Source organism: Carassius gibelio, chromosome A3 (assembly GCF_023724105.1).
Source record: "Carassius gibelio isolate Cgi1373 ecotype wild population from Czech Republic chromosome A3, carGib1.2-hapl.c, whole genome shotgun sequence".
Classification (NCBI taxonomy): Eukaryota; Metazoa; Chordata; class Actinopteri; order Cypriniformes; family Cyprinidae; genus Carassius; species Carassius gibelio.
Window position 1 is genome coordinate 19,118,352 of NC_068373.1, and position 288,358 is coordinate 19,406,709.

Genomic DNA, 288,358 nt, shown 5'->3' on the forward strand with positions numbered 1-288,358 from the left:
CCAGGCAACCAGCATTCATTGCCTCCAGGAGGGGTATCTGCTCATATGGCCGGTGATCATACACCTTCCACCTCCAAGCAGAGAATGTCAAAATTGACATTACTGTATGACAGTCACATAAATGGGATTGATAAAACATCTGCATTACTGTAGACACAGTTTGTTCTGCTAACAGGGCAATACAGTAAAGCTGAAATACACAGTGGTATACATTACAGTAACACTGTGAATTACCGGTTCTCATTCCGAAAAAGCCTGACAGTTGATGCCACAGTGCTCCGACTCAGAATGGGCTGAACCCTTTGTCCAGTCTTTCTAAAGGACAAGCCATGATTGATGACATGGTCAATAACTGTTGCCCGAATTTCATTTGAAACTTGAGCTGGATTTTGTCCTCTTGCTGCTGCAGCTCCTCCACCACGCATACAAACTCCTCTGCCATGGCCTCTTACTCTCCTTCCGTGCCTATGGCCCCTTTGATCCATGCTTGCAAATAGCAACACAGAGGTGGCATCTTTTATAGATGGATGAGGACTGATTGCTGATTGAAGAGTTGTGCAAATGAGTTTCACACAGGTGCATAGACATTTATAATTATGCAAGTAGTTTCTATCAGCTGTGAATAGATTTTTTTTCTTTTGTTCAACACAGTGAATCCAATAGAGTTTGGGGCCTTTCAATGAGATCTGTGGTAACTGTTTTGAAAAAGGGTGTGAAAAATGTGTGAAACAAATGAAAAAGTGTTAAAACATTTGCAAGAGAAGATTTCTGCTGTGCTAATGATGTGATGATGAAGATCAAGCGGATCCCAGTTTCATTTAGTGTGTCTTAGCAAATGAGAAAAACTGTAAAAGGAGGACTTTGAAGAGAGATATTTTTGGAAACAGAAAAAGACAAACACTGTAATGTATGGACGAGGAAGAGTAAGAGAAAGGGGCCCAGTGAGAGGAGCAGGAGCAGTGAGAGATGGATATTTTGTTCACTGTAAGCAATACTGTCAAACCTTTTCTGTTTTCTTTTCTGTTTTCTGTTCTATCATGCCGTGTTTCTACTGTACCTCCTGCAGTAAACAGTAAAGGAAAAAAATAGCTTTTTACTGGAATGCTTTTGAATGTGAACATTACTTTACATTTGGACATACAGTTCCTAACCAAGAAATTTAGTGTAAAACAGTGAATTGCATGTTTTGCATGCAAATACCTGTAAAACTGAGACTGAAAAGTCTATGCAGTTTTTGTAATGTCAACAATAGCCAGTATTTTGAAACCTGGTGTACTTTGATTGACTGCATGTACCTTGTGAGGTGAAAACAAGTGTTATTCTTTGACAGAATAATTTAATTTTGAGTCAGATTTCCAGTGTTTTGGTCAAGTTGGTGTGTGCAGAGAAAGATGTGTTCTATTTTGAAATGAAGATTTAGTATATATTTAACAAAATGTGTTTTTGAGAAGAAAATTATCCATTTGGCCAATTGTGTTTTGTAGGTGATAGTCTGTGTTAAGAGTTTAGAAAAAGTATCTGAAGTATGGTTAAGTGCTTGTTAGCGATTGAAAAAAACTGTAATATTTGGATGACTCCCATAAAACATACAGTATTTGCAATCATTTGAGACACTGTGGTCCCTGTGAGCATTTTACTAAGCCCAAGATGCTATCTGCCAAAGAAATGTCCCATCTTATCAGCAGCCAAAATTCATGCTTGGGAAATGAGACGATGCGACCAGAGTCATGGGCAATCTGTAGACGCAAATTATTCCCCTGGCCTGCCGTCACTCAGAGCTGCCTCCCACATGACTGGATCATTCAAGAAGATCTCCTTCCCCTGCGTCCTGCACTCTAGACTTGGACAAAACAAATCCGTATAAAGAAGAATGAGAGCAATTACTCCAATTCTCTTCTTACTGTCAAAATCTTTATGATGCTATAGTGTGTGTGTGAATGAGAATATGAAGGTTTCATTCTCAAAATGTCATCTTGGTGCTTTCTCTGAGGCTCTGTGCTGAGTGAGCATTTTTGGTGTCGCTTTTATTGTGACAGCTAATGAAATTATTTGCGTTTGACAACAGCTCATTATGTGCCTCAAAGGCATCGTCTGGGATTGCTGTGTTCTATTTTTTTATTCTTTTCCTGTTTTGTTTTATTTTCACCCCCTTTAGAGTTATATATTAAAATCATCCTCTGTGACAAAGAATCTGCCATCTGAAGTTGGCCTTAAAAAAAAAAGAGAACATATGGATGAAGACAAATAGCAAAGTAAAGCTTGCTATGGAATAATAAGATTAATAATGACTACATCCCATAAGTCATTTATCAGCATACAGTTTGAGAGAGATTCCCATACATCCTCCCCACTTACTTGTGCAATCAGCTCGGCGCATCCTCAACAGATACTAACTGTGCATTCAAGTCCTCGTGGAAAGTTTGTATTTACAGGTTGGGAAGTTGTAATTACATTCAAGTCACTTGGGTTGGAGCAAGATGGCATACCTTTTCTACAAAAAAAAAAAAAAAAAAAAAAATATTGAAGCACAATTTTTTCTTTTACTCTGCTTAAAAATAAGAATACTCTGCCTAAATTATGAATAAAGAATGTGCAACGGGTGTGTTTCTGCTTTTTTAATATTCTAAATCAGTTTAAGAAGGTGTTGTAAATTTAATTGTTAGATATGTTATGATGTTATGAACTGTACAATATTATTGTAAAATGTATATGCAACAAGGTAGTTTCATTGTAAATGAAAAATATATATAATTCAATTTAACACATTTACTATCAATATAGATGCTGCATCTGTTTAACTTGTATGTGCAAGGTTTCCAGCGGCATCCCATTCCAGTTATTTTTAGCTGTACAAAACAGCTCATTATGGTTCTTGATATTGGAAACCAGTATTTCTAATGTTATTATTTCAGTGTATTGTAATTACAAACACAGTGGTGTGTAGCAAAATAGTTTTACCATTTACCACACTTTGCATCTTCTATATTTTAACCTTTAGAGGCTAAAGTATCAGAAGCAGAGCCGCAAGGTTAGTAAGGCATAAAGTTACATACACATGGTTACTATTTATTTACTGTAGTGGTAACCATGAAAATCTACAAATACTATTGTTGAACTACAGGTAAACCATGGTTCATTTTCATTAAGGGACTGCCAGTTAAAGGCTATAGCACACATAAAATGCAGCCTTTTTATTCTGGCAGTGTATGATTTATTAACATTACAGAATAAAACATGAGCATTGTGAACTATGTACATTCAATTTTTAATAAAGGTAATTGCACACACTATGTAGAATACACTTTCAATTGGTTTATTCTGAAATAACATTTTTTGTATGTTTTTTCAAAAAAAAAAAAAAAAAAATTCTGTTCTCATTATTCTGGGCTGTCGTTCCCAAAAGCATTAGTGATTTCTTATGATACTTTTGGGAAATGCAGCCCTGTTAGAAATGAGTGAACGTGTGATTGATTGATTCTGTCTTGCATCATTTGCGTGTGTTCAGATAAGCCGGAAAATAGTTCTATCTTGTACATTATAACACAGATAATTATTTTGTTAAATAAACAAAATCAATGGTAAATAAAACATCTTATCTATACTTTTTATTTGAGGATGGATACTTTAAATAGTTATCAATTAGTATTGATATATCGATACTTCAGGATCGAAACGCCCATCCCTAATAAGACCATCTCTGTCAGAAGTCTAAAACATTCACAGAAAAAAAACTTACTTCCACAATGCAAAAAAGGGGGATTGTTTCTGTCATATTTTCTCACTGACAAACCCCAAACTCTGAAGCTCTGGGCTTAAAGTCAACTATACTACTAGTGTCGCCTGTAGCGGGTTTATAAAAATTTTACAAACAACCCTTGCAAACGCCCCTTACACTCATCACACCCATACAATTATTATTATTCTTACAAAATCTTACAAAAGGTTTTCTGATGTTTGACAGTACAGAGCTAAAGAGGCTAACAAGTGTGGCAAAAACTAATGTTTTGTTAACTTCTCATGAACAAACTCCACAAGTTCAGCGTCTCAAATGATAAACAAATATTCCATCAAATTCCACCATATTGTTTGACCCTGTTAACAATAAACAAATAAGAGATTATATTTTGACATAAACGTTAAAGAAAGATCTGAGTTTCCCATTTGTATCTATGACTTTGCTCAAGTTCATGTGTGTTCAGTTCTTAAAGGGGTCAAATGATGCAATTTCAAGATGTCCTTTCTCTTTGGAGTGTTACAAGCTGTTTGTGAACAAAGTTCTAAAGTTGCAAAGACTAAAGTCTCAAACCCAAAGAGATATTCTTTATAAAGGTTAAGACTCATCCACGCCCCCCTAAAACGCCTCGTTTAAACACACCCCCACGTCTACATAACTGTGTGGGAAGATTTGCATAACGCTGCCCAAATATTCACGCAAAGAAAGAAAGCCGTATCTTTGATTCTCGCTATAGTATTATTGCTGCCACCGCCATGTTGTGAAGACGCTGTGTTTTTGTTTCATTGTGAAAACCAAATTTTTTTGGTCTTCCAAAAGAGGACACAGCTAGAAATCAGTGGTTAAGTTGCGTTACAAAACTGTTCCAGAAAAGTTCAGCCCAAATATTCAGATGAGTGCAGTGCATTTTATGGTGGACTGTTTCCTGATTTTGGGAGAGAAGACTGCAATCTGGCACTTCTGACTCACAGTCTGTAAGTATATTTACATATCTAAAGGATTTGCCACTGACGATTCAAACATGAGTTTTGAGCAGTGTAGAGTAACGCTTGTTGTTTGTCATTTCTCCAATCGCAAATGCAGACATGGTTTTATGTTTATGCAGCGCGATGCAATGCAATGTGTACAAAGACAGTATTAGTCATTATAATCAGTAATTATTTCCTCACTGGATGCGACAAATGGCTCGTTTGTAATGGATTTTATTGGTTTCTGACTGGGACACGCATCACAGTATGTTAAGGGGCGTAACATTTCCGTCATACACTTGAGGTATTTGGCCAATCACAACGCACTGATCAGAGCCAATCAGAGCACACCTCGCTTTACAGACTGATGAGCTTTATATAAAATTACACGTTTCAGAAAGGAGGTGCATAGAGGAGAAACAATAATGTAAAGTACATGGACAATAAATAAACACATTTCATTACACCAAATACACAACATAATGTTCTTTTTAACAACATCATATGACCCCTTTAAATGCAATATAATACCAATCTATCTTTTTGTACATAAAGTAATTGCAAAACCACTATAGTATCCAGGCGATGTTTCTTTTTAGCATCACAGTGCAAGGTGTGTGTGCCTTGTGCAACGGCCCCCTATCCATCCTCTAATGACACCCTAGCAGGCCCCTGCAGCGAGATTTACAGACCAACAGACGCACCCCTTCTCCCACTTTTTGTATGGGATGTAATTAAAGCGGTGTTGGGTGCATGGTGTGTGTTTTAGCATGCATTATATCCCAGCGGTGGCTTCCCTCCCGCTTTCCCCACCCCCTAAATGCCCCTCAATTCTCCCAGGAACTCCCCGTGCAGCTAGCAAACAAATAGTTGTTGAGCCACTATTGATTTGAATTCATTTTGTTCTTCCTCAATTAGTGTTCTCTCCTTGTGCTGTTTGTTCTCGCTTTTAAAGAAGATCCCTAATTAACTGCAAAACAATTTGCTCTCTCGCACATGGCACACATCAAAGCGCAGATTTATTCTCCTCCACAGAGAACACTCTCGTTCTGAAGAAGAGAAGAAAAAAAGACAAAGGCCCAGTGTCTGATATTTATTTTATTCATTGGATCTTATAGAACGTTTAGGAGAAATGCATGACGGAAGGATTTATTGGATTTGGTAGCACTTGCTTAAAGAGACGCGGAGAGAGAGAGGGAGAGTCATGCATTTTTTTCCTTTTCTTTAATTGTGATAAGTGGTCTGGCTGTCCTGTCTTATAGAGGTAAAACAATTTAAAAAGCAATCTCCCATTTTAATGAAAACAAGCATGTGGACCCGCTTGGAGCTAATGAAGCTGGAAGAGTTATTATAGAGGTTTCAGGGATCTTCCACGTCTATGTACAGTCATAAACGTGGGGTGGAAGGGCAGGGCTTCACTCACTGTGAGCACATGAGGGTGTAGCATGCATAGAGAAAAATGTGTTCATTTAGCTTTTCATATTTGCAACGCTGCATAGGAGACAGTTAAAAGTCAGCAGCACTGCTAAAAGTAGCAATGCTATAAGCAATGCTGTTTTTCTCAATAGTGAGGTGGTAGCATGTATTGGGGCTTCTTAGTGATACTATATTGATTAAGTAGTGGGTAGTGCTAAACCTAACATTTTTTAAAATTACAGAAGTAAAGATGGGTGGGTGCAGTATTCTCGAAATGAGATTTTTCTTAATTTTTACATTACATTATATTATATTTCAGTTTTTTTCTGTGTTCCAAAAATAGATCAATAATGTTGAGGAATGTTGTTAATATAATTAGCTGATTAGCTGACAGTGATTAAAGGTGCATTAGGTAATTGTCTTCAGAAACATTTTTCATTATGTAGGTTGATAGCAATCACATCTCGATAGCAATTATTGAGTTAAGTGGTCTAAATGTTTTTATACGTATTTATATATTCTGTGGAATAAAAAAAAAATTCAAAAATTCGTTTTTTTCACTTTCACTTGGAACGTCCAAACAAACGGCTTCTTCCTCTTGCAGTGTCGTTCTGTCTGCTGTTTAGAATCAAAACAAGCAATGTCTGATGCCTCAAAGACTTGATTCATTCTTTTCAGATATTTGTTTAACTCAGGGGTGTCGAACTCAATTGTAGGGCCAACCAATCAAGTCATTCAGGCTTATTTGAAAACTATATGGTATGTGTGTTGGAGCAGGGTTGGCTCCGGCCCAGGAATTGAGTTTGACACCCCTGGTCTAATTTATCTTAATCAAAGTCACAAGCTTTTGTATACAGTACTCTCTCAAATACTCCTATAAAAGTGCTTGGTATGTATGAGGTAATATCGCATATTCTCAACAGTCAGACAATGCTTTTATTCTTATTTAAAGTTTGGCATGAACACATGTTACTAGGCCTATTTAATATATATCACACATTAATATTATTAATTACAGTTATAACAGTAAGTGCAAGCTAATTGTCCATGTAGCTTGTATGTAACTAGCTGGGTAACTGTTATATCTAGTATTATTGTAGCTAATTGTTTTCAGTATAGTAGTTTATAGCTTAGCTATAGCAACATTCTTTTGAGTTTGAATGGAGGTTTTATCTCTATGCTTCTCTGAGCATCATTATAGGTGCAGATGGATGAAAGTGTTCTCCTCTCCTGCTGATGTGCTCTTATATTAGAGGTATTTTGTGGAGAGATGCTGTTCGTGGACGTTCTGTTCCGTTTTCAGTGACTCTTGCCCCTCCGCTACCCTCTCCTCCAGAAAACTCAATAATATGGCATCATCACAGACCCACTGAGAAGATTTAACCCAGAGTGACTTCAACTGCTTCGACAGTCTGAATCAAGCACGCTGTGCTGCGGCTCCCTTTAAACCACAAGGGAATTGTGCAAGGTATAGAAGAAGAGAAATGATCCTTTCCGCTATTGTGATCAGTAATGAAACATCTGGGATGCTAATTATGGGGAGCCCTGGAACTGATAATTACTGCTGTTTTTATAAGGGTCTAGTTCATAACTCCCGAAATGATACGGCGAGAGAATAGTAATTACTTGCCTTTGCACGCCCATGTTTGTCGATCAGTGGTAGTCTTCAGAGAGCGTGGTATAGCTCTGAGCTTTTGAATTATAAAAACACTCATCAAATATAGAAAACTTCATAGGAAACTTTTTATTCTATAAATATTTCCCAGAGTACAGAATGAATAGATAAGTTATTCAGAAGGAATGCATCAGCAGAAGCCCCCTCTGAGGAGTCCTAAACTTTCCGGCACATTTAATTGGTGTTCTTCATGTTTATGTAGTTGTTCTCTGACAGCAGCTCGTGCTGAAGAGGCAGTGAGGTAGAGTGAACGCTGCCTGATCATGATCCAGCCTCTCATTATGTAAGTGTCCTTCCATCCCTGTGTGAACTCTCCTCCCTCTGTCTGAGCCCGTCACTCACCATCACTGTTCCTTGTTCTTTTCAGAATACTGCAACAATGGAACAGTGGACCTTAGTGAGTCAACAATGTTAAAGACTCTATGAAAAACAACTTGAGATGAAAAATTGGACTTGTGTCTTTTAGTCCATGTACAGCGTTGATGTCATCTTTATGCTATTGTACTTATAAAAGTTACTTAAAGGGGGGGGTGAAATGCTCGTTTTCCCTCAATATCCTGTTAATCTTGAGTACCTATAGAGTAGTACTGCATCCTTCATAACTCCAAAAAGTCTTTAGTTTTATTATATTCATAAGAGAAAGATAGTCAGTACCGATTTATCCCGGAAAAACACGAGCCGCTGGAGGCGTGATGTGTGGGCGGAGCTAAAGAATCACAAGCGATAGTAGGCTTGAAAGCGTTTGGAAGCTGTGACATTACCTTGAGGAACAAAAACCATCATCCAAAACAAACCATGGCTTACAGTCAGATTCAGCCGTTTATTTATGATCCAGAATCAGATCCAGAGGCTGAAACTGAACGAGAGCAGCAGCAGCAACGACTCGCTCCGAGCGGGGTTCGAACCCGGGTCTCGGCATGGGAGGGGACGCACTAACAAGGAGGCAGAGATATTTTAAGCAGTTTTACTCACCGCCTGTGGTTCCAACACACGATTGTGACCCTTTTTCGTTGGGATTGCATCTTCCTTAAGAAATAAACTATACGCAAATCCGTCGTCAAACTGGGCCTTGTTTGTAAAACAAGCATCTTTGAAATGCAGGGAAGGAACAAACAAAAACACTTGCACAACTCCGTTGATGCTCTGTAAAAATAAACTCCATCCACTGGTCCCTTAATGCTGTTTTTTTGTTGGTAATCTGTGCAGGGTTGTCTTGCCCTGGCAACCAAAAACACACTCCTTTTGTGATTTTTCGCGACGCTCTCGCTCTGATCAGTGAATGCCTGTTGTGCTCTGAGTGCTCTGCTATACGGGAGCGCGCGCTCTTCCGGCAGAAGTGCCTTAGGACCCATATAAGGAAATTCCGCTCCATCTAACGTCACACAGAGCCATACTCGAAAAAAACTTTCCGAAACTTATGACAAACCGGAATGAGTATTTAAACATTACAGACTGACCTCTTGGCTGAAAGCTGTAGGCTTGTAATGTTGTGGGATAGCGGAGTAGATGGTGTTTCCAATTTTTAAATATATAAAAATATATGCCACTGGGCATTTATATTGCTTTATATCACTTGCAGCTCAATAGCAAGTAGCAAACATTCTTTCTTTCTTTCTTTCTTTCTTTCTTTGATTAAAGTTATTTGTTCAATACGAATACAATAATGAATAAAAGACAGAAAATTGTGATTTCATAGGCCCTGGATGTTTTTCACACAACAAATGCCATTTAGTAAATAATAGATGAACAATTGCAAATGATCTCCAATGTCCAGTGGAAAGATTTGAACATACTGAACTCTCATCTTGCTAGCACACTTTTTCAAAGCCAAAATAAAAAATATATACGTTTTTATTGGCAGTGACTTCCTAATATATATATATATATATATATATATATATATATATATACCCTCCACACACACACACTTTTCCCGTTATAATGAACAGTAGTGCAGTCCTCCGGTGGCTTGGCCTGTGATGCTCCACTGCACCAGAGGCTGTTCAGAAACATCATCCATTGCAGTTGACAAGGATGAATTTGAGCAATACTGGTTCATGTGTGTTAAAGTCCAGGGTCAAAAAGAAGGTCTACGGTGGCGTGAGAAGAGCTGGATGGTGAAGTCGATGGTGAAGGTGAAGACGGTTAATGGATGAAACCAGGAACAGACCGGAACACTGACACGAAGACGACAACACGAACACGGGAGACGGTAATCCAACTAGGAAGCGGAGACATGAATGAGGATCTGACAACAGACAGAGAGATGAGTGAGTATATGTAGCTGAGTGGAGATGAGGATCAGCTGGAGCGAGACAATCAACGCACAGGTGACAACAATAACCCAAACGAGCACATGGAGACTACGGGAGTACAAATACAAACACAAAACATGACACGGAGGAAACAATGGATTTCCTACCGTGACAAGAGGTGGACAGTAACAGAGTTATTTGCTACTTTAACCTTATTACATTTGGAAGACAGTTATCGTACTTTTTACTCCACTTTTTCTGTGTAGCTTTAAATGTATGTTTGGCTAATTTTTTCTTATGCAAATCCGACAGCCTTGGGATCTTCCCCACTAAACTAAACGTTTGCACTACTGCACGGTGTACTCTAAAAAGGCAAATAAGATTATAAAAGACAAAAAAGGCACATATTTATAGTGTGGTGTGTGATCATCTCTGTGTTCAGCACATTGAATTTAAAGAGACAACTGTATGTGATGCCTTACGTAGGCCAAGCACTATGATCAACCATTACCATAATTATGCTATTTGTAGTAAAACTATATACACAAATTTAACATAGTTTCATTTATTAACTATGGTAGGCTAAAATATCCATCAAAAATGGCTGCTGTTGCCATATATATATATATATATATATATATTAGTGCTGTCAAAATTAGCGCGTTAACGCATTCGATTAATTTGAAATATTTAACGCGTTAAAAAAAAATAACGCAATTAACGCGGTTGCAGTTTTTTTTATTTCCAGTTGTGGCCTATGTGTGTTCAACGTGCAAAGAAATATGGTTAAGACCAAGGAAGGACTTTTAGACGGAAAGTTTCAGTATAAAACTCTGCCGGATTACTCTTCAGTATGTCACAAGAAACATTACTCTTCATTCAGTCTGCCACAAGAAACAGCAACATTAAAATCATGAACTCAAATGTCATTGTTTAAAAAAAAAAAAAAAAAAACAATGACTGTAACAGTGCGTAAATCAGACCTTTCTGTAACGCTAACGTTAATAAGCTTAAATGAAAATAACGAAATAATTGTGTAGCGGAGTATTTTTTGTACACAGTGCCGCGAACTGTCAATCACTCCTGTACGCGTGCATCACTGTCCTCCTCAGCTGCAGCAACTTGCGCTCTCTCTCTTCATCAAGCTTTAAAACAAAAAGGGGACAAAAAGATCGAATTGTCTTTGTGCATAGGCTATAGATTAATTAGATAAATGAATATCTAAATTTGTGCCTTGCCGTCTACGGTATTTTTTTAGAACTTAGAAAAAAGATGCTGCAGCCAATGAGCAGCCAGCGGGGGCTGCAGGACGACTCAACCTCCGCAGACAGTTTTTAATGTTTATCAGACAATAAATACTCAAGATTTTGCTTTAGTATAACTCACAACGAGTTTCACACACCTTCTCCGGCCACGTTGAGTTGTTGACACTTAACAGTGGGAAAAGCGACACATGCGCTATTCACTTGTATAACTTAAGGGTGAATGGGTAATGTAGTTTCTGCTCTGGGTGGGATGAATTAGGAAGCTTGCATTGTGAAGGGTGCTCTGAAAATCGGCAGTGCAGGTAAAAGATTAAAACCTCTATTAAAACAGATGTCCAAATGAGCGTACCGGTACGCTACAAGCACGTTCTGGGCGCACGGAGAGGTGGCGGTATGCTCAAGAGCTATATTTGGAAGTGGCGGTACTGAGTACTGGTGCGTACCGGCCCACTTAAAGCACTGGCAATGACTATACTTTGGAATTTTTTTGCAGTCCACTTAGAATTCAACATGGAAATCATTTTTGTTTTTTATTGGCATTGATTGTTTTGAAATTCACATGGTACTTACATGCCTGTGTTTTTATTTCTGTAATAAATATGGCTTTCAAGCCAACAGTTAATTTGGAGGATATTGATGGTTTATTGCAGGTATGTTGTTTACATGAGAAAATCTGTGTTACAAGTTAAAAAAATTCCAATAAACAATCATATTTTGAATTTAAATAGTTTCTTTGTCTTGAGTTTACATTAATTATTTACATTTTACATTTACATATCCAAAAAGTTTCAGTCTTTTAATTGCGATTAATCGCGATTAATCGCGATTAATTTTAAAAAATTGTGCGATTAATTAGTTAATTTTTTTTAATCGATTGACAGCACTAATATATATATATATATATATATATATATATATATGTATGTACGTACGTACGTACGTACATATATATATATATATATATATATATATATATATATATATATATATATATATATATATATATATATATATATATATATATATATAAAACCCTTACTACTCAGGAAGGAAGTATATATATAACTGAACATTATTTTATTGTCAAAACACTGCACATAAGTACATAAGTTTTTTTGGCAAACAAATTATCAATAATTAGGTTAAATGATCACACAGGTCAAAAATTTTTACTTCACTTTTTTACAACTTTGGAATCTAAACTCGGAAACGAATTGAAATCAATAAGCAGAATCATAATCTGAATGGATAAAATTCAAACAATACCCAACAGCCCAACTTATGAAGTTCACTGATTTATAAACATTTTATGAACACTGATCAGTTGATGGCAAAATTTGGCGCAAAGTGCATACCCATGGGCATACTGAGAGACTGTGTTCCAGTTTTCTGAAAAGACTAAAGATTTGTTTTCTTTTCCATGTTCGCTTTGTTTGCCTAAAATGAACCATATCATATCCTTCAAAGAACTTTGTAACTTTTAAACAAGGATTAAAATGAGTTCAATGTAGCTGTAGGAGTTTTGAATAAAAAATAAAGATGATTAGCTTCATTCAGTAGTTTCATTTCTATAGGTTTGGTAACATAACAGCTCTTAATTCCAAAGATAATACAAGCCAATCAGTGTATTCAGTAGGTTGCATTAGTGGCGTAAGGTATTGTAAGTATACAACAATGTGACAATAAAACAATGGATTTACTTTTGATACTTAAAGGTTTGGTTCACCCAAAAATGAAAATTATGGCATTAATAACTTATCCTCATATCGTTCCAAACTAGTAAGACCTCTGTTTATCTTCGGAACAGAGTTTAAGATATTTTAGATTTAGTCCGAGAGCTCTCAGTCCCTCCATTGAAACTGTGTGAACGGTCTACTGTCCATGTCGTGAATGAGTCATTATCTGTTCATCATCAGTTCTCTCATCACAGCAGTTCAGTCAGTGTACTGTTTGAGTAAATTAATTACTCCGGGATATTGGTTTGTTTGAGCTCAAAGGGATTGTCAGCCACATTAAAAAAGTTAACAGCTTAAGTAATTTGTGGATTAATGCGTATAAGAGACGCGAACCGTTTAAAACTATTCAGTTCGATTTGGTGAACTGGTTCAAAAAGATCCAGTTACATCGAGTGATTCGTTCGCGAACCGGATATCACGAACTGCTTTGTTTTGAACAAGCTCACAACAGACACGGAAGAGAAGCAATGCTGAATAAAGTTGTAGTTTTTGCTATTTTTGGACCAAAATGTATTTTCGATGCTTCAAAAAATTCTAACTGACCCTCTGATGTCACATGGACTACTTTGATGATGTTTTTCTTACCTTTCTGGACATGGACAGTAGACCCTACACACAGCTTCAATGGAGGGACTGAGAGCTCTCGGACTAAATCTGAAATATCTTAAACTCTGTGCCGAAGATAAATGGAGGTCTTAGGGGTTTGGAACGACATGAGGGTGAGTTATTAATGATATAATTTTCATTTTTGGGTGAACTAACGCTTTAAGTACTTTTAAAAGCATGTACTTTCATACTTTTGCTTAAGTAAGTTGTGTTTACAACTTTCACTTGTAGTGGAGTAATATTTGACCAGTAGTATCTGTACTTTCACTCAAGTAATGAAGTCGTGTACTTTGTCCACCTCTGGGAAATGCTGCATTTCTCGAAGTAAATGCAAATTTAGCTCTTTTTTGTGGATTTTGACCTTAATGAAGGTTATGGTCTTTCTTAACCGAAGCTTTTTTTAACATCTTACATAAAATGTTTTCACAAAGTGCTGTGCGACAAAATTAGTCTCTGGTCCCCTTTGTTTTTGCTGTTCTACATGTTGGCACGCAGCCTGAAGCGGTTCTGAAGGTCTTTGATTGTGTGGGTGAGCAGAGGCTGCATTCGGGAGCTTTCAGCAAGCACAGACTCATCCACAGGGCTTTACCTCACTGCTACCTGTGGCTTTATTTGTCATGTTCACTCTGCAGTGACTAAAACTATACTTTACAAGCCACAGCTCCGAATTAATGAAGGATTCTGACACAGGCACCTTCCCCCAGGGTTCTAAAAATAATTACCAAGATAAATACAGAGCAGTTTTTTGTCTTACCTTATTAATTATCATGTTACAGCAAATATACAGCACTTTTTAAAATGGTTTGTTTATGTTCATTACAGAGTCCATTTTGGGGCTCTAATTTGAATGGGCACTGCTGTTCTTGGTGGAGATCTTCAAAGTGCCTCTGCAGAGCGTTTGCTTTAAACCAATCTTGACTCTACCCATTCCTCTGTCAACCCCGATATGGACTGGTCTGCCTGGTAATGGCTTGGAGTCTTCATAAACACGAGGTTAAAAAAGGTCCTGATCACTAAAATCAGCCTCAGGTGCATGGGGCGCCAAGTGTTATATGAATACTTTTACTGGCTGAATGAATTACGTGACAAGAAAATAAGTATTTCATGGAAATACTTATAATAAGTATTTTCAAGTAATTCATGGCTAGTTGCATTCCATCAATTGAAAAATCAGCATTCCAAAAACTTTTTATTTCATTCTGTAGATCATGGTGCTAGAATCATGATAATGTAGGAAACTTATAGAAATTAAATGCCAATTATAAATCTTTTTATGTGAATAAAAGTGTCTGCAAAATGTGAACTTGAGTTCACTTTCAGGAAACACCTTTCATGGGCAAAATGCAGCACCATGTCACAAAATGCATTTGGTGAGAAGACATATTTTCATCTTTGAAACAAGCTGTTCCAGATCTCACTCACAGAATGGGCAAATTTATTGATGAAATGTTGTGACATGCAAAATCACTAAATTGATGTATTATTATTATTATTATTATTATTATTATTATTATTATGTGAACAAAATTGTGTGATCTGATTCTAGAAAATCTGTTTCATGAACAAAATGACAAAAATAAATAAAGAAATACATTAAAATAATAAATAAAAATCTGTGAAATTTATGATTTAAAAAACGGCAGCTATGGTTGCCAGAACTTTACCATAAAAAATATAATAGGACTTATATTTATAGTAAAATCTGTATAGTTTGAAGTACTAAGATGTTTTTGAACATTTATAATACACGGACAACCACCAAAAACATCATGAATCAAAGCTAGATACAAGTTTATCACAAGTAATAATGTAGGTGCGCACAGTGTCATGCACACAAATGCAAAACACCATCCTGGTAAATCACTTGAAATGAAAATAATGCAACAATCATTCACTTACAACATAAGATGTAACATGAATGTAACATTTCAATGAACAACCATCAGATGTGAAGTATTTCACTTCCAAAAAATAAATAAATAAAAAACGTACGAAATGTAGTATTTTTTACAGTATGTTACTGAAACATTGCATGAAATATTATATTTAACGTATTGAGCTTTCTCACTGAATATAGTAAGGGTAAGTATTGTTAACCAATTAACAGGTTTTTACTATAGAATTTTTTTGTCTTTCACCATTAAAGATATTATATATATTTTTTTTTTTTACAGTGGATGTCATTGAAAGTTTGAGCATGTCCCGGACAAAATGCATTTAATGACATTTGTAGTCCATTTTGTCCACAAAAGGTGTTTTCTGTTATTTATTAAAAAAAAAAATACCAAAGTTAGGTGCACAACAAGGATATAATTTTTTATTCATTTATTTTTTTTTTTTTTTTTGGGTCTAAAATTTTGTGCTGACTTGACTGTCACTGGCAGTCTTTATGTAGCCCCGAAAAAAAACATCAAAAGAGAGTAGGAATCACTTGGTTATCCAAATGACATTCTATTGCATTTTTCTGTTCCTTTTCCCCTTCCCTCCGCTCCCTCTCATTGCCCTCAGCCAGTCTTCATCGTTGTCTTTTTACTCAACTTTTCCTCTCCTCACATCTTCTGTTTTAGCCATACTAATGGAAAGAGAGTTGAGAGTTACCTGTGCTGGGTCCCGCTTCTTTGCCTCTGCCTGAAGTAATTTCTATGCTAATGAGACTCTCAATAAGATAAGACAGTCAGCAAGGGCTGCCTCTCCAACACAGACTTTATGATGAGAGGAGCTGCCGGCTTTGCCCTCTGTGTCTATCCGTGCATGTGGATATTTATCTTTTATTCATTCACTTTCATTCAGATTCTTTCAGCTTAATGTTTGTAAGGTTTTCTTTTCTTGTCTAACGGCATTAGATGCTGTGGAACAATGCCCAAGATCATAGGCAAGGTCTAATGGAGAAGTAGTCATACTCTACTCATTCTACATACTGTACACCTTAGACAACACAGGCTGCTGCATGGGCTTGTCTCCTGTTCATGCTTTATTATTTCCTCCTCATAGTACAACCTTTGCATGCATCAGAAGTTATTTCTACGCAGCTGCTAAATGTGACAAATTACTAAAAAGTTTGGAAGCAGGTGCTGTTGCCACCTGTTCTGACAGCATGGAAATTCTTGCTGTCCTTGCCGTCCAGATTGCATGTTTTTGTCCACTGTAACTGTCTTGCAGTAGGACTCGCCGTTGTGTTAGCCGACTGTGATTACTGTTAGACACAACTTAGTATGCATGCTGAAGCCGAAGTCTTTGACATTCAAAAGCATTTGGGTCTGCCATAGCAAATTAAAAAGAATTTCGTTTGCAATCCCATAAGAAAGGGTTGAAAGGAGAATTTTAATGAACGGTAATGACATGCTGATATAATGGGAAATGTGACAAATATCTGCAAAGAGAAATGCTATTCATCAAATGAAGAGCAGAACTTTGATTGTATTCTCAATAACAAGGGAGAAAGGAGTAATACGAGAGTGTCAATACTGTCGGAAACACAGTCACACTTGGATATTCATTTTTAGAGGAGGCATTTTACATATCGTGCTGCGAGTGACACAATAACTTCTACTGTTTGGCTTAGATATACAATAGGGAAAAAAGCTAAATAATTCAGAAACCACATAGCAACATTTATATACATGTGTATTTGTGTTTATGTTGATAAATTAATTAATTATTAAAAAGATTAAACAGTATTTTATTACTATTATTATTATTACTATTACTACTACTATACTACTATCTCCTTCAATAAAATTTGAAGGAGAAAGACTTAAATAGTTTTCGTGTAAAACATACTCCGAAAATGTTTGTTTTATTTACAGCTTTTTATCTAGTCAAGGCAAAAAATAAGGAAATCTGCCAAAAGTCAGTCTGCATGTAGGGAAAATCGATGTTTATCCATAATACACTGAATTTCTCCGCTGTCTGTTTCTTCTAAAATTCTTTATTTCGGCCATTAGCTTTATTGCTAAAGGAACAGAATCCTTGTGGTTCTCTGTCACCCTTAAAGCTGAGCGATCTCACTGCATTCCAGCTCAATCAGCAAACGACACACAGCTATGTGAACTGACCTTCATGGCACTGGTCCCTCTAACATAAAACCCCACATCCCCATTTAAAGACAATCTGGAGCTCATTCACAGGCATTCATACAGTGCCAGATCAATCAAGCCCAGCGCCTCTGTGGGGAACAACTGTGAATGAGGGGTTAAAGAGGGATGTGAACAGAGGGGCTACCGAATCACTTCACAGGAAATGGCACATGGTGAATAAATGGATTCATCTCATAAGGTTGATGTCTTGTTATTGCAGTGTTCTTCATGTAGACTTCACACTCTCGGTTGTGAATTGGATAGTTTTAAAGGGATCATGAACTGAGAAATCAAAATTCCCTTAATCTTCTGAAATATAAGAGATCATTGTACTGTAAAAAAATAAATAAAAAAATCTTTCTCGTTAGTCTAAAACACCTCATATTGAAATCAGTCTGCCAAAACGACAGGTTGTCAAATGTGCCACTTCATGACATAATAGTGTTGGTTAACCCTGCTCCCGCAGAAGATAAACGCCTGCTTCTACAGCACTGCCTTATTAGCCCCGCCCACCGATTCAAGCATGTAATGTAATAACGAGAGAGAAAAAAACTGGTCTACAGTAATATCACACCACACAAGTGTGATTAACTGTTGTTATTAAGTGATCTCTATTGCCTTGTCTCTTATTACAGATCATTCGATATGTACTGAGTGTTTATTTGTTTTTAACCTAAATGACAGCAGCATCCATCTGTGAAGGCTATAGGCTGTCAAACATACACCATACGTATTCAAACAGAGCATTCTTATGAGGGGGGTCAAAACAGGACAGAAAATAGCCTATTACTTAGAAATCATGTTTTCATTTTCAATCATGTTGTCATTTTTATGTAAAAAATTCTTAATAACATTATAAGTGGACTCAGAGAATAGTACAAAATAATAATTTTAAAAAAATGCTTTAAAAATAATTACTTTTTTTTACTAGATTATTCACATTGATTTTAGAATTGTATTATAGATTTGAATGTAATATCAACAACACAAAGCTATTTCAGTGGGGGGGGGGGACAAGTCTTGCATCACGGCAACGATTTAGACGACACTTTTGATTTGTACCATCTGCCAATATCCTTCTAGAGATCTGAGGCTGAGCATTTGAATTATAAAGCATTATTCATAAGATAACTTATGCTGGCTTTGTCGGAAGAAAGAAGAAAAAGCAGGCTTGGGGATAAAGGTGCTTCCCGCTTGGTGAAAACAGCGGGAATCACACTAGCATGTCTCTATGCTATGCATGCATTGTAAGGACCGAGTGAACAATAAAAAAATTGTAAAACAGAAATGTAATTTCCAGACTTTATTTAGTGGTAGCGAAGATGGATATGTCATGTTAAATGAAGGGAGTTTCTGTGAGAAAACATATAACACTGTGAGCTGTGGTGGGAGGCCGACTTTGATCTGATCATCACACAGTGCAGGAGATGATGTGTCGCATTAAGTGACAAGCGTTTCTCATCTACTCATTTATTTCATAACTTGAAATGTGCAATGAATGTGCAAAAAATGCACCCTGACCTACTGCACTTAAGCATGGCCTTGCTTATTTTTGCCAAGTATAAAAATAAAATAAATTAAAAATGGTATTAAATTTGCTTAAAATTTTACATTTGCAAGTATTAAAGTTGTCTAGTCATAACATCAATTTGTAGTATTAGGCCAACTTTTAAAGATTAACTATTATGCCCATTTCTACAAGAAGGGAAATAAGTCTATGATCTCCCCAGAGAGTGTATGTGAAGTTTTAGCTCAAAATACCCAAAATATTATTTTTTAGCTTGTTGAAATTGCGACTTTTAGGTTATGAGCAAAAACTTGTCGTGTAGAAAGAGGACCAGAGAGAGCAATTCGCGGAGCAAATATTGTCTTTAATGATCAAACACAGGAGCTTCAGAATATAAGGGAATGCAAACAGAAAAAAGCCCAAAGGGCAAAACTGGAACCAAAACTCGTCCTTGTTCAAAAGGAGAAAGCAAAAGCCACCGGCCGCCCCGGCGGATTGAGTACGGTGGACAGCTCCGCAACCTCACAGTAGAGAGGGAGAGATCAGCAGGTCAGGAAACGAGCAGCGGCTAAACTTCCAGGCTCACCCTCACAGCACCCCGAACAAACAGGACTAAGACTGGGACAAAACGACAGGGAATAAGACATACCAGTGAAGCGTATTTAGGGGAATAATCTGGCAAGGCAGGTAGGGAGGAAAGGGAAAGAAGTAGGAGTGTTAATCAGAGGAGAAGAGGAAACAGGTGCGGGAAGCCAAGCGCAAAGAGTAGCGCAATGAGGAGCAGCTGAAGGAGATTAACGAGAGAAGAAAGATTAGTGCAAAGAGAAGAGAAGAAAAAGCATCAGAGAGGGGAGGGGAAAAGGGGAAAGGGAACCAGGATCATGACAAAACTTGCCATTTTTGTTTCTGTCTCTTTAAAAGCAAATGAGCTAGTGTTCCCGGTCTCCCTTTTCAGAAGAGGGCGGAGCTTCAAGAGCTCATGCTCCTGCATACCGGTGTTATGCACAATTCTTACTCCCTGACAGTTTATTACCTTATAGTTCTGGTAGGTTAAGGATTAGGTGTGGGGTTAGGATTAGGCAATCATAGTGGCTCTATGATTCAAGGGGGTAATAATTAGGCAGGGGGTTGAATTTGGGCACAACACTGGCAACCATAAAACAGGACGATCTGATTATAAATGTTCATTTATGAATTACACAGACAGGGAGCATGGCATGAAAAAAATAACTACATACCGCAGTTGATCTCATGGTGTCTTCACGTGCTTTCATATTATGAGCTCAACTAATTCAAGCGGTTGACATCACATTGCTTCCAAATGCATTTTCTAACTACCACATTCCTATTTACAATCATTATGGTAGCACATGAAGGCAAATGTATTTATATATTTTTAAAGTACCTCACTGACCAATAATAAATGGATTCCAATAATTCCAAAACACAAAATATTGATTCAGAGAAAAATTTTTATGAGAGTTTTGAGAGCCTGAAAATACATTTTTTGAAAATCATTTTGAAATCTTAAAATTTTTTTCATTCATCCCTGTGAAAAAATATTTTTTTTAAATGGTGACATCATGCCTATATGTATTACATGTTCAGTCCTGTATGTATGGTGGCTGAGAGAGCTCAACAGCTGCAAATGAAAAAACAGAAAAAAAAAAAAAAAAACCTGCAAATTGTCTTCATCAATTTGACAACAGAGGCGCTGCAAATTCTCAGAACACAACCAAATACAAAAACGCGCTGCAAATTCTCACAACACAAATAGAGAAACAGTGCTGCAAATAAATAAACACACTGCAAATTTTCATAACACTTACAAAGAAACGCACTTCCCTTTAATATATCCAATGTGGTCTGTGCATATTTGCTTTCTGATTTTGTTTGTTTTGTTTTGTTTTGTTTGTTTGTTAATTTGATTGTGTTGTGTTCTCAAATGTTCTCAAAACTCAGGCAATTTGATAATACCTAGAATATCAAAATCTGTGGGCGGCAGATCCGTTTCCTATTTGGCGCCTAAACTCTGGAATAACCTACCTAACATTGTTCGGGAGGTAGACACACTCTTGCAGTTTAAATCTAGATTAAAGACCCATCTCTTTAACCTGGCATACACATAACATACTAATATACTTTTAATATCCAAATCCGTTAAAGGATTTTTAGGCTGCATTAATTAGGTAAACCGGAACCGGAAACACTTCCCATAACACCCTATGTACTTGCTACATCATTAGAAGAATGGCATCTACGCTAATATTGGTCTGTTTCTCTCTTGTTCCGAGGTCACCGTGGCCACCAGATTCAGTCTGTATCCAGATCAGAGGGTCACTGCAGTCACCCGGATCCAGTACGTATCCAGACCAGATGGTGGATCAGCACCTAGAAAGGACCTCTACTGCCCAGAAAGACAGCGGAGACCAGGACAACTAGAGCCCCAGATACAGATCTCCTGTAAAGACCTTGTCTCAGATGACCACCAGGACAAGACCACAGGAAACGGATGATTCTTCTGCACAATCTGACTTTGCTGCAGCCTGGAATTGAACTACTGGTTTCGTCTGGTCAGAGGAGAACTGGCCCCCCAACTGAGCCTGGTTTCTCCAAAGGTTTTTTTTCTCCAATCTGTCACCGATGGAGTTTTGGTTCCTTGTCGCTGTTGCCTCTGGCTTGCTTTGGGGTCACTTCATCTACAGCGATTTCGTTGACTTGATTGCAAATAAATGCACAGACACTATTTAAACTGAACAGAGATGACATCACTGAATGCAATGAACTGCCTTTAACTGTCATTTTTTATTATTGACACACTGTTTTCCTAATGAATGTTGTTCAGTTGCTTTGACGCAATGTATTTTGTTTAAAGCGCTATATAAATAAAGGTGACTTGACTTGAGAATATATATATATATATATATATATATATAAATATAAATATATATATAATTTGTGTGTGTGTGTGGTTCCAGAACCAATTAAAAACCCAGATCAATGCAAACCTTGCAACTTTTGATATATTGTGACCAAAATATCCCTATGAATTTTGTGATCTATAAAACTCTCCTAAATTGTCCATGTGAAGGTCTCCATGGAGGAAATCTTCGAAAATGTCTGTGGACTTTTAAGGACGTTCCTTTTCTCCAGGGTCCGATTTTTCATGCATCACTTCTTGCCCATATCTTTGCATATGAAGGCCTTAAGTAGCACATTGGTTGAGCCAGGGGCGCTGTGCGGGGAGAAACTCCGAGATTAGACGAGAGGTGCTTCGTCCCTCCATTCAGCACCGCGGACAGCAGCCAGCGCGCTCCCTCTGTGGGCGGTGTTTCAAACGAGCGGATTCGCTAGGAACGTGGGAGCTGTCATTGCTGTAAGACACATTCGTGGGGACCAGCATCACGTTGACAGCAATTACAAGCGCTGGGATTATGTTCATTTAATCGATCACTTTTTGATTGGTGCCTTCATGCTGCTCCTTATAATCAAATGAAAATTTCTTAAGATTTGCCAGATCTGAAGGGGAATTTTGGACAGACAAGCTGATCATGAAGTGGGATATTTTACTCTTCTCTTGTGTTTTAGAGAAAAATACCGGATGCATCCATTGAACGGAGGTATTTTCCGCTGGATTAACAAAGGACATTGTTTTTGATACTTACTCTCCGTGCATAAACACTGATTTATTGCCGTTTTCAGGAAACAAAGATGTTCTATTGAAGTCACAGGCGAAACATCGAGTCATTCGTTTAACCCAGTGCCTCAATTGCAAAATGCTGTGGTGCTGATGAGAGACTGTTACTCGATAACAGTTTTTTTCACAACCCAGAATGAGAAACAAATAGCCTAGCTCTCCGTTTAAGCGATGGAAACACTGTGAGGTTTCTTACTGAACTTGAGAAGCATCAAAAGCGACTGCAGCAGTCTCGAGACCCCAGAAATTGTCACATAATAATGGCATGGGCTTCTGAAGTCGATTGGAGCATGGAGTTCGCATTCCAGGCATGCTAGAAGGTTTTACGAGACACACTAAGAACCCTGTTTTGGACCCCATCCTGGAATGAGGTAAAATGTTGATGTGTGAAAGAGGAGTCCAAATGCTCATCACCACAATAGGCGCGTTCGCCGCGTTCAGCCTGATGACGATCGCTGTGGGAACGGACTACTGGCTGTACTCACGAGGAGTGTGCCGGGCTAAAAGTAATAACGAGAACGAGACGAGCAGGAAGAATGAGGAAGTCATGACCCACTCCGGACTGTGGAGAACCTGCTGTCTAGAAGGTAAGCAAAAGATTTCGTGTGCTTCTGAAAGTCCAAGGGGTCCAATTTATGTGTTTTTCTTTTCTTTATATCTATCTATATATCTGTCTGTCTATCTGTCTGTCTTATCTATTTATCTAGATTCCAGTAGACTTGGTTTTCTGGAATACACTGTGTTCACTCTATCCTATCTAACTGATGATTAAACTGAGGATTATTTAATGTGACTCATTGGAAGCACTACTGACCTCAGTGTGTCACCATCATTTGTTCTGTATTTAGTTCAGTCCTAATTGTTTAAATTAAATTACGTTTTTTAAAGTTATTTTTTCAGTATTTTTTTTTTATTTATTTTTTTTTTTTTTACAAATGGAGGCTTTTAAATAGGCAGGCAGCATGATGATTGCAGCTGTCATGTCCAATATATCAGGGCTAAATTGTCTAATTACTCACTTGTCAATTCAAAATAAGATGGGCAATCATATTGATTACCTTATATTGCAGTTCAATGAAAGCACTCTATTCTACAAAGTATAAATGTCTCGGTATTGCGAGGTGTTGACACAGAACAGAATAATTGGCTAGTGCTGTTAGTGTCATTGCATTCATGTTACCACGTAAGATAACATCCCTTACATAAAGGGAAGGGTTACATTTATGAAAATATATCATTTTGAAATGCATTGTATTCACTCATAAAACTGTAATCAGCACGTCCGTTATGTCAGTCAGGGTGCTCTGAACAGACTGTTGTCTCACCTCACACAAAAAGCAGATTTAAAAGGCTTTTCGAGGGGAAATCAAAGTCAATTCAAATTAGAAGCCTACAGCCTTACATAAGTACAGTGAGCTCAACAAAACACACTATGGAGTTTAAAACATACCCTGTTATTCAAATGTACATCGTATAGCCTACCCCCAAAACATGATGATGGGTTGTTCCTTTGGCTTATCCTCTTCCTCTGTTTTCCTCGTTTACCTCCTTATCTTCCCTCTCTTTCCACTGGATGGATTCATTCTAATTCCATGCAGTTCAGGTTATGGCAGCCCTGACACTGCTTGACTGGGAGCGAAATAATGTACTTCATAATGTCTTTTCAAACTTTGATTAATCTCCTGCCCCAGGGAACACAGTGTGGTGACATGACTGCAGTGTGATGGGAAGATCCTCATCTTTAATTGAAAGGGATGGGTGCAATCCAATAGATGTGGCCATGGCAGATGACATAAATCCAGTGATTGACATTTCAGTATTCATTTAATTGAAGTGGATGTCACCGTCACCCAGTGCACAGATACCCACAGCCATATTTGATCCACTTTAAATCTCAGAAAGATTTTCATGATTTATTTGCTTAATAATATCAATAAGGGATTGATCGATCTAAGTCGAAACCTATCTCTCTGAGTCATGGACAAAGCTTTTCCATACATGCATCTTTGAGAAGGATATGTGCCTCTCTATGTGTTGAATTATGTAGAAAAAAGGATTACAAAAAAACAATTCTGACTGACTTTAAAAATATTTTCATTCATACACATTGATCTATTTTTCTTGAGAGATTTGACCTGTTTGTGATTATTGGTCTTGGTTTGAAGTAATAGCTCAGCAAAAAATGAAAATTATTTCATAATTTACTCACTCTCATGTCATTCTTCAGCTAAACAAACAAAAATATATTTTGAAGCACAATTTTGTTTTTGTCCATATAATGAGAGTTTGTATGCAGTCTATTTGGACCCCAATGACTTTCATTGACTGGGAAACAAATACAGAAATGTATTTTATGTTCCACAAAGAAATGCATACAGGTTTGGGATGAAATGCATTTGAGTAAATTATGACAAAACTTTAACTTTTTATAGTTTAGATCATTTTAGGGTTACCCATCAGAAGAGAGATGTTTACACTGAGAAAAAAGACTGTACAGTTGTAAAGGTGCATATTGTTGAATAGCCATGAATACCACATTAGTGTTAGGGAGGAAATGTAAGTGTGTGTTTTCAGTAGTCTATCCAGGTCACACTACCTTTATCTTTACCGGGAGTATAACACGCTCTCGGGGGAGTTCATCAAGTGTGGCTCTGTGTGCCAATATGTAAATGCCTGTGTGTTTGCAATCTGGATTTGACCGGCCACAAGAATCATTTAAGATCATGACTCTTACCGCATAATTAGAGTTTAAATCCTAAAGGCTGATGGTACAGTCATATGTTTAAAGCAAACATCATATCAGACCATTAGGAGTCATATAAGTGATATGAATCAGCATGAGAATGGGATTCCATTTTTTTTTTCATTGAAACAGTTACCAAAAGGCATGACTTTATTAGCCATGTTCTTTTAGAGCTTATTCTATCATGCAGTATTGTTTTTTATGGGGTTACAAGGACCCTATGATACACTATCAATAGTCTAAAATTAATAATAGTAATTTCAAAATAAACCTTTCAGAATTATTTTAATAAGCTCCTCAAATCTAAACAAAAAACAGAGTCAGCAGATCATTTTAAAGCTTTAACCATTTGTTTTATCACGAAGTAGACATGCACTTTTGATTTGTGACTATTATTAATTCCAGTAATTCTAATAAAGTAATATATATAAAATCAAATAAACAAGTGGCAGGAGTTTATTTGAACAATTTAAGAGAACTGAGCATGCGAAAATACATTGCATTTAGTCTTGTTTTATATCTTGGGTCTTTGAGACCCAAACAGAAATGATGTAACATTTTTCAGAGGAGAATTCTTATTTATTTATTTGTTTAAAATAAATTCTCAGAAGATTAGGAAAAGTCAAGAAGTATCAGCCTGATGCTTTAATATTAAGTATAATTTTCAAGCAATTAAATGATGGGCTTATGGCTTCTAAAACAGAACATGAGGGTCAAATATATAGCGTGTTGCATTGCATGTCATCATTGGGAGAGACATTAGCAGTTATGTACGTAATAATAAGGGAACGCTCCGGTGGAATTTAGCATGGGTTCATATGCTGAATGGAGGTGAAAGATTAATGTAGTGCGGGTGGATCTCAGGGGATCTCAGGATAAATGATGACCTGGGAACTGAGGTAAGAAGGGGGAGAGAGAGGCAAAGCAGGGAGTGATGAAGAGGGACTTTTCCTTCTAAGTGTGCACCCAAGCAAAGCCTGTCTCATACTCTCTCATCACGCACACACATCTCCTTGGAAACCAGCCTCTCCCGCCTGCGAGATAGGTCCACTGCTCTAGCTCCATACCTTCCCCCATCCTCAACCCTGATTCCGTCCTCCTCCTCCCCTTGTTCATGAAAGCTTTGGAGAAACAGAAACATGAAATGCTGCCCAGCCATCACACGGCTACTCAAACAGGTTTCAAACATGAATAGAGAGATGCACACGCGTGAATGCACATATTCTGAAACGGACAATGAGATTGGTTCACTGGGATGTGAACATACTACTTCATAACCACTTACACTGCCACTCGGGACACTTTGCAGGCATGCGGCCTTGTGTTTTTGCCTTTTTAATGTGCACTAAAGGTGCAAGTGAGGACTGTTAGACTGGGAACAAAAGGTTGGGCTAATACACGGCGATAGTGGATTTAATTCATTATGGCAGTGGTAATGGAAGAAACTTGTCATCATTTTGCAGTACATAGTTGAAATACACTTTATCTACTGTATATGCTGGCAGAATTTGTGTTTATTTGTATTTTTATGGTGGAAATTTGAATGAACAGAAGAAATTAATAATGAATGTTTCTTTGTGTTAAAGCCCAGTCAGATATGCTTTCAACATTTTCATTTAGCGCGAGCTCCTACACTTCTTTGTGTAAAGACTTGTGAAGAGACTTCCTGATTTTAAATAACGACAAGTAAGCAGCCTGTTATTTCTGGTGAAGTGTATAAAAGTGATAATGTACTCGGCCCTGAGCAGGGGTTTATTTTTTGTGAGAATGACCAACTGACTGTATGCATTAGACTGATAAAAGTGACAGTTACATTTGAAAAAAAAAATGTTTTCAAAAGATTTCTATTTCAAATAAATGCTTTTCTTTTGAAATGTTTATTCATCAAAGAAACTAAAGAAGTGTCATGGCTTCCTCAAAAATATGAAACGGCAAAATCTTTTCAATATTAAGAACCTTTCAAAGTTTTCAACATCAATAATAAGAACCTTTATTAAATAGTTATGTAGCAAAACATATTAGAATAATTTCTGAAGGATCTTGTGACTGTAACACGTGTGTGCCAAGTAAACCGTTTGAAGAAGGAAATAACATATAAGGCTTTTAATGATCACGGGAGAAAAAGGGGCACATCCAAACACAATTCCAAATCTACAAACATTAATAGCAGACAGACTGGAACTAAACAGACAGGGTATTTAAACACAGTCATAGTAATGAGAAGAACGGGAACAGGTGGGAAGTAATCATTTAACTAAACTAGGAATGGAACATAATCAAATAGGGATAACACAAAGGAACAGAAGTCCATGACTGTGACAGTGAGACTGAAGACTTGAAATAAACAGAAATAAAACACATTTCACAAAATATCAAAATATAAAAACAGTTCTTTTAAATTGGAATAATATTTCACAATATCATGGTTTTTACTATATTTTTGATCAAACAAAATCAGTATTTGTGAGCATTATAGACTTCTTTCCAAAAATTATTCCAAACTTTTACCGATAGAGCATGTGATTCTGGCATGCACTGGGTGCATTACGGGACGGAAGTTATTGATTATTGACCCATTGTCTTATCCAGAGTATTGTGTGTATACGATGGGAAACTCAGGGACCTTTTTAGTCCTACATTCTATTTTGAAGTGTAAGGCATTGCTAAAAGTACAGCATACCCGCCATACACTTTGACAAACTGCAAAAGGGCACAATTTTTGCATTTTGTATAGACTGGGCTTCTGAAACCATACAACATTTAGCAAACTGATGTATTAATATCTAATGCAATGCAAAATCAATACAATATTGATGGTAGTTTATCCCTCCGTGACAGTGTGTTGATTTGATGTGGTGGGTACATGGCGTCCTGTGAAGCCGGCAGGAGAATGCGGACCATAGTGAGTCACTGCTGTTCCAGGCTCCTGTCTGTGATGCTGCCTCTGCCCCTGGCTGCGATGACCTTTGTGAGGCAAATTACTCTTGATAGATCCTCTAACAGCATTGGTTAAGCTTACAAAAATAGCTCCCCATGTCTCCTCCTCATCTCAGAGGTTCAGCGACCAGAGAGAACACAGCCGGCTGATACTCCTGTAGGCCGCGCTGGAGGAAGTAAGGTTGCGTCAGATTTTATGAGAAAGTGTTTTGGGTTAACTTTAATAACTTGTTTATATGACTCTTTCAAAGCTGCCTTCCGCAAGCAATCACACATTAGTCTCAAAGGTAACACATCACTGATCAAAGACTGGTGACCCACAACTGGGTTTTCAACAAGGGGGAGGGATTCAATATTTTATATGCTGTTATTTAAAAGACATTCACTAAGTAACGCAATATAGTTTTATGAATGTTATTGGGCCCTCTGCTGACCCGAAACTCTCTCTTTTGGACATGTGCCTGCTCTATTAGTACATAAACGCACACATATTCACACAGACCTGCCAGAGATACTAAGTGGCTCACATTAGCTTGAGATGGAAGTGCAGGGCTAGGATGGATTTCGTATTGGTGCTATGAAAAGAGTGTGGAATAAAGTAAGAGACTATGTTATATTGATGAGAGGGACAGCGTGTAAAGAGAAAGCAGGCCTGAAAAATCTGTTTTTGCAAACACTTTTCAATGAATGTTGATTTAGGTGATAACGGCTTCTGAGAATGTGTTGCTGGCAATCCGTCTTTTGCTCTGCCACTAGTTTTGTCACTTTGTTGTCACTCAACAAGGAGACTGTCATAGAGGCAAAGTGTTTGAATGCACTGATCAATATATGTCACACTTTTTGCACTGTTTGATAGACATTAATAAAGGCTGTTCATAGGATATTGTTAGTATTAGACTTCACAAATCACATCTCATTATTGCAGGTATGCTTGTTAACTGTGCTCTAAGTATATAAAAACTTTTGGAAAGTAGAGAGATGCATGATATATGGGTTACATATAAATGATCAGCTGATATTAGAGCTTTTTAGGGTATTACCATCAGACAATTTTTGATATTTATTATTGTATTATTTTACATTGCTGGCCTATTTTGCCAATTTTTACATTTTTTTGATTACCTTTGCCATCATCAAACGCTCACTTAAAGTTTTAAATCTTTAAAAACGCTAATAATTTAAAACTGCAAAATGTAATCTTTAGCAAAAATGTATGAATATTCATTTTGATACTATACATTGTTGTGATGTTTAAATTCACTCAGTTTTAGAGCTTTGTTTTTTATTTATTTAGGCATAGTAACTTTATCATGTTAATGTTGACCATTTATTCATAATAATTATTGGCTTATCGCATTATTATTGCTGAGAAATTTAATATCAGTTACTTCCTATTTTTCACACTCGGAAAAATGTTTGTAAATATGTTTATTTCATTCTCATAGTTGTAAATATGTAAAAAAAAAAAAAAAAAAAAAACATTGATGGATTTCACATTTTAAAGTCAGCATGAAAAATTTCTAAATGTATGTAATGGATGATCTTATTGTGCAAGATTCATCCGTGAATGTTTAAGTTCACTCATTAATTTCTTGGGGAAGTTCATGCAAGCCAAATCTGTGCAGGTTAAGTGCAAATACTGAACTCGTGAGACATCATTACATTACCGATTTGGCCTATATTGCAAAAACCAAACCAAACACACCTAGATAGTGCATGTGAGTGCATGCATAAGCGACTACACATTTAGATTGCGGTCTTACGTTTTAAACACCATTTTGGCTGTTTTTGCTCTATTTTGCCATCAAAAATCAAACACAGCCACAGCGCTATTTTGCGTCTCTGAGCAACATGACGGTGTTTCATTTCTGAATATATCAACCATTTAACTGATTCAGTTTAATTGCAATGACTGGCTTATTAACAGTTGACTTGCTGCCACCTGACGCTTTAAATTGTTTTAATTTTACGTATATTATATTGAAATATTGTGTGATTATCTTTATCAATGAAATTCCAGAAAATAAGATATTATTTTTAGTCAATATCACACACCCTTAGTACTGACACAAAATTATTTGCAATGGTCACTTTGTCACAGCCTCAAGCTGTTGGTTTATTGGTTTTATTTATTTATTTTTCGGCTAGCCTAGTAGACCTTATGAATGGCTGGAACCTTAAAAATGTATTAGCCTAGCTAGATTGGCCGGTGAGTGAAAAAGTTAATTTATATATATATATATATATATATATATATATATATATATATATATATATATATATATATATATACACACACACACACACACACACACACACACACACACACACACGCACACACACACACACACACACACACACACACACACACACTCACACACACACACACACAGGGCCTAAAACTAACATTTTGCCACACCTGACAAAAGTTACAAAGCTACAAAAGTTAACAGTGACAAGAACAGTCCAAGTATTTCTCTTTTTCTTTTGTTCTTTGATTTCAATCAGCACTGCCTCTTTAAAACCTGATGCATATGACATGGCTCTTTCTCTCTCTCTCTCTCTCTCTCTCTCTCTCTCTCTCTCTCTCTCTCTCTCTCTCTCTCTCTCTCTCTATATATATATATATGTTTTATTTTTTTTAGTGTGTTATAAATTGATCTTCCAGACTTCTCTCTAATGACATTTTTTACATTCAGTTCTGCCTCCATCCAATCAACAGCCAAAGGATAGAACCAAATACATTTCCTTATTTATTTTATTTATTATTTTTTTGGTCATTTTTTTCATTTGGTTGTATGATAGAATAACTAAGAAAAATGTTTAACTAGCTTCTGTTTCATCAAAACTTTACAACTGGGTCTGGGACAAGAGTTGAACAATAAAATCTACATTAAAGGCACTTGTAAAAAGTTTCCATGCTAGTCTTTATGTGACCTTCATATAAAAGAAAAAGAGAGTTAAAGTTATGTTTCTACTTTCAACCCCTGGGATGTATTGAGTGTTAAAGAAATTCTTGTATGCAAGTCCATGCATATGCTTATATGCATGCCCACACAACCGTTACATTACTGAGCTTTATCTGACACTAACAAGAATAAAGTCCAGCAATCCCAAGGTCCTTTGCGGTGTCAAACGCAGACTTTCACACTCCTTGGGCAAACATTGATTGTGTTGGCCTCTAGGGGATTCCTCTTAATGTACTTAGAGCTCAATAGTATCGCTATAGCTCTTCAAAGCAGCACCCACGCCGTCCACACAAGTCACCACAAGAATTATTGTGGCTTTGGCAATGAGAAAGTGTCTTCAATATCTGCAGCATGTTCACCTGTGGGGTTTCATAAGTTCACTGCCGAACAGTTATGGCTGTGTCTCTGTTTTTATGAGCTATCCGTCTTGCGTTTCTCCGATCTCCTGGCGTATTGTGATTAGGAAGCCTGCTGAAAAAAGCTGTGTTTCTCCGCTGTGTTATTAAGTGCCGTTATCTCCCTTAAGCCACAGCTGTTTACTCACTTGCATCCACTCATGTGGAAATCTTTTTAGCACATTTCATGTAGATGTCCAGCACTATTCCAGATCTGTTGTATGATACATATTTTATTAGGGATAGTGGTAAAGCAAAGGGATCAGGGAGGGATAGAACTGAATATTGATGTGTATGTGTCGACTTCACCTCTGTGTGAGCTGCTAGAGTGTTAACAAGCCAAATAAGTCAATTAAACTCTATGTTGGCCCGCGCCTGAGGAGACCTCTCTGTGGAGAATGGGCTGGCAGGAACCTTTGGCTGGCTGGCTTGCGCAGGCAGCTTCCTCCTTTTCATGGAAAGCTAAATCAAGCACGTTGGCTCTGAAGTATAGCCATGACATGAATGCCATTCGATGTGTGTCAGAAAAAAAGTGCTTTCACAGCAATCACAGCATCAGCACTGGCTGCTGTTGGACTCACATGTATGTAGCATAACATTTCTCATCCTTTCAAACCAGGCTCCGATGGTGTCAGGCAAATGTTTATTAGCCAAACATATGGCCTTTTAGGATTAGCCTCCACACAAAACATGTGCACTTTCATGGTTCTGCTGTCATGTGTAGTGCAGTTAGCCCAAATTTCATGAGCTTTGCCTTTTGGCAACCAAAAGACAAGATGGTCTCATTGAATTACAAATAGGGAGTGCAGCCCACTTTAGATGAATACTGTCATTCCTCTGTCGAAGCACTGTGACCTTGCTTGGGTGAGTTAGCAGTTTGCATTCCAACAATTTAGTTAATTTCAGGCCAGGTTTGGGTCAGTTTTTCATGTATAACTTTTTTTTATATAATTGTTTAAGGAATATTTAGTGTCACAGTTATGCACTTCTTTTATGTGTTTTAATTTAGTTTTTGTCTTCATGCCCATTTTGACTTCTGTCCCTCTTTTGATAAGTTCATTCAGTTCACCTGTGTTTGTTAGTCATCTCATTAGTTCCCTCATTTAGTATCTGTATAAGTTTCCCTGTTCTGTTCAGTCCTTGGCTGGTTATTAGCAGAGGTGGGTAGTAACGAGTTACATTTACTTCGTTACATTTACTTGAGTAATTTTTCGGGGTAACTAATACTTTTCGGAGTATATTTAAAGATGGGTACTTTATACTCTTACTTGAGTAAATTTTTTGGGAAAAATCTGTACTTTTACTTCGTTACTGTCGCCGACGCCCCTCTCGTTACTTTATCTTAAAGCAATAAATGTTATAAATGCTTCAGTTTATTCCAAACACGCCGTCTACTTTTCTCTTGGCAATGAGCGATGCCCATTCGCGAATGATTCATTCTTTTGAGTCAATTCTGTTCAAAGGCTTGATCAAACCAATTGGCAAACGAGTGAATTGGTTCATGAATCAGTTTGAATGAGTCGTTCAGTTCCCTGCTTCACGAGCTGAGCGTCTGAAGCAGTTCACTCAGAGTTGTAACTCAGAGTTGAATATCAGCAGCGCTGAAAACGGGGCTATGGAACTGCACTGAATTGAAAGCAAATCTACGAAGGCTATTATTTGCTTGCGATGGAGATCCTTATTAGATGAACACCACGTGTGCTGTCTACTGTTTAACAGGTAATAACTTGGGCTACATTCGATTACAGCAGTGGTTCCCAAAGTAGGGGTCGCGACCCCCCGGCGCAGGGGTCGCGAGATGATTTCGATATAGGCTTTATATATTTTTGTTTCAATTAATTTAACTCTTTCGCATCGCACGTACGATCACACCGGTGTGATCAGTCTAGGCTAGTCCCTGGAGTGTACGACCACACCGGTCAGTGCATGACGTGAAATTCAAATGTGAAATTCAAATGTGCTCTTGCGAGTTGGCTGGCGCTGAGCCAGAGACAAGTGCGCTCAGAGCTGTCATCACAACTTTTCAGTGTTTTCAACCACATACTAATGTTTATTTTAGGTTTCAGATATATAAGTACTAGAAAAAACAATACATTTAGAGTTTGTAAAATACACACTGATGTCAAAGGAAGAGGCAATAATATCTTTTTCATTATAATTAGACACATTTTATTCATATCAGATACACATTGTGTAAGTAACTTTAAAGTTTACTCCATTATTCTCCCAGTTCACCAGCCACTTACTTTTATGTATTTCGGGAGAAGTGGATGAATTCAGTCAGGTGTTGTAAATCCAACAGATCTGATTCTCTGAACTGCGTCTGCGGCACAAACTAAGATGGCGGCGCCCATCGCGCATACAGCTCAACTAACGCGATCGTTATAAAGGTGTTTAAACAACAAAACACTTCCACATATTTGACAATCGGAATATCAGCTATTTCATGCAATATCTAACATTTTAATTTGTTAATATTTTGAAAAAAAAAGGAAAAATGACAAAAGCAGATCATTCATTCAGCTCTGTTGTTGCTGTCACGTGACAAGCAATGACGCGTCACCATGGAAAGCATAAAGACACATCTAGCGGATTAGCATGAGTGTGTGTGTGTGTGTGTGTGCGCGTGCGCGCGCGTGCGCGTGTGTGCGTGTGTGTGTGCGCGTGCGCACGGGTGTGAGCACGCCTGTGAGCACGCCTGTGAGCAACTCGACTGGTTCCTGATGGCAGAATAATGAACGAGTTCAACCCAACATAGCTGCACAGTTACTTTCCGAGAGAGAACAGGTGGATATCGAGCAGCTCATGCAGAATTGTAACACTGATTTTGCACGCAGAACAATAAAATATAACTTCGTGTGCTTTGAGACTGGGCATAAAATCGATTTGCTGTACATTTCACGCGACGAGAGGTGTTTTTTTTTTGGGGGGGGGGGGGGGGGGGGGGGTCGCGGGGCAGCAGCGCATTTATCATGGGGTCGCGGGCTAAAAAGTTTGGGAACCCCTGGATTACAGTACACGATACCACTGTGACATTAGTTTGTTGTACGTGTGTGGCTTATAACAGAGGGGAGTCAAGTTGAATGCAGCTTCCAAAAGACAAAAAAATAGCCGATTAAGATTTTATTAATTTTAATACAATCACACCGGTGCGAGTACGTTCAACAAGTCATATCAGCTGCTAAATTCAGATCTGTGATAGCTTGCTGGCGCTGAGCCAGAGACAGACGCGTTTTTACAGCGCTGCGCATTATAACCAATCACACAAGATTCTGTTGAGCTTTTGAATACAATGGCCAATCAGAGGTGTTCAGATGAGTCATCGCTAAAATGCCGGTGCTTCCTTCACTCGCTCACTGAATGGAGACCTCTTTCTGGCGAATTCTCTCGTCAGAAACAACAAAGTGCAGATGTGTGTACGAATCTATAATTAAGATATTGATTTCATAGTGTTAACAGTTTCAGTGATTCTAATGGGAGTTTCTGAGAGTGATTGAAATCTAGACATTCAGTGAAAATGATCTTTGATCATGTAGATGTTATTTGCTCTCTTTCTGAACAATGAAAGATTAGTAGCAATATTTATATCACATTAACTTTCAATGTTAAATTCACATTAAATATAAAGTCAGTCGTATTAAAAATATGTTATGGCATGACACCTATATTTGTTACTTAAGTAAACAGACAGGGTTTTATAATAAATTACATAAATTGGAGTAAAGGCTGATGAAATATATACATTTATACACACACACATACATTACATACATTTTATCTATTTATCTAAATAAAAATAGGCTCCGTATATATGACCCAAAGTAACTAGTAACTAACTACTTGAGTAGATTTTTTATCCGATACTCTTTTACTCTTACTCAAGTAACTATTCAAGACTAGCACTTTTACTTGAGTAAATATTTCTAGAATTACTTTTACTTTTACTTGAGTAAAGTTTTTGGGTACTCTACCCACCTCTGGTTATTAGTTATGAACACTGAACCAAATTATAATAAACTTTTGTTTTGCCCCCATTTTTGATGAGCTTTTAAAGGTCTAAGACATTTTTTCATGTACACAAAAGGCCTATTTCTCTCAAATATTGTTCGTAAAACTGTCTAAATCTGTGTAAGTGTGCACTTCTCCCTTGTCTACATAATTTATCCACCTCACAGGTGTGGCATATCAAGATGCTGATTAGACAGCATGATTATTGCACAGGTGTGCCTTAGGTTGGCCACAATAAAAGGCCACTCTAAAATCTTTATCACACAGCAAAATGCCACAGACGTCACAAGGTTTAAGGAAGCATACAATTGGCATGCTGACTGCAGTAATATCCACAAGAGCTGTTGCCCATGAAATGAATGTTCCATGGAAGTCATCCCCCTATCTCTGGCGCTCCCAGATTCTGGCATCCCTGAATCCCCGGACTGCTTAAAACTCCCACCCAGTCTCCCTCTCCCACTAGCTCTTCATCAGTCCTCACCCCCTCATCCGTTGTCCCTGTCAGTCCCTCAGCTCACCCTCAGCCCACGATCCATGATTTGGGTTCACCGCGGGTCTGCCATTCTCCATCCATCCCTTATTTCCACCTCCTGCCTCTGAGTCCCAGACTCTGCCTCTGCCTGTCGACCCAACAAACCATCTACTCCACCATGGCTCCTATCTCCCTCCAGCTCTACCTTGGTCCTCTGTTGCTCTGGCTCCATCATAGCCTTACGGATCCCCGCCTACACCTAGGTCGCCTGAACTATCTGCTCCGCCTTGGCCCTCTGGATCCTCCCCGTCTCCCTGGCTCGTTGACTCTTTGTCTCCGCCCCAGGCTTCTCTCCCACCTGCTCTGCCACTGTTGGTCAGCACCCTGGTTTCCTCCACCATGGCTCTTCCCTCCATCGGCTCCACCATGGGCCGTCATGTTGGCTGCGGTCTGGGTCCCACCTGGCTCCTCCTGCTCCAAGTCCCTCGTGTCTCCATCCTGGCTCCTCCCTTCATTTGATCTGCACTAGTTCCTCCTATCTCCATCCTGGCTCCACCCTCCATCTGCTCCTCCCTCGCTCCTTATGCTTCCTCCCTGGCTCCTCCCATCATCATCGTCTAGGATATCTGCCTGCATATCTTCCTGACCTTCGCCACTGCCGAGTCTCCTCCCAGACGGTGCGAGGTCACACCTTCTGGGCGGGGGGAGTACTGTCACAGTTATGGACTTCTTTTGTTGTGTTTTCATTTCATTTTTGTCTTCATGCCCATTTTGACTTTGAACTAGTTTCTGTCTCTGTTTTGATTAGTCAATTTAGTTCACCTGTGTTCGGTAGAGGGTCATATGATTTTGCTAAAAATAACATTATTTTGTGTATTTGGTTTAATGCAATGTGTTTATGTGGTTTAAGGTAAAAAAAAAAAAAAAACATGTTTTTTCCCACATACTGTACATTATTGTTGCTCCTCTATGCCCTGCCTTTCTGAAGCATGTGTTACATTCCTTACCATACTGTGATGACGAGTCCTGGCACGATGAGACAAAATCAATAAAACCCATTACAAATTAGGAATTTGTTGCATCCAGTGGGGACATAATTACTGATTATAATGACTTATACTGTCTTTTTATGAGTTGCATTGTGTATCGTGCCACATAAACATAAAACCATGTCTGAATTTGTGATTGGAGAAACAACAAACAATAATTGCTACTCTACACTGCTCAAAACTCGCATTTGAATAGTCAGTGGAAAATTCTTAAAATATGAAAACGTACTTACAGTCTGTAAGTCAGAAGCACCAGACTGTCCTGGCAAAGTTGGAATTTCCCCACTTTATAGAAACAGCCTTTGTTTCCAGATGGCATTGTAGGCTACTCTCCCAAGTTCAGGAAACAGTCCTCCTTAAAATGCGCCGCACACATCTGAATATTTGAGTTGAACTGTTCTGGAACAGTGTTGTAAATACAACTTAACCACTGATTTATAGTTGTGTCCCCTTTTTGACCAAGATGTATAGTAACGAAGTAGAACTACTTCACTACTGTACTTAAGTACTAAAAGGCGGTATCTGTAGTTTACTAGACTATTATTTTTTTCTCCTACTTATTACTTAGTACATATTTTTGATGAGTTTAATACTTTTACTCCGATATTTTTTTTATGTGCTGCATCGTTACTCGTTACAATTATAAAAATGTTACGAATCATTCCATTACAAACCATTGCCAGGACTGTAGATGGCAGGTTTGATGAAGCTGGCACATCATTGAGCGAATCAAGCGATTAAGAAGACTGCGCGTGCTGACTGAACTGCTGTGAAGAGCGAGATGAACACCGAGCCGAGCCAGATAATGACTCGTTCACGAGTAAGGAACCGGTTGCATCGGTTCTCGGATGACCAGTAACGTTAGTTCTTTCTGACAGTTCGATTCAATAAACCAGTTGAAGAAAACAGTTCACCGATTCTTTTGCGTTCGACATTGGCGTTGACTGCTCCTGGGCTCATAACATTAACACAGAATCAGTTCAGAATCAATCACCAAAAGAATCAGTTCGGTTCAGACGCTCTGTGTGTCGATTTGCTTCGCGCTAAATCACACATGCACAGTATCATCAGCTCCTCGGTTCACGAATCGGCGCGTCTGACAGAAACGGTTCTTGACTCGTGAACGAGTCATTATCTGGCTCGGCTCGGTGTTCATCTTCAGTTCTCTCTTCACAGCAGTTCAGTCAGTGTACTGTTTGAGTAAATGAATTACTCCGGGATATTGGTTTGTTTTAACTCAGAGGGAGTGTCAGACACATTAAACAAGTTAACAGCTTATGTCATCTGTGGATTAATGCGTATTGGAGACGCGAACTGTTTAAAACGATTCAGTTCGATTTGGTGAACTGTTTCAAAAAGATCCGGTTATCGAATGATTCATTCGTGAACCGGATATCACAAACTGCTTTGTTTTTAACTGTCTTACAACAGACACAGAGGAGAAGACAATGCTGAATAAAGTGGTAGTTTTTGCTATTTTTGGACCATGCTTCAAAAAATTCTAAATGACCCTCTGATGTCTTACGGGTTTAAAACAAGATGAGGGTAAGTTATTAATGACATAATTTTGCAAATTGGGCTAACTAACCCTAGTAACTGTTTTTTGTTTACAAGAAGTTACAGTCAAAGGAATTGTGATTGTCCTTTAGGTTAATCATTAGAAATAGTAAAAACAATATGTTCAAACTTTTGACTACTTTCTTTAATAGCTAAATAACACAATACTTCTACTTTTACTTTCAGTACTTGAGTAGTAAATTTTAAAATAGACTACTTGCAATACTTAAGTACAAAAAATGTTGAATACTTTAGTACTTCTACTTAAGTGTGGTGCTTAAAGAGCACTTAAACTTCTACTCAAGTCACTTTTTTGATAGAGCACTTGTACTTTTACTCAAGTATGGGTCTCTAGTACTTTATACATCTCTGCTTTTGGAAGACCAAACAAAGTAGTTTCGCTTTCACAATGGCACAAACAACATCTCCAGGATAAGGGGGTGGCGGCAACAATACTACAGCGAGAATCAAAGTTATGCCTTCCTTCTTTGAGTAAACATGTGGGTTATGTTATCCAAATCTTCCCACACAGTGACGTAGACATGTGGGAGCATATATAACAAGGCATTTTTGGAGTGCGTGGACGAGTCTTTGCAACTTTAGGGAGTTTATGTATGCACGAATAGCTTGTAACACTCCAGTAAGAAATGAAAGCTTGAAATTGCATCATATTTATTCATCTCATTAGTTCCCCCGTTTAGTTTCTGTATACGTTTTCACTGTTCTGTTCAGTCCTTGGCCAGTTATTAGTTGTGTATGTTGTTTGTGTTACCCTGTGTTTTATATGAATCTTCATCATTTTGGATTACTTTAAATGTTATTTGGATTACCTTTGTCTTCCTGCGCATCGCTTCACAAGAGCGTGACAATAAGTGAAACAAAAATATGATCTCCTTTACTCACCCTCATGTCCTTAAAAAAATACAAAATGTTCTACTATTTCAAATACAGTTGAAACATCAAAATGAAACTTCAAAATGTCATTTTTGTGTACTGAATAGAAAAGAAAGTTACATAGGTTTGGAAAAACATGAAGGTGAGTAAATGATGATAATAGTAATAATAATAATAATAATAATACATTTAGCAAAAAAAAGCCCTAGCTCCCATAGTCACCAGACGAAACTCAGGGGAGACTAACAATCCCTCACTAAAAGATTGTAAGGAGCGATCAGGAACATAAGGCAGAAGTAAATCAGATAAATATGTAGGACCTAGGTTATGGAGAGCTTTATAAGTGAGAATTAGTATCTTGTAGTTGATGTGCAAGGAAATCGGAAGCCAATGACGTTGATAGAGGATTGGGGTAATGTGATCACTCTTTCTTGTGTGGGTAATCAAGTGAGCTGCAGAGTTTTGAACATATTGTAGTCATTTGATATTATTAGCTGATAGGCCATAAAGAAGTGAATTACAGTAATCCAGTTGAGATGTGACACAGGCATGTGTTACAGTTTCAGCAGCCTGTTGACTGAGAGAGGACTGAATACGAGAGATATTACGTAGGTGGAAAAAAGCTGTCTTTACTACTTTACCAATGTGATCATTGAATGAAAGAGTGGAATCAATGAGAACACCAAGATTGCAAACTTTAGTGGAGGGCATAATCAGATCACCATCCAGGTCCATCAGTTGACCAAAGAGCTTAGATACAACAGCTTTAGAGCCAATCAGAATTACCTCAGTTTTATCAGAGTTCAGTTTAAGGTAATTTGCCTCCAGCCAAAGCTTTACAGTACAAGCTGATGACTTTCTTATCTAAACAACTTTATATTTTTTGGGAAGCACTATCACTTAAAATTTATAATTCTGGCATGTAAATGACAGTGTCTTGACAATTGAATAAAACATTTTTCCTGATGCATGAAAATAAATATATTGAAATCACTGTTCAAAAGTCTGGGGTCACAATTTTAATAATTATGTTATAATTATAATAACATAATTTGAAGACACTGAATACTGGAGTAATGTCTGCTGAAAATTGAGTTTTGGCATCACAAGAATAAATTACATTTGAAATATATATTTAAAATGTAAAGAGGGATTTATATATTACCATAATACTGTTTTTACTGCATTTTCGATCAAATAAATGCACCCTTGATGAGCCTCAGAGACTTTTATATATATTATATATAAATTATATATAAACGTAAATTTCAATAAATTCGAATGTCATGGAAAGTTCATTTATTTCAGTAATTCAACTCAAATTGTGAAACTTGTGTATTAAATAAATCCAATGCACACCGACTGAAGTAGTTTCTGAAGTCTTTGGTTATTTTAATTGATGATTTTAACTCACATTTAACAAAAACTCACCAATTCACTATCTCAACAAATTAAAATATGGTGACATGCCAATCAGCTAATCAACTCAAAACACCAGCACTGGTTTCCTGAGACTTCAAAATGGTCTCTCAGTTTGGTTCACTAGGCTACACAACCATGGGGAAGACTGCGGATCTGACAGTTGTCCAGAAGACAATCTTTGACACCCTTCACAAGGAGGGTAAGCCACAGACATAAATTGCCAAAGAAGTTGGCTGTTCACAGAGGGCTGTATCCAAGCATGTTAACAGAAGGTTGAGTGGAAGGAAAAAGTGTGTAAGAACAAGATACACTACCAACTGAGAGAACCTCAGCCTTATGAGGATTGTCAAACAAAATCGATTCAAGAATTTGAGGGAACTTCAAAGGAATGGACTGAGGCTGGGGTCAAGGCATCAAGAGCCACCACACACAGACGTGTCAAGGAATTTCCTGAACCACAGACAATGTCAGAGGCGTCTTACTTGGGCTAAGAAGAAGAAGAACTGGACTGTTACCCAGTGGTCCAAAGTCCTCTTTTCTGATGAGAACAAGTTTTGTATTTCATTTGGAAACTAAGGTGGAGAATTAGCCCAAGTTGCTTGAAGTCCAGTGTTAAGTTTACACAGTCTGTGATGATTTTGGCTGCAGTGTCATCTGCTGGTGCTGGTCCATTGTGTTTTCTGAAAACCAAAGTCGCTGCACCTGTTTACCAAAAAATTTTGGAGCACTTCATGCTTCCTTCTGCTGACCAGCTTTCTGAAGATGCTGATTTCATTTTCCAGCAGGATTTGGCACCTGCACACACTGCCAAAAGCACCAAAAGTTGGTTAAATGACCATGGTATTGGTGTGCTTGACTGGCCAGCAAACTCACCAGATCTGAACCCCAGAGAGAATCTATGGGGTATTGTCAAGAAGAAAATGAGAAACAAGAGACAATGAAAAAAAAAAAAAATGCAGATGAGCTGAAGGTCACTGTCAAAGAAACCTGGGCTTCCAGACCACCTCAGCAGTGCCACAAACTGATCACCCCCATGCCACGCCAAATTGAGGCAGTCATTAAAGCAAAAGGAGCCCCTACCAAGTATTGAGTTCATGTACAGTAAATTAACATACTTTCCAGGAGAACAATTCACAAAAAATATTATTCGTTTTATGAAGTATTCTAATTTGTTGAGATAGTGAATTGGTGGGTTTTTGTTAAATGTGAGCCAAAATCATCACAAAACTTAAACTACTTCAGTCTGTGTGCATTGAATTTATTTAATACAAGAGTTTTACAATTTGAGTTGAATCACTGAAATTATTTTTTTTCATGACATTCTAATTTATTAAGGATGAAACTGTATATATTGTATCAAAGATACAAACAATATGATACAATATTATATTTTCTTTCTTGGAAATTGCATTGCTAATCCACTTCCGAGGGGGCACTCAGTTTGAATGGGCATGAAACTTCTGGATGAAAAAGAGTGATGTAAACCTGAACCCCTCAGGATTGCTTACACTATTCAACCCCTGCGGTTCTTGTAGAAGTGGCTGCCTGTATCAGCTGCTGCACTACCCCTCTGCCCATCTTCTGAAGTGTGCTGTCATTTAAAAAAGACCCCATTGAATGTAAAAGACCAAAGCAGAAGTAGCGGACTTAACCAAAAAAGAATAGTTATTGGGCCCTGCTGATGCAGCTAATGGGTTCCGAGAGTGCAGGCGAGCAGGAGGGGGCATGTGACGCCACAAGTGGAAAAAGATTGCCTCTTGTACAATTTGAAGTCTTTCAGGCCACATTGCACATTTATAAACCCATCCTCCATAAACATGATTTAACATGGATGCCCCATGTCTCCGCTTATCGCAGAGCTCAAATAAAGAGTTCCTTGTCTTGTTGTTTAGTTGAATTAGTGGGCTGGTAAGTGAGCTGCTCGTGTTGGTAAGAATATTATTGTGCAAAGATACTTTGCCCTGTGGAGGATCATTAAAACCATGCCTAATAAATGTGGATGACTCACCGTGTAAAAACCATTAATCCAGTCAGTCTCTCTGAAAGCTTGGCCTTAATTTTCAGACTCTACCTGCAAAATTAAACACACACAGGTCATTAAAAGCAGCAGAAAGGTGCAGTGTTGTCCCTGGAGCAGTGATTACTGTCACACACTGACTGGCACAAGCCATTGGTTCCTCAATTTCATTGTGGCTACGGAAATGTACTTTAAGCTCCTTTCCAAAATCTGGTGAGCTGTCTTGCTTTTTACAGCCTACAAAGATAGCTGCCTTTGAAGATAGCATCCTAAACAAAATATGAAGCGACTTATTTGAAACACTCTTAGGAATCAACTCCGCATGATGCAAAAATAGAACTATTCATAGGGCTTGGTAAAAAAAATTATCAGGATCTTTATTAAAATGATCTCCAGTTGAAATACCGAGGTTGAACCTATTTTCATTGGTCGTGTGAAAAATACATTTCACTCCTGAATCAATGCCACTGATGAATCTTCAGCACCACAGCAAATTAATCTGATGAATTTGTGAATTCAATTTTGGTAGTGTGTATTTAAAGGGATGCAGTAAAAAAGAAAGGAGCTGTGTCCAACAGGTCTGGTACATATGATATGTTTTGAAACTTAATTTGTGACTGTTAAAAAGATTCCATATGGAATGAATATGGGGAGTGTGAATGAAATTCTGACACACTACAGCCACCATGTTGTTATGGTCACTTGACCTCGCTTTTCACATGTTGTTTTTCCAATACTATGAATATGCTTTTCACATGCTGTTTCATATGCTGTGTTTTACTTTCTATATAGTAGGGATTAGGCAGACACAGCGAGTGCACCAAAAAAAACTGATATGGATTTTATTTTTTTCTTCTTTTTATTTATTATTTTTATGGCTGATGATGCTATATTAGATAGCAGGATGGCCAATCACCAATATAGTGAAGTGACATTCAGCCAAGTATGGTGACCCATACTCAGAATTTGTGCTCTGCATTTAACCCATCCGAAGTGCACACACACACAGAGCAGTGAACACACACACACACACACACTGTGAACACACACCCGGAGCAGTGGGCAGCCATTTATGCTGCGGCGCCCGGGGAGCAGTTGGGGGTTCGATGCCTTGCTCAAGGGCACCTAAGTCGTGGTATTGACGGTGGAGAGAGAACTGTTCATGCACTACCCCCACCCACAATTCCTGCCGGCCCGGGACTCGAACTCACAACCTTTCGATTTGGAGTCCAACTCTCTAACCATTAATGTCTGATTTAAAAGGTGCCATAGTATGCATTAATACAATATGTCTCCAGAGAGTATATGCAAAGTTTTATCTCAAAATACTGCACAAACTGCGCACAAAACGTTGGTATCCAACTCTCTTTCAGAAGCAATCTTTGCACAACTCCAGCACTGAACTGACCCTCATTTGTTTGTCGTCCGAGGTAGTCGAGTCTGGTGTAAAATGTTAAAACAAGTACAGTACTTTTCAGTTTTTTTTCCGGGACATTTCCTTCGAAAATGAAATTTAACCGTGTCCTCAGTGGTCTATGGAGACTCCTATGTTTGTTGGTGCATCCCAACACATGATACTTTTAATGGCTCTTTGGTGCTGACATTGTATCTCCAGCAGCTAAAGCAAGAGAACAGTAATGGCGGACCACAGCTTCTCACTCAGAGCTGTGTATATGCTAATAGAGACTTTCACCAACTATGTAGTCATAGTCTGGAACTGCTCGTGTGGAGAGACTGTTTATAATTTTTTTTAGAATAATAAAATAATGAGTGAGTGGATTTTTACAATTATAGGCTGGTTGTTTTCACACACTGAGGCAAAACAACTGTGAAACACCTTATTAAATTGATTTATAAAATGGGTTTCAAAGGATGAATTTTGACATTTTCAATTTTCAATTGATATATAATCTTTTATGATTTCCAAAGTGTGATAGGGACAAAGGCAACTATGCAGAATAAGGTCAGAACTTCTGTTATGGTATACTGTAGATTTTTTTTAGGTGCACTCTTGTCATAAATTAATATTACTTAAAATTACTTTTCCTGCATAGTTTTTTAACAACAAAATTATTGTTTAAAAATTTTTTTAGGTGTCTTAGACCTTTCCAACTATATATAGTTTGCCATGATAATATTAGGATTTAATTGTAAAATAGTGAAGTAAGTTTAGGCGTCGCACAGAGTCCCGGATGACAGTAAGGGATTAAAAAAAAATAGTAACACAAACATAACAATTTCTGCTTTTACATTTTGTTTATTTTACATAATAGGCCTAATTTACAAAATTTGAGATGAATAATTTGACAATGAATCAGAATGAAAAATATTTTGTGCAGACTTCCAGTGCACACTTAAAAGATCCAACAGCTGGAATTACCAAGATTTGCGAAGTTTGTAGAATTAAAAGTTTATTAGATATTCAAAGACTTGTTCAAATGATATAAATGCTTATTTGCTGAATGCAGATGGTATAAAAGAGAGTATTATAGTGTTTCTAAATGCCTTTCTGCCAGGGCTGTAATGATATGCGATATGAAATCGAAATCGCCATACGGAGGTCCACGAACCTGTATCGCGATGTGAGAAGGCAGAATCGCGACACACCCCTCCTATATAGAGTTATCCTTCCTGTCCAGATCCAATGCTACCACATTTTTAAATTAGGCTACTATAAGTATTATTTGAAGTTAACATTATAAAATACGTTTGAAGGAGTCTATTAACGCGGATACGCGTTATGAGTCATTTTCTCCTGATAACCCCGAAAAGAACTTAAATTACACTTTCAGTTTTAATCGTACACATAAGAGCAATACATCAATCGAATCTGTAAAGGGTCTACTTTTTTTGGATACAGACATAATAACAATGAAACTTTGTGCACTAATAAAATAAAGATAACAAACAAGGTGTGCTGTCTGCAGCCTTTGTCTGCACTGATTTTATTTTACAAACACGTCATTAAAATGAACTGTAACTCCGTGAATACTCAACGAAGAGACATGAGAGAGATATCTATAGAAAGCCTGAAATGTCTACTTTTAAACTAAACAAGTGCTGCCGAAAATATTCTGTGATAAAGTAATCCATATGAAAACAACGCGATGTCTGTTTTTCATGTCTCCCTTCATTATATCTAATGTGACCACGCCCCCGCGCTGAACGCGCTATTCAGATTCAAACTGAAGCGCGCGGCTTGAATACACCCACACATAGCGAGACTGTTCTTCAAGTTTTTATTTTATTTTACTGTTTGCTTCGCGATGAGAGGAATAAGACATAATTCACCCCAAAAAGATGTGATGTGGCTGAGGATTTGAGAAACGGATTTCCTCAGAAAAAAAGAATGAAGCACTTTATTCAGCAGAGATCATAAACATGAGTAAGTCTCTTTTTATTTATTTAAATACTTGTACTAGTTTTCACATAACGTGTAAACATTTTACTAGTTAGACTTTCCAAACTATGCTTCCTGACTAAATCTATAATTAAGTGAAATATTATGAAGTTATAATTACAATATGCAATACTATACCATTCAAAAGCTTGATGTAAATAATATAAATGTAACAAATAAATGTAACTGTAACAAATGTAACAAAAAATGGTTTTCTTTTAATTCATCCCCCCTAAAAAAACAGAAAAATATTCTCAGCTCTTTTCAACATTAATAATAATGATAATTATGATAATAATAAGAATGTAAGGGTTACATTCTTTCTTGTAACCCTTTCCTCTCAGTGACAGGTGACTGAATGGCTCATTATGCAGCTCATTATGCAGGCCTTTGTCTTCTCTGGTGTAAATCACAATGATATTCATGGTAGTTGACGCCTACTCACATATGACTTTTACCAATAAAAAGTGTCTTAGAAAATTTAAATCAATATATTGTTTTCTGTGAGTGAGTAAACACGATGATTTTCACATAATTTAGAAAGAAAAATTCTAGGCTACAAGCTCCTGCTCTCAAAAATCGCATTGTTCTTTATGTGTGTTTTTTTTTTTTTTTTTTTTTTTTTGCCTTATTCAAGTGTTTTAACATTTTTAGTTTTTCACTAACCACGCATAACATGTTTTTTCTCAAAAACACAATCATGTACATACATGCATTTCACATATTATTATAGCCCAGTTTGTGCTGACTACAGTAAAATTACACTTTACCCATTTAGATATTTATAAGAAACTGAAAAAAGCACAAATGTCAGGGCATGACAAAACTTCTTCAGGCTCCAAAAATACCCCTTAGACTCCAGAGGGTTAATAAAAAAACAAAAATATTTATTTAGTTATTTTTCCTCAAAATATCTTTTGAATTGTTTTGCTCATATCAAGGTTTGTATCGTACTGTCGGTCAAAAATCATGATACGAATCGAATCGTGGGTTTGGTGTATATTTACAGCCCTACTTTCTGCTATTAATAGATTCTTTCTATCCCACTTACTTTCATTGTTTAAGTTATACCATTGGCAGAATTGTTAAACAAAACTCTAAACTAATAAATATGGTGAGTGGGCACTCCTGTGTGTCTATGCTCAGGCACTGGCATTCTCTGCAAGTCAAAATGAAAGTCTTCCATTTCCGACACCTATTGGACAAACAGAAAAATGTATCTGTAATAATCATGTTCATAGTCATTACCATCACTAGTTAGTACATCTCTCTACCACTTTTACATTGAAAAACAATGGAAAAACAGCTCAGTGGAATACAAAACCATGTTCTGTGTGAACGACCCCTATATTGCCCTATGGTGATGTCTAGATTCAGTGTGTAGCTCACTACATTTTGGAACACAGCTATAATGTTGTATAATAGTCAAGTCAAGTCACCTTTATTTATATCGCGCTTTAAACAAAAAAGATTGTGTCAAAGCAACTGAACAACACTATAATCAAATATTCTTCAAATGTACAACATGCTAAAAAGAAAGGCTCTGAGATTGCCTCCTACAACTTCAATGGATTTGGCCTTCATATTCAAGAAACGGTGAAATCTTGCTTGACAGGAAATTTTATGGAAATGCTGACTTCTGCTCCGTCGTTCCATTCAGCACAAATGAAGTCTTTACACTTTGACTCTAAGTTCCCTTTAAGCTGAGGGAGAATGCATAGGCAAATTAAGCTGAGCATGTATTTCTCTGAAGTGTGACTAACCATGTGTCAATCAGAGTGAGGCAGACAGCCTGTGTGCTATCAGAGGAGCTCCAGTGGCAGAGCCACAGCCACCCACTGCCGGCCACACGGGACCAAGAGAGGAGAGCAGCGATGCTGACGCTCAGAGCAACACAAAAGCCCCTTTTCATCCCCCTTTCTCCTTTTTCTTTTATAAAAGTGTTGCTTTATCTGTTAGCAATGCGCTGAATAGGCAAGAGAGCTGCACTGGCTACACAATCCAAGAGGAGGAGGGGATGAAGGGAGGGCAGAGTGGAAATGTCTCCATCAGTTCTTAATCTTTCTGGTCTCCTCCAACAAAGCGGTCACCTTTGAGGAGATCTCTGTTGAATTATTCAAACCGGAGGTGTCGGTGTGGCGACAGCCCCCAGCCCATGGGACTCGCCGCTCACCACTCACTTTCTCTCCAATGTGGAGACCCAGAGACTCGAATCAACACAACAGGATGAGTTGTTTTCTAATCCACACAAAGGTAGCCTTTAATTGAAAACATGTCTCTGGTGATTTTACCTCAATATTGACTGTAAACTACTTGTTTTGCAACTCCTCTCTCTCTCAAAGTCTCTATTGATATCCGAGGACGAGCACTCCATTAGCTTAAAGTGTGAAACACAGACTCAAATGTGACTAATTGTTTTAAGAGGTCCTGAGACAAAAGGGTCAATTAGACCTCAAAGTGTGATGAAGACAAATCTTTCCACCTGCAGACAGCAACACTGAAAAAAAAAAGGTTTAACCTTTTTTTGTTTGTGAATTTACGGAAATGGCATTTGAGTTTTCTTATCAGATTATTCTGAATCATTGTATTGTCAGCATAGAAACCAAATTGAGACTTTTAATTGCAATGCAAAGTATTCCTTGCAGGCGTCTTTCCAGGGGACCCTTTCAGCTAATAGCATCAGTGTTCTTTTTATTTATTCACAGGCTGTTTGTAATGATAGTAAACACAGAGATAAAAGCTAATGAAATACTTCCTCACTAATGCATTCAGCCGTCCCCTGGTAAAGCTCTCTGACAGGTCGGCGACTGAAGTTGTGACAAACACACAGTCATTCTGCAGGTTTGTGTTATGTAAATGGAGACAAAGAGCTTGGCTCTAAATCTGAGTGATTGTCGGTAAAAGCAGCTTCTGGGTCTTATGATGCTTTTAGCGCCGCTGTAATCCATCGCAGCTCATTGGAGGATGGAGAGGCCGGGGTGTACTACACACTGCGCTAGACAGATAAGTGTGGACACGGACAGTGGACAGTTGAATTACTGAAATATGAGATGAGATGACTGTCTTTCATTTGACACTCCACTAGGCAAGAGTGCTAGAAACTACCATTTATGTGTGTGTGTGTGTGTGTGTGTGCGTGCATACGTACCTTAATCATATTCTGTGGACACATTTTTACCCAGATGTGAACTAAATCTAACAAAATCTCATTTTGAACATGCATTTATTTGTAAATAAAGGTTTATTTTATTTTATTTTATTTATTTTAAATTCAGACAACTATCTTTTCTGTTTAGGGTTATGGTATGGGTTACAATTATAGTATTTATAGGTCATGTGTTTGTGTGTGTTGTGTGTATATATATATAGGGTTGGTGTTGGCGCAGTGGATAAGTCACATGCCTTTGGTGTGACTTATATACTTTTATATTGCAATACTTTTACATTCAATCTTCAAATTAATGTAAAAACAACATAAAGAACAGTAGATTTTTAATGCCATATTTTTTTTATGACTGAAGGGAAGTATAACAGATATCAATAATACTGATGTCCCCCCCCCCCCCCCCCCAATATTCAACATTAACTATAGCTATTCAGCTCTCAGTTCAGGGCTATCAGTTTAAACATGTATCAGGCTTTAAAAATATCAACTAATTTAAGTGAACTTAAAACAATCTTCACATAAACCCATTATAATAAATGTCACATTTAGCCACCTGTGCCTTTCAGCAAGTAGCAAATATACAGAAATTGAATAATGTTATCAAACACTAAATTTAAATAAGGATCAATCCTTAAAGCTACAAAAGTTATTGATTTCTTCTTTGATGAACAGACATCACAGCAGCTGGTTATTAGGTTATTTTGGCTGCTTCAAGAGCTGCCACTTCTGAACATTAAGCGGATCTGACCCATATTTTCTCACAACTCACAATTTCGAGCACAGATTCGATTCAATTTTCGATTTGATCAAAATTCTGATTATTTGAAATCTGAGGACTCACTTCGCATTAAAGCCCTTCCCACTCAAAACATAAATACATCACAGCAGTCACAGTCACCATGACAATAACAGTCCCTCTCTCTGAGCCCACATCGCCTACTCATTTTCTGATCTCCCTCCATCTCTGTGTTATGAGCTGGCAGTGTTTGTGTGCCTGTCTATGTGTGTGTTTGAGGGAGTGAACAGAGCTGAATGGCTTTGAGTGGCCAGTCTGTCAAGTCACCTGTAGACAGTGATGGTGGGACAGGGCTGGAGGCTGAGCCAAAGGGGATTTCTGAAGGAGCCTGAGTGCCCTGATTCACTCTGAATCATTGAAAGCCCTCACCATCCACCACAGAGACCTGTTCTGTGTCTTTTAAACAAAATGGTTAAAAGCATTTCACAGAAACAAACACGCACGCAGACCCATGAAAACTATGAAGTTGGCCTATCTGGCCTCATTAGGTGCTGTTTGTTCAGTATTCATTTATAGCCATAAACACGTTTTGATGTTTTTGTGTGTTGTAATGATTTATTTAATTTAAATATATTTAAATGCAAAACTTACATTTTAAGTATATTTTTCCACAGTCTGTTTTTGCTATGATCAAACATATTTTGAGAATAGAATTGATTATTATATGATAAAACAGAAGTTTCATGTTTAAATTAATATCTGTCAGATGGGTTTTGATTTGGTCCAAGGAGCATATCAAAAGAATCTGGAGGGAAAATAGGAGGTTGATTTCATTTTAAATTATGTAAATCACAGGGATCTCTGGAAGCACAAAAATATGATACGATAAACCTCTTCATTAGCCAGTCACATGTTACACCCAAGGGCAGAAGCGTTATTTTTGTTTATTTGTCATCTTGAGCGCACAGCCGAGTGAACAGGGGTTGTCAGTGAATGCACAAGATGGCATGCATACGTGCACATACGCACACACATATACACATTGCATAGAACATAGCAGCTTACTATGACTTTGCTCATTCACCTAAGCGTAAGAAAATGCTGTAAAATAAACATCAGGGCATGTTTACTAAAATAGACTCCTGTGTGTGTATGTATTTGTATGCGCTCCAACACATGCACACAAAAAACAGTCTAACGGTATCTGACTCTCTCTCTCTTTCCTCCACTCTCTGTTCTTCATGGCTGCAGGAACGTTTCGAGGTGTCTGTAAGAAGATTGACCACTTTCCAGAGGATGCAGATTATGAGCAGGATGCAGCAGAGTATTTACTACGTAAGTCTGTCGAAACAACACACATCAGAGGCCTTTCCTCAGAGGAGGCACCTCTTTGAAATAAATTGAATGAGAAAATAATCGAATATAACAAAAGCAAAACAAATATTTCAAATGATGTGCTGAAATATTGTGTAAATCACTCATTTTTGTGAAATAACACTATCCAACAGTGATACCAGCAGATAAAGAGGGAGGCGGTGTCTCTTTTAGCTCCCTTTGGTTCTCGTTGAGATTAAAATTGCCTCTACGTCACTATGATTGGCTGATGTCGCTGTCAGTGCAAAAATACCCACCTAGTGTGACCCACAAATTGCCTTAATGGGTGCAAATTGTGGAAACTGTCTAATTACAAACAATTCGCTCAAACAACAACCACTCAGACATCGTCACTGTCAGTTTTGTCTAAATCAAAACAAACTTAAAAGGACTTTAAACACTAAATTACCTGTGAGTTTTTTTTTTTTTTAGCCTGCACTCTGAAATTAATACTTTTATTCCGCAGGGGCAAAATAAACTTGACATATATATATATATATATATATATATATATATATATATATATATATATATATATATATATATATATATATATATATATATATATATATATATATATATATATATATATATATATTAGAGCCGGGACTTTAACGCGTTAATTGAGATTAATTAATTACACAAAAAATAACGCGTTAACTAAGATTAATTAATTACAGAAAAAAAATTCCCGCATTTTTAATAACGTATTTTTGCACCGCGGAACGTTTCTCACTGGATGAGTTTCGGCAGACCGATTATACTGAAGCACCAACTAGCGTTCGCATATCACCGCAGCAGCACATTGAGCCTCAAGTATCACCTAAACGCAAAACATATAGCAGCTAGCGTGGACTTTACACTTTATGTTGAACTATGTATTATTTTGTTAGTGCAACAGTTTATGTTGAACTCTTTATTGTTTTGGCCAAGGTTATTGAGAGTTGGACTTGGTATGTTATGGCCTCTGAAGCAACAGAGAGATGTTTTCTAATAGTCAGTGTTTCCAATGTTCTGAATGTAATTGACAGTATTGTGTTTTACTTAAAAAACACTTTACAGAAGGTTCCAGCACCTATAAGCTTCCTGAATTTCTGAAATGTACTATTTCTAAATTGTTTCTAAATATGCTATTGCTACACTTAATGGCAAAAATTGCACTGGTCTGCTAGACTTGGTTGAACAAAAATAAACAATATTTTGTTGCTTAAGCTTATGTATTCAGTCATTATTCAATGGTATACTATAAATCCATGTAAAAAAAAAAAAAACTTCTCACTGTTCTCAGGTCAAATATTTATATGCGATTAAAATACGATTCATTTCGATTAATTAATTACAAAGCCTCTAATTAATTCGATTAATTTTTTTAATCGAGTCCCAGCCCTAATATATATATATATATATATATATATATATATATATATATATATATATATATATATACACATTTTTTTATTCTTTTATTTATTTGCTACAGTCTTCTATGGTCTCCCCCACACATCTCAACCGTCTCACAATCACCCAAACTGATGATATGCATAGAGAAGGGTCGTATTGGTCAGATGGATTTTTCTTGTTTAGCCCTGCTGGGTTTCTTCAGTTTTTGCAATGACCTCCACACTTTTTACCATCTTATAGATTAAGTGCAGCGGCTTTTTGAAATTGCTTGGTGACTGAAGCCGAACAAAGTAAATGCACGCACTCAAGCATGTCATGGTTTATGCTTAGTGATAAATCATGCTTACCCACGAGCCTTTACACTGTGATAGCCATTTGGTTGTCCTGTTTAAGTGACATCTTCTTTAACTGGCTCCCCTGTGTAAATTTGTTCATATTCTTGGCATTAGTTTGTTTTCATTTGTGTCAATTACATCGTTTGTGATTAGGCGCCCAGCTGATTCCTGTATTTATGAACCTTAACTTCAGCGCATACAGTCACATTACGCATCCCCACGTTGTTCCCGGCCTGTACACTGTTATTTGTCCTGTGGAACACAGAAGTAGACATTTTTTAGAAATCGTTATGCATGAATAATCATCACTGGGAAAACTACTTCAAGTTCATAATTTTCATTCATCACCCACCACCCATCCACATGTATTTATTTGATTGTCCCTCTGTTCAGTTACAAATATGAGGGGAAAAAAGACAAAAACCAAGTAAGTAGCAGTGGTTTCTTCAGTGATGTCCATTCATCAAAAGCAGACAAATCAATCAGGTGTAATTTAAATATATGTGAAGAGGAAATGCTCACAGTACTGCTAATGAGCCATGAATACACCCTGGACATCAGTTATTAGACAGTTTACATTAACAGACATTAAGAGGTACAGTTATAAATTATAATGTAATTTGCATAATAATGATTTAAATTATCATGTTTTTTTTTTATTATATACAATTTTGGCCAATTCCAGTCAAGTGTGTGTGAATGATACTAGGAGTTATGCATTCAACAGGGTTGGAAACGTTATTTGCTTATATGTAAAATGATTAATGGGCTAATCCCCAATGTTAGTGTAGAATGTAGTCTTGTGTAGATTATTTTTCAACATTTCCTTCATATAACGATAAACATATGAGTGTAATGGATTATCAAAAAAGAAGAAATATTGGCCAGTGACATGATTTCTATTCTTCAATTGTTAATGGGATATTGGAGATATGTGCTTTGCACTCTAAAATGAATGTACGCTTGCAGGCAATGGTGGATGAATGTGGTTTTATGCTTATTAACGGTGTTTTCACATATACAGGTATTACATTTTAAATGAACTAAACCCAGTTCAGTTAAAGTGAACCAGAAAGGGAACAAGTTGCAAGTGACCTCAGTGCTTTTGATGTTCAAGATGGATGCATTGGAACCACAAAAGTACCTAAAATGAACCATTCTCAGTTCATTTTGGGTCTGTTCAGGGGGATCTAAGATCATTTGGTTGTTTGAGTTAAGTGATTTTATCTTCTTAACTGCCACCCCGGTGTGCCCCCTTACGTTTACTTCACTATTTTACAATTAAATCCTAATCTAATCATGACAAACTATATATCGTTGGAAAGGTCCAATCTTTTTTGTTAAAAATTATGTAGGAAAAGTAATAGATTAATTTATGGCAAGAGTGCACCTCAAAAACCTACATCACAACACGAGTTCTGACCTTTTCCCCAAAAAAAAGTCTTCTTTTGTTGTCTTTTTCTCCATCAAACTTAAGAAATCATCAGAAATCATATATCACTTGAAAACTTAAAATCTAAAAAATTCATCTTTTGAAACTCAAACATTGCATTACCATGAAAATGGTACATCAAAATCATGTCACAATATGTTTTCAATCATGAATTATAAAAATATAGGTTTGGATCATCGACTTTCAAGTCTGTTCAGAAATGTGAGTGACAGTTAACAGGTCAATTAAAGATTACAAGGTCAAAAAGAAAAATATACACAGACTAATCTTGCATTTAGAAAAAAGATAAGAATTTTTTCTTTGTTTTTTCAATGTTTTTGTGTTTATCAGTTGGTGGCTATGCGCTGTTGCTTTATGGAACATGTAGAGATTGAAATTTTTTAAAAATGGAATGAGTCCAAGAGCAGCCTTCCTCACTGGAGCTTTATGGAGAGACTGATGTGAAGTAAGATCTTACTGCATGTAAACAACAAAACAAAGCAGGCCGGGATTTTGGTATGTCATTCAGAATAAACAATGCATTGAAATACATTCATGAGCACTACAAATATACATTTCTGAACAAAAAAAAAAAAGCTGAATTTGAAAAGAAATGCTGTCGAAATGCATTTCCCTTCTCTGTTTTTCTCTGCCTCTGATTCTTTATCTTTATCTGTCTCTCTGTACTTTAGTTACCCTTGAGATAGCTGTCTCTCCCTATGAGCATTGTTCTAATTTCTCTGTTATTCATTTGAAGCAGAGGGCCATGTCCCCTGGCCTAACATGCTCTGCATGCAAGTTCAGGCAGGCATTTCACATTCTGCCCTGCACATCTTTGTGTACAAAATGCCCACTGCACAGACTTCAGGGGATTCATGGGGCTGATAACCTCGACTTGTTAACCAGAGATGCCCGTCTGTCCAGTTTTCAAATTGAAAAGTCTCAGCCAAGCCTGAATAAACGTTTCAGTCGTCCCACAAAGGTCTTACCCTACGTAGATCTTGCCTGTCAGCGAGACGATGGACCCATCAAGGACGCAGATGTTATTCTTTTTGCTGCATGCTAATGCTCTGTACAATCCTCCTCAGTAAATATCTCCCGTTTCCAGCTGTAATTAAGCGCGGCTTGGCCACTGATCCATTTTTCAAGGATGGCAGGAAAATTGGATGATGGAGGAGTATTTTGTCTTCCCCTGGGCATGAATATATTAATGAAGTGTGCCATGGGAGACTGCTGATCCACTGAGGAGAGAGAGAAATGAAGGGAAGGAGAGGCATTTGTTATAGAAAGACAATGAAGCCATAGTGCAATTTTCTTCACAAATTTACCAATTGATCCTCAACGAATGTGTTGACCTGCACATGTACTTAATGATCAAACAACATTTAAAGTCATTTATTCTTCTATCAGAGATGGCTCATAAATGTTTAAAGCAAAGGTTTTTTGCTCGTTACTTTTCAGAATTCAGAATTTGAGAATCGGCTGCCTTTAATAAATATGAAATGAGCAGGCCATTTAATTGAAGTTTCAATTGGAATGACAGAAATGGGAATTAATGAATTGCAATTCAAAGCTATTCAACACAGACACAAAGAGAGAATTTAGTAGTTTTGATAGAAAACATAAATCATTTTGTCATTCATTTTGACTTATTTAGATTTTTTATCAGCAATTCATAATGCAAAATCTAACATATTTTAAAGGTTTTCATTGAATGTTATTTTGTTTCTATTTTGTTTGTAACCTTACTGTTTGCATTGAATGTAAAGGTATCAGGTATTTACTCGGGTATCAGGTTTTTGTTGTATATAATGTCACTGTCAGTTTTTACATGAATGGGGTGAAGCACAATGTAAAGAACATTTCATTTACATTTCAGAAAAAGCTGAACTTACAGATTTTACTATTACATGTACTTGTTATTTCATCTTTAGACACGTTGCCCTTCTTTTCCCAAAATATTTATTTCTTGGAGGAGAAGAGAGGGCAAATGCTGTGGTGTTGCGATATGCATAGCAACAGCATTCTGATAAGGGCAGTCAACTAGGCTACTGACAATGATCCTGACACTCTCAGACGCCCCTCTTTTTACTTTTATCCTATTTCTGAAGAGGCTGATCAAACTTGATCTGAGCCAGAATGAAAGAGTGAGGAGTTCAGTCAGTCTGAGAAGCCCCATGTGTGGTGCATTTTCTGATCCAGAACTGTCCGCAAATAATTGGAAGGAAGCACAGGGCATTTTGGACAGATGCTATCTGTTGCATTGCTCAAATCTGAGAAGACACAACACTTCAAAGAGATATTCAGCCTTGCTCATAAAAGAGTGTACAAATGTGATTTATTAGATTTAAAACCATACTGATTTACACCATAAATCCAAAAAATGCTAACACTTATATGTACCATAAAGTCATTGTATCAGTAAATTTTAAAGGGTTCATATGATGCTATTTTAAAGATCTTTTTTTCTTTTACTTTTCAAATACTGCACATACACTCGCCACAGTGTATATTCAAGAAATAAGTATGATAGGTCATCATATATTACCAATACTTCCAAATACCAATCAGAAATTCGGGGTCATTAAGGTTTTTTTTTTTTTTTTTTTTTTTTTTTTTTTTTTTTAATGAATACTAAAATTAACTATTAATAATAACATTTAAATTAATTTAAATCATAAATCATGTGACTCTGAAGACTGGAGTAATGACTGCTGAAATGACTTCTGGCTTCTGTTAGATATAAAATATATTTACTGACGTGAACTATACTGTAAAATTTTACTGCATATAAATACCTAATTTGCTTAAGGAGGTATTTCCACCCAATATAACCCTTACATTTATTTTGGTTAGTCTCTAGGTTCATTCAGTAACACTTAAAGATTCCCCTGCATAAAGTATTTTTTAAGGATAATATTTGACCTGTGTGCTGTGCAGTGATGAACAGTAGTGGACAGGTGTTTGTACCATAGATGCAGTATATTGTTTATTTTAGTACATTTTGTATCCAATCAGCATCCAGAACCAGAATGCTCTGTTTTCTAAATAATCAATTTAAGCAAAATGGACCTTTGAATATGATCTGTCATTCCCATAAAAATACTTTCTGACTCTGTATATGGTGAGTTTCCCTCTGTACTGTTTACAATGACACTAATGTGGTTAACCAATCGTTAATCACTTATCTCCCTCAGGAGCAGTGAGAGCGTCCAGCATCTTCCCCATCATGAGCGTTGGACTTCTGTTCATGGGAGGTTTGTGTGTGGCTGCCAGTGAGTTTTACAGGAGCAGACACAATGTCATCCTCAGTGCTGGAATCTTCTTTGTCTCTGCTGGTAAGATATTAAACCCACTGCATCCGTGCTAGCACACTCAGTCTGTTTATATTTTTAGCTTTAGCATATTGCAATCTTTCCAAACAACAGTCAATTGTCCGTTGGGTTCAGAATATAGCATGTCGAGAATGTTTTATTTCACAGACAGGTTAGGATGTGGTCCTCCCCAGACTCTGCAGATCTGTGTTGACTTTCCAGATTAACTCTGATTATTGACAAAGGAAATGCATGGGCCGGCTCGGGCCATGTAAACAAATAGCAGGCCAGCATATTGACCTACTGCTGTAGTTCTGGCCTGGAAAAGGGTGACAGACGGGGGATCCTCAAACAGAACTGCATGTTGGTCAAATATTTAGAGAAAACCCCATTAGGACCTCATGAGCACACAAATGAGCCTAACTCACTCCATAACAATTGAATTATGATGAATCAATCCTCATGATTGCAGCAAATGCACTGCCGATGACAGAGCGTTGCTTTGTACCCAACAATGTGCTTCGAATCGCCTCATCCTATTGGTTATGATCTAAATATTTGGCGGCAAACTGCTAATTATTTACCCTTCAATATGATGGCGATGATAAAAAGCTAATTAAACTGTTTCAATTGTTCTTTTTTTTCTGTTCCGCATGGCTGATAAGTGATGCATTCTTGTGTAATGATATGGAATGATGAGCCACAGCTGCGTACTGAGCCATAACATTCTCTCTCTCTTTTATTTCTTGCCCTCTCCCCTGCTTTTACTCTTCACGCAGGCCTAAGTAACATCATCGGCATTATTGTCTACATATCTGCCAATTCGGGCGACCCCGGCCAGAGCGACTCGAAGAAGAGCTACTCGTACGGCTGGTCTTTCTACTTCGGCGCACTGTCCTTCATAATGGCCGAGATGGTGGGCGTGCTTGCCGTGCACATGTTCATCGAGAAACACCGGAAGCTGCGTGCAAAGTCCCGCACCGAGCTGATCAAGAAGTCAGCCTTCAGCCGCATCCCCAGCTACAGATACCGATTCCGCCGACGCTCCAGCTGCCGCTCCAGCGAGCCTGCCTCCCGTGACGCTTCGCCCATGGGCAAGAGCGGGTACACGGGCCCCGCTGCGGCAGACATCTCCATGTACACCCTGTCCAGGGATCCCTCCAAGGCGGCAATGGGTGCCTTGCTCAACTCCGAGAGGGAGTTTTTGCAGGCTCACAACTCCAACGCTAAGGACTTCAAAGATGCGGCCAACAGGAGGACCACTCCAGTCTGAGAGAGGATAAGCACAGAGAAAAGCTACAACCACAGACTTGAGCTGGACCCCAGCAGGAAGAAGAATTCACCTGAGGCCTGCAGGGCTATAACCCTCTTTCTATAACATTATATATAAATATAGATGGTAATTGTTAGATCATTGGTGCTTCCTTTAAATCCTCATTTTTCAGTCACTGTTTCTGTCGTTTCACCTGACTCGCACAACCCTACCCCTAAGGGCTACTCGAGTAGATTGCTAGTCCTCTCCTCAATGTCATTTGTTCTGCGATTGGAGTTCCTGAAGTGCGCAAAGGTAGCCCAGCGAAACTGTGACGCCCTCTGAGGGGAAGAATTGTAATGCTTCTGACAGACGAACTGAAAGGCTGTCCCGATACTCGCCTTATGCACAACTCAGTAGCCCATAGCTGGTGAGTGCTGCCTCACACTCACAAGATTGTATACACTGTTGGTTTCTCTCCTGGGTCAGAAACTGAGCCCACAACTAGTGCCACTGTCTCATGCTGATCACCCCCACTCATCCCACCTACACACCGCCCACAAGCTACTTGGCCGGGCTCTGCATGCCATCCACAGAGTTGTTTTTTTTTTACGTTTACTCCCATTATTTTTACATTGCAAAACCCCCAGATTCCCCTGCATAATCTTTTATAACAGGGTTGAAATACTTGTTATTAAATATGATTTTTTTTTTAGCCCACCAAAGTTTTTTTGGCATTACATTGTTTTCATTGAGATTTTCAAAAATATGTATGGAGAAAGGTTTACTGTGATTTACAATGAGATATCATTGATAAGAGGTTTACTGCAGGCCCCTGTGCTTATTAATATAGATATTGTGGTCATTACTATACCGTAGAGGTTTTTTTTTTTTCATCTGTTAGCAAAAGAAAAGCAGTTGGCTGCCAAATATAGATTTCTTAATCGTCTGTTGTTAAAATATTTTTGAAGAAAATATAGTTCATACATTTAACCAAAAGCTGGGCATCAAGATTTTATAAAAACCAGAACATTATGAAAACAGAAGGAACTGCCCTGTGTACTTGAACCATTTACATATCATGAATAGACAAGCCTCTAAATGGGCTGAAGGGATTTTCAGGTTCAAGTCTACACACAATAACAATACACTGTGCTTATGAACATCCATACAATACTTCTTTGAAAATATATACTGCTCATTCAATCTACATTAATGCTACATCAATGCTATACTGAAGTTAACTACAAAATATAAATGTATACTGTAATTTAGCTGCTTAGTTAATGTTATAAATATCATACTGATGAATATAGACTCCAAGGGCTTTTGGTTTTCAAATAACAAGCATACAAGGGCTTTGAAGAAGTTCAGCCAACAGAGAAACAGCAGATCTGCCCTTAAAATAGTTAAACAAAAAAATTTAAAAACTGTTACCTGACAATATTCATGTATTCAAAACACATCCAGATTTAATGATGTAATGTATACAGTAAGTTTTCCTTCGCATCTTTCTCTATTAATCCCCATGTCAGTTAAGTAGACATGGGAGTAGATCTTGAAACATCTATAATAATGTAGTTTTTTCAGAAATTCATTCCTCATTTCAGAACCCCCGAGAGCTGACGTGCATGTACTTTAGCCTCCAGATTCATGCAAGCCAGTCGCTCATCTCCAGTTTTATTTCATGCAGCTTACCGAAGTCATGCTAGCGATCTGCCGCCTCACTCGGAATATAACTGTAAATGTTGCCTTTGTTTGGATCCACTTTATGTTGTGAAATTGTGCTGTTCTGGGTCCAAAACTAAGTGTTTCATATTTGAAGGAGTCCACCGGTGTGCATTCGGCACAGTCGAACAGTTCAACCCTTCAAGTCTCTATCAGAGCACCTAGTAGTGCCTGTCTCTTCTGCCTACTCTGAGCACCCGTCGCCGGGTCTCTCACTTTCACTCGCTTGCTCCTTCATCTCCATCACAGCCTCGCATCAGCTCCTCTTACCAGGACTGTTATTGCTCAGCCAATCACATCCATAGAGTCTTAGGCCCTGTTACTCACCACTTAGGCCTGCAACATTGTGTATGTGACCTCTCAATGAAAACAGCAGTCTCAGCTTGAAACATGCTGTAGAAAAAAAGCACACCTTTTAAATACAGTAGTTTACATCAATAAAGAAAATAGTCGGAGAGATATTTAAAGATTTAGAAAATAAAGTCAGTTTTAAGAATGCCAACAATGCACTCTTTGTCTTCTTCACAAAATGTGTGTGAACTAACCTTCAAATCTGAAATAATGCAGGAACTAAGGCAATGATGTCTCACAGCTACAGTGTTTCGGCTCAGAATCAGGGATGGAGGAAGTCAACATGACATCAAAATGGACCCAATTTACTTTCTTAATCTACATTTCAGGTCTTATAAGTGCACATTATTTTTACTTAAAAAATATATATATATTACTATGACATTACAACTTTAACTATGCTAAACAATATTTTGTGAAATATTTACATTTTTACAATATCTTATGTTGCATAAAAATTCAGTTCTGTTTTGTTCTGAATGTGTATTTTAATTAGAGGTGATGTTCCTAGTTCACTTTCAACCGGACAATTGCTCGTGGTTCAATGAGGCAGTGAGTTAAAGGCTGTTTCGTGGATTTTTTTGATTGATTCGTTTGCTTTAAAGAGTCATTTGCTCATGAATCAAACATCACGGCTCATGCTGTGAATTAAACTCTGATGTAGTCTCTAAAGTCACCTTTTCACTATTTCAAACTACAGACTTAAATCACATGCGTATGCAAAAATGTTCGAAAATATTTGGATTTCCTTTGAGCTTCTAGTGTACTGAAATATTTGAACTTTCGCGGCTGCCCAACAGATGTGATATATTCTAATCAAAACTATGAATGTGAGGTGAGAATTGCCAGTAGTTTTTTTTATAGTTACAATTATGTCAGAAATAATCATTACATTTTGAAAGTTCTGTGCCGACTGCCTTTTTGAAAACTGTCCTGTGCAAACATATGCTAGTGTGATTATTGCTAATGTAAGTTTTTAGTTGCATTTGAAACTATTTTAGTCACAGTTTGCAGGCTTAAGAAATCTTATAGATCATGTCATACAGAGAACACTTTTCATGGTCTTCTTTTTTTCAATTCAGATCATAAATATGTCACATTGTGTAAAATGAACGGGTTTTGAATGCCATTTCAGGTTGATTTTAACAACAAAGGTACACCTATGTAGTGGGTTTTCAAAACAATGACATCCTACGTCATAATGTTTAACTATTGTCTTTCTAGTCAGTTAAAGCTTTGTGTGCCAGCTAAAAATGCTCTGTCTGTCTTCATATATTAGAAGATAAATCCTCCAAAATGAAACCTGGAAAAGCATTTAAAACACTTTCTAACAAAAAAACAAAAAAAAGTAATTCATCATCAGAGACTGCGGTAAAAACAAAAAGCTTCAAGAGTCGCCGGGAAACATTTAAGTCAGTCACATACACAGGTAAGACATTCATCTAGCTCAAGTGCTTCTGACAAGAGGAATGAGTGAGAGCTATCTGGGCAGTTCATCAAGCCCCCCTAGAAGGACAGGGAATTTAGTATGCCAGAGAGAGCACAGCTTACCAGCAGCTTGTGCTATAAAATCAATAGGAGCTCTGTCTGTGGCGTATGAGCTCCAGGCTGCACCTCTTCATCTTCAATAGGGCAGTGCCACTTGATTTAGGCTATGCGTGAGTGAGAGCTGAGCCGTCAGACTGAAGGTTTAGATTTATTGGAGCACATTGGACCTCCAGACAGGTGGATAGATGCACATCTACGGAGAAAATCATCCCGCAGCACCGAATCTCAGGTGTGCGACTGGCTGAATACGAATATGCAGGTGGGCTTTTCTGTCACTGACATTACCTGAGGCGAGTCTATCAAGAGGCTGTTTTGGTGGACTGGGAGGAATGAGGGTCCTTTGCAGGGGTGAACAAGGACATCCATGCAGGCGGTATTGAGTGAGTGTCTTTCGGAGATCAGGGAGATCTGAGTCAGACACAAAACAGGACAGGTTGGTCGTGCAGAGATTACCAACAAAAGCATTGCTATTCCTCATGGTTGCCCCCCAGCTTACTCCTACCTAGCATTAGCCAGATAACAAATCACACAAAGGTCATGTTTTTCCAGGCAGTGCTTCGCTTTTTCCTCCCTCTTCACCTGTTTGCCCCTTTTGAGCCCTTTAACCTGACACCATCTAAATTCTCATGCAACCCTCAACAACAATGGAAAAATGTGCCTGTGGTGACATTTCTGCAAAATTATATTACAGTACATTCCCTTAGGTAGCCTAACCACTTTTAATGTTTAACCATGGTTTTAAAACAAGTGTATGTTTTTCTGGCCGATTGATTACCAAGTTGAAAGTGAGTTTCCGTCATTTTTCGCGCAAAATGGTTCAAGCGCGAACTTATTAAGTTATTTAAAAAGAATTGACCACACCATCCCTCCTGATTTTTTTTTTTTTTTTAGAATTCAATCACTGTTCGTACTTGTGCCACGCCACATCTGAGTGAAACGTTAGCCTACAGGTGAGCTACCGAACCGGTTTTATACATTAGAAAAGCCATACACGAAGAGCAAAGACACAATGTATCAATTTTGAGGTCATAATATACTATTACAAGGAGCCAGAACAGGAGCAGACACAGAAATGCTTGCTGCTGTATGAATCATCATTTTATAATTATTAGTTGGCCAAGTAGGCTATGATTTATACATTAATTAAGAGGCCTATAATAGCTAATACTTTAGTAAGTGGATATAAGTGAAGTGTAATCGTGGGTCGCGCTGATGGAAAACCTTCTGTGTGCATGCGTGCGTGCGTGCGATTGTCATGTCAGTCATGTGTCAGTGTAATTATCAGATTATGAAAGTTATGAGGTTATGAAATGTCTTTCTATCTTTGTTTTTCTATCATCGATCTCAACTTCTCATTTTTGTTTTTTAGTAATGTCTAAAAATATAAAAAGAAGGATAACCCAAAAAAAGACCTGAGACCCGGCCCGCATGTGAACTATGATGTGAAAATTGTCCCGAAGCCTGGCCCTAGGGGCGTAAATAAGTCGGGGCCCGTCAGGCTCAGGCTGAAATGCAATGCTTTAGTATTTATGTTATATTTTAGTAAGTGGGGGGCGGGGGGTCTAAATTCTTGCCTAGGGCACCAACAGAGCCTTGCCCGGACCTGCAAGGAGCCTCGTAAAAGCAGCTGCCATGTGTTCATTTCAGTTGGTAACTGCAGGGAATTTGATGGGTTTTGGGGGTTTTCTAAACTGTAGGTAGAGTCACGTTTTTTCCAGAGAGCCTATGTTGATTAAAGAAAAGAAAAGGCTTGGAAACTTTGAGAAACACCATCATTTTGTGTCCCAGAGCATGTCTGTTAAGCAGCGGCAAGACTGATGGATGAAAATTAAAACAAGAGGATTTATGAAAACCTCATTTCTGCGCTTAAAAGGATGAAGGGAATTTTGGATGTGTGCTTTCTAAACAGGCTTTGATGATTCACTGGCTGAGTTATCTACAGGAGCAAGTGCAGGCTGCAGATTGGCTCCTCTCTGCCTGAGTCTGGAGATAGTCGGCCATCCTCACCATAACAATGTTTTAATCTCTGCCTGTCAATTCCACTTCCTCCATCTTAACTCTCACTACTCTAGAGGCGAGGTTTCTGCTCAAGTCTGAAGTTGTCTGTAAGTGAACCATTAAAGGTAGTCTACAGATAACAGTACATTACAATAGCTTCTGTAGAGTAATGAAGTTACAAATCATAAAAATGTATTGATAATCTCATCTAGGAACTATCTACATAATCTATATCAATTAGGGCCGGGACTCGATTAAAAAAATTAATCTAATTAATTAGAGGCTTTGTAATTAATTAATCGAAATTAATCGCATTTTAATCGCATATAAATATTTGACCTGAGAACAGTGAGAAGTAATTTTTTTTCACATGGATTTATAGTATACCATTGAATAATGACTGAATACATAAGCTTAAGCAACAAAATATTGTTTATTTTTGTTCAACCAAGTCTAGCAGACCAGTGCAATTTTTGCCATGAAGTGTAGCAATAGCATATTTAGAAACAATTTAGAAATAGTACATTTCAGAAATTCAGGAAGCTTATAGGTGCTGGAACCTTCTGTAAAGTGTTTTTTTTTTATAAGTAAAACACAATACTGTCAGTTACATTCAGAACATTGGAAACACTGACTATTAGAAAACATCTCTCTGTAGCTTCAGAGGCCATAACATACTAAGTATACAAACCTTGGCCAAAACAATAAAGAGTTCAACATAAACTGTTGCACTAACAAAATAATACATAGTTCAACACAAAATGTAAAGTCCACGCTAGCTGCTATATGTTTTGCGTTTAGGTGATACTTGAGGTTCGATGTGCTGTGGTGATATCATAGACAGTAAAAGAAATGGAAACAGCGACCCCATTGGAACTCAATTGAGACAAATGAAGCCCAGTTTTAGCGTTTTTTAGCACTTCCGTTTCTGACGCGCAGACTCAAACGAAGCTTGACGACGTCAGGAACCTCTCTGACAGATGTAAATCTTCTAGTAGCTGTGTGTGCAAACTGCCATCGTTAATCTTGCAGAGACGGCGAGCTTGAGCGGGGAGTTCTTTGTCGTGAGTGAGCAGGAGTAAGTATTCTGATTAATTATTTTGTATAGTATTTTAAAATGTAACGCCAGTACGCCATATTAAGTTAATTGCCTGCGAGCTTCTCCTCCTGTCTGTACGGTAATGCGACAGAGAGTCGAGTGGTTATGACGCAATCGTTAGCCTATTTTTTACAAAAACTGTTTATACGGGGCCATAATGTAACATAGAAGGTAATGGAGCCCTTTATACATTGTCGTGTATCTTTAGAAATAAATAATGGACAAACTGAGTCTTTAAACGCCTCAGATGTAAAGTTATTCGCTGTCAAAGTGACGCCAAAATGAATGGGAGTCAATGGGAATGCTAACGCAAGTGAAGTTCTGCTAAAAGATGGCAGCCCCCACCCGACTTCAACTTCCGGTCGAGTTCCTTGCCCCTTGGGTGATATGCGAACGCTAGTTGGTGCTCCAGTATAATCGGTCCCGCCGAAACTCATCCAGTGAGAAACGTTCCGCGGTGCAAAAATAAGTTATTAAAAATGCGGGAATTTTTTTTTCTGTAATTAATTAATCTTAGTTAACGCGTTATTTTTTTGTGTAATTAATTAATCTCAATTAACGCGTTAAAGTCCCGGCCCTAATATCAATATAATTTTTTTAAAACCTGAGTAGCCACCCAAGCATATGGCTATATTTTGTTTCTATACATAAATGTATAGTTATATATATACAGTATTTACATAATTAATGTTCTATAGTATAAATGAAATTATAATTCTGTTTAATTATATCTTAGGAAAGTGTCCTTGTCAAACTCTAAATAAAACTAACTAACTAACATATGTGTAAGTGTCTTAAAATTAGGTTAAAGCAAGCAATGTCAGCACAGACCTGGCCCACATCTGGATTTCACACAGCACTATTTTGCTGTCTGGGATTAGTTCTGAGTGTTTCATTGCTATGTTTGACATGTTCAATCTAATGCAATGAAACAGGTGTGACAAGTAGCCTACTTTTTGGGTCTACTATGCTTATACCACTGGGTTTTTTTTTCACAATATCCATATTTAATACTTTATAAACAGTAATCTCTAGTTTCTGCTAACAGCGTTCACAAGAGAGTGGCATTCCAGCGGATGACGTAGGCATAGCGAAAGCTCCAGTGGGAATATACTAGTCTCGTGAGAACCAAGTTTTGTTTACAGGCCGTTTCCTTTGTTTAGCAAAGGAAAACCAATCTCATACTTTGCTTATATTAAAATCCTCTGACTTTTCTTTACAAATTCTCTTTTTGTACTAATTTGTGACTGGTGTTTTGTTTTGCTCTCTCCTCTGCGCTTCTGTGTATGTCATTCACTGGAACACCCTCTCTAATGCACAAGACAGTTAGCCAAAGCTAGAGATTATGGTTTATACGGTTTTATATATGGAGATTTTTCTCACAAAACATTCAGTTGACCTTTATTCACCCCCTGGAGCCGTGTGGAATACTTTTTTATGATGTATGGACACACTTTATTGGACTTCTATTGGACTATTGAATAGTAACATCCATTAACTGCGATATTACAGCTTGGAAGAGCCAGGACATTTTTTTATATAACTCTGACTGGATTTGACTGAAAGAAGAAAATCATGTACACCTGTACACTTTAAGGATGAGTAAGTCATGGGGTAATTTTCATTTTTGGGTGAACTATCCCTTTAAGCATTCATAACATTTAGGTGTCTGCCCATAATTCAGCTATTTTCAAAGTCTTTATTATACAACAAATTAGAGCACCTTTTATCACAGACCAGAGACAATGCAAGCCTCATCCAGCAAGATTCGAATCTGAGCTGCTGTGTCAACATTTTTAAAATAACCTCTTCCAGCGATAAAACATGCCTTATCTCTCCACCCTGCCCAAATATATTAACGTCCAGGGATTGAGCCCTGCTACAAATCCTCCCAGACTATTTCACAAAGGCCCAGACAGGAGCGGCAGGATCAGATTTAGCTTGACCTTCTCAATCACATCTTCAGATTCCTCCTGTAAGACAGCCCAGTGCACAGCGATGGAGGCCAGTGAACTCCCTCATTGTGACAGCAGTCAATCTATGAATAAAAGCCACCCTCTGTGATGCTGTCTTAACAGGAAATGGGGAAACGGCTTAGAAATGATTTTTTTTTTTTTTTGTGATGGAAACCCATTATTTTAGATAGATCTCATCGTGTCCGTTGGCTGAAGCTTTGACTCTTTGTTGACTTTACCGTTAAAGGGGGGGTGAAATGTTATTTCATGCATACTGAGTTTTTTACACTGTTAAAGAGTTGGATTCCCGTGCTAAACATGGACAAAGTTTCAAAAATTAAGTTGTACGTTTGAAGGAGTATTTTTGTTCCAAAAAAACCTCTTCCAGTTTGTCACAAGTTTCGGAAAGTTTTTTTTCGAGTATGGCTCTGTGTGACGTTAGATGGAGCGGAATTTCCTTATATGGGTCCTAAGGCACTTCTGCCGGAAGAGCGCGCGCTCCCGTATAGCAGAGCAGAGGAGGAGAGACATTCACTGATCAGAGCGAGAGACTGAATTGTCACAAAAGAAGTGTTTTTTTTTGGTTGCCAGGGCAAGACAACCCTGCACAGATTACCAAAAAAAAAAAAAAAAACAGCATTAAGGGACCAGTGGATGGAGTTTATTTTTACAGAGCATTAACGGAGTTGTGAAAGTGTTTTTGTTTGTTCCCTGCATTTCGAAGATGCTTGTTTTACAAACAAGGCCCAGTTTGACGACGGATTTGCACATCGTTTATTTCTTAAGGATAATGCAGTCGCATTGAAAAAGGGTCACGATCGTGTGTTGGAACCGCATGCGGTGAGTAAAACTGCTTCAAATATCTCTGTGTTGTTAACTTCGCTATCAGCGTGTAAGCACATCAAGTAAACAACATGCGATGTTGTCATCAAAATGCACTTTCCACATGTACAGCTTAAAAAAAAAAAAAAAAAAAAAAAAAGACGACATAAAGTGGAACTTTTCCAAAAACCGCTAAGCAAATATATACAGTTTCAATACATACCACATAGAGAAGTTGTTGCTGATGCTGCTCTTGTTAAATTTCAGCCTCTGGATCTGTCACAGCTTCCAAACGCTCTCAACACAAAAGGCTACTCGCGCTCGTGATTCTTAAGCTCCGCCCACACGTCACGCCTCCAAGTGCTCGTGTTTTTCCGGGAAAAATCGGTACAGACTATCTTTTTCTTATAAATATAATAAAACTAAAGACTTTTTGGAGCTATGAAGGATGCAGTACTACTCTATAGGTACTCAAGATTAACAGGATATTGAGTGAAAACGAGCATTTCACCCCCCCTTTAACTCTTCATTTCGCCCAATTTTCGCTTTCGGTGGGTGTGCTGAACATCCTTCTCTCTCTTCTCCTTTTTTGTTGTGTAACACTGCAGTTCCACATGTTTTATTTTCTCATTTCTAGACTTTTATTAATTCATTTTCTTGAGCGACAGGAATGCGGGAAACAGCTGAACACGACCTCATTTAAATAAGCTTCCTCTTGTACGAAGGCAACATTCAGAGCAGCTATTCATAACTACCAGAATAATTTTATTCACACTCGGCTTGAATTGCTACGGAGAGAGATAAGGAGCTGAGGAAATAGCAGAGTCAATTGGTGTAAACAGATAATGACTGAGCCACTGGCTCGAGAGCCGCTTACCGTATAGACGTAGGAGCGATGTAGAGCGCACACTGACAGCACACTTACAGGGATAATAAAAATAAATAAAAAACAGACGAGATGCAGCATTCAGATTAATCAGCCACATGTTGCCAACAATTGCGTTATCAAATTTATGGGACAAGAATTTAAGAGACAAGAACTCACTCGTGTTTGAAGCCTAATGGTGAAGTGTGTGCTTTCGCAAACACTCAGCAAAGAACAAAGACACACATGTAGAACACACAATCACACGGCATTTAATGAAAACAAAGCTAATTGCTGAGAGCTTGGTGAAGCATTGAGAAAAGTGTATACATATTTATAAATGGTGACGTAGGAACAAAACACCAAATTACAGAGCCTCTCGCTGGGTGGTCAATTTGAAATGCATGATTCTCTTTGTGAATGACTAATTTGCCCAATTAGTTTAGGGCTGATTCCATTCTTATTCACTAGTGCACACTATAATGTTTAGACCCAATTATTTACACTGTTTTGTGGGCGTGCTAATTGTACAATCAGATCTCAATTTCTTAATTATCTTATTAGAAATGTAAAACTTTTTAAAGTGACAGCAGTCTTTTTGGTTCCAATTTTGGAGCCCCCTTACTGTATTTAGAAACATGTAGATAGATGTTTCACTGAGTACAGTTTTCTATGAAAACGTTCACTCTCTATGGTTCCTAGCACAAGTGCTCGATGGTTAGCAGCAGTTAATTTAGAGTGTAAGTGTTTAATCAGGGTGAAATTGTTCTTCCTCGTAATGGTCCCTGCTAGAGATAAAAGTGATTGAGCGTAAAGACCTCCTTAAGCATGTGTTCATGGTTAAAGGCAGAATAAAAAAGATGGGAGTTACTTTCCAGTAGGGACAAACTGAACTAATTTTGTTAGTGCAGTACATCTGCTGTAAACAGAAAGCACTAAAAGCAGTTCGATGTGAAAGGGCAAAGACCCAAGCTTTATTTTACTTTCTTCCTTTTTACTTTCCTTTTTGAAACTACTTCTCTTTCACCAAAGTCCATCAGTGTACATCAGGGGTCTTCAACCTTTTTCAGACCAAAGATACCTCTGTTAATACTGTGTAAAATTAGATATTTTATAAAACTGTATTTTAATCGGGTGACTGTACATTCTCCTTTTCCATGACAAGTCATAGCTGGAATTTACAAATTGTTAAAAATGTCTGGGTTTTGGCCTTTTTTTCCAACTGACGTGCTCTCTACAGTTCTCACACATTAAATATATATTTGTATCTGCATTGCTTTGACCATTCTCTGTCGATCCCACTATCTCGAGTGCCACGACTGCAGAACCTGATTTTACCAAGTGAGACGTGTTCCTGGGACAACATCTTTGTTGACCCTGGAACAACATTGTGATTAACCAATCAGATTTGAAGAACAACGTTAGATTTTGTGAAGTTTACGCTTACAATCACTGTTAGGTGCTTGTACTTCAGTGTCATTCATCTATCATTTCCTCTGATTTTAAGGATCACTCATGGTTAAGGTTAAGTTTAGGTGTAAGGATATGGCCAAGACTACATTTTTTGAGTAAAATGTTGTTCCAGGGTCAACAAAATATGTTGACCTAGGAACACATCTAATTCGGCAATATCAGGACGTACGCCATGATTGGTTGATTATGCAGATTGCATGCAATGCTACTGGGTAAACTACTTTTTAGTCATTACCTTCGGCATTCATGAACAATAGCTAATCAAAGACAAAACCCAGACATTTAAGGCAATTTAGAAATAAAAAGAGGAAGCGTAGTCCTCCTATTTTTAAGCCCGACCTGTGTGTATATAGATAGATTTTCATTTTTTTTTTTTTTTTTATATTTAGTGCTCACTTATTGCCTTTAAATGTTACTCCTATCATGTAGGTGTGAGTTGATTGAAAACTTTGAAACTGGTACACCAAATAATTAATTCTACAGATGTCATCTAAAATTCTAATAAGATGAGCAGATCACACAGATAAACTGCATGACCCCAAAACTCCATAGTATTTCCAAGTCAATGAGAATGAGAGAGATTGACAGAGCATCTGGATGAGGGAAAACAAGGTGGGGTTCACATCTGTCTCCACCCAGTAGTCTCAAGCAAGCTGTCTCCATATAACATGACAGATGACAGAGACACCTGGGCCTGTTACCCCAGTGCATGCACAAGGCTTATATACCTCTGAGCTTAAACAGAGTGTGTGAATTGATTGCTAAGTTTTGAACAACTGCATATATGTGTGAGGACATGGATGCATTGTGGGTGTCTGATTCTTCCATCCTAAAACACACACACACATCCCACTCCCCACTGCAATCAGTGATCCCATTTAACAAGGTTTATTGGGCTGCATAAACAAGTGAAGGTCTCTCTCACTGAAAAAAAAAGACTAGCCTAACATCTGGCTGCCTCTTTCTCAAATGCCAGGGGACAACCCTCTCACTTTGATATACCAATTAGCATATTTTCAAGCCCTTTTTAAGTTCCTTGAACCGAGTGAAATGCTGTCAAACTGCTCACTTCCAAACTGAATATTCAACTAGCGTCGGAGAAAATCAGAGCCATAGCAAACAACTAATACGTTTCAATACAAAAATCCCCAAAACCACAGGGAGGTTACCCAAAAGACCTGGATCCCTAAAGACTAAATACAAACTGAGAAAACAATTTGATGGCAATTATTTCACACATAACATGTGAATAAAAATGAGAGATGCCGTGCAGTGGGATGGAAAGAACACAGGGTCTCAAAACATTTAAACAGACATGGCATCTTCAAAATTATGTCACTCTTAAGCAAGAAGCCGAGGGCATGTGCCAGTACCCACACTTGTCTTGGCCACTTGAGACCTTTTTAACACTTATTTAGAAGCATCACAATGTCACAAGCATCACAATGCCCCCACATGTCTACGTCACAATGTGGGAAGATTTCCATAACACCGCCCAAATGTTCATGTGAAAAAAGGAGGCGTAACTTTTATTCTAACTACTTTGTTTGTCCGTCCAAAAGAGGACACAACTAGAAATCAGTGGTTAAGTTGTGTCACAACACTGTTCCAGAACAGTTCAACCCAAATATTCAGCTGTGTGCAGTGAATTTTGTGGAAGGTGAGGACTGTTTCTTGTGAGAGTAGTCTACAATGCCTGTGTCTGTTTCTTTAAAGTGGGGCAATTTCAACTTTGCAAAGACAGTCTGGTGCTTCTGACTCACAGTCTGTAAGAACGTTTTTTATATTGAAAGAATTTGCCAGTGTTGATTCAAACACAAGTTTTGAGCAATGTAGAGTAGCTCTTGTTGTTTGTTGTTTCTCTTATCACAAATGCAGACATGGTTTTATGTTTACGCAGCGCGATATGCAACACATAAAAAGACCGTATATAATCAGTAATGACATCCCCACTGGATGCAACACATGCCTCATTTATAATGGGTTTTATTGTTTTTGTCTCGTCGCGCCAGAACACATAGCATCACAGTATGCTAAGGGGCATAACATTTCCGTCACACGCTTGAGGTATTCAGCCAATCACAACACACTGGAAAGTTGGACATTCAGAGCACACCTCACTCATCTGAACAATGAGCTTTGTAAAAATCAACACGTTTCAGAAGGCAGGGCATAGAGGAAAAACAATAATGTACAGTATGTGGAAAATAATGTTTTTTTTTTTTTTTTTTTACCTAAAATGCATAAACACATTGCATTACACCAAATACACAAATAATGTTCTTTTTAGCAACATAATGTGAAAAAACTTTAACATGCATTTAAAATCTATACAAAACTTAAAACTGTAAATAAACTCATTTTTATATAAAATAAAGTACAACAAATGTTTGTTAAAAAAAACTATTCAAGATATAAAACAAGATATGTTAAAAACTTCAAAACAACACAGCTTTTATGATGTGTATTTTGTGAACTTACAAAATATACATTTTAAAAGCTGCTGTGTGGTTTTTACCAGTTTATAACTCACAAAGTGCTTATAAAATGTGTAAAGGAGTCAAAGCTATGCCAGGAATTCCTCTGTTGATCACACAGAGATCTGCTGAAGGTATAAAGGCAGTACTAATGCCTGTACAGAACTGTGATGGGCAAAATTGGTCTTATGATGATAAGAACCAGGTATGCAGGTAATAATTTTTTTAGGGTAACATTTTGTGTTGTGTTCATATATCAGTCGAACCGACCGACAGACAGAAACCCCCTGAAAAGATTCAAATGGCAGCATTCATACTTATTCAAATAAAACAATAGTGCAATCCCACCAGAGTTCATTTTTATACCAACCTAACCTACCAAGTGTAAACTTGTAAAGTGTGTCCAATGAAGCAATCAAAGTTCAACAAATTTCTACAAAGCAAGATGCAGCACAGAACAGAACAGAAAATAAAGTAGGGTCTCAAGACTCATTTTTAAAATTGAGCTTTTTAAAGGCCATATCACACAGAACACATTTTTATAATTTAAAAATATGAGCCTTAGGGCAAATGGATGAGAAACACATCCCAGTTTTAAACTTTTAACTTTAAACATTTTACTAAGCAACCACTGAATGGAAAAACACAAATATCAATTATTTGCTGATAAATTGAAGAAAAAAACAGTCAGCATTTATGAAATATGTTTTTGCCATGTACTCTAACATGTCAAAAACATCATACAGCTCAGATTTGTCAAATGTCTTTTGAAAGGTCTCTCAGAGATAAAACAAGCATAATTGTTTGGGGCTTTGACTAAACTTCAGCAAAGTATTACTTCAATTTCAAAACAACAATTTCAAAACCATCAAGGGCTAAGAAAAAGCTACCTTGGTTTCAAAAGCTGTTACTTTTGATTACTTCATGGTATAACCACACAATTTTAATTAACATACATTTCACACAAATGTTTCTTACATTTCATCTCCTATTTCTCAGCATGATAATGTCCGAATGTAAATAATTGTATTCCCTTAAAAATATAGAAAGTTTTCAATCAAATGATACCTACATTTAGACTCTTCTTGCTACGGATTTGGAGTAATGACTTGAGTCATTACTTTTGTGTATGTCACTCAGAAAACAGATTTTAAAATTCCTTTAAGGGCTAAACAAAAAGGCTTCCTTTGATTTGAAATGCTGTAACATTTAATCACTTCATGATATCACCACAACATTTAATTCACTCACAGGTAACATGTTGAGGAACAACAACAAAAAATTATTTCTCCCCTACCTTATTTCTTTCCTGAGATATTTAAGAATTTTTATTTTATCTAAATATTTCCCTTGAGCACACAAATTTAGCTTATACTTTTATCAGCGAAAACTCAGAAGGAGATTGTCCAAATGCAAAGATTTTTTTTTTCCCTAAAACTACGGAAAGTTAATGATACCTCTCCTTACTAAAGTTATGAGTCATTACTTTTGTGTATGTCACTCAGAAAAAAACAACACCCTCAAGGAGTCAAAAATGCCTTCAGGGCTTATTTTTTGTAAGTTGAACTTATTTTACCTTGAGTGCTGAAATGCTTCAAAAGATGCAATAAGTGAGCATGACATATGTCTAGTGTGTGTTTACATAGAAAACAACAAAAAATTCTCTGGGATGCACTCTGTGGGAACTGTTGTTAATTTACTATTCTTTTTCAGTCTAAACTGCCACATAGGTTTTAGGACTTAAGTGTTAGTGAAGATAAACAGACCAAGAGTAAGGCATCATATGTTTGCCACACAAACTAAATCAAGTATTTAACAGCTTTTGTAATGGTGAATTAGATACAGTCATTTGTTATCTTATGAGACGGCCGTCTTATCCAAGGCTGTTAGCAAAATCTCATGAGCAAGATGACAAGATCTGGGCTCCAAATATTCCAGTGACCATGGGCCAAAAATTTGTATTAACTTTCACAACACCAAGAACAGATATTCTCTTATAAGCACTGGGTTACCATTACTCATAGTGTTTACCGTGGACTAGCTTAGAAAGGTTGTGTATGTAGACAAATGATCACAGTGAATCAGGTCATGGCAAAGTATTACCCCATCACTTCTGATGTCTGAAAATGCTGTCGCTTTCTGTTTTCTCTGCGCATATTCTGACCCTGAGCAGTGCGGAGTGGGCCAGATCCCTCCATCACTCCCATCCACACAGTCCTGCTCCTCTCTCACGGGCCTCTGAAGCCCCCAAGGAATGTGACACTGACACACATGATTCACCGTATGGTTTAATGTCAGCTGCCAACACACATAGCACACTGCAATGAATCAGAGCTATATTTCAGCACTCAGCGATGAAGAGCTTGAAGGCATCTCCACTCTCACTGGGCTGTGTATGAATATATATGAGACCCCTCATAGCTCCTCTTGTCAAGTTTGTCATAGATATATTTATCAAGGTGTGATAAAGTGGAGAAATGCACATCATGTCTGGGAGTTATCCTGCTGCCCCAGTCGGCGTGATAAATGCTCAAGTTTTCAGGAATCAGCTATTGATTCAGTTATTTATTTCTGCCTGTCTGATTAAATGATCGCAGTGTCTGTGTTTCTATTATATATATAAAATGCATCTTTTCAGTAGAAGAGAGAACGATACAAATAATATATTTTTATATACTAATGTGTTATGTAACAAGCAGTAAACCAACATAAGAATGAAGAAGCAAAATAATTAATTGTATTCAATTATTGTGTTTTATGTACACTATAATTCAAAAGTATGGCTTTTTTAAAAAGGTTTTTGAAAGAATGTTTTTCAAGGTTGCATCTATTTGATAAAAGTAAATACAGTCCTACTGTGAGATATTATTACAGTTTAAAGTTCCTGTTTTCTATTTTAATATTTAAAATATAATTTATTCCTTTGATGGCAAAGATGTATTTAACAAATCTAAACATGAATATCCATTTTAACGAATGAACATTGTAATGTTGTGATGCCTAAATTCACTTGTAGAATTAAAAAAAAAAAAGTTGTATTTTTTATTTATTTGAAAATAATTTAAAATAATAATATAATTAAAATAATTATATAGGCTTATTTGTATAAGCAGGAATTTTAATATGCCTATCCTTGCATCTCAATAGACCTTATTATTCTTTACTTTTTGTATAATCCTAAGCTTTGCTTCTACTCCCAAATTTTCATGTTGGGAATACATTTTTTGGCTGTTGAAATTGTTGAAATCTCCACTTGAGATAAAAATTTAAAAAAAAAAAAACACAGGCAAAAAAAGAGGAGAGAAAATTGTCTTCCCTCAGGAAGTGAGAAGGAGCTTCTGGGATTCTATGACAGGCCGAGGGGGATTTTACCCAGGTGTTCACCAAGGGGCAAAGCTGGCTCCCAGCTGCCAGCTGTCACTACTAAGTGGGGAACCAAGAGAGAGCCAGTGACCCAAAAACTCCCTCCTTGAGCACAACCTCTCCTCATCTCTCCTTTCCCTTTTTGTGTGTCCGGATCTGACCATGTAAATTATACTGCAAGATGTGCAACAGGGATGTCCATATCATATACAATAATTTCCATGCATTTGAGTTTGCATTTGTATTGCTACTCTCATTGACATGGGAGTAAATCAGAGCTTTGTGAGGCAGTTGAGTGGGATGCAGCCTCTGTACACAATGGCTGATGATTTTGCTCTGTTCCCTCCTCCGCTGAAGTGCCAGAGCATCCTTCCTCCCCAAAGTGCACCTCTCCAAACATGCAATGATAGCGCTGATTTTAATTACCTCTCACGACTGCCGAGGTTGTGGCTGCCTGACGCGCAGCGGGGAGGATCTTCTGGATTTATCTCTGGAAACACCTGCACTGCTTTTGCTCTCTCTCTCTCTCTCTCTCTCTCTCTCCTAGACAGATGTGTTCGGTCATCTCCTCTAAGCAATACTTAATGACTCTGAAGACAAAAAGGGTTCTGCTAAGACGAACACTGCAAAGGTATTTATATACATATAACGATAATTACAGTAATCTGCGAGTGTGTTATATAAGACATAACAAGTCTCTCCCTTTTTGTCTTCCCTTTTTGTATAAACACCTGCTCAAACAAATTAGCTGGCATGATGAGGTCCTTCTTGAACGTTATGCCACATGGATGCCCTTCACAAGAGCCCCTGGGGGATGTGTTCGGAGCCCTTCATCTCATCAAACCCTGCTGCTGTCTTCAAAACAAGAGACGCACAAATGAAAACACTCAACTTTAAGGAAACATTGCTAATGTTTGATGGCGTTGATTAGCTGAAGTGTTACATAAGAAGCAATAAACCAATGACAAATATATTTATTTAATTTTATTAAATTACCATGGTGTCTGTAAGGATTGTTGATGTTTTTTAAATGTCTCATCACGACGGATGCCCATTTGTTTGATCAAAAATACAGAGAAAATATAGTCAAATATATATTATATATTCTAAAATGTAATTTGTAATGTCAAAGTTGAATTTTCAGCATCATTACTCCAGCCTTCAGTGTCACATGATCCTTCAGAAACCATTCTAATGTGCTGATTTGCTGCTCAAGAAATATTTCTTATCATTATCAGTGCTGAAAATAATTGTGCTGCGTAATATTTTTTGGAAATTGTAAGGCATTTGTTTTTCATGATTCTTTGATGAACTGAAAGTACAAAAAACAGCGTTTATTTGAAATAAATATTTTTTACATATTATAAATCCCATTATTCAAGAAATAAATGTCTTTGATGTCACTTTTGATAACTTTAATGCATCCTTCCTAAATAGAAATATAGATATAATTTTTTTTTTTTTTTAAATCTTACTACCCCAAACTTTTGAAGGGTAGTGTATCAACCTTGTTTGTCATTTATCCAAAAATTACTGTAAATAAAGTTAAAAACGAATAACAATTGTTGGAATTGTTAACAAAGTGTGAGCAAACACATGTAATTGTGGATACAGCTCAGATAATTAGATTTTGAAGATGAATTTGGTGAGAATTGTTACTTTTGATTTAAAACTTTAGTTTTATTGAAGTCTTTTTCTCAGGAGAAGTGAAATATGACTAATCTCATTAAATCTCATGCTGCCCAGGAGAAATAATTATTGATGTACAATAAGATATTTGTATGATAATGAGTACAGTAAAACAAATATATATATATATATATATATATATATATATATATATATATATATATATATATATATATATATATATATATATATATATATATATATTATTTTCTACAGGGAACTCCGTATGTGTTAAAGTTCGCAACACTGTGTCTCCTAAAGGCAAGTGTTTGAGCAAAATGTACAAGATTTATAGTGATTGCCAAGGCAAAGCAGTCTGAGGTGAAACCAGGGGATGGAGAGATTGCTACAGGCTGCTGGGGAGCAGATAATAAATGGCAGACAAGTAGGTGACCATCAGTCTCTCCTTCCTAGTTAGAAAATGAGAGTTTGATGTGATAGCAGAGAGCCAAATGTTCCTATATGCTCAGGGGTAACAGAAGAGGGTGCATCACCGCAGACATCTTATAAGTTCGTATGGAGTGTAAGTATGAGTGAGCAGCCTGACTGAACCCAGAGTGTGTGTGTGTGTGTGTGTGTGTGTGTGTGTGTGTGTGTGTGTGTGTGTGTGTGTGTGTGTGTGTGTGTGTGTGTGTGTGTGTGTGTGTGTGTGTGTGTGTGTGTGCATGCTATTATGCATTTTTCTCAGGTAGATTATATATTCATGAGTTTTACCATAGGTCAAGACTGCACCAAGCAGATAATATCAACCTTTGGAGAAAGAGGGAGGTAGAGAGAAAATATGACTGGCTATATTCAGTCTTTAAAGAAATGAATGACACCTGGGTGAAGTGCAAATGAAAGTAGTGGGATAAATGTTGATGACATCCATATGTGGCCATAGCTGTTTGGCTGCAATTGTTTAGCAAAATATTGTCCTCATGCTTGTAGCCAGTAATGGCTGCATTAGGACACTTAACTCGTCAGTAATGGTACTGCACCTTTAAATGTGTTCTCCAAATGCCTAAATGGATTTGCACACACACACAAAAACATAGCTGTATAAGTAGCTCTAATGTGGACTGATTTACCCAAGTGTTCTTTGGTGTGACAGTCAAACACATTTGTAATTTATCAGATCACAGCACACAAAAGCGAATAAAACTATTCTAATTTACATTCTATATTTGACTTATGCCTCAAGAACACAATAAGCCTAAGCCTGAGTAAATCTCCAAACCGCAGAGCCATGCAGAAGAATAAATAGTGCACAGATGCTTTCTGAAAATAAACATTTGCTGGCATTGGTTGACTTAGCTTTCTTATCACGACAGTGATTCAGTCTCACATATGAACAGGGATTGTTGAGCTAAAATAACTGTAATGTTCTCTAAACAATCTAAGAGTTAGGGACTCATTGTTTCTCGAAGTACAACAGTTTTGCAACAGATTAACAATTTGATAAAGTAAAAAATGAATATGAATTCTCTGTAACTGCAGAATTATGAAGCATATTCCAATTATTTTGTTAAGTGTTGTCTATGATTGACAAAGAGCCACTGTAAAACCATAAGTGTAATAATAGAAACAGTTTTCATTTATTGGTTTCAGATTGAGCATATTATGATGACACACACCAGCAGTACAGGTGCTTCTCAATAAATTAGAATGTCGTGGAAAAGTTCATTTAATTTAGTAATTCAACTCAAATTGTGAAACTCGCGTATTAAATAAATTCAGTGCACACAGACTGAAGTAGTTTAAGTTTTTTTTCTTTTTAATTGTGATGATTTTAGCTCACATTTAACAAAAACCTCAATCTCAACAAATTAGAATATGGTGACATGCCAATCAGCTAATCAACTCAAAACACCTGCACTGGTTTCCTAAGACTTCAAAATGGTCTCTCAGTTTGGTTCACTATAGGCTACACAACCATGGGGAAGACTGCGGATCTGACAGTTGTCCAGAAGACAATCATTGACACCCTTCACTAGGAGGGTAAGCCACAAACATTCATTGCCAAAGAAGTTGGCTGTTCACAGAGTGCTGTATCCAAGCATGTTAACAGAAAGTTGAGTGAAAGGAAAAAGTGTGGGGAAAAAAGAAGCACAACCAACCAAGAGAACTGCAGCCTTTAGAGGACTGTCAAACAAAATCGATTCAAGAATTTGAGGGAACTTCACAAGGAATGGACTGAGGCTGGGGTCAAGGCAGATGTGTAATGGAATTTGGCTACAGTTGTCGTATTTCTCTTGTTAAGCCACTCCTGAACCACAGACAACGTCAGAGGCACCTTGGCTAAGGAGAAGATGAACTGGACTGTTGCCCAGTGGCCCAAAGTCCTTTTTTGTATTTCATTTGGAAACCAAGGTCTTAGAGTCTGGATGAAGGGTGGAGAAGCTCATAGCATAACTGCACATGTTTACCAAGAACTTTTGCTTCTTCTGCTGACCAGCTTTTTGAAGATGCTGATTTCATTTTCCAGCAGGATTTGGCACCTGCACACACTGCAAAAAGCACCAAAAGTTGGATAAATGACCATGGTGTTTGTGTCCTTGACTGGCCAGCAATCTCACCAGACCTGAACCCCAGAGAGAATCTATGAGCTATTGTTAAGAAGAAAATGAGAAACAAGAGATCAAACAATGCAGATGAGCTGAAGGCCACTGTCAAAGAAACCTGGGCTTCCAGACCACCTCAGCAGTGCCACAAACTGATCACCCCCATGCCACACCGAATTGAGTCATTAAAGCAAAAGGAGCCCCTACCAAGTATTGAGTACATGTACAGTAAATTAACATACTTTTACAGAAAGCCAACAATTCACTATTTTTTTTTATTATTATTATTTATTGGTATTATGAAGTATTCTAATCCGTGAATCTGTTGTAATCTGTGAATTGGTGGGTTTTTGTTAAATGTGAGCCAAAATTATCACAATTAAAAGACCATAGACTAAACTACTTCAGTCTGTGTGCATTTTATTTAATACACAAGTTTCACAATTTGAGTTGAATTACTGTAATAAATTAACTTTTCCACGAAATTCTAATTTATTGAGATACACCTGTATATCTGCCTCTGCTAGTTTAATGCTACAAAGCAGCACAACATCTCTAGCGCAAGTGGTAATAAGAGAATTTGTAAATATAGACAGCCATCTGGTGGCCATAAATTATAAGTCCTCAAAAACAAAATATAGGCCTCTGAAATAATGTAAATTGGAGAAGGTTTGGTTATTATCATACAAATATTTTATAGTAAATAGGCTATAATTACAGGATTTTTTAGCAAATTAATTCACTAAATAATTACAAATTAAACTTAAATGTAATTATTAAATTCCAAGCAAATAATCACTCAAAGAAAGTGTGACCTTTGTAAGATTTTGTAAGACAGCAGTACATTTAGTATGACACTGTCATTTTATCAAAAAATGTGAACTCATCAATTTTTTATTTTTTTTGGCTTTGATGACCGATGCAAGGAAAAACAATATTATCATATTTATTTTTTTATTATTATTAAATACTTTATTAATCCTTCACAGGAAATTATATTGTCACAGCAGAAGCCACAATTCACTCCTTGCACACAGACTACCTAACTAAACACTTAAAAGTGAATCTTACACTAAAAAGAAAACATAAAAACATTCAATACATTCCAAAACATAATACAAAAATAAATTAATAAATTAATAAATTAAAAAATATCATACAGCTATTGCACATTACCCGATAAAATACATCACAATTATTGCACACTAAAAAGGAACACTCACAAAAAAAGGGTACAAAAGCGGTCACTGGGGCATTATCTTTTCAAAAGGAACATGTTTGCACCTTTTAGGTACTAATATGTACACTTTAGGTACTAAAGTTCCTTTAAGTTACCAATATGGGCTGTTTAGGTACAAAGGTGTGCCTTTTGAAAAGGTACTGCCCCAGTGACAGCTTTTGTAAAAAAAATTCTGAGAGTCCAGGAATGATTTACGATACCGTTCAGTCTTACAGTCTTTAATGTAAAAAAAAAAAAATTCTCAACAAAAATGTATATATAATATCCATGTTGACCTCCCGCAATCGGTAACATCTGCGCATGCGTACTCGTGGCTCCTCCTTCTCTGCCCCTGCGCTTCCAGCGGAAACCCCTTGAGTGCGTCGTGGGGTGGTTGGGCTGTTTTCGCAACCGAATGTACGTTAGTCAGTACGTTGAAAGTGTTATTTAAATATCTACGCGGTCGTCAGCGTTGAGGACGGAGCGACTGGATTACCGCGGCAGTATTTTGATAAAAGAAGAATCATTTTGCTTGCTGATTTTGAATTAGCGTTTTGTTATGGGTTTGCTTTAGTCTTTTGTTTTTGTCTGTGATGGACGCCATTTTAGGTGGATCACACTAGCTGCTAGCCACATTGTGTTTCAGGCCTTGCTTCAGACGACGTCGGTTGTGTTTTGTTGAATTTTGGACTGCACCGAACAAACATTCCGGAGGGACTTTGACGCGGACGCTGGGGCGACGTATCTGACAGGACTCTACACGTTCACCCGTACGGACACTGTTTGAACTGTATTTCTTAATCGGAGTTACGGACAGCTCACGGCTAACCGCCATACGGTCCTGGGACATTGAGAAACAGCAGGGGCTTTTCTGGCTTCTGCCGGGAAATTTCCGTGGACTGAAAGTCATTTGCGTCATTAAAATTGCGTGTTACACTTGATCACAGTCTCTTTGAACACTTGATATTTTCAATTCGCAGTTATTCACGTGAGGCAAACTCCAAACGACCTCCTTAGTGGTGGTGACTCTTGAATTAAAACGAGTGTTGAGATGAACAAACATGGCTATTATTCTTAAACTGTTAAGCTGTTAAACTGACACTGAGTAAGGTTGATCGCTGGGAGAAGAGCCCACGCGGTCGCGCGCATTGTAGTTGAGTTTGGTTGTGTGTGGTGGTGTCTGACCACAACGATTGTTTAAACATGTCTTGTGTCCATTACAAGTTTTCTTCTAAACTCAACTACGACACGGTCACCTTCGATGGCCTTCACATCACGCTCAGTGATTTGAAACGCCAGATCATGGGGCGAGAAAAGCTGAAGGCCGCCGATTGCGACCTGCAGATCACCAACGCGCAGACTAAAGAAGGTAAGCTGGACATTGAGGTGGTTTATACAACATTTTAAAGGTGCTTTGAGTAAACTGAATCTAAAGAGTTTACGTGGCCTCAAATAGTATTTATATCGGTTTTGGGGAAAGGTGTTTATCGAGATCGAAGCTGATGTTTGCTAACTAATGCGAAGGCTAAATCCCGACATCCTCCGTTGTTGTCATTGTACTAACGCTACTCAGACGTCGATTTTGTCGGTTATATTATGACTGTTATTACATTTGAGAATGTTACTTAAATTTACAATTTTACGTACTTGTTTACTACGTGTGGTAGCGTTTCCTGTCCTTGCATATCGAGGACATGAACGGAAAATGTGTCACGTTGATTTATGTTCTTGTCATTCTTGCCTGTGTTTGCAGAATACACTGATGATGGAGCCCTCATCCCCAAAAACTCGTCTGTTATCATCAGACGAATCCCTATTGGAGGGCTTAAGTCGACTAGCAAAACATATGTCCTGTGAGTACATGAATACTTTAACTCACTGTGAACATCTGCTGTGTGTTCATATTTAATTTTTAAGTATTTACAGAGCCTTTAGGCCTGATAAAACAACCATATAAACAAAAATGGTCGTTTACTTGTCCAAAAATTATTTTTTAATTGTAAGATGTTTTTACTGTTCGTTAATAGCTAAGTATGTTCCCTTCTACTGAAGTTGTCACGTCTTATTTGCTCTTCTGCATGTTCAAGCTTAATGTGCTGTGATTGGACACGAGCCGTGAGAAACAAAGATATTGAGTCTAGAAGCTACACAATTGACAAAAATCATAACTGTTGATTATTTCCTTGAAATTGTAATTGCGATTATCACAATTTACATTGAATGATGTTTACCATTGTTTGACGCTACTGCATGACTTTGGATAAGTTGCCGCTTTGAACGAGTATGTAATTGTGGCACTCATAATTGGAATTGCGATTAGAAATTTCATAAATTCTGCTGCCCTATTTGAGTCAAACCAGTCACATCCTGTTTATTTTCGTTGTATGAAAAAGAGAATAGAGCAGTTGTCAGTGTTACTAATTTTCCCAACTACTTTTGAGTTCACTATAAAAAGAACATATGTTTAAAATGGTGATTGTTCAGTTGACAAATTACAATTTATTTGAACTATTAGTTAAATGTCATGTTGTAAAAGGGGTAACTGTAGACTAATTATGATTTTTCTGAAAGAAAAAACAACATCTGTACATTTAGAGTCCTGGCAGAGACTAATTGCCTTGTTCAAATTGTAATGCAACTCCTTTTGAAGTCATCAGTCTCTGAGGGGAAAATATCATTTTAATTTAAAGTTAACCTCTTTTTTTGTTGTTGTTGTTTATTTGCAGCAATCGATCTGAACCAAGTGGATCTTCAAAAGCAGTATGTAAAAACACCTCACTTGCTAGTCCCATTACACACATTTTCAAACTCCTCAGCTTTGTCTTGAAATCATTTAGGGAACTTTCCTCATGCTCCTCAATGTTGTCTTTAAAACCTGTTTGAAGATAACCAAGTTTGTAGAGCTGAATGTTTATATTTTGTGATTCGCTAAAGCTGTTGCATTGATTTTCATGTTTTTATACAATTCCCAGTGTGTACAGAAGTCTGTGCGCATGCTAGTACACTGTTTCACATTGAATAAGTTCTCCACGTATATGGATTCTGTTGTACAGTGTAGTGTAAGATCATATTGATCTTTATAATTTTTTGAACATGGCCAATGTTCAGTTTGTTTGTCCTTAAAGTGACACATCTGTAAAAAGCTGTCTGGGTTTTTTTTTTTAATAAAAATACATTGTGTTATTTATAAATTTCACCTTGTATAATACAGCATCAGTGTCTGACTACTCATGTTTTCTCAATTGCTATTATGAGGAACAATAGATTAATTTAGTTGTGTGAATGTATGAGTGTGTGTTTATTTATTTATTTTGTAAGTGTTTTACCTAAAACATAATGGCAAATTGCTTTGGACTAACTGAACATGTGACTTGTTTATTAATTTTTTTTTTGTCTTTGTTCAATGCGTGTTTAGGCTATTGGTAATAAATAGATAATCAAATAAAGCTTGGCTCTCATCAGGTTTTAATGAAATTTTCCTGATCTAGTTAAAACCGTATTTAAGATTGAGTCATGTTAATTCATATTCTATTAAGTATACTGATTTTTTTCCTTTATAAGAGTTAATTGCTGTTTAAATTGTGTCTCAGCCTATATAGGTGTTTATTACAACAAATATACAGTTCCCTTAGTATTTGATGAGAGAATAGGAATTCTAAATTCTTGTATGGTTTTCTCTTATACTGTTTGTTGTAGCTTATTTTGTTATTTCACAAAAGCTATAGGCAAATGAAAGAACATGGACTGGTGTGGATGAAATCTATGACCAACTGTGAACACATTAGTGTAGCAGTATAAAATACAATTTTCTTATTGTCTTGTAGTGAGATTTTGTATTTTATTGGTAAGTGGTAAAAAGTCTATATCAGTGATTTCTTGGCACAGCGTTTTTAATTAGAGATCATAGTTTTAGCCAATATTCGTGTCATTCTGGCATGGTGAATTACTCTCAACTTTTTTTCATTGTACTTTAATGCCCAACATCAATCTGCCTTTTCCTATTTTGATCATGTGACGTTTTGTACTTTTATCCATATTTGATGTTTTATTTCAAATGTTTGCAATACAGCTACTGGGGTCGCAGATATGTGACTACTAAACATATACAATGCCATAATGCTTTGTTATTTATATACATATTTGTGATAGCATTTGTGGTTTGCTTGTCTCCCATGTACTTGTGTGATGCTGAGACCCAAACTACTTATAAAAGCAGTGCCCAGTTATGAGGCACATTTTATAGGACAATTTTTTTCATATCTTGCATATTTCATATCCTATATGGCCTGTTGTATTAGTTATATTTTCTACATGAATAAATTGCATTTTTTATATGATTTACTGCAAGGTTTTACAATAAAACATCAGTATTTAATTCGCTCACATCTTTAAGGCCCTGTGTGTTCACTCACCATAGGTTGTTTTTCTAACCCTTTCTTAGATTAAAAGTATTTTATGCTACTCCCCACAATGAATCAAAGCTAACAAATATCCATTAATTGGTAGTGTCCTTAAGATAAAATATGTAAACCTCTTATATACAGCCTGGAGTTTACATTTTTAAACGCACAAAATTTAATGTGTGTTTAATAAGAATTGGTTTTAAATATACCAATTGATTTGTGTTTGTATAGTGTTTATGTTGAAGACTTATTTGTCCAGTTTCTTTCTGTTGGGCATGGAGTTGTGCCTTGTCATAGTGGTGAAATCCCTCTTTGTTTTAATGTTTTTTTTTCCAATGACAGATTGATGATTCATCATCCATTTCACTGGCCCTGCTTTCAAAGGTATTTTAAAACTCTGCAACTACTTGATGAACTTCACTCTACTGTTTCTAAATTCATTCCATAATGTAGCCACAAATGAGCAACATTCTGTCAAATTTTGTGGTTGGTCACATACAGCTTACGTGTTTATGTATGCAGAGAACATTGTGAAATTATGTAATACTCGTGTGAAATTGAATGTTTTCATTAGACAATCTTGTTTATCAATCATAATATTGATCATTTAGCATTTTCTATATGCTGCATTTTTGAAATTACATTCATTTTTTAAATCTAAGATTAATAATAAGAATTGTTGCTGATATGTGAGGTTTTGTTTGTGCTAATTGTATAATTATGTTGAAACTTGTGTGAAAGCCTTGTCCTTTAAAGAGATAGCTCATGGTCTTTTATCAGTGTGGAGTTGGAGTACCGTTTAAACCTCTTGCCCACATGATGTTAATCGCAAGTGTTGTAGAGAGAGATAAATATATGCAAAAATTTCAACACTGAAAAATTAAGCACTATGGAATCCTGTTTTGTGATCAAACCTGCGGATCACGCATAATTGTTTTCCAGCTGTTTTTAAATTAATTTTATTTTTGGACTTTTGTAATGAAGTGTTTTTCTTCATACTGGACTTTAAAGACACCAGCAGCATTATGTAACATACTTTATATTGCTAATAGTTAATTGTCGTTATTCTTCATGTCCTGTCAAAATACTTCACAATATAGTGTAATTTTGTTAATTTTTCAGGTTGATAGTCCAAATACAGGAGATTGTGTCATTTAAATTTGGTTCTTTTTACATGTGTTTTGCTATGAATGCATTGCATTTGTTAGTATGAATTTATCTGTATCCATCTGGCACATGCCCAAAAAAAGAGGCACATTGCAATAAGATGTATCAAATGGAAGGAGGAAAAAATCTCTCAAAACATGGGCAATACATGTGGGTAACTGGAATTAAGTCTTGCACATGTGGTGGTTTGTCTTTTGGTTATGAATTTTATATTTTTGCTGCTATATTTCTCGCTCTTGCTTTGGGTAATATAAAAAGTGTTGCCCTTTGTTTCTCATATTAAGGCCAGAGGTGGTACTCATACTTCAATTTGTAGTGTTTTTTTTAAATATCTCACACTGATGAAGGCAAGAAGCTGCCTCTTACAGGACAAGGTTTCTAAATTGTTGGGTTCAAGTGAACATTCCAACATTGATTTTATTTGTGAAAACATTATTGCCTGTTAAACAGACAGCCAATCTTGCTGAAACAAATGCATCAGAGGAAGACAAAATTAAAGCAATGATGTCTCAGTCCAACCATGACTATGACCCAATTCAGTAAGTGTGCAATTCAAGACTTTTTTTTTTTTTTTTGTCTTTATTACTGTTGGCATCAACTCTAACACAAATCTCTATTCATTAGTTATGCAAAGAAGCTTGTTGGTCCACCTCCCCCAAACTACACATGCTTTCGTTGTGGAAAAACTGGACATTATATCCGAAATTGTCCAACAAATGGGGTAATTGGGTTTTCATTACCACAGCTGCATTAACATGGCAATTGTTTTGAACTTTGTGATTCTTGCTACAGCTGTTTGCCGGTGTAAATGTTTTTACTATTAGTATGCCCCTTTAGTCTGAGAAGAAATTTAATCTTGAATGTCAACTGTGCGTTAGCAGGATCGAAGTTTTGAAGCTCCTCAGCGGATAAAGAAAAGCACAGGAATTCCTCGGAGTTTCATGGTTGAGGTTGATGATCCAAACAGAAAGGGAGTCATGTTGACCAACAGTGGAATGTATGCCATTCCTACTATTGATGCGTGAGTATACTTGCCCTATTTGTAAGTGATTGTTTTGCAGAGACATATTTTCATCTTTGCAGTTTTACAAAATCACGATAGGCAGTGACCTCAACTTGTCAATTTTACTGACACCAGTTTGCTTTCTGTGTTAAGTGAGGCTTATGCCATAGGGAAGAAAGAGAAGCCACCATTTTTGCCCCAAAATCAGTCTTCATCTTCGGAGGAAGAAGATCCAGTACCTGACGAGCTACTTTGTTTGATCTGCAAGGATCTTATGACAGATGCTGTCGTTATCCCCTGCTGTGGAAATAGCTACTGTGATGAGTGTACGTTTCTGTCCAAACAAATAAAGGTGACATGTTTTTGACCTTTGAAAGCTTACAGTCTTTTGCCCGCAGGTATCCGAACGTGTTTGCTGGAGTCTGATGAACATGTTTGCCCAACCTGCAAACAATCAGATGTATCTCCTGATGCTTTGATTGCAAACAAATTCTTGCGCCAAGTAAGAAATCCCTATCCTAATTTTTGTGTTAAACACCAGTCTTCACCTCAAAGTTAATAGTAGAACATTAAGATTATTCTTATTCTTTCCAACCCCAGGCAGTAAATAATTTTAAAAATGAAACTGGATATACCAAGAGGATTCGAAAAGCTGCAGTATCTGCACAAGGAGCCCAAACACAGGCTCCTGCCCAACGGCCACCTATGAGACTGGCAACCTCACGCCAGCAGGACCCTCTGATGGCCCATGTTCCAAGCTCAGCAGCTGATAGCACCCCTCCTCAAAGCACACCTGCTGCCCCTTTATCTCCTGTTAGCACTAAACAGCCATCCAGCACCCCACCTTCTTCTAGCAGCTCCACTGTAAACAGCAGCAGTGCAACAGCGGTGACAAACTATAGCCCTGTGGTGAATTCTCCTCAACACTCTACTAAGCAGGATGACCCTCCATTGAAGTAAGTCATTTTCTAGCATTTATACAACTTCAAAGGATCTACTGGTTGTGTAAAACATTAGGTACTGTCTTATGGAGTTAATGCCATTCTCCTCTTCCAGAGAACCAGAGGTCCCAGCATCTACTGTTGTGCCTTCATCAGACACGTCTGTCCAGACTCCTATTCCAAAGGTATTGCTCATTTTATAGCATGCTAAATATTTACTAATTTAAGAGGATAACAAACTAGTAAAGCAATATCACATTAGCAAGAGTAGTTAAGATAAAAAATATTGATGCTTCCATGAGTACAATTTTGTAACCCCACTCCCACTCATTTGTTGCCTAGGGATACCATGTCCCAGTAATTGGGAAGCCGAATATGCCTCAGCACCACATGCACAGATCAGGTAAGATACTATCATCACAATTCCAGGTGTCCTTTTCTGTATACTAGGCCAAACTTAATATTTAAGGTTTTTTTTTTATTTTAGGACCGCAAAGGACTAGTGGACCAAGGCCGACTGGAGGCCGTCCTGCATGGGATCCGTAAGTATCCAGAACTGCATTCTTAAAAGATTGAAGTTTAATCCAAAAGAGACTGATATTTCACTCCAGTCTATTTGTCCTATCAGGTCCTCAAGTAGAGGCAGACCCCCTATTGAAAGACCACCAAGAACACAGCCGCCTCCAGTACAAAACCTTCCTCCTGTAGTCCCTCCAGTGTATGCGCCTCCTGCTCTTTTCCCTCCTCCACCACCACACCCTATGCCTCAACCACCTGGTGGTGTACCACAGCAGTATCCCTTACAGTATCCTCCAGGACAGCAGCCTCCCCCTCCCTACAACATTCCACCACCTGTATTTCCACCTGTTCCGCCAAATGTGACGGCTCCATGGGTGCCTCCTGGTCCACAGCCACCTATAGTCAACCCTATCTCTAATATGCCAACAGCACCTTTTCTGTCCAAGGAGGAGTTTTACCGTCAGCAGCGTAGACTGAAGGAAGAGTAAGTAATTTTAGCCTGTATATTTAAAAATATATGTTTATTTATTAACATGGTTGGTTTACTGGACTGTTAAAGGTGCCGTAGGAAGCATTCATACAATGTTTTAAACTGTTCTCTGATATCTGCATAGGTAAGGGCAAAACATTTCCAGAAACAGTTTTACAAGTCAATTTACAACCCTTGGATTTGTCCCTAGAATGAAATGGCCTGTTTTTACCTTATTTGGAAGGGTCATGGATAATAATGTTGAGCTCTGCTCTGATTGGCCGGTTTGCACAGTGCAGCTCAATGTTGACCTCTGCTCTGATTGGCTGTTTCACAGTGCGGCTTATTTCAGTAGTTCACACAGCATGAAGGAAACACAGGGAAAAGATATACTTCAATACACTCTCTCGCAGTTATATGGTTGGGTAATTGTACTTCACAAAACCTGCAGAACTTCTTATGATTCGGCCTGCATAGAACATGGGCGGGTTTGGGGTGTAACTATTAGTGATCCCAAATGTAATGTCACAGTTGGGGTTACGTTCTGATTCGCCTATTTTTCAAGTGGGCTTTTGCATGCACGAGATTTACATAAGGAAGTTGAAACAATGGTGTTTGAGGCTTAGGGTACGTCATTTCCATGTACACAACTGTTATTATTCAACTATGCCAAGTTAAATTTCTATTCTATGGCACCTTTAATATATAGTGATTTTCATTATTTGTATTTTGAGAGCTACCTTTAAATTCAACCTAAAAATTGTGTGGAGTGTCATTATTCTTCCCCCTCAATCATAATAATGTATGTAATAATGAATTAACAAATTTTAACTGCAAAGTTTTATTTCCTTTTTGTCTTTGATAAATAGTTCCCAATGTCGATTCGTTACCAGGGAGAAGTCCAAACTTGAGGAATTTACCAATGACTTTGCCAAAGAGCTTTTGGAATACAGAAAGATCCAGAAGGAGAGAAGGCGATCCTACTCTAGGTTAGGAAAATTGACAGATGTCCATCACCAAGATGTAATTTTTGATGGAAAACATTTGGCTTCAACTAAGTTGCCTCAATTACCTTTCTTTTGCAGATCAAAATCTCCTTACAGGGATTCCTCCTATAGTGGCTCATCATATTCTTATTCAAAATCCCGCTCTCGGTCCAAATCACCACGCTCTTACTCTCGGTCAGTATCTCGATCTCGGTCAAGATCCCGTTCACGCTCTCGTTCCAGATCACGTTCCTACTCTCGCTCACCATATTCTCGCAGGGGCCGTGGTCGAAGCCGTAGCTATCGGTCTAGGTCACGTACTCCAACTTACCATCGCTCCCACAGTAAATCACCATCATATAGGGGTCGGGAGATGAGTGGAATGGGAAGTGGAATCTATCGTTCCCGCTCTAGATCCCCTCTATATAGGAATCACAGTCCCGGCAAGAAAATCCCACCTCCTTCTCAAATCGAGGGGGATCGTAAATATGCAGGAAGGTACAGAGAGCTCCCTCCTTATGATGCTAAGGCTTATTATGGCCGCAACATAGACCAGAGTGATCCCTATGAGAGAGAGCGATATCGAGAGTGGGAAAGAGAGTACAGGGAGTGGTACGATAAATACTTCAAGAGCTACGACAACCCACCAGGAAGTCAAATGCGAGGCCATGGTCCAGGCAACAGAGACCCCTATAGTCCTGAGCGTTTTGCTCCTCCCCGACCAAGAGAAAACTCCCCCTACAGCAGGGGACGTCGAGAGGATTATCCGCCGCCACCTCAGAGCCATGGTGTCCCATCGAGAAGCAGAGCTGCCATGACATACCAAGAGAAGTGTGCTGAGAAGTATGGCCATCTTCACATCAACTCCACTGGAGCAGGGAGAGGACTTAACAAAGAGTCTTTGAAACCTCTCAAGGACCGAGAACCCGGTGGCAGCACTGCTGCAGACCCCAAGTCTGTGAAGCATAAAAAGCATCGCAAAAAGAAGAGAGAAGATAGTGACCTCTTCAGCCACTCTGATTCTATGGATGAATCCAGGAAAGACAATCGTAAAGAGGACTCAATGCTGATGAATTCAAGTCGTGATGATGCCACACCGGTCAGGGATGAGCCCATGGATAGCGCTGCAGTGTCTTACAAGACTATCCCCGTAAAGGAAAAGAAAGAGAAGACTAAAAGCAAAACTGACAAAGTTAAACGAAAGTCTGACAACAGTGGGCAAAAGAAGGAAGAATCAGGAAAGATGTCAAAACCTGCTAGAGAGAAAGAATCTGATGCACCACGAGATAAAGTGGCATCCACTGAACCAGCCATTAAGAGAGTCAAAGACGAACCAATCCACAAATCTGAGCCAAGCAAACCTCAATCCTCTGAGTCCAAACTCATGCTCCCACGCAAGTTGATGCAGTCTAGGCCCATCAAACACCAGGAGCTGAAGCCCATCAAAGATGAGGTCAAAAGCAAGAAAGAATTGGTGAAAGACTCTGCAAAGCAAGACAAAGGTCCTATCAAAGAAGGCAAGGTCTCTAAAAAAGAGCCAGAGAAACCTGTGAAAACTGAAGAGAAGATGCCTGCTAAGACAGTTGATACTAAACCGGATAAGAAGAAACGTAAAGACGACAAGCCACCTGGGAAAGACCTAGATATTCTTCCAGTAAAAGTGGCAAAAATGGAAGCTGATGTGGCTAAAAGCTCTCCAAAACCTAAAACCAGACTGGATAGCGAAAGACCAGTTGAAAAGGAGAAAGTAGCTATTCCGTCTCTAATGGATATTAAGCCAGAGCCTGTAAGAAAGATTAAAATCAACAGGGAAATTGGCAAGAGAATATCTAGCACTGATCGGCCAATTTCAGATGAGGACTCTGCTCATGCCACGGGAAAAAGCAGACTTGACAAGTCTAGAGGAAAATTGAGGAGGAAGGTTCATGCTCCCGATGGATCAGGGTCCATATTGGTTGATTACACCAGGTGAGATGATATAAATATTAAAATACATGGCCACTGTTATTTTGTTTAATCTTTACCATCAATGTATTCAATTTTGTTGTGTTTGGCAGCACCAGTTCTACAGGTGGAAGCCCCATCAAAAAGCATGAGGATAAGCTTGACCTAAAGAAGACTGTGGTGAAGACCCTGGAGGAATATACCAATGACAGCACCACCCCGGCTGAGGATGAAATTGTCATGATCCAAGTGCCCCGTTCTAAATGGGAAAAGGAAGACTATGAATCTGAGGATGATGATTCTAAGGTTACCACCAGAACCGGCAACATCAACACATCTAGTGTTGCTCCTTCAGAGGAGAACACTGCATTGAAATCAGCTGACAAGGAATCTCCACATGCTGACAAAGCTCTGCCTGTCTCCAAAGAGGCAGAAGTCAAACCTGCCAAGGACTCCACATCAGGTGATAAGGAGAAAGATACTGACAGAGAAAAAGACAGAGAGCGAGAACGAGACAAAGGGAAAGAAAGAGATCACTGCAGCACTGTAGATCGTGAGGTAACTGATAAAAGGAAGCCTAGTGTACCTAATCAGGAAAGAGAGTGTGTACAAGAGAAGGGCAGTGACCATGGCAGTGAACGAAGCTCTTCTTCCCAGTCCTCCAGAGATAGGCAAGCTGACAGGTCTGAGACAACCTCTAGAAAACCAGCAGGAAGGGAGACAACTGCAGGTGTCACCAGTAGGAAAGCAGACCATAGAGATGATGCAAGAGACCACTCGGGCCCAAGATCAAAAGATGAGAGAAATCCAATCAGGAGGAGAGTATCACCCTCCCCACCCTCAAGAGTAAAGGACTTGCACACAGACTCTGGAAGAAAAACTCTTGAAGCTCCTAAAGAGTCCCAAAGTCCAAGTATGAATAAGAGAGCATCATCGCAGCATGCACCAGAGCCAAAACAAACCGGGCCAGAGGACCACAAAGGAGACTGGCCATGCAGCAAGGAGAGCCAGAGTTCTAGGCATTCTGACGTCCGTCCTGCAAAGGACCGGGAACACAGGACTCCTCATAGAGCTTTGAATCCAGAGGCTAGAACTGATGCAGAAAGAGGTGGTGCACATGGCGACCACAACAAAATCCCATCTGCACGCTCCACAAGACTCTCCTCAGATTTAGCACGGGAAACAGATGAGGCTGCATTTGTCCCCGACTACAGCGAAAGCGACAGCGAGACCTCAGACACTGAGAGCAAAATGGAGCAGAGAGGGCAAGAGAGGGACAGCAGTGGCAGCCAGAGTCCGAGCCCTTCTGGAAGCCACGGACACAGCAGCAGCCCCAGCTCTCCCGGCAGTCAGGACAGCAAAAAGAAGAAAAAGGACAAAAAGGAGAAGAAGGAAAAGAAGAAACACAAGAAGCACAAAAAACACAAAAAGCATAAGAAACATACTAGTAATGAGTCTGAATCAGAGCTCAAAGTACAGAAACACAAACATAAGAAAAAGAAGTCTAAAAAGAGCAAGGACAAAGACAAAGATGATAAGGAAAAAGATGAGAGTGAGAGAGATGAACACAAGGCAAAAGTAACCGTTTAATTCATTTTAGGTTTAACCATTGGTTTAATTTACTCATCTTTAAGAAGCATTTAAAAATAAAAATATTGTTCTGCACTAAAGTTTGAGTACTGTTCAGATTTCAATGTTTGCTATTTCTAAGCTACTTTCTTAGCTACTTTAATGATAAAGGTTATTTTTATTTTCATGAATGTTTTCGGTTCTCATTTAAAATTCTTGCGGGTTGTCATGACATCATGGTTTTGCATTAAGGCCACCATAGAGGAAGCACTTTAGAAATGTGAATGTGATTTGCAAGAGTTGCAAAAGCCCTTTTGTACCTCATTTTCCTGTACGTTTAAGTTGGAGAGAAACATATTATTATGACAGTATGAAAATATTGTAACCGAGGTAACACGAGAATGGTGTCCAGCCATTGGGGCACGCAGATTTACAAAGTGTATGTTTTTGCACTGTGAATATTTCCTCTACTCTTTCATTTTATTCTAATTCACCTTCATAAGAGTAATTTAAATTATCTTCTGAAATGGAATTGAATATGTTTTGAGGGTAATAAATTTTTGCAAGAAATATGAATGGTCTCTCATTTTGTTTATTTTCATTTCTTGGTAATAAACATTACATAGAAATCATAGATGATTGTTCATAGTTGTATTTTAAAATAGTTATTTATTGTAGATGTATTTCATGACTACCAACTATTACATTTTTGTATTACAAGCTTAATATTATTTGACCGATATTTACTTGTAATATTGGCTGAGATGTTCTTTTTCTCAGTGGCGCCACACCCGTATGATTCCCATATCCTGTTAAAAATCTATTAAATCAAATTTGTCTATTGCATGTTTAAAATTAATGGCTATACATCTGAAATGCTTTTTAATTCCCTAGGCCAGTTAACTTCTATTATTAGTGTTTTACTGTTATGGGCACATGGGCTTTTATTTTATAGGAGAATCTGGCATGAGTTAGAAAAATGTTTTGTGATTATAATTATGTGTTTGTTTATTTACCACTTTTTTAAAAACAGTTCAGAATTACACAAATATTTTACATGACTCCAGGGATGATGTGGTTCTCCTTTCTGTATTGGGGGGAATTGCCATAAATCTCATATTCAATGACTAATCTTTTCTCATATTTTTTTCATAAAATTTGTACGTAAAAAGTGGTGTGTATATATATATATATATATATATATAAATAAAATTATCATTACTATTAGAATTTCATAATTCAAAAATTATTGGTTTTATTTATTTTTAAAACGTACCATGCCTTGCTCACCAAGCCTGCATTTATTTGATCCAAAGTACAGCAAAAACAAAAATCATAATTTATGTTTTTAAATATTTTTACTATTTAAAATAACTGCTTTATTTTAAAATTTAGTTTATTCCTGAGATCAAAACTCAATTTTCAGCATCATTATTCAAGTCTTCAGTGTCACATGATCCAGAAATCAATCTAATATGCCGATTTGCTGATTACCAATATTTAAAAGAGTTGATTAATTTTATTTTTTTCCAGATTCTTTGATGAATATAAAGATCTAAAGATTAGATTTTATCTGAAATAAAAAGCTTTTGCAGGCTTGTTGAGTAGAAGATAATTGTTTGAAAACATAAAAAAATCTTACAGTTCAAAAACTTTTGACTGGTAGTGTACTTAAGCCTAACTAAGTTTAAAGTGAAACATATTTCTATTAATTAGCTAAATCTGAGACGATTATTTGACAGTGATTTCACAATTACTGTTTGTATGACGGCTAAATAAAAAAGAAGCTGAACATTAACTTATGTGTGCTGTTTTTTTTTTAATGTTGTTTTAAATGAGGTGTCATAGACTGTGCAAATTCATTTTTCATAAGTTTGTATGCACAGACATCTGCTGTGGCAGTTTTTACGAGGCTTTTTTTAACAGTGTTCATATCGATATCTGAATTATATCGTATGACCGAAATTAAAAAAATATATCGCGATATACATTTTGGCCATATATCGTCCAGCCCTAAACAACGCTACTGATTTTTTCCCTCCAAATTATACTCATCAATCCTGTTTTTATTATCATTATGATTAAAAAAATTAATACATCCAGAACAGGATTAGAATAGAATTCAATTCTAAATTAGACAGAAATATTTTTTCCCACAACAGCAACGTGTTTACAACAGCAAAACCACCATACCCTGTAAACTCAATAATAATGATAATATAATTCAGTTTCTAATTCCAGATTAATTAAGAGGTGCAAAGAAAAAAAACTTTTAATCTTAAAATGGTATTGTCTGCTAAGTGATTCTTTTTCGAAATATGGTATTTGCTGTTGCATCGATTTAGAAGCATCCGTTTCGATACACGTCTCAGAAAGGAGCACAGCCCTATTACAAGACGTGTTTCTTGTGCTCCTTTTATACTTGGAGCACATGCCCATCCAAAGGTCTCAGCATGGCCCTGCTTCGATCATTTTAAATAGAAACAATAAAAAATACATACATATAAAATGTGACAAAATATTAAACTATTTGTTTATATTATTTATTAACCATTGCAAACAGAAAAACGTTATTACTAAATTGTATAGATTTCTCAAATTAAACACATTCCTCAACCTGATATTTATGCAAAATACCCTTTGAACTGAGAACACAGTGGTTGTGATTCCTCTGTCAGCCACTTGAGGACGGCAGACATATAAAAATAAAAAACACCTGCAGTTGGATTCCTGTGGTCTAGGGTTTTATTTAGGGTGATTGCAGGATTTAATATAGACCAATCGTCCCCTTGGAATTATAAGGTTCTATCTGACATTTTTGTCAAAATTGAGTTATTCACATATTCTTATTCAGTGACAATTTATTTCCATTATGTGATGTTTTATTTTAAGTTGTGTACATTTTGGGATTTTTGAAAAAACAAAAAGGTTCTATCTACAGAAATCTATGGAACACAAAAACTTTAAAGCTCAATATCTCAAAACTACTCAGAACGCAGATAGAACCTTATAATTCCAAGGGGACACAATGCCTGTCTAAAACGTAGGGATGTAAAATAATAAAATATAGTTTGTGTAACGCTTGTCTAGAAAAGTCCATTCCCACTGGATTCATACATTTCATACATTACATTTAAGAATGAACCTGATACCTCATCGTTCCTTGTCGGTGCAGGACTCACTCTGATTTTATGCTACAGGCCTAACCCCAAGAAAGCGTTAGGTTATTCATATTCACCCCGAGAAAAGGTGGCCACCCCATGGAAGCAGCATTTTGTTGAGAAAAAGTTCCTAACGCAGTCAAGTATTTAAGGTTTGGTAACATTATGACCCTAAAATGCACATTTAATCACATTTGCCCTCCTCATTGGGCAAATATAAAGGGTAAAAGGCACGTTCGGTTTCAGCCAAATTGATGAAAAAAAGACGGTGCTTTACGTTGACAAAAACTAACAAGTCGTACTGATGTGACTGATTTATTATTTCATTACTGATTCTTCTTTGATGCCTGAGCTCTCTTTTCAGGTCAGTTGAAGATCATTTTATAACTGACCCAAAATGTATTTCCTAAAGAATGACAACTTTTTAAATGCAAAAGACAAAAGCATTTTGCATGGATTTGAGCCACATACCCAATGCTCGTAAAATAAATAAATAATAATAATCTGCCTCATGTATTTTGTTTAATGAAACAAATTAAACAAAAAAATCCACAAAAATCCATCAGTTGATATTGAGGTGAAAAGAGAGCATTCCTTTGGTGAGTTGGCACAGTGTTAATGTTAATGTCCTGTGTGTATCCTCACAAGAGGGTTTGGCCCCTCATGCTGTTGCTTCCAGTTTCCTCCAGTCTCCCCCTGCCACCATGTCTGGCACTGCTTTCAGTGTGCTGAGTGTGCTAGTCTGCTAAAACCTCCTGCCATTCACTGCGCTCTGGGAGTCCTTTCAGCTGGATGCCAGGTAAGGGCAAACACATGGCCCTCTTACATACATACACATTCTGAGGGAAAGAAGGTTGGGATTAGATATGGACCAATCACTCTTTTTGCACAAGAGTACTATAAATACAGGTAGTACAGATAATACAGTGTGAGATGCTAGAATACAGAGCAACTTTTCCCATTTAGCAAATGGTGCAGTTGATGTGTTTCTGTTTGTTCTTGAATGTCCAGGATCTGGCATTATCGTAAATTAAATGAGTATTTCCTGTCTTTTTTTTTTTTTTTTGGCTGTGCCAGAGGTATACTGGCCTATATATATAGGCAGTATACCTCTCTATATATATACCTCTCTCTCTCTCTCTCTCTCTCTCTCTCTCTCTCTCTCTCTCTCTCTCTCTCTCTCTCTCTCTCTCTCTCTCTCTCTCTCTCTCTATATATATATATATATATATATATATATATATATATATATATATATATATATATATATATATATATATATATAGTGTTCCTGTAGCTCAACTGGTATCGCACTGCGATAGCAAGCAAGCAAGCGCAAGGTTGGGGTTCCTTTTTTTTCAGATTTCTCACTCGTCTTTGTTTTCACCACATTTTTAAGTCCAAGCTCCATGTCAAGTCTGTCTCATTAAAATGAAGCATATGCAGAACTGTCTTGTTTAAGAGTGTGGTGATGCTTATTTGTTGTGTCTGGTCTTCAGCAGCTGGTGAATGTGTGAGTATGTTTTTAAAGGTGGATGTTTCTGTTTTCCATTACTCTCTTGACAGGAAATCTCAGGTGAATATGTGTTTTTGCATGTATTTCCAAGACAGTCTCATCTTTGAAGACTGAACGCTTTGAGGTTGCTCGTGGGGAGGTGCTGCTTTGCTTACATTGCCTCATGTGTCAGCACTGCTACACTACCAGAGTCGATCTGTATTGCGCATGACTATGCCAGAACATCCTCTGGCAAACATGTATAGGTTCACAAGAGCTGCTGACTCACATGGCTCACAATATAGCAGCTTCTTTAATGAGTGTGTCTGGTCTGGCTGTAGAGCTCTGCAGGGCTCTCCACTCACCTGGCACAGACACACAGATTCACTGCCAGCAGCATTCTGGTAGCCTCCATATATTTGCCCTTTCAGACACGTAAATTATTCCACATACTGGAAGTAAGTCTGTCTTTATCACTTTTTCAATCTATCCCCCACAAAAGCCAAAAACATTAAATAAATGTTCTTAAATCCAGTAACCAATAACTACTTTTAATGTAATACAGGTAATTATTACCCAACAAAACATGAGAACTGTCTATGAATTGGGAAAATGTATTCTGTATTTGGCACAGGAAAGCCTTACATGTATTCTGGCAGTAAGTGTGCAAATCCCCTTGAAGGTATGATTTGTGTTATACTAGTCATTTTCAAAGTCCTTATGCAACCAATCAAGAACATCTGTAATTGGGCTCACTTTCTGACTGAATGGTAATATGTTGTGTTGTGTCAAAAAAAATGTAACATTTTTATTAAATGTATTGTGTAACCAGACTGCCAGAGGGTTACTGTAAATCATGTCCCCACCGGGCACCGTTTTTCTGATGCCACTGGGGTGGCGGTTGTGCAATGGCTTGGGCCCATCATTGCAGCTTGCAGCTATATTTTCTCATTGTTTTCTCTTCCTGTCTTTCTAAATCAAGATGAGATCCAACAGAGGGGAAGATAATCTTATAATGAATTTTGGACTGGTGCTCATACAAAGTTACTGTTTGGTTTCAAAAGTCTTGAAATTACAATCATATTGGTCTATTATCATTTTTTTTTTTGTCCTTTTCAAAAATTGACATGCCACTATGTACTATTATTTAATATAAAACAACTCTGTAAAGAATACCCCTTTTTTATGTTCCACAGGATAGATAATAGCATACAGGTTTGGAACGACATGTAATTTTTTGATGGACCATCCCTTAACTACCAGCAAAATCTACCAGCTCATAGTGTGGCAAATGTAGTTAACAATGCAGAGAATGACCTCTTCTGCCTGATGTGTGTTAACACAGGACACAGAGTTTGAAGGGTGCATCACAAAGATTTCTAAATCATTTATCACAAATTGCAATTTGATATTCTTTACTGTTTCTACTAAAGAATAGCATAGAAATAGGTTGACTGTTTAGACTCAGCTTGCCTGTTGATGTGGAACTAAATCAGTGCTGGACACCGGTATTATCTTCTGTGCATAAGTTCATTCCAGGCCACAAATCACTATTATGTGTGTGGTTGCATTAGTTTTATTTGAGCTGCTCCTGCTGCTGGCTGTTTCTCAGTCTGTATCTGTGGCTACAACAGTGGCTGCAGTGGTGAGAGGCACTGATTGCATCTCCTGTATGCCACCGCTGCTGCCTGGCCAAGCCTTTGACCAGAGCTGTGCACAGAATATCAATGAGCTTTGTGAAGGAACGAGACGTTGTCTGCCTCACCGTTTGTGTCTGGTTGGTTTCATAGCTGGTTCTGATGTAGAGCAGATTATGCAAGCTTAACGTTCCACTAGTTTATTTTATTTTGCACACTCTTGGAAAAAAGGTACAAAAGCACTCACTGGTATGGTACCTTTTCAAAAGGTACATATATGTTCCTTTAATGTGCTTTCATGCACCCTTTAGGGGTAAATAAGGTACCACCCCAGTGACAGATCTTGCACCTTTTTTTAGAGAGTGCAAGGCAAACAGTGATGGGAACTATGATTGAAGGGACAGGCTTCCCTTAGATGAATTTAACAGAACCTGATGGGAATATGTTTCTGTCATATATCTTACCTTAAATGCAACAGAAAGAAAAAAGTTTTAGGTTTTTATACAAATAAAATGTTTTAAGAACTACATTGTTTTACCCGAATTTTCTTAAATGCATAAGAACATCAGTCTGAAATAAATAAATAAATAGGGGTAAGATTTTTTTAAACAGTTTTGAAAGAATGTTCTTATACTCACCAAGGATGCATTAATTTGATTAAAAATATTGTGAAATAGTTGTACAATTTTACAAAATGTACAAAAAGTTAATATACCGTATATTCTAATATTCTGCTGGTAATATAATCTAAAATGCAATTCACTCCTGTGATGGTAAAGATGAATTTACAGCATCATTACTCCAGTCTTCAGTGTCACATGATCCTTCAGAAATCATTCTGATAAACTGAGTTGCTGCTCAAGAAACATTTCTTATCATCATGTCTATGTGTGTTTACACAATGGAGGTCTCATAGCCTCTCACCCTAAAGCAGATGGAGCTAGTACAGGCACAAGTGTATCCGGTCGCAAGGCATCCAGTGCATGTGTGACGCAGTGTAATGTAGTGGCAAACGGCCCTGCTGATTTAGCTGTTAACAAAGGCAAGCATTCAGATGAATTAGGCTCCATTCCAAGAAGAGCTTGGGTGATGGGGGAGTTTGGCACAGCTGATAAATATTCATTGAGGCATCAAGGCATTTCTGCAGCGTTCTGACTCTCTCACGCCAGGTTTCTTTCTCTGTCCGCAGCTCCTTTCATTCGCCCTCTTTCATTTTGATTTGCATGCGTGATGCCACCTGCACTGAGAGGCTGAGAGAATCCAATAGGAACCAGAAGATGGTGCCCCCTGGTGTTCCCCTGTTTTCTCTCCCTCTCACAGTCGGTCTCCTTATATTCCCCAGGTACTCCTAGCATGGGGAATCTAGGTTTGTCACGTGACCCTTTCCTTCACATGACTCTGTGGATTGCTGCTCGGCACCACATGTGATGTGTGAATCAAAAAGAGGAGAGAAAGGCAAATAATAATAAAGGGGGAAAACCTGCTATTTCCCTGCCTGTCCCCCATTGCCTGTCATCAGGCAGGTAGTTTAAGTGTAAGAGTCAGCGTGTGTATGCGTGTGTCTCTGGAGCGGCATCTGTGAACATCCTGTCTCTTATGTGCTGCAGACACTGGGGTAAGTTACATGGCACTTGCATTCATTCATTTGTGCTTCTCCACAGTGAAGTCATTGTCATGCGTGGTGTGTATGCAGAGCCCCCATGTAAATATTGTTATGCTGTCATTGAAATCGAAAGAGTGGTGCAGTAACAGCGTGTTTGCTGTTAATCTCAGATGGCACGCTCGATCGAAGACTGTTTTGAAATGGACAAAAAACCCTTTTGTTTAACCTTGCAGGATTGTTTCTCTGCTGTTCGGGCTATTGCATGCTCTGGTCTTGTTCATTCGGCCTATCTTATAAAGAAAATTTGCTGAGCTATGTTACACATGCTGTATTTTACTGTATTGCATGTGTTTTTTGAATAGTCAGCTGAAGATCCACAGAAACAGTAGGCTGGGGTTGTGAATGTGCCGTTGTTTGGAGGTTGTAATGCAGTAAGTGAAGAGTTTGAGAGCTATTAGACCTAGGGTTTATTGTCTCTTATGGGAGGTGTGTGGAGAAGCATGTGCTCATTGGGTGATCACCCTCAGATTAAATTCTCCAGAGTTGTGTGAGTGTGCTTATGCTAAATGGCACGCATTCATTCTTGTGGGCGCATTGTTGTGAATGGTATTTATTTTTCCAGGAATTTTATAAGCTAAATTAATTTTGCATTTGACACAATGTACATATACAACATACATTATCATTAAAAAGTTTGATATTGGTAAGATATATTTTTTTTCACAGAGGCTGCATTTATTTGATAAAAAAAATATAGTAAAAAGGGCAAAAATTTGAAATATTATAAACACTTTATAGAACTGTTTTGTATTTGAATTTATTTTAGAATGTAATTTATTTCTGTGATTGCAAAGCTGAATTTTCATCAGCCATTACTCCAGTTTCAGTGTCACATGATCCTTCAGATATCATTTTAATACTGATTTGCTGGCCAAGAAACATTTCTTCTTATCGGTGTTGAAAATGGTTGTGCTGCTTAATATTTTTTTGGAAACCATGATACATTGCTCTTGGATTCATTGATGAATAGAAAGTTTAAAAGAACAGCATTTATTTGAAATATAAATCTTTGAAACATTATTATTATTATATTATTATATTATTATGTTTTTACTTTCAATTTTGATAATATGATATTTCCTTAAAAAAAATCTTACTGGCCTCAAACTTTTGAAACATTTACATTATTTAAACAAATATAAGGGTATTTAAAACCATACTATGGTTTTAAATACCCTTATATTTGTTTAAATAATGTAAATGTTTTTTAAAGTAAAATACAAAACAATGATACTTAAAGGGTTAGTTCATCCAAAAATGAAAATGATGTCATTAATAACTCACCCTCATGTCGTTCCAAACCCTTGAGACCTCCTTTTATCTTCGGAACACAGTTTAAGATATTTTAGATTTTAGAAAAACATCATCAAAGTAGTCCATGTGACATCAGAGGGTCAGTTAGAATTTGTTGAAGTATCTACTTTATTCAGCATTGTCTTCTCTTCCGGGTCTGTTGTGAGCGCGTTCACAACATTGCAGTAATGCTGCTGACGTACGATGCTGCCGATGTGTTATCTTTGTTATTGGGCGCACCAGAAAACACGTCAGCCAGCGTCATGAACGCGCTCACAACAGACCGGAAGAGAAGACGATGCTGAATAAAGTCATAAATTTTGTTATTTTTGGACCAAAATGTATTTTTGATGCTTCAAAATATTCTAACTGACCCTCTGATGTCACATGGACTACTTTGATGATGTTTTTCTTACCTTTCTGGACATGGACAGTAGACCGTTCACACAGTTTCAATGGAGGGACTGAGAGCTCTCTGACTAAATCTAAAATATCTTGAACTGTGTTCCGAAGATGAACGAAGGTCTTACGGGTTTGAAACAACATGAGGGTGAGTCATTAATGACATAATTTTCATTTTTGGATGAACTCACCCTTTAAACTGAATTAATTCCTGAGATGAACCCTGTGTCACAAAAATATCTCTAGGCAATATTATTGTTTGAATAACAAGCCTACATATACACAGATGTGAACTCTTGGCATTTGCAAAGAAATAAATAAATGAAAATCCTTGTCAGCTGAATTGGTAAACAAGCCATAATTGGACTGCTGAACACCGTTTCAAGTAGAGCATTAGGGCGGCGAGTTTAATCCCCTGCTGTTTTAACCTGCAGCACTGAGAGGGCAAAGCGTCTCTAGCACTGTAGGCGTGTGTTTGTGTGTGTGTGTGTACATATATGTGTTTTGGCCTTCGTGCTCTGCTCTGAATGTTGTTGACAGTCAGTCAGACTGTTTAGTCTGTTTCAGCAAAAGCCCCGGTTGAGGAGCAGCCGCTTCCCTGTTGGGCATTACTGACTCAGGGAGGAAAAAATGTGCTCTTTTATGCGTCATCCAAGTACTGAATGTCATGCAGAGTTTTGGGTTGCAGAGTTATGTAACCGTGTTTGAGTTGATATGCAGACTTCCTTTTTTCCCCTGTTGTTTAATTGCTTCAGTGTGGACAATCATGCAGAGGATTTGTTGGGAGGTATCAAACAAAGCTGGTCATTGTATAGGAAATCTCTCTCTCTCTCTCTCTCTCTCTCTCTCTCTCTCTCTCTCTCTCTTTCTCTCTCTCTCTTTCTGCAATTTAAATTAAATAATTACATATATTATTTCATGCTACATCTAGTAATAAATAAAAGATGATTGTTTCAGGTGCCATTTAAACTGAGGGGCTACAGTGTTACAAAACTGGATTTATTGTTTGAATTTCAAAATGCTCATATTTGAAAGCTGAGACTTAGTTTCAGATAAAAAGTAACCTGTTCTGTCTTGTCTGTTGATGGCTTGTCAATTTCCTCTTTGTTCTGTTATATTTTTCACTGTGTGAGAACAAGTAGGCATTAGTTAACACGACATTAAAAAGTTAACATAGTTTGAAAACCTGTAATAATCTCACGTCTGGAAGGTTTTTAAATCTCTGTGTTTTTTTTACAAACAGAGGCTGCGCAATGTTGTGGCATCTTGGAAAACTAGATTTTTACTGTGAGTGTCGAAACTTTGACTTTTCCAAGATGGCGAATTCATTAACATATCTGGAGCAGTTAAATGGGGGAGCTACATATATGCTAACAATACAGTAGCAATGAGCTGAAAATATAAAAATCTCTGTTTTTTTATTAACAATCCATTACATTCACATGCTAGTACATTTCATTTAATTCAAGCCTGTAAAGGGAACATTTCCCAACCCTTTCTTTTTCTTGAGGGGGAAAAAATTACCCTCAAGCTGGGAACATTCAGTCATCAGTAAAACATTTTAATGAAATTTATTCATCCAGAGCACATTCCTGGTTTCTGTCTAATTTGTTTTGCCGTGATTGTTATTAATGTGCAGAATCCCCACTTGGACATATTATGTATGTACAGTAGTGCCGCCAAGGCAGATTTACAAACCTCAATATTCAAGCTATTTTCAGCGATGTGATGATGGATTGTTTAAATACAGCTCCTCCTATCAAGTGCTGTCTTTGCTAATGAGGAAACCATCATTACAGTACTGTTTACACAGGCTCGTATCTTGCCAAAACCCAATCTGCAATGTCTGTTTTTAAAAGCTTGTATGGCAGGCCCATTTGTATATAAACCACCTTGACTGATCCTCAGGTTTTCAAGGACAGAGTTCATCCAAACTCTGGGTACAGAAGGGTTTGGTACACCAGCACTTCACACCACACATCCTATGGCTGCTTCTCTCAGAGACCTGTGTTTTTGTTTGGTGCCATAAAGGCAGCACTGAGCTTTTGTTCCTTACAGAACATGAGCCGATTGCAGCTTGGCACGCTCCCAGCAGCCTCCCACTCTAAATACAGAGAGGCCTTTCATCCCTGTTCCGAATCCTCCTTACAGCAGCCAAACGTTGCACAGAGCCAGAGCCAAGTGCCATCACTCAGTCCACACTGAGAGTAATGTGCTCGGCAGACACAACAGCACTGCATCTGTACACAGCAGAAAACCTGTTTTATTGTTCATAACTTACTTCGGACCCGGTTTTTAAATAAGTGCCATGAAGTGGCTGGTCAAAGTTCACTGCTATGTGGCATTGGGTGGGTTTAGCTTTGTCGTTCCATCTATGGGGTGACTTATTTGGGGAAAATGCTGTCAAGTTTCCCATGTGCAAGTATGTCCCAGCTAAACAAAAAGTGTTTAGTGTTTGGCCACACACAAAAGCAGGAACACACTCACTTTGGCCATTGTGCATGCAGCCCGATTCTTGAGAGCGCGGCGCTCACTTTCCCACAGAGAGGTTTGTGTTGTAATTTGAGAAAGAGAGAGAGCTCCTTCCATGACAACCATGACCTCATCACAAACCAAACACTCTCTCAGTGCTGCGCACATTTACTTGTTGCTCGGCCTCCAGGACATGAAGATTAAAGAAAATGGTGCTAAGTTCTGTTTAATTTGGACTGCAGATGTGGACGACACCATTGCTTGAATCTGAATGTGAAGGTGTTTGCAGCAGCCCTAAAAACTATTCGGTTTTCAAAGTCATTTAAAAATGTATTACTGTCTATTAAATTATTATTGAACCAAGTGCATTTATTTTAAAGAAATATAGCACAAACACACTTAAAGGGGTTATATGATGCAATTTAAAATTTACCTTTCTCTTTGGAGTGTTACTACAAACTGTTTGTGAACAGATAAGATCCCTACAGTTGCAAAGACCAAAGTCTCAAGCCCAAAGAGATATTCTTTATAAAAGTTAAGACTCATCCATGCCCTCCTAAAATGCCTCGTTTAAACACGCCCCCACGTCTACGTCACGATGTGGGACGATTTGCGTAACACTGCCCAAATGTTCATGTAAAGAAGCTGTAACTTTTCCTCTCTCTGTAGTATTGTTGATGCCACCTGGGCCATGGTGTGGAGACACTGTGTTTCGTTGTGAAAGCGAAATCTATTAGAATTCTATTCTAATTTTAAAAATCCTATAATAAATGTGTCATTGTATCTCAACTGTTTTCAACATTGATGATAATAAAAAATGTTTCTTGAGCAGCAAATCAGCATATTAGAATGATTTCTGTAGGATCATGTGACACTCAAGACTGGAGTAATTCAGCTGTGTCATGACAGGAATTATACAATATTAGTTCTTGTAATATTTTATTACTGTTTTTACTTTTTGATCAAATAATTTCAATTTAAGTTAAGTTCTGAGATAACACTTTTAATAGTTTGTTACATTGCATTTGATGCCACTTCTTTTGATCTTTTATTTTCTATTCATTTCAATTCAGATGTTTTTAATTGTCAATTTAGTGTCCAAATACTCTTTGGTGAAACGGTTGTCATTTCGCACATCCAGTGTTTACACTAGACTCTGACAGATATTTCCCTCCATGTGTAATGTAAATAGTTAGAAATGGTCTGTGTGATTATGTAGGCTCGTGTTTGAGTCATTAGTGAGAGGAAAACTGTTAGGTAATTCATCATTGTTTAGATTTTAGAGAGGCCACTTTTAGCATTGAATAGAGTTTGAGTATTAGAAAATATGAATTAAAGATGTGTGTAATTTTGTTTAAACTTCAAAATACTTTATCCTATCACTGGCCATTTACAGGTTGATTTCTCCACAGAAATACTATGGCTGTATTATATTTTTAAAACATTAATAGCAGAGCATCAACCAATGGTGTGAGTTTGGGGCCAGGACTATCTGTTTTATCAGCACATGGGGAATGTTTGGGGAAATCAGTTTTGTAGAAATGTTTACACTTCACCTTCAACCGCCCTTATGCTTTGAATGTAACTTATTTTGCACATTGTTTAGTTATAAATATGTGTTGTTCTTTAACTTCAACAAGGAGAGTTGTTATCTATGAATGTGTATGTTTTTGTTCGTGTGCACTTGTCAGTAGGTCAGGAGTGCTCGGTCAAGGGTACGGCAGAGCAGACTGGCAAGTGTGATGGGGTCAAAGGTGAACTCATTAGGCTCAGATTAGTTGCGGTTTAGCAGAACAGAGTTACAGGCAAGACATACGAACACCAAGACGCATCAAATTTAAACAAACACTCTTCTTTGTCTGAAGTCTATTAGCCATGACTGTTTACAAGACTACTACCATTTACTTTCAGGCTTAAATGATTAGTAGCAGCCAAACAAATTACAGTTTCATGTGAAATAATGATTTAATGATGTTTGATTCATTTCAAATGACACATTTTTCAGCCTCACTTTTTTTTCTCTTTCTACAGAATTCTAAGCCATGAAACAAAACCATCCAGATCTGAGATAAATCACAACATTTCTAACTTTTAAGCAAAAGAAAAAGGTTTAAACATTTACAAAAAGGTGAAAGATTGTAAATTAAATGCGAGGTGTGCATTTAGACTTCCTAAACCAAAGCTGTATGCATTACAAGAAATGTGTTATTTGGACACCAGCTTTCTTCAAGATATCTCTTTTGAATAAAGAATTGAGGTTTGCAATGAAAAAAAAAAACGGACATAAACGACAGATTTTTTAAATTTGGGTGAATAATCCCTTTCATATGGGATTTGTGAAGGGGACTGTTAATTTAGTTAATTAAAAGACTATTTATGTTCTTTCAAGACAGGAAAATGCAGTATTGTAGTCCACGTTAATGTTTAACTTGTATTTTATCCGCAAACTCGTGGTAAAATGGAGGCAGATACTGTCAATTGGATCCTTTAAAGCACCTTCACCGGAAATATCAAATCGAATGTAATCAGACATGGCATTTGTTATGGGTTCCTTCTGTGTGCTTTTTATAAGAGCTCGGCCCTCATGGGTCTCATCATGCATGATATAGCTGTTATATTTTACTCATCTAAGTTTGAGGATGACGTGAAGAAAGCGGAGAAGGGAGGGCATGCAGTGTGTGAGCAGATGAGGAGATGATGTATACGCCTGGGGCTGAGAAGAGAGAAAATGAAACTGGCATACAGATGGATTTTTCCTCTGCCTACAGCTGTGCACAACTAATGTAACCCAGTTACCATAATTAAATGAAGTAGCTAGCACTTCATAAAACCCAGTACGGGACCTCAGCTGTAAAATGGCAAGCGAGCAGGGGCTTATTTTAATCAATGGTGATAATGCAGAACAACACAAGCCCCAGTTCTGGTTTACTTTGTGACTGTGTGTGTGTTTTAGGTTGGGGGGTATGTCTAGACTGAATTATTCTCTAGAGAGTAAAGGAAAACCTGAAATATGACTGATATTTGACTCTTTGAATGATAGCATAAGTTTACTCTCCCATCATTGCGTTAAATATGCTAATGCTTCTGCTAGTGCTAGTGCAGTGAAAGGTTCTGTTTACTATAGAATGAAACTTAGTTATAGCTTATAGCTCACTCTATTTATACCCTTTCCAGAAGCTTTTGAGTTCTATTAAACCTAGTGAGGTACAAATGAGTTGGTTTTCTTTCTGCCAATTTGCTAAATTTGGTGTGAGCGTTTTATTGTTTTCCGGCAATGAAGGAATTACCGTCCCATTTTCCTCAAAAGCATATTGCCTGGCTTTTGCTTAGCAAAACTGTGTGCTATTTTTGAAGAAGATGTTGAGTGGCTGAAATGCTATGGTTGGTACTAATTTCATTATGACAGGAGTGTGTACAGTTGAGACAGTGGATCATCCCTCAAATGTTTGTTTTTTTTAATAAAAAAGTCACTTATGGGCTCAGCATGTGAATTAGCATCTCAAAGGGAAGAGAAGCTGATGGCATCCTATTGTGAAGTGAAATTACTGAATTTTCAGCAGAACTCTCCTTTTAAGTTTGACTCTTCACCGGGGTCCATTACAATAAAGAAACTACGTTTTCATTAGATTTCACTGAACTCAGTTGGATGAATTGTTATATATAAGGCTTCCAGAGAATGGAAATGTTTTGGTAGGTGAAGGTGTTTGTGTCAGGTATTGTTGCCGCTGGCGTGCTGTTGGGGGCTTGTCTGCATCACTAAGAATCACTGTAGACATCGATTTAACCTAGAAAAAAAAAAACTTTAGCCAGTGTGTGTTGTTTTAGTATTATTTATATACTATTGTAGTACTTATTCTTATTTTGAATAATCTTTTTTATCTTTTAAGTTTTAATTTTAGTGTAGGTTTTAGTATTTTTAACTATTTTAGTTTTTTATTTCAATATGGCTGATTTTTTTGTGATTGTATTTCTGATAGTTGCCAAGGCAACAAAGTTTTTCATGTAATGTTTTCATTTTATTTTGTCAGCTTTATATCATTTACAGAATTGTTTTTTCCAATAGTTTTATTTAACAATACTGGCTTGAATTGGTTTTGTAACATAGATCTAACAGTGCTTAAAGGGATAGTTAACCCAAAAATGAAAATACTTTCATCATAGACTACTCACCCTCACATTGACTTTCCTCTGCTGAATACAAAAGAACATGTTTTGAGAAATGCGTTATTTGGACACCAGCGTTCTTCATGATATCTCTTTTGAATAAAGAATTGAGGTTTGCAATGAAAAAAAACCAGAGCATAAATGACAGAATTTTTAAATTTGGGTGAATAATCCCTTTCATATGGGATTTGTGATGGAGACTGTTAATGTACCACACACAGCAATGCAGAATGAACCTCTTTTAACCTTTCTTTTGTTTGGACTCATGTGTGCTGTAGCTGATTGGTGTGGTTTTGCCATTGTCTTTTTTGTTTAACCAGACTTCACATCATTTATTAGCAATTCTGGCCACATCATGGTCAGCTGCAGGGCACTGAGAGTGATTCAGCACACAGTTGTGTACAGGTTCGCTTTTGCCTTTAATCAGGAGAAAAGAAGATAAACAAGTTCAACTGGAAATGTCATCATCAAAATATTGTCCAGTACCACAGCTGTAGCCTAATAAATCTAATAGCACTAGAGTTCAAATGCCAAATGGCCGCTTAGTAGGTCCAGACTAGTGAAAGATTATGAGTGAGCCCTGCATCCAATCCCTGACACCTGACGGAGATCCCATGTGACTGGTAAAAGTTACCACTTAGATTAAAAGGTTAATACTTAAATTAAATTTAGATTTAAAGCTCTGCAGATTCCCACATAACTGAAAAGTTTTAATTCTAAATTTGATTATGATGTCTGTAAGACCATTATATATTTATACAATGGATTTAAAACAATTAAAACTAAAATAATTGTATAAAATACAAAATACAAAATAAAAATAAAAATTATAAATTCACATTGTTCACGATGTATAACTTCTGCACTCCTTCTTCTTTTTATCTTAATAACTCTTCCCCATGGAGAATAAGAATGTCCTTATCCTATTTTCAAAATCATTTGTTTGGCTTCTTTTTCCTGTTCAGTCTGATTACATCAAACACTTCATGCCAGAGCTCGTATCAAGGGCTCCATCTAACAACAGATAATTAGCCCTAGCTGTGGCCTCCCCATTGTCCAGGCAGCACGTGCGCACCCCACAGTGAGGTTGGATTAGGGGAATATGTGTCAAATTAAAATCCCACTGAGGAGTCAGCCCTGTTTGTTTTCCTTTTTTCCGAGCCTAATGAACACAATGCTTAAAGCTCTGGCCTGGAAAGATCACAGCAGTGGGGAGGTGTTTGGTAATAGCCTAATGTCCACTCAGACCTGTCCCTGCTGTATGCAGATTTATATTACAAGTTGTATGTACTGTAGTAAAGGTTATGTTTTATAATCATAATTTTTCAGCTTGGGTGTTCAACAATTGGAAATAATTGAGAAAGGATAATTTTTAAATATACACATTAAAATTTTGGGGGTTGGTCATTTTTTAAAAAATGTTTTTGAAAGAAGTCTCTTATGTTCACCATGGCTGCATTTATCCCATAAAAAATAAATAAATAAATCACCCCGTCCCCAAAACTTTCTAACTTAAAACTGTATCTAATGTTTTAGCTTCAGAAACTTAAAGGGTTAGTTCACCGAAAAATGAAAATTATGTAATTAATAACTCACCCTCATGTCGTTCATCTTCTGAACACAGTTCAAGATATTTTAGATTTAGTCCGAGAGCTTTCTGTCCCTCCATTGAAAACGTATGTATGCTATGCTGTCCATGTCCAGAAAAGTAATAAAAACATCTTCAAACTATGACATTAGAGGGTCAGTTAGGATTTTTTGAAGCATCGAAAATATATTTTGGTCCAAAAATAACAAAAACTATGACTTTATTCAGCATTGTCTTCTCTTCCGGGTCTGTTGTGAGAGAGAGTTCAAAACAAAGCAGTTTGTGATATCCGGTTCACGAACGAATCAGTCAATGTAACCGGATCTTCTTGAACCAGTTCACCAAATCGAACTGAATCGTTTGAAATGTTTCACATCTCCAATACGCATTAATCCACAAATGACTTAAGCTGTTATAAAGTCATTGGTTTTGTTATTTTTGGACCAAAATGTATTTTGGCCTACTTTGTTTTTCTTACCTTTCTGGACATGGACAGTACACCGTACACACACGTTCAATGAATGAGCCATTTTAGCTTTTATTGAGAATATCTCTTTGGATTTGAGACTTTAGTCTTTGCAACTTTACAGATCTTCTTTACACATCATATGACCCCTTTAACATTTGTTACTTTTCACTCAAATAGCTTTTCTGATAAAATATTGTTTGAATGAAAAAATAAATTAGAAACAAATGTTAGCAACTCTTTTTTAAAATCCACTATGCTTTCAAAAAAAAATCAAATGATTTCATTTTGTTTAGCCGTACTGGGAGACATCCTGCAGTCCTTGTCATAAAAGAAAGATGAGCTCCATCCCACTGGTATAAAACATGTTCCTTTGAGAGGTTTTTGCACCGCTATGTAGCATAGGCTCTATAACTTCTAACTCTGTGTGTATGTGTGTAGAAAAGTGTTATTCTCATCTATCTCACATTGCATACTGTCACTCCTTCAGTTGAGTCAGTCTGCCAGAAGCCTGTGGACATCAAAACAGAACAGATCAATCAAGTCAATCAAAACAAAAGAAAACAAAAAGAGAAACAGTTATCATAGAGAAAAGACAATCAAATGGAGGGCAGACAGAAGAGGCTACTTAAAGCTGTTTCATCATCACAGGCTTATTTACAGCCAAGCAGAGCTATACTTAATGAATTACCATTTGCCTCTCTAGTGTGCTGTATATTGTATACTCTTTGTGGGACCCCCATTCCTAAAAAAGGAGGTGGTATTTGTGGAAGGGTAATTATCTAATGATTTGCTTCATTTATAATTAACCACAATGCATTTGTCATGTAATTGCTTTAGTAGTTAGGACACAGCAATTGCCTATTATACAGCTCTTGTAGCTGGCTGCTTTCAACAAACAATCACACTTCAGGCATACGTTTCAGTGGTCAGTGTGTTAATACCAGGCATAAATTAAATCTTTATGGGCCCTATTTTAACAATCTAAATGCAAAGTGTAAATTGCATGGTGCAAGTGCACTCAGGCATGTCCAAATCCACTTTTGCTATTTTAACGATGGAAAAATGGTTGGCACGCCCGGGAGCATGGAAACGGGTTGTCCCTATTCTCTTAATGAGTAATGGGTGTTTTTTTGGATGTAATAAACCAATCTCATCTTCCATTCCCTTTGAGAGCCAGTTGTGCTCATGCCATGACGGATTTGCTATTTACATGGTGGAATTTGGCAAGCGAAAAGACAGAACGTGTCTCCGAGATGAAACGTAGCTGCTCGTGTGCAAGCAAACAGCCTAATTCTGATACATGCGATGACTATCCATTATGACATGTAGGCATATATATATATATATATATATATATATATATATATATATATATATATATATATATATATATATATATATATATATATACAGTATGAAGTGTTGATTAAAAACATTTCAGCTTTTAAAAAAATATTGAATATACTTTTAATTCAGATATGCCATGTTGTCTGTCTATACCAACTGAGAATGGAGCATTCCAGCCTAATTGGCTGCTGATGTGCTGCAGGGTCTTAAAGGTTGACAGCCGTACTGCAGTGAATGTTTGATTTTGTTTGGCTTGCTGTTTGAGAAAAGTGAGCTGACAGAAAACAGTTTGTGATGCCCAGCAGGCATCTTGTCTGATTGTCTGCCTCCTCAGTCTTTGTTTTTGCTTGTACGTAAACCGCAAATCTACCCCTGTCCCATTCCTGACAAGCACTTCACAAGCATTATAAAGCAGAAGTCTGCATGAACAGATATTTGATGTCTATTGCGTGTTAAATGTGATGCACATTAAGTATTTATTCTTGCGTGATAATTTGTAGGACATTAGATACATTAGTGCCCCTGCGAGTCGATTTAGTGACTTTGCATTATTGAAATCCTGATAGTGCCAGGAAATTAACTCGGAATCCTTTTGAGTCGGTACCCATGGTAAAGACAGGGAGGTGTGCAACCTTATCCCTCACATGAATAAATAATCCTCTTCTGTACGGCCTTATCACTGCTCACTATGTCAATACTCTGGAGAAAACACGGAGTGGAAATATCCCTGGAAAGGAATCCAACGCTGTTTTTCCACTATGGGTTAAACCTTTGTGTCTGAGGTTCATTTCAGATGGATGTTGTTGATGTTTCAAAAGTCAATAGTCCTGCACAGGCCCACACAGCTGATTCAAGTGGAATTTAAAGTTGGCCCAAGTCAAAGTGTGGGCTTAATGTAATGAAAGTAAAAAAAAAAAAATGATTATACAATAAAACATCAATTTGCACAATTATAGGCAGATAAAAAATCATGATATTCTAACAGTTTTAAAATCAGATGAGACCGGACATTTTTAACTTTATCCACTAAAAGAAGGTTTTGATTATAAATCATGTTTTTCTAGATAATAAGGGTATATTTCATTACCAACTTTTGTTTGCATGTGCTGAAGAGGTTAAAGGGGATCTGCTAGCATCTTACCTGCAGGATTATACCTGGGATCTACTCATTATAAAGCTTGTGAGGTGGAGATGCTCATTAAGGGAAATTCACAGCCACCAAATCTCCCTGGAATCTGCTGTAAGTGGAGTATCATAGCTTTTGGCCCGTAATGAGTGCAGGTGCGTTAAAGAGCTTACTGTAATTAGGAAACATCTGCTCTGGTGTGAGACCATTGTGTTCCTGTCTGGCCTCCTAATGCCACTATGGTACCCAGAGACTGAAGTCTCGGTGGGAGATCTACAAAAGGGTCAGATCTCTCCAAGCTGTTGATATTGGTATGCATTAAATATGCATTAAATTGATCAAAATAAATGATAGTAAAACATTTATAATGTTACAATGTATTTTTTTTTTAAACTAACAAATTATTTGTACTTATTTGCAAAGCTGTATATAAGTCATTAGCTATATGATTTGTACGTTATATCTTGGATATGTTTTTGAAATAACAGCTGAACATTACTGTAACCCATGTGTGACAGCTAATGTCACCTCATTCCATGGCAAGCAGTTGCATGCAGATTGGACAATGAATATTTCAGTTTCTAGCAGACTGCAGTATGTTTCTGTAGTACCAGATTTCCCCTGCCTGCGCACCCCCCTCCCCCCCGCACCCCCCACACACATACACACTTACAACCCATAGATTGGATCTGTGTGAACTGAATTGAGTTGGTCTGCTGAAATATGATGCATTACATCGCCAGTCTCCTCTGCTGTTGCCATGGCAACGGGCATCACATTTGCTGGCCCAACTGCACACGCGTTCTGTGGTAACAAGCACTTGGCAAGATGCCAGGGCAACATCCGACCAACCTCAGTTCTGATTGTTTTGTTTTCCAGCATTTACAGCTCATAATTCACAGATTCTCTCTGCATTGTTCATCATGAAAGCATGGTGACATCAGGGTCCAGCGATGCCCTCTATAGCCTTCTTTTTTGTCAGTAATAAGTATTGTCACCTTGTGCCGCCCGTGACTCACTTAAGGATTAGTAAGCAAGGGAACATACCTAACTTTATTTATTATTTTTGCAGTCAAACCCATTTTTCAGACCCTTCACAACAGTAGGACCTCAATTCAGTTTAGACCTTTATACCAAAAATTACATTTCTGTCATCATCCCTTTTTTGCCATAATAAAAGTTGGTTCCAGTGCAATCCTGTTTTGGACCCCACTGACTTTCATTGTACGGGAAAAAATAGTTCTTTAAAATAATTCTTCATTCTTCAGACAATTTTCTTTTGCTCCTTGGAAGAAAATAAGTCATTCTGGTTTGGAATTATACTTTTAAGTTTCCATTTATGTTTTATGTCTCTTTATTTGACAGAGAAAATAAACATATCTAAAATGAAAATTGTGTTTACTTTGGCAGGCTGGTGGTTTGAATCAAACTGCATCCAAATGAATAGTTAACAGTAGAGCTTTTTGGCTCCTTCTGGAATCCCAGTAATGTTAATGCTAATCAAGTCAATTAACATGTCAAGAGGATCCAGTGCTCCTCCTCTTTACATGCCGGACAGTGTTTCTCATGGAAGCCTGCCCTGTGGTGAAGAGTCTTTTGTTATACTAAATAAAAACACATGGATTGTATTCAGGACCTTGAGCTGTGAGGAGACCCATTTGCTACCTGACACCCTGCCAAGTTCTCGGCTCCAAATAATGCACACGCTCTGCTGGACTCTTATGTAATAAAAGATTAATAGAAGATAAAGCCAGACACATTATTAGACCTTCATACATTTTTAAAGTTGAAAGATGGAGGAATTTGTTGTCCTGCAGAACATAAATAACCCCTTCTGACAATGAATGTATTTTTTTAATGTAGTTCATTAATGTAATTAAATGTAGGAGTTTTAAGTAGTATTATGCACATGCAATAATATGCCATTTCCTTATACCTGAAACACTGTCACCATATTTTTATGTCTCATTTCTGGCAACTACAGATGTTGTACAGATCCTGATATTTTTTACAGTATGGTGCTGCTGTTCGCTTATTTCCTTACTGGCTGCTACTTGTGTTCAGAGTTAAAAGGATTCAGGTGAAAGTGGCCGTTTTCTTTCCGTCTGTGAATTAGGATCTTGTGTGAAGTGGCATTGCTTTTACAGTGGCCAGGCCTCTTTCATGTGTGGTTGGTGATGTGAGAAGACAGTAGAGTTTTCCGCTGGAAGGTATGATAGATGGCAGTGGAAGATGAGCGGTCTGCTCATTAGAGCTGGAGGAGCGTGAGGGCTGCAGACCACTATCTGAAGAACCTTGGGAGAGCGAGCCATCATTAGGGCACCCAATGAGCTCCACTCATCTCTCCAGTCACTGGCTTTGTATATTTCTGTCTTGTCAGTTCTCCAAATCTTTGTATATCTCGTAAGTCTCAAGCTGATCGTATGGCGATAAAGTCGTGAAAGTCAGGTAAACAGATTATATTCAAATAGTATGTGTTTTTTTTCAGTAAAATACTTATGCATTTGCTTAAAATTCCTGCTAGGTGCTCCTGCAGTTAATTTCACTCGTTTTGGACCAGTATGAATGTAAAAGATGTTTCAGACTGGTTTGTGGTGGTCTCTGTTGGTTTGGAGCTGGTGTGAAGACCTTCTTGGATACTAGCATCCAAAACACAAAGACATGCTGTTCACAAAACATCTTTTATTTTTGACATTTTGTCAGTTCCAGGTAGTCATGTCACATGGGTATAAGTACGTATTTACTTGGCACACCTGTGTAGTGTTATGAAGAAAGGGAGTGAGTAGTTGTAACGTTCCCCTTTATTGACAGTTTCATTTCATTTCATTTTTCAGGCTGTGCCATGCCCTTCTTTCTGCATATTGTTGTTAATTCATTAACAACTACTGGCTGCTATAGGGGATAAAAACTATTCATGGACAGGGCAGTGGGGCTATAAGGGAGCAAGCCAAAGTTTCTTTTTTCTGTGGTGGATTTCGTCATGGTGTCCATTTAAAGCTCTATTTCACTAGTTCACGCTTACATATAATTAGCTGATGTATGGTATGCGTATTTGGCGTGCTGTCCGGGGAAAGGCTCCGAGCTCGGGAATTGCCCGAACCTAGAGTACCCCCCCTTCCCCGTATATTGTAAGTTGAACTTGAAGTGGGGAGATGGGGTGGAGGAGGGATGCTGATAAACCGTCAATGGATAGAGGTAAGTCAGCAATATTTATACTGTGGGATTGATTACTTGATTGTGGTCCACCTGTGATGATTAGGCTAAGTATCTGACGCGCTCCTCCCGAATCTTCATTGATAATTACATTTTGTACCATTGCCTACATTCACTGCACTGGGAGAACTGTTCCTTACCCCTGTCCCCAGTGAGACAGAACAATGTAGGACACAAGGGTGTCCATCTATGTTATGGATATGATTTGACACAAGCTTGATCAGATTAGCATTGAATTCATGTTTAGAAATGGAAAATGTTTCCATGAAGATGTTTCTTAAAGGGTTTCATTATTATGATTCAGGGTTCCAGGCATTACTTTTTAGTTGAGGTGGCATATATTTCTAAAATTCATACATTTCTGTACTTTTTTTCACACAGAAGACTGAAAGCACAGTGCAAGTCATCTAGAAGCCTTCACAAGTCTGAACACAAATGCATGCTGTAGAGATGAAATACATTATACAGATAGATGTGAATTATTGAGATGAGGGCGGGATGGGCATATGCAAATAAGTCTCATTTGGACCTGAGCAAAGTTTTTGAATGAGTTGTAACAGTGAGAAATTGCCTCCATCTAAAATATATAATACATACATGAATGACAATAAGATCACTCTGCCATGCATCTTTACATCTTTATATTGCTTTTACATGACTGGAGTGGACAAGTCAAGCTGTGAAGGTCACCTGAAATAAAATCATGGAACTCCAAAAATATATTTTTGCAGTGTTAATCAAATTGGTAAGATTTAAAATGTAAAAAAAAACAAAGTAGAATACAGTCTTATATATTGCTATAAATGAGTTACCTTTCTCTGATAAAACACCTTGTGAAATTGTGAAAGTGAAATTCTTACTGTTTTGCATTATTGACACAACCATGATATTAAAATCTGATTCTATTACTGTGTACCACAATATTTTGTTGTAATTGATAGATTTTTTAAATGAAGGCTTCTAGATATGTTTGTCTATATATGTGCTATTTTATTCAACCCTTCAGTGCTCTTTCTTTTAATATAGTTTATAATATTAAATTATAATATAAAGGAATTAATCAGCAAGGATTCAATTGATCAAAAATAACAGTAGACATATATAATGGTACAAAAGCTGTCGTTTCAAATAAATGCTGTTCTTCAGAAGTTTCTATTCTTCATAGAATCCTGAGAAGAAAAAAAAACAGTATGACAATTGACAAGTATGACAAGACCCACAAAAATATCAAGCAGCACAATGGTCAATATGAGTAATAAGAAGAGGAAATGTTTCTCAAGCAGCAAAACAATTTTTTTGTTGAATATATAGCACAACACAGCAAAAATGGTCTCATACTCTCGAGGGTTAACCATTGATGAGGCAGTGGTGTGTGTTAACATTTATTAATGACCGGGTGCATGGCTGTGTGAAAATGATGAATGCCTTGTAGAATAGTGGTCTGATGGATAACTCGAGCCTGGAAGCACGGCAGTGCAGGCTGACCTGCCAACGGTTGGACAGGTATTTGGTTGGATGCAGAGTGTAATTCTGCTCCAACAAAACCCTTTCACAACTGGCACCCTGTCTGAAAGAGTGACTCTAGGGGGGTGGGTGAGAGACAGATAGAGATTGAATATAATGATAGTGGAGGAATTGGGCAAGATCAAATAAAAAATAGGGCCCTTGCTGGTGAGACTCTTGGTACATCTGGGGAACAGTGAATGATGAGGATAAGGGGGACAGAGGTAAAGACGAAAGAGGGGAAGGCAAATAATGTGGGTGACATGCAAAATTTGTCACATCACATCAGCACGAGCATGTTTTTGTGATTTTTCTGCAAATTTTGCTAACTTTTTTAAAATGTTGTTAATTAAAAAGTTTTGAAATGAAGCACCAGGGTAAGAGAGCTCACTATTAAGTGAGTTTGGAAGCAAGTCTCTGAATGTCAAAGCCAGCCATGTATTTGTCATGCAAAGCTGTTCCCCTCCTTCTGCCCTGTCTGCCCGAGCACAATGCATCTGCCCGCGTTCCCAGGCTCCGCTTGCTCTCATCGGTCTGAGAGGGGGGAGAGCAGCCCACTGTCCTGACCAAACTGACCCTTGTCCTACTGCAGCAAACTCACTCACAAGCAGCTGGCCTCAGACCTCTGCTGATCATCAATATTCATGCCTCATACAAAATTAATTCTCAATACCACAAACGCAGAAGGCCTGAGCTGTCCCGAGCACGATGCTTTTTTTCACTTTATTTCATTTTATTTGTGATGAAACAGCCAAAATATGCCTTATAAAATATTTGGAATGAATATGATAGGATATGATTGGTTTAAAAAGATTCATAACCATATTAAAGAGCTGTATAACTGGACAATAGAAAAATTAGTAATTAATGTTTGAAGTTGCAAAAGGCTTATTCTGCTATGGTTTCATACAAGCAATTGTTGACATTTTGCAACATCTTTCAAAAAATGCTAAATTTCTGTGAAGGAGTGGATGCCGATTTGCCATATCCTTCATACTGATATTAATTATTTTATTACATGATTTCTTGTTTGACTTTTAATCAAGTTATAGCAAGAGTGAAATGTGTAACCTCATGTGTGCTGTATTTCTTTTCCTCAAGATTAATGTCCACATATTATGTGTGTGTATCCAACCGTAATGATAAGACACTCGCCAGTGCTAGAAAGCCTTGAATTTTAGATAAGTTCTCTGTGTACGTGTGTTAGTATCTGTCTGTACAGGAGAAGCTCAGACAGTCCCAGGACAAACGATCAACTGCCAGTGTCCAGCATATCAGATATACGTCTTTGGAGAGTTTTATCTAGGTTTTGGAACCAATCAGAATTTTGTTGACTCATGTATTGACGCAATTAGTATCCTCTGTCAGGGTATAACTGTGGTTGATTTTGTATTGTACTGGGGGCGGCCTGCGAACTCCTTCGAGAGTGTTGAAGCTGACTTCTGCTGATGAGATTGCAAACTATTTTCTTCAAGTAAAATTATTATTATTAATTGAACTCATCTCTGAGTCCTGGTCTTCATTGCAACATATCTGGTCCTTGGGTTTTAACTGTAAATTCCCCTACAGTTAATGGTGGAGGATCGGCGGGCAATAGTTCTTTGTTGACATCCCTGATCAATCATCAAACCAAGGTAGGAAAGATTTTAGATTTAATATTATTGGTTAGGAACTGTCTGTAAGTGGAGGGGGTCGAGAGAAGGAGGAACGATAGACTCACTCAGACGTGAGGGGGTAGACACCAGCTCCAGGGTGGAGTAGGTAAATTGGTGTCACAATATACCTGTAAATAAGTAACCTTGTGAGTATAAGGGGTACAAGTACACATCGGTAGGTCTTGATATAAGATATTTAGAGATGTGTACAGTTACAGAGGGAACAGGTGCACACCTATAGGTCTTAGAGAGAGACGTAAAAATTTTCTAGGTGTGCACAGTCCAGGGGGGGACAAAAACGCATTCTTAACAGGCATGTGAACCCATAAAGGGCAGTGCTGGGTCAAGCACCGAGGGACAAGGGACACATAGGGCCGTAAATAGGCAGTGCTGGGTCAAGCACAGAGAGCCAAAAAGCACGAGAGGCCATAAAGGGCAGTGCATTTACGGCCGGGTAAGCCAAAGTAGGGGTATGGGAAATCCCGAGAAGAATGTAAGACGCTAGACGGGGGTTCTAGTCGTATCTCGCTCTTCCAACTCTCGATCACCCACCATTACAGACAGGGGCGCCCCGAGCTTAGAAATAGGCCAGGTCAGTGGTTAGGGAACAGAGTATCCAAAATTAGTGTTTAAAAATAAATATTGATAATTCATATGTGCACCTATAAAAATATAGGGATATATGCAAAGGGAAAGTATTGATTGATCTGGGATGCCTCAGGAACAACCCCAAAAGAGCTAAAATGTAGTTTTCATGACCCTGATTGGATTGGACCAGTATATGGAAATTCTGGAATATACTTTGCAATTTCATCACGCAGAAGTCAAGTGATGTTGGTAAGATCGCCGCCTCAATATGTTTTTGGTTTATGATAGAAATATGACTGACAAATTAGGTAACCTGGTCAGCCCTGATAGAAATAATGAAACAGAAGAGAGCAAATGCTGTAAACAGTTTGGCTCTGAAGCTCTGACTTTAAAAAAAAAAAATATATTCTCTGAATTCATTTAAAGAATGATCAGTCTGAGCTTTAATTCTGATTGTAATGTTAAAACAAAAACTTGATTGGCTTTAAACTTAGAAAGAACCTGAGAAATAAACATTTATAAATGTATGTGCCGATTTGTTAAAAATAATCCCAGAAGTAACTGAGTGATGATTTAATCTGATTCTCTGTGCATAGAAGGTTTAAATGACAAAGAATGATATCATAAGACCTGTTCCAGTTCCTATATAATTGTTGAAAGTCCTGACAAGGAATACTGAACAGAATTCTGGGTTAGTGAAAAAAAAAAAACTGTAGGCACACAAATTGGCAGTGGCATTTTGGAAAAACTTAGAAGCTTATGTTTTGCTTTAAAAAAGATAAAATTACTTTGACTACAATGACGCCGTTGTTTTATCTCATGCTGGCCCCCACCATGACTCTGGCTTAAGCTTTAAAAGTACCAGAGACATGTTCTGAGTAAAAAAAAAAAAAAAATGTAATTCCTATATTTACTAATGTTTGGCCAAAAGAGTAATTTTATTGTTGGATTGCAAAATTGTAGTCACGCAGCATCATAAAAAAAGAAAAAAGAAGAGAAAAGAAAATTATTTTTTGTTTATGAGATGATAAAGTTGTAAACAAGTAACATAAACGGGGGTTTCAAAGTAACTTTGAAGACAGCATGCTAGCAAGACCCAAAGTAATATACCTGGGTCAGATAACCTCTGACAGATTTAAAACCAATGTTGAAATTCAGAAGCCATGGCCAGAATTAAGTGAATGGATAAATACAAGTTGATGTAAAAGTAATGACAATGACTGCAAAGAACTTTGAGAAACATTTGAGTTGCGAAAATAAAGTAAAAATACAAATATAAAGATGTTTATTTTTAAAATGCATATAATTTCTGACAAGTTTTAAACTGGGCTAGAATAAAATGATAGTACGATGAAATTATGTTAAAAATGAATGAAAATGCATTGTTACGAGTCCTGAATCCCTCAGAGTTCTCTCTCTCTCATTCAAAGTAAGCTAAAATGCCGTTATCTGAGCTTGTGTTTAAGTGATAAGATATTTATAGTACAGCACAGTGTTTCAGTCAAATCATAGGCAGAGATGCTAAAGGACATGCTAAAAAGAGTTCAGATTTAATGCATTAAGAGGGCAATTGGTAGTTAAATGTTCAACTGCCCAATGCATGTAAGAAATAAGAGATTATAAAAATAATGAATAACAATTTAGGAGCAATTGTTGAAGAGACATGAGGTCTTTAAAATCATAATACAGACCCTGAGCTATAGATGTAATAATTTTGAATAGTTAAACAGTTGTATTGCTATTTGTTCTATGACCAGTAACTTATCTGTCTTATTTTTAGTCTCCACCATCATACAGGGCCTGATGGCTGCAGCTACAGAAGCAACAGAAAATTACAATGAATGGACGGGTGTGAAAAATTAATTCACTGAGTAATCTCAGCATGATAGTTTGGAGGTATCCAATTGAGTTTAGCGATTAAATATTAGTTTGATTAACCTTTTTCAATGTTTTAACACTAGTAGGTGCTGTCAATGGCTCTCATGGTTCTTGAGTGCACCTTTCCTAAGCTGCAGGAAATACTGGATTCTGGAAGAAGACTGTCGAGGATGTTGCAACGGGAAAGAGTGGTTACCAGTGTGCATGAGGTGATTTCTCAATGACGGGTAAGATCCTCTTCTGGCCAATAGGGGACAACCTAAGGCAGGGGGTCACCGCCACTGGGCACCTGCCCTGAAGGGAGGTGTTATATGTGAGATGGTAGTGGAGTTGAGCGGATGCTTGATAGGCCTAGAGCATCATTAAGAGGGGAACTGTATGAAGTACAGCAATCTGCCTCAAAATGTGAGCTCCTCCAGACCTGATCACCAGCAACCACATTCCTTGACTGATTGTTGTGACAAGCGTCCACAACTTGATGCAACTATGCCAGTGGATCACACCCTGAGGACAAGGAGCTTATTTATAAAAAGTTAATGGCAATGGGCTTTCAAGAACCATCTGAGACCATGTGATGACAGCCATTATTTTGAGACAAAAATTTCTTATGAGGCTAAAATGATATTGAACTAATATGTCTATATCATAGTCTTTACTCATGCAGGTCATTAGGCATGACACAAGATGATAACAAGATATGGTGGTGGCTAAAAAATAAGACTGCTTCTGCTTAATCAAGAGATGGTTTAGATAACAAAGGTTAAGGGAATTAAGCATGTAAGGTAAAAATAATTTTAAAGAAATGTTCCTAGCATTATGTATTTTAAACAGTTTAAACTGAGATTTTAGATCTAGAAACTTTGATATTTTTAACTTATTTGAATAATTTAGGGTTATATGTTGTAATGAATTTTATATTATTGTCTAAGTTAAAGTTTGGCAAAAATTGTCAAAATAAATAAATAAATAATATTTTGCACAGTAAGAGAGAGAGAGAGAGAGAGAGTGCTTGAGTGGAGGCAGGGATAGTGCTCTTCTTCTATTATTGGCCTGCTAAGAAAGAGTAACCAAAACAGAGCAATGATTTGAAGACCAAAACAACCAAGCTGATTTTACTCTAAATAAAAATCATTAAAGAACAGGCAAACTTTGAGATTAGATAAGAGACTAGGTTCAAACTAGGTAAAATGCACAGACAATGTTTAAGTTTAAATCCTTCCGATTTAATACCAAAAGGAAAACCTTAAATATGAGCTGTTAAAATATTAATGTGTTAAGTATGTGCATGCACAAGGATGGCTACTATAAATTTTTGGGGGACAATTCTGTTCCTGTTTTGTTTCAATTGAGTTACTAACCTCTGGAATGAGTGTTTTATCATTACAGATGTGTTGAGTGAAATTACTTTACAGAACTCGGTAATTCTGAGTGAAACTAATGAAAAGACAATGCCGAACATGGGACGAGCTTTAAGTGGATTGGTTATCCAGCTCTGTCTGCTACTGGTAATAATGACTTGTTTTGTCTTTTATAATGCTGATTTAAATCACTCTCTGGATTAATATGTTAAAAAGTGTTTATATGATTGGATTTGTGAAATTTAAGTTTGCCGTCCAAAATGGGTTTAAAATCCATGCCTAAATTTAAATGAGGGTCTAAATTTTAACAAGTTAACACTTTGTTGTTTGAATGGTAAAGGTAAATATTTTAGACGGCAGAAAAACAGTGACAGATTGGCTACGTCACTAACCAAATTATCCAGAGAGCACCCTCACATAAAGAAGCCTGGTGGGAAAACAAAGGAGTGAATCCCGCTTGTGTAATATAGTGCAAAAGCTTTATGTAGTGGTTTATGTAGAACAGAGATAAGTTGAACAAAAACGTGTGGATAGCCCCTTAATGGAGCAAATCCATAACAAGAGGTTTGAATTAATTGAAATAGCACAGCAAAAAAAAAAAAAAAAAATAATAATAATAAATTTAGTTTGAACAAAACAATTGTAATAGGCTCTATGGAGCTGCTTATGAACACCTGTCAGGTCAAATCAAATTAATATTGTGAACACTGACAGGGCTTTTTGATAATGTATACTGTTTCAATACAGATTTACAGAAACTGAGGATGTCTCTTTAATAAATATTTGGGCGTTTAGAACTAAGTAATAGTATTGTTCATTTAGTAATAGTATTGGGAAATCTGTGTGCTTTTTTTTTTTGTTTATAATAATTTATGAGTAAATAAATATCACTACCAATTGACAAACATGAACGAGGGTTTTAAAGACATTGATCTCGTAGCTGATGTGTAAGCATTTATCACTGACAAAACAGTGAGAACTAAATTGACTTAATACGAGGTATTGAGGATTTGCTTCTGAATGTGTCATTAATATAGTCTGAGTACAGTAATATGGTATGAAAATTGACAAGATTTGCATTTGAAAAAAAAAGGTAATGATAAGGCAATGAGTATGGTTAACAGTAATGTCCTGGTATAAAATACATGCATGACAATAAGTGGATAGGTTAGGTGTATTTTTGAAGTTAGACACTTCGATACTTAAAATGTAATTTTGATCAAATGTTGTTAACAATGACAAGTTTGGGTTAATGGTTAATGTATGTTTAAACAGCATGTGAACTATGATGACTGCAAATGGATTCGTGGTGAAAGTAAAACTTAATAAAAGGGCTATTAAGTAATAAACTAGGAACTGCTCTAGGTTTTCGAGGAAATTATGATTATGATTATTTTTATTTTTTTAAGATGGCTCAATATTGATCTTACTTATTTTTGGTTTGTTTAATTTTGTGTTTTTAACACCAAGTTTGGAATGAAAGGGTAAAATAGATAATCAATCTCTATAATTGTACCATTGATGGGGAAAATTATAGATTTTCATAAAATAAGGGTATCTTTACTGGGATTTAGGTTATAAGCAATGTCTATATTTGGTATCTGTGAGGTGACTGAGGGTCTGACATATGTCAGGAATGCAATAACAGTGGTTATTCATTTAGCCCGGCTTCCAGAGAATAATATATATACGTTTATTGTAATGAGTTTATTTTAAGATATGACCAAATTAACTAAAATTCATCATAGTTGTATAAAACATGCTAAAAGAAAACAAATAAGGCAAATATCCTTCTTAAGGGTTAAAAAAAAAAAAATGAATTGGTTATAGTGTATGCGGTTTTCTTTAATGATTTGTTAAATCTGGTTAATGAATATGCAAATTTAGTCTTAAGGCTGTTAGATAAATGTTTTGTTTTAGAGGGTAAGTGTGAAGTAGCTGTAGTAGGAAGAGAGGTATTTACAAAGATATGTTGATGAAAGTATATATGGATGGAGGACACTTTTCCAGGTAGAGGGACACACAGAATAATTCACTGGAAAAGACATTATGTTAAGAAAGACTAGTGCAAGTGGCGATATTGTGGGATTAAGTAAGTAGATGAATGTATATGGGAAGTAAGAATGATTATGGGAAGTATTTTGTACAAAATAATGTGTTTATTACTAGAAATGTCAGCCAGTACCAGAGATCTTAAGTATATGCACCTGCTTAAGTTGACCAACAGCCTGCATTCTTAGCATGCATCACAACTACACCTGACCTCATTTATTAGACCAGATGTGGGGTATTAGACCCCACATTGATCTAAAACGGGGGACTGAAGGAGTGGATGCCGATTTGCCATATCCTTCATACTGATATTAATTATTTTATTACATGATTTCTTGTTTGACTTTTAATCAAGTTATAGCAAGAGTGAAATGTGTAACCTCATGTGTGCTGTATTTCTTTTCCTCAAGATTAATGTCCACATATTATGTGTGTGTATCCAACCGTAATGATAAGACACTCGCCAGTGCTAGAAAGCCTTGAATTTTAGATAAGTTCTCTGTGTACGTGTGTTAGTATCTGTCTGTACAGGAGAAGCTCAGACAGTCCCAGGACAAACGATCAACTGCCAGTGTCCAGCATATCAGATATACGTCTTTGGAGAGTTTTATCTAGGTTTTGGAACCAATCAGAATTTTGTTGACTCATGTATTGACGCAATTAGTATCCTCTGTCAGGGTATAACTGTGGTTGATTTTGTATTGTACTGGGGGCGGCCTGCGAACTCCTTCGAGAGTGTTGAAGCTGACTTCTGCTGATGAGATTGCAAACTATTTTCTTCAAGTAAAATTATTATTATTAATTGAACTCATCTCTGAGTCCTGGTCTTCATTGCGACATATCTGGTCCTTGGGTTTTAACTGTAAATTCCCCTACATCTGTAACTTGTCCCCTCTGAGCTCAAAGGAATGTGGCTCTGCCTGCTAATGTATTTTTAGTAATGTGCAATGACACGCAAAATAAAATGTTATGTAAATGATGGGACCTGACATCAGGATAAAAATCTGAAGATCCTGTTTAAGTTTCTACATGTAAAACAGGTTGTATTCTGTTTGAAGCCGGTTCAATCGGTTTGAAGCCACTTCTGTGTGATTCCTGATGAGTGAGGCAGAATGAACGCTTCAAAAGGACGGCGTAGCCGAGCCGTTTTCAACCGTGTGTCACTGCTTTGTCTTCAAAGTGAAAACGCAGGCAAATTCCAGACTAAAAGCTGGCTGTGTCTATATTGTTGTAGATTTATTTAGGTGTTCCTAGTTTGCACTTGGTTGGTGTTTTTGCCTTGTGCTGAAAGAATTTTTTTACAATAGTGAAGGTATTCACTGTAAACAAACAACTGAACAATGAGGGATCTGTTTTGTCTAAAAGTGTTTTAGATCATAGTTTATTTACAGAAAGGTTCTGAATACAACAAATTCATAATAACTTTGACACTCAGAATGTCAAACCAGGCCTACTTGGGTACAATTTATAATTTACATATATAAATAAATTGTATATATTGCATCCATTAGAACACAATATTATTGAAAAATGCATACTTATAATTGGATCATAAATGGGTTAGATTTAATAAAGTGAAACAGTTTGAGATGAAAAGAAAATACTAGTATTTGACTTCTTGTTGTCATCTGATTGGCATTAAAGTCACTTCTGCACAGTCTGAAACCAATACAATTGCTTTAGCATATATTATGTACTTTTATTGTATATTTTTATCCAAAGTGACTTACAAATGAGGACAATGAGAGCAATGATATACAAGTGCTATAACAAGTCTCAGTTAACTTAAACACAGTACACGTAGCAAGGTCTTTTAAGTAATATAATAAAAGAAAACCGATAGAATAGAAAAAGAATAGAGCAAGTTAGTGTTAGAGGTCTTTTTTTAACAATCGAATTAGAATAGAGAGTGCTAGAGTTAGAGGGTCAAATAAAGTTAAGAGATGTGTTTTTAGACGATTTTTGAAGATGGCTAAGGACTCAGCTGCTGGGATGAGTTGGGCAGGTCATTTCACCAGGAGGGAACGTTAAATGTAAAAGTCCATAAAAGTGACTTTGTGTTTCTTTGGGATGGCACAATCAAGCGATATTCACTTGCAGAACGCAAGCCTCTAGACAGAACATAAATCTGAAGTAATGAATTTAGGTAAAGGCGTCCAGAGCCAGTGGTGGTTTTGTATCGCACAAACTGACAGTCAGCACTTATAAGCTACTACTAAATATTAAAGGACCTATGTGGAGGTTTTTACTTAAAAAATCTTTAAGATAGAGTTTTAATTTGTACATGTATGAGCCAACCATGATGTAAAAAAAAGAATGACACCTCGACTGTCCACCACGTTTGCCTCTATCAGCCTGTAGGCTCAATTGTTTGTGAAGGAGTAGGGCCCGAATTGGCGCGAAAATTCACTAAATGTGACGTCATGTGCGTTCTCGTCTATTTGGGCTTACAACCGTACGGCACGCCAGCCATTATAAGCAGCGGCAATAGTGTTTTCAGATGGACTCTGTGGATGGAAAGAAGCGACCAGCCTCCAGCAGCACAATTCAGACACCCACGGACACTACTCGTAAGTAAAAAAAAACGTATCTAGTGTGGCAAAAAGAGAGCGACCGGCGTCAATGGTTGCTGCGGCAACCCTGGTTGATGTGGTCGTGCTCATACGAGCTTGCGTATTGAGAACGAGCATGAGACTGGCTGCAGTTCCTCTAACGGTTAGAGAACCTACGCAATGCTCATTTAAAAATACGTAATTTTCTGTAAAGTTGCTTTGTAATGATTTGTATTGTAAAAAGCGCTATACAAATAAACTTGAATTGAATTGAATTGAATTGAATTGAACAACTGAGAGCAAGGCAGTCTCAGTTGACTGTCCACTTTTGAAGCCAAATTGGTTGCTGTCAAGGAGGTTGTTCTGTGTGAGAAAGGGTTGGTTGAACACAGCTCGTTCAGATGTATTTGCAATAAAAGGAAGAGGGGAAACTGGTCTGTAGTTCTCTCAAAGAGATGGGTTGAGGGTGGCTTTCTTAAGTAGTGGAGTTATACGAGCCTGTCTACATGTTGAGGGAAAAACACCAGTGTGGAGCGATATGTTAAAGAAGTGAGTGAGTGCAGGTACAACTTAGCTACTGGAGAAATGGCTTGAATGAGATGAGATGGAATAGGATCAAGTGGACAAGAAGAATGATTATAAAGGATGAGTTTGGAGACTTCTGCCTCAGAGAGTGAAGAGAAGGATGTAATGTGTGATATTACCCCATTGCCCTTTAATTGTATGGCTGTTTCAACATGACAATTTTTTTTTCTTAAACTAAGTAATATTCCTTGATATTATTTTGGATTATCTGTCCATTTCTATTATGAATTATTTTGAACTATTTTCTTTTATTGTCAGGTTATAATTTTCTCATTATAACCCAGTTACTTTTTCCTCCAAAATGTTACTTTATATCACTATGGCAAAGAGAAAAGAAAGCCACCATGAGTCTCGGTTGACCACCAACTATGTGGCTGTGTTTCAAAGCATACTAGGTTTTGAAACGCTGCCTGTATGTGGCCACCATTTTGGAGGTGAGTGTGTAGAGTTGGAGGAAGTGCTCTGACAGCGGCGCTTGAGCTCTTCCTGCAGTTAAGGATGAATGCATGAACGCGAGAGAAGAAAATGGCGATCGAGCAGGACAAATATTTCCCCTCCTAGACTCTGCAAATGTGTTGAATTTCTACAGCCTTATTGTTTGCTTTCATTTCATCTCTACTGCACTTTAAACTAAAAGAGGTGAGTTTTGCGGTCCGGTCGTGTGTATCTTTGTGATTTTCAACGTATAAGCGATATACATGTATTCAGCAGCGTATCTGCGGTGTCTAAGACGAGGCACGGTTGAATGTTTTGCAGTTTTGTTTGCACGTCGACAGTTTCACAATTTCAGGGTTTATTAAATAGTGGCTACTGTCTGCGTTATGTCAAAAAAGCAAAGCGCATGTATGTGCGGTGACATTTCTTGAACGTTGATCTCCTGCTTTCACATAATGGCACCGAAGTGACATTGCAGTCGGTTTCAGTAAGTATCGTTAGTAACGTGTTTACAAGCATTAAAGTCGAGTTTATGAATGTAACGTTACAGCGTATAAATATGAAGTTTAGTGCGTTCTTGGACAGTTTTATGCAGTGTATTTTTGAAATATGTTGATTTAATTTGGATGTTTAATTCGACGTCCTGCAACTTTTATCGATGTCGCCCTTTTTTTTTCGGTATAACGCTAGTTTGTTGCTACCAGCAGTATTCGATCCATAATAATTAAACAAAGCAAAAAGATTGTGTTGTTATGCATCTAATGTGAGCTTTAATAAAACCGCGTTTGATTCGTTAAAGCTGTTAAGCTTTAAAAATACAGGCTTTAGTAGCCATCTGGTTTGTTAGCACTCTTTAGCTCATCGGCTGAATTGCGCACATCCAGGAAAATTATATTTAATAATTTGGAAAGGTACGTTAACCAGTTTTCATTTTTAAATACTGCTTTAATAACTTAACGGAGCGGCGATGGTTAACGTTACATGCTATATGTTAATTGTTTATTTTGTGTTTAATTTAGCTTTTTAAAGAACGCAGTCACAGCCGCTAGCACAGAGGGAAAAAATCCACAGCAAATGCTGCGTTTCCTTCTCCCAGACCAGAGTAAAGAAAATATAGACATTACGAGGTCGCTCTTTGAGAGTGGAAGTTGCGTAGATGGATGTTTTGAGTGCGTTATATTGTAATGTTTTAAGGGCAGGTCAAGGTTGCTGGTTTGCCCCGTTAGCAGGAGCTGAAGCCAGTGGTGGGGGAGGAGTAAAGTATAGCTAATGTTAAACTGAATCACTTTTTATTTTTAAGAAGCCTGTTTCTTTATTAATCACGTGTTGCTTAAGTTAAAAGAAATGTTTGCTAAAGAATTCAGTCTGGTTGAATGGCTGCTGTTCATGCATATATTCGTGGCGTTTCCTCTGTGACTCACTATTCGCGGTGTGTCCATCCATATAATGTGAATATGGCGAGAGGCGAAATCAGTTGATTTTGGTGTCATATTGTGGTATGATTAGGAAGTTTGCGGTTGGCATTGGATACATAATTTTTGCATCACCCAAGTATGTGGCACTTGAAATACATGTGTAGTTGCGGTTTCAAAAGTAATGAAAGTGAAAATTTTTAGAAATATATATATATTTTTTTAAATATATTTATTATTTTCCTAGTGCTAGGAGGTTGCCTTGTCATTGCACACCTAAGTGTTGTTCACACAATACGTAGCCATCTGTACAAGAATGAAATGTACTCTTTGCATTCACCTGTCTAGAGTTAAATGTCCAGCTATATAATCCAGTTTCATTGATTTTGTCAGATGTTTATTTACTGGAGAATGAAAAGTGAATGTAAGATTGTTAATTGAAAATCTGTGTGTTTATTTCCTTACAGAGACTTGGATGCTATTGCCACCAAAGACATTGAAGAGGCAACACAGGTCAGTAAGTACGCTCATCTCTCTGTAGTCATTTTCAGTAGTGTAGATGAGCACTTGCTTTTTCCAAAGCCTGCATGCTTCTGGGCTTTTCCTTTTCATGCCTTTGCTGGGTGGCACTAACAAAGCCGGGTCAAAGCAGCTGCTGCTGCTGCTGCTGTAAGCAAATGCAGTTCCGTTTGAATTGAAGGGTTTTCCCAGTGCTGAGTAAGCTTTGCTGCTTAAAAAATGTTAAACAAAAACAGTGTTTGTGTTACTCTTTGTGACGCCACTGTATTGCAGTCATGAGTCATAAACACTTGCCTCCGCTGTTTATAGCTGCTGGAGATTAACCAGATAAAAACTACCGATCAAGATGTCAAGAACAATTTTTAATTTGATTTGTTTTTGTTTTATTGTGATGCAAAGAAGCATCGGTATATTGCTTACCTGGCATGCTTTTAACTCCAAATTAATCATAGACTGTTTTCAAAATTTTCCTTATCAGGGATATGGACATTGCCCCTGTCAGGTCATAATCACATCCACACCTAACAATGCCAGGGACTAGATCATGACATGTTTGCTGCAACCGAGATTGATCACACATTATATTATACATTATATTTCTAGCGTTTAATAAATTTTTTCTTATTTTGTTTCTTGATATTACATGTCCACATGTTATCACATTGCTTTTCATCTGTTGGCATATAATGGAAAAAGCCAAGTCTGATTTATGTCATCTTAGTGACTCAGATTTAGGCTTTCACAATTTGGAGAAAAAAACAAATTGCAGATATATATATATATATATTTTACGATTTTCTTTTTTTTTTGACGATTGCATTAAAAAAAGTGACAAGTTTGCTGTACTTTATATATATATATATATATATATAGTCTATATATATATATATATATATATATATATATATATATAGTCTATATATATATATATATATATATATATATATATATATATATATAGTCTATATATATATATATATATATATATATATAGTCTATATATATATATATATATATATATATATATATATATATATATATAGTCTATATATATATATATATATTTATATACAATATATATATATATATATATATTGTATATAAAATACAAAATTACTATTGTAATTCATATTTTAGAAGTATATTATTTTACAGTACAACTGTAACATTTATTTCTGACTTAAAACATACTGACATGGTAAACCATGAAGCTTTTATTTTGGCGGAGAACCGCAAGGAGCTCTTAAAGCTTCTTTTTTGTTGACAACAGCTGGTTTTTGAGCGCTTGTCATTACAAGTTTGGAAAGTTCGTTTGCATATTGTGTTCACAAATGCACGTTAAAAGCAACCAAAAGAGCATAGTGCAGAGATGAGTGGAGCAGCAATTGCTGTGATTTGAGCTTCTTTGAGACACTGAGAGATAACAGATCATGAGCTGCTTGTGTGTAAACACTCTGAAATGCGCAGTGTGTATTTAGTTGCGGTCTTATACAACCATGCTAAACCGTATCATATTTTCGGTTTAACTTGGATTTAAGGGATAGTTAACCTTCAGTTGCTGGTCCCTATTGACTTGCATAGTGCCCCCCCCCCCATCCATACGATGGAAGTCAGTGGAAACCAGCAACTGAAGGTGATCTTCAGTTTAATTGTACAGCTCTGCTCAGAGCAACTAGTATTTAGAGTTAATTAATAAAAAAGAAAAAAATAATAATTTAGATAAAGTCTTACAGGGTTGTTATATGTACTGTTATTATTTTGACTGGTCATCTTTCATCTGTGCTTATGTTGGCGCTTCATAAACGGATGCCCCTGTCTTTGTGTTTGTATTTGGGAGGCTTCTGTTGTTGAGATGGCCATCTGGTTAAACACTTTAAGGAGAAGAGGTTGTTCCTGGGGGAGGGGCAGGGCTGTGTGGCCCCAAGCGCAATCTTGATAGGCTGATTTTTACCCCCTGGAAGTGGCCATATTCTACTTTTCACCTCAGATGGGCCTATTTGTTTGGCCCACTCACGTAAATGTGAAGCTTTAGGTTTATTTTATGACTTTGAAGACTCTAGTTGTTGAAACAGGAGTCAGCAGTGTTTTCCACAGTAAATACCCATAAATAAATGCATGCATACATATTGTGTATATATGTTTTCAGCTATTTTGACAGCCCTACCAACCACTCATCTGATCAAATTCTGATTATTTTTTACCGAGCATAAGGTGTAGCACTCTTTGTCCATTACTTAGACATAGATGAAAATGGTAGTCTTTTTTTTTTTTTTTTTTTTTGCTTTTTTTGTCACTATCATTCATCCCTATTTAGAATTAGTACATGCAAGGGTACATACCAATACTGAGTACCAGTTCACTAACTTAATACTGTGAAATAATTAGCTGCCAATAATTTGCCCTATTTAAAAAAAACCAAAAGTATATTACTTTTAATCTACCCCGTATATTGCCAGTGAGTTGCTGAGCTCATTAATGGGATAGTTCACCCAAAAATGAAAATTATGTCATTAATGCCTCTCCCTCATGTCGTTCCAAACCCGTGAGACCTTCCGAGAGCTTTCTGTCCCTCCATTGAAAATGTGTGTACGATATACTATCCATGGTTAAAAAGGTAATAAAAACATCTTCAAAGTAGTCCATGTGACATCAGAGGGTCAGTTAGAATTTTTTGAAGCATCGAAAATACATTTTGGTCCAAAAATAGCAAAAACTACGACTTTACTCTGCATTGTCTTCTCTTCCGTGTCTGTTGTGAGCGAGTTCAAACTGCTGTGAAGAGAGAACTGAAGATAAACACCGAGCCGTGCCAGATATGAACGAAAGATTTACTCGTTCTCGAGTCATGAACCGGTTGCATCGGTTTTTGATTCACTAGTAGTGATGGCAAGTTCGGTTCTTTTCCGCAAACTGTTCTTCCAGAGAGTTCGATTCAATAAACCGGTTGAAGAAAATGGTTCACTGGTTCTTTTGCGCTGGACTTAATGACGTCATTGGCGATGATTACCCTTGATTCAAGCCTTCAGTTTACCTGGGCTCATAACACTAGCACAGAATCAGTTCAGAATCAATCATCAAAAAAATCAGTTCAGACGCTCTGTGTGTCAGTCTGCTTCACGCTGAATCACACATGCGCAGTACCATCAGCTCCTCGGTTCATGAATCAGATGCGTCCGACAGAAATGGTTCTTGACTTGAGAATGAGTCAATCTTTTGTTCGTTATCTGGCTCGGCTCGGTGTTCATCTTCAGTTCTCTCTTCACAGAAGTTCAGTCAGTGTACTGTTTGAGTAAATGAATTACTCCGGGATATTGGTTTGTTTTAACTCCGAGGGCGTGTCAGCCACATTAAAAAAAATTAACAGCTTAAGTCATTTGTGGATTAATGCTTATTGGAGATGCGGACCGTTTAAAACAATTCAGTTCGATTTGGTGAATTGGTTCAAGAAGATCCGGTTACATTGAGTGATTCGTTCGCAAACAGGATTTCACTACACTGCAGTATTTTGAACTCTCTCACAACAGACCGGAAGTGAAGACTATGCTGAATAAAGTCGTAGTTTTTGCTATTTTTGGACCAAAATGTATTTGCGATGCTTCAAAAAATTTTAACTGACCCTCTGATGTCACATGGACTACTTTGAAGATGTTTTTATTATCTTGGACAGTATACATGGACAGTATACCGTACATACGTTTTCAATGGAGGGACAGAAAGCTCTCGGACTAAATCTGAAATATCTTAACATGTGTTCAGAAGATGAACGGAGGTCTTACGGGTTTGGAACGACATGAGGGTGAGTCATTAATGACAATTTTCATTTTTCTGTGAACTAACCCTTTAAGCTCACTTGCTACATGAACATTGTGCTTCTTGCATGGATATCATTGTGCAGAACTACAGTGTTGGTAGTCTGTGAAAAAGTGCTTGCTGGTTTGACCCACAGAGATAGTTGGTTGTTTATAGAGGAGTAATTTCCTAGTATAATCTGTTAAAGAGATTACCAGAAGCTTTCTCCCATTTACTTAAATGCATTGCTGCATCATTTATTTGGAGTTGTACCTGTGGGAAACTGTTAGAGTTGTTTAAGATGAAGCCAAGTTATTGTGTCTTATCTGCCATTTGATCCTTTTGTTTTCAGGGAAATCTTTCGAAACACGGATGGAGAGTGGACGGCGGAAAGTGTAGAGTTCATTGGAATGACGATAAGGAAACGGGGGCTAGTCTAAAGGTATGAATTATTGTCTGTTTATGAAGGTGATTTTTGAAGTTATTTTGGGTTCAGTGTTTCGCACGGCATAAGCTACTGTGCCATGTTTATGAATGAAATTGCATTATCTGTGTTGAATTCTGATTAGGAAAGAATAGCAAAGCCATCTCATAAGGGCCTTTCGCATCGCTTTAGTTCCAGAACTAAATGTACTGGGATATTTTTGCACAAACTATTTCCCAGTACCATTTAAAGGGTTGCATTTGCACTGGCAGTGTGTATTAGGAAGTGCTGGTTGACTGTGGTGTCATTTTTGTGCGCCGTTCAACAACGTAAACGAAGAATAACAACAAGAGGATGGAGGACGCTGTGATTGGAGCTGTGTTTTTTGTTATGTCTCGCAGGTTTCACAATAATAAACACGGATTGTTGACGTATACGTAAAGCGATTGATGACAGAAAGGAGGACTAAGAATCTCCAACGATAACGGGCAGTGCTACATTTGCTTAAAGTGTCTGCACTTCAGCGTCCGTCCATCTATCGCTGTTCATTATACTTGCGAAATAAATCGACACAATGTTTACACAGCATTTTAAAGGGTTACTCCACCCCAAAATGAACATTTTGTTATTAATCACTTACCCCCATGTCGTTTCAAACCCGTAAAAGCTTTGTTCATCTTCGGAACACAATTTAAGATTTTGGATAAAAACATGGAGGGTTTCTTCCTGTGGGACTCTTCCCTATGGGACAGTCCCAAGCCAAGGTTTTTTAGAACCGATACATAATTGGGTCAATACTGGAATACAGATAAACTTCAGGACAAACGAAACTGTTTTCGATACTTGCATTGTTTTATCTCCTTATACTTGAATGTTAATTGTGAATTAGAAGCTGCTCCTTGTCATTTCCATTCACTGAATAATGTGGCCGACGTGTGCATCGAGTCAGTCATCATGGCAAGTGTGAAATGTATGGCAGTGTGGGCCCACATTACAAAACTAAGCAACACCAGTGTCAGATGCAATATATGCAATAGAATAATAGTTAAGAGACGCAACATTAGTAATTTAATGAAACATTTACTAACAACACAACATCTACCTCAAGCAATGTGCTGTATTATGTCTCGCGGCTCCTGTTCCAGCTGAAACTGCTGAAACAGTTGAGAGAAAAACAATGCGTTCATGTCTTAAAGAGACAGTAGTACTACACATTCTGCCGCTTGTTATTAAAGGGACAGTTTGCCCCAAAAATTACATTGTCGTTATTTACTCAGCCATGTTGTATCAAACAAGTCTTGATTTTTATTTATTCTTGCGCTGAACACAAGAGAATATATTTTGAAAAATATGGATAACACAGTTGCTGGTCCCAACTGACTTTAATAGTTGGGGGGAGGGGGGATGAAAGTCAGTAGCCGCATTTCCACTGTCGGGCCAGTGCGAGCCAGGGCTTAAAGCGGGCCGGGCGGGGCTCATAGCCCCGGGCCAGTAGCACGAGGCCAGAATAGCGCAGGGTTTCCACAGAGGAGCTTGAAGCACCGCTGCACGTCACTAAAACACGCCCTTTACACGCCTCTCAGAAAAACGTCATGCAACCTCATTATTTCACCATCAAAGAGAAGTTATCAGAAAACTAAGAAATAAGTCACTGGAACATGCGCGATCACAAAACAAACATAATAAAAGCGGCCGTTTGTTTGCATGCTTTGTTATATATTCAAATTCAAAAGCATCGATGTTTTAACTATAGAATTGATTTAATTTATCAGGACTCAAAATTAATCTAAATACACTTATTACTATTTTATTTATTTATTTGTTTTTAACGCTTATGAAAATAGCCTGCTTATTCAGTCGAGTCTGTTTCTGTTTATTAGCCACAGTAGCCGTCACATTTAGAATGAATGATAATATCTCTATTTTTATAAAAACTCCCGAACAAAAAACATTATTAGGCCATATTCTTTTATGATAGGCAACGTGAGAAAAACTCTCGAGACGAGGTTTGTGACAGATAATATAAGTTACTTAATAAATACACGACTGTGATAGAGAATAAGAAGCTGACGTCTGATTTCTTCAAGCGGTCATATTTTACCATGTTTACTATGGTAATGTGTTTAGCGTGCATATCTTTTTCATGGCTTATAAATATTTCTGCCTTGTATGGTGATTTTAATCCACATTGGATCAAGTTATTTCAAACACTCTCTGCTGACTGAAAGAGAGTTTTGAGCTCGACTTATTTAAAAAAGTGTTTAATGGTGTTAAAGCTGTTATCTTTCTGAAATGATCCGCAGTGCAGTCTCGCTATTTTTATAAAAGCTCCCGAAAAAAATCATTACTAGGCTATATTTTGATGATATGCAACGTGAAGCTAAACTTTTGAAAGGAGACGACAGATAAAATGTTACTTAATAAATACATGATTGTGATAGAGAATAAGAAGCTGACGTCTGATTTCTCCAAGCGGTCATATTTAACATCTTTACTGTGTAACGTTAATGTTTAGCGTGCATAGTCTTTTACATCGCTTCTAAATATTTCTGCCTTGTTTAGTGATTATAATCCACATCGGATCAAGTTATTTCAAACACTTGCTGCTAACTAAGAGTGAGTTTTGAGCTCAACTTATTTTAAAAGTCTTTAATGCTGCTGTTAAAGCTGTTATCTTTCTGAAATGATCCGCGCTGACGCTCTCCAGACACGGAGAAACTCCGCCTTTGTTCATAACTCCTCCTCTAGCCCCAGCTGGCCCGCTTTGGCCCAAGGTTTTCGTCGGGCCAAAAAACCTGGCCGTTGGCCCTGAGGAAGCCCCGGCGAGGCACGATCAAGCCCCGGAAGTGACTGTGGAAACGCGACTGGCCCTGGCACGCACTAGCACGCCCGGTCCTAGCTCGATAGTGGAAACACGGCTAGTGGGGACCAGCAACTGTTTAGTTTCCCACATTCTTCAAAATATTTTTTTATGTTCTACAGCAGAAAGAAACTCATTCAGGTTTAAAACAACTTGAGAGTGAGTAAATGATGACACAATTTTCATATTTGGGTGAACTATTCTTTTAATTTTAACCAGTTATGTTAATACAGTTACTAAAATTCAGCATTAATAAAATAACTTGGGAATTTTCAGCATCTTTTCACGTCATATTTTTTTGCACCAGATAGTTTTGATAACGGTATCAGTAAGTATCGGTATTATAAAATGTAAACGATACCCATTCCTAGTCATGGGTAGTACCAGTTGTGCTGGATAGACCCTGCTCCGAAGTAGGAGCTAATTTGGTTCTCGAAAAAGGCAGTCAAGTACTAAAATCAAACCCAGCTCCGACGGTGCAAAAATGCCAAAAAGAGGGTAGTTCCACAATTACAAATGACCTATAATGACCATGCTTTGCCATTTCACAGACCAAGGCTCATCATTGAAAATGGTCAGTGGGTGTAGCATTTTTCCACTGAGTGATGTGGAAATGCTGATAGCTCAGGTCTTTATCTCTTGACCTTGTCCTCGCTCTCACAGTAGCTTAAAGCCAAAGCCAGCAGTGTGACTGACACTTGGTTGTGTCTGGCAGCGGTTACTAAATGCTCTCCTTGGAAAAGAGTTTACAAGGGTGTCTGTGGGTTTTGCTAAGAAATGGTCAAAAGTTTAAATTGTGTGGACATGATGACATTTCATCAAATAGGTTATAGCCTTATTTGAAACCCTCCATTAAAAGTTTGTTTGACTAGAGGAAAGACCTTAAAGAATTATGACGTAAATACTGCATGTTTCCAGCACCCACCCCTCCCTGGTTACCCCGGGTTACGTTTTACTTATCTGTTGGCCCAGATGTCCTTGTGTCGTCTTCATGATACTGAGTGATAGGCAATAAAGTTGACTCAGGCTTATTGGCTGCTGTGTGCATACCAATATTTTGCTCCCTTTTATCTTGACTGGATAATAAACATGCACACTCACTTGCATTTATTCCTTATTTCATCACTTCAGTCCATCCAAAAAATACCAGCTGGAAATGATTTGGTCTTGTAAAATTTTGAAACATGTCCCAGTCTACCTTTTAGTTTTTTCTTTCCATCTTTTATTTCTAACATCTTGGTCTATAAAAAATTCAAAAGTTTGTTGTGGTCTTTTTATTTTTATTATTATTATTGTTATTATTATTATTATTATTATTATCATTATTATTATTATTAGCAAAACCTTAGGGTCATATATTGGAAAACGCTTCAAGAAATGGTTTGTGACGTCTGTTTTGTGGCGAAGGTTTAGTTTGTTGACTAAATCAGCTAGCTGTTGCTTAGCAATGACCATGCACAAAACAGACATTCACTTGCAAGGAAGAGCCACTGCCAAAAATGGTCTGCATTAACTCATCAAGGCAGGAAAAAGCACTTAAAAATGGCAAAAGCAAAACTTTGCAGTTCGAAAGGATAGTAGCTTGTCCTGTCTGCTTTAATAGGTAGAGATTATTGACATAACTGACACCAAATATGGCCAGTCGTTTCAAGTCAAGGCATGTTCATGCATACTTGTAATTTTAAGACAAATTGCAGACCTGATCATGTCTGCAAGTTCTTTTGGGAGTGTTGAAGAAAGTGTTTTTTTATTTTTTATTTTTTATTTTTTTTTATTATTATTGTTGTTGTGGTTTTATAACTTGACTCCACTTGATTTAGCTATATATTTGAACAAGAAAGTTTTTTTTTCTTGTCATTTTTGCGCTTCAGCAGTGAAGAAATGCACTAGTATTTTTGGTGTTCCTAGAAAGATGCCTTCAGATACTGTGTAAAACTGAAAGCATTCATACTTTCTGTAATGCTGTAGTCACGCAGGCTTGCCGTTTGAGTACACCACTGCTTGTTGCAGTGCAACAGATCTGCAGGGTAGGCTTGCTTGTTGCAACGTGACCACCTAACTTCCTGACGGTTGTCATTCCACAGCAAGCGAGTCGAAGCTTTATGAACAGGAAGTTGCCCCTAAGAAAACAGGCCTGTTGCATGGTTGCAGTATTATTTCACACTTTTGTTTCCTTTTTAACTGCTTTGCTAAAGCATTTAAGTGGAAAAAAGACTGATTCAAGAAAAGAAAACCCCCAAAGAAGCTCCCCCTCACAGAGCCCCTGCTACAGGCGGCAGGAGGAGCTGACAGGAGTTTTAGCTCGAGCAGTAAAATGACACCAGGCCTGTCCTGTCCTTTTTTTTTTTTCTTTCTTTCTTGTGAAATGCGAAGAGAAGGAACAAAGCTGGGTGTCTTTGAAGGCTTCTGGTAAACCAGGAGAGGAGGGGAAAAGAAAGCTGTTCTCTAATCCTGTATTACTTGAAGGTAGATGTTCAGCTTTTATAATGCACTACAAATGTGTTTTACTTGGTATCTTAAGCTCTTCTAGTCTGTTTTCTTCTTAAATTGGTGTATTTGTAAAATCTTTCACAGCTGCTGTGATGTGAGAGAAATAATGTATCGTACTAGTCTGTTTTTATAGCTCGCTGTTCTAGACTGTGGACCTCTTCTATAAAGATCAGGATTGTTTTTGCACCCTGTGATCTGTCCATTGGAATAGATTTAATTCTTTGTTTATTGGGAATCTGAACTGCTGCTTTATGAGGTCATTCCTAAAGAGGAAATTCCACAGCCAAAACAATGTCCGTGAACAAGCCTCTGGATATTGCAAACAGTTGCGCTGAGGGTGCAGTGCATTAACAGGGTTATGAAGCTTAATGTGGAGTTGTGGACTGTTAAATTACTTACTTTCTGTTCTATAGTATTGTATGTTTTCCAACCTGTGCGCAAGGAAAGAATTTATATAGAGAAACTGAAATCAGATGCATTGCTTATTTTTGTTCTTGCAAACTAGATTAATAATTTCAACAAAGGTTAATAAAGTACCAAAAATACATAATGGTAATACCATATTTCTGGGGACGTGTTATATTGTTTTCTTTGACATACCTTGCAGTAGTATTTAAAAGATGATGGCATTGGCAATCTGATACTGTATCAGTACATTAAGTGGATGTGGATGTCCGTTTCAAAAGATACTGTTACTTATAATCAGTCCTGACTGTACAAGAACACTGTAATATTGAAACATTAATTTATCATTTAATCAAATTAAACACAACAGCAGTTTTAGGGTTCGTGTTTGTTTGTTAATGTAGGCATTGCGGCAGTGGCTCAAAACACTGCGTGCTTCAGTATGTGTTCAGTAAACGTTTCAGCACGTCTGCACCATTCATTCATACATACAGAGTTGTGTAGAACAGGCAGGATTCATATTTAAATTGTATTTTTGTGGCTTAATATTTACAGAAACTAGTCCATATTGCGTTTTGATTTAAATGTAGTGGCCTACTTTTTAGTAATCCAAAATTTAGCAAATTACATTTGACATTCCACATTATACAGTAAATTCTATTTTCATTGCTGGTTTCCGCAATTCTGTCCACATTTTCTGCATCGTGGAAAATCATAGGGCCCTAGAATATTGTTTTTAGTGAGCACAGAAGTTGTGACGCATATCAATAATTGTTTTCATGGACTATGACTCTTGAGATTAAGTCTTTGAGTTTTTTCACCACATTTTACAACCTACTATCTTATGTTGTTTCTGATAATTGTGCAAGATTGTATTAATAAACTGCTAAACTGTGACAACAACTGCACTATTTGTGAGATGATAGTCGCAGATCTATACTATGTTAGAAACATTATGGAAAGGTTTTGAGTTTGGTTGAATGGAGGCAAATTTTGGACAAAATGTAGAGGAGTGCCATATTAATTTACTGTGTATTTAACATGGTAGCCATGAATATAATTGGAATAGCTCTGTATGTTCTATAAGCAAACCATGTAGACAACAATTACAGTCCTATCTTATTTAAATTATTGGCCTTTACAGTGTTTAAAAATATGTCAGTGGGGAAAAACATGATGGTATATCAGTGAATATGCTTCCTTGGTGTTATGTTAAGACAACATTATAGATGTTTGTAGATGTAGCTTTAATTTTAATGAAAATCACACTTTTGGCATAGTCTGAAATACATGTTTTTATTTTAATTTCAGTGCCAGAACATATCAAGTCCAGTTTCAGCCAGCCTCAGTCTGCCAATTAGAACAGCAGCACCTCCACTGTAACCTGCACCATCAGCAATGCCAAGAGGGCCCCAGCCAGCGGCCAGCCCCAAGCCCTGCCTCGGTACCCGCTCTGTGAAGTTTCGCCGCATCTCTGTCAGCACAAACAGAAACCGCTGTTGAAGCGTGGGCATTCCCTCACGTTCCTTGCTTGCCACCCTGGGAACTGAAGTGCAGCTCAACTTTAGCCAGCCAGAGGAGCTTACGACAGAGAGGTCTGTCCTACACTGCGCCCAAAGCCACCTCTCAGGTACCTGTGCTCTTGATAATGTCCCTATTGTATTGTTTTTTTTGTTTGTTTGTTTTTTTAGATCTTAAAAAGCAGAATGTATGTTAGTTGAATTATTATTAAAAAAAATTATTATATATTAAGTAGTCAGGTCAATAAATTCACTATTTTTCACCAAATACATTTTTTATTGTAAGCATTGTCAGTTCTCCCATTTATTTCCAAATTAAGACCATTTTCAATGCTTGAAAATTAATAATTTATGTTCCCAGGCACTTTTTCAGTATTCAATTCTGAAGTAATGTAATGAAGCCATTAATAAAAATAATGAAGCCATTATTTTTGCTAGTGGTTGCCAGTTCCGTACAAACAAGTTAAAGTCGCTTGTATTAAAAAGAAGGATGTCTTCTAATAAAAAATCTCAATCTTTAAATTATGCTGTTTTCATTTTGTTGAATTGAAAATCTTTGGTCATAGATGTTGAAATAAGCACAGATTTTTGCTGCATGGTCTTAGTGTGGGGCTGTTTGATTGGTGTTGAGACCTATTTTTTGGCTTCATGTAGCTGGTTTTCTTCATGGTGTTGCTCTTTGTTTTGTAGGCATGGCTCCCATTCGGGATTCCGTCAGCCACTCCCCTAACCAAACAGGTGACTCACTTTTTCTTTTTCTTTTTCCTTACCATGTGCTGTTGTTTACCATTTTTGTTTGTGCGTGTTAGGTCCAAAAGTCACCTAAAGACCTGTTTGGCTGTTCATATTTAGGCAGATTGCAAGTTGTTGTCAGTATCTCTGTGGTGTATGCTTAATGGTGTCAGGAAGTAATTTTGATGTTGCCTAATTTAACCATTTGCTCTACAATGTCTTAAAAGAACATTATCATAATGTCTTGGCATAGGTAGATCTGTGTTTTTCCTGTTTTATGTAAAGCCAGACAAGTAGTGCTTCCAACTGGTACAAAGTTCTTACTTTTCTGAATTAGTTTTTACAATGCAAGTCAGAGATTATACACTTTGCCCATAACACATTACAAGTCTCCTTATAGGGATAGTTCATCCAAGAATGAAACGTTTGTCATCATTTACAGATACTCATCGTTCCAAACTTGTATGACTGACTTTCTTACATGAAGATAAAATATAAAACATCTGTGTTTTTGTTCATCTAGTCAGTGGTGTCCAAGGTTGTTTTAGACACCATTGACTTGCATTATATGGACATAATATATTTTGTCTTCAACAGATGAAAGCAAGTTAATTTCGGAATTACATGGTGACAGAATTATCATTGTTCTATCCCTTTAACTAGAAGACTCTACAAGTCTCTTCTTGGTTGACAGCTCTCTTTGTCTCCCCTTGGAGACGGGATACTAGATTGAAATGTAATATAACTGTAATTTTCCTTGACCTCATTGACCTTCAGCAGAATCTCCCATTTTATTGAATAAAATGGGTCACTCTTAAACTGTTTACTTGAGACCTGCAGTGAGACTGTGTGTGTTTCTTTGTCTTCCCATATCTTTTGGTAACACAGCCAGAGAGACTTGGCAAGGGAACAGTGCTCAAGGAAGCTTGGCAGCCATCTTGCAGAAAAATATGAAAGCGAGCAGAACATTTATTTCAAGGAACACAAGTTTCATTATTGTTAGAGTTTAGTGCCACTACACTTGCCACATCTATGTAAAATCAGTGAGCTTGCAGAGACGCTTCACACTTGGTGTTGCTTTTAGCAGTCATCTGGCTTTCTCTCCTCTTCTATCCTGGCATGCACCATGATCATGCTGCTGCTACAAAATGGTGGCAGATCTACTACTGTTTCAGTCTGGCTTGAGTGAGACACACCTCAGCAGGACAGAGACATGGCCTATGGGCAGTTAGCCATTGTTGTGTAATCCATAAATGGGCAAGTTGCTATATATTCTAAACAAAGTCTACCAAATGTTACTATTTTTAGCATATTATTCATGTACAACATTTGGCTTTGGTTTTATTTGCAATGTGTGTATTAGTTAATCATTTTAAAGTATAAGGATATTTAATTGTATGGAGCCAGTTGAACAAAAATGTTTAATATGAATATTTATATATTTTTTTTAATATGTAAGTTTGCTTTAGTGTATGTTTTAGTCCTAAGGCCTGTTCACGATAACTGTAAAGATAATGATATTGTTCTAAAAATCGTTCTCAGTATTAAAGTATAGCAGAGTCCACACCACAGCTATTACGATAAAGGCACAGAGAAATTATATCATTGGAATCACTTTCAGAACTTTTTTTCCAGCTGATAAAAAAATAAAAACATTGACAGCCGAATCAATCCTGCTATAAGGAGCTTGAGAGTTTGAAGCAGTAAATGAGCCTGAGCTTGGAATAAATAGACTGCAGTATATCATCTGCTGGTGTGGACTAGTCACTACACTCTTATTTACTAAAAAATAAAAACAGACCGTGTTTACAGAGGTTTTATTTATTTATTTTTCATTGTTTGCTCTCTGAACTGATTTGACCTTTTTATTTGCTTTCACAGGTTTGGAACATACTGGTCTGGAGCCACAGTATGAGAATTCACCATGGAGCTCTAGCTCACCTTGTGGTGACTCGAACAGCAACTGGGGAAAAGTTATTGTAGATAAGGGACCCTGGCCCTCCATCACTGGTAGTGACCCAGAGTTAGCCTCAGAATGTATGGATGCTGACTCTGCCTCCAGCTCTGGGTCAGAAAAAAATCTTAGTATGATGACGTCTAGGAGCACTGGTGGAGACAACAATGGCAATAGACAAGGCTCTCATTTCATGGTTGCAAATGGCAGCAATAATGTGGGTAATGGGAGTATTAAGGGGCCTTGGTGTGTATCCAATGGCTCGATGCTAAGCACATGTCAAGGCTCCATTGAGGACTCCAGCAGCAAGCTGGCAGAAAGCAGCCATGGCAAAATAAATGCATGGGGTACCCAAGGTTCCTCAAACAATATAGGTATAAATCCAAGCACTTTGAACCCAAATGCCAACCATGGTGCCTGGCCCGTTCTTCAGAACACTGGACCCAACCCCCATGGGCCTGTGGGAAATGGAAATGGTGGCACCAACACTCAACAAAGCACCATAGGTCAAACACCCAGCATGCAGAGTATCAACTCTAAGATGTCCTGGGGATGCTTGCAGGAAAATATGTCTGAAGCTGAAGTCAATGGTACAAACAAGGTTCCAAGTGGGCAGCCTCAAAACCTTAACACTGAATTTAATGGACCAAATAACACTACTAACACGATGACCTCTAGTTTACCAAACTCTACAGGTTCAATCCAGATGAATGAACAGCCCCCAGGGCACAGAGCTTGGCCTATGAGTACAGGGTGCTCCCCTCAGCTCCCTATTTCTCCAGTCTCTAATGGCACTTCCATTTCTCAACATGGCAACAGTGAGGGAATTAACAGCGGGTCTTATGGTACAGCATGGGGCATTTCGCCCAGCACTAATTACTCTGGAGACAAATGTCCTATCCCAAAAGGCCAAGCTGTGGGCGACACTGTGAATGCAACTCTAATGCAGTCTGGAGCCAACAGCTCCTCTGTGAGTGCTGCTTCTTTAAAGAATAATAATAATAACGGGATGAGCGGTCATGGAGGAGGTTGGGACTCAGCACCCGCTACCTCACAAAGTATGTCTTGGGGAGCAGGTAATGGTGTGGGCCCAGCTGGGATCCCTCACCCCTGGGGGAGTGCCTCCTCCTCCTCTTCCTCTTCCTCATCCTCTTCAAACACTGGCACTAAGGTCTCAAATGGGGAGTGGAACACTTTGCCCAGCAACAGTCAGCATTCCAATGATAGTACGAATGGAAGCAAGAAGGGAACAAATGGATGGAAGTCATTGGAGGATGATGCTCTTGGTATTGGGAGCTCTGGTCAACCGTCACAAGTCAGCACATGGAACAAGTCTACAGGCAGTGAAGGAAGTGGAGAGAGCTCAGGAGGTCATAGTGAGAGGGATGGGCAACGTGGGGGCAACCGAAGGAGGGGTAATCAGCAGGGCATGATCAATGCAGCTCTCTCTAGAATTGACGTGGACCCCAGGGTGTTATCCAACACAGGGTGGGGACAAACTCCAGTCCGCCAGAACACTGCATGGGATGTTTCAAGCTCTGATAAAAAGACAGGAAATGGACAGACAGGCTGGGGTAGTGCTCCCCCTCAGGCATCTAACTCAGGTGGTTGGGGAGATGGACCCAGCACCAACAAAAGTAGCAATTCTTCAGTATCTGGGTGGTCTGAATCAAAACCTTCAACTGGCTGGGGAGAAACCAAAGGTCCAGCTGGGCAGAATGGGTGGGAGGATTCCCCGTCTGTTACATTGAGCAAGGGTAGTTCCTCATGGAATGGTAGCAAGGATGAGAAGACCTCCTGGAATAGTGCACCAAAGGCAAAGCAGGGATGGTGCGGAGAAGGCCCAAAGGGAAACCATTGGGTGGAGCCCCAGAAGTCTGGTTCAGGTGGCTGGGATAGTGACAGCGACCGCTCTGGATCAGGCTGGAATGAGCCTGGGCAGTGTGGTACAAGCAACACTTGGGGAGGCAGTGGAGGCACCAACACTCCTGACCAGAGTGGTCCAACCACAGGATGGGGAGAGCCACCCAAGACCAACAATCAAAACCAAACCTGGGGTGAGCCAATCAAACCCAGCCACTCCAACCCCACCTGGGTTGACAATTCAAAACCGAACAAGTCTTCAGAGTGGGGCAAGTCTCAAGATTCCAGCATGGGAATGTTCAGGAGTGGGAACAACTCTCAGACTGGAGCCCCTTGTCAGAACAAGCCTTCAGGATGGCTGGGAGGACCAGTGCCTGCTGCTTCCAAAGAAGAAGAATCCACTGGATGGGAAGAACCATCCCCTGAATCCATCAGGCGTAGAATGGAGATCGATGATGGTACTTCAGCATGGGGAGATCCCACTAAGTATAAGTGCAGTAACGTAAATACATGGAACAACAACACTGCTGGAGAGCAGGATGGCATGGCTGTTTCTCAGCCCCCACAGGCCCAAAGCTCTATGGCTCCAAAAGAAAAGAACTGCAGCTCAGGTGGGTCTCTTCCTTTTTGGCAGTGCCTTGGCAATTATTACTCAACCATTATATTTAGCTTTAGTCATGAAGTCATCCCTTTGGAATTTCTCTGGATGCACTTTTTCCTCCCACCCCTTTCCTCTAATACTTCCCGGCACTGACAAGCTCTGAACTTACGAGCAAGTGTTTGTGTGTGCATGTCTATATATAAATGTTCATGCAGTGCAGAGGAATGCATGTGCATTGTAGAAGTGCAGCCTTTTCCATTATTTTTAATTATTTGCTTAACAGAAAATTTAAAGGTGTATGTTCAAGTAATGTTCCTACTTAATTTAGAATTGGCTGTGGATAAGCTGTGCTCAGGGAAAAATAAGCTTGGATTACATTCTGACCGATGGTGCTGTCATATGGCAGCAACCTGAGCAGCAGGGCACACATGAACAGGGCTATTTTTGAAGGAAGTATTCAGGACATATGCTGGATGGTGAAAGTGCAAAAACCTCAGTAGTTAAATGTAAGCTGATCCATCAGAAGAACTTCAGAGTAAACAAAGCTTACATAAGTATGTTTATGCAAGGCTTGGATTTGGGCGATTGTAAAGTTTGTAAATATGAATAGCATTGTCTTATAAAAAGATTTCAATTTTTAAATAATGTAAGGTTGTCAAGTATGGTTAATATTTTGTTTAAATGCAAATTAGTTGTTGCGTAGTTGTTTTCCATGTATCTTAAGCATTACACTTTGATTCTTATTTGCTATGATAGTTTTGGGTTTGATTACAAAATAGTCCTTATATACCTTTTTTTTAATGCAGTTTTCTCATTTGTTGTCTTCACTACATTACGTGCAGAAATATATAATGTTATATCCTGCTCTTTGATCATGGTATTAATTTATTTCTTTATATTTGCTTTGTGATCACAGGGTGGGGAGAACCATATGGTGGCCCACAAAAAATGGAGTCCTCTACCTGGGGTGAGCATGCTGCTCCACCTGTCACTGTGGACAATGGCACATCTGCTTGGGGAAAGCCTGTTAATACAGGTTCCAGCTGGGAAGAGCCGGGAAGGAAAACCTCAGTAGGCAGTAGCTGGGGTCACGCTGCTGTAGGACAACAATCACAACACAAGTCTGGTACGTCCCATCTCCAGTTGAGGCAAAGAACATTCTTTGATTTTTCTTTATTTGACTTCATTTCTTCTTGGGCTTTTTCATTGTAAATATCAGGGAAATAATGTTATGTTCAATTTTTTGTTTTTGTTTTTCCATTTTTTTATGTGTTTGGTTGTTTTATTTGGACTTTTAGGATCCAAACCTATGCAAGATAACTGGGGTGGAGAGGAGACGTCCATGACAGGGCACTCCAACTGGGAGGAGGAAAAGGAATTAGAGATGGGCATGTGGAACAACAATCTATCACAGGAAATGAACCAACATGGAAACTGGTCCTACAAGAAGGTGCCTCCAAAGGTAATAATTAAGACCCCATTTAGGCTTGCAGGCCTGATTAAAAATAATAATTCACTGAATTTATGGTTTAATCTAAGGGGGGGACAAAATTAACATGGTTTGCTTCTTATTTACTTTTTTTTTTTACCCTTTTTCCATTAGCTTAACAAAGGACCCAATAAGCAAGATGATTCTCAGTGGATGAATCCGCTTGTGAAACAGCTCACCAACATGTACCCTGTAAGGATAACGTCTGATTGCTGTTCTTTTCTGTGAAACCTGTTTATACCTAATATTATGTGTCCCAAAATCTTTTATGAAGCAGAAAGTTATTAGATTGGCGTGTTGATGCTTCTTTGTCATTTTGCAGAGGGATTCCGCTGAAGATTCCCTGAAGAGCAATAAGATGGATATGTCTGGAGGTAGCTCACATTCACATGCTCATCCAGTGCTGCTATCGAGTGATGTTTGTTGTAGCCCATGAGTATTAGCATGTTTTTGTAAAATCTATCAATTCTTCTCATCTTTGGTAGGAATGACAGACAAGCGCATTGATGTTGACAAGCATGTTTTTAACATCGGAGAGTACGGGAAAAATACTGCTTCACGCCACCAGATCCACAAAGACTCTCCTATAGACCGTAACTCCTATATGGATAAGGTCAGTTATTGCTTACCGTCCTTCATTTTCACCACTTATAGTCCTGCTTGTTGGGTACTTTGGCACCCTCTATGGGACGAGAATGCAACTTGAAGACCCAAAGTTATATGGCTTCAAGACCAGTGAATCTTAACTTAACTTTTGCAGAATGTCAGCTTTTCCCCTAAAAATAGTTCACTGCCAAACCAGTTCAGCTTGCCTCACCATCCAAACTGTTTCAGTTAGGCAGGTGAGGTAGTGTATGCTGTGTGCTGAAGCTGTGAATGCACTGGGTTTCCGGATGCTCATTTACATGTGTGTTATGCTTTTTCACAGAATGTAAATATGTACGGTGTTGGTAATGCAGCAGCACAAGGCCGGAATGCACAGCAGCCTCCAGCACAAGCTCTGAACTCTGCTCAGCCCGGTCTACGCAACCAAGTGCCTCCTCAACTACTTCCCTCTCAGGTAATGCCTTTTGGGTTTTTAAATCCCAGCTTACTCTAAGATGATGATGATGATGATGATGATGTGTGGTGTACAGGGTTCCCGTTTGCCCTGGAAATGAATAAAAATGTACCCTTAAAAGTAGGGCTGCACGATTTGAAGTTGTTCTTAGTATTCTTAGTATATAAAATAGATATGGTACTATTCTAAAATTTCATTATTAAATACATTATTATTATTTTTATTAGTAGTAGTAGTAGTATTGCAAACTGAGTTTCTCTGAAATGTTGAAAACACAAATCAGCATTTGAGCTTCCCACATGTAAAAACAGTGCTGCACTTTACACTGAATTCATATATTTTTCATTAAATCACATTTTGTTTAATTTAGATTCATTTTGCAGCCCTACTTAAAAATATTGAGTGCTCCACTATTTATCCCCTAAAAAAAAAATATCTATATATCTATATAGATATAGATATATAGATTTAGATATAATTATTAAATTTATTTGTTTAAAATTCAATAAATACATATTATTTAAATGTTATAAATTAGTGTATATATTTCAAATAAATGTTTTCAATTAAGCTGCCATAGACAGGAAGCATTAGAATTTGTAGACCAGATACATACATATTTATTTTGATTAATTGATAATTTATTTTCTATATTTTTCATAACAAATGTGTACATTGTCTTTTCCCAGGTCCCACCATCCCTGTTGAAGTACTCTCCCAATAATGGGGGTCTGAACCCTCTGTTTGGCCCACAGCAGGTGGCTGTGCTGAACCAGCTGTCCCAGCTCAACCAACTGTCTCAGCTTTCTCAGATTAATCAGTTACAGGTATTGATCTTACTGCAAGTAACAGCCTAGAAGATATTTACTGATAAGTTACCTCATTCACAGTGATATTCACATCTTACTTCCCCCTTGGCTCAGCGTCTCCTTTTGCAGCAAAAAGCGCAAAGCCAGAGAGCCATGCCTGTTAACAGCCGCCAGCAACAGGAACAGGTTTGTGATCTCTTAGACCCATTTATGTGTGCCACTTCCTGCTTTGTTGACTCATTTGACATGACATTTTCCATTTGTGATAATGTGTAGGGTCGTGGTCTGGGTCCGTCCCAGCAGATGATGCAGAGTTCCCGCCATCTCGATCCTTCTTTGATGAAGCAGCAGACTTCCCCTCAGCCACCCTCGCTGCACCAGCCCAGCCTCAAGTCCTGCATGGAGAACTTCATGCCCCTCAATGCCTCTGACCTGCAGAAGGAACAAAGTTCCTTGAGCTCGTTCAGTAATTTCCCTTTAGGTGGGTGCCCTCCCCATCTTAATGTAGGCCAGACAGACTCTTTGTTGCACCAAGCTGCCAAGCCCAACTCGATGTTTGCCTCTGACATGTCAGGCTGTCAGTCAGCTGGCATTAGTCAAAGTCATAGCCTCCTAGCCCCACCTCTGAGCAATGGCCACATGGTGCCAGGCTCTCCCATCAACCCTCGGGTAGGAAAGAACTTCTACCCTGACAGCAGCTCTCTTCCAGCAAGAGGTGAATACAGTCTATCTATTTTGTTTTCCCCAGTAAAATGTCCTCTTGCATTTTGTATTTGAGGGACAAGAAAACAGTGCTACATTGCAAAATCTTTTTGAGTCCTTATTTGATTGGAAATTGAATGTTTGGCTGGCATATGTATGGTGCTTCTACTTATAATTTCTGCCGCTTGACAATAATAACGTTGTTTTTCTTTGTATGTGCTCGTCTCCCCGTACATATGTTTTCCCATATTTTATTGTGCACGGAACATTGTCACGCAAAATCTTAAGTGTTCACTTTTGACACTGTCTCCAAAATCTTTATCAAGTCTTTGAGGGAAAAAAATACTGAGTGCACTCGAATTAAAAATCGAATGAATTGTTGAAATGGTCTTTTTGTTAAACCTCCTGCTCATGTTAATTCCTGTAATGTTCCGGCAATGTTGTTAACCTTACTTTCTGGCAGAACGTGTATTTTCTTTTTCTTTTTTTTTCTTTTTTATTATTAATTTTTATTTGTTGTATTCCTCTAGCTTTGAACTCAAACTTGAATGTAAGCAACCTTGACATTGGCAGTGTTGGTTTTAAGGAGCCACAGTCCCGTCTGAAGAAGTGGACTGCCATGGACATTTCCGTTAACTCGCCACTTGATCAAAACCCCAGCAAATCTGGTGGGTTTCTCCATTTTATATACTTTTTTTTTCACAATCAGTCTTAGGGCTGCACAGTTAATCGTATTAATGTATAAAAAAATTACAGCTGAAATCAATTGACATTATGATTTTTTTGGCTGCCAAGAGTATGAAGTTGACTGTTCAGGCAGCATTGAATATTTAGTGTATAAAACAGCAGTAAATTAATTGTGTTTTGGATGTGTAAATAAAGAAAGCCATGCAGTTGACCTATTCTATTTAACAAATGCAATATCAATGAAAACAATCCATTAATTAATGTTTTTGTTATCATTTTGCAGCCTTATCTCAACAAACAAAAAAAAATTCATAGGTAGTTTTTGAAAGTGTGAGAAAAAAGTCTGATGGATGTGATTTCACTATAGGTGCTATAACATCTGGCCTGAGGCTTGAAGACTCGCCCTTTGGTCCATATGACTTCATCAATGCCGGTAACGCTCCCATCAGTCCTCCTGGCTCTGTGGGAGATGGCTGGCCCAGCCGTGCCAAATCACCTCATGGTTCCACTAATGTCAACTGGCCACCAGGTTCAGACCCATTTGCTTTCTGCTTTACTTGTTCCAATCAAATATTGCACTGAAACAAAATATTACATCGTGCTGTACCATTGTAGCAAGAATTAGCTCACAGTGTCATGTTTGTTTGGCAGAGTTCCGTCCTGGTGAGCCCTGGAAAGGATATCCGAACATTGATCCTGAAACTGACCCATTTGTCACTCCTGGCAGTGTGATTAATAATCTCTCCATTAATACAGTGCGGGATGTTGATCACCTCAGGGACAGGAACAATGGTAAGCAAATTTCCGTGCCAAAAATCTTACTTCCGGGTTCGTACAAGTTTCTGAGACTTTTTTTTCAATCGTGGCTCTTTATGACGTAAACGAGGGTGGAACTCCTTATATGGGCATTTCTTCCGAAAAAGCGGCCACACACCCATCCACCAGAGCAAGAGCCAGATCGTGCCCATCAATAAGCTTCATCCAGCAGCAGCACTGCACACGACTTGCTCAGAAAGAATGTCTCCAAAGAAGTGTGCTTTTGGTTGTAAGGGAAAGATAACTTTTGTTCAGCTTTCTAAAGAACCCAGCGTTATGTAAAAAGTGGATTCAGTTTTTTTTTTTCCGGAGCAGCAAACGCAGTTTTAAACGTCAAAAGTTTTAGAAACGAGGCCTAGTTCAATGCTGCATTTGATACTGAAAGATGGAGCAGTCCCAGCTATAAAAGGTCCCGGTCATGATTCAGAACTGCAGACAGTAAGTGAAACGGCATCAAATGTCTGTTTTGTTGGCAATCGGCACTCAAATGCTCATCACTCTTTAGCTCGGCCCACGGCGTGCCTACAGGAGCTCAGCTTTTTCCAGAAAGAATTGTAAAGCTGCATCTTTCTTTTATAAATCTGATAAAACTAAAGACTTTTTGGCCATATGAAGGATGCACTATACTATATACTATACTAAGGTACTCAAGATGAACATGAGATTGGGTGAAACTGTTATGTTCCCTTTAAATAAATGCAGACTTCTTTTAAAAAGAGACTTTTTTTCAAAAACATTAGACAAAACATTGCTGACCCCGAATGTTTAAACTTTTATATATTAGTGTTTTCGTCAATTAATTAATTTATTTTCTTCTTCCAGGGCCATCCTCATCACTTAACACCACGCTGCCTTCAAATAGTGCCTGGACATCCATTCGTGCCTCCAACCACAATAGTTCCCTCAGCAGTACAGCACAAAGCACTTCAGGTTGGTGGGCAGCTGTTTAGGCATAGCCATGCAGGCCTGTGACCCTGATGTGCTTCTTTGACCTGACCTTTTTTTTGTCTTCCCTGTAGCCAGAAACAGTGACTCCAAATGGTCTCCTGGCACAGTCACCAACACCTCTTTGGCTCACGAGCTGTGGAAGGTTCCTCTCCCCTCAAAAGGTATCTCTGCTCCGTCCCGCCCCCCGCCGGGCCTGACTGGCCAGAAACAGCCCTCATCTTGGGACAACAGTTCTCTGAGACTGGCAGGCTGGGGTAGCTCTGACTCCAGATTCAACTCTGGTTAGTTCACGGTTATATTCCCTTTCACCTACATAATCTCTATTAATAGTGTAAATGATGTAGAATTTAAAGACATGAGAAACACTTGAAATAATCACTGTCCACAGGTTCCAGCTGGGGTGACAGCAGCTCAGGGAGAACTAATTGGCTTGTTCTCAAAAACCTCACACCTCAGGTAAGACATATAATGATTTAGAGTACACTGACTCATTTTAGCAGGCCATAGCCTTCACACAGCCTGATTTTTCCAGCATTTTTAGCAGGAAACATTTTGCAAATATTGATATATTGAAATATTGATTTATTATTTTATATAAGTTTGGAAGAAAAACAAATCTGTTGGGCTTAAAGTATCAGGCACATAAATACTTTCCTTCCTCTTAGTCTGTAAGCTACATTTTAGGCTCTGGCTTGCATTTTGTTGAATTTAATATCCGTTTTGATATAAATGTAGCCCCCCGTTCATGTAAATTAAATTTCACCATGATTGAGTTAACAATTAATAATACCCAACTCTCAATAGCTATTTTGTAATTAATGGTTTATTAAAGGAAATGCTCCATGATGTTATTTTAAATATGAAGATACAGCAGAAGTCATGCCCATGTTTTACAGATTGATGGCTCCACCTTGCGAACTCTGTGCATGCAGCACGGTCCACTGATCACATTCCATCTGAACCTTCCCCATGGCAATGCTGTCGTCTGCTACAGCTCTAAGGACGAGGCAGCAAAAGCCCAGAAGTCACTGCACATGTAAGTTCATCTTTTTTTCTTGTTGGTTTTTTTTTTCTCCAATGTGGGTAAAGAACTAAAATTTTACAATGAAAGCTAATAATTGCTAAGCAGTAGTGGTCGACCGATTCGATTTTTTTGACAGCCGATTCCGATATCTTGGCAAGCATGGTGGCCGATATGATTTAAAAAAAAAAAAAAAAAAAAATTACTGTTGTTAATATTTAAGAAATTTGAAATAATTTGACAGTGGATTAAAAAATAAATGTGTAAAAGAAACATGCTTATACTTTGGAATACAGTATTTTTCACAAATAAATATTTAATAGAAATACAAAAAGAAAGTAAATACTGTACCCAACAAGGCACTCAGTATTCTGGGAAATTTGTGTGCACTGGGAATCATATTTTTCAAATAAACTCAGGGTAACCCTCATTTTACATACTGCACTAAGGGAAAATGGCATGAACATGACGGTGGGCAAATGCATAAAGCACAGCATAATTTGAAATCATGAGTTAAAAAAAATAATTAAAAGCATTCAATTCACATGGACTGACCAATCACGGAGAGAACATTTGATCATGTTGGATACACGTGCACACTTCACAAGATTTCACAGCTGGTTCGACTAAGTTTGCAAGTTTTGTAAAATTAAATGTTCAATAGTCATTCAAAGATTTGTTTAAATTATATGAATGCGTATTTGCTTAAGCTGCAACAACGTCAAAGGAGAAAGTATTATTATGTTTGCTTTTCTATAATAATTAGACTAACTAATAGGCCTAATATAAAAGCAATCATTATATTACTTTCTGTATACATGAATTCCTTCGTTTAACCATTCTATCTGATTATTAGACAGACAAGCACTGTGTGTGCTCAAGCACTGCGGCTCTCAGCACAGTCACAATAAAAGTCCTGCCTCAAACTCATCGACCAAGCAGAAAAAAAAAGCCAAATATCGGCCGATATATCTGCTCTTTGGAGATATATCGGTCGAACCAATACTAAGAAGTGTAAGAGGATATTAGTGGTCAAGACATGATTAGATCACTTCTGCCTATAATAACCAGATTTATTGAAAGTATTGGTTGGTATTTATTTTGAACATTTTAATTTTCTGAAAATTCATGTTATACTCTTGTGGTACACAAGTACTGTTTTGAGGTTTAAATTCCTATATCAAATTTAATGACTTGTCAATGCATCTCAAAAAAATATTTTTTTTCGATTAGGAAATTAGTCTATGTAATTCAGGGTTTCTCAACCTTTTTGACTACAGTTGTCCACAGCAATATTTGAAGGCCCTCCTTTTAATTTGAATGATACACCATTTGACAGTTATTTTTATTTATTTTTTTCCATTACAAAAATCTGTTAAGTAAATGGTTTATCAGCCTTCTTTTTTTCAATCCAATCCTGAAATAATATGCAAAGCCATTTCCAGAACTCCAGTTCACAAAGATTTGAATGAGAGTGAGGCACCATGCTGATTAAGGTTCTGCTCTTCCTCTTCCTCCTCAGGTGCGTATTAGGGAACACTACTATTCTTGCAGAGTTTGCTAGCGAAGAGGAAATTAATCGTTTCTTTGCACAAGGTCAGTCAATGACTGCCTCTCCCAACTGGCAGACGCTGAGCTCTTCTCAGAACCGGATCGGATCCATCGAGGGTTCTCACCCCTTCCCAAACCGCACTGATCCAAATCACTGGAACGGCAATGGAGACCTGCACGGCTCGTCTCTCTGGGGCATTCCCAATTACTCCACGAGCCTGTGGGGGAGCCCCAGTGGTGGTGAGGGTGGGGGAATCAACAGTCCCTCCCCCATCAGCTCCTTCCTTCCTGTTGACCACCTGACGGGAGGCGGGGATTCCATGTAGTGCATCTTTCACCTTCTGACTTAAAAACAAAACAAAAAAAACAACTAACATTCAAACCTGTGACCTCAATGTGGAAATAGTTAATCATAATCACATGACCATATATATTATATATATGAAAAGAATCAAATGGCACTAGTTAGACTTTCTTCACTTACTAAAAGAAAAAAAAAAGTGGGGTCACCCTGTGGAAACAAGTTACATTTTTGTTCTGCACATATGTCCACTTTGTTTTAGCCCAAAACATATCAGTTTGAATACTTGAATTATGCAGGCCAATTCTATAATGTGAAAGGATGTATTTACACTTCCAGGTAGTGCTCTTCATACAGAAAAAAAGCTTCAGTTGAGCTCATCTGTTTTTCTCATCATGTTTATTTGAATTCCATTTCTTTTTGTTTTGTTTTTATTTGCATTTTGTTTGCTGACAATGTTGGAGTTTGAGCTTTTTTAACTTTGCACTGAATGTGGTTTTTCTCAGTATAATCTGCAATATGGAGGGAGCCGACAGTTCCAGTGTAGTTGTTTACTCAAGGATGTTCTTAAAGTGTGCGCTCTACTATGCCTTGATGTACGCCTACCTTATTGTGGTATTGTGGAGTTCCAGATCAAGATATAGAAGCTGATTTAGGATTATTTGATGATATTACAGACATAAGTATTGCACCAATATATATATTTTTTTTTTAACTAAAGAATATAGCTCTGCAGTCTAAAAAAACTGTAGCCACAGCTGTGACTTGCAAACCCGACCTGCAAACCAGGGGGAACAGCACTTTCAAAATAGGCTTTCAATTTTGTTTTGGAGGCATCACATTGTGCCCTCTTGTTTACAAAACTTTTTGAGGGGGAAAGTATGGTCATTCTTCCTTTTATTTTAAATAAAATTAAAAAAAATACAAAAAAGTATAAAAAAATGTAAAAAAATAATACAAAATACAAAAAATACAAAAAAATCTTGAGGATGAAGACGAAGCTTTTTATCTCTGGGAATACTGATCAGTGTTTGGCCATGTCATTGGTTATTTTATCTATTCCTTTTGTCTGCTAAATAACCAGCATGGTTCTCAGGAAATATAGCCAGTTTTCCCCCATAGAAACTCCTTGTAGGAAAATCCAACTTTTAGCACTGAAACTACTTATAGCTCTGTAAGTTTTTCTCTGCCAAATAACTGCTTTAAGCTGGAGACATTCTACATACTGCTTTTCGAATATGCTGTCTTTTTTATTAATGAGTGGATATATGGTTTGCTGAATCACGATCTAGTCCTTCTTCCCTTTTTCCCACTGAGTGGCTCAATGTTTTTTTTTTGTGACTGTCAAAGTAACTGTCAAATGTCATAAGAAAAAGCAGAAATCTGTATCTATGCATACTGTAGCCAATGACTCGGCCTACAGAATCGCTTTTTCTTTGTCTGAAGTAATGTTTTATATGTTTCAGTAATTTGCATATACATTGTTTGATTGAGATATATATATATTTTCCTCATCGCCAGAGCTGGTGTTAAATCTCGTTTGGTTATTTTAACATTGCAAAAGTCGTCCACATTTCATTGCCTTGATTCAAATTGTGTCCGAAGATGCAACAAGTCGAGTGGCTTTTAACTGTTTACAAATAGAAAATGATTGTAATGTGTACAGTTTGGTTGTGTTAATCTGAAGTTCCTTATTACGATATTAATAAATCAATGTTTTGGCTGCTCATTACCATTTTATTTTCATTTTCTTTTTCTTTTGTTCTCCCCGTTTCCCTCCCCTTCCCCCCTCCCTTCCTCAAAGCTGGTTTGTCATTGAGAATGGCTTGCCTCTGTACTTGTGGCCAAGGAAGGCTGGATTAGAGCTGAATGTAATCAACTGCTGGTAGTTTAAATGATGTGCATGGATTTACAGACTATTTACCTTTTATTGTACTATATTTTAGATGCACAATTTATAAGACGCTTCAAGAGCGGGAGGGAGAGAAAGATGTCAGCATTAGGCTAAGCCATGGACCTTAATATTTAAGATGTTGTTTTTTTCTCCCCTTTGTTTTATTCGAGTAGAACTTGTGTGGTGTGTTAACTTATCCATATTTAATGACTCGTTGTACAAAACCCCGAGTATTACCCTCACTTTATGGTTGCGTGCCAGTATTGAACCATTTCAAGTGACTGCTTTACCAAATATACTTCAATCAAAAGATTTGTTTACCTGACCTGGCTTATCTCATTTTGTTTGGTTGACAAATTTGAAGTGGACATTGGAGAGAAACGACATGACATGAAAGCCGAAAATGAGTTTTTGGAATTGCACTTGGTGTATACATTGAACTAGAAAAGCTTGTACTGTATTTGTGTTCTGGAGGCAGAGACTGGACAGCATGGATGGAGGACTTTACCTGTTGTCTTTTTATTCTTTGTGTACATTGGCTAGACTCTTAAATCGTGTGTTTGTGCCTGCATGCTTGAGTGGTCTGCTCCATTCCTGTGCATCAGAAGCCCAAGTATTCACCTCTTGTTTGGAAGCGTATAACTACACGCATCGCTGACTGTTTTGCCCTGACTTTGTTTACTCCCTCGATGTGGTTCACTCAATCTTTTGTGCTTTAGTTACATGGTCGAATGCATCCGGAGTAGTGTTAGTCCTTTCTGGAAGTGCTTTACCAATGGTTCTGAATGGGTTCTTCCCTGCTGTCTTGGCAAACGTGCTAGTTTCCATATACTTTATAACTTTTTACTTCGAAAGCTTAGGGAAAAGCCATTGGCACCCAGATTATTTCCACTTTTAATTGTTTATTTTGCTTTATTTTTTTCCCCCCCCCTCCCCTCTTTTCCTCTTAATTTTGTTTTATGTATGTGCAGCTGTTTGGTGTTACGTTTTGGTAATTCACTGTCATGCCAAATTATCAAGTTGGGGGAGGAAAGGGATATGTTTTGTAAAAGCTGGACAATGTATACGCTTCAAATGTCACTTGCAAAATGGATGTTTTGAGGATATTCATGAGCAATGTACAATCCCCATTTTTATCGCCAGGTTGAACATAGAGGAAACGAAAAAGTGACTTGGCCTGACATTCTACTTTTGTACTGAAAATGTCATTTCTTTTCTGATTTATCCTGTGAGCAAATATACCCATGTCTTTTAAATGGTTCCTACTGTTGAACAATGTGCTAAGGCAGTTGACTTAAACTGTGAGTATTGCTGTCATGTCATTATAAACCCAAAAAGCTTTAGTAAAACCAGCACAAGAAAACAGATGAACGAGAGTTTAAATCGAAACTTCCACCTTGGGGAAATTCTAAGAGAGTCTATGCAGTGTAGGGTGAGGCTTCCATGTCTTTGCTTACTAAAATCCTGACCGCGGTAGTGGTCATACGATTCCTGTAATGTGCCATGATTTACATTTTCTTTAACTCTGTCATGAAAAATTGGCCAGTTGTAGCAAATGGAGGGTTGCATTAACATTTCCTCCTTCACAGCACTCCTCACAGAACGGGCTGTGGAATAGCAAATTCTCAACTCCAACATTTCTTCTAGTGGTCTTTGGTCACATCTAACCTATATGCACACTGCTTTGGTAGACTGTTTGAAAATGAATAGAAATAAACATCAATAAGATAACTTAAATGAGCAGGAAGTTCTTTTCAGCGTCTTCCTGGGGTCATCTTAGAATTTTAACTTGGGGAACTGCACTTTTTGAAGGACAATCTTTATTTGTATTGGTAACAATTGACACAAGGTTTAGTCTAGTAATACATGGTAGACATTCAAATGTGTAGTGATGAATGTTTCCTGTAATGTTGTTTTTCCTCATTTTATTTTTTTTTGTCTTCTCTTTGTTGCTTGGTTTTCAATTTTAGTACCCTTAAGTGCATATGTAACGAGGTAGTTAAGGTAATAGAGTAGTTTTTAGTTCTTTTGTTGGCTGTACTTGTAGACTGATAATAACTGTTTGTAAAGTCCTGATCTTGATATTGGAATACAGAGCTGTATAACTTGGGTACAACCCGCAATAAAGCCTAACAGTGATATTGTGTGCAGTTTTCTTTTCTTTAATATACTTTCACAACAGGTACTATTGGAAAAACCCTTTTTGCATCAACAATATTACTGAAATTGCTTAGTAATCCCGCCATTTTTGGTCACTGCAGAGTAAATCATGGGTGACATATACTTGCAAATATGGCATTTCCATAATGTCATGATAAACTTTTGCTAGATCCCACATGATGGTGCCATTATATAGTTTAAGCCCAATTAAATATCAAATGACATAATACACCTTTAAAGCTGCAGTGTAATTTCTGTGCACCAAAAAAATATTACGCATTTTAAACTGGTGAAAGGATGCAGTATTCTGATGAAAATTTTGCACAGCATCTTTTAAGCTCTTGCAGACATTTATAAAGTGGCTTGGACCTTGAATTTGTTGCAGTAACACTACCCATCCACTAGAGGGATTAATGAGGCTTCACTTGGTGCATGACAAATTCAACAATTACAATTTAGTCTTGGCTTTATTTGCAGCTCAAGTTACAATGAGTTTATGGTTCCATTTTTATTAAATACAACAGTACATGACAAGGTAGCTGACTCCACAAGCAAGAGACAGAAGAAAATGATTTGACAGAAACTGGACACTGTGTGGATGCAGCCAAACATTCATATTAATACAGAGTCAATCCGTACCTGAAACAAAACAAAACAAAAATCTGATCATGACATTAAGAGGAAATTACGAAGCATGAACTGGTTCCCTACAATCTAAGTATTCATTTAAAAGGACTCACCATATGACTTGCTTCTATTCATACACATCTTTTTTATCGGCGATGTACTGTACGATCTCCGCAGGAGTCATAAGCTTCTCGGCCTCTGCGTCTGGTATCTCAAATCCTGCAGATGGAACAATGTGTTTGAGTACCACTGTTCGAATTAAATGTTTAGTGGTTTAATGATTCAGGAACCCATACTAACCAAACTCATCTTCCATAGCCATTATAATCTCCACCTGGTCCAAGCTGTCCAGCCCCAGATCTTTCATGAAGTGAGACGATGTTTGCAGCTTGAGGAGGGAAAAAGTATCAGAGATTGATGCTAGGAATATGCAAAATATCTCAATGTAAAAAAAAAAAAAAAAAGCAGCTTACAAGAACTACATTAACTATGAATGAAGAAAATTATTTCTAAAGCATATTAATCGCTCGTAATGTTGACTGCTTACTACATTATGAAAATCAAAAGTTAATATTTTTGAATGGACCTGAATTAATAATGACCAGTTGTACATTTATCAAGGTTAGCAAAAGTTAACAATCTAATGCTTATTGTTAATGCATTGACTTGTTACACTAAATGAAATGCATTGAAATATGGTAGGTAGGTATGCAGTTTCCAGTTAACACAGAAATCGCATATCACGGTCCTTCGAATTTCAGTATTTTGGAGACTAGAATATACACACACAACAACCTATGTAATATTACAGTAAGTATGAAGTATCTCTCACCTTCTCTGGACTGATCTTGTCATACAGTTTAAGGACGTACATGACACGCTCTTCAATGTTCCCTAAAGTGAGGGGAGGAAGATCCCCGTAATGCCGACACAGATGAACAGAGGGACCTGAAATCTGGAGACATTCAAACATTTACATTCATTCACTTTGCAGATGCTTTGTCCAAACTGACTTGCAGATGAGGAACATAAGCAATTTATCACAGAACCAATAACACTCCGTGTGCACAACACCAGGTTCAATCAGCCTCCAACATCATCTGTATTTCACACAAGAAATGAAGTAACACATGCAGGTTTGGAATGACACGTTGACCAAATTTTCATTTTTGAAGTGAACAACCGCTTTAATAACAGCTCCAATGAAAGATGCTATGGAAGTTTTTTCCTAAAAACTCCCATAAGATGCAAGGAGACTGACGGAAGTAGCAGCTGTGAAGATGCACATAGTCAGAGTATGTATAAACTCTTGGTGTTTTATTAAGTTAACTGATCAGCTATTTAAATCCTTGCAGGTCACAGCTGCAAAAAGAGTAGTAACTGATGTGGTTGAAGTATGTTGTGAATTGCACGCTACTTAAACTTTGTATGGCTGCCAACTGTCATGCACGGAAAGACACAGGTAGGTCAGTGAGTGTAGGCCACAGAGACAAACATCCCTCACCCGCACTAGTTCGGTCCACCTCGTCCGCTGGCTGCACGCAGTGACACCGAGCGCTCGTTGCGTTGACACGAGAGGTGCGCAGGCGGATCTTGTGAACGCTTTGCCATGATTTAACCTTGCAGTGGAGCGGGCGAAGGAGCGCATGCAGTACGCGAGCGCACGGGACGCCATATTTGTGAATTCCTATTCCACAATGCGTCTCCTTCTTCTTCTTGTGTGATTTGCGGTAGTTTACACGCTTCAAATGCGTATTGCTGCCCTCCTCAGTTCATCTGAAGAACTCCATCTCATTGATTAAATCCTCAAACAAAGAGCAGTGTGGAGTAAAAAACTTATAACAACCTCTGTTGGTTAAATTCATTTTAAATAAGTCAAATTTTAAATCATTTTCAAAGTTTGAACAATTGCTTGTTTTATTTTTGTTATTATTTCTCTTCATGATTATCTTACTTTATTTTATGTAAAACAGATCAGAAAACATGCGGTTTCCTGCAGCACGAAGAATTACTGCATGCTTCACGGTTTCTAATTCTCCACACAAACATCTGCCATCTAGATGCCTGCCAACCCTTGCCAGCCCATAATTTAGTGCACGATGCCCCAGTCTTAGTCAAGTGATTACCACACTATCCCACCTATCTAATTTTGTAAGATGTGTGCATTAATGTAGACTGAATTGAAAAATAATGTCTGCCTTTATTTCCTTCTTCCCGTTCTTTCTGCTATTTTTTTGTTTTTTGTTTGTTTGTTTGTTTTGTTTTGTTTGCTGTATAATATGCTTGCACTCAACTCTTCCATACATTACTTTCAAATCAACTTCACTCTTGTGTGTTGCTTTTTGTGCTGGATCCCACATAAATCCCACTATATTTCCCACTTTCATCACCCGATTTAGTGCAGCCAGAATTTGAATGATTCAATCAGGTGTGGCCTCGCTCTTCCTGCTGCCATTAGTGCTGCTGTGGAATCTGAACACAAAACATTTCTTCCAGGACTTTGTCCGTCTACCCACCCATTGGCCCACAAAATTGCTACAAATTTCGTAGAAAGGCTATCTTTTTTAATACATAACTGAGCGATACTTATCCTTAGTGCTGCTTTTCCATCGAGTAGATTCATAGAGCCATCCATCAGTAGGCTATATATCTGCACACAGCCTGACCAATTTCCTTTTAATGTTCACAAACTGAATGAATCTAATTCATTAAAAATAATTATATTTCACGATTCGGAATTATTATTATTATTAACTACGTTATATTTCAATTTTAAACATAATATATATATATATATATATATATATATATATATATATATATATATATATATATATATATATATATATATATATATATATTAATTTAACTGATAGCTATTGGATTACATAATAATGCCATTTAAATGATGGAATACTCTGTATGCGCATTATTTAAAATGATGAGGCTTTTATTTTGAAACTATCATGTCTGCCAGTTTAGCATGGATCACACAGAAATCTTTCGAAGTACATTTATTTAATCTACGCAGTAAGGTAGAAAGCAGAAAAGCAGTCAGAGTGATCGATTTTTTTGCACGACCACTTACTAAAGCGTGTGCGATCTAAAGCTTCCTCTGAAGGAGAAGGTTTGCTCTGCGCAGAAGAATAATAAACAGAAGACTGCACGTAAATAATCCACAGTCAGCATGCTGTACAACAACAGTTCAAGCTGAGTCAATAACAATGCAACGAGGCGAACTGCATGTGCTTACTGTGCCTTTATTAGTCATTATATATTATTTAAATGTGTAACAAATATTGTCACAAAACGTCTTGATGCACCACACAGAAGAAGAATAACACTGTACTCGCTTTGAACGAGAAAGGAAGCATGGAGCCTGCGAGCCTGGAGAACATGTGTGTTTTGTACCACAGTGCAAACTATATAGTTGTCAACAAACACTGGGATATCCGTATCGACAGCAAAATGTGGTATGAGAAACAGACGGTCCAGAGTCAGCTGAAGCATCACTTCCCAGAGCTGGCAGATCCTGGCACCTATTACGGCTTCAGGTTTTCTGTTACTTTGCTATGTGTCGAGACGAACAATTATTTAAAGAAGCACATGTATCTTATCAGTAGTTAAATCGTATGTATTCTGATATTCTGCAGGTTTTGTCATCAACTGGATTTCTCTACCAGTGGTGCTTTGTGTGTAGCACTGAACAAGGTAGCAGCAGGCCAGGCGTACCGCTGTTTTAAAGACAGACTTGTGACCAAAGCTTATCTCGCTCTGGTACTGTATCATTCAGACGTTCATTGGGTGTATAGAAGGGGTTACATTATAATATAGGGCTTTTTATTTACTTTGCAGGTCCGTGACATTGTGCCAGAGGAGAAAATGACCCTGGACTTTGCGATCGGCAAGAACACAACCGAGGGGAAGACACATATGATGTGTACTGAAGGAACAGACGGTCAGAATCTCTTTTGATCCAAATCAAACCCAACAATTAAAGACATTTTGCCTTACATTTACTCACCCTAAGGCTATCACAATGTAGATGAGTTTGTTTCTTCATCAGGAGAAATTTTGCAGTACATCATTTACTCGCCAATGGATCCTCTGCAGTGAATGGGTGCCGTCAGAATGAGAGTCCAAACAGTTGATAAAATCGCATAATCCATAAGTAATCCACACAACTCCAGTCCATAAATGAATGTCTTGTAAAGTGAAAAGCTGTGTGTTTGTAAGCAACAGATCCATCAAGGCGGCTTAGCTTTAAACAATTGCTTCTAGTTAAAATATGCCCATAATCCATAATAATGCTTCCTTCAGTGGAAAAAATTAATTTCCTGTTCTCCTTTCACATGAATAATCCACTGACATATTTGTTTAAAACTGTTCTGGACTGTTTTTGCATGTAAACAGTGTTTGTTCTTTGTATATTTCTCTCCTGATTCAGAAGTTCTGGAAAAAGCAACATTATGGCTATATGATAAACATTTCTTTATCATAGATTTGTTTCTTACAAACACACAGCTTTTAATGTCATAAGATGTTAATTGATAGACTTTGACTGACTTTTTATCAGCCGGTCAGACTCTAATTCTGACGGCACCCATTTGCGGCAGAGGATCCACTGGTGAACAAGTGATATAAAGCTATTATATTATAATATCACATTATAATAGATCTGATTCTGCTCCCGAGGAACAAACAAACTAATCTACATCTTTGATTGCCTAAGGGTGAGCACACTTACATTTTAGGATGAACTTTTCCTTGAAACTAATAGAAATGCATTCATGCATCAATTTCATATTATGTGTGGTAGGTTGTGAGAATCCTAAGAGCTGTCAAACAAAGCTGACAGTTTTAGAGTACGGCGAATATGACGGAGATCCAGTGACAAAAGTGCTTCTGCAGCCTCTGACAGGTACAGCATCATCAAAAATACAAACAAAATATAGGTGAAACATACTGTCAATTGGAAAAAAGTCTAAGTATCACTAACCCTGTAGGACGGACGCACCAGCTCCGAGTTCACTGCAGCGCCGTTGGTCACCCCATAGTGGGAGACTACACTTACAGTCTACGCACAGACAGTGCTCCGTATCGCATGATGCTGCACGCCTACTTCTTACACATCCCACTAGAGAATGAACCCATCCATGTCACAGCCCCAGATCCCTTTGTACCCACCTTCGACTCTAAATGGGCACCACAGAGATGTGTGAATGTTCTGGAGGACTTGCTGAAGAATATTTTGACAAAATCACAACCTGAAATCCAAGAAGAGCCACAGCCAGTGCACAGGAGCCCCCCAGAGGAGAGTGAGGAGCAACAGGCACAGTGTCAGCAGTGGTTATGTGAGTGGAATCTGGACTGAGTGAGCCTTACGCTGTTTTACCAGTTCAGTACTCAAGCTTTACTGCAGTGTCCCCAGCTCTGTAGAGTACTCCAGCGCCCTCCAAGAGCAGTAAGAACTGAAGGCATGAAGGGATTGTGAACAAATTGGCTGATCTGTGTATGACGAAGAGCACTGCGTGCCATAGTGTGCATTATAGAGACCCCATGCTTATGTCAATTTACATTACCATTTAAAAGTTTAGGATCGGTTAGATTTACCCTTTTTTTTCTTTTTTTAAGAAAGATTTGCTCACCAAACCATATATATATATATATATATATATATATATATATATATATATATATATATATATATATATATATATATATATATATATGCAGGTTTGTGAGCAAATTTTACTGTATTTTGGATTTTATATTTTACATTTTATAATATATATATATATATATATATATATATATATATATATATATATATATATATATATATATAAAATTCAAAATACAGTAAAAACAGTGGTATTCTAAAATATTTCAATTTAAAAATAACTTTTCCATTTTAATATTTAAAATGTAATTTATTTCTGAATAAAATGATTTATTTCTTTAAAAAAATCTTATTGACAATGAATATTTGAACAGTATCATACATAATTTGAACAAAAAATATTGAAAGAAAAGCGAGAGCATGATATTAGTGCCGAGAGAAAAACTTTTTTTAAATCCTTTCAAACAAGTATCTTTAGCTCTTTCAAATGCAAATTTTCTATATGTACGAGTGGTATTGTTTTTTGTTTGAATGTGCAGCTGTATGGTTTTGGCATTTGTGCTTTTAATGCAATAGTGATTAAAAACATATGACATTTTATGTTTATTTTTGTGTTTTTATTAGTTTTTGTTGCGTTCTAGAAGAGGCCAAAGCTCACCGTTTTTCCTACTACACAAACAGGCAAGTTACAGTATACATAGATGAAAGGTCTTCTTAATTCTTGTACTTAAATTGTGTGTAGCATGTTTCTAGAAATCCATTGCTTCATATAGACTGAACAATCCCTACCTCAAAAACTGAAAATGTAGCTGTATTTTTTTGCATGTCATCCTGTTCCTTGCACTGTTAGATAATATTTCTAATAGTAGTGCGATTTATCGTTGTTCTGCAGACATTCACAGGCAAAATCCAAAAAGGATTTTATATAGGAATTCACATGATCAAGATCACCAGATTCACCACTTTGACCAACAGAAAGCTGCTTGATTTGAAAATGACATTTGTGTGAGCTGTGCTTCAAACATTGCTACACCAATGACAGTGAACAATGGTTCTCTTCATTAAAATTTTTTTTTGTCAACCAAAATTTCACTAATGTGACTGCACCTTACAAAAGGAGTGTGTTGTTTGGTAAAAGCCCCCAAAACATGCTGTGGTCATTTCAAATAAGTCAGTACAGACATTTAAAAAAGCATTTATTATCTGTAATCTGTCTTTACAAACAGAAAATGTTTAGTGTTGCAGAAATGGCAAAGTTGAATAAATAAAGGCCCTTCAGTCTAACAGTAAAACACTGTCGTGAGATTTTTTCCAGCCCAGCCAACAGGACTGCAATGTACAGTGACATTATATGAGATGCATCAACAGAAATCTTAAAAACACTAACTTGACAACAAGGAGAGATCATGGTGTTTTGCATACAAACCACATATTTTATAGTTTCATATACTATGTTACCATAGCAAGAGACTTTTACTGCAAGTGAACACAACTATGAACAAAACTTATATTGGCATTTTTGTTGTTGTTTGAGCTTTGCATCTGTAACTTAGATACAAGAGATGGTTGGGGAATGTTAGTCCATATTCAAAGTTCAGTCCTAGATCTGGCTAAGAGGGAGGAATTTCTGGTAGTAACTCTTGGTAACGTCGATCATCAGTTCCTGCGTACATTCAGGTAGCTCTCCTGAAAACAAACCTGAAATACAGCACAAAAAAAGCTTAGTCTATATTTACAATTACCAAGAAATAAATCAAATAAATGTATCTGAAGGTAGCCACCTGGACAGCCTGAGAATACAGTAAATGGAGGAACCACTGTCTCTGGGGGAAGGACAGTATTATCCAGTATCTTACAGCAGTCCTTCAACACACAGCGCCGACCCTAAAAAATAAATAAATAACATGCATCGCAATTAAGCACAATCAGGTTAAATGTTACACCCACAAATCAAATGGGATGTTACAAATGAGGGAGCTACTTGCAATCACACAGTTCTTGCCAATGTGGACGTATGATCCTATCTGTGCAGCGTTGACCACACAGTCCTCCTCTATGAACACATGATCCCCAATATGCAAGGGGAAGAAAGCCACGCTGGTGTACACAGAACAAGAACAAAGGTAAGCAAGTTAAATCGTACAAACTGTTTCAGTGAGAATACAGGTGTTTTACATGAAATCACCCTTTGCTGAATTTCTTGAACGGAGGTCTGATCACACTGCGACTTTTAATGACACAGTGGCGCCCAACTCTGACATTAGCGAGATCTCCTCTGATGATACAGTCATTCATCACGATAGTCTGAAAAACAGCCCATTTCACACAGTTAACACACAGCTGTGGAAAATAACAAGACGAAATAAATGAGAGAAAAATCTCACTTTTCCATTGAGAACAATGTTCTGACTGCCGCAGAGAACCGATTGTCTGCTGACTTTGTTGCCTGATGCCTAGAGAGATCAAATGTGCAAGTTACCATCACATGACGGTTCAAAAAAACACCATGTGCAAATAATACAGACGTTTACTAAGTTAAGAAGCTTTATTACTAAGTTATTACAAACTTATTACAACACTTTTGTGCTGAAGAGTCATCTATGTTTATAATACAATACACATTCGGGTTGCAGAGAAGTAACGTTTGGTCTGGTCAGATCATTCAGAATGTATTATTTGCAAGCGCTCGATTCAGTTGACATATGATCGATTTTACTAACGTACCGTTTCGATGTATTCAGCCTTGTTGTATAATATTTCACTCAGCTCCATCTCTGCACAATTTTATTGTTTTGCTGGCGAACTACTTCAGTTGACCAACAACTGTCAACCGCTCCCTCGCTATTTCCGCTTCCGGTTAGCGCAAGTCATGCCTTGTAAGCATGTCAAGCAAAAAATAAAAATAAATAAATAAAAATAATCAGAAATATTCAAATGCAAGTCTCCGTCTATTAACAAGTTCAGTTTAATTATATTTGTTTAATTGAATGTTATAGGTTTTTAGTTTAACTATTTTTGAACGTAATATTTTCTATTTCTGAGTGACGTCAGGCTTTTTTTTACATATAGCCTGCCAAACCCTCTTTAACCGCATGATGGTGCCGTATCCTTTCACAGTTTTAACCCCCGCTGTCCTCAGTATCCCGCAGGACGGAGAAGGTATTATTTTGAAACGTGCCTCATTAATCCACAGAGCTCTGCACAATGTTGATGAGCTTTGATCCGCCTGTAAAAAGTTAATCAAAATAATGTTAAAGTTTGCTATGCAAAAGTTAGTGTAGTATGCACTGGAAATACCCTAAAAACTAAAAGGATGTGCCATCAATTCTGAAAGTCGAGACATTTCGGCAAGTATGGAGTCCCATACTCAGAGCTCTGCATTTAACCCATCCAAGTGCACACACACAGCAGTGAGAAGTAAACACACCATGGGACTGAACTGAACTGGCAGCAACGGGCACTTCAGCCATGGGTATTGAGGGTGGAAGAGACCCCTGTTCCTTCATTCCCACTAGTCCAAGTCTCTAACCACTAGACCACAGCTAATGAATTTAGCTTGCATTATAAACCAATTATTCCAATTCTAATGAAAAATAATAATAATTTCAATTTCCAGTGGTTGTTTTTCATCACATTATCCACCTTTTTCTTCCCCTAAAAATGGGCACAGCCATTTGTAAATTCTATGTGTCTCCGGGTCTCTTCCACGTCCAGTTATTTTTAGCTGTACAGAACCACTTGTTTTGCTGCTTGATATTGACAAATGGAGTGTATTACCATTTTATTTGAATGTGTTGTCTTAATTACGAACACACTGGTTTATAATGCAAACAGGTTTACCGTTCACTGCACGTTGTTATTTTTCTCGTTGTTTCTATATATATATATATATATACTGCAGAGGTGTTTACTCGTGAGCTGGGAATATCCTCATGAATGCACAGCCCCCTCACCTTGACTGAAATGTGCTCAAGCAAATGCAGTGTTGTGTAAGACCACATCTGCCAACTTGAAATTCTCTTATAGTTATACAATACCACAGATCAGTTATCACAATGTCACAGTAGAGGTCACTTTGATATTATATTGACTAGTTATTCAATTGTGCACACAGCAGGCTGCATTGTCTGCCCCACAACCAACACCCTTTAAACATTGTGTATCTTTAACAGAAACTCTTAACTGTAAAATCTATTTTTATTAGATCAAGCAGATAAATGTGTTGATGATTGGCTGCTGGCGTCTGTGTGGGAGGATATGTCTTGCCCATTTGAGTCTTTATCAATAGATTAAATCAAGAGAACACATCCCGCATTTGAACTCAAGAAACTGTTTACATGTCTCCAAGCACAGAGGAGGTGCCTTTATCTCTTTGTATATCTGCTGAAGGGACTGTTTTGAAGTTCCCATAAGCAAGACTTCACTGTTTTCATCACCAATGGGGTTTTATTCTGTTTTGTTGAGAGATTACTGCCTCTGCTGTGTTTCTCAGGGCTCTTTAAATAACATAAAATATTTTCATACTTTTCTGAATCATGCTTCTCTTAGCAGTGAAGTTCTCAGTGCTAGTTGAGCTAAAAATAATTCAGGGGTCGCTGTGTCTCGAGAATGTGCTTTTAGGTACTGTGTGTGTGTGTATGTGTAAATGCTCAGAAAGATATGTGGACTTGCTATCATCGTATAGTCATCACTGCAGGGCCAGGGTTTTTACGAGGACTTTATATAATACATAAAGCCTCCATGTCTGTGGGCGAATGACACTATCTCGCTGTTGAGAGGAGCCAGTAGAGCCATAGTCAGGACGGTATTGAGTGGTTGAGAGGATTTGTTAAGGATGTGCTTAAAGAGAAAAGGAAAACATCTTTGAAGAGATGATGCTTACCCTTGCGAGGATCCCAGATGAGGCCGACTGGAATCGACATGCACAGCTGCCAAGATGTCTCTTTATTGTAATCATTATGATCACACTTGTAATAATTGCTTTAATGAGCTTTTGCCTGAAATTAATTCATGTTAGCTAACTGAATGATTCTGTTATCTTGAACTATTCATTTGTGAAATGAACATTAGCTACTTTGACACATTCACGTCTGCTTTGTAATGAAGACACGTGCATTTTCTGTAAAGCTGCTTTGAAACGATATGTATTGTGAAAAGAGCTATACAAATAAATTGGAATTTAATTGATTTGAAAACTGAAGGCACTGTTAGCAAGTCTCCTTTCTCCATGTCTTATAATTGTTATTTCTTTCTCTCCTGATTCAGAGTGTGTAGGTTTTGTCTCTGTTGAGTGGTTATGTAATGCTACCTGTTTTGTGAAAATGCTATCTAATGCCATCCTCCCTGCAACTGGATCATATGTATTGAGTCATAATTACAGCAGTACATTGGCCATTGAAATAGATGGTTGGCATGGGGTATGAAATCTCGGTGCTCTTTGGTTGTATGGGATAGTATATATATATATATATATATATATATATATATATATATATAGTGAAAAGTTGATGGTTGGCATGACAGGCTGTGTGCAGTAAATGTATAAACAATAATGTGTTCAAAGTCGATTTAAAGATTCTCTTACATAATCATCTAATCTGACTAATTTATTCATAAAATCTATAACTGATACAGAGTTTAGCTGTGAATAAGTGGACAAATATAATTACAGTATACTGGATATGCTACCAATTATTTGAACAATTTTGTGGTAAAAGGGAAAGGAAATGCAGGTGTCAAATTTATTTATTTCATGTTTCAGTGTTTAATTAGATGGGTATGAAGTTTGTGTGTTCTGAATTTTAATTGGTTCTGAATTCTAACTACCCATGCATGTATGTACAATATTACACCTTTCTGTAAGTCTCTTTAAGGGTATTCTATAGTCTTTGATCTAATACACATTCTATTAATAAAGCAGTAGCTAAGTAGATGACCCTGACCATGACATTAAAAGCAGTTCTTAATGATCAGTTAACATCTCAATGTTCTTTTTCCAAAGCAATTAACAGCATCCAAATTGCAGAAATATTCCCTTTAAGAGCCTTTTTCATATAAGAAATCAAGTATTTGAATAGACCTTCTATCATCACTCTACCTTGAGTAGCCGTGTCTGACTGTTTTAGCATTCCTGTAATCCTCACAGCATCCGACAGCAAATAAATTGGATTAAATCATGAAAAGACAAAAGAAAGATTATTTTTTTATATAAATATGCTTTTGTGTCTAAAAAACAATGGACACCTTTGAGGTTTCACCAGCGCTGTGTGTGTCCTGTTCTTGCTTTGGTGCTCCACAGTGAGATGACCTGATTTTGCAGGCGCTGAGAGAGAGGCCTTTCTCTGTGGAGGTTAAGACGGCCTGTCTGAGTCAGAATGTATAAGCACCATCACGCTGTCCTTTTCCTGCTTTTTACATCAGTTTAAAGGAAGATGTGTGCTCATTTGAAACATATCTTATTTGCATGCATGTTAGAACTAAATAAAGGCCTTTGAAGTATTCCGTTAAAGGGGTCATATGATGCGATTTTAAATTTTTCTTTACTCTTTGGAGTGTTAAAGATCTTTAAAGTTGCAAAGACCAAAGTCTCAAATCCAAAGAGATATTCTTTATAAAAGTTAAGAGTCTGCCACGCCCCTCTAAATAAGGCTCATTTAAAAACACCCCCACATGTCTACGTCACTATTTATATTTGCGTAATATTTGCGTATTTGCGTAATGCCGCCCAAATGTTCATAAGATGATGTCGGGGAGATGCTGTGTGTTTCTAGGCGAAAGTAAAATCACTTTATTTGGCCTTCTGAGAGTAGATGCATTTAGGAATCTTTAAGATTACTTACAACAGAATACCAACGCATTTTATGGATGACCGTGTCATGAGCCTAGGAGAGGAGGCATTTATGACTTAGCTACGACAATCTGGCACTTCTGAATCAGCTACTGTAAGTATGTTTTGTTATTAGTTTAAGTTTTTGCTATTGACTGTTCAAATGTGGAGTTTTGCGTGTGTGTGTGTGTGTGTGTGTGTGTGTGTGTGTGTGTGTGTGTGTGTGTGTGTGTGTGCGTGTGTGTGTGTGTATGTGTGTGTGAGAGAGAGAGAAAGAAAAACAGTCAAACATTGGAGTCAGCTGTCTTAACCATCAGTGGCTTGTGTCTGTCACTCTGTTCCCCTTTCGGGCTTAAACTGACAGTAAAACTAAGGATATTATTAACTTTACAAGGATATTATTAACTTTTTTATGTCTTTACATTTATTTTGAAAGATGAAGCTCACAACTATGGAAAGGGGCGTTACATTACCGACGAGTGCTTGCCGTGTTAGGCCAATCATAATGCACTGGGTCAGCTGGCCAATCAGAGCAGACTGTGCTTGTCAGAAGGAGGGACTTTGTAGAAAATTACTGTTTGATGGAGGCGGGGCATAGAGGACCTACAATAATGTACAGTATTTGAAAAATAATGTGTTTTCTGAACATTAAAGCATGTCAACATATTCTGTTACACCACATAGACAAAATAATGATAAAAAAGCATCATATGACCCCTTTAATGATTTTGATTATTTATTTATTTATTTATTATTATTATTATTATTATTATTTTAAACAATTGTACATGTTGAACATGACAGTTAATCTGAATACATATTTGCATGGGTTGATCTACAGACCTGTTAAACTAAATATTATTTTACGAAATTATTTACATTAAATATATTTTATTGTTGTTGTTGTTTGTGTTCATCTCTCCTTCATATTTATTATATTTCATAAATTGGTCTTTATACAAAAAATATACAGTTGTCTTTGTTTTAGGAAGGGGGTCTCTCACAAGGGTCTCATATCTGGGAGCTCCATGGCATTCAAAAGTTTGAAAACCCCTGCACTATGTGTAGAAAATATCCCACAATCACTCCCATTTTATCCAAGAACTACAGGCAATTTATTTTGATTAATAAAATATGGTGTCATAAAATGTTACCAAGAATTACATAATTACGTTATACAACCACTATAATCCATATACTAGATTAAGGAGTTGATTTACAGTAATGAGGAAGTGCTGAATGCAGGTATTAGTCATGCACTCAAACAACATTGCATAACCTCTAAAATCAGCTCTATGCCAAATTAAGTGTTAACCATGTGCCACCTGGAGAGTGGCTTAGGTCAACAATCATGTACAGGTAATATACGTATAAGAGTTTAACAGTGAAACATACTTTCTGCTAGATGTTTATTCATGATGCCATCAGAGTTATGCATGTCTTTGACGTAGGTCACCGTGTCTGCTGTGAGTCCGGGGATGTGCCTCCTAGGGCAGTCCTGAATTGGTGACATCTGGCTGGAGTGTCACAATGACAGCTGTGTCTCAGTGCCAAGCAGAGTGGCTAGTGACAGGTGTGTCCTGCCAAAGGGTCACATACAGACACACACTTTCAAGCAGTCTCTGGACACTTTTCTTCATCTCTCTCCGAACGGCTACTAGCAAAATGCAGGGCTCTTTCCTCCAGGCCCGCTGTGAACAGCCAATCATGACCACCGATTGGGGCCTTCCTTTGATCATCGCTCTACTGCTACTGGGGCTTCTCTACGTGTTCCTCTACCTGCCTGCAATCACGCTGCTGGAACAGGCCCTCGCCAATCAGAGCACCAACATGGACTACCTTCCTAAAGAGGACTGAGCAGAAGTTTGCCTTTGTCTGTTTAAGATTGACACAACTGTATAAAATGTTTATGTCCTTCTATACAAGTAACCTTTAATCACCAAGAATAGATCCAGCTCTAGAGATGTGAATGGTGAATAAAATTTAACCTCAGTTGGAGGAGGAGGAGGACTGTGCTGCTCTGAGATTTCTCACCTCATAGAACAACCTTGTGTTTCCAGTCCAGCCCGAGGGAGAGGAATTAATCACACAGAAGTCATCGTTGCAGCTTATCGTGTCAGAAAGAATTTGTAAATATCCTATTTAAAATCCCTGCTCAATCTAACCAGCACAACTAATCTATTCAGCTCGAGAAAGGTGGGTGTCTTTGGATATGAAAAGTAAAATAGTAATTGTTGTAAATGTTATGATGAATGATTGTGACAGGTTGATCTGTAATTTGGTTTTGTCTAAATATTTTATGGTTTATGTGTAATGTGATTTATTTGCCCTTTTACCATAAACTGTAGATGAATTTCATACATTATAGTCAAAAAGTTGAATGTAATGTACTTGAACCCTTTGAACTTTGTAAATGATTCATATGTATATCCTATTTGTACAATATTTAAATCAATAAAGTTTTGCATTGCATGTACCATGTAATCTAATGTTGTGTTTATTATTGCTAGAATGAGTTGCTTCATCTTTCATCACTAAACTGAATGTGGGCGCTGACTGTGATCAGTGGATATGTTCAGGGAACAGGACGATGGAGGGCAGACTTCTACTTTGATGAAATCCTGTAGCATCCACTGTGATGTAACAAAGTCTTGTGCAGCCAGCATATGCATAAGTGTGTGTCTGGGTGAGAGAGAGACAGAGAAAATGAGATAAAGCTGATATCATGATATGTCAAACAGAGAATATTTATTTGGAATAGCCTGATTTAAAAAAAATAATAATAATAAGATATAAGTGACCCCTTTCTCAAATCAAGCCAATCTCAGATGCCTGTCTTTGTGATATCATACAGACAGGTCCCTCCTACGACAGTTTGATTGACAGTAGTGTTTCAGCACAGACTAGACTGGCGTCTTACCTTAGACCCGCCCTGAGTGACATCATCAGTCCACTATTGTTTTATCACCGGAACAGATTAGGGTGACTAGACGTCCCGAAAATGGTCATTGCCATATTTGATTAGGAAGATACCGATTTTTTATTAAATAACGATTTAAAATAAATAGAGGGGTTTTGTCTCACATATAAAAATGATAATAGAAAAATACAACAATAGAAAGAGGTGACCAAGATGGAAAATTCATAGAAAATTCTTAATGGAAGTAAAAATAAATAAAAAGTCTTGGTTTTTGAATGTCATAAGAGTAAGTAAATGATGACAAAATTGTGAACTATTTAATACAAAATTCTCACACATTTTAAATGAATAAACAAGGAAGACCTTTGTCTGTGTTTACTGTAACTAAGAGCAGCAATCACATACAACATTAATAGTGGATTTATAGGACACTGCATCCACCTGTCATGTAAAAATGTTAATACACAGTCATCCATGAAACCATTTGAACAGATATAATGCTTTTGATCTGGCCCGGGGAGCTCTATTTGCTAAATGACTGTTAAATCTTCTCTGGTGATTTTAGGAGTGGGGAGGTGGGGTGGTGGGTGTTTGCAACTAAGGCTTATGCGGAAAGATGCCCTAAATGTGTGTTCATGTGGGTTAATTCTCAAAGACGGGCATTAATATTTTAGCATGATGGCAATGTTTTATTGAGTAACTTTCTCTGGACTGGAAGATGCCAAATGCTGAGGCATACATCTTGCGGCAAAGGCAGGCCTCCTTCTTTGATTGTGTGAAAAATATGTTTTCTGTGACATGAGCTATCAAAAATATGATATGATATGATATTATATTATATTATATTATATTATATTATATTATATTATATTATATTATATTATATTATATTATATTATATTATATTATATTATATTATATTATATTATATTATATTATATTATATTATATTGGTTAAACAGTTCAACTGTTATTTCATCTTCAATATCTTTCCGAACATGTATGACTTTCTTTAAGTAAATGGTGACCACGACTTTATCTGCTCCCCATCCACTTCGCAAATGTTATTAGAATGTCAGCGGGGAAAAAAAGACATTCTGCTAAATATCTCCTTTTCTTCTTCATAGAATACAGACATTCATAATAGCTTTGCAACGAAACAAAGGTGTGTAAATGATGACAGATTTCTTTCATTTTAGGATGACGTCCTGTAGTGTTGATGGGCTTTCTTTGATGATGCAGAAGGAACTCTGTCTCACTGTGCATCATTCAATCTCTATGGCAGGGTTCAAGTTTCATAATATTGCTATAGCATGTGCAACCTCATGGGATCAAGCAAAAGGATACTGCACCAGAGGAGATGGACCTACATCGCTGTCTACCAGAGACCTCCCTGACCCACCCTCCCCCTTCCAGAGGCAAATGGAAAGAGAAGGTCTGGTTATTTCTGTGATGTCTGTCCATGAATTGTTAATGCCTTTGAATTGTCTGACTGCACTTTGCTGAGCCTGAGCTGGTTAATGAGACCTAAGGGATGGCGCAAAAGAGAAAAAAAGAAAAACTGACAAAGAAAAGTGGCATTACCTCTGCACAGCAGATCTTTCCAGTTTGGATGGGGAAATAAATCTATGTGTCTGATGTTATAACTCTCATGGGTTATCAGAAAGTAACTTTTCCATTAAAGGGAAACATTTGGTACATGTATTGATATTATGTATGAATTAATATGTTTTCAATTTATTCATAGTTGTATTCACAGAGGATGCATTAAACTGATCAAAAGTGACGGTAAAGACTATTACATTTTACAAATAAATAATATATTTCCAATAAATGCTGATTCATCAGATAATTTCTTAAGCACCAAATCAGTACATTGTAATGATTTCTGAAGGAATATGTGAAACTGAAGACTGGAGTAATGGCTGCTGAAAATTATGCCATCTCGAGAATAAATTATTTTTTAACAATAACTTATTTTGTAATAAACTGTAATATTCATGTTTTTCCTGTATTTTTGTTTAAATACATAAAGCCTTGTTGGGCATTAGAGCATAAGAAATGTACAAAAATCTTGTATATACTAATTTACATATTAATTTTGCTCCCATTTTTTGAATTACAGGAGCCCCTTGTAAATTTTGGATCTTGCTCTAATCTGTTGGTTTGCTTAAGTCTGTGTTTTGTAGGTTTTTTCACAGTGGGTGGGATTTTCTTAAATGTGCGTTCAAAACGTCCCCACTAAATATTTTATTTCAACTGTGCATTGCTGCACTGTCTGCTGTATTGTCGGCAAGATATTTCCTCTTAGATTTATTAATAATCCGCAAACAGTTATATGCTCTACTTTGCTACATTTTAAACCCAACTGCAAATCAATTCAGATGTTGTTGTTTTTTTTTTAAGTATCTTATAACAGAACAACGTGGAATCAAAGAATGCAACCTTATTATCTCGTCGCAAACATCAGTGCACTGGCAAATCTCCCACTGTTGCAAGCACATTGGAGACGAGATCGCTATAAAAGGAAGACTGTGGTCTTAAAGCATGTACCCTGTATTTCTTCATTTGGAATATTTCTAGAATCTTGCCATCTCTCGGTCAGCTTGTTGCCATGGAATTCCCACAGTGCCGCTCCCTCTCCTTATGTCACACAGGCAGTTAGAGTGAGTCAGTATTTTTCCACTGTAAGACATACAGCATATACAGTTGCCGCCAGTCTTAGCTGCACACAGATGATATGCACAGTTTGGAATGTGCAACATACTTAAAATGTTGACCGTGGCAAAAAATATTCAAGAAGATGCATATTTTAGGTGCCCTGACAATGCATTTTTTAATCTGTGAGTTCTGCGCTTAATATTTAGGGTAACGATTTTACCTCTATCTCAGCTGCTGATGATGTGCAATGTTGTGGATGACTTCGTCCCAGACCTATTCCCCATAAGGCACTGCTGTTTCTGCACCACATGATCTGCTAACAAAGCACCAGAGATTAAAGAGCTGTCAGCTCGGGGCTTTAATCTCCTAAAGAGGGACCGCTGGGGCACACAGGCACGTCACAGCACATACTTCCTGTCACTGCCTGTTGTCTGAAGGAGGGATGGCAGTGACAGCATTTATGCTTGACTTAAAAGGTGAGGCGAAATGAAGGATGATGCTTTTTGCTTATTAACAAAAGACAAAGACTGTACGTGTTTTCATATCAGTTCCCTGAGGGATAGTAGGAGTGGCCACGTAACACTGAGTGGAATAAGAGGCGTTCAGTCCCTCTTGGGCAGTTCCGCCAGATCGTTGTGCAAACACAGCAGGCCCACTGGGGTTAACTCAGCCACGTAATGACACCACAGTGGAATAATGGGCAGCCAGGCTCAAGTTTGTTTTCATTTGCCATGTAAAATGGCTGATTCTGAACTGTGGGGACACATACCTTGGGAAGAAACCTCTCACTCAGGTTCAGTTCACAATCAGAGCGCCATTCGCAGCAGTAGAACCATCCATCTTCCTTTTAGAGCACATTTGCACATGTGCCAAAAGTGGGCCAAAGATCACAATCCCAACGCACATCTCCACTCATTCAATTTACACTCAGCCGATTGTAATTATCCCAGGGTGCAGAAACAGAAGAGTTTAGAGGGGAATGGGAAAAATGGGTGTTTCCAGAATCTTTACACTGTCCTCATTTGAGGAAATGAAGCATGGCCTCGGCTTGACCCCGTCTCCCTTGGTGGCGCTCATGCAAATGGAATGAAGTGTGCAGGTGTTCGACAGCGCTAATATATATATATACGTGTAGGTTTAATATATAAGAGTGCACTGACAGATCTAGATCATTTGCCTTTGCCAGGGGAAAAGAGCCACGCTGCAGTGACAGAAATGACTCATAAATGGCCACACACTGTATGCATACACTCTACTTTACAGTACATTTATGAATGAACCAGAATGAACGTCTTAAACTGATTCCCACTCCTAAATGAACTACTCATGGAGCCTGAAATTGCACGTGGAAATCAGGTTGATGAGAGATCAGCTGGTGTTACCTCCTGTATACATGTAGACCAGTGAAATATATATATATATATATATATATATATATATATATATATATATATATATATATATATATATATAATTTATTTAATACGATAAAAAACAGTTTATACATATAATTTTTTCTGCCTTGATATTAAAATGAAGGAAAAAAGTTTAATTACAGAAAGCAATTCCTGAACATACAATCTTATCAAGTACAGTATTTTTTGAATAATCATTTATCTTAGACAAAAAAATAAATTAAATAAATAAATAAATAAATACCTGGTGCTAATATTATGGTGGGAATGCCCAATATTTATTTGTATGGAAATACTTTTTTTTCAAATATTAGTGATATATGTATACATACACACACACAAACACAAATAAATCATAAAATGTTTTAGAATGATGATTAATATGTTAACACCTACTAATGACTTTAGAGAAAAATAATGTTGCTATTTTTTTTTTTTTTTTTGCATTGATTATAGACGACACATTTTGTTCATATTTAGTTCATCATGTTCTTAAGACAAGGTCATGCATGAACTAAAAAGTTAGATTAGCACTGCCTTGTGGTTAAAAATAAATGATACACATAAAGTTGACACTGAGTACGTTTAAATGACCACAAACCCTGGTGACTACTATCCTCATTTAAACCGTATGTGTGATGTTAAAATACTGCCTGATCACACTTTTACACTCTGAGATTGTTTTCTTCTCACAACACATCTTTTTTAGATTCTCAAAGGAAAACAGCAAGAGTGTTTAGAGCAGCAAATGGTTTTACAAGCCAGAACCCATCATTTATTCTCTCCTGTGATATGTCCGTTCAAGGTCCATATGCCCTTATTAGCATAAATCCCCATTTCAGATCCAGATATAGGGTTCAAATACATGCATTTGCCGTATTTAGATTAAAGAGGCTTTTAGCTTTGCCATATATGCAGATCTGGTCATTGCATCAGATTTCATAAGAGTAGCACTTTACCCCAGATGTGTACATTTAGGCAGACTATTGGTCCATGTGATCCCGTATGTATTTAGAAATGGAGATTTGTGAAGGAGCTGAGAGAGTGGATTATTTTGGGCAGATTAGAGTGTCATCTGCTGCGGGTTCAACCAGCGTAGAGAGCAATCATGTGAATGTGTGGCTAGGCAATGGGCATCAGGATTATCAATCCTAATCTTAGAGGGTGAGCCATTATCACTGCATTAGTCTCATGGTCCCCAGAACCACTCATGGCATCTTTGTTTGTTGTAAATGTGTGACTGGACAGTCATGCACAGATCTATTAAGTGCATGATGATTCATTGGCTTTGATTATAATACCTGGTAAACTCTCACTTGCAATACACAGACAGGTCTGCACAGAGTGAAAGTTAAAGTGTGTGAAAAGAAGAGCTACATTCTTTCCCTTAATGGGAAAAATATGTTGTTTCTCTTAGTCTTAGGTGTTCCATTATGTAGCTGAGAATGAGTTTGTAATGCTTTGTGCAGTGATTTGGGAATGCGGATAAAAGGATGCCAGACTGTGCTCATTGTGCTAGTGGTCTTGTACAAAGCTGTGCTATGGCTCACTTCTACAGAAGAGATATCAGATCTGTTAAAGACATTTGCCTCTCTCTCAGCAGGACGTTTAAGGTGGTTTAGAATGAATTGCTTGTATCCCTCTTTTGTAAATTGCCTTGGATAAAATCATCTGCTAAATGAATAACTGTACATGTAGTATTTGTTGATAAAAGACCCCAAATGAAGATCTTTTAAAGACATTAGATTGCATGTGATGAAAGCACTAAATAAGCATAAAAAGTGGTTTTAGATGTCAATATATTGTTTGTTTTATTGAAATATCATAGAATATAAGCCCATGACCTGCCTACAGTCCAAAAGCATGCATTTGCCGTTTTTGGTTAAAGAGGCTTTAAGCACTCTGAATCTGTCCGAAACCGGGGGGCCGTTCACACGGGAAACATTCTTGTTTATTGCCTCTGATATTTTTGTAATTGTTGGTCTATGTAAACATGCAGCTGTTGTGCAGTCCTGCTGTTTTTCAGCATCTCAAGCCACAAGTGTTATGTTTCTAAGGACACTGTGTAAAGTTAACTGCAGTTCACCTATAAACTTTGAAACCATTCAGTTGTCTATGGCTGTTTTGCTTTCCTTATTCTTGAGCTTTCAAAAAAACATAAAGGTGGTAATTCAAGCAGCTCTTACAGTAAGAAATAGTGTTATTGTGAAATTTAGGTACAGAGGTACAGAAAGCTGCATGTGGTGTACAGAAAAATAGATAATGTGGCCACAAAATGAAGAATCTGTTCCCACAATTTAATAATTTGTGTCCATGTTTTATTCATTTGTTCCCTCATTTTAGTTTAATTATGGCCATACTGTAGTAATTTGCTACTCGTTTTAATTATGGCCACGATTTAACTACAATGAGGGAACGAATTAGTGCAAAGTGGTGATTTTTTTTGTTCTTCTTTTCTTAATTATTTATACATGCCAACAATATTGTGTTTTTATTTCCCATGCATGTCATGTACAGCGCTCCATAATTGGGTGAAAGGACATGATTAATTGTTATTTTTTATCATAATTTATTATTACATTATATTACATTAGTACATTCTCAAACTAAATGAATGTGTTACTGTAATCAGAAATTGTTATCGTGTAAACAGAAAAATATAATACCCTTGCCATACCATGACACACGCCCAACTGAAACACACAAATGACATTAAAGCTGTCTAAAAATCCTCTACTTTATTCAGTAATATGTTCTGTAAAACATTCAATAAAAAAATGTAATCACTTATTGCTTTTTATTAAACTAGTACTTGATCTTATGCATATTTTCTCAAAGCATTCTCATATGTAACACGCCTCTAGATAATTGGACAGGTTCCTACTGTTTGGATATATAAAAACATGAACAAATTAAAAGTCACAGATTAACCACACATCCTTGCCATAAGTGCAGATTGAGCTAGTAATCTAAAAAAAAAAAAAAGCCTTGGCCAGTGCACAACCTCACCGTTTGCATATCCATTCGATGCTTTAGGGTGCTGATGGTTTACTAGTCCCTCACACACTTACATTCTTTTTAAGGAAATTGTGTACAAGGCAGTATTTGATGGTGACCTGGCAAGATGCGTTAAAAAAATCAAATAAAACATTATCCGTAGCTTTCGAGGAAGGAAGGGTGCAGCTGAACAACAGCAGGTCCATCGTCATTTTTAAAGCAGTCGGCGCCAACAGCTTCGGTAGCGAATCAAACCATAAATAAATTAATTCATGATCATAAATAAGTTAATAAATTAAAACGATCTGTACATGGTTAAAAATGTCTGTAACTGCTGAGTGTGGCGTAAATAGTAACATTTCGACGTCGACACTACATGCTTGAACTCGGCGAGTAGGCAAGAGAAATTCCACTAACTGCATATAAAGGTATATTGATGGTTACAAATATAATAGTAATGCATGTCAAAGTGTCAGATTCTTCAATTGACTATATAGAGCTAATGTTGTGTGCATGAGTGTGAGATTTGTTGTGCAGTGGATGCTAAGCTGCTGTACATTCATGGTGAGGTAATGAAACAGAGAGCAAGCGCCGTGTGATCCTGTCAGGCTGGTGGAGGCTCAGACGGAGGGCTGGGGCGACCGCTGCTGCCGCTGCTGCTGCTGCTGCTGCTGCTGCTACTCTTTTATAGAAGCACACACTTGCCCTTCTCCACCCATGGATTGTTCTTCATCAGCTCAGGATTCAGGAAAGGGTCTTCAGGCACACACTCATCGATCCACTTCACCAGGCTGAGGAGAGGAAGGAGAAGTTCCCTCATCATTCTGGGACTCAATGCTAAGTGCGTAATCTATTTAAAGTAACAAATTTGGTGCAAAAATGTGTACTATTTAGGAGTAAATAGAGCAGAGATTTGCTCTGTATGCATGTGACTTTGAACAAGGATGCAGAGTGTGAAGGAACTGGGGCCGTGCAAGATTGCACCCATGTTGAACAAATGATAAATGAGAGTGATAATCACGTAACTCTTCGCTGAAGCATTATCCATCATAAGGCGATTAATAGAAACGATGTGTCAGATGAGAGTGATATTCTTAGACTCAAGCTAGACTCCATCCATACCCAAACGCTATTAAGTCATCATGACCCAACATTATGACTCCACAATTGCTTATTCAGCTAAACTACACAATAACACTGAAGCTGTTCACTTCTGGCTGGTAAAAGGTAATTTGCAGCAGAAAAATTACTACTGTGAATATTTCAGGAAGAGAGCCCTGGGACGCAGGGAATGAGATGTCAGTGTAATGTGACAGTGGAGGGTGTGACTAACAGGCCATGCTTGCTCTCAAATTGGAGAGTAAAGCACCAGAGATCTGAGAGCTAATGCTTTGTCCTGAACAATCACCAAGAGGACCTGGCCTCTGGGCAGCCTAATTTGTGACACGAGGTGAACCTGAAAATTCAGAAATAACTGCAGTGAGTTTATGGTGGCATATGGGTTATTCAATCAGGAAACAGTTTAGAGAAGCCACTGATAAAACTGATCACTCTTCACAACAGGAACTATGAGGTTTGAACTATGTAGAGAGGATCATTTAGGTGTGTGTGTGGGGGGGCGTCATCATACATTTTTTAACATATTAGATGATGATTTATTTTATTATTGTTATTTCAATGATTTACTTACATTACTTATATTACCTCCAGAGTTTATATTAGCTTAAAGCATCTGCTAAAATATAGTTTATTATAACAAAAAAGTGTGACGAACAACACAATATGAATATACGTTGTTTTGGTTTTATGGTTGCCATATACACTACTGTTCAAATTTGACAGAAAAGACTTTTACATTTTACATTACAAAAACAAATCTCAAATAAATACTGTTCTTTTGAACTTTTTATTCATCAAAGAACCCTGAAAATGTATCAAATAAATAAATAAATATATTCTTTTTTATTTTATTTTATTTTGTTTTTCCACAAAAAATATTATGCAACTGTTTGCAACATTGACAGTAATTATAAATATTTCTTGAGCAGCATATTAATATATTAGAGTGATTTCTGGAGGATCATGGGACACTGAAGACTGGAGTAATGATGCTGAAAATTCAGCTTTGCCATCACAGTTATAAATTATATTTTAAAATACATTAAAATACAAGTTATTTTCAATTTCTAATGATATTTCACAATAATTACAATATTTATTGTATTTTTAAACAAATGCAGCCTCGGCGAAAATAAGAGACTGTTTTTCTTTTATAAATATTAAAAAATCTAATTGACCCCATAACCTTTACGCTACACTGAATATTAAAATAATACTGAAATCCTTAAAATGCACAGCAAAAAGTCACAAAATTGCTCCAATTAGCTAGTCTTAACTTGCATTAGTATGCAAAGAGAGAGCTCACAGAGTAATATGAGAGAAATAGAAGTAGAACTATTATATTGTCAAAACAACCATTAAATGTAATGTTTAGAAGTTATTATAACAAAACATTGACTGGTCAATGCCATTTAACCGATGACAATTAAGTATTTGGATAATAAAAGGACAGAATACATGGGTGATGTTCTAATGGCTTACTGTTAGCTTTTTTGTACTTGATTATATGATGAAAAGCAACAAAAATAGAAGGAAGGTAGAAGAAGTCATTATCTTTTCTGTTGTGATATGGGGCGACAGAATAAAATATGATAGTTGGAACAGAGACTATCTGTACAGTGTGTAGAACTAAAGAAAGCAGACTCACTCTGTCACTGTCTTTGAGGATTTCTCCCTTTTGAAGGCCAGCTGGTACTTGAGGCTTTCTACCTCCTTCTTCATCTGGGGCAAGTCCATCTCATCCATGACTGCGGCTTGATGTGGAAGTGATCAAACTAAACCTAAACAAAAAGATCGAAACAAGAAATAGTGTTTTCGCACACTGTCCCAAAACAAATGCTCATATTTAAACTGATTTAGTGGATTTTTTACATGACTCTTTCCACAGCCATCCTATGTTTTTAGACAGGTGAATTGTGCTGCCTCAAAATATAAATGTAACATATGTTAACTTAAAAAGCTGATTTTGCATCAGTCGATGACGATTGCAATGAAATCTTGCCAAAACAACACCTCACACTATTTGTAAGAACAGTAATAATGATTTGTGAATGTGATTTGTATGCCCATGCTGAACAGTTTGCATATGTTCCATGATATGAAAATACACTCTTAAAAATAAAGGTGCTTCACACAGAGATGCCACAGAAGAACCATCTTTTTCTTACCCTTTTTATCACCTGAAGAACCTTTTTGAGATGTTAAAGGTTCTTTATGGAACCATTTGACAAAAAGGTTCTTCTGTGGCATCGTTAAAGCACCATTATTTTTAAGAGTGTAAACCATGAAACCACTTTTTTGTCATATTCAGTTGCTCTGATACTACAATAATGCATTTTGGACTTTTTCATCAAATATTGGTATATTTGATTCTCTTTTTTATTTTGCATTTGATTCCTTCATTTAATTAAAGTTTTATTCACTGTTCTTGCATTTTTATTTTACAACAACTGACAAAGTAAAAATGTGTGGTTATTAACTTAAAAAGCTCTTTTGTGTGTGTGTGTGTAGTCTAAGGCTAATTCAGTCATGCTACATTTAAATTTTGACTTAAAAACGAGCTGAATAGATGTCACCACTCACATTTTAGGCTTCCTCACAAAACATTTCTCAATAAACATACTGTAACTGCACATATTCTACTTTTTCCGTTCGCTATTTTTTTTCTGGGATGTTCTGCATGCATAAATTTAGCTTTCAAATAAAAGATTTCAGTAATTAGATGCTATAGTCCTCCTCTCTGAGCAGGAGTTAAGGGGGATCCGAGTTTGAGTTTTGAGAGTTCTTTGTGTTGAGAGGAGTCCAGCATTAGGGCATGTGTGAGCCAGAGTGCAAAGACAGTTCAGCATGCAGGTGTTCAACTGCCTGTCTACATCCATCCCATAAAGGCTTTTAAGTGCTTCCCAGCAACACCAGCCAGACACTGGAGCCTCGCGCTCTAAAAGCTCTGATTTCACTATCTGACACTAAACACACTCAGAGCAGCTGCAGGAGATTGCGCTGTTTTTCCAGTCAAATGTGATGTGAATAAATGGTTAGGGGACACAGATGTTTCAACTTCTTTCAAACCATCCATAAATACTTAACGCGTATGGGGATATCCAAGAAATACCTTTTAAATGTGAATTTGTGTGTCAATATAATGAAATCTGAAATCTTTTGTTGTTGCCAAAGGTAAATACACTGATTTCAGTGCTTCACTGAGGCCTTAAACAAATATATAATCAACAGTGGCCCAGAATATACAGCAGTTTGCCACAAGCCCCAAACCTCTTTTTCCACCCCATTAGTCATGAAACAAATATTACTGATGCAAAAATATATATATTTTATTAAATGAATGGCTGAGACTATTCAGGTTTATGTTTTTGGTTTGTTCATAATATTATGTGTACAAAAGGACAGTGTGACATATTAGATGGAGGACCAGGACAAACTTCTCAAATCAAGTTCTTCATGTAGGTGGTTCAATCATGTAGGTCATCACCACATTGCATTCAAATAGGGAGGGTACATTTCAGTTTGATTAAAAATAAATAAAAAACTAGAATTAAAAATGTAACAATTACTAAACAAAAGCACATTTATATTAATGATACGTGTGTGTTGTGTCCTAACTGATATTGCTGGTGTATAAAGAACTAAAGAAGATAAATTAGACATCAAATCTGTCAAGAAATAAGATAGCAGAATTTCTGCAGCTACATGATCATCTGATGAAGACCAGCATGACTTGCTGTATCTCAGTTACCTCCGATGTATTTAGGTTTCCCAGAGCAGATAAAACTATTAAGAAGCTACTGCAGGCTGAAGTCTGAATTGCAGGCTTCTTAATTTCCTCCTTCTTGTAAATATAGGCTACATTTAAATAACCCAATGATTTTATTAATCAAAAATGAGGGGCGGGTAAAAAGCAGGATGCTGAAAATCTAAGTTTTATGTAACACCGGCAAAATCACTGGCAACCACAGCGACGACGGATGCAGGGAGGGGTAAAAAAAAAAAAAAAAAAAACAATATGAAAATGCAAAAAATAAGAATGCATGGGTATCAATAACATTTCCCACTAACATCATAAGTTATGTCAACTGTCATCAAGAGACAATAACGAAAAAGATGAGATCGATATGAATTCACATTTGTGTCGCTTACCTCGGTGATGTAGCTACCTTTGGATAACGTTAATACCCGAAGCCCGTCTTTGGTGCAGAATGTTCTTATCTATGGGAAATGTCCTCAGATCAATCAAAAACACATACGCTTGTGTCTAATTGACGAAAAACGATGGACGACTGTATATCCGATGTAGACAGACAAAAGACTAGACGGGGAGACTGAAGACAGGCTCGCAAGCTCCGGCAGCAGCGCAAGAGACAGCTGAAACGATGCTGAAGAAGTTGAGCCGATGGCAGTGGTTACAGCCTAGTAAAGTGCTGCTCAGCCGCTGCTGGGCCAATGTGTAGAGGAGGTGCTGGGGCAAATCTGCCTGGGAGGGGGAAACAGAGGGCGGTTATATGCAGCTCAAGTCTAAATGTCTCTCCTAATGTTGGAGACAAAAGGAAACCCGACGTCCTTTTGGCGCTAGACTTGTCAGTGTCAGAGTTTAGATTTTCCATACGCATATGATTCTACTCTCCGGAACTTTTAGACCACTTTGCCCTAATATGGAAAAACTGAGCTTTTTTGTTGTTAAAGAAAATCAGCTTTGATGAACATCAGGCTGTCAGCATGAATTTCTTGCCTAAATAAAAGTTCAGTAAACAAGAAAAATCGTTTTTATTTTTTTATTTTCTCTACGCCAACTAAAATAGTTCCAGTCAAAACGTCAAGCTTCGTTTGTTGCCAAGCAACACGGAGTTTGAGAGCCGATTTGGAACGGCACGTATTTTGACGCGAATCCGCCGAGCTTTCCTTCCAAACTCAAAGCGTTCTGTGATCCGCTCCGGGTTTTTTTTAATGTCCCAGTCAGTCAGTCCTCGCTCATTGAATTGAAACAGCGCTCGCTCGAAAGGAAATGCTTTCAAACGATTTTGGCTGTAGACAAGATCATTGGAGTGATACAGTGAACCTTTACTCTAAATCTGAACGCTGTTGGAACGCAACTTATTAAACACATTTAAAGTTACACTTTGTTTTTAAGAAATAACAACATTTTATTAATTGGTGTGTGCAAATCTTCCAAACCATGTCTTTATCCATTAATAAGCCTGTAATAGAACGCTGCGGTGATGTATTTTTGTAGTTTAGGCCAACATGGAAGTTAGTATCACCCTGGTTCCTTCGACATAAACACAATTGGATTTTTTCATTGGCTTTTGGATGTTTGGACAAGTTAAACACAACCTTTATAAATTTGGATGCTGAAATAAAATCAGCAGAAGTAAAAATTTAAATAGAGGCTATATAAACAAACTACACAATGGTCACCATTACTTATAAACATATAGGGGTTTTATTGATCCCAGATAGCACACGTACATCACAGAGACTGCGGCGTCTATCTGCAAGACTATTGCAGAACTCAATTTTTTTTGAATGTTTGCTCATCTGCAATACGTCTATAGGATGTTTCACATCAGATGCCAAACAGATGTTTTGAAAATGTCTAGAAGATGTTTATGATTTAGAATGTATGTAAAACTGACATCTTAAAGATGTCGATCAGATGTTTGTACACAGAAGCTTTCCAGAAGAAGCAATCTTTAACAAACATCTTGCAGATGTGTTTCACAGAATAAAATGTGAAAATATCTTGATCTTCTGTAAACTAGATCTTATTTAACAAAACACCCACTGACGATGATGAAACCGGAAGTGGTTTTATGCATTTTGGTTTGCAAAAATATGTCATCCCTACAGCACTCAATAAGTATTCTTGTTGTAGAGCTGTCTACGAATTTGGCATGAAATTGCATATAGACTATATGTCATTCACCCATGCGTCTCATCTCATTTATCCATGCAGAGGAGCAGAGCCACAACTAAAACAATGTTCTTCTGTAAAACAAATATATATATAATATTGTTTTACTGCTATTTGGCCAAAAGTTACATTGTTACATGATTGAGACTGTTTTTTTTTTTTTTTAATTCTGTTAATTTATGCAAAACATAAATGTAACAAATACATGTAGTTTGTATTAATAACCCTAACCCTAACCCTAACCCTAACCTTATATTACAAATGCTATTGCACACAATTTGGCATAAGCCTGAAAGCACTGACAACAGTATTCCATAAAGGGTGAAATGACTGTAAACTGCTCGCAGGGAGATTTAAAAGTTTGCCTGTTGGCTGATACAAGGGCATCTGACATATGCTCATCTCAGAGCAGCACTCATGTCAGTCGTCTGTGATATCTCACCTACGAGCAACATCAGGAGGTGTAAGATGAGGAGTGGTGCCTGCAGGAGCAGCAGATCAGAGATCAGTCCCTTTTGTTGGACCACCATCACCACAAGGCATTTTTGGCTAACGCTAAAAAAACAAGGGATGTCTTGTTGAAAGACAGACAAAAACATTAACCAGTTGCTCTTTCATAAAACAATATGGCAAAAAAAAAAAAAAGATCACAGAATCCATCTAATATGAAAACATCTGATCTAATTAACTAAACAATATTGGGTCAATAATGCGAAAATGGAAAAGAAGTGACTGCCACTAACCAAAGTGAACCACAGCTAAAATACTGATAAATATAATTTATTCCTATATGCTAAATATATGAGATTAATGGTCATTAGATTCAATATGCACAATTCTGAATGGATTGCATATTGAAACATATGGATTACATATGGATTCTATATATATATATGAAACATATTCTGACAGTTGATTGCAAACCTCCATTATCTGTATCAGATCCCAGTAGAACACCAAACTCATTATGTATTGTATTGACAAAGCTATGAGAAGTTATGCTTAATTGTTTTAAGTATTTTTTATCCAAAATGACTGTTTTTAAAGTGTATTCAGTAAAATGACAATACATTAACCAGTCTGAATAAGCTTTTTCAGATATTTGTGTTTCACAAACGAATGGCCACTGGCCAGTTCTACGTTCAGCCATCTACTTCCTTTAGCACATCCTATTTTTATTGCATCATTTATTGCATGGATATATGGGAAGAATGGAGCTCTGCTCTGAATACGCTTAATGGATCCTGAATGAAGAACGCCCTGCAATGGCTTGCCGATGGGGTCAAGCTTTTGATGGGTGCACTGGCTATTCTTTGGCTTAACAGTACAAAGAGTATCTTGAGTGGAAGGTAGGACAACAGTTCATAGAGTCTGTAATGCTTCATCAAAGAGAATTTACACAGAATAGCCTAGGACTATATCCTGAAGATAAAGACATGTCCCATGTGTCCTAAATTGATGGGTGTCCATGAGAAACTGCCATTAGTGCTTTAACACAAAGAGCAAATGCAAGGCACCGTAAGCTACTCTAAAGGAAGGGGCAGCTGAAAGGAATCAGGACCTTAGCAGTCAAAGACATGCTATATTCACAACATTTCTGCATTTATTTTGGCCTTAAGTGGTTTACCTGGCTCTGAGAACAGCATAATGGAGCATCTCCAGCCAGGTGAATGCAGGTCAAATTATCAATCTCTGCTGAAAAGTGTACGGCAGTAACAATGCCAAAAAAATTAAATTTTATACATTTCGATGGATACATTTAAAAAGTATTGGAACCTTTTAATATATACTACATAAAATACTACAGTGCAACAGATGACATAAACGTTTACAGTGTTTACAGCACATGAAGAAATATTTCCAAAATATTTCACTGAAATATTTATAACTGATAAAAACTACATAGCCGAATTTAAAGGAATAAGATGTTAATTGGCTTGAGTTGTCTGGATTATTGTGATGCTTTTGCTTTTATCAGCTGTTTGGACTCCCATTCTGACTGCACCCATTCACTCCAGAGAAACTATTTGTGAACAAGACGTAATGAAAATACATCTTGGATGGCCTAACCTAAGTAAATTATTTAATTGTTCCTTTAATCAACATAGAGAAAACAGTATAAATCAGGTGGCATCATAAAAGAGGTGGTATAATTGTCTAAATTACAGTATTCGCTGAGTGAATGTGAATTACAGAGCAGTTTAATTCAATAAGCTCTGGGCAAACAGCTCCCCCTTCCGTTTAACTAATTAACTCAATATGGTAGAATTAAAATGGTAAATAGAAATGTAGGTATTGTCCTGACAAACATTCAAGAATATGCAGCTGTGCGCAAAACCAGAATTTTGAAAACCGTGCAATCAAAACTAAAATATATGCTAACAAAAAGCGTAACGTGACATTATAATGCGGGCATGTTGAATCGGAACTAGTGTTGTTCGTTAATGAATCTTTTAAGTTAATGAATCAGTGTTTTGAACAAACCTTTTAAGTGAACGAGTCGTTCTTGTTCACTTCCATGCACTGCACTGGCTCATTTTTTTATTGGAGCCTCTACTTGGGCTTGCTTTAGTTTTTACATTGATTTAAAGTCATGCAAAGAGTGAATGAATGATTCTTTCTGACACATACTGGCCTAACGGTGCAGCCTGCAGAATTCAAAAGATTCGACTCTCATAGATGAATCAGACTGCATACCACTAATGTAAACATTTGACGTTTAAACTCTTAAACTGACTTGAAAAATACCCAGGGAAAAAAACATGATCCAACCATATTGGTCTCATCTTCCTGAATATTCAATAATCCTCGGGCGATTCCAGGAACTTGTTGCGTCAATTCCCGACAATGAAGCGTATTTTCTGTTCCGCACTACATTTCCCACAATCCTCTGTAATATGCGTCTGGGTGTGAGAGAGAAAGATTAAAATTGGACCATCTGCAGACTTTGATTTGGTATTAATGGTGAGAATCTAATTTGTTTGGCTAAATAGACATGCGAGACGTATCTTATGTCTTTTGTAGCTAAGATAGAAGTCTGTCTTACTACATTTGGTAAAGCTAAATATGGTGTTTTAAAGCTGTTGGACAAACCAACTTCGTCTGCTAGCCAACACCGCTAGCCAGCTCACTTCAGGCACGAAAATCACTAGCACATCATCACTAGCATATCATCAAACGAATCTGCTTGATTGTTTGTCTGTTTTTTTGCGTGTTTTGCTGTTGTTAACATGTTATGTAATGTATTTCCGTTTTATTTGATGCTTACAAGACAATGTCCCCATTATTAGCAGTCATCCGCTAAGAAAATCTTGGCTGTCTCAAAACATGGTGAGCTGCGTAACGTTACTTTGTAACAGCATTGTTTATAATCGGAGCGTTTAAATCTCACCAATTGCGAGACATAAAGAGAGCTGAATCATTGATCTTGTGTCAGTTGTGGCTTCTGCTTTGCTAACAGAGAGATCTGTTCATGTTTAACGCCGTGCTTTGTTTTGACGCTCTGTCGGGAAATATGTCTGCTGTTCTTTACAGCTGATATTCTTTAAATATATATAATAAAAGAGTGTGTATCAACAGCGCTTTTCATGAAGGGTTAGTTGACGCAAAAATAAGTGTCCATATACGTTTTTCAAGATTTTAGGATATATTGGAAAATAAAATCACAATGAAAATATATTCTGTATCCGGTCACCTTTTTTTAAACGTTTTTCACCAGTTTAATCACATTGATTTTTTTGTCTTCATAGAATTAGATGAAGTGTAGTGATAAATATATATATATTATGTAATGCATTGTGTGTGTGTGTATAGTATGTATATCTATATATGTTAACATACATATGTTACATGTCATATACGTGTGTGTAAAGATAGATATATAGCTTATGTTTTTCTCTTTAATTAGGCGGCAGCAGATATTTTCTACAGGGCTTTGCTGTGTTGTGAGCTGTAGTAAATCATCACATTTTGATCGTTTCTCAGGAGGATCTGTGACAGGTGCCACTATAACTCTACCCTCACCTGACATCAGCAACCGGGTAAGAACGAATGGATATTATATTTATTTACATTGTTACAAGTTTAATAAAGACTTCTGTAGCATAAATTCTCAATTGTTTTCTTATTCCATACTCTTTTGTATGCAGGCCAAAATGGAAGCTAGTTTCGGATCCACATTTCCAGCGGTCCCTCAAGTAGCAAAAGGTCAGTATTATCTGTTGGGCTACTTGGATTCAGATTAGGATCTTAGAATAATTTTTTTTATTAAAAGCTAAAATATTGCACACAAATTGCATTATAAGTGGTCCTTATAACTGTGTTATAATGCATGACACGGTGGTTTTAAAATGCCAAAAAAAAAAAAAAAAACATTTTCTCATGTACATGTTGTACCTCTATGAAAACCACTATGAAAGAAATTGCTGGTGTTGAAAATGACTGGGATTAGCATTGATTGTACAGGATTCCATGTGACTGTTTGCTTAGCAACAAGGTTCAATCATTCGCTTGTTACTGTATTCTTTCATTTTAGCGGAAACTAATTACAAACAGCACCGCAGAACCCCTTCATCCTCCAGCACTCTGACATTCTCCGCTCGTGACGACGATGATGGCATGGTAATCACGACGCCATCCCTTTTCACAACAGCCAAGTACATTTACATATAGAGGAATGGAAATCACACAAACACCTCACAATTTTGTCATTGATGTACATAATAGCAAGCTTTTGGACTAGCTTATTTGCTCTTTGGGCAGTTCTTAGTTTTTGATAAATGCAACTGATATATTGTTCTGCTGTTTGTGGTTTTCCTATTGTATTTAGCCCTGACTGTTTATAAGAGAATACATGAATACAGGATGAATTCTTTCCTTAGACATAGACTGTATTGTTGCTTTTAACGCCTGGCTAGATGCAAAAGTGGTTTATGGTAATTCAAATATTTACTTTTTAAGTTTTATAGTTAGATGCTAATTGTCCCTGTCCCTGCAGCCGCCCATTAGTACCCCTCGTCGCTCAGACTCTGCCATCTCGATTCGCTCTCTGCACTCCGAGTCCAACATGTCGCTGCGCTCCACCTTTTCTCTGCACGAGGAAGAGGAAGACACAGTGAGTGTCAGCAGTCTTCTGTTTCCTATTCACATGTTGATCTAGTATAGTGACGCTAAAGACTGAGCGACCTAGACATGTGTCCAGCACGAGGCTGACTTTCTCTCGCTCTCTCTCACCCTTCCTCTTTTTTACTTCCCAGGAGCCACAGGTGTTTGCAGAGCAGCCCTCTGTTAAGCTCTGTTGCCAGCTGTGCTGCAGCGTGTTCAAGGACCCCGTCATCACCACCTGCGGAGTGAGTCAGCCTGCCGCCCCCTCACCTCTCCCTCAGGATAGGGCTGTCTGTCGTGATCTGTTTCCAGGCCATGTATTGATTTTCCTGTCAGCTTGGGCTGTGAACAGCACGCCTCATTGACCTGTTTCCTACGGCATTGTTAGGCTGTTGAACACCACAATACAAGTGTCTGTTGAGAGATGAATTACACTTAAAAGAGCTGAGTAGATGAAATTTCAGTTCTTATTCACTCTCACTGTGCTCTCTTTTCCCTTCCTTTGTCACTTTAGCACACATTCTGCAGGCGATGTGCCTTGACCTCAGGTAAGGATAGCGTTTTTTCTCTAAGCATTTGTCTTGCTTTCAGCTTTCCCACGATGAACATTGCTGCCAGTAGTGAGGAAGCACTATTTTTACTAAGTTCTTTTTGTATGCTTTTGTGCAGTTACGGTTACAAACTCTCTCTACACTTCCCTGCACTCATATTTTAAGTATGATTAATTGGACAGAAAAGAGATAGTATTATTCTTTTTTTCAAAGGTTCTGTATGTTTCGCAATAATATTGTTATTGTGAATTTTTTTTTCGACCACAATAATTATGTAGTGAAAATATCTTCTACAGAAAACGTTGTCATTCTCAAATTTCATGGAAATGTAGAAAACTTGCCATCCAGAATGTCAAGGATGCCTAGATAGATTTGATATATATTTGATTATATGACTTTATCTGTCTTTTTTTTTTTGAGGTATTAATTCTGTAGTATCAAAGACAAAAATCTAAAGCGTTTTTATTTAAATGCATTTAAAAAGTTATCACAAATTAGTTTTTTTGCTTTGTTATTGCGGGGTGTACTGTATATATTATTGTAAAAAGAAAAAATAACAGCAGAAGGATGCTGCATAAAATGTGAACGAAGCTGAAGCAATCTGAATTCTTTCTGAAATTTGTTTGAATATTTATTTAAATTCTCTAAATTCACTCAGCGTTAGCAGGAGTGGCTTCAAGTTCATTTTGGACCAAGTCTCTAGCTCAGTTCCTCTTTCATTTCCTCTCCATGCTAACTCTTTCATTTTTATGCTCTTGGCTTGAGTGATGTTTTCGACATACAGTAGTATTTTTGTTTTGCCAATAACTCGTGTTTCTACAGAGAAATGCCCTGTGGACAATTCTAAGCTCACGGTGGTAGTGAATAACATAGCGGTGGCCGAGCAAATCGGAGAGCTTTTCATCCACTGCAAGTACGGCTGTCACCCAGCTGCCTCGGGAAAACCCGGTGCCTTTGAGGTTGACCCACTTGGCTGTCCATTCACCATCAAGCTTAGCACCAGGAAGTGAGCACACCGCATTTAATTTCTATTGTTGGGACGTAGTCATGAGTCATGCAGAGGGAGTGTAATGACTTTGGATTGTGTGTGGCAGAGATCATGAAGTAAGCTGTGACTACAGACCTGTTCGCTGTCCTAACAACCCCAACTGCCCTCCCTTGCTCACCATGAACCTGGAGTCCCATCTGAAAGAGTGTGAACACATTAAGTGCCCTCACTCTAAATATGGGTATGGAATTTTGCAAATCTAACCATCTTTCCTTTAGTTGCGTAGATAATGAAATAAAACAGTTTTGATTAATCTCTGCTTACTTTTCTCTAGTTGCACCTTTATTGGGAATCAGGACACGTATGAGACGCATCTGGAGGTGTGTAAGTTCGAGGGGCTGAAGGAGTTTCTCCAGCAGATGGATGACCGATTCCATGAGATGCAGGTGACACTGGCGCAGAAGGACCAGGACATCTCGTTCCTGCGCTCCATGCTGGGCAAACTGTCTGAGAAACTAGACCAGCTGGAGAAGAACTTGGAGCTCAAGTTTGGTGAGGAAACTAAGTCTTAACTGCTTACTGTTTTCAGGTCAAAATATTCATGAATGTTTATTTTTTTGGGGTTTTCTTGTGCTAATATGGCAGATGTGCTGGATGAGAACCAGAGTAAGCTCAGTGAAGATCTGATGGAGTTCAGACGAGATGCTTCCATGCTTAATGTTTGTCTACTTTCACTCTGGTTTTCACCAAATTACGATGTACAACTGTGGTGTTTCAGTATTAAGAGCTTACTAACCCAGCCCTCTGTTTGCAGGATGAACTGTCTCACATCAATGCCAGACTCAATATGGGTATACTGGGCTGTGAGTGTCTCTTCCTCGTTTATGCTCCTAATTTTTGTGAGGAAATTATGTTATTGTCTGACTGTATGAAATGTTTTGCAGCCTACGACCCCCAGCAGATCTTCAAATGCAAGGGTACTTTTGTGGGCCACCAGGGTCCGGTGTGGTGTTTGTGTGTCTATTCTACCGGCGATCTTCTCTTTAGTGGGTCATCAGATAAGTCCATCAAGGTAATTTCACCTCCCACTAGTTTTCTGTTCTTTTGGTTTATGTGCATCCCTCTTAATCTACATTAATGTCCTGTACTTCTGTGCTCCACATAGGTTTGGGACACATGCACCACATATAAGTGTCAGAAAACCCTTGAGGGCCATGATGGAATAGTGTTGGCATTGTGCATTCAGGGGTAAGCATTTTGAGGGTTTTGAATTCAGACATGAATATTTAAATACAGAAAAATATGTAAATAATGGAGTAGGGCTGTGCAAAAAATCGAATGCGATTTTCATGTGCATGCATCTTGTCAGTAAAGGCACTCCTGTGATTAGTAGTATATCTCCTGCACGTGCGTTCAGATCAGGGTTGCCAGGTTTTCAAAACAAAACCTGCCCAATTATTTCTCAAAACTAGCCCATTCACGTTTCGTTCCGGGCGATAAAATAATTTTGTTTTGGTGGGGTTCCCTTGGTAAAATTTGCATTTTAGGGGCTAAACATCATGTTATTTGTATCACTTCAACCTGTGGACATGAAAAACAACCGCAGGCTTGGCAACACTGGTTCCGTGGGTTGAAGGTACCCCAATACAAATAACGTGATGTTTAGCCCCTAAAATGCGAATTTTACCAAGGCAACCATGCCAACAAAACTTTTATTTTAACCCTGGGATGCAATTTTTATCGGGGAACCTCCTGGAAATTCAATTGGGCTAGTTTTGGACTAGTTTTGAGAAGCAAGTGGGCAGGATTTGTTTTGAAAATCTGGCAACCCTGATCTGAACGCGCGTGCTGGAGACGTACTTCTAATTACAGGAGCACCTTTACTGACGAGATTTTTTGCATAGCCCTATAATGCATTGTTAATTGTTAAAAGTATTAACAATGTTACAAATAAATGTTAACATCCAAATAAATTGGGGGGAAAAAAAGTTATATTTAAAAATTAACAATTGAAGGAATTGTGAAAGTAAAATGGGTTGCAAATGTAATTTCATGTTAGACAGGAGGTCTTTATTTTTATTTCTCCTTTCTGTTGCAGGAACAAACTTTACAGCGGCTCAGCTGACTGCACCATTATTGTGAGTGTTTCTGAAATACATTTATCAGAGTAATCAAATGTTCATGACATGGTCCATGTACATATAACGCAGATATGTGCTTGCTCTCCCTCAGGTTTGGGATATCCAGACCTTGCAGAAAGTGAACACGATCCGGGCACATGACAACCCAGTGTGCACTCTAGTGTCCTCACACAACATGCTTTTCAGTGGCTCTCTCAAAGCCATTAAGGTCAGTGGCATCTGTTGAAGAGAAGATGTGCATGTCTGCAGACACAAGCCCAACCAAGCCGCTTATATTGAGCTTTATTCTGCCCCATTTGTTGATGTGCACATTAGCTATTTTCAGTTTCCCTAAAATGTTGTGGAAGATGAGATCAGTGCTCCAGCAGAAAAGAGAAAAGTGCAGACTTAAGTTACTGAGGCACGAGTGGAGCAGAATTAGATCCACTTGTCTCTGAGAGCCTGTCTGAAGAGCACATGCTGAGCTCGGATCACCATGGTGATGTGTGGGAGGAATGAGGGAGTCGAGGTTCAGCACTAGAATGATCTCATCTTTCTGGGACTTTCCTGTTTACCAATTCTGAATGTTCTTCAAGTGATTGTTGATGTTCTTTCTCTCTCTCGTTCTCTCTCCCTCTGTAGGTGTGGGATATTGTGGGCACAGAGCTAAAGCTAAAGAAGGAACTAACTGGCTTGAATCACTGGGTTCGAGCTCTGGTTGCTTCTCAGAATCATCTGTACAGCGGATCTTATCAAACCATAAAGGTTAGAAGTGGGTGGGGGGATGTCAAGCTTTTACATAGCTTGAAAATGCCTGTGTGCACTTTATTATTAGTGTCAATTCAGCGCAAATTGCGCGCACACACACACACACATATATATGTATGAAGACTTCAGATGCAAAGTCTGTCTGGCATTTTATTTCTTTTAATTTTCATTTTTAGGTTTACCGTTTACCATTCCACCTGTGTTTAGGTTTAGTAATTTCACTTTAATGGCAATGTAAAGGTTATTAGTTATTGAAATGCCTTATTTTCAGAAATGTTGCTTTAGTCAATTCATTGGTATTTATGATCATCTTTGCTGCAAAACCCACCTGCAAAAGTCCACCTCTTTGGACAAGACATAGCAAATAGTAGCAAAATAAATAAAGAAATAAGAATAGTTTTAATCATAAAATTATTATATATTTTTTATTATGAAATTATACTCTAAAAACAATTAGCGGGTTTTGCATCTGAAGTCTACATATAATCAGTTTTTGTGTCCTGATTAGCAATATTTTTCATTATGCAGGAAATTCCATTTTTATTTTGTGATTTTTGTCCTCGTTTTTAAAGGGCCTTGTTTATATATATATTCCTGTAGCAGTAACATTAGAATTTCAAATTTAAAGCTGTTCTTATGAGTTTGTTTACTGTTCAGTCTAACTGTAAAAAAAAAAAAAGAGGATTTCTCGGAGATGTTTGTAAAACCGGATACGACAGACAAACCAAAGCTGTTTGTTGTCTAAAGCTGTCTGGGAGCAGAGTGCAGAGTGCAGTGCATACTGCTACAAATGCTAACAGAGAAAGAATAAATAAAGATACAAACTCCACCGCTGTAGAGTGCAGGGATCATTACTTTTCCACTTTTATCACTGTTATATATTATCCATTCATTGCTTCCATAGTGTTTTTAAAAATATATATTTAATAAAGAGATTAAGCAATGAACCAAACAAACTGACTTATAACCTTTAATTTAAACAAAATGTAGATTTTGAAAAAATTGAGATAAAAAAAAACTGTGACAAATGGAAATGAGCTACACTACTGGCAAAGCTCTATGAATAATACAATAAAAGAAAATATTGGACCCACTTTATATTAAGTGGCCTTAACTACTGTGTACTTTTTAATTAATAATTTAGTACAATGTACTTATTTTGTACATGTTTTTACATTGCACTTATATTTAAAGAAAATATACTGACTCAATTACAACATTCACATGTTCCACTGAGTGTAGGGGATTTTTGCGGAGCTTTTTTTGCACTTTATTATTATTATTTTTTTCATTTTTGTGGTCAAAGTGACTTCTCTAATTGGTTAATCCAAGGAGAATCTCTCTACAGGACTATGTTTAGTTTTAACCAGTGATTTGGCTATTGTTTTTATTCATATTACTCATTTATTTTTTTATATAGACACCTTATTTCATACTTTATATTATAGTGTTCCTGTAGCTCAATTGGTAGAGCATTGCGTTATCAAGTGCAAGATTGGGGGTTCGATTCCCCGGGAACACATGATAGGTAAAAATTGATAGCCTGGATGCACTGTAAGTCACTTTGGATAAAAGCGTCTGCTAAATGCATACATTTTATTTTAAATTTAATTTAATTTCAACGTCTCATGCATAATGTGCATTATAAGGTGCATACTAGTCATTAACATCTAGTGTCAATAAATGAAATGGATTTTTGTGAAATGGTCTGTCTGCCATTTCCCCTCAGATCTGGGACATCCGTTCTCTGGAGTGTGTCCATGTGCTCCAGACCTCTGGAGGCAGTGTGTACTCCATTGCAGTCACCAATCACCATATAGTTTGTGGCACCTATGAGAACCTCATTCATGTAAGTAGTATTAATCTCTACGCCCTGCAGAGCTTTACATACAAGGGTAATGGTCATGGAAAAGCTGAAAATGTAAGGACATTATTCAAATCGGGATTTCTCCTCTGTGAATAAGGTTTGGGACATTGAGTCCAAAGAGCAGGTGCGGACGCTGACGGGCCACGTGGGCACAGTGTATGCCCTTGCCGTCATCTCAACCCCCGATCAGACCAAAGTGTTCAGTGCCTCCTATGATCGCTCTCTCAGGGTAAACAAAAGGCTTGGGATTAGGGTGTGAAATTTGGGGATATGTGTCACCTCTTTTGTGATATTTACCACCTCTTTTTTGTTGTAGGTGTGGAGCATGGACAACATGATCTGCACCCAGACTCTGCTGCGGCACCAGGGCAGCGTAACTGCGCTCGCTGTGTCCAGAGGAAGACTCTTCTCTGGAGCTGTAGACAGCACCGTAAAGGTCAGAGATTCTTACAATGAGTTTGGGAAGTCTGCTTTGAAACTGTAGCTTGCCAAGATCTTTTTGGGGCAAATTCTTTTGTGCTTTCATTTTTGTACACAATTGTTAAAAGTTCTGGGTTTTAAAGACTTCTATAATGTTTTTGAAAAGTCCCTTAATGCTCACCAAGTCTGCATTTATTTGGTGAAATATTATTACAGTTTTAAATAACTGTTTTCTATTTTAATTTTTTTTTCAAATGTAATTTATTCCCGTGAAACAAAAGCTGAATGTTCAGCATCATTACTTCAGTCTTCAGTGTCACATGATCCTTCAGAAATATGCTGCATGCTATGTATGTGCATACAATGTCACATTAAAAACATCTATGTAACATTTAGTCACTCTATACCATTACTCATTGTAAAGCCTGTACTATTTTGAAAGCAGCTAAACAGTATTGAGACACCATTCCTTGAATCTTTTTCTACTGGATTCAGATCTTTCAATGTATATGGGCTCTAACAATTTATTCTGTTTTTTTTTTCTCCTCAGGTGTGGACGTGCTAAATGTGACTGCTTATCATTATTAGTTGTCAACATGTTGAGTAATATATCGCAAATTAGAGACAAAATGAGTTCTGATGCACGGACTCGTGTGACGGACAAACACGGCTTGCTTTGTGCGCTGGATGAATGTGGCTTGTTTCCAATTACCGGACACCTCTGGACAGCAAACAGAATCTCCCAACCTTCGTAGTATTTTATACATACAAGATAATTTCCAATAGAAGTATGATTTAGATTTGGGAAGACTTCAACTGAAGTCTGAACAAATGGAGCTGAATCCAGTCAAGGGTCATGTTCCCTGCAGACCATGGAAAAGTTGTGTCAGTGTTCTGTTGACTGTTGAACTTTGACCTTCATGAGTTGCAGTCTCATGACTGAGTGAGTGCCTAAGCATCAGTCTGACGCCAGTGGAGATGCATGGAGCGACCATCATCCCCCGGCTGAATGAAGACCTACACTATACCAACTTAGGCCTGAAACAGCAGAGCATTGTTTTGGACTACACAGTGGCCATGTTTTTATCTCCGATTTGACAGTGCCAACTGAGCGGCCAGAACTGCTCAGATATTTTCAATGTGAAATCTTTGTATGACCATCCATCATGCTTTAGTGTAAATAATGCTATGTTTCCTTACCAAAGGTGCAACTGCTTCATGCATGGTTCCATGTTTGCCATGGAAGTCAGATTTTGCCCATGCCAATCTAGTAAGACTTTTATAATGTAATTCATGCTAGTTACTAAATCCTTTTGAACAGGATAACAGTAATTCTGATTAGTTTGATGAGTGTAAAGCACTTAATTTATTACCACTGAGCATCCTAGCATAACTTTTAAGAAGTAATGAAGTCAATGAAGTGGAAGGGAACACTGTTGAGTTCCCCTCTAAGCTTAAAGTGAACATTCACCCAAAAATGAGTGATATTTTACTCTTTATGTAGCCCTGTATGACTTGATTTATTCTGTGGAACATATTTGGAGAAATATTATATTTCCATACAATGGAAGTCAGTAACATTCCGCAGAATGTCTTTTATGTTAAGGTTTTGAACATGAGGGTGGTGGGTAAATTTAAAGAATTTTCATTTTTGGGTGAACTGTCCCTTTACCTTGAAGTGTACTAAACAAAAGGCATAAAAAATGCTGCTATTTTGGATATCAAGTGCCTTTTTGTGGCATGGAGCTACCAAATCCAGCTCCACTATTCAGGACAATTGGACGATTTCTGCAGCATTGTGCCTGTATTTTTCCCTCAATAAGTTTGTGAGAGGATATGAAGTTGAGACTTGTTCCAATGCAAACTAAAAACAGTTACATGTATAAAATACATACAGAGCGCACTTGAGTCATTAACCTTCACATAATGTGTCCTTAATACATTTTGAGTTAAGAAGAAACAAATCTGTGAAGGGCTGTGTGGCGCTTTGGTATTACCTTGTTAGTTTTTTTGAGAAGTGCTTAGTATTTAATGTTAACTAATGAAACACTTTGGTGTTGAGCGGTTTCCCACTGGTCTTGTCGGTGTTCAGTAATTGAATGGCGATGAGATTGTTTCTATATAATGTTTTATTTAGAGCAGGTGGCTGTTGATGCAGTCACTGCAAGCACACCACTGTTCCTAATGCCAGTCACAGCAGGTATCATACAAGTCAATGGCAGAACATCAACACAATATACAGCCTGCACACACTGATCAGTGCAGATTTCTTTTTTCTTTTTGAAATGTCTGCAAAAAGGATGGAATTGAAAACGGCTTTCATTATTAAATAACATCTTGCACCAACAATAAGTTTGACTTCAGTGTTTTCAGAATTTCATTATTTTTCATAGTTTTTTTTTTCTTCTTCTCTGGTATTAAAAAAGACGAAAGAAAAAAAAAACAAGCAAACATGACAATGAGAACTTTAAAGTGAAGAAAACAATTGAATGAAGATTCACAGTGACAAACATCCAGCTATATACACGGGGGGATGGGGGGCAGGGCCATAACAATTCAATTGACACCCAGTCCTTTGAAGCGCTAAGCATGATGAAGCTTTTATAAAAGCCATTCCCATGCCAGACATCTGCGCTCTGTCCACAGAGCAGACCGCAACATAAAGGGATATAATTCTGAACATCTGACGGACAAAGACCATTAACATATCCTCAACGCATTGTTCAAACATGAAAGACAAAATAAAAAGAACTAAAGCAAGGCACATACATGTTGTTTTAAAAAACATAACATTTGCATAATATACAACTTATTTCATCTGAAGACATGACAGTCAAAAAACTTATCACAAAAAGCTACTTTAAAAAAGAAAACTGGAGTTCTAAAAAAAATGACCATTTACAATTCATTTAAAATACTTTTTAAGAGCCAAGAAGACACTTTAAACTTTTATCTTAAATATCAGCAGTTTTATCAACAAGCCCTCTTGATGCTGCATCATTAAATACTTGCTGAAAACATCTAGAATAATCTCTGTTCATAACTTAAATATTACAAATACTCTTCTGAGAACCGGAGAAGGGATTAAGCATAAATGGAGCTACTGAAGGTGTTTAAAGCATTGTGGGACCTACACAACTACTTTTTCTTGCTTCTGTCCCCTTCCTTCGGGCCCTTTCTTTAATTACATTTAAGATCATTTTGATACTGTGACAATTCTAATAATGAGCAGACAGATTGTCATGGCAACAAAGATGGTTAAAGATAATGAGAGACTGTGAGTTTGCTGGCAATGAGATAATGACATTGAGAGGCTTGCAAGAGGTTCTGTTGTGACCGGTGCTGTCGTAAGAGCGAACTGCGCTCCCCACAGCTTATGTCCACAGAGACCAAACCAAATAAATGTAAAAGCAGTGCACAGCCTACCCTCAATATATGTCCCTATAAAGTTACTGTAATGTGATTCTCAGTGAATATGTTTAACCTAGATACTGCTATGTTATTCAGAATAAGTTATGGGCCCATGCTAAACTGGACTGGAGCTTTTACTTTGGTCATTAAGGACATCTGTCTGGATGATTGTGGGGGGAATGCAAAAAGCAGGCACACCATGGTACATTCACACCCTTAAAACAGCCACTGAGCGATGTGCTGAGGTTAGACTGCATGCAGGCTTCCAATGGAACTACACCCATCCAAACTCAGAGCCTTAAGCTTAGAAGATTCTTTGGGTAGGTGGAAATGCTAAGCATCAATCCACATCAGCATTTGTGAAATCCTTGTTAGTTCACTGCACTGTCAGTCTGCAGCATCCTTGCATGTTTCTTTTAAGTTCCTGTTTTATGCCACTTACACACACTTTTGTAACTTCCTCACTTTGTGCTTCCTGACATACCACATTCTGCAATCCGTCAACCATCAATGGACCCCTCTACCTTGTTCTCGCCTGTGTTTCTGAGGTCACTCATATAGTAAAATCCAACAAAACTCTATTTACTTTCTAAATGCGTGATCCTGGTCTTGTTGTGAACAATTCATTCATTGCACTTTACTTAGGCCACTCAGGCTATTGCATAATGCTAACCAATAGCTATTCTGGTTTTCAGTGCCTACCTTCACCATAAAGTCCCACTGTACATTTTTTCCTTGCATATCCTGTTTTGTCTGGAAATGCATCACAGCATGGAAGTAAACCAGCAATTCCTGTTGAGTTCAAGGCCTAAACTATATATCACCTTACTGTAGATGACTGAAGAATGGAGATGTCCAAGGATGAAAATTACTCCTCACCAAATCAGAACCCACAGGCCCTTCCTTTCCTACTGGCTTAAGGCAATGCCTCCCATATGAACACGGGACCTTTCTCAGATTGAAGCAGTTTGCTTGTGTGTTATAAGCACTGAAGTCACCTCTCATGTTAAGGCACACAGGACACTGCACATGATGAGGGCAGATGAAGGAAGAAGACTGTGCAGGAGCAGGAATGTATGAGTTCACACAGGCAGAAAGTGAATGGAAACATAAAGGGTCACATCAGCACAGATCGGGAGCCCAGAGCAAGCACAGAGCAGGGGGTGAAACAGCAACTTCAGTCACTTCACTACATTCAACACAGCCCACAACACTCTTCAGCGGAGCACAGCCAAACATACAGGATGTTTGAGCCAGTCTTATTATAATATATATATTTTTTTTTTTTAACTTCAATATAGTCGTAGAAAAATCCACATATCTGTCATCAAAGTTGATAGATTTCTTAATGTTTCAACACTGTATGTACCATTGAACATGAAATAAAAACATAAAATATTTATATTTATTTATATATATATATATATATATATATATAACTGTACTAATGCATGACTCTCACTATGAGATTTTTTTCTTTATAGATACAAACTTCCCTCATGCTTACAATATACACATACCATACTATTATGTCATATACAGTTATTATTGTTTTCATATTATTTTACTAGTCATTGCTCATGGTAGATAGCGATATTCCATAGACAGAGAGAGGAGCTTTATGTATTAAAACCCAGCCTCTGTTCTCCACCCTCTGCTCTGTCTTTGATTTTTAAAGCCCTGGATGGCCTTCTGCCCAGTCCTGAGGTACATCAGCTTGGGTTTGTGCAAACCAACTTGGAGGGAGAGAGAAGAGATAGGTGTGTTATGGCGATGGGGAAGGGAGGAGGAAAGAGGGGTGAGAGGAGCCAGGGTTGAGGTTTAGGAAGGGATAGGTGGGTATGTTGTTGGTCATTGTGCCCTTGTGCTCTCCCGGGGCCCTGAGGTTGTGCCACAGAGACACAGGCTGTGCTCTTCACTCCAACATGGCATCCAGCTGGTCGGCCAGATCATCGAACATGCTGCCGATGTCGTCTAGGATGCTCACTGTGCTCTTGTTTTCAGCCAATGAGCTGTGAATCAAAAACCACACTTAAATATGATTTAGAATTTACAAATAAAAATGGCTGCAATGACGTAAATAGGTCTTTGCTTCATAATAACCAAAGATGTGTGCACAAAACTGCTGACTTCATTTGAAGATCAGTTGACTTGTGACTAGAAAAATACTAGAAACTACTTCAAATTAAATGTTAATGTGAGACTAGATGCCATCACAGACTAGATTCTTACCGGTCTATTATGTCACTGAAAACAGTTTTTGCATGTTTCATGACACTCACTCTTTTTGCCCATCCTCCTTGATCTTCTCTTCTACTGCCTGCAGGGCTGCAGCCAGCGAGGCACTGGTCTCCTCTATCTTCTGGTGCACTGCATCTACTGTCACTACCCCTGCGACAAACGCTGATCCAGCTGAACTGTCCATGGACACCCCACTGATTGAAGAGCGAGGGGGCTTCACAGGTGGAGGTGTAGGGGTTGGAGTTGGGGGACCTGATGTATGGGGAGTTTGGGGTGTCTGTGGGGTTTGGGGAGTTTGAGGTGTCTGTGGGGTTTGGGGAGTTTGGGGTGTCTGTGGGGTTTGGGGAGTTTGGGGTGTCTGTGGGGTTTGGGGAGTTTGGGGTGTCTGTGGGGTTTGGGGAGTTTGGGGTGTCCGAGGTGTCTGTGGGGTGTGAGGAGACTGGGGTGTGTGTGGCATCTGCGCACTCAAGGCTGGTGGGGTTGTAACCTTGACAGGGTGGTTGTTCTGGGCAGAAGCTGTGCTGGCCATTCTGGTGACAGTCTGCTTGGCTGGAGAGGGCGTCGGAGTGGGATTAGGAGTTGCATTTAAAGACTGCAGAACATTTTTGGATGGTTTGGGAGCTGTGGGTGGAGGTGTAGGTTTTGGTAAAATTGGAGGAGGTACTTTCTTTCCTTCAACTGTAAGAGAAAAGAGATGGGAGAAGAGACTGAGCGGCTTTTGATGCAACAAGGTCTAAATCCTACAGGGTTTTACGGGATACTCACATAATTGTGTAAAGACAGGGCAAGTGAAAGGGCCACACTGTGTAGTACCTGGGCTGCCAGGTGCCCCAGTTGGTCCAGGAAATGGGGCTTTCTTGGTGATGGCAGCCGGTGGTCCTTGTTTCTTCATGTGCTGGGCCAGAACAGGTTTGGGGGACACCGGCGGTTTGATGGACTTACGAGGGGCACTCTCAGTAACATGGCCTTCCAGGTCTGCACTGTCTCGATGGGGAGAGTTCTCAGGATGTTCCTGTGGCCTGGGCTGTTCTGAAACAGTCACCTCTGACACAGGGCGCCTTTTAATGGTGCCAGTCCCATTCTCATATGGTACAGGCATCTGCCCATCCTGAACTTCTTCTGTATCTTTGTCTTTGCTCTTTGGGCGGCGCTTAACTGTATTTGACTCTATGAGATGGAACTTGGTGCCATTTGGTTGCTGCCTGGTGCTCCTTTTCAGCGAAGCTGTGCCATCCACACGTGAAGGATTCTCCTGGGGTAAAGAGTATGACATTTCTAGTCCCTCCTCAGTCTCATCTTTGCCCTGTCTAGGTCTTTGTTTGATGGTGAGATTTCCATCCTCAGCAAATGGAAGGTTCTCTGCTGAGCTCCCACTAGAGCTTGGCTGGGTTTCACTGCGTTGTCTATCCTGGACTGGCTCAGGCTGTGGTCCTCGCTTGGCAGCTGCTACTAACTCAGTGACAGGCCCACTAATAGTCCTGCGACGGTTCACTACTTCTCCATTCAGTCCAATCGCATCACGCTGCTTTGCTACTGCAGAACCCACCTGTAGAGAAACAATCTTGTTTTACTACACCAGATATTGCTATAACAGACATTTTTATGATAAATACTAAGTATCATCCCAACACAATGACAACCACCTTACCTGGAGATAGTGGCCTGCAGATTTTTGTAAAGCAAGACCCTTGGGACCCCCACCAATGGAGGACATTTCCAACATAGCCGCAATGCTCCTAACACTACCAGCACTCCCCGAGTCTACAGTGCCACCCAGGTCACTTGCACGTCTTTGTGGTTGGTAGGGAACCTCCAGAAGTGGTCCACTGTTCATCTCCTTGGGCACTTCTGTCAGATTATTACTGGAGCTTGAGATGGCTGAACTAGAGCGTTTGGGGGGAGGTGGAGGTGGACCTTTCTTCTTCTGTCTGAGTGCAAAGGACTGGCTTCGGTTGACATTTTTGTCTGCCTGCCCTTTCACTGAGTTGCTGCGAACCACCCGGTGCTGTACTGTAGCATACTTTCCTCCTAAATCTGGCACATTTAGCTCGTCCCGCTCCTGCTCACCATCAGACACAGCATAGCGATTCAGGCTGTGGGTACGTTTCTTAGGCAGACCGTACTCATCGCAGGCTTCGTTGCTCTCTGGAGGCAGGCACAGCAGTGGTACTGAGACAGCAGGTCCTTGGGGTGCAGCTTCCATAGTTTCCACAGGCTGGGCAGCTGGGTGTGAATGGGACCTTTGAGTGGGGGATTGGGGATGAGCACCAGGTGTCATGGGCTTTTCAGTTTGCTGATGCAGCTGAGAACTAGGTTTTTGTTTACCTGGTGCATTGCTCACCGTCTGTGAGGTGGGAGGTTTTGTTTTGGTGGGCGTTTGTGGAGGAGTATAGGGTGGTCCTGTCCTTTGGGGATAAGACTGACGTGGTTTTGCCTGCGCCGATGAGACACTTCTCTGGCCCCCCTGGCTGCTCTGGCGCATGGTACGTGCCTCCTTTTTGGGTGGCCCACTAGGCTCCTCTGTGTCTCGGCTCTTGTTCATACTGCTCTCATGCAGACTGTGGGCTCGATGTTGTGCTCCCATACTGCTGTTGGTTCTCATTTCTGAGCCATCCTGCACATCAGCAGGGCGAGTAAGAGCAGCCTGTAACTCCCCGCTCAGTTCACTGTCCTGGAAAGTGCTCATTTTAGGGGACAAACACTCTCCACTGTCGTGGGGTGGGCTCTCAATAGCCATCACCTCCTGAGTGGCTGGGGGCTTTTTACGCAGTGTGTTGCGACCGTCAGAGGCCTTCTGGATCTCTGCCAGCTTCTTCACTGCAAGCATAAGCTTCTTCTGGTGACCTAGGCAAATTAGGTTAGAGAAAGAGAGTAAACCACTATGGCCTAGGCAGTTTGGAAAGAACAGAAGCTTGTGTGTGAAATCACTAACAACATGGATCCCAGTCCACTATCTATCTTACCAAGTTTTGTAATGCCAATCTCCTGAAGGTCCTCCCAAGTGATGTCGGTAATAAACTCAATGTTTTCGTATCCATTTTGGACTAAGATTTGGTGATATTGACTCAACCCAATCATAGCTAACCACTCTCCAAGATTCGCCTACAGATTAAATGCAAATAAAAACAAATTAACATCTGGATGTGTTTGAATGTGTGTGTGTGTGGTTGTGCGTTTAACTCACCGGTTTTTTGTCAGGCAGCCACTCATTAACAGTGATCTTATTGATCTCTGTGGTTATCTTCTTTCGATGTCCTGGTTTGGTTACCCCAATAGCTGTTAAATCCTGAAAATAAATATAGGAGGCCCTAAACCAGCCAATCACATTTCAGCACACTAAGACCTTCATGCACAAATACACACTAAACCAAGTGGCATATATATTGTGCATAAGAACATATACACAAAAATGCACAATATTATATATACACAACATTACATATAAATAAAAGATAAAACATCAGACATATTAAAAACTCCAAGTGCCAGGATGACAGAAGCAGATGCAAAATGAAAAAAATAATAATAATAGAAAATTGGAAAGGAAAAAAATAAAATAAAATAATATTGTAATGTGAGGAAAAGAAGCCTTTTCAGAGTACCCCCAAACATAACTACATTAACATATCCTAACTGATTATGTCCACAGCGTTTCAACATTACACCCCTGTTGATTCTGCTTTCAGCAATGACACTATCTAAATCCTATGAAGTCCTATTTAGTATGGGTAGATGAGCTTGCTTTCAGGAATTCAAACTCCTTGAAGATTAATTTCAGGTTTAGTAACAATTTTGAGTTAGGGTTAGGGTTAGGGTTAGTAACAGATTTACAGTCCATTATATACATAAAATGACCGGTAATACTTCTACTACAAAATATGAAATATATTCATGAGATATAGATTTTAAACTCTTTTGATTTTAATCATATACATAAAATTATACAACTCACAACAGCATGTACATTAATCACAACATTTGCTTAAGTAATTATGTGATTCATCAGGATACCAACATAACATAGTAGGACAAAGACAAACACATTTGACAGCAGCAGTGTCTGGGGGGGATTTTCTGGGTAAGATTTTCCAATTTGCCTTGGGCAAAATTCAGACTCCCGTTAAACCTGTGTGCTTCTGGCACATTGGTAGCAATTTTATTTGAAATTTTGGGGAGACTTTGTTGGTTGATGTGCTTCTTTTCTGTGCTTTGAGTGGGTCTGTTGGTGTTACATTTAGGGTAGAGGGAAGTGAAGTGAATAGCTTAGAGTGGCTTAAGGGGATGGGCTGGGGGGACAATTCTTACCTCTGGGGTCATTCGGCTAATGGTAGGAATATCATAGCCGGCGCTGATGAAGTTTGGAGCGTAGACCTGCAGCTGAAATTCGCTCAGCCATTCGTTAACAGCCTCTGAGCTCTAGAAGAGAAGATAGGTGGCAGTCTATCATTGTTTGAGTCCTGTGACTGAAAATGGACCAAACCCCAGGCCAACAACCTGAAAACATTAGTCTCAGTGGCCAATGTCTTAACTTCACTAAACTTTATTAGTTCATAAATAATTAAAACCTATCCCTACTTTTTTTATACTGGAGTTAACATTATTACTCTTGGTCCAGGTATCTGCTCTAGCAACAAGAGCTTAAGCTTTAGCAAGTTAGGGCTTTTCTTTATGAACCAAACAGTTCAGCTTAAAAAAATATAGTGCCCATATATCATTTGCTTTGGAATGCCATTTTCCTGGAAGTAGGAGGATGTACTGTAACTCTATGTAGGAGAGGCAAAAATGGGCAGCACAGAAAATAGGGCTGTTTTGAACAGATGGCCCTCAGTCCAAAAGTTCAGCATGGAGCAGCGCTACTCAACAGCTCAAAGTCCTGCTGGGGATGGAAGCCAAATTTCTCTGTTATATGACTAAATGGTGTAATTTCTGCTTATTTCAGCTCATTATAAAACTTAATATTCAAATATGTATTACCAGTTTGCAATATACAAGCTCATTTATGGAATAAAGGATAATAACACCTAGACAGTGTCATATTCATATTGGGTTGGTACACCTTTCTAGAAAATATCAGCGTCATAGTCTCATATCCCCTACAGTTGTATCTGTTCTGCAAATCTCAGAGTGGACAGACTAAATCTTGATTTTTCACCTCAAAAATACACTCCAAATTCAAAAAGTCTACATTGTTGGGCACTCTCTGAAAAGAAATCAAAAGGTGAAATTTATTGCAAATGAGGCAAAAAAAATTAATGAAATGAATAAACAGAAAAGATCAGAGAGAAAGGAATCGCTGACAATATTAGACAGTAGTATCAGATTGAGCAGCTGACAAAAGTCTGAAGCTGAGGACAGCGTGCAAGGAAGTCTACGGAGAAGCCCACTCACCATGTCCTGATGACAACCGAGAGCACTTAATACTGATTATGCCAGCTGTGAGAGGAAGTCCTGTGAAAGCATCCTGGATGTGCAAATGCCAGTGCATGCATGCATATGTGCGCGTAAAAAAAAGTGTATGCTTGTTTGAGGGAAAGGTAGAGGGACAGTGTGACTCAAGCGGGAGTAGGAGTCTCCTTACCTTCACCTCAGGCAGCACCTCCCCTTTCTTCTGGGACACTGCCTCCCCATACGGCTGCTCATGAAGTGGACAGCTTGATAAACTCTGACTGCGTGAGGAGGATCCTAAAAGAACCATGCAATCATTCATATACATCAGAGCACTGCTATTACACAGACCAATCCATTTTGTGTTTTCTGACCAACTACTCCTCTTAGCCAATCAGATCATTGTGATGCTCCCACCCACAGCTATTAGTGCAACCATCTGGCACAGAAAAAGCAGCCAAGCCTCTAATTTGTGAAAAAATTGTGATTTCTTCTCAAAAGAGTTGTTTGAAATTCCCACTAACCCTTGTTGCTGGAAGCGTGAGAGGGGTGGTCCAAAGACTTGGTCTGCTCCAGCAGGTGTTCTTTAGCTTTGGCAGATTGGGACAAAACCGTGGCCAGAAGCTACAGAATAAACAAAGCTCATCAGATCAATACAATTACACGGAAATATCATTGATGCAGACTATGCCAATTGGACTTAAATGCTCATTCACTTGTGTTCAACTTTAAAGAATGAAGCTTTGCAAAAATGAGCAATGGATTTTTCTCTGATGTGTAAATGTCCCTCCAGAAAATGTAGGTAAAATCAACATCTCATGGTAGCTGTTTGAAGCTCATCAATAACTGGTCAGTATCAGGGCAAAGCTGGTTTAGATGGCCCAATAGCCCCAATAGCTCCACCAGCTATTGGGATGGAGGTCAATGTTGTAGACCATCTTGATCAATCTGGTTAGGACTCACAGAGACCAGCTTCTGATAGTGTTGGCTCTACATGGGTTCTAGTTGGTCATTTAAGGTGGTCATCTGATCCAGGCAAGTTTTGTTGGACTGCCTGCTTGTAGGATCAAGATTAAACTTCTGGATAATTTTGGTCAACCTTGTTAGTTTGACCTGAGATTGGTTTTACATGTTTCCTAACTTGTCTTTTAAGGTGATTAGCTGGACCTAGCAGGTTTAGTTGGATTGCCAGCTTGTGGGGTCAAGGTCAGCCTTGTAGACCATCTAGGTCAAACTTTTAATGGCTGGCAGAACAGCTTGTAAAAGTAACTGATTAAAAATGTTTTCTAGCTTGTCCATGCTCATTATTTATAATTATTTAGGGTCATTGACTGATATGGTTGACATGATTGTTCCTCCTTTTTTTCAGTTCTTGGAGATTGTAATAGACACGGTAATGCTGTCACTAGAACAAAGACACTTCTAACTATTTTAACCAGCCACATATAAGGCAGTTATTTCAGGTATCCTCTCAAACCACATTGGAGTTGAGTCACTTCTCATGTCAGATAGCTTACCTTGACTCCCTCTGCCTGTGCATGAATAATATTGCTGCTTCCTGCGCTCTGTCCACTACCAGAAGATCGGGCACTGGCCACGCTGCCTGAACTGCCCACACTGCTGCGGTCTCCACCTGGAACAACAAGCCCCCAGCAAACACACACACACAAACACCGTCAGCCCAGTTGGACCACACCTGCCCTAAACCCTCCAATCACACCACTATGAACTTCCCCTCTGCAATGCACTGATCTGATACACGGGATGACAGAGACTTACATAACAATGGTGACCAAAGACCAGGTGACTGATGGACACAAGGGCATGTTACCAGAGTCACTAATACGAACACACTCAGGCCCACGCTGCCTTCACTGAAAATGCAGTTTGCACACACGGCTACAGACACATCTGTGGATTGTCTGTATGTGTGTTCTTGAGGGAACGACTTAACGCATGTTGCTCTAACAGAGTGAATGGGAGTCTTTCAATGCGCCTACACGCCTGCAGTTGAGGAGGTTTCTGAGGTCAGGTGTACAGCAGCTGCACCTGGAGCGTGGCAAAGCAGGGGGAATTATGAGAGAAGAAGAAGAGGAGGATGATGAAGGGGCAGCCCTGCTGTTACCTGCCACAGGCTTGCGCAGCACCCAGATCTCTTCGCTGCTGCCACCTTGGGGACCACCGGCTGGGGTGGGAGAGCCATGTGGACTGGACTCTGAGCCGCGAGAACCTTTAACACAGAAACCACCATTAACTGTGCCCTGGCTTGGCCACCTGCCTGGGATCAGAAGTTTCCTGGAAAGGTCTGGCATGAGGACAGCTAAACTATCTCTATGCGCTTTAGTCTGCTTGACTACAAGCCTCTCTTTCCCTTTCAAACACACACAAGGCAAGCACGCATATATATACTGTATATCTAACACAAATATATATGAACATTTATATACAGAGTTACATGAAATATAAAAGAATAACATGTATTGTTTATGTGCGTGCATACATATATATATGCCTTGATTTGCACATACACTTTGGTAAAACATATATAATATATACAGATATATATGATTATATATGTAAATAGGTATCACAACAAAAAGTGTCGCAGTGCATTACAGGAGCATAGTTCATTAGGATTCTGAAGCCATCAAACCACAAGTGTGCTGTACATGAATGTGTTCATATACAAATAAAAATGCATCTTACAGCAGCTGTCTCTAATCATTGAGGTCTTGCATAATTTGTTAAAAAATATTGTTAAAGGGAAAGTTTAGCCTAAAGTTTAAATCCTGTCATCATTTATTCACCCCGTGAGCACAAAATAAGAATATTTGTAAACTGTTTTTGTCCATACAATGAAAGTCACTGTCACCATATTTGATTTGGACCCCTCTGACTCATTGTATGGACCATTTTACAAAATATTGTTTTGTGTTCCACAGAAGAAAGTCAGTCTTATAGGTTTGAAATTACATGAATTTGAATTTGGAATTAAATTTTTAAAATCTTTTTGGTAAATAGGACTTTAGTACTTATTTTGAAATTAACAGGCCAAGACAGAATGTGCAATTTTTTTTGCCATTTTACAGAAAAAAACCCAGCATGATTCTTCATAGTTGATTTAAACATAGTGTTAAAGGGAACTGAAATTACAACAGTTTCATTGATAGCTGAAAACATATTCAGATTGGTTGTGGTCACCATTCAAATTCTGTTCTGAGGGCATAGATGCCACATGGGCCTGACGACTATTGATCATTTACAACTGAAACAGACATAAACATATTCAAATTTATGACGATCCAGAGTACACGAGAGTACCAACATGCTCCATACCAATTTCAAAGCTTGTTTTGATACACAAACGCTGAAAGGATCAGAGTTAGTATATGCATGGAGAGATCAGTACAGTTGAGACAAAGGAGAGATGAAACAGACAGATGCTCATTGACGACACACACACACACACACAAACAGACTGATGTTGTGCAGAGATGCAGGTATGGAGGGGTGAGAGGCTGGCTGTGCATTCCCTGTTGGTCACGTGTAAAAGAGAGAAAGACTGAAGGGGGCAGTGGAGCGAATGCCAGGTATGGTCATCACAGAGAGGGAAAACGTAGCACCAAGATCAGGGAAATTTAAGGGTTAAAGAGAGGCTATGGACCTCTTTTGTGCTGGTTAAAAGAACTTACTAGCCAAATCTTGGTCATTCTTTGTCTCTAAAAAAACAAAAAAAATCAACAACCAAAATAATGTCAGAAAAAAAAACAATTGAAATGAAACATAAATGAGGAAAAATTCATAAATAATAATTTTCAGAAAAATTAAATTCAGAAAACGTTAAGGAATTATTGGAACCAATTGATTATCGTTTTTCTCTTCAGACTTAAAATGACAACAACTGTAACTGAACATTCCTTAAAGCTTTGTGAATAATAATAATAATAATAATAATAATAATAATAATAATAATAATAATAATAATACAGTGGAGACAGATTAGGGGATCTGTACCTTGTCCACTGTGCGGCTCTCCTGAGGTGTTTGGGGACCTGTTATAGCCAAAGGAAGTGAAAAGTGGCAGATGGGAATGTGGTGGCGGAGGTGGAGGAGGCGGCAGGATATGAATCTCATGATACGAGTCCCCATTCACCATGGCAACGGCGGGCGACACAGGGCCGCACACCGGCGCACAGAGCCGTATCTTTTGATACTGTTGGGTACAAGTGACTGTACTCCATGAACCTAGATACGACAACACAGCAACCACCACCACCACAACAAACAAAACAGTTACACATAAGAGAGGGAAAGCAAATTAACCCAACACAAAAAATCACGACCAATCACAAAATTCAAAACAGCAAAACCATAAAAGACAAATCAAAAGGAAGAAAACGCGTGTATATTTCGAGCTGTTCAGTGTGAACGGAGTGAAATGGGTGTAACTGTATCTCCAACATGACGATTTATATTTTATGTACACTCTCTCTCTCTATCTCTCTCTCTCTCTCTCTCTCTCTCTCTCTCTCTCTCTCTCTCTCTCTCTCTCTCTCTCTCTCTCTCTCTCTCTCTATATATATATATATATATATATATATATATATATATATATATATATATGAAATATAAGCGATGTGTGGAAATGCAAGGTTAGTGAATGAATTGGAGATGAGCTGGTGCTTGTAGTGAAATGCAAAGTGTTTCTTAATACTTGTTTCTGTAAGTCCCTGAGGAGAAATACTAATGAGAAGTTTAGTATGCAGGACTATTTTCACTTAGTCTGTGCGTGGGTGGGTGTGCAATTGTGCAATTTGACCATTTATGAGCACAGCGGGACTTTTATGAGCACAGCAGAGAGCTTGTCTGAAATGAGAACTGTCCTCCTTTCACTAATTAAAAAATAAATAAAACACCAGTTACAATGTGTTTATAAAAGCTGCAATGTCAGTAAATAAGGGACTATAAGAAAGTACTTAAAATATTCTAAAAAGCACAATGTCATAAATAGCGGGGCACAAAAACATGAATGGAGTGGAGGAGACCGAGCAGCAGATGCAGACACAGACATGGGATACTTTAGTGATGCATGAGACACAATGAACACATAGATTAGTTCCCTGCTGTCATTCCCAGACAGAGCCATAGACCGGACATAAACCCGCTGGATGGAAAGAGTGCACTTTATGGACTGCAGAAATCTGCATGGGTGCACAGAAAAGTCTTTTGATGCACAAAGATTCCTCCCATGAGTTATACACTAAAAATTTTCAAGACCAGGTTTAACGGGTCTTCTCTTCTCTTCTCTTCTCTTCTCTTCTCTTCTCTTCTCTTCTCTTCTCTTCTCTTCTCTTCTCTTCTCTTCTCTTCTCTTCTGATAATTAACACCATCAGCCTCAAAGATAGGTTCTCTAGCATGGACGGAGTGGTACTTATTTGCTAATGTGAAGGAATATGAAGATCTGGATGCCCCAAGTGTTACACTATATTACATATATTACACAAGTGTCTATTAAATTCCAGTCCAGCAGAGGGAGCAATCTAATTAGCTCTGCTGTTCCATTAATATCTGGATGAAGATGTAGCCACTATTTAAGGCACTATTATCACCAGATTCCCTTTTGACAGCATATAATGCTATATAAACTGAGCATCGCGAGATGAGAAAAGAGCTGAAATGCTCCACATTTGCCCTGGGTTGTTGCCACAAAAACAGATGGCCCAGCCTCGCTCTCAATCCAGTGCACATGAGCAGCATGAACATCTGGCTGTAAATAGAATCAGGGTCATGTGAGTTTATCAGCATTACTCGTGCATCTGTGAGTGTGTGAGGTCTCAGTAAGTGGCAGCACTGACCCGCCTGTTGTCCTCTCTTACCCGCAGTCCCAGGCCTCTTACTGATCACTTCTACCAAGCTGGAGGGGAAGTAGCCCACTCTGTCATTTCCTGTGCGGTTATCATGGATGCAGCCCTTCCACCTCCCATCTGAATGTTGCTCCAGAACCTAGATGAGTAATGAGTCACCATCATCTGTCGTCTACTGTATAATAATGGCAATACACATTATCTGGATCTTCATAGTTATCTTCATTTAAAGTCTCGTGCTTACTAAACAGTGTGAGAAATTTTTAACAATTTTAACATTTCAAATACTAAAATTTAAATATTACAGAGGTAGAAGAGACCTTGTAGTAAGGAGCTGAGGCCCTTATCTAAATAATTTGTGAAAATTTGGGGGGAAACAAAGGCAACAGCACCCTCTGTTGACAAATTTCGAAAGGAGTCAAAATTGCTTTAGAAAAACTACATATTTAGCACAGTTTGAGTTTTAATGATGCATGAGAGTAAAATAAACTGCAAATATTCAACATTTGTTTTAGAGCAGATCTTATGAATATTACCGTGATGACATCTCCAGCTTTTATGTTAAGGCTAGTCAGGTCGTAATTGTTACTGTAGTCCTTCAGTGCCCTGACCTGCAAGGCTGTTGAGGCATCTGCATTGAGATATAAATGGCATCAGCTACTACACATCACATATAAACATACATATAAACAACATGCATAAATAGAAGATGTATATTTACCGTTTTTCTTACCTCGTAGCATCTGCTTGATCTCCCGGCTGGCCTGTGTAGCAGTGAACTGGTAGACGATGTCCAGCGCTGTCTGGCTGTATGTGTTTCTCACTGTTGCATTGATGCCACTCTGTAAGGTGAAAATTAAATACTTTTTTTTTTTTACATTTTTGAGATCCCTTGAACTAACACGGGATATATGTTTCTCCATGAAACATAAAAGCTTCATCTTTTTTACTTCTGATGTAGAAAGAGGTTGATCACCATTCAAAATAATTCAAACCTAAGAGCCAAAACCTGGTGGAAACCACCATATCATTGAAACTCCAAGTTTGAACCTAAATGGGTGAACTGTTCACTAGTGAAGTTGGTGTAAGACAATTATGTACACATATATTCAACAGTCAGTTATGTTCTAAATACAATCAATGCTATCACAAACAGTATGGGTTAGTCAGTTAATTAAATGTTGGTGCTTTTCTCAATTATAAATTATATTTTTTATTTTATTAGTTTCCATGTTGCTGCTGTTACGCCACTAAATTCCCTTCAAGGATCAATGAAAGTTTCTCTGTCTTACATCCAGCAGGAGGCGCACCACATCCGTCTTCCCACACAGCGCAGCCTCGTGCAGGGCAGTGCCCGCTTTGGTCTGCCTGTTGATGTCGATCCCAGCCTGGATCAGCAATCTATTAACAGAGGACATAATAAGTAACTAGTTAGACTCCTTTTGCGATAAAAACCTGCCGTCTATGCAGTATACTATTCTGCTTGTTACACAGCTACTTACAAAATAAATAAACAAACATTAAATATTGAAGTTACTGAATTATTTTATCAAGTGAGAAAAAGAAACCACAGAGTAATAAAAGAGCAAGTGTATGAGATTGGTTGCCAAGTAGAATATGCAGTTTAGTGTCATTATACATCACAGGATGCCACATCTGACCAATCAGAATCAAGTATTCCAGAGAGCCATGTAATTAGGTGTAGAGTAAGATGATTTAGTATTGTACATTAATGACACTTAAGTAATGTTTCATATATACTAATAAAAATTACATTCTGTAAATTTCACCCGGTGTGGCTTCTTGCCCCAGATTATGCTATGAGAACTAAATTAACAAATGTTTCTATTTATATCCCATTATAACACATTGGCCAATGCATCAACATCTTGCACATGCTAAACTAATTTCTAATTATGTCACAATGTAAAAAAAATAGTCTTCCCCATCTCAACCTTCCATTTTATATAAAACTTAAGCACTGCAAAACTGCCCAAAAATCGCCAATCAGCCTCCCGATGACTGAACGGCCTCTATTAGATAGAGCATGACCTTCTGACACTAGACTAAATTCAATTATGACAGCAGGACATCAGCAAACACAGGTGGCCCGAGCCATGGCTACAGAGAGGAGGATGGGAAACAGGGTGAGAGAACTTGGCCCTGTTGCCGCATCAGACACCTCCCCCTAAAATTAGCTGCCAAGATGACAGTTTTAGCTATACGCAATGCCCTCTCGTGCTCGACCTCTTTTGGAAAATGCAACAGATTAAATAACATATTGACTGGTCATGTCGGGTATGCACATATTGTGTGCTGAACTGTCACTGTGCATTGGCCCACATTGGAAACATTGTGTTTCTGCTAGTGGGCAAATGGCCACATTCATCTGTGTTAATTAAAGGTATGAGAGTGTTGACACACGTACATGACACTGAGTTAAGAAGATAGCATTTTAATATAAAGGTAACAGCTTTAGTTAGAGGTGCCATGATCCATTTCTTTCACAGATGTGAACAACAAATGAAGCCTGCTTTCATATTTTCCCTCATTGCATCAATCTATTTATGCAATGCATACTGCCTTTGGGGTTACTGGATTAATGATGTAATTAACAGCCTTGCAATAGCCTGCACTCTGTTGCTGTAACCTGCACATTCATGTGGCCTATAATTAGCTCCTGGCTGATCAGAGCTGGACTTGTGCTGGATTGGAGAGAAAGAGAGATGTGGGTGCTGTGTGGGCACATGTAACAGTCTTCTTCTAACGTGTGATACAGCAACACGTACAATCCAGGCAGGATAATTAATGATGAGTGTCAAATGTGCAGTGATAGACCTGGTGATCACATGGAGATGTTTGAGCTACTTTTATACTCTTTATGACACCTAACAATCTAGTACAAATTAGCTTGTCATTTTATATTTTGTTGATAATGTTCTTCAAGAATTCATGTCACCAAGGTTAATAGCTCAAAAACAGATCACTGAAGAGTCCAATCCAGCATGCAAGATGATAAAATTTAAATTTGTAAGTATTTATATAAGCATAGAATATTCATGATACTATATTTTGCAATACAGCAGGATACAATAAGATAACACAACACAACATTGAGCACTTAAGTGAACAATTTGTCCCTGGACAACTTTGAGTTTAATAAACAATACTCACATCTTCATAACGCATGCTTTTGAGACTTAAAGTCTAGGCTAATAACTGATTGGATGATGAAGTTTGACAAAATGAAATTCAGTTTTTTTTTTGGATCAAATCTTGTGCTCAGGTTTGACTACAGATGTAAAATAAAGCAGTCATAGTAAGTGGTAATCAATTGCATAGAAGGGGATATTCTCCTCAACCACCAGTGTGCAGCATCCACCTGGATGATGTGACGGCAGCCATATTGCGCCAGAACGCCCACCACACACCAGCTCATAAGTGGAGAGGAGATAGGGTGTGTGGCGAGTGGGGCGGGGCCGAGAGGCGTGGGAACGAGGAGTGAGGCCAGGTGTAGTGATTGGAGATGAGCTACACCTGCGCCCCACCGCCGGTCTTGAGTCCCACGTAGGAGATGGAAGGATATAAAACTGGAGTGACGACCGTGAAGGACGAGAGAGGACCAGGTCTGGGACATTATTTTAGGTGTTTTCTTTTATTTGTGCGCGTCAGTCGCCGTGAGGGGCTGACGCGCTGTTGTGTTTATTTTGGATATTAAAATGAGTTTTGATTGTGCGCCGGTTCCCGCCTCCTTCTTCCCGATGAATATGGAGATGTGAATATCGTTACAGTGGTGCCGAAGCCCGGGAGAAGGAGGGACGTGCTGCTGAAGATCCCTCGCCGCTGTGGTGAATCCGCGGTGCCCTCGAGCTGGCGAGGTATGTGCCGCCAGGGACGCTCGAGGCGGTGGGCTGGAGCGAGTTGCCGGGGACGGGCGAGCTCGCTGCTGGCCGCCCACGATATGGAGGGGCGGCTGCCGTCCGTGAGGGAGCGGAGGAGTCGGCGCCGTTCGCCAGGGGGCCGGAGCCTGCCGCCTCCGTGATGGAATCCGGAGGGGCAGGGAACGGGGGACTCCTGCCGGCTGCCCAAAACCGGAGGAGCCGTCGCCGTCCATCGGGCGGCGGAGGAGTGTCGCGCCGTCCGCCGAGGGCCGTCCAGTGCCACCGCCAGGCACCGCGGAGGAGATCACCCAGCTGGTGGAGGGCCGAGCAGCAGTGCGTCTGGGAACCGGATTTTTTTTTTTTTTTTCTCTCTCCCCTCTCTCGTCCTTGTCGCTCCTCCTTCCATCTCCTTTTCTCTCGCCTTGTCTGTCCTACCCCCAGGTTCCTGCAGGTCCCCGTGAGCGGTCCCCCCCGGAGGGAAGGTGGGGGGGGGGGGGGGAGTACAGCGCAGTCTCGAGGGTACCCCCCGGCCTGCGAGGGGCAATGGGGGTATGTGGCGAGTGGGGCGGGGCCGAGAGGCGTGGGAACGAGGAGTGAGGCCAGGTGTAGTGATTGGAGATGAGCTACACCTGCGCCCCACCGCCGGTCTTGAGTCCCACGTAGGAGATGGAAGGATATAAAACTGGAGTGACGACCGTGAAGGACGAGAGAGGACCAGGCCTGGGACATATTTTATGTTTTGGCTTTTATTTGTGCGCGTCAGTCGCCATGAAGGACTGACGCGCTGCTTTATGTTTAATTTGAATATTAAAATGTTTTTGATTGTGCGCCGGTTCCCGCCTCCTTCTTCCCGATGAATATGGAGATTTGAATATCGTTACAGGGTGATGAAGCCAATCAGTGTATGGGTATAGTTAGGAAGCAATAATGGGCAAATTTGGCCAGGGTTTTGGCTGGGATTTTTAATGGCCACAGAGAGTCCTGACTGACCTCAGTTTAATGTCTCATCCGAAAGACTGTGCTTTTTGTCAGTATAGTGTCCCCGTCACAACACTGGGGCGTTAGGACCAACACAGACCACAGGGTGAGCACCCCCTGCTGGCCTGACAGGCTCAACCCTGTTTAGCTTCAGAGGGCAACCAGTCTTGGGCTACAGGGTGATATGGCTGCTATAAAGACATATACACATAGACATAGACATACACATACACATGGACATAGACATACACATAACCACAGACACACACACACACACACACACACACACACATCTGAAACAAAAGAAAAAATAAACAATTTGAAATTTTATTTAATTTAACTGTGTATTAAAAAAACTGAAATACAAATAACATAACATTTTTTATAAAGACTGTTGACATATTTAACCAAAAAAACTTAACAATAAAAAAGACAGCAAAATTACTAAAACTTTAATTGAATTTAAAGTAAAAACTGAAAATATTAAAAGAAAAACTAATTCCAAATAGTAAAACTAAATAATAAAACCTATAATAAGATCTCATTGATACTAAAACATCACTTCTTGCACATAATGAAGTCCAGAATCAACTTTAATAATAACCAATTCTAGGGTAAATCAAGATATCAAAAGGGAGCACATGAAATTAAGTCATTTCATTCACAAGAGGCTTTTATATGTCATAATATAGTCATATATTAATAAAGTTTATACTTTAAATTCGATTAAAGTTTTGGTAATTTTGCTGTGTTTCTCATTTTTATTCGTATGTTTTTTTCCTTATTTTACTTTTATTTTCGTTTTTAAGTACATACATTTAAATTAAATTAAAAATAGAATTTTTTTCTTTTTTCTTTTGTTTCAGTTAACATTTATTTTAAGCACATCAAAACAAACTTTTTTTTAGGTTGTAGTTTTCCTTAACTACAATGACCCTGGTAAGCACTCTCTATAGGTACACCAAGGTTAAACAAAATAGAGCCCAGCATAAAATGATATTAACACTAAGCCAGCCCTTGACCTAAAAACGGTTTGACAACTTTGCTCTAAAATATACATTGACAAACAGTCACGTGACAACTGTATTGACACCAAGTATCGATCATTATTGGCGACTGCGCTGGTATTCCTGTTAGCTACAGGGCTTGACACCGAGCCTATTCATGTATCATCATAATCATAATAACCAGAGGGCTGAAATTAAAAAAGCAGACAATACATAATACAATTTGTTTAATATATATCTCAATCAAATATGGAAAATTTGGGAGTGCTATATGATGCATTGATTAATTGTTCCAGTCTGACTGTTGTCCAATAAAATGTCTGACGTGCAGTGTAGCATTAGGATGGTAGAAAGGCAGGACAGTGCAGAACACCTTTGATCTTCCTCTCATCTCTGTCTGATAATGAAGGAGGTCTGGCTCTGGCTGTCACAATGATGGATGGCAGTGTGTTGTATTAGGGAGTGGATGGGGCCTGAAAAACCCAGAGGAATATGGCTGGGGACAGGCCCACTCAACCATGCTCATGTTCCCAGTGAAAAGAAGGAAAGATGCCCTTCATCAGACAGGTACAGCTGTCTGTACGCAGATACAGCAGGTGATGCGGAGGACATGGCTTGTCCAGTGTCTGACTCGCTGAGCTTGTATATCAATGCACAAAATGCATGACTGAGCCGAAATCTGGGGCGATAGATTTCTCATCAAATGTAAATAGTTGCATGAGGACCTCTGGCCATTTGTATGATAATGCAGTGGGATGCCACATGATTACTAACTTATAGCTCATCAAAGAGTTTCTCTAATTAGCCGATCTGTGAGCTTCAGGCAGTTCTGATAATACTCAGATCTCATAATACACACACACACACACACACACAGATCAATGGCTCAAAGTCAAAATTAGTGGAAATGAATGGTGAGATTAAACATAAAGTTGTGAGTCTTATTATACTCAGTAAAGCAGTAGCTAAAATAAAATAAAATATTTATTTCAGATAAAATGTATTTAATGTCATTAACGACTGCCTAATTTTTTTCCCCAGAATATTTTAGTAACTGACCATGGAAAACAACCTCTTGGTCTAAACAATAAGGGGGAAAAAAACTGACAAACAAAGCCAAAACCCATTTTAGGCCTGTTAAAAATCCCAGCCAGGACATGTCCAGGAAAAAGAGGTTCACCCTACCAAATGATGGCAGAGTTTTTAGGGAATTATTTGAAAACTATTTTGAAATAAATAGTTTTTTGCAGTTCCTTTTGGTACCAGTGGAGCAGAAATGGCTTTGTTGAACATGTGATGTATGGATCTTGTAATATATGTTAAGTGACTGACTGCTTCCCCTTCTCTCTCATGAGTGGCAGTAAATCCATCACTTCTGACCTACACATACTGCCTGAATCATCATCATCACATGTTCATCGGCTGCTCATTAGCATCAATGAGAGCGAGTCTGTTTTCAGAGTCTCACTTCATCAAGCACATGGATCCATTAACACTCAAACACACACAGCAGGCCCACGTTTCTCCAAATCTGTTCCAGTGTAGAAACAAACTGGCCTGAGGATGAGCATATTGTCAGTAAAATCATTTCTGGGTAAACTATTCTTTTAAAATTCCATTATGTATTATGTCACGAAGGCTTGACGAAAGAAGACTGTAGCTTGACCATGCGAAAACATGCTGCAGCTTGATTACAGCTTTTCTTACGCTGTGCTGATGCGGACTGTGAAACTGTGACTAATCAGGCTTAGATATGACAGGAAATATATTTCCTTTCACACACACAACCGGTTTACAGATGTGTTACGAGAGATTCCTGTGTGTGATGTATCATCGCCAGCAGCACATGAAAAACATGCACTGTTTCTGTTTAAGAATTTTAGTATGTACATGTTAATTTCTATGTTCTACATTTACATTTTTAACATCTCAAGTTGTATAAATTAAACTTAATTAATGTATTATGAACAGACAAGAATGAATGAATGAAAAACTGCATATTTGTTATTATTATTATTATTAATAATAATAATAAACAATGCATTTATTGAACTGTTATATAAAATTGACCTAGATTCATAAATAATGTGAAAATATTTAGCTTATTGTTAATTCATGACACCTGATTGAAATGAAACCTCATTCTTAAGTGTGCGATGTTGTTGTAAAGTTTTCTTATCCCAGGAGGTTTAGTGGCTTAATTTATTAAATTTTAAAGTGGCCTGATTTATTTTCAGTGTCTGGTAAACAGAAGTGTAACATCGACCCGGCACAGGCAGTCTGAAATCTGGAAAAGCACACTAGAGGTGTGCCTTCTATTTTTAAAAAAGCATCGGAGCCATGCATCCTGTCTTTTCCATCCGAGTCGTCGGGGCTCTGAAAGCTCACCTAATGATGTCGATGTGTCCGTTCTTGGCAGCGAGGTGCAGCGGGCTGGTGCCATTGGGATCAGTCGAATCTCCGGGCTTGGGCTCCAATAGAGCTGCACACATGTTACTGCTCAGTAGCAGCTGGACCACCTGCAGAGCAAACAGATGATCATACACACACACACACACACACACACACACACACGCACGCACAAAAGCCAACTAGAGACAGGAAAAAGATGTAAAAGTAATTTGACAGAGACCAAAAAAGCAGTGTGTGACTCACCCCAACCCGGCCGAATTCACAAGCAAGGTCCAATGGAGTCCTCCCACCATTGTCCACTATGCAGGGGTTCGACTGATGCTGCAGAAGCATCTCAGACTGTGAACAGGTAATATAAAATAATATAACAATATAAAAATATCACACCTCCCAGCTTTTTAGTGCCACACAAAACAATGACACATTTACATTCCATGTTTAAACATTTAAACAAAAAACTAAGTCTTTCAGAGGGAGAAAATAGCCACAGTATCTACTAAAACTGAACTCTTCCTTGCATTAAATGCATGAGTGTGGGATGATCTAGCATCAAAGCATTTACTCGTCAGGTTCTGGCTCCAAGCTGTCAGTATCCATAACCACATGTCAAATCTTTTTTCATATGGAGTCTTTGATCAGCAGTGGACATGGTGTTGTAGCAGTGTGTACTCACTACGTCATAGTGTCCGTGCTGAGCAGCCAGGTGCAGGGGGATCTGACCCTCATCAGACTGACTGTTCACTGAGGAGCCTGACTTCAGTAGCAACTTCATGGGCTCTGACTTTCCCTGCCAAGCTGCATAATGCAGAGGCCGCATGCCTGGAACATAAAAAAAGAAACACTTCAAATATTACTGCACTGCAAAATATACCTACATATTATAGTTGAGCTTGTTTTAGGTTGTTTGAATGTGACATCCAAAGCAATAGTGCACTTTTTTTTTTTTATCTGTGTGACAAAACAGGACAAATGTGAAGTTGACAAAATGACACTGATGTTTTTCTGGTACCTTTCTGGTCCCTGATGTCCACTATGGCCTGAGACTCCAGCAGCAGCGATATAACCTCCACATTTCCATTGAGAGCTGCGTGGTGTAGTGGTGAAAATCTTTGAATAACACATAAAAATGACATAAACAGGAAGTCAGAATTTAATTGAGAACGCAAATTCCTTTGGTGAATTTGAATTGAGGTAACAAACAGGATGCAGAACTGTAATTCTGAATTTGAACGCAATTAAAAAATCAACTTCCATTTTAATTCCATTGGAATGGAATTAATAAAAAACTGTTGTAAATGGAGCTTTTAGTCATATTTTTTTAGTATGAATCAGCATTAGGTTATCAAACAACAAGTGTCTGTGTGTACAAGTATAGTAATACCAGTAATACCAGTAAATTTGGAACGTTTTTGTTTTCCATGAGGAAACAAGCTTATAAATGACATAGAATGAAGTGGTTTGAAAATCTAAAATAGCAGAAGGTTTCTGTGAGGGGTAGGATTAGAAGCAGGGTTAGGGTACGGGGATAGAAAATACAGTTTAAACAGTATAAGAATTGTTACCTCTATGAAATGTTGCCACAAAAAATGGAAACCAGTATATATGATAAGCGTGTAAGTAAATATATATATATATATATATATATATATATATATATATATATATATATATATATATATATATATATATATATATATATATATATATATACAGTATATGACAAAAAAAAAGAATAATTAATATTTGTTTATTGATTTATAGTTGGCCCTGTTAATACGCAGACCAGCAGCACTTAACAGATGTTAATGTCTCTTGCTCTCCTGATTTCTCCTGTGCCTCCCTGCAGCTAGACCACATCAACTGCCTTTACGAAAGACTATACTGGCAGACAATACTGTCCGCCACATACACTTGAACTACAAGAGCATTCATTAACTTTCATAGAACTGAACGTCTGAGGTTAATACGAGGAGCCTGTGTTTGAACTGCAGCCTCATTCATCAGTGTGCATGTGTCACTGTGTGAATGTTTGCTCAGCTGTTTTTGATAATAGCAAAGTCTGGCAGTGTAAGACCACGTGATTATATATGAGACAGCAGATTGTGTTTGTCTGTTTGTATATACAAGATTTAATCATTCCATCTTGAATGCTGCACCAAAAATATCTGTGACTTTCCAAACACAAACAGTACATTACAGGCTTCAGCTTTTTGTCTTATTATTGAAAAAGAGATAAAAACATTTCAGACTATTTAGAATATGCAGAAAATCACTGCCACTAAAGAACTTTTATTTATTTTAGTTTTCAATATTTTGAAAGTTTTTGTTCATTGTAGTGGACAAATACTTATATGTGGACCACAAAACCAGTCTTAAGTGTAAATGTTTGCAACAATATTTGGCTGTGATACAGCTATTTGAAAATCTACAATATGAGCTTGCAAAAAATCTAAATACTGAAAAAATCGCCTTTGAAGTTGTCCAAATGAATTCTTAGCAATGCATATTACTAATCAAAAATTAATTTTTAATAAATTTACACTAGGAAATTTATAAAATATCCTCATATGATCTTTACTTAATATCCTAATAATTTTAAAAGAAATATCGATAATTTTGACCCATACAATGTTTTATTGGCTATTGCTGCAAATATACTCTAGCGACTTAAGACTGGTTTTGTGGTCCAGGGTCACAAATAATGAATATTCTTTATGTTTTTTAGTATATACCCACAATGCATTATGATTTAGCATGTCAAGAGTGCAGTAGGGTCCTGTGCTCTTTACCCATTAGTGCAGACGTTTTTTCAAAGTGGCAGAGATAAAAAAACCCTCACTGGATTTTCTGTCACAACTCAATCCCTGTGATTGGTGCATAAAATATGCAGTAACCAAGGATACGGTTGTGAGGCTCTGGTTGCTGTGAATATAAACCCTTTGAGTGTGGCAGCTCAGAGCAGAATACTAAACTCACAGGAACCCTGTCTGACCCATATCTCCCTCTCTCACTGGCACTATCATGCAGGTCTGCACTGTGCTGCTGCAGCAGAGCATGCTGGGGGATGGGCCAGAAAACCCCACTCTCCCCAACAAGCATCCCTCTTTTCCCAGGCTCCACATCCCATACAATATTCATTATTCTCTTCACTTTGTGGCACTTTCTCTATTAGTAGACCAGCCCTGTCTCTTCATATATGCATGTACGTCTTTCTCTCGAGTGTGTCACTACAGGGCAAGATACACACATGCCACCTGACCTACTTTTCTTAATGAGGGTACTACTAAAGCCCAAGGTGTTCCCTCCAAAGGAAGCACCATCAGCACTCCTCCATTCACTAAGCAGCATGTCTGATTTAAAAATGTTATGTTATAGTTAGATGTATGTGATAGATTCCCCCCATTGCTCCTCTTGTGCTCCCATTTCAGGGAATGATCTCAGTTTAGAAAGAACATTAAGCCTCTTGTGAGAATACTTTAGATTTATTATCACAAGATGTTGGTTATCTCTATTAGAGAGCAAGGGTGCTATACATATGGATGTCATACCTACAAAATGTTATTTTCTCAGTTTGGATTGGCCGAGGTGGTGGGAAAACTGCTGTGGCTGTGTGTTGCTTGGCAAGAATAGTTATAAAAGGAACCAGATAAAAATATATATATCTAAACTACCTGGCCAAATTAAATATGGATTCATCTATATGGAATTTTGACTAATACTGATTATTAACTATTGCAAAGACAAAACCCAACTTATTGACAAGTTACGTTAGGTCATAACTGTATTCTCACTATACACTACCGCTGAAAAGTTTGGAGTGGAAAACAGCTGTTCTAATTAATATTTTTGTGGAAACATTGATTTATGATTTCTTGACTAATAGAAAGTAAAAAAAAAAAAAAAAAAAAAGATAATGTACCTTAACCAGGTTTATTGTCCAAAACTAATATGACTGAAGATACCTAACATGTTGTCAAATTATGTACCAGAATTCTTGCTCATATGAAAAAAGCTTTAAAAAGTCACAGTGTGGCTTTCTCTTAATTTTTCTTTTTTCATTATATAGTTTGGCAGCGATAACAGGAACCCTTAGGCAAGGCAAGGCAAGGCAAGGCAAGTTTATTTATATAGCACATTTCATACACAATGGTAATTCAAAGTGCTTTACATAAAAGAAAGTAAAATAATCACACAAAAATTCACAAAAATAAAACAAGGAATTTAAAAACTTTGAAAATGATAAAAAAAAATTTGATTTAAAATGAATTTAAGACAGTTCAATAATTTTGGACATCGCACAGTGCTCATTCAATAAATGCACAGCTAAACTGATGAGTTTTGAGTCTAGATTTAAAAGTTGCTAATGTTTTAGTACATCTGATCTCTCCTGGAAGCTGATTCCAGCTGCGGGCGGCATAGTAACTAAAAGCGGACTCCCCTCTTTTTGTGTGAACACTTGGTATTTCTAACTGACTCAGTCCAAATGATCGGACTGTTCTGTTTATATTCAGTGAGCAAATCTGCAAAGTATTCGGTCCTTGGTCATTAAGTGATTTCTATACCAGTAAAAGTACTTTAAAATCTCAGATTTAAAAATCTATGCTCAAAATTTTCTGGTTCTAGTCAGAATCCTGGCAGCAGTGTTCTGGATGAGCTGCCGCTGTCTAATGATCTTTTTGGGAAGGCCAGTGAGGAGCCCATTACATTAGTCCACCCTGCTGGTGATAAAGGCATGAACAAGTTTCTCCAAGTCTTGACTGGAAACAAAACATCTAATTCTTGCAATGTTTTTTAGATGATAGTATGCTGATTTAGTTAATTAGCTGCTTTGACATGACTACTGAAACTAAGGTCTGTCTCCAGAATCACACCAAGATTCCTGACTTGATTTTTAGTTGTTTGACCCCTAGAGTCAAGGTATGCATTCACCTTGAAAACTTTGTTTCAACTTCGTTTCCAAATGCAATGACTTCAATTTTTTCCGTGTTTAACTGAAGAACGTTCTGGCACATCCAACTATTAATTTCATCAGTGCATTGGCAGAGGGAGTCAATTGGGCTGTAATCATTTGGAGATAAGGCTAGGTAAATCTGGGTATCATCAGAATAGCTGTGATAGGCAATTTTGTTCTTTCTAATTATTTTACTTAGTGGGCGCATATACAGGCTCCAACAGGCTCCCCAAAGTATAATAAAAGTCTAAAGATGACGAATTGCATGGAAGAAACTGCAGAGTTGCAGTTCAAGAAATGAAAAGTCATTAGCTGATTGGGTTTAGACAGAAGAATTAAGGATTTATTAATGCTCACTGAGCGTGGTAATGCACTCAATAAAAGAACAGCATCATTAATCCCGCCATTGAGTCACAGCTGCCCAAACTGTGTGCTTTAAAGACATCAGCAGGTTTAGAGATTAGGTTGTTTATAATCCTGAGCATTACAAACATTGTTCATTTAAAAAAAAAAAAAATTAGCATCATCTGCATGTTTAATTAGAGAACTGCTGCTCGTTTCATGTGGTGCTCACATAATAATGACATGATACCTGTTTTTGTTGTTTTATGATAAACATTATGATAAAACTGTCTTTTTATATCTTAATAAAAAGTCACGCTCATCAGGTAAGGAACATGCTCAACAGTACCTGCTTTATTGTCACCCCCCCCCCCCCAAAAAAAAAAAAAACATGATTCATCTATTTTTAGTCATGAATGTTGAATGTCTTTTAACAAATCAAATCAAATCGACTCCCTGCTAGCATAAATATTAAATCTAAGTAATTAGACAATGAACAAATCAATGAACTAATCTAAATGAATCATCTTAGGAAACTAGGAAACACTCGAATCCTGGGATTCTGGGATTTCTCCACCACCAAAATTGGAAATACTCTGAATACGAACACATTCTGGAGATGAAAGCTAACATGTAGGGGCTGTTTCAGGATTTAAGTCTTGGAGGGCTCAGCTTCTCACCTGAAAATGAACTCTACTGTTGTGGCTGAAAGAATCATTTATTTCTTTGAGGACAAGGATTTTTTTTAGGGGGCTGGCAGCTATATTAATCTTAGATTTTTATGTGGGCTGAAAAGAAAAACGGAGGATAAAGCCCCCACAAACAGGGTCCATCAACCCTATGTTTATCAGGTCATGGGAGACAGATTTGATTTGATTCAGAATGAATCCATCTGGAAGTAATGGACAGACAGGTCTGGTGTGATCCACAGTCAATTTAAGATGTTATGGTATGCGGTATAGAGACAATCACGTTATAATTAGCCTGGTGAACACAGGCTCACAGCAGATGGCAGTCATGTCACAATTTTCCTCTCATTGTGAATAGACTTTATCTCAGAATCCACAAAAAAACTTCTATATTGTTGTGGCCCTGCTGGGCCTCAACTCTGACCGCTATGATAGTGTGTGTTTGTGCGGCTGTCAGTACCAGTGACCTTCACACTGAGTGCCTGTGGCTCTGAGACACACTGCCTTCACAAATCTCTCTAAAACATTGTCACAACAAGCCTTTAAATCAGTGCTTAGTGTCTCCCCATTTAAAGCGTCTTTGTTTTTATTGTTCCTGCAGATACCCAGCAGAACAATCTACTCCCGAATCCTCCTTGCAACACCAAGCACCTGACATTCCTCATGATGTGCTCCTGCTGCTTCCTGTGCTCCTGATGCATCTCAAATATAATAAGAATAATCATTTAATACTTTGAATTGACTTGAAACATTACTATTCTTCTATTCTTAAAAACGTCACGGCACCATGCTATGGGCATAAATAATAAGCTGCATGATTTGAGGTATTATTAAAGAGAGATGTGTTTTTTCTTTTTAAATTTAAGAATTTTTTTTAAGAGATCAGCCTTATAACTTTTGTAGCTCCTCGCAAGGCCGGAGTGGTGGAACAAGTATGCTAAACACTAAGCTGTTGTTAACACTATGTCAAAACCAGACGTGACATGCAATAAAATGTATCTTTTCAATGTTAATCAGAGTTTTTGTCTTAACCAGCCACGACATACATGTGATGAGTGACATTGATTTCTATTTTAGAAACAGTTTCTATTTCTGCAACACTGCGGCTGGAGCAACATACATGCTATGATGATCTCACATACTGATTATATGCTTTATTTAATGTTAACTGAATAAATGAAAGCAAACAATGTATGTTAAAACTATGAACTCAATGAGAACCAACAAGCTTATTCCATAGCAAAGAGAATCATTATAATGTTAAAACAGTTTAAAATTATGAATTAAATTATAATCTTATCCATTTCGTCTTGTGCAGGGAGTTTTCAGAGAGTCCGCTCACACATGCTTCTGATTGGATGTGATATTTGTTTGATTTTGTGGACAGACAAATTGCATTTCACTGAAATAATAAAAAAAAAAGAAAGAAAAGGAGAAAAAAGGGGAAGTTGTGGCCTAGTGGTTAGAGAGTTTGATTCCTAACCCTAAGGTTGTGAGTTCTAGTCTTTGGCTGACAATACTATGACTGAGGTGCCCTTGAGCAAGGCACCGAACCCTGAACTGCTCCCCGGGTGCCGCAGCATAAATGGCTGCCTACTGCTCCAGGTGTGTGTTCACTGCTGTGTGTGTGTGTTTGTGTTCGTGTTCACTGCTCTGTGTGTGTGCACTTTGGATGGGTTAAATGCAGAGCACAAATTCTGAGTATGGGTCACCATATTTGGGTGTATGTCTTGTCACTTACACTTGCTGATTGCAGGGGAGGGTGATATTGATGTCTGACTGTCATTTAAAGGCTAGAAGGACCATCACACGTCCAAGTAGTAGTTTAACCTCAGAAAAGCGGGATCCATTCCACTCCATTTTCTCACTGTTGCTGCTCTATTCTCTACTCAACAGACAACATAATCTAATCTCTGCTTAAAAAAGCAATAATAAATGGAGAAGGAATTAATGTCGAGTCATTTATCTTGCTGATACAAATGTGAGCTCGGCCTGAGGAAGGCTGTGCATGTGAATACACTAGATGGCGTTTGTGAGGATACAGGCTGTGCGGAGGTATTCATCGGTTTAGAGTTACAGCTTTCATTTCCTTAAAACCCATGAAGCAGAGCTGTGATGATGAATGCCACCGTTGTTCAGTGACAGTGATCAATAGAAGAGATTTTTTATTATTCTGCCGGTTTTGCATCCTTACAGACTACAGCAAACTAATACAGGCTTTGATCTATGGATCTCTGAGCTCAAAGCAGGACAGGTAGGGGATTATATGTGTGCCTCAATCCTGAGCGAGTAATTGTCTTGAGCACAGAGAACTATAATTTTCAAGCACATTACATTATATTTTGAACAGAAATTAACAATCGCAAAACAAAAAGTAGTCTGAGCAAAAAAAAATGCTTTTGCTTGTTTGCTATTATCCTTATTAACGTGCAGTAATAACCCCTCTCACATAGTTTACTCAGGTGCTCTCTCACAAACTTATTCTCTGCGCTCCTGTCAAGTCCCTCTCTCTCTCTCTCTCTCTCTCTCTCTCTCAACCTCTTAATTCTGTGCATGCTCAACTCTTGAGAGTTTGAGCGCACATGGAATTAAGAGGTTGAAGGAGTCAGCACAATTTTTTTTTCTGCGATTGTTAATTTCTGTTCAAAATAAAAAGTAATGTGCTTGCAAAATATAGTTCTCGGTGCTCAATCCTTATAATTACTCGCTCAGGATTGAGGCACACATATAATGCCATAGACAGGCCCCTGTTGTATTTTTGGGTCATTTGAAATATGATTAGAGGGTGTGTTGCTGTGATTGGTTTAAGGGTAGTTTTATTAGATGATGTTTGTGTATTTGTGCCTGACTGCATATGTGTGAGAGTGCGTCGGCGCATGCTCGCCTATCCATCTGCGCATGTGAGAATCAGTGAGTGTTAATGGCAGTCTGACCATCCACCGTGTGCACAAGTGTGCTTTTGTGTGTGAGGTGCAAATTCTGTGAAATTCTGTCTTCACCGCAACGCCTTTACTGGCCGGAGAAGAGGTTGTGCTCATCACACTGACTGCAGACAACAACAACAAAAAAAGGATTTAAATTTTTTTTCTTTTAGGAGCCAAATTTTGTTTTAAGTTTACCACTCTAAAAAAAAACTGGGTTGTTTCAACCCTACTTTGAGTCAAATCTGGACTAATCCAGCTGCTGGGTTAAAGTTCTAAATAAAAAATTTAACCTAAAAGCTGGGTTAGTCCATATTTGACACAAAGTTGGGTTGAAAAAATCCAGTATTTTTCTAGAGTGCAGTAATGCTAGATAATAGGGGTGTGCGATATTAATCGTCTATAATAATATTTTGCTTGTTGTTTTAATTATGTGCAAGTATGTCACTTAGGGATTTAACAACTCACTCAACTCACAATACAATGCAATTCACGATAATTATTTCACGACACGGTTTTCTCTAATTTTATTTTTTTTACAAAATGATATTCAAGACCAATTATAAATGAAAATGTGCCCTTTTATTATTGCTTGGACAAAATACTGGACATTTCTTTGAGGAATTAAAATATTTATAATAACACTAAACTGAAAAAAAAAATCTAATAATTATCTTCATATAAACAAACTAAGGCTTTGCCTGTGCTATTTCCATTTAAAATTAGAGGCAACCACTGGATTTTAATCACGGTTCAAACAAAGATGCTGCATACATGCAGTTTTTAATCTAAATTAGATTGTATAATTTTGAAATTTGAAGCAAAAAGAGCATGGTCTGACTTTAGTTTTGTAAAACTATAGAACATAAAACATATCTGCACAAAACAAAAACAGCAGAATGCCTGAATGAGAGCGCAAATTCACTCTCTGACAGCAGGTGGCTCCCATGAAACAACAGCAATACAGCATTTCCATGGTTACCACTGTAAACAAATCAGTGAGTTACATTTCTACATTTATCCAAAGCGACTTACAATGCATTCAGGTTAACATTTTTTATCTAACATGCGCTCCCTGGGAATCGAACCCACAACCTTGCGCTGCTACGCAATGCTCTACTACTTGAGCCACAGGAACACTGTGATGCACTGTGATGTTTATACTGTAAGTGATGCACTTATAAACACTGCTTGAATCGCTGGCTGCATTCGAAAGCCTAGGCAGCTGACTTGCTGCCTTATGATTCAATGACTTTGAAGGCAGCGTTTTTGCACGAAGACACTTCACGAAACTGATTTCGGACAGGCTTCTGAGGCAATGTATCGTTTAATGATCTACAGTAAAATGAAACAAGTTTTGTTGATAGCTAAACAAATATTTAATTATTATAATACTGATCTTGTTAGAAATAACATCAAAAGTGTAAAAAGTGCTGCCTTCAAAATTCGATGAAAGGAAGGTAGCTCCGGAGACAGAAAGTGAAACAAAATGTTGTATTCAGACGTGCCTTGATGCCATCCTGCCTTGAAATGCTGCCTCTGAAAGCATTTAAGAGCTTTCGGATGCAGCAGCTATTTTTTTAATTCCATTGTTTTTTAACTGAGCTGCATCAACAGAAATAACTGACCATGCAGCACTAGAAACACTGGTGCTTCGACCCAGGTGTCTTTCTGCTCTGTGCATTATATCTCAACACAGAGTCTTCTTTTCAGCTGTGCTGTACTCAAGAAAAAATACAGGAGACAGCATGATTAACAACCAATATGTACACCATTATAACATCCAAGGGAAAAATCTACAGGATATGTGGAACAACACAGCCCAACAAAAGGCTGATTCAACTCTCGATGATACTGGCACAAATAACACACTGACACAAATAACACAATGCTCTCTGCCTCTGAAACACTGGACAGAACTGAACAAACATCAAGGGCGGCTGAAAGAGTTAAAGGGGGGGTGAAATGCTATTTCATGCATACTGAGTTTTTTACACTGTTAAAGAGTTGGATTCCCATGCTAAACATGGACAAAGTTTCAAAAATTAAGTTGTACGTTTGAAGGAGTATTTTTGTTCCCAAAATACTCCTTCCGGTTTGTCACAAGTTTCGGAAAGTTTTTTTCGAGTATGTCTCTGTCTGACTTTAGATGGAGCGGAATTTCCTTATATGGGTCCTGACGCACTTCTGCCGGAAGAGCGCGCTCCCGTACTGCGAGGCTGAGCACAGACATTTCACTGATCAGAGGGAGAGCGTCGCGAAATCACAAAAGAAGTTTGTTTTTGGTTGCAAGGGCAAGACAACCCTGCACAGATTACCAAAAAAAAAACAGCATTAAGGGACCAGTGGATGGAGTTTATTTTTAAAGAGCATCAACGGAGTTGTGCAAGTGTTTTTGTTTGTTCCCTGCATTTCAAAGATGCTTGTTTTACAAACAAGGCCCAGTTTGACGACGGATTTGGTATCGTTTATTTCTTAAGGATGATGCAATCCCAACGAAAAAGGGTCACGATCGTGTGTTGGAACCACAGGAGGTGAGTAAAACTGCTTAAAATATCTCTGCCTCCTTGTTAGTGCGTCCGCCTCCCATCGGAGACCCGGGTTCGAGCCCCGCTCGGAGCAAGTCGTTGCTGCTGCTGCTCTCATTCAGTTTCAGCCTCTGGATCTGATTCTGGATCATAAATAAACGACTGAATCTGACTGTAAGCCATGGTTTGTTTTGGATGATGGTTTTTCCCTCACGATAATGTCACAGCTTCCAAACGCTCTCAACGCAAAGCCTACTCGCGCTCGTGATTCTTTAGCTCCGCCCACACGTCACGCCTCCAGTCGGTCGTGTTTTTCCGGGAAAAAACGGTACAGACTATCTTTCTCTTATGAATATAATAAAACTAAAGACTTTTTGGAGTTATGAAGGATGCAGTACTACTCTATAGGTACTCAAGATTAACAGGATATTGAGTGAAAACGAGCATTTCACCCCCTCTTTAATGAATGTAGCAGGACTAATTTGGATGAGACAAAATATGTCAAAGTCTCATAATCTAGCTAGACTTTATCAGCAATCAACACGCAATTACAGTATGCTGTGCAATGTACTGTCCCAAAGACCATTTGGACAGTTAAGCCATATTTTAAAATGTATACTATGGAATTATGGAACTTGTGGTTTAAACATAAATTTTTTTTTTCTATGTTTATGGACATTTTCTGTCAAATCTCACCGAACATCTCTGAATATAAAACACAGGGTATATGGATAACTAAAATTATCATGCCAAAAAGATGTTATTTAAAAAAACCATAGAAGTACAGTAGTCATCTGACAACCAAAAAGGGTTCAAATACTATTGTCTTAATACTTAAGCAGTATCTGTCCCTTTAAAATCTAATAAACTTATTTTAATATTTTCCTTAAAAAGTGTGTCTGTGACACATTTATTTACCTAAATACCATATGGTTTGATATTTTGTAAAAAATAATAAAATATTTTTTAATCTCTGCATAATGATTAAGCATCGATTAGGTTAAAATTAAAGAGCAGTTATGGATCAGTACGGTTCTGTAAAGTACATCGAGGTGAGTTGGGTAAGAGAGGGAAAGAGACTTGGATAAAGGTTTTTCTAAACCAATGAGCACACATGAGCTCTGGCAGATCCCGAGGATATTTGGCAGTCAGGCAGGAATGATCATGTTTACAAGAGACTGCCACATGGAGCCATATAAAGCCCTTATATGTCCCACTCACCCATCGGTATCCTGGAAGTTGACGTTTACCTTCTTGGCAGAACCCAGCAACTCTAAAGAAAGAAGAGAGGGAAAGAAGGATGAGTATGATTAAAAAGCAACAATAGTACACTGTAGGAGTAAGGACATTTCACAGCATGTTATCCGATTCAAGGGTTCTACATTCAGTTTTTATAACAAAAAGTAACAACATTTTCACAAATATGTGAAACCAGCGCATTAGATTTAAGGCTTTAATTTCTCATTTGCATTGGAAGAATCTCTATTTTAGGACTGTAACTTTGAGTATGCACTAGAATGCTGAGTGTGTACTAGAGCTGCATGAACAGCAGTGAAAATGACACACTCGGAACCTATAACTCTGCTCTGCCTTCCAAATTCTGAATGAAAACACTTGGGATGGGGCTATTTGTAGTTGCATGATCAATGATTGAAATTTATACTTTTAAAGAAACATTGCATAGTTTGGGAATGCTAATTAGAAAGGAGGAACAACGGGATAATTATTCTTCTCAGCTGTGTGGGCTAGAACTATTGTTCAGTACTGACAGTTACCCATGCATCCTTGTCACATCCAAAAAAGCAAATACTGTCATTTGAGGTTATACACCATGCCAGTTTTTAGTTTGCATTCATATGGAGCTGCGTGGATGGCAAACTCTCCTGTTTCCCAGCAGACATGGGGAAAAGCGCTATTCCTGTCTGCTGTCTCTATAAGGGCTGTTCACTAGATCACTTCCACTAACAGAAGCACAGAGACTCTGTGGAGCACTAACTACTGGTGTCACACTTTCTTCCGCCCACTTACACAGAGTCAAGTATTAGGTTGATTTGTCAAAAAAAAGTACTATTGTTCCAAATTACTCATCACAGCAAAAGTGGCTCAACCAATGGCATGTATTTGAGGCAGGACCTGTTTGATCAGATAATAGGAGGAAACAGTCATGATTTTTGCTATCACGTTTGATGACCCCTGAAGAACAGAAATTACCAGCTTCAGCTTTAAGTACCTCACTGGCCTGTTTTAATGAACCATCCAGCAAAGCTCCCGTTCACCCAAGCATCATAGTGCCTCTGGCTTTGGCATGTTTAAGATTTCACCGATGTAACTGGTCTGTAGGTGATACAACCTTTAACACCTGGTAAATGGGCTTCTATTGGGATTATAATATGAGCAGTGGAATTTGGAAGCGGATCAGAATATGCCATATGAGATTTGTATTTCATCTGGAATGGAGCTGTTCACAGCAATCTACATCAATCAGCCTGAATACAGGGCTGTTTTCAGCAGCTGCTGCTCAATGTGACAGAGAACATTTGCCTGTCTTTTTCTGCTGTCTTTAACCCTTTCACCACTCAGGCCTAGCCTGACGTTTCCAAACAGAGCACGGTGAGAACTGATATTAAAATAAAACACTAAGATGGAGTAAGTCCGTAGTAAATGGCTGCCTAGGTTTATGAGGAAACAAACGGGTGCTTCTATTTCAGGACGCAAAGGTTACAGATGAGAATTTCTATCTATAGTGAGCTGCTGCCTTTGTGCTCTTGATCTCCGATGGTTTGTTTATCAACCTTTTGGCCTCTGAAATCAGACCTTCAGATGAAAGCTACTATAAGCTAGAACGGACTCCAATAATGGCAATGTGAAAAGTGCAGATGCATGGATTTTACTTAGAATAGAGACACTATTTTCACATCCTTTATCAATTATTCAGTTGTTTACATCAATAGGAAGGCCTATTATTTCATTTTTAAATTGTGGGAAATAGTGATTTACTTTGCTTTTGAGTCAACCTTCAGAAATCATTCTAATGTGCTGACTGGATGCTCAAGAAGCATTTATTATTATAACCAAGGTTGAATAAGAAGCAGTTGTGCTGCTTATTTTTTGGGATATTTGCAATTATTTGAAATAGAAATACTGACTGTCTGACACTTTTGATGAACTGATGTAACCTTGCTGAATAGAAGTATCTAAAAAATCTTACTAACCCAGACTTTTAAACAGTAATGTACCCCCATTCACAATCTATGGTATTCATCACAAGTGCAGCATCCCATGATGGCAATCCTGTCACGTATATTTACTGATAAATGATAAGCAAGATTGAGAATGATGTGTCTGTGACATTGACTCAAGCTTCGATGCACATAAATATGTAAACTAAACTCTGCCCAACTTCCCTCTGAATTTTTTTGTAGAAGCGTTTTTCAGATCTTTGTATAATGCCCGCAGTTAACACGCTGGATAATGAGGAAAAATATGGGTCAGTAAAATCTGGTCCTTAAAAGTGAAAACAAATATTACATCACACTGACACACACAGAGCACAGACAGAACTGGGTTGCTTTGTACAAATATGAGCCTAGAGATGTTCGCTCTGGGGACAAGAGAAGGAGTTATGCCTCTTTGTAAAAATTAATGAGCCCTCAACAAATAGGGCTCATATAAAAAAAATTAAAAAAATTCAGCATGTACTATTATAGTCTAATGAAGGTAAACAACAGTGGTCAAACCTGCATACATTTCCAAAAGACAACAGCGCTCTCACACCTGAAATGACTTGAACTGAATGAGGTTTCCAACACAAGCACAGGAGAAAGATTGATTTCCTTTTGCCCGAGGAGGAATCTAACATCACTGAGACATCTCTTCTTAGAAGACATGCTCTTCATTGTTGCTTTGTAGAAAAAAAAATTAGGGTGGACAAAAGAGACTAATACTCTTAATGGAAAAATCAAAGAGCTGACTACAGGACTAGAGACAGCAGTGATGGAAGAAACGGTGAATGCTGCCCAGCCACGATTGATCCTTTATATCCGCTGTTCCCAGACAGAAGAATGTTATGAGATGTTGTGGAAAAGGTTCTCTGTGACTCATCTCTTTCTCTGTCTGCAGGCCGCCCGAAGTGGGAGAAGAGTACTTGGCGATACACAAAAAAAAAATTAATAAAAAAAAATGGTGAGGGGAAACTGAAAGGCTCAGGCCATCTTCTGTTGTTCACAGGCTTTGTAGAGACATGCAGTTGGAAAAACTGGAGTGGCGATGGGTCACAAGCATTGAGAGGTCTGGATGCCAGATGAAGCACAGCAAGGAAATGTGTTACAACAAGAATGCATCTTATAGATCTGGAGCTGTGCTCTCTTGAATTTGTAATGGACAGAGAAAATACCTGGAAAAACATCTTTATATGGCTCCAAGTTTCAAAGAAGTATAGTGCTCATGTTGCCAAAATTCTACTTGGCCGTCTCCATAGTACTGTATCATAGGAATTTATTGATTTTTTCCAGTTGTGTGTGCCCTACAATAAGGTGCTATTTTGAGTGATGCTTTCACGTTAATATAGGCATATAGGACCTACAATAATGTAAAGTATTTGAAAAAAAAAAAATTCTGAACATTTAAGCGTGTCAACATATTCTGTTACACCAAATACCCAAAATAATGATCTTAAAAAAAGCATCAAAGAAACTGACTCCATCAGCAGCAATGGCTAAACCTCAGAAATAAAGTGATTTCATTTAATTTTAAACTGCACCAATAGGATTAACTGAGGCTTAAATCTGACAGACCATGTTTACAAACATAAGAACAGTACACACGAGCCATACACTGTGACAGAGTGTGTGTACTCCGTCTGGAATAACTTTATCAGTCACCCACAACAAAGTGGCTCAAAACGGCTTTCAAAGACTTTAGAATCCAAAGACCTTTTTATTCTCAATTCAGGATTTATAATAATGCCAGCTAGACTGAACTGCATCAAAAATAATTTGTGTTAAAATAAATGAAATTGTGAGGCAATATTTTGGGAAACGCAAATGAAGAAATTGCAGTGGTTTTTGGACAGGTATTATATCATGATGGCATTTTCCATATGATACCTTTCCATACTCAATATATGTTCCTGAAGAAAACATGTTAATATGAATGACATTATGATATTTTGCAATATAGACATAGATTTAACTGCTATGACACTGTGGCGAGTGGGGCGGGGCCGAGAGGCGTGGGAACGAGGAGTGAGGCCAGGTGTAGTGATTGGAGATGAGCTACACCTGAGCCCCACCGCTAGTATCGAGTCCCACGTAGGAGATGGAAGGATATAAAACTGGAGCGACGACCGTGAAGGACGAGAGAGGACCAGGCCTGGGACATATTTTATGTTTTGCTTTTTATTTGTGCGCGTCAGTCGCCGTGAGTGGCTGACGCGCTGTTTTGTTTATCTTTTGAATTATTAAAATGCTTTTTGATTGTGCGCCGGTTCCCGCCTCCTTCTTCCCGATGGATAGGGAGATTTGTATTGTTACAGTGGTGCCGAAACCCGGGAGAAGGAGGGACGCGCTGCTGAAGATCCCTCGCCGCTGTGGTGAATCCGCGGTGCCCTCGAGCTGGCGAGGTACGTGCCGCCATTGACGCACGAGGCGGTGGGCTGGAGCGAGTTGCCGGGGACGGGCGAGCTCGCTGCCGACCGCCCACGACAAGGAGGGGCGGCTGCCGTCCGTGAGGGAGCGGAGGAGTCGGCGCCGTTCGCCAGGGGGCCGGAGCCTGCCGCCTCCGTGACGGAATCCGGAGGGGCAGGGAACGGGGGACTCCTGCCGCTGCCCAAAATCGGAGGAGCCGTCGCCGTCCACCGGGCGGCGGAGGAGTGTCGCGCCGTCCGCCGAGGGCCGTCCAGTGCCACCGCCGGGCACCGCGGAGGAGATCACCCAGCCGGTGGAGGGCCGAGCAGCAGTGCGTCTGGGAACCGGATTTTTTTTTTTTTTTTTTTTTTTTCTCTCTCCCCTCTCTCGTCCCTGTCGCTCCTCCTTCCATCTCCTTTTCTCTCGCCTCGTCTGTCCTACCCCCAGGTTCCTGCAGGTCCCCGTGAGCGGTCTCCCCCGGAGGGAAGGGGGGGGGGGGGGGAGTAGAGCGCAGTCTCGAGGGTACCCCCCGGCCTGCGAGGGGCGATGGGGGTATGTGGCGAGTGGGGCGGGGCCGAGAGGCGTGGGAACGAGGAGTGAGGCCAGGTGTAGTGATTGGAGATGAGCTACACCTGAGCCCCACCGCTAGTATCGAGTCCCACGTAGGAGATGGAAGGATATAAAACTGGAGTGACGACCGTGAAGGACGAGAGAGGACCAGGCCTGGGATATTATTTTATGTTTGCTTTTTATTTGTGCGCGTCAGTCGCCGTGAGGGGCTGACGCGCTGCTTTGTGTTTATTTTGAATATTAAAATGTTTTTGATTGTGCGCCGGTTCCCGCCTCCTTCTTCCCGATGAATATGGAGATTCATATTGTTACAGACACATAACATGTCTTTACCTTAAAATGAAATAAACCCACATTGCATAAAGTAAAGAGAACATAGTCTGTGAGTAATTTTCTCTTGTTCTTTTGCTGTTTGATTAACTTGAATGTCACAGATAGCAGCAGCTAAATAGGCTGCTGTCCCTTTAAGACTGAAAACACAGGTCCAATAGATACACATCCGATATTCTCACATCTGTTTATGTTTACTTAAGCCATAAGCAAGTATGTTTATGTGAATACTCGCCAAAATGGACAATTTGACATCTTTTTGTGTGTATTCATCAGTTTAAATGCGATAAGACATGAAAGAGAACTGAATCCAGTACTTGTGTCCTGTCTAAGTGGTGCCTTCTTTGTGCACACAGAAAAAAGGACAGATATGAGTTATCTTTCGTGTAGTCTCACTTTTTCTAATTTATCATATGTCTGCCCTTCTCTTACTCCCACATATTGACATTTTTGAACATTTAATGAGATATGCAACAAGTATGCAAACTTATGTCTTGCAAGGCAGATCAGCGTTACAGTTCAAATGAATGCATCTACTCTCCCTACCACGCACATTAGTTTTAACTAGATCTCTTCCCACATCGTCCCTCCCTAACATATTCATCTTGTTTTAGCTGTTGACAAAACTGTCAATAGATTTTGTCATATTTGTTGTCATCCTGAACTTACGTTTTTGTTGTGGACAAAAATTATTCACCAGCAAATTGAACACTGATGTCTACCAACTAGGGTTGCAAAGATTATTGAAATAAAACAGAAATCATGATATGGCTTGGTGTAATTATCAAATTGCGAGGGCTGTAAATTAATTAATCAATTATTTAAATAATTTTTATATATATCATATAAATCAGTGGTTCCCAACATTGTTCAACTCGTGGCCCACACAAACAAAAACATATGTTTGCGCGGCCCACTGCAAAATAATTAACTGACCCCGCTATTGTTAGGTTATTAACTTAGTACTCAGAAGCTAGATTGTTAACTGTCTTTATTGAATGAACTGGCAATGAACAGAAAATAATTCGAGCTGGCACCGCTTGGCACAACTGCTGTTGTTCTGTAGCATATGCAGCAAAAATATCTAAGATAAATTGGCAGTTTATTCTTAAACCAATCAGCGAGCTTGAATAGTGGAAGCATAGTTACAGTTTAACATTGATTTTTTGTTATTTCATTATATATATGAAATGATGTTATTATGTTATGACTTAGACATTTGTACATATATGAACAATATTATTACTGGCCCACAGGTTGAAAACCACTGATATATATAGACTGCATGTTTCAGTTGTTGTTATTATTGTTATTTGCATAACTTTACATAAATTAAAATACATTTTACATAAATAAATACACAATTGATTTCTCCCCAAATCATGCAGCCCTACTGTCAACATGTACTACAAATGTTCCATTATTGCTCTTTGTCAGCTTTATTTATCATATTTGCAAACCACTAAACAAAAAAAAACCAGACTGAGAATCCCCTCTCATTTAGGGATACAAAATCAGCAGTAAATTTCTGGAAGCCATTGATTTATTAGAAAGAGGCCTAATTTCATAAGCACACACACACAAAAAAACATTTTAAAATACTTTTAAGAAACTGCTAAAAGCCAAAGAGGCTGATTATCAAGCTGCATTTGCATTGGCTTGCCAGCATTGATTGATGCCTCTGGGGTTGAGGAAAATGGCCTACTGGGAAAGCAAACAATAGTTAAGCTAAACTTAGCAACAACTCTCTTTCATATACCATTTCACATCCAAACCTTTGTTTTATCCACCATTTACATCATTTAGCATCAAAGTTAATTTCTCTGCGACAAGTTTTCGGCTTGTTGTAGTAGCAACAGGAAAATGTCCACACCTCCATAGCCATTACTTTGGGGCGTTCCAAGAATGCACACAATGAGACCCCTTCATCCGCTCTGACTGCTAAGGTCTGTGCTTCATGATACACAATACACATAAGCACTAGCACACTAATAAAGACATTTCTCCCTCCAGCGTAAGCTACACGACACACATCTTACATGCAGGGCCCTGCATGTAAACACAACACATTCCCCTGTTCATTCATAAGAAAGAGAGAATAAATGAGAAAAATGGAAAGGAAAGCATCCTGTTAGAGGTGCAATTCATGCAATCCAATCAGCCCAATACTGACAGCGTTCAGAACCAGGCAGAGAAAGCACAGATTCCAGGCCACGGAGGGAATGGCTCAGAGTGTCCAAGTATCTTGGGAGATGTTCCCGTTTCATGCTTGTGAACTGTCCTGACTGTGATCACCCTCAATGGCCATTTCAAACAGAATTGTGGGAGAATCCAAACCTCATATCACGGCTTGGTGCCGGCAGGTGGCTAATAGTAACGTTTGAGCCTCCATGGAGCTGGCAGCGCTGATGAAAGTGATTAGTTAAATCTTGGCCCTGTTCCTTTGCTTTGCGTCTTCTCTTGGCTAGTGGTTGGTGGGGCGGCTCTTTCATGGAATGAACTGCTCCGGAGCCAGCTGCTCTATCTTTGCCCACTATTTCCAAGTCTCAAACACATTTTATACACTTCATCTACTGTACACATTTTTTAATTAAAATGTTCACACTACTTTTACTGCAAAAAAAACCTGAAACAAAGTAAAAACTGAATTTAAGAGAATGTATGGTGTGTTTTGGAAGTGCATGGGATGCATAATGGCGACCCAATCTAGTTAACTTTTTTAACAATTTTGACACTTAATACACAATATATAATATATATATATATATATATATATATATATATATATATAGGGGGTCAGTACAATTTTCTTTATAAGAGAAACTGAAATGTTTATTCAGTTCATAAATGACACATGAGATTGACCAGAAGTGACAGTAAATACATATACTGTTAAGTGTAAAAGATTTATATTTTAAATAAATACATTTTTTTTACTTAATATAAAAATTTATATTTTTTACTTAATAATCACAGTCTCAAAGTTAAAAGTTAAGCAGCACAATAGCTTTCAATATGAGTAATAACAAATGTTTCTTGAGCAGCAAATCTGCACATTACATAGATTTCTTAGGGATCATGTGACACTGATGACTGGAGTAATGAAATTTGTGATTATTTTTGAATAATACTGTTTTAATAATAGTGTTTTTCATCAAATAAATGCAGCCTTGGTGAGCATAATATATGTCTTTCTAAGACAATTTAGAAACCTTACATACCCAAATCTTTTGCACATTAGTCTAACAGAATATAAAAACAAGAATTTATTTGAAATAAATACAGCACACTTTTCAAACAAAACATTTTGCAAACTGAAGTTTGTTAGGTTTCTTAAATCTGAAACATTAAACAAATAAGGTTTAAAATTAAGATCTATCTATCTATACTTTCTATACAAAATGTACAATATGAATTTGTACAGTATGAATTTCTGTTTAGTTTAATTCTACATTCATTATCACTTACAAATACTTAATTGTTTTATGGTAGATGGTTTACCAGTTCTCAAATTTTATAAAGGGCTCTTAAAAGCATAACAAAAATCTTAACCTTTTTTAACTTTTTCAGCTTTCGCCAATCTGTAGCTCTGCTATGTTTTTCTTTCTCAAACAGTCTCTTTCTCTGTTTAAACTTGTTCTGTCACTGTATTGTCAGGGGAGTTGAAGGGAGTTTTGTTTTGGGTTGTTTTGATTCCTCGGTGCATAACCTCGGGACCTCCTCCTCAGCTCCCTCACAAAAATATCTCATTTGTGCTGTGGTCCAAACAAAAAGTAAAACAGTTTGTCTCAGATTAGAGGATGTGTATGATAAAATGTGAGCATGTCAACAGTGGTGTGCCCCTCAGTGGTGGAGCGCAGCTTGAAAGCTCCGTAGCAGTAAGCAGCTTTTGATCCAGTTTGACCCTGCTTTTTCCTGCTTCCTGAACTTCCTGTGGAGCCATTTCCCCTCCAGGTAAAACAGAGGAGACCATCTGGTGCTCCTCCCATGGGGTTATTCTGGGATCTTCCTGTAACCCACACACAAGTTTTATATCAAGCTTCCATCAAATCCACAATCATTTTGTACTTTACTTAAAGTACAAAGAGAAGCCAGTGGGGTGTATAAAGGTTTTGACACTGTTTTATGCAGAAGTACAGCAATATTTTAGGCAAAGCAGCTCTCTTCTCATGTCTTTTGTAGAGCTGTAATGGAGTTGCTAGGCAACAAGCATCATCTACCTCTTCCTACACATGTGCACAAAAATTAGTGCAGCGCACCCACACAATCCCTTCAACACTCTGTTACTTTCAACACACACAAACAAGTTCACAAAACAGGGCAGATTAAAACACATTCTGAGAAAAAGCTTCTTACATACCCACTTATTTTTCTGTCAAGTCCCTGTGGCACTACACAAAAATCAAACAAACCCTCCAAACACTCTTCATAATGGCATGTTAGCATGCACGAAGCTTCATTTCTCAAGTACCATTGGCCAAGAGTGTGAGTACAGAGCTGTGTCTCCTCAAGGGATCCACAGCCCCACAGGTGAGTCTGCCTCTCCTCGTACACTGATAGCTAATCTATTTCCCACAGCACTGCTGCCACAGCTAGAGAAGCCTCATTGATCATTCCCAAATTACAGAGGCTGCATTCCCAGCATGCATCAGCTCTAAACTACTGAGATCTAGCGCTCTATCTCTGCATAAGGATTGTGTGGGTTTGCCATGATGGTAACGAGCAGATTTCTGTGTAGGCTTGCACTACGTGATGAATGTTTACTCAGTTAAAAGTACACTGTGGCATGCGTAGTACATTTTGCAAACCGCTGCAATGATCTCCTTAAAGAGGGCCTCAGAGGAACATGTTCAACATAGCAGCCTCGGTTAACATACTATACACATATCCCTGATGAAAGAAAAAAATGGGTTTTCTGATATTAGCTGGGTTAAAAGGTTTAGCTGGTCTCCCAGCCTAGTCTAACTGGCTTAGACTGGACTCTAAACCAAGCCTAGCTGGTGAATTCCCATTCAACTGGTCTCCCAGCCTATTCTAACTGGTTAAAACTGGTCACTAAACTAGCCTAGCTGGTGTATGCTGGTTAAACTGATCTCCCACAGCCTAGTCTAACTGGTTTAGACTGGACTCTAAACCTAGCCTAACTGGTGAATGCTGGTTTAGCTGGTCTCCTAGCCTAGTCTGACAGGTTTAGACTGGTCACTGAACCTGGCTTAGCTGGTGTATGCCTAGTTTACCTGGTCTCCCAACCTAGTCTAACTGGTTTAGTTTGTCTCTTGAGCCTGACCTATCTGGTGTATGCTAATTTAACCAGTCTCCAAGCCTAGTCTAACTGGTTTAGACTGGTCACTGAACCTGGTCTAGCTGGTGTATGCTACTTTAACTGGTCCCTGTGCCTGGCCTTGCTTGGTTATGTTGGTTTAAATGATTTCCTAGCCTAGTCTAACTGGTTTATCTGGTCTCTGAGCCTGGCCTTGCCAGTGTATGTGGATTTAACTGGTCTCCAATCTCAGTTTAGCTGGTATATGATGGCTAAACTAGTCTCACAGCTTAGAGTGTCTTGTTTAGTTGGTATCTGAGCTTGGCCTGACTGTTATATGCCAGTTTAACTGGTCTCCCATTTTAACATAACTGGTCTAAGCTGATTAAACCGGTCTCTCAGCTTAGTCTTTCTGGTTTAGCTGATCTCTGTGCCTGGCATACTGTAGCTGGTGCATTCAGATTTGACTTGACTCCAAGCTTAACCTAAAGATGATTTAACTGGTATTCCAGCTTAACCTAGGCTACATCTAGTGATGTAACTGACTAGCTTTATTTTCCGCAAATTTTATGATCAGTATAGAATTTGTAATATACACAAAATGACTTCACTATCAAATATCAAAAACGTAAATACTATATATTTGATTTTGACTGTATGGGATAATCTGAATGGCCTCAACATCATTGAATCACAACATCATCATTGCTCCAGAATGTAAGCTGCTGGCAGTGAGAGCCAAAGAGTCTTCATTTTGTAGTATTATTCCAGTCCCGAAAAGGTTTGAGTTTAGTGTTTGTGCCAAAAATGTGTTCTTTGAGCACTGTGCTGATCTGCTGAAAGTTAAAATCTGAGAAAAATCTGAGAAAAGTACATAAACAGGGAGCAAAGCGTGGAGCAGTAAACAAAAGCATCCTTAAAGACCAAACATGTTTTATTATAGAACATCTGCTTTGTCAGTCTATTACAGCAGCATGCTCTGTCAGACAAGTAGACACTTCGCTTCTGCCATGCTGTTCCACATACCAGTCCCAATGTTATGTCAGAGGACATGAGATTAGCTCAGCAGACAACATACAACAGTACCAGTATCTTATGTTCACAGAGGAAGCGATAAATAGTCAGATGAGAGGAATGAGGGTGCATTACAGATTGTAAGCTGCAGCCAGAGAGACAGTATTAAAGACTCACACAGAGACTGTATTGTTCTACGGCACAGCAGCGGAAGCTCAGTAATACTGCCAATGTGAATTCATTTACTATAAATAACAAAATGGACATAGACCATTTCTTGATTAATCTCTATTTAAAGGCAACATAAACTTTTTATACAAAGTAAAACAACTTGCATCAATCAGCTACTGTCTCTCTCTCTCTATGAATACTCAAACAAGACTCAAAGAAACTTTCAGCCACAGAGTTTTTTTTTTTTGTAGCATGACTCGTACCCTTTAAAGGGAACTTCGAACTGTGTCCTCTAGGGGTCGCTAAGGGTAACGACCTGTGTCTGAAGCATACAGTACATTGAAAGAACACCAACAAGTTGGCGGGCAACAACATGAAGGGCTATTTGGGCAGTTCTCATAATAGTTTAGCAGTGCTCCCCTTTAAAGCTGCAGTAGGTAACTTTTGTAAAAATGATTTTTTTTACATATTTGTTAAACCTGTCATTAAGTCCTGACAGTAGAATATGAGACAGATAATCTGTGAAAAAAATCAAGCTCCTCTGGCTCCTCCCAGTGGTCCTATTGCCATTTGCAGAAATACACTGCTCCCGGTAAGAAACAACCAATCAGAGCTGCAGTCCGTAACTTTTTTTGTTTTCAAAATGTACAAAATGTATATAATAAGCGAGTACACCATGAATCCAATTTCCAAACAAAGTTTTTAGCCTGTCCTGAATCACCAGGGTGCACCTATAATAAGTGTTTATATTCGGACTATTTTAGATTGCTTCGGGTAGGTACCAGTGATGTGTGGGTCAATGTATTAATAACCCGCACCCGACCAACGTTTTCAACTAACCCGCCCGCAATTCGGACCACAAAATTTTTTTTATAAAATAATGTACCCGACCCGCTTCCTGACCCATAGGGACGTAGGCAAAACTAACTAGGCAAAAAAAAAAAAAAAAAAAAAAAAAATATATATATATATATATATATTATATATATATATATATATATATATATATATTATAAAAAATCGTCAATAAGCTCATAATTTGTACTAAAATAGTCTAGTCTGGCTATGTCTATTTGTATGTTTCTGCAAGGTCAGCAGGCATTGAGGCTCGGGTTTGCTCCGATCAGAGCTCGTGAGCAGAGAGCGCATTTGTCCATTTATTTTGGTTTGAATATTTTAGTTTAAAAGAAGACATTTTAAGCTTTCTGTAATATATAGCCTATATTTCTCAAATCTGAGGCACATGCTGAATTTAGTTCACATGCAATGCAAGTGATCCTGCCGGCGCCTTATTACATTGTCTGCTAGGCTATATATTTGCTTCTTATTTATTAAATACGCGGACAACTTACTGTATTGATAAAACATTGGTCAAAATTAAGATACAATTTATACAAAACGAAAATCTTTTAGAAAATAGTTTTCTATAAAACAAAACTTAATGAAGTCATCAAAATCTTGTTTTACCAAAAACAGCGCTGTTGCTCCCCATGCAGTCTTCTTTGCCGCCCCCATCTCTACGTGCAGACTGAGCTTGTGCGTCATCTTCATGCCAGTTATTCAGCCAATAAAGTGTAGGCCTATGTATTTCAAAAATGTGTCTAGAACTATATACATTTTATTTCAAAAGACCCGACCGACCATGATCCGAATATCATTAAAAATATTTTTGGATGACTCATAACCACGGGCAACCGCGGGTGACCGCAGGCACCCGCTCATTTTGGATCAACCCACGCATCACTGGTAGGTACCGCGGCGGAGTAACCCAGTACCTTTGTGATTCTTCATAGACATAAACAGAGAGAAGTAGCTCCGGCTACAATTTTCTTCCACAAGACGCAAGCAGTTCTGTTTATTAACCGCTAGAGCGTCAAAAATTATGGACTACAGCTTTAACAAAAAGGGATGCCCTGCTCTCTTTTTGAATTTGGAGTTCTCCTCTCACGTGAGATTGAGTTCTCTGTTTTTCCCTCAGAGCACTCCAGCATTATTACCATAGATTGAGCTGATGACTCTCACACATATTGTTTTGGTACCATTCCATCTATGAGCTGCTCTTTCAGAGTGCCACAAGACTGTATCTCTTCCCCGAATAGTGGGGTCAAAATATAAATGAAATGTAAGGAGGTGTTCCCCATAGCGACCCCTAGAGGTCTCAGTGTTTCGTTCCCTACTCAGGGAACAATGGTTACATTCGTAACCTGAGACGTTTTCTCCGTAACAATGGAGAAATCTCCCCCAATAATATATGTAAAATTTACATTTTATAATACCGATCACTAGGTGGAACTAAGCTGAACTTCAAAAGGCAAAAAACTGTTGTCTCCTGCAGGTCACAGATTGAAACGAGGGCGGTCCTCAGACAGGATGCGTAAAAACAGAAAACCGAGTTGTCCAAATCTCCCCTCTCATTACACACGCTATGATGACTGAACTTTAGGGCTCTGTGGAGCGGGAATGAGTGTTGTTTACAGTAAAGGTTAGTGGTACTTTAAAGTGGTCTCTGGGATCTTTACAGTTTGTCCCTGATTAAAGTGCTCTAATTAGAGTGAGGATGGCACAGACGAGTCTGCACAGGCCTATCTCAGGCGCCTGCATCCAGATTAATGAAAACAGTCTGTGACAGGCCCCATGGCTTAGCAAACAGCCTTTTTCCTCATTTAAATAACAACTTCCTCTTCCACTTCCTCTCTATGGTCGCTGTCCACAAACACATCTTAACATCCTTATCCACACATCTGGGCATCCAAATGTTGCTCTTCACTAGCTTTAGCCTTGTTTTTACATTCCCCTGATGAATTTGAACCTCTGCGGACTGCATGCACAGGTCATACCAACAAAAGCACGTTTATTCTTGATACATTCTGCCATTGCACCATTCCCCGAAACAGCAGGTGGCAGTGCAGAGAAAAATAAGAGAAATAAGTAGATTGTCAAACTTTACCAAAGGCCAGCCTCCAAGGTTATCTTTTATTTTGATTTTTTTATGGATGTCAATAGAATTAGTGGGAGTTAATAATTGATGCATTGGATTAGACTTCATTCATCATTATCCATTATTTTCATGTAAAAGTAGCAATATTTGAAACATACTTATAACAAACAACTTATGTCAGCAAAGGATGTTAATTCAATATTATGTCAATTTTTTTTTATCAATACGAGTAGTTTATATTTTATCTTTATTTATATACAGTAGGTGGACAAACACTCCCGTAAGCACTGTAATAATGTCAGTTTTTCTATTAAATTCATAGCAATTAATGCATTATAGTGCATTATTTCTTCTTTGCATGACTCAAAGACGACATCTTTGGCTAAAGAAACACCTCTATGGAGGTACTCTTGGTATCACATGGCTTACTGTAAACTGCAAACTGATTCATATTTACTCAGGCACATCAAAGACAGCATGCTTGGACTACTACTCCAAAGTGTCCACTCATATCTCTGTATTATACCAGCAGCATTATTTCTGCACTAGAAACAGGTACAAGAGTGAGACCAGGCTCATAAAATACCAATCAGATTCATTCAGATAATAAAGAACAAGTTAATTTTGAGTGGAATGTTAATGCAAAGTTATTGTTCTAGCAGGTACAAATATAATATAGAAATCCACCTTTATATGTGGTTTTGTGTTAGATGAGCATAACACTGACCTCCAGTGCATGGATAATGCTTGCAGTAGGGGAGATTGGGGTAAGATGAGCCACATTTTACATATGTGGTCCTAAAGATAAGGGAAAATGACGCAGAAGTACAATCAAAGTATCTAAAGAAACTTCAGGATGTTTTATATCAATTTAAATGATCCAAATGTATTTATGATAAAGAATTTTTTTAAAAGTGTTCCTGTGGCTCAGTTTGCCCCAGGGTGGGGGTAAGTTGACCCAAGTCAGTGGGTAAGATGAACCATCTGGCTGTAAACTGACCATCTGACTGAATCTGGTTCAAACCCATGTTAAATTGGAAAGATAATTTACCTCTTTTAAAACTAATTTAATAATAAAATTGCATTTTCAGTTTCAATTTCAGTCCTTTCCCTTTTTTTTTTTAAAGCTAGTGTAAACAACATAAAACCAACCAAACACCAAAGTTGTAATCTTCCCAAAAACAGACTAAACAGAGAGTTTGTTGAAAAAAAAATCTAAACCCGAATTAGAATGAAGAAATGAATGTCACTGAAACCAATGAACAATTTAGTCAAAAGATTCTTGGCATGGTAGCTTTTCTACAATGTCGAAAAGGCCATTAGGGACTACAGGTGGAAAGATATATCTGATTATAATGTGTTGAAAACCATCTTCTGGTTCTTATCAGATATGGATTTGGTGCACTTGTACACTGTACCTATCAAATAAAAAAAGTACAAATAATAATGTGTATATATGATCAACTAAATCAGTTGTGTACTATCACATTAAACCACCAGTTTATACTTCAGAAATTTAACTCAAATTCAGTGCCTTATGGTAGGGTAAGTTCAAATGCTGACTCAATTTACCCCACAGCATTTGGCCCACTTTGCCCCATAAGCTCCCTTTTTAAAAAAGAAAAATCTTTTTTTTTAGATTCACAACTCTTCTGTGTCATAAGTGCTATTAAAATATCAACTTGATTAAAACATTAAAAATTAAGCACCTTTGATTAAATATATATGTTAAATCGTGATATTTAGTGAAAATAGCATGTATCTTTGGCACTGATATAATGTAAAATGCAGAACAAAAGAATATTTCATTTAATCAGGATTCAGGAATTAAGTCTAAGCTTGATCTTCAAGTCTCAGTGATTCAAAATGACAGCTCTCCTAGAGCACATCTGTTTTTAGTCAGTTACTGCAATTCAGCAATTTTTTTTTTCTAATTTTAAGCTAGAAACAATGTCATTGAAGGCACTTGAGAGCACAAAAATGTAGCTCAGGCAGTGATTTGACTCTAAAGAAACCAAGCGTTTTCTTAAGAAATTACAGAAAGAACAAAAACTTCTGCCACATGTGGAAACATTTCCTCACAAAAAGACACCAGATGACAGAAGGACAGCTAGACAGCGCGCATTTCAATGAAACAAAAAGTAGGACCATTTAACGCTCAGGCTTGTAGCCAGTTTCTCTGCATGTTTAATGCATCAGTTTACTAATTAATTAACCCAGCTTGTTAAAATGTTAATAAGACCCTTTTATAGAAGACGGTACAGAGGCTTACAGTTATTTAGCCAGCAAGCAAGCTGACATTGATGCCCTGTGTACAAAGGCCATTTAAAAACATAGTGAAAGAGCCCATCCTATTTGTCCACATCTGTACCTGATTTTGAGGGGAGCTGTCCTGATCATAACAGTGTTGCTGAAGCTGGTTAGCAGCTGGTGGATATTGTGCCTGGGCTGATTGGACTCCAAAACATCTCATTCCTTTGCCTTGCAAGAAGAAAGCCATTAACATGTGAATGAGAGAGGGTAAAAGCCATACTCCACAGCTTAGAAGCCTGGGTGGGCCCTGGGCTTGTCCGTCATGCTAACTTCTGCCATATTGTTTGTGTTGTGGTTTGCCCCTCAGAGAAGAACTCCCCATAAGCATCTGCTGCCCCCGTGCCCCCCACACATTCAGGGTCTCCTCGGGTCAGTGCCCCCACTACGAGACACATTTCAGTGACTGTACAGCTCCTGACAACATGAATGTGCGTTTAAATGCATGTGTGCCTTATTTTTCATCAAATCTATGGAGATCTAAACTCTTGTAAGTAAAGCTTCTTTATTTGCACATATGGTTCCATGTAGAACCTTTAACATCCATGGACCTTTTCCACTGGACAAACTGTTCTTTATAGTGGAAAAAGGATCATAGTGACATTTTGGCAAAATTGGATGGGCAAAAAAGGTCAATAGTGTAGCAATGTATGAAGCACCGCTCACACAAAAGTCACTTTAAATCCTAATCACATGAATTCCTGTTGAAATTACTGAATTTTGGCTGCAAAGAAATTTTTGCAATCTTTATTTTTTAGAGTGGCCTATTAAATTACATTTACTTTTATGTAATAATGATAGAAACAAATAAAACACAAATGTTACTGTCTCAATGTGTGCAAGCCATGAAATCTGACCCCATCCTTGCAAAAGCCCCAGTCCTGATCAAACCTCGTATAAATTATGCATATGCATGTGGGACTGGATGGGCAGTGTTTATAACATAGAGTAAGTCTGTACGAGGCTAGCTTGTTTGTGAGTTAGCCGACTGAGGTTATCTTTGTGTTTGAACCCTTTATGTTACTAAGGAATGCAGTCTCCATGGTAACAAAACAGCTCTTTTTATCTCAATCTTAGTAATTAACCAATATGACGGTGTGTTTTTGCACTACTCATCCATATGTCAATCCTTCTTGTTTATTTAAAATACGTAAAAATACTTAACTTCCTCTGAACATACCTTACATTTCTGTTATAATGGTGCTTAACAAAACGAAAGATCTTATGCATTGATGTTAAATGGACGAACGTGGCTTCTCCCTGACCTTGTCTTATTGGTTTCGAGCTACTCTGTGATAGCACTGGGAATATAGAGTTTCTCTTCTCCAGTGACATGTCTTCTTAAAAGCCTACATGTCTTTCTCCGTGATCTCAGTCACATGTATAACATGTACAGATCCTCTGCCGACAAGAAGAGGAAACTGGCATCTTCAGTGAAGACATGAGTTTAATGACACCACCGTAACGCTGTCTTCACCCTCTGATTAAGTCAAAATACCATCCCTGGCGCATCTGCCTGAATGGAAGCTGAAATTCAGAATAGCATCATAATAGGATAAGAAAAATGGAAAATGGAGTGCAGTTAAACCACAGAGGCTTTCAGACAGCAGCTGGAGATAATGCCAATGTTTCCTCTCCGCTCAGAAAGCCATTGAGCTAAAGAAAACAACCTGGGCTGATCTGAAGCCAGCCCTGCCTCGGCTAATGTAACTATCAGAGAGGAACTCAATTAGATATGTACAAATGACACACGTACAATAATCAGATTTGAAATCTGCACTCGTCCTCAGCCAATAACAATGTTTCGCTGCTAGATTTAGCTGATACTGCCAAGAGTGGTATAAATCTTGTCTCCTAGCAACTGCGCTTGAGTGTCAAGGTTATCACATACAGTATAGGCTTGTAGCACTGCTGTGTTAGTAGTAGTTCACCCAAACATTCTGTCTACAAGCTTCCCTTTCAAATGGACTACAAACCTAACAATATAGCTGCAAGCAGCGATGGCGGGCTCAAGCCACCAATGCCATCACCACCCCGGTGGCATCAGGTAAACTGTGCCCAGCGGGCACATGCATTCACAATATCCCTCTGGCAGTGAGGTTTTAAAGGATAGAGGGGAGCGTAGAGGGGAGCGTGCATTTGCAGTGGCTGGGCCACGACTCTGGAATACCCTGCCTTTAGAGATCAGACTGGCCCCTTCCTTGTCTATTTTTAAATCTTTGCTAAAAACTTTTTTATTTTCCTTAGTGTACTGACTACTGTGTTATGCTACATTTTGAAATGGGTGGTTTTAAATTTTTTGTCTGGTCTATTTTTATGTATGTGTAATATTCTTGCTCTTATGTTAAAGCACTTTGGTCAGCCAGGAGGCTGTTGTAAATGCGCTATACAAATAAATTGAACTTGAACTTGAACTTGAACTTGATATGGCAGTTAAAGGGTTAATCCGAATCATCTAGACTTTAAAATCACATTCACAGAACAATATATATATATATATATATATATATATAACTTTAGTAACACTTTACAATAAGATTTCATTTATAAACATTATGTTAACATGAACAATATTTATATAGCATTCATTCATGTCAGTTAATATTCCAAACTTAAACATTAAAACATTGTTTTATTGTGATTTTTTTCCAAGCACATTTTACCAATTCCAAACCATATCAATCTTAATAACTACCATTATTTTTTATTTAATCATTTATGAGTGCTATACAATAGCCCAGGAAAGCTGGAAGAGAAAAACAGGTCAAGAAGAACTGACAAAAGAATTGCAAAAGAATTAGGAATTAATGTGAAGATTAATTTTTAGTCAATTCTGCAAGACAGACTTTCAGGAAAGGAGGTGGAATAAAAATGAGCTCCTAAATCTTAATCCCGGATTCTGGAAGATATATTCCTCAAACCATCAAACAAGAGAAGGTGGTGCTGGTCCTTCACGAGTCACTCTAATCTGTTCATTAAGCCTATATATAAAGTCTTAATATATAGTATTTCACAATACTTCATGGTATTCTAATTAAATATTTTTTTGGAATCTTAGATCTCTTAGAACCTGACACATTGTAATTCTGAGACTCCAGGAAAGTGGCAGTTCTGTAAAATGTTGGCGCTGGAGACTAAATGCTCACTGATAGTTTCACACCTAATTCACTTAAAACACACACAAACACACACACACAGTGACAGAGGGACAGAGTGACATCAGATGTATGTTTTTTTAATTTTCTGTCATCCATATAATGTTGTATAGTCATGAAACTATGCATATTTCCTCAGAATGACTTGTCTTCTATGTGTACATTTTTTTGAAGTGTTTAGAAGCTGCACTTTTTTTTACTGGTTCCTTTTTTACTATTATTTCAAAAAATCACCACGACAAAACCATTCAAGCTATCCAAAATTCATTCACACCTGTTCTGTAAGATTAATTCTTTAAACAGTGGTAAAAGAGGATGTGGTGCTGAACCTTCAAGAGTCACTTAAAACGTATCTGTCCATAAAGCCTATTAAGAATTATTCTTAATATACAGTTCACAATACTTCAGCTTGTTATTCTAATTAAGTGAGGGTCATTTTATCAGTAAAATTCCTAAAATACATATTATTTTATTTGAAAGATTTCTATAAATTATTTAAATCATACTCGTTTCTCCAATAATTATTTAAAAGTAATCCTATAGCTCCCTCTGGTGGCCATTATAGGTACTAAGAATTGCAAGCTTGATTTATAAGTTATGATAGTTTTAATTTTATGCTGGCTCTTGAAAATGATAAAGCTATGAAACTTACTGTGCTTCCTTCAAATGAGGACTTCTACTTATATAAAAAATTATGAAGAGTTAGAATGAAAAATTTTAAAGATATAGTAAAATAACTATTGTATTTTTTATGTTACTTTAATAAATCTCTATGGCAACACCATTTAAGCTATCCTAAACCCATTCACAATTTAACATCTCAGTATATTGGCATCATGTTGAAAAAGGAGTATGGAGTAGTATGAGGAGGAGTATGAATTCATTTACAGGCTGATTTTATCATAAATCCACAATAAAATTTCTGAGTTCTGTATCAATCTGTGTTGTTGTTGTTTGTTTATTTTTATCTTTTATTTTTCATAGGAAGATAACTGACCCTTTACTCTCCTTTTTAATAAATGTGCTTATAAACCAAGGACAAGCTATTTATAGCTGTATTTATAAACTGCTTACTACTGACTATTAATATTGGGACAAGGCTTTATAAAGCATGAACTGACTATTTACTAATGAGTGCAGTTATTATAAAGTGTTATCAATGAATTTGCTAATGTTAACAAATTAGACATTATTTTACAGTGTTATCAAATCCCTTAAATGACTCATAAGCATTTGTGAAAGTTCTGCTTGCATTACAGCTTAGTCTTGATCTGTGAGCTGAACAGATTTACTGTTACATCTATGAGATTATGTAAATTCAAATAAATATAATGTCACAGGATGTCATAGGTCAGTATCAAATGAGTTTGAAATTATTATTTGCAGCACAAATAAGTTTTTTTTAGGATTTTTAAAAATCCCTAAAACTGTCAGAAAAAGGTTAAGGCCTAAGCTATTTCTATGTGAGTGGCTAAATTTATTTTTGTTTTTATAATTGTAATACACAAACTATGAAATTATACAAAATGTATAAAAAGGTAAATAAATAAATACGCACACATTAAAAAAGCAGCCAAGTCGAATGAGTTTCCTTTTTTATATAGATTAAAATTGAAGACAGAAGCAAGTGGTAAATGTGGTCACTTTAATATTCAAATCCAGTAGATCCAGTTTATGTTCACGTGGCTGTTTTCGTTTATATTCGCCAAGCTATTATGTATTTTGAAATAATCTTGTCCGTTATGTGTTCGTTCGTACGACGAAAGACAGAAACCTGCAGCTCGAGAGATATGTTATTCTGCCAGTCGCGCTTTCAAATAGTCTTGCACACTTAAACAGGTCACAAACACCCTGCATTTAGCTCTTGTAGTGTTACAATGGGTTTATTGTGTGCATTTGTGGTAATATTTTATTTAAAAAAGCTCTTAAACAAGAATAAATTCGTTTGTTTTGAGCTCGACACTGTACGCGCTGATCGGAGCGGTGATTTCAGATAGGCAGCCACAAATATTTCATTTTCACACAAACAGTTCAAAAACATCTGAATTTAGCTCTTGGTGTGTTCTAATTGGTTGATTGTGTGATATCGCTGTAATAATTTATTTTTAAAAGCTTTAAAACAGGAATAAATTCGTTTTCTCTGAGCTCTTTACTCCAGACGCTTGTGGTCACAGCGGTGATTCATCTCTCCTATTTCTCACGTATCTCTGGCCAGAAATAATTTATCCATGAGCCCTGAACCGGTAATAATCAGATATGTTGGTTTAGCTTGTCAGTGTGAATTAAATCTAAGTTGTATTTTTAACCGATTTAAAAGTGAAAGTAAAAGTCCGGGAATTGAACCTGTAGGGGCGCTATTTCTCTCAGACAATGGAAGTCTGAAGCACATACACTCAAACAGAGGGACAGAGTGAGATGAGATGTCTGACAGTTTTTTAATTTTCTGTTATCCATACAGTGTTGTAAAGTCGTTAAACTATGCATATTTCCTCAGAATGACTTTTTCATCTGTATGAAAAAATTCTTTGACGTGTTTGGAAGCTGCAATTTAAAAATACAATAATGATTCCCTTTGTAAGGTCATTTAAAAAAATCACCACGGCAAAACCATTCAAGCTATCCAAAATCCATTCACAATTTAAGTTCCTATCAGAAATACTGATGTGTGTTCAGAGTTTTGTGAAATTCTAAGTATGTTATTTGCCTCAAAATCACCTGAGAAGTATTCCAGTTTGACATGTTGCCACGCCAACAATTTTTTAGATATCAATATCCCCCTTGCAGATTTATATCGGCTGTGTTTTAACATTATTCTGATGAAGTTTGAAGCAAATCGAGTAATAATAAGATGCTGAATTCAAATCATTTTGAAAATGACACACTTCCTTCTGCCAGTTGGTGGTGCTATAACTTTGACTCCTAATAGTCACATATATGCGATCGACATCATACAACGAATAATCTGATGAAGTTTGATTAAAATCAGGAAATGTATGTGGACGGTATTAGACACTTCCTGTTTCTCATTTCTCGCCATAATTTCAACGCCTCGCCACGAGCAAACCGTTCGAGATATCAAAAATCCCCTGGCAATTTTTCATCCCCAGTGTCTTGAGATCATGTTGACCGAGTTTGGTGGCAATCGAGAAAAAAACCTATGACAAGTATTTCAAATTCCAGAGCATGCGCTTTTTACATAACTCTAAATAGCTGACTTCCTGATGGGCGGAGCCTATGACATGCAATACGAAAGTTGTTTGGCACGATGAGATCTATATGTGTACTGAGTTTCATATGAATATGTGCAAGTATGTGTGAGCTATACATCAACATTTATGACTGTGTTCCAGGGGGCGCTGTAGAGCCCCTGTGCCACGCCCGGGTCCCAGCCTCTGCAGGCTCCTAAAGGCCACAGATTCCAAAGTGTGCGCAAATTTTCAAGAGTTTTTGAGTATGTTAAGGACCCCAAAAGCCCCCACAACTTTGACGAAAAATTTGAATACTAAACCCTAAATAGCCAACTTCCTGTTGGGCGGAGCCTATGATATGCAATACAAAAGTTGTTTGGATTGATGAGATTTATATGTGTACCGAGTTTCATACGTCTACGAGCAAGAATGTATGATATATGGCCCTCCATATTCCAGGGGGCGCTGTAGAGCCCCTGTGCCACGCCCGTGTATCAGTCTCTGCCCGGCCCTAATGGCCGCAGGTTCCAATCTGTGTGCCAATTTTCAAGACTTTTTAAGCACGTTAAGGGCCCCAAAAGCCCCCGAGACGTTGGAAAAAAAAAAAAATAATAATAATAATAATAAATATAGCTGCAAGCAGCGATGGCGGGCTCAAGCCACCAGTGCCATCGCCACCCCGGTGGCATCAGGTAAACTGTGCCCAGCGGGCACATGCATTCACAATATCCCTCTGGCAGTGAGGTTTTAAAGGATATGGCAGTTAAAGGGTTAATCCGAATCATCTAGACTTTAAAATCACATTCACAGAACAATATATATATATATAACTTTAGTAACACTTTACAATAAGATTCCATTCATAAACATTATGTTAACATGAACAATGTTTATATAGCATTCATTCACGTCAGTTAATATTCCAAACTTAAACATTAAAACATTGTTTTATTGTGATTTTTTTCCAAGCATTTTTTACCAATTCCAAACCATATCAATCTTAATAACTACCATTATTTTTTATTTAATCATTTATGAGTGCTATACAATAGTCCAGGAAAGCTGGAAGAGAAAAACAGGTCAAGAAGAACTGACAAAAAGAATTGCAAAATAATTAGGAAATAATGTGAAGATTAATTTTTAGTCAATTCTGCAAGACAGACTTTCAGGAAAGGAGGTGGAATAAAAATGAGCTCTTAAATCTTAATCCTGGATTCTGGAAGATATACTCCTCAAACCATCGAACAAGAGGAGGTGGTGCTGGTCCTTCACGAGTCACTCTAATCTGTTCATAAAGCCAATATATAAAGCCTTAATATATAGTATTTCACAATACTTCATGGTATTCTAATTAAATCATTTTTTGGGATCTTAAGTCTCTCAGAGCCGGACACCGAGTAATTCTGGAGACTCCAGGAAAGTGGCAGTTCTGTAAAATGTTGGCGCTGGAGACTAAATGCTCCCTGATAGTTTCACACCTAATTCATTTAACACACACACACACACACACACACACATTACCCACAGTGACAGAGGGACAGAGTGACATCAGATGTATGATAGTTTTTTAATTGTCTATCATCCATATAGTGTTGTATAGTCATGAAACTATGCATATTTCCTCAGAATGACTTGTCTTCTATGTGTACATTTTTTTGAAGCATTTATAAGCTGCACTTTAAAAAAATAAAATACATTTACTGGTTACTTTTTTACTGTTATTTAAAAAAAAAATCACCACGACAAACCATTCAAGCTATCCAAAATTCATTCGCACCTCTTCTGTAAGATAAATTCTTTAAACAGTGGTAAAAGAGGATGTGGTGCTGATCCTTCAAGAGTCTCTGAAAACGTATCTGTCCATAAAGCCTATAAAGAATTATTCTTAATATACGGTTCACAATACTTCAGCTTGTTTTTCTAATTAAGTGAGGGTCATTTTATCAGTAAAATACATAAAATTCATATTATTTTTCTTTGAAAGATTTCTATAAATGATTTAAATCATACTTGTTTCTACAATAATTATTTAAAAGTAATCCTATAGCTCCATCTGGTGGCCATTATTGGTACTAAGAATTGCCAGCTTGATTTATAAGTTATGATAGTTTTAATTTTATGCTGGCTCTTGAAAATGATAAAGCTATGAAACTTACTGTGCTTCCTTCAAATGATGACTTCTACGTATATAAAAAATTATGAATAGTTGGAATTAAACATTTTAAAGATATAGTAAAATAACTATTGTATTTTTTTTATGTTACTTTAATAAATCGCTATGGCCACACCATTTAAGGTATCCTAAACCCATTTGAAATTTAACATCTTCAGTATATGGCTTCATGTTAAAACAGTTTGGTGTGAACTACTTGTGTCTTCTTGGAGGAGAATTAATTCATTTACAGGCTGAGTTTATCATAAATCAACAATAACATTTCTGAGTTCTGTATCAATCTGTGTTGTTGTTTGTTTATTTTTATTTTATTTATTTTTCATAGGAAGATAACTGACCCTTTACTCTCCTTTTTAATAAATGTGCTTATAAACCAAGAACAAGCTATTTATAGCTGTATTTATAAACTGCTTACTACTGACTATTAATATTGGGACAAGGCTTTATAAAGAATGAACTGACTATTTACTAATGAGTGCAGTTATTATAAAGTGTTATCAATGCATTTGCTAATGTTAACAAATTAGACATTATTTTACAGTGTTATCAAATCCCTTAAATGATTTGTAAATGTTTTGTAATGATTTTATTGACCTACAAGCATTTGTGAAAGTTCTGCTTGCATTACAGCTTAGTCTTGATCTGTGAGCTGAACAGATTTACTGTTACATCCATGAGATTATGTAAATTCAAATAAATATCATGTCACAGGATGTCAGAGGTCAGTATCAAATTAATTTGAAATTATTATTTGCAGCAAAAATAAGGTCAGAAAACTGTCAGAAAAGGATAAGGCCTAAGATTTCTATGTGAGTGGCTAAATTTATTTGTTTTTATAATTATTATAATGCATAAACTATGAAATTATACAAAATGTATAAAAAAGTACAACAGTTATTGTTTTCCAATGTTTTTTATTTATTTATTTATTTTTATTTTTTTGGATTGACATTTCAAAAAATTAGCCTACTACATTCATTCTAAACAGCTTGAATAAAACCTGTTAATATTTATTATAGACCACTGTAACTGTATAATCTAACAAACAAGTTTATTATGAAAATAAAAGCGTGTACACCAGATAAATTGGATGATAAAGAAATTGCTAACAATAGTATAATAGAGCATGTTTTAGGTTTTTAGGCGTTTAGATGCAGAAATGGACAAATCAATTGTAAAATAAAATGTAATTGATTTAATTAAATATAGATTAAGTCTTGTTAGAGCAAAATAATAAATAAATACGTACACACATTAAACAAGCAGCCAAGATGAATGAGTTAAATTTTTTATATAGATTAAAATTGAAGACAGAAGCAGCTGCGGTCACTTAATATTAAAATCCAGTAGATCCACTTCAGATTTATTTCTCAAAAGTTTATGTTCACGTGGCTGTTTTCGTTTATATTAGCCAAGCTATTATGTATTTTGAAATAATCTTGTCTTTGATGTGTTCGTTCTTACGACGAAAGGCAGAATCCTGCAGCTCGAGAGAGATATGTTACTCTGCCAGTCGCGCTTTCAAATAGTCTTGCACACTTAAACGGGTCACAAACACCTATATTTAGCTCGTGTTATGTTATAATGGATGTCTTGTGTGCATTTATGGCAATAATTTATTTTAAAAAGCTCTTAAACAAGAATAAATTCGTTAGTTTTGAACTTGTGACACTGTGCGCGCTGATCGGAGCGGTGATTTCAGATAGGCAGCTGCAAATATTTCATTTTCACACAAACAGTTCAAAAACATCTGAATTTAGCTCTTGGTGTGTTCTAATTGGTGAATTGTGTGATATCGCTTTAATATTTTATTTGTTAAAGCTATAAAACAAAAATAAACTCGTTTTTCTGAGCTCGTCATTCCATACGCTCATGCTCAGAGCGTGATTCATCTCTCGTGTTTCTCACGTATCACTGACCACACATCAATTATTAATGAGCCCTGACCCGGTAATAATCATATATGTTGGTTTAGCTTGTCAGTGTGAATTAAATCCAAGTATTATTTTGTATTTTAACCGATTTAAAAATGAAACTAAAAGAGAGTCTCCTCCCTTTCAGTCGAATTTCCCTTTAAGGAATTGAACCTGTAGGGGCGCATTTTCTCTCAGACAATGTAAGTCTCAGCACATAATACTCAAACAGAGGGACAGAGTGAGATGAGATGTCTGACAGTTTTTTAATTTTCTGTTATCCATACAGTGTTGTAAAGTCGTGAAACTATCCATATTTACTCAGAATGACTTTTTTTTTTGTATGAAAAAAGGTTTTGAAGTGTTTGGAATTTAAAAATGCAGGACAATTAATAATTCCATTTTTACTGTCATTTAAAAAAATCACCACGACAAAACCGTTCAAGCTATCCAAAATCCTTTGGCAATTTAAGTTGTTTAAAATGTTTTGGCATCATGTAGACAAAGTTTGGTGTGTATAGTGTTACTCTCCTCTGAGCAGTATGCATTAATTCACAGCTAAATGTAAAAAAAAATCCACATTCAAATCAAAATAGCTGACTTCCTGTTGATCGTAGCTGATGACTGTGAATTAGAAAGTTGTCCGTCTTGATAACAACAATTTTTGTACCGAGTTTGGTGTCTGTAGCTAAAACTAACCCCCCCACTTTTGACAAAAGGTGGCGCTATAGAGTGCCTCTTCCACGCCCTCTTATGAACTTTTGCCAGTGTCTAGTTATCATAAATACTGATATGTGTTCTGAATTTCATGAAATTCTAAGCATGTTATATGCCTTAAAATAACCTGAGAAGTATTCAAGTTTGACATGTTGCCACGGCAACAATATTTTTAGATATCAATATCCCCCTAGCAGATTAATATAGGCTGTGTTTTAACATTATTCTGATGAAGTTTGAAGCAAATCGAGTAAAAATAAGATGCTGAATACAAAGCATTTTGAAAATGACACACTTCCTGCTGCCAGTTGGTGGCGCTATAACTTTGACTCCTAATAGTCACATATATGCGATCGACATCATACAAAGAATAATCTGATGAAGTTTGATTAAAATCAGGAAATGTATGTGGATGGTATTAGACACTTCCTGTTTCTCATTTCTCGCCATAATTTCAACGCCTCGCCACGAGCAAACCGTTTGAGATATCAAAAATCCCCTGGCAATTTTTCATCCCCAGTGTCTTGAGATCATGTTGACCGAGTTTGGCGGCAATCGAGTAAAAAACCTATGACAAGTATTTCAAATTCCAGAGCATGCGCTTTTTACATAACTCTAAATAGCTGACTTCCTGTTGGGCGGAGCCTATGACATGCAATACGCAAGTTGTTCGGCACGATGAGATCTATATGTGTACTGAGTTTCATATTAATACGTGTAAGTATGTGTGAGCTATACATCAACATTTATGACTGTGTTCCAGGGGGCGCTGTAGAGCCCCTGTGCCACGCCCGTGTCCCAGCCTCTGCAGGCTCCTTAAGGCCACAGATTCCAAAGTGTGCGCAAACTTTCAAGAGTTTTTGAGTATGTTAAGGACCCCAAAAGCCCCCACAAATTTGACGACAAATATGAATAATAAACCCCAAATAGACAACTTCCTGTTGGGCGGAGCCTATGATATGCAATACGAAAGTTGTTTGTATTGATGAGTTCTATATGTGTACCGAGTTTCGTACGTCTACGTGCAAGTATGTATGATATATGGCCCTCCATATTCCAGGGGGCGCTGTAGAGCCCCTGTGCCACGCCCGTGTATCAGTCTCTGCCCGGCCCTAATGGCCGCAGGTTCCAATGTGTGTGCCAATTTTCAAGACTTTTTAAGCATGTTAAGGGCCCCAAAACCCCCCGAAACCTTGAAGAAAAATAATAATAATAAATAATAATAATAATAATAATAACAAATAATCCTAAGGAAAACAATAGGGCTCTCGCCCTCCAGGCTTGAGCCCTAATAATAATAATAATAATAAAAAATAATCCTAAGGAAAACAATAGGCCTCTCGCCCTTTGGGCTTGAGCCCTAATAATGGACTACAAACATAACTAAATGTCATTGGTTCTTGCGAAACTTCTTGATGTCAGACATTGGATTTAATATCTAACAGTGGAGGGGAACGAATAGATATGATTGAATCAGTATATAAAAGATGACATTTTAGCCTATACTAAGGCAGTGATTATTTTCATGCATAATAAATACTTTGCATACCATTAAAATGTTATACTATTTTGCATAAGTTAATTAAAAATAAACATGAAGAATGCTGCAACTGAGATTTTTATAGATTAACTTTAAGTGATCATTAGATGGTCGCGAAGGTAATCTAAATGTTCTAAATCTAAAAATGTAGAAAATGAGCATTCACAGTTAAAAAGTCAATGTTCTACAATAAAAATAATGATACAAAAATAAATCTAATATTGGCAGAGATCCAATATAATACAGATATACTGTGCATCTAAATTCTCTTTGTTTCAGGGGGAAAATGTACAAATTATGGGTCTGGATTCACATTAAGAGGTAAATTTTTGGGTAAACAACTTATACGTCGCAAATTAAAAAATGAAAAATAAAACATCCATGATATTTGTTCCATTGGCCACAAGTAAGATAAAAGACTAGGCACTGAAATGCAAAGAGAGCAAAATGAAAGAGAGGCGCTCTAATACTAGAGGTTCTGACCTTTACCATGACATCCATTGGACTCAAACAGAGAGTTAGATAAGAAATCAATAGAATCTATCCATCAGCGAAAATTCCAACATTCTCCATCCCCAGTGCAAGAGTCCTCCATTAAAAGACCCCAATCAGACTGATGACCTTGGAACTCCCACAGGGAAAATAAATGGAATGAAGAAGTTTAAAAGAGTGAATCACCCAAGAAGAAACTTCAGAAGAATTCAAGAATCGAGCATGAATAGATGAATGAAAGAATGATGCAATACAGCAAAGAAACAGCTACATGTTCAATATGTGAAGTCATACATACAGTGGTGTCACAAGCAAGCTACTGAGGTCAGAAGGTCAATGTGTGGCCTCAAAAGATTTGCACTACTATTCTGCCTTTCTTTGCCCTCTCTTCACTCTCTCTATTAGGGTAAGTGAGTCTTTTGTCATTTCTGATGCCCATGAAAGAAGTGAGGAGGGACAGCAGGACCACCGTCAGCACAAAACATCTCCTGTGTGCTCAGACAGCTGTCAGTTAGAGCAAGAAACCCACCATCTCATCCATCAGACAAACTTCTCAAACCATAAAAAAAGTAATTCTAGGCAGTCGGATTACTATTACTTAGAGAGAGTCAGTGACACACTGCTGGAAATATAAATCTCAACTGTTAAGGTAAACATTGATAGGTTTTAATCTGCAACTGATTACTAAAAAATTTATTTAAAAAAACAGATGTTACTAAATATATTTTCAGGACTGTTATGTTAATGTGTTGAATGCAATATTGTTTTTATATTTGCAAAGATATTTATTCAGAAGAGAGCTTTACAAATAAAGCTGAATACTGGGTAGGGAAAAATATGCACTGCTAATTTAATACAAAGTAAATATTTTCTATATATTTTATTAATAGATTTTAGAAGTGATATACAAGTTGATTATTTATTTTTGAATATAATATCACAACATTTTGTTCACACGGTATAAATGGCTATTTTTGCATAAGAAAATATACAGCCTTTTTATTTCAGAAAAGGGCATTCTGGTTATCATATTATAAAATAAAAAAAAAAATAAAGAAATTTCTGTGTTGCCTTTGCAGTTTATAGACTCCTTTAAATTTTGCTCTTCTGAGACAAATATGAAATGCCTCAAAAACCAACAACACTAATGCAATAAATGTGAACAGATTTATCCCCATATTTGAATTTATTTGTACTGTACTCTTTTTTTTCATATTAAAAATATAATACAATAACGTTTGTGAATTAGAGTTTTCTTTAAATTAATTAATTAATTCAGTAATAAAAATTTTATGCTTACCCTGGGAGTAACAATTGTTTTCAAATCAAAGAAGCTGGGATCGTTAAAATCCGAACAATTCCCAGGTTAAATTAAGAGCATCTAATTCCCTTGGTAGCAGAGGATCCTTTAGAGTGGATCGCTCAGATGTTTATGGATGTTTACAGACTTTCACAGATAGAAGCTGAGGTTCAATGCTCTGGTGACTGATATGATTAGAGCCACTTAAAAGCTCTGACATATTTCAGGTACATAGGAGGCTTAAATAGCACAAAGACCCATTAGCACACACTTCAACACACACACACACACACACACACAAATTCAACAAGTCTACAATAAGAAGCCATTAGTATGAGAGGTTTTTATGTGCTACTACATACACATTGAAAATATGCAAATACTGCCATTGTGAGCTCAAAAAAGCTCAAGAAATACAGAGTCATTAGTAGTAGCTTGTCAGTCACAGGCAACGCAGCCCCAAAATTACTACAACAGATCGTATTACTGCTGAATTAAGACTGACTTAGAAACCGTGATCCAGCTGGTTTTCTTTTTAGCTCCACAGAAGCTCTCTTAAGACTTCAGATCAAAGGGTGAAGAATTGAAGTGCAAATGAGTGTTATGTAACACGGATCAGGTGCGACGGAGCTCCTTTCAATCAAAGACAAGATGCCATGTGAACACAGGCATAATTTACAGTGAAAATATGCTTTTTGTCAGTTATTGCCTCCAGCACTTCAAATAGTTTGAGGCAGGTATGTAGAGTATCTATTAAAGACAAATTAATCTCCATCTGTTAAGCAATGTGTGTGTTTAATGAATGGTCATCCAGTGGTGGAATGAATTTGCATTTGTTGCTCTTTTCTGAGTGGTAATGCCATTATCTGTTGCAAAAAGCATCCATAGCAATATGTTCTCTCCAGGACACAGCTGTCAGAAATGCATTCATGTGAAATCAAACAACAAAATGTTTCCCACTCCTGATATACATCCGCTGATATACAGAACTATACTGTACTAACACAAAAAGTTACATTAGGGCAGATTGGAACACTATGTACTTCATCAGGCGAATGAAACCACTAGATCAGAAAGGTTTAGCCATTGTATTTATCCACTGAATTAAAAATTGCCAGACCAACGCTGACAGCTAAGAATTAAGCTAAGATTATTATTTTTATTATTGCCATTATTATTATTAAATACACTACCATTCCGTTTTGTGTCAGTAAGATTTTTTCAAATAAATGAATACTTTTATTCAGCAAGGATGCAATTAATTGGTCAAAACTGACAGTAAAATTTGGTTTCAAAGAAATGCGCTACTTTTGAATTTACAGTTTTCTATTCACAGTTTTCACTGCACTTGTTGTGTTCTGAATTCTTTTTCCACAGTGTGAAGTTTGTATTGAATTTATGAATGAACCGTTCTTTCATTAAAGTCTTCCTGGTCTGCTGACATTTTTATGACATTGGCTTCAAAAATTACAGTGCTCATGAGAACTTTTGTTAACTCTACATTTATAAGTAAATCCACTTCACCAGCTAATTACTCCTCAATAGCGATGTTGTACTTGTTCACTGATGCATAAGGTCTACACAGACTTGATCTTCATATCAGTCACACTTTATTTGCTATCTATTTATAAACACAATAAAAGAACATGCTAAATTATTTGAGAATAGCTTAATTAATAATCATAAGCTAAGCCCCACCCCAATTTCATGACATCACAACCAGCAACCAAACCATTTCCACAACTTTCCAAAATAAAGTGATGCTCATGTGTGAGAGATAAAGTACTTCATTTTATTTAACCAGTCAACAGGGATTTGGAGATAATTTTAGTTGATACTATTTTTATGTACTGTTTTTGTAAAAAAAAAAACATGATGGAAGATTTCAAGGCTCGTTTTATTCTTTCCAATGACGTCCATAGTATGACCACAGACATTTATGAAGAAGGTAAACAGTTGATTTTCGCCATGTTCAATCACTTCAACAACCACGCCTCAGCAACATACAATGCAACAGTCTGCAAACATCTGCACGTGCTTCCCTTTGTCAACATCCATCCAAAGACACACACAATGGTGCACGTTCTGAGAGAACAAACTTGTGCAAGGCCTTCTTTGAACTCATGCCGCTGTTTCAGGGCAGTCTTGAGCGTATCCCTAAATAGCTGAGATGCTCTGCGCTCATCTGATGACTAACTGTAGCCTCCAGTCAACTGTGTCAACAATCAAGAGCGCAACTCTTTATGCGCTTTAGTGAAGTATCACTCTTGTGCCTGTTATTGAAAATGCCAAAGCTCAACATCATTGTCTCAAATAACACAGTCTTGTATACAAGAGCCGTGCTCGAATTCCAAGTGGTAAATAAACAACAGAGTGCTTTCCAATTCAAGGTAAACATCAACCTCATCTATCTCAATTTGCACCACAGGCAGAGGAGCTTTGTTGTGTGTAAACCAAAAGCATAGCAAAGAGATGCGATTGCATATTGCACAAACGCACAGCACCTCTGTTACTGCGGTAAACGGCAGACTGTGTGTGTGTCAGAGTATTAGGAGCCTCGAAGAAAACAGTTAAACAAACTCTTCAAATGTTCTTATCACTCGGCCATCACTAAGCCTGTCGCAAACATCATAAGATCAACTATTTAAGCGAAATACCACAGCTCACACAGAAAGAACGGTAAACTTCTCCGAAGCCAAGACAACTGCGATCAAGCAATTTGGTGGCCACCACAATGGCTATAATAGCATGGAATAAGAGTATCTATTCTTCTTGATGTGTGTTGGGTTTCACCGAGGTTTTGTTATTGTTCTTCTTGGCTCATCATGATAAACGAAAAGGCTTGCTGGCTCTCACAGACATATCACAAGCTTCAAAGAGTTTGTGGTCTTTGAAAGTAAAGAGGACACTCTGGCTGTGAAAGGCCATGGCAGCTGGGGTCCTACAGCGCTGAGGGTCTCCATTTCCTCTGGGTCTTTCATGGCTTCAGCCTTAGTGTAATGAGATTAAACGCCGCAAACTCTGGATTATATTCCTGTATTGTTCAGTTTATTCTCCTCCAGGCAAAGCAAATAGAGAGGGTGAAAGGAATATAGACTGAAAGAGAGCAAAAGAAAGAAAGAGTCGTCTCATTTCTTCTCACAGCAGAGGACATCCTCCAATAACAGAGGAATGTGGTTTGAAAACAGTCTGGGTTTATGTCAGGCCTGAAATACAGGATTTAAATATTTACCAGAGTCTTTCTCTCTCTTATATTTTATTGGTTTGACAGTTCGTTGAAGAGATTACACTCCTCGTAATTATCAAATACATCAAAAGTGCCCCCGAATTAGAACCATCTCTAGACACCAAAACAACTTCTTTCTGAAGTCATGTCCGCTCACAAGATGATGACTTCAGTTATTTCATAAGTTTATTAAAAGCTGATTTACTGCACATGTAGTCACATCATGGTGGACAATGTGTTGCAATCACACGTGACAAGTTGAATGCTACTCACTGTTATTGGACACATAATTGGGCACAAAATACACTGTAAAAAGTTTAACTATTATTTACTCAATTTTTTTGGTGAAACATTTTTACACTCAAAAAAATTGAGTAAATTTTAAAGCTGTGAAATCAATGAAATGTACTGTTTAAATTGAGTAATTGTAAGTAAAAAAATTAAGTAAATCTGAATAACTGAATAACTTTATATGAGAAATTAAATTAATTAGATATAAATCAAAATTATAAAACACCACAACTGTAATTCTATGTAAAATAAACAAAAAATATTGAGTAGATATAATTGAAATATTGGATGAAATTTAACCAAACAAATGTGCTATGTTTACTACATGTAAAAGTGAATTTAACTTAATATTGGACTATAAATGATCAAAATGTTGCATTCACTTTTTTTTACACCATTTACCCTTTACAATTAATATAATAAAACCAAATAAAGAAAGAAACACATTTTTTATTAAACATTTATTTATCAATTAAACATCAGACAAAGTCTAAAATCAACCTTTGAAACATTTTATCCATTTTAATATTCCAGTAGATTGCAAAAATTAAAAACTGTAAAGCAGCCATAAGGGAAATGATTAAACCTTATGAAACATTTCATCCATCTTAGTATTCAAGTAGATTACATGTAAAATATGATAGCCGTAAGAGAAATGACATCTTACTTTGTTCCTGGTGCATACCAGCCATTTGCAGTCACACTCATTACCACTCATTAAACCATAAAAAAAAAGCAACACTTACATCAATATTAAAGGGATAGTTCACCCAAAAAGATGATGTTGTCATAATGTACTCGCCCTCAAGTTGTCCCAAACCTGTACGAGTTTCTTTCTTCTGTTGAACACAAAAGATATTTTAATGAATGTTGGTTAACAGACAGTTGAAAGTTGCCATTGACTTCCATGGTAGAAAAAAAAAAAAAAAAGGCTACTATGCAAAGTCAATGGCAACCTTTAAATGCGTTAACCAACACTCTTTAATACTTTGCTGAATGTCACGTCACTTCACTTAAAATATCTTTTGTGTTCAACAGAAGAAAGAAACTCGTACAGGTTTGGGACAAATTGAGGGAGAGTAAATTATGACAACATCATCTTTTTGAGTGAACTATCCCTTCAACAGAATTAATCCGATAACAAAAACACTTCCATCAGGAATACCCATTCTCTGGGATGATCAAGAACCACTACTGTGCAAGAAGAAAATTTTTAAACCTCTGAACATTAACAGAGAGTTTTGGAGGATCCAGCTCAAGAAACAGTTTTTGGAACAACTCAAGTGAGTACAGGTCCTTCTCAAAAAAAATTTATATTATGATAAAAGTTCATTATTTTCCATAATGTATTGATAAAAATTAAACTTTCATATATTTTTGATTCATTGCACAACAACTGAAATATTTCAGGTCTTTTATTGTTTTAATAGTGATGATTTTGGCATATAGCATTATAATATAGCATAAAGCAAATTTTGGATGTCATTCGGAAATCAAGGTGCCAGAGTCTGGAGGAAGACTGGGGAGAAGGAAATGCCAAAATGCCTGAAGTCCAGTGTCAAGTACCCACAGTCAGTGTAGGTCTGGGGTGCCATGTCAGCTGCTGGTGTTGGTCCACTGTGTTTTATCAAGGGCAGGGTCAATGCAGCTAGCTATCAGGAGATTTTGGAGCACTTCATGTTTCCATCTGCTGAAAAGCTTTATGGAGATGAAGATTTCGTTTTTCAGCACGACCTGGCACCGGCTCACAGTGCCAAAACCACTGGTAAATGGTTTACTGACCGTGGTATTACTGTGCTCAATTGGCCTGCCAACTCTCCTGACCTGAACCCCATGGAGAATCTGTGGGATATTGTGAAGAGAAAGTTGAGAGACGCAAGACCCATCACTCTGGATGAGCTTAAGGTCGCTATCGAAGCATCCTGGGCCTCCATAACACCTCAGCAGTGCCACAGGCTGATTGCCTCCATGCCACGCCGCATTGAAGCAGTCATTTCTGCAAAAGGATTCCCCACCAAGTATTGAGTGCATAACTGAACATAATTATTTAAAGGTTGACTTTTTTTTTTGTATTAAAAACACTTTTCTTTTATTGGTCGGATGAAATTTGCTAATGTTTTGAGAATTTGGGGTTTTCGTGAGCTGTATGCCAAAATCATCAGTATTAAATCAATAAAAGACCTGAAATATTTCAGTTGGTGTGCAATGAATCTAAAATATATGAAAGTTAAATTTTTATCATTACATTATGGAAAATAATGAACTTTATCACAATAAGCTAATTTTTTTAGAAGGACCTGTATTTGTGGGTCTTGGGATATCTCAAATCCAATGCATACGTGACTCCCAAAAGATAGCAGCAGGCTCTGCTGAGATTCCCAAGACTGCGGAGGACAGTGATGCCCTCAATCACAACTCCTACATCGCTGACTGCCCCATCACTGTCCCGAAGGATGTAGATTTTTATGACCTCCTCTGCCAACTCTGCTTGTACGAAGACGGGTAGATCAGCTGAACCCTACAGGCAAATTTTAAAGATAACTGGTTAGAGCTAACATTCAAACCTGAATGTTACAAGAAAGCGATAAATACACAAAACAAATAGCACCTGAAGAAGCAAACATTCTGTTGGACCGTATGATAGGTAAAATCTCAAACAAAGTTTACTAGGGGGAGGAGTTGCAAAAATTAACAGCATTCTTCTTAACAAGAGGACAGGTTAATTTTCTACACAGGGACATTTATTTTTTAACAATAAACCTAAAAGAAAAATGAAAAGAGACTAACTGTGAGCTTCTATGCTTTAAATCAATGCTATAGGCTTTTACTGAAGTCTGCATTATTTCAACCAATTTCTTTATAAACATGTTTAATATTTAAGTAAAATGACTAATGGTTTTGAAACAAAAAAGCTTGTTTAATTGCACTACTTGAAAAAAAATATGCATTGCATTAACCCTCACACTCAACCTTTAACCCTCTAAATAATTCTGTGGCTTAGTAAATATTACAATAATATTTAACTTTATGAACTTAATAAAATCTCTGAATATTATAAGATTGTAAATGTGTACCTTGAAATGCAATGTAGTTGCTTTGGATAAAAGCGTCTGCCAAATACATAAATGTAAACATAATAATTGACTAAAAATACAACAGTTAATTTTATCTAAAATGTACAGTTATATTTTATCTTTTTTTTCCACTAAAACAATTTAGTATTTGACTAACAAATTGTTTATTTATAATACACATAATATATTTGTGAAATTTCTATCAAACTATTTAAGGATGCAAAATTAAACTGATCTGTTTCAGGGAACAAAAATATTACTTTAATTAAAATTAAAACAATGTACCCCTCCCCCAGCCTCCGCTGTCCTTCAATACCCACCAGGTCTGGATTTGTTTTGAAACAGCTGCGGTGACTGGAGTAATGGAATGAAAATTTGGCTTTAATGTATATATGTATGTATGTATGTATGTGTATATATATATATATATATATATATATATATATATATATATATGTGTGTGTGTGTGTGTGTGTGTGTGTGTGTATATAAATATTATATCAGTCTGGCGAGTAACCCTAAAAAAATTACCAGCCAAATAGCCATAGAGGGTAGGGGGGGGATAATAGACGGTTGTTTTTTCTGCATTATTTTTTTTTTAAATAAATGCAAGCTTAATGAGCTTAAGAAACTTATTTTAGAAACATTAAAAAGCTTACTGTTTTCAAACTTTTGACCGATATTGTATGTGATCTAGGTTTCAGTGCACTAGAATGATTTTACAACGGAGCAGGCCTTAAACTGGCTGACTCCCTATAGTGGGAGCTGATTAAAACGCACCAGTCTATGTTATGTCCACGCCATTTTAAATACTTTTGCATGGCGTATTTTTAGTGGTTATTTAAGAGCTCATACTTGAGTTCATGTAGTAATTATGATGTTTTACAACAACGTGACAGCTTTTTACAAGACAGAATGTCATTTGAAAGTTCATAAATGATGTGTTCCCTTTTGACAAGCCACTGACCCCAAAGGGGAACCTGTACAAAATCGTTTTCCATTGGGCATGTGTAGTTATAGTTGCTGGACCACGGTACACTTATCGTTAGACTTTCAAATGGCGGTTAAACGGTGATCCAAATAGTACGAAAGTTAATCCACTCCAAAAAAAAAACCCTAACATACATATCGCTGCCCCACTAACTAACTTAGAAAACTACACTGTTATGTACACGTACACACGGTCAATGTTTAATCAACTTTTGAATAAAGTATTGCAAATATACATCGTTATAAAATGACTACTTACAGGAAATTCGAGTAATGCTGTTCACGTCGTTGCTGAGAAAAGCAGTCCTTCAGTGACAGGTGCCTCTTGCTTGAGCCGCGAAACTTGTTAAACTTCTTAAGATGTCGCAAAATACAAACACAATTGTTAGGAAATCCTTAATAATTAACTTCTGAATTAAACATCACAAACATATTTAGTTTAAGCTGGCTAAATTACATAACGTAACGTTACCCCGATATGAGAGGAGTGAAGGTCTTGCCGTTGCTGAGGAAACTCAGGAACGCCGTCCTTCAGGTGACCTCGATTAAGTTACGAAACTTGTTGAAGATGACGTAAAATACAAAGACAATTGTTAGGAAATGCTTAATAATTATTAACTTTATAATAAAGTGTTACAAACGTAAGTAGGATTAGCTGACTAACCTTACTTACCAGGAGTTGTGAGGAGTATGGCTAGTCGACGTCTCTGCTGAGGAAAGCAGATTTTTTTTTTCCTGCGGAGCTGCACACGTGATCACTTTAGCCGCGAAATTTACTCAATTTATTTAAACCGTTTTTTATTAAGCTGGAACTTTATTTAGGAAAATTGGTAGGAAATACTTAATAATTTTAGTTTCTAAAACAGATCAGTACAAGTAAATAATTATCAAATATTTATATTAGAATTCACCAGAAATATTGAGGGTATATTAAAAATATAATTAGTTAGTTAAATACTTATTTATTTTCAGTAAATAAACTTAAATAATATATGTAAATTTTAGAGAAATTATTTGTTGGATTTTTAATTATTATTTTTAACCTGACCCACTCAAAATATCACTTAAATGATTTCAAAAGATTTTATTAAGTAAATATAGCTCTTTATTTTTGTGAAATTTACTAAGCCACTGAATTATTTTTTACAGTGTATATTATTCGTCGTGCTGTTTAATATTTTTGTGGAAACTATCGTTTTTACAGGATTCTTTGATGAATGGAGAACATCATTAAAGTTCAAAAGAATAGCATTTATTTGGAAAATAATCTTTTGTAATATTATAAATGTCTTTGCTGTCACTTCTGATTAAATCAATGTGTCCTTGCTGATTAAAAGTATTATTTTCCTTCATAAATAAATAAATAAATACCTTTTTTTAATATCATTTATTTATTTGTATTTATTTTTTCCCATGGTACTGTCCACTGTTGTTAGCACTTGCTTTAAATACTATGACCACTAATTTTATCTGTTGCTGTTGTTGTTCTTTCTTTTCTTTCTCTTTTTTTATGTAAAATTAAATATAAATTAATAAATAAATAATAAATTAATTAATTAAGAACTAATCAAAACTTAATTTTACCCTAAAACGTTTGAATGATAGTGTATTAAATTATCCCAAATTTGCAATATACAATATTGTGACTCATTTATTATAAAGAAGAAGAAGCAAAATACTCTTAAAATAATTCTTAAAAAAAAAACAAGCAAATAATTGCCGTCTAAAAATTTGTAAACAATGTTGTAATCCTGACTGAAATTTCATCAGCGTACACTACTAATGAACCATGATGTGAATAACAATATATATTTTAAAGCAGTTTACTTTGGACATGTTATTATATTTGGCACCGTGGACATACACAAACACACACAGTAATAATTGTATCATACAGAACATGGCCTTGAGTAACAAATGAAGTTGAGGTGCTTTGTTTAACTGGGATCTCAAGATGAGGGCACACAGTATTCTAACACAGTGTCCTAAACAAACACACCCCAAAAAATACATCAAAAGACAAAGGCTATCTCTTCCTAACCATCAGGAATATTCGTTGATGACTTGGTTTCTATTTTTGCTGTGTCATGTTTCATGTATTGCATATTAAAGGGGAAATATGTTGACTGGCCATGTTTCTTGTTTCACGTTCAGTGTTGACAGACAAATTACTTCTAGCTGAATGCTTGTCACATCTCGCCCAGCTAGAACACAGTGTAATGAGGGCACAGAAAGTGCACATTAGCATAGCATGTGTCAACAGCGCTACTACTGGAAATGACTTGTGGGCAATCATCCTAAACACCACTGGAGGCCGTTTTTTTTTTTTTTTAAACTAAACCTTCACCTTTCCTCAGAGAGTATTTTTTTCTTGGACCAATTCAACATGAGTCCAGCTTGGAGATTACCTGTAACTCTTACATACTGCATCTGCTTTCTGGATCCCGTGAGCTGATTCTACTGTTCTTTGAAGGAGATGCAATTAAATTAGCCAAGCTGGCAGCTCTGACAGAGCCTGGGCATTAATACATCTCTGCGTCTGTCCTGCAGAGTTTGTTACTGATGTGTAAGCAAGAGTCAGGACTATTCTGATAAGAGAAAACTGATGCTTCTCCACAAACCGCAAAGTTAATGCAAACACCTCCTGCCTGCTGTCAGCTGTCTTGCTATTTTTTTCTTTATTTCGCTCTCTCTCAGCATGTGGGACACCCAGGTCACATAGAGCCTGTGGTTTTGAAGAAATTTCCTCATCATTGTAAATGCCAGTTTTGACAATAATAGCCTACACTCGGCTCTCTTATACTGAACACACTCCAGTAATGAGCCAAGAGTCTGTGACACAGAGAATGACGAGACAGACGACACACTTCCATGAACTCCACAGTCTCTAAAGATTAACATCACTTGGGTCTCATTCACCTGGTAAAAGTGTACAAGGTAGGAATGTTTCTCATGGAAAATTACCCTCATTCTAATGCTGATGAATCAGGAACATACGTTTAAATAGCATACTATATAATTAAATTCTTGTAATAATGAAACATTTACATTTATTATGACTACTAATTAAATGTAACCAACCATTAGAATATTTGGGGTTAGAAATGGTTTTTAAATGTTTCTGAAAGAAGTCTCTTTTATTTATTTGATAAAAACACTATGTAACAAATGGCCTGGCGACAGAGGATTAGTGGAAAACTGGGATTTATTGAAACCGGTAAGAACAGACAGAGGGTGAGTAGCAGATGAATGGAGGATGAGGAAACTTGCAATTTTGAAGAGTTCTTGTCTGATGGGGTGACCAGAGTAGCCTGTAGAGAGCACACACCTCGGCAATGGTGAGTCATTGAGGTATCCGAGCAATGTAGCACTGGAGAGTAACTGGAGCCACGGGAAGGAGATGGAGGATCGCTTGGAGAGAAGGTAAACACAAGAGGTATGTTTTCAAGTTTTTCAATACTAGTAAACTTTCAGAGGAATGATCCGCTGATCAGTCACGAGATCAGTCAATGCCTGTCAATGCATCAAATATCTTTCAGAAATACTGTTGTTCCTGTCATTTCACACATAGGTGACTGGGGAAATGAAAAACTGTGCTGTGTAGATTTCCTGCACGTCCTGTGTCTCCTGGTCATTCCAGCTCAGACTAAAGTGGTTCTCCATGCCTCTTTATCTTTATAACGTGGCGAATTCAGTGTTTAGTGTTAAGTCTGCCTTAAAATCATACTGTCCCCCACAAGCCAGACTACTTAAACATCCATTCTAAACAAACCACTACTCACCAGTCTCATACACAATTATCACCACAGCGATAAGACAAATAAGGTGGGGTTGAGAATGATGGACACAAACAAGTATGGGATGGTTGGCAAAGTAAACAAGACTCTACACATGAAACAGTCTGCCAGCTCTCACCAGTTCTCACTTTACTAATCTCAGTTAGTAAACAGCCTCCAGATGTAGTCTTTTTTCACTGCAATTACCAATGACAACTTCCTGCACAACATATCACAGAGTTGAAGATTAAAACAACACTGTCTTTTATTCTGGGTCTCAATATACACTGCCTTCAGAGCATGATAATGCCATTTTGAAAAACACGCTACCCTACATGTTGTTGTTGCCATATGGTCAAAAGTTGGCATTTTCTTGAGTAAAAACAAATGGTTTTGCAGTAAATAATCCAGAATGCAGATCAAGAGGAAAGTTAAAGCAATGCATTTAATGGTATAGGATTTCTGCCTAGGAATGTCACAGAGAACTGTCAACAGTACAGGGAGTCACATTCAGAGCGTGCGACAGAGGCTGAACACTATACTACTATACTGTATATCAAGACGGGCTGAAATAAGAATAGTATACTACTCTTTATATTTCTGCCATGAGTATGCATCCACTTAAATGACTGTTGTAATAATTTAATTCAGCAAATGTGCATTAAATTGATCAAAAGTGCAGAGTAACAATATTTATATTATGTTACAACAAAATGTATATATCAAAAAAACTAATGTAAATTATATAAAAATAGAAAATTATATTATGATATAATTATATTGCAATTACTTTTCACAATATTACACACAATTTTTACCTTGGTAAGAGACTGCTTTCAAAAGCATTTTTTAAAAATCTTACCGAATTATAGTGTATGTGAACTTCCCTTCTACATAGTCTACAGAATCTGTACATTAAATTAGAAAAAAGCCCAAATAATCAATATTCACAAAACAGTAGGTGACCAATACTCAGATGACCTACTGCATTCACTGAGAGTTTGAAGTGTTGAACCGCTGGTCACTTTAAGATCCCATAATGCCAAGAGAGATTAGTAAGCTGTCAGATTTGTAAAGTCAAAAAACAAACAAATGAAAACCAGGCTGCTGTTTTCAGGTATAAATGCAATAGATGCCAAAAGCGGTTCCTTTTGGTTTAAATGTACAAAAGCAACGCCAACATGGC

The 288,358-nt window shown here is 37.7% G+C and overlaps 9 protein-coding genes and 2 long non-coding RNA genes across 32 annotated transcripts in view; 6 read left to right on the forward strand and 5 right to left on the reverse strand.

Moving 5' to 3' along the window:
* The first annotated feature begins 22,542 nt into the window (after positions 1-22,542).
* Positions 22,543-62,030, forward strand: cacng3b (calcium channel, voltage-dependent, gamma subunit 3b). The gene is made up of 4 exons (XM_052548329.1): positions 22,543-23,521; positions 51,951-52,034; positions 58,439-58,579; positions 59,335-62,030. Exons 1-4 carry the CDS (start codon positions 23,311-23,313, stop codon positions 59,826-59,828), a joined length of 930 nt encoding a protein of 309 aa, XP_052404289.1. The 5' UTR covers positions 22,543-23,310; the 3' UTR covers positions 59,829-62,030.
* Positions 62,031-77,404: 15,374 nt separating this feature from the next.
* Positions 77,405-78,478, forward strand: LOC127950986 (uncharacterized). Its single transcript, XR_008152569.1, has 2 exons — positions 77,405-78,117; positions 78,235-78,478. It is a non-coding gene; the product is annotated as an uncharacterized LOC127950986 (long non-coding RNA).
* LOC127950976 (guanine nucleotide-binding protein G(I)/G(S)/G(O) subunit gamma-13-like) lies at positions 77,597-193,357 on the reverse strand. 2 transcript variants are annotated; one of them, XR_008152568.1, is made up of 4 exons: positions 192,922-193,357; positions 190,418-190,550; positions 187,663-188,441; positions 77,597-77,608 (listed from the first exon to the last, which is right to left on the reverse strand). XR_008152568.1 is itself a non-coding variant. In XM_052548470.1 (3 exons), the coding sequence occupies exons 2-3, from the start codon at positions 190,513-190,515 to the stop codon at positions 188,336-188,338; spliced, it is 204 nt and encodes a 67-aa protein (XP_052404430.1). In that variant the 5' UTR covers positions 190,516-190,550; positions 192,922-193,357; the 3' UTR covers positions 187,373-188,335. The 2 variants fall into 2 exon arrangements, 1 of the variants encoding a protein (XP_052404430.1); XM_052548470.1 differs by lacking the exon at positions 77,597-77,608 and having other exon boundaries at positions 187,373-188,441.
* On the forward strand, positions 79,414-96,514 carry rbbp6 (retinoblastoma binding protein 6). Of its 3 annotated transcripts, none has more exons than XM_052548344.1 (17): positions 83,247-84,306; positions 84,691-84,790; positions 85,664-85,697; positions 87,683-87,724; positions 88,958-89,046; positions 89,132-89,228; positions 89,386-89,528; positions 89,664-89,836; positions 89,909-90,012; positions 90,111-90,466; positions 90,567-90,636; positions 90,794-90,854; positions 90,939-90,993; positions 91,080-91,454; positions 92,309-92,428; positions 92,525-94,393; positions 94,483-96,514. In XM_052548344.1, exons 1-17 carry the CDS (start codon positions 84,141-84,143, stop codon positions 95,957-95,959), a joined length of 5,331 nt encoding a protein of 1,776 aa, XP_052404304.1. In that variant the 5' UTR covers positions 83,247-84,140; the 3' UTR covers positions 95,960-96,514. The 3 variants fall into 3 exon arrangements, with proteins under 3 accessions (XP_052404320.1, XP_052404304.1, XP_052404312.1); XM_052548352.1 differs by having other exon boundaries at positions 83,298-84,306; positions 89,389-89,528; XM_052548360.1 differs by lacking the exons at positions 83,247-84,306; positions 84,691-84,790; positions 85,664-85,697 and adding an exon at positions 79,414-79,560.
* LOC127950935 (trinucleotide repeat-containing gene 6A protein) lies at positions 132,565-164,560 on the forward strand. 5 transcript variants are annotated; one of them, XM_052548380.1, is made up of 23 exons: positions 132,565-132,778; positions 134,454-134,499; positions 138,647-138,736; positions 145,785-146,103; positions 146,684-146,731; positions 148,607-151,153; positions 152,060-152,269; positions 152,442-152,605; positions 152,747-152,824; positions 152,955-153,006; positions 153,118-153,245; positions 153,561-153,692; positions 154,382-154,519; positions 154,616-154,687; positions 154,778-155,216; positions 155,734-155,871; positions 156,258-156,419; positions 156,542-156,682; positions 157,529-157,636; positions 157,726-157,935; positions 158,043-158,110; positions 158,551-158,690; positions 160,198-164,560. In XM_052548380.1, the coding sequence occupies exons 5-23, from the start codon at positions 146,686-146,688 to the stop codon at positions 160,550-160,552; spliced, it is 5,328 nt and encodes a 1,775-aa protein (XP_052404340.1). In that variant the 5' UTR covers positions 132,565-132,778; positions 134,454-134,499; positions 138,647-138,736; positions 145,785-146,103; positions 146,684-146,685; the 3' UTR covers positions 160,553-164,560. The 5 variants fall into 5 exon arrangements, with proteins under 5 accessions (XP_052404340.1, XP_052404331.1, XP_052404358.1 ...); XM_052548371.1 differs by having other exon boundaries at positions 132,592-132,778; positions 134,454-134,503; XM_052548398.1 differs by having other exon boundaries at positions 132,592-132,778; positions 154,778-154,982.
* Positions 163,348-166,934, reverse strand: LOC127950967 (acyl carrier protein, mitochondrial-like). Of its 2 annotated transcripts, none has more exons than XM_052548460.1 (5): positions 166,713-166,934; positions 166,041-166,163; positions 165,509-165,596; positions 165,322-165,427; positions 163,348-165,243 (listed from the first exon to the last, which is right to left on the reverse strand). In XM_052548460.1, the coding sequence occupies exons 1-4, from the start codon at positions 166,881-166,883 to the stop codon at positions 165,336-165,338; spliced, it is 474 nt and encodes a 157-aa protein (XP_052404420.1). In that variant the 5' UTR covers positions 166,884-166,934; the 3' UTR covers positions 163,348-165,243; positions 165,322-165,335. The 2 variants fall into 2 exon arrangements, with proteins under 2 accessions (XP_052404420.1, XP_052404410.1); XM_052548450.1 differs by having other exon boundaries at positions 163,348-165,220; positions 166,713-166,931.
* On the forward strand, positions 168,169-170,864 carry rpusd1 (RNA pseudouridine synthase domain containing 1). The gene is made up of 5 exons (XM_052548422.1): positions 168,169-168,762; positions 168,862-168,985; positions 169,064-169,166; positions 170,028-170,129; positions 170,215-170,864. The coding sequence occupies exons 1-5, from the start codon at positions 168,581-168,583 to the stop codon at positions 170,580-170,582; spliced, it is 879 nt and encodes a 292-aa protein (XP_052404382.1). The 5' UTR covers positions 168,169-168,580; the 3' UTR covers positions 170,583-170,864.
* Positions 172,011-173,716, reverse strand: LOC127950961 (dynactin subunit 5). The gene is made up of 6 exons (XM_052548435.1): positions 173,556-173,716; positions 173,216-173,284; positions 173,017-173,135; positions 172,817-172,928; positions 172,613-172,715; positions 172,011-172,529 (listed from the first exon to the last, which is right to left on the reverse strand). Exons 1-6 carry the CDS (start codon positions 173,601-173,603, stop codon positions 172,432-172,434), a joined length of 549 nt encoding a protein of 182 aa, XP_052404395.1. The 5' UTR covers positions 173,604-173,716; the 3' UTR covers positions 172,011-172,431.
* Positions 193,358-197,546: 4,189 nt separating the features above from the next.
* On the forward strand, positions 197,547-208,861 carry LOC127951023 (E3 ubiquitin-protein ligase TRAF7-like). Of its 2 annotated transcripts, none has more exons than XM_052548613.1 (21): positions 197,547-197,656; positions 198,600-198,732; positions 198,841-198,898; positions 199,227-199,312; positions 199,689-199,805; positions 199,948-200,040; positions 200,310-200,343; positions 201,169-201,352; positions 201,441-201,575; positions 201,669-201,886; positions 201,980-202,053; positions 202,149-202,197; positions 202,279-202,406; positions 202,500-202,582; positions 203,433-203,472; positions 203,567-203,683; positions 204,097-204,219; positions 205,952-206,071; positions 206,187-206,318; positions 206,406-206,525; positions 207,060-208,861. In XM_052548613.1, exons 3-21 carry the CDS (start codon positions 198,847-198,849, stop codon positions 207,072-207,074), a joined length of 1,920 nt encoding a protein of 639 aa, XP_052404573.1. In that variant the 5' UTR covers positions 197,547-197,656; positions 198,600-198,732; positions 198,841-198,846; the 3' UTR covers positions 207,075-208,861. The 2 variants fall into 2 exon arrangements, with proteins under 2 accessions (XP_052404573.1, XP_052404583.1); XM_052548623.1 differs by lacking the exon at positions 197,547-197,656 and adding an exon at positions 197,897-198,022.
* The window catches only part of LOC127950987 (caskin-1), a 99,405-nt gene continuing 19,667 nt past the window's right edge, over positions 208,621-288,358 (reverse strand). Inside the window, exons 2-23 of one of the 12 annotated variants that reach the window (XM_052548537.1) lie at positions 244,342-244,393; positions 232,699-232,796; positions 232,363-232,508; positions 231,933-232,028; positions 231,666-231,796; positions 224,704-224,812; positions 224,133-224,253; positions 223,948-224,042; positions 223,403-223,550; positions 221,561-221,791; positions 221,239-221,265; positions 219,672-219,776; positions 219,064-219,179; positions 218,071-218,170; positions 217,740-217,843; positions 216,467-216,577; positions 215,346-215,447; positions 215,125-215,263; positions 213,810-215,005; positions 212,975-213,707; positions 212,203-212,839; positions 208,621-211,932 (exon numbers count right to left, since the gene is read on the reverse strand). In XM_052548537.1, the coding sequence (XP_052404497.1) occupies positions 211,836-211,932; positions 212,203-212,839; positions 212,975-213,707; positions 213,810-215,005; positions 215,125-215,263; positions 215,346-215,447; positions 216,467-216,577; positions 217,740-217,843; positions 218,071-218,170; positions 219,064-219,179; positions 219,672-219,776; positions 221,239-221,265; positions 221,561-221,791; positions 223,403-223,550; positions 223,948-224,042; positions 224,133-224,253; positions 224,704-224,812; positions 231,666-231,796; positions 231,933-232,028; positions 232,363-232,508; positions 232,699-232,796; positions 244,342-244,393 (4,694 nt within the window). In that variant the 3' untranslated portion in view covers positions 208,621-211,835. Of the gene's footprint in view, positions 211,933-212,202; positions 212,840-212,926; positions 213,708-213,809; positions 215,006-215,124; positions 215,264-215,345; positions 215,448-216,466; positions 216,578-217,739; positions 217,844-218,070; positions 218,171-219,063; positions 219,180-219,671; positions 219,777-221,238; positions 221,266-221,560; positions 221,792-223,402; positions 223,551-223,947; positions 224,043-224,132; positions 224,254-224,703; positions 224,813-231,665; positions 231,797-231,932; positions 232,029-232,362; positions 232,509-232,698; positions 232,797-244,341; positions 244,394-288,358 lie in introns of all 12 variants that reach the window. The other 11 variants (XM_052548508.1, XM_052548519.1, XM_052548497.1 and 8 more) reach the window with 11 other exon arrangements.
* LOC127951031 (uncharacterized) lies at positions 280,734-284,542 on the reverse strand. 2 transcript variants are annotated; one of them, XR_008152576.1, is made up of 4 exons: positions 284,070-284,542; positions 283,869-283,954; positions 283,656-283,750; positions 280,734-281,850 (listed from the first exon to the last, which is right to left on the reverse strand). It is a non-coding gene; the product is annotated as an uncharacterized LOC127951031 (long non-coding RNA). The 2 variants fall into 2 exon arrangements; XR_008152575.1 differs by having other exon boundaries at positions 283,869-284,532.

What these genes read in the sequence shown, in the direction of transcription:
- rpusd1 (XM_052548422.1), top strand. Translation starts at nt 168,581, where the DNA reads ATGGAGCCTGCGAGCCTGGAGAACATGTGTGTTTTGTACCACAGTGCA. An exon ending in GGCACCTATTACGGCTTCAG is followed by an intron (nt 168,763 to 168,861) that starts GTTTTCTGTTAC and finishes GATATTCTGCAG; the next exon opens with GTTTTGTCATCAACTGGATT. An exon ending in GTGTACTGAAGGAACAGACG is followed by an intron (nt 169,167 to 170,027) that starts GTCAGAATCTCT and finishes TATGTGTGGTAG; the next exon opens with GTTGTGAGAATCCTAAGAGC.
- LOC127950935 (XM_052548380.1), top strand. Translation starts at nt 146,686, where the DNA reads ATGGCTCCCATTCGGGATTCCGTCAGCCACTCCCCTAACCAAACAG. An exon ending in AGAAAAGAACTGCAGCTCAG is followed by an intron (nt 151,154 to 152,059) that starts GTGGGTCTCTTC and finishes TTGTGATCACAG; the next exon opens with GGTGGGGAGAACCATATGGT. An exon ending in CCTCAGGGACAGGAACAATG is followed by an intron (nt 156,683 to 157,528) that starts GTAAGCAAATTT and finishes TTCTTCTTCCAG; the next exon opens with GGCCATCCTCATCACTTAAC.
- cacng3b (XM_052548329.1), top strand. Translation starts at nt 23,311, where the DNA reads ATGTTGATGTGTGAAAGAGGAGTCCAAATGCTCATCACCACAATAGGC. An exon ending in TGCAGCAGAGTATTTACTAC is followed by an intron (nt 52,035 to 58,438) that starts GTAAGTCTGTCG and finishes TATCTCCCTCAG; the next exon opens with GAGCAGTGAGAGCGTCCAGC. An exon ending in AATCTTCTTTGTCTCTGCTG is followed by an intron (nt 58,580 to 59,334) that starts GTAAGATATTAA and finishes CTCTTCACGCAG; the next exon opens with GCCTAAGTAACATCATCGGC.
- LOC127950967 (XM_052548460.1), bottom strand. Translation starts at nt 166,883, where the DNA reads ATGGCGTCCCGTGCGCTCGCGTACTGCATGCGCTCCTTCGCCCGCTCC. An exon ending in ACAAGATCAGTCCAGAGAAG is followed by an intron (nt 165,597 to 166,040) that starts GTGAGAGATACT and finishes TCCCTCCTCAAG; the next exon opens with CTGCAAACATCGTCTCACTT. An exon ending in GGCTATGGAAGATGAGTTTG is followed by an intron (nt 165,428 to 165,508) that starts GTTAGTATGGGT and finishes TTCCATCTGCAG; the next exon opens with GATTTGAGATACCAGACGCA.
- LOC127950961 (XM_052548435.1), bottom strand. Translation starts at nt 173,603, where the DNA reads ATGGAGCTGAGTGAAATATTATACAACAAGGCTGAATACATCGAAACG. An exon ending in TTCAAGAAATTCAGCAAAGG is followed by an intron (nt 172,929 to 173,016) that starts GTGATTTCATGT and finishes TGTGTACACCAG; the next exon opens with CGTGGCTTTCTTCCCCTTGC. An exon ending in TGTATTCTCAGGCTGTCCAG is followed by an intron (nt 172,530 to 172,612) that starts GTGGCTACCTTC and finishes GCTGTATTTCAG; the next exon opens with GTTTGTTTTCAGGAGAGCTA.
- LOC127950976 (XM_052548470.1), bottom strand. Translation starts at nt 190,515, where the DNA reads ATGGATGAGATGGACTTGCCCCAGATGAAGAAGGAGGTAGAAAGCCTC. An exon ending in TCCTCAAAGACAGTGACAGA is followed by an intron (nt 188,442 to 190,417) that starts GTGAGTCTGCTT and finishes TCCTCTCCTCAG; the next exon opens with CCTGGTGAAGTGGATCGATG.
- rbbp6 (XM_052548344.1), top strand. Translation starts at nt 84,141, where the DNA reads ATGTCTTGTGTCCATTACAAGTTTTCTTCTAAACTCAACTACGACACG. An exon ending in CATGACTATGACCCAATTCA is followed by an intron (nt 89,047 to 89,131) that starts GTAAGTGTGCAA and finishes TCTATTCATTAG; the next exon opens with TTATGCAAAGAAGCTTGTTG. An exon ending in CAAACAAATTCTTGCGCCAA is followed by an intron (nt 90,013 to 90,110) that starts GTAAGAAATCCC and finishes TTCCAACCCCAG; the next exon opens with GCAGTAAATAATTTTAAAAA.
- LOC127951023 (XM_052548613.1), top strand. Translation starts at nt 198,847, where the DNA reads ATGGAAGCTAGTTTCGGATCCACATTTCCAGCGGTCCCTCAAGTAGCA. An exon ending in GTGACGACGATGATGGCATG is followed by an intron (nt 199,313 to 199,688) that starts GTAATCACGACG and finishes CTGTCCCTGCAG; the next exon opens with CCGCCCATTAGTACCCCTCG. An exon ending in GAGATGCTTCCATGCTTAAT is followed by an intron (nt 202,054 to 202,148) that starts GTTTGTCTACTT and finishes CTCTGTTTGCAG; the next exon opens with GATGAACTGTCTCACATCAA.